The sequence below is a fragment of the Neofelis nebulosa genome, chromosome 2, assembly GCF_028018385.1.
Source record: "Neofelis nebulosa isolate mNeoNeb1 chromosome 2, mNeoNeb1.pri, whole genome shotgun sequence".
Lineage (NCBI taxonomy): Eukaryota > Metazoa > Chordata > Mammalia > Carnivora > Felidae > Neofelis > Neofelis nebulosa.
In genome coordinates this window covers 33,361,403-33,626,599 of record NC_080783.1, presented here as the reverse complement: position 1 = coordinate 33,626,599, position 265,197 = coordinate 33,361,403, and the positions used below count along the sequence as shown (strand labels likewise).

The following is a 265,197-nucleotide window of genomic DNA, read 5'->3' as shown; positions in this document are numbered from 1 at the left end:
TAAATTAAGTGAGCACAACTTTTCTGTATCTCTTCAGAAAGAAAAAATTGTGTTCCTAAACTTTATTTACTTCAGAGTTCTGAATGGATCAACAAAGTAATTATCATAGATGCAATTTTTTTCTAAAGTGACAATTTTAAAAGGATAACACAAAGTAATTTTATAGTAAAGAATGGGGGAATAACAAGAAAACAAGACCAAAAATAAAATGTCCATGGGTATAAACCAAGATACAGAACACCAAAGAACAGTCTTTTTTTTTTTTATTAGAGAAACAGTTTATTTTTAGTTTTTTAATTTTATTTAAATCCAAGTTAGTGTAACATATAGTGTGAGAATGGTTTCAGGAGTAGAAGTTAGTGGTTCATCACTTAAATATATCACCTAGTGCTTATCCCAACAAGTGCCCTCTGGGCAGTCTTTGTTTCTAAAATGCAGTATTTAGTATGTGGACAACAGCCTGATTGACAGCTCTATAATCATGGCAGCCACAAGTTTCATAAGACTGTTAGGTCTTGCATCCCTGTGTTTGTCACGGGCATGATGCTAAAGCCTGGTTCAATAAGCATCCAACAGGTGGAGGAGCCGAAATGATTATAACTTTGCGTTCCACCTCTGCTTTTCATGTAACTGGGAGCAAATCCACAGCCCCTCAACTTTAGTTTCTCACTTGGAAATTGGAGATGATGGTCAGCTTTACCTCTCCACCAACATTGGTTTGTAGAAAATTAGAGAAATTTTCAGAGATGTAAGTACAATTAGATATTTAGAGTATATGCTACATGAAGTACAGGTAGCCATCCCTAGATACAATTGTATAATAAAGCTGATTATTTTGCTTCTAAGAGAATGTTATCATTTTGTATGGTTCATTAGTACCCCAGACACATTCTTGATATGGAACATAACAGATTTTTAACAGCTTTTGATGAAAGTTGCCCTGCAAAGGGCTTTATGGTCAAAAGCTTTTTATCTGAAACAAGATAGACCTTGAGAATGCTAATTAATAAACTTAAAAACCTCGTTGAATCACAGAGCCATCAGCTTGGTTAAGCACTAAAGTCTTAACTGCTTGAAACACTAACCAGAAGGTAGATTCTGGTTCTTCGTGCTAAAATGATGTGCTTATTCTATTGAAGAGCCTTGGGATCTTAGCCTGAAATCTAAATGTGAAATGGGAAGCACAGGTGAATTTTATATACCTAATTTTGATAGAAAACTTGAATTTCTGTGAGTGGGCCACATAAAATGTTTTAAAACTTAATGATTCTCAAGCACCTGGCTGTCTTCAATTGATAGAGCATGGGGCTTTTGAGGTGTCATAAGGTCAAGCCCACATTGGGCATATACTTAAAAAATCACAATTTCCTGATTCTCAAAAAAAAAAAAAGATCTAGTCCACATTTTTCCCTTCAAAAATGTAAATATAGGGCACCTGGGTGACTCAGTTAAGCATCCAACTTTGACTCAGGTCATGATGCAGTTTGTGAGTTCAAGCACCATGTTGGGCTCTCTGCTGTCAGTGCAGGGCCCACTTCAAATCCTCGGTCTCCCTCTCTCTCTGTCCCTCCCCTGCTCATGCACTCTCAAAAATAAAAAAAGTAAATTTATATTTTTTGGCTGAAAGTATTTCTATATGTATCTACTATTTTCTGGGTCTTCAGTGTGCTTATCAAGATTTTGGATAAGCTGTATTCAATCCAGACTCCAAGCTCAGATCACTTTTCTGCAGTTCTTTATTCATTTGTTGCTTTTCTAAGGCCATTTTTTAAAACTTGGCTCAGGCCCATCCTCTATCCCAGCTGTACCACTTAGAATAATGGGCATTAGGGCCAAGTACCTAAAACTTCGAACGTGCATAAAAATCACCTGGGGATCTTGATAAACTAGATCTGAGTCAGTAGATCTGAATTGGAGCCTAAGATTCTTCATTTTTAGTTAGCTCTTAGGTGATTCTTGTTGGAGGCCACACTTAGGATATATAGTAAGGTACTCAGGCAAATTACTTAAACTCTCAGATTTGTCTGAAACTGGGTTGCTCTAAGAATAAGGTGAGAATTTTTAAAGGAGTTTTTAAAGCCATTAATTTGCATACCTTGAATATCTTCACTCCCCAGTTGTAGACCTTCCCTGTGTGTTCTTACCTGTCCAGGTTTCTGCAATATAGTAGGGCCTTAGTGTTTGTGTAGTGATGAGGATATGACCTGTGGATGAATTAAGTTTTTCATAACTGTTATATTCAGAAGAAAGCAAAATTAAGAATGCTGGGGTCCCTGGCTAACTCAATCATTAGAGTTATGTGACTCTTGATCTCAAGGTTGTGAGTTTGAGTCTCACGCTGGGTGTAGAATTTACCTTAAAAAAAAAATTAACAATGCCACTTTTGATGTTTTTTTTTTCTCCCTCCTCATGAGCTTTTTTCTTTAAAAAAAAAAAAAAAGTTTATTTTGAGAAAGAGTATGCGAGCAAGGGAGAGGCAGAGAAAGGGAGAGAGAATCCCAAACAGACTCTGCCGTCACCGGAGAGCCCAGCGCAGGGCTCGAACCCACGAACTGAGATCATGACCTGAACGGAAATCAAGTTGGATGCTTAACCGACTGAGTCATCCAGGCACCTCTATCATTTCTTTATATATTTTGGATGGTAACCCTTAATCAGATACATCATTTGCAAATATCTATTCAGTAGGTTACCTTTTAGTTGTTTGTTGTGCAGAAACCTTATTTTGATGTAATTCCAATAGTTAATTTTTGCATTTGTTTCTCTTAAGTTGCTTTGGCCATTGTCAAAGAAGTTACTGCCTGTGTTCTCTTCTAGAATTTTTATGGTTTCAGATCTCACATTTAGGTCATTTAATCCATTTTGAATTTATTTTTGTGTATGGTGTAAGAAAGTAGTCTAGTGGGGCGCCTGGGTGGCGCAGTCGGTTGGGCGTCCGACTTCAGCCAGGTCACGATCTCACGGTCCGTGAGTTCGAGCCCCGCGTCAGGCTCTGGGCTGATGGCTCGGAGCCTGGAGCCTGTTTCTGATTCTGTGTCTCCCTCTCTCTCTGCCCCTCCCCCATTCATGCTCTGTCTCTCTCTGTCCCAAAAATAAATAAAAAACGTTGAAAAAAAAAATTTAAAAAAAAAAAAAAAGAAAAAAAGAAAAAAGAAAAAAAGAAAGTAGTCTAGTTTTCCCAACACCATTTGTTGAAGAGACTTTTTCTCATTGGATATTGTTTCTTGCTTTGTCAAAGATTAATTGGCCCTATAGTTGTGGGTTTTTTCTGGGTTTTCTGTTCTGTTCCATTGATCTGTATGTCTGCTTTTGTGCTAGTACCACAATGTTTCAATTACTACAGCTTTGTAATATAACTTAAAACCCAGAATTGTGATGCCTGCAGCCTTGCTTTTCTTTTTCAAAATTGGTTTGGCTATTCAGGGTCTTTTGTGGTTAATACAAATTTTAGAATTATTCTAGTTCTGTGAAAAATGCTGTTGGTATTTTGATAGGAATTGTATTAAATTTTGATAGGAACTGCATTAAATGAGTAGATTGCTTTGGGTAGTACAGACATTTTAACAATATTTGTTCTTCCATTCCATGAGCATGGAATGTGGAATGTCTTTCCATTTCTTTTTGTCATCTTCAGTTTCTTTCATCAGTGTTTTATAGTTTTCAAAGTACAGGTCTTTCACCTCTTTGATTAGATTTATTCCTGGGTATCTTACTGTTTTTGATGCAATTATGAATGGGATTGTTTACTTAATTTCTCTTTCTGTTGCTTCGCTGTTGGTGTATAGAAATGTAACCGATGTTTTCACATTGATTTTTCTATCCTGCAACTTTACTGAGTTTATCAGTTCTAGCGGGTTTTTTGTTGGAGTCTCTCGGACTTTTTAAAAAAAATTTTTTTATTTAAAAAAATTTGTTTAATGTTTATTTCTGAGAGACAGAGAGCATCAGTGGGGGAGGGGCAGAGAGAGAGGGAGACACAGAATCAGAAGCAGGCTCCAGGCTCTGAGCTGTCAGCACAGAGCTCGACATGGGGCTCGAACCCACAGACCTGAGCAGAAGTTGGACGCTCAACCGACTGAGCCACCCAGGTGCCTCATCGGATTTTCTATATATAGTATCGTGTCATCTGCAAATAGTGAAAGGTATACTTCCTCTTTACCAATTTGGATGTCTTTTATTTCTTTTTGTTGTCCGATTACTGTGGCTAGGACTTCCCAGCACTGTGTTAAATAAAAGTGGTTAGAGTGAACATCCTTTTCTTCTTCTTGACCTTAGGGGAAAAGCTCTCAGTTTTTTCCCATTAAGGATGATGTTAGCTGTGAGTTTTTAGTTGGACTTCATTATGTTGATGTATGTTCCCTCTAAACCTACTTTGTTGAGGGCTTTTGTCATGAATGGATGTTGTACTTTGTCAAATGCTTTTTCTTTTTTTTCTTTCTTTTTTTTTTTTTTTTTTTTGCATCTGTTAAAATCATATGGTTCTTATCCTTTCTCTTTTGATGTGATGAATCACGTTGATTTGCAAATATTGAACCACCCCTGCAACCCAGGAATGAATCCCACTTGATGGTGGCAAATGATTTTTTTTTAATGTATTGTTGGATTTGGTTTGCTAGTATTTTTGTTGAGGATTTTTGCATTTATTTTCATGAGAGGTATTGGCCTGTAGTCTCTTTTTGTGGTGTCTTTATCTGATTTTGGTATCAGAGTAATGATGGCTTCATGTATGAATTTGAAAGTTTTCCTTCCTTTTCTATTTTCTGTAATAGTTTGTGAATAGGTATTAACTCTTTTTATTCTTTCAATGTTTCTTTATTTTTGAGAGAAAGAGCACAAGCGGGGGAGGGGCATAGAGAGAGGGAGACACTGAATGCTAAGCAGGCTCCAGCTCCAGGCTGTCAGCACAGAGCCCGATGCAGGGCACAAGGAACTTGAGATCATGACCTGAACTGAAGTTGGACGCTTAACCAACTGAGCCACGCAGACACCCCGGTATTAACTCTTTAAATGTTTGGTAGAATTCACCTGCGAAGCCATCTGGTCCTGGACTTAATTTGTTGGGAGATTTTTTTTATTACTGATTCAATTTCTTTGCTGCTTATGGGTCTGTTCAAATTTTCTATTTCTTCCTGTTTCAGTTTTGGTAGTTTATATGTTTCTAGGAATTTATCCATTCTAGATTGTGCAGTTTGTTGGCATATAGTTTTTCATAGTCTCTTATAATTGTTTGTATTTCTGTGGTGTTGATTGTTATTTCTCCTTTCTTATTTATGATTTTATTTATTTGAGTCCTTTCTTTTTCTTGGAAAGTCTGGCTAAAGGTTTATCACTTTTATTGATTTTTTTCTTCAAAGAAATAGCTCCTAGTTTTATTGATCTGTTCTATTGTTTTTTTAGTTTTTCTATCATTTATTTCTGCTCTAATCATTATTTCCTTCCTTCTGCTGGTTTTAGTTTTGTTTATTCTTTTTCAAGTTGTTTTAGGTGTAAGGTTAAGTTATTTAAGGTTTTTCTTGCTTCTTGATGTATGGCTGAATTGCCATAAACTTTACTTTTAAAACTGCTCTTGCTGTGTCCCAAAGGTTTTAGACCATTGTGTTTTCATCTTTGTTTCCATGTACTTCTTTATTTCTTTCCTTATTTCCTGGTTGAACATTCATTATTTAGTAGCATGTTATTTAACCTCCATGCATTTGTGGTCTTTCTAGATTTTTCTTGTGGTTAGGTTATATATAGTTTCATAGCGTGTGGTCAGAAAGATGCATAGTATGGACTTCCATCTTCTTTAATTTGTTGGGGCTTGTTTTGTGATTTTTTTCTTTCTTTATGAAAATACTTTAAGAAGACCACTAAATCTAAGAGCCTAAGTGATAAACTCATGTCTTTTGGGCCTTGAGCTCAGTTTTCTATTATGTCCTATGGCCATTAACTGTAAACTTTATTGCTTTCAAAAGTCAACATTTGTTGACTTTTTCAAATACAACTTTATAGATTATTTTTTAATAATTTTTCCATTAAAAACATTTCTTGTAGCAAATGTCAAATGGTGATTCTTCTCAAGTATTTATAGTCGTGCTGGGTTTGGTTTTAAGGAGAAATTAGAAGTAATGAGAAGTGGTTTTCAAAACTTGTGGGAATTACAGATACCTGGAGGACTTTTTAATTTTTTTAAATTTATTTTGAGAGAATATTTTTTTCTCTTTATTTATTTATTTTGAGAGAGAGCACACAGGGAGAGGAGGGGCAGGGAGAGAGAATTCCAAGCAAGCTCTGCACTGATGGTGCAGAGCCGGATGCATGGCTCAATCCCAGGAACCATGAGATCATGACCTGAGTCAAAATCAATAGTCAGAAGCTTAACCGACTGAGCTACCCAGGTGCCCCGAGAACTTTTAAAAAGGTACATTGCTGATTTGGTAGATCTAGGATATAGGGCTCAAGAATATGCACTTTGGGGACACCTGGGTGGCTCAGGTGGCTGAACATCTTACTTTGGCTCCTGTCATGATCTCACAGGTTGTGAGTTCAAGCCTTGCATTGGACTCACTGCTGTCACTGTCAGCTCTGAGCCAACTTCGGATCCTTTGTCCCTCCCCTCCTTCTCAAAATAAAAATTTTAAAACATTTTTTAAAAAAAGAGAAGGGGTGCCTGGGTGGCCTAGTCAGTTAAATGTCTTGACTTTGGCTCAAGCCCAGCATCAGGCTCTGTGCTGACAGCTCAGAGGCTGGGGCCTGCTTCAGATCTTGTGTTACCCTCTCTCTCTGCCCCACTTGTGCTCTGTCTCTCAAAAATAAATAAAGACATTTTTTTTTTAAATATGCACTTTGGAGGCTCCTGGGTGGCTCAGTTGGTTAAGCATCTGACTCGATTTCAGCTCAGGTCATGATGTCATAATTCGTGAGATCAAGGCCCCCAGTCAGGGTCTGTGCTGACATTGTGGAGCCTGCTTGGGATTCTCTCTCTCTGCCCCTCCCCTGCTTGCTCGCTCACTTTCTTGCTTTCTTGCTCTCTCTCTCTCTCTCAAAATAAATAAACTTTAAAAAAAATAAGGAATAAGCACTTTGACAAGCTGATGATGTTTATATGTTGACCACTATACTAGGAGGATTCCCTTATATTGCAAACTAATACCTACTTTGATGGCCAAGAACTCAAGCCTGTGCCTCTTATTAAAATGAGCACCACTGCAATCCTGTCACTGGGCAGCAGTTGTGCTATTTCACTAGTTAATTTTGAGGAAGCTCCTGGGGCTGGGGACTTAATGTGTACAGTGCTTTTCCCACATAAAGGAGGCAAACTTTGGTTGGGTACAAGAAATAAAATTATCAGCCTTCTTTCCTGTCTTAAGTGTTTGATTTTGAAGGAATCTAATTGTTGATTTTATAAGTGTTCTGTACATATTTACTATAAAAGTGAAAAAACAGCCTATGTTTTAAGTTTGTGAGAATAAAACAGATTTAAAGCAGTACAGGGACGCCTGGGTGGCTCAGTCAGTTAAGCCTCCAACTTTGGCTTGGGTCATGATCTCACGGTTTGTGGGTTCGAGCCCCAAGTGGAGCCTGCTTGGGATTCTCCCTCTCTCTCTGCCTCTCCCCCACTTGCACTCATGTGCTCTCTCTCTCTCTCTCTCTCTCTCTCTCTCAAATAAGTAAACTTAAAGCAACACACACAGAGGAAAAAGCACACAAAAGCATCTCTGAAAGAAACATCAATGAGATAAATTTATGGACTAACCCCATATATGCAAGTGGCTGAGATTTCTCGGTCTTCCTTTCATTGATTATAACCTTGAAAAGAATGCAAAATCAACGTTCATACTAGCATCATTATTTTATCATCTCCAAGTGTCTACTATTTAGTATTTTTCTTTGGAGTAGTTCTAGATTTTGGTTTTGTTTTTTCTGGCTGTTTCATTACAAAGCTGCAATGAATGTCTTTATACATGTGTCTTTATGTACTTGTGTTTCCTTAGGATAAATTTCTAGATGTAGAATTACTATTTCAAAGATATACAAGTGTAAAATGGTATCCAGTTTGTGGGGCTGGCTGGCTCCATAGAGCATGTAGCTGATGATCTCAGGGTTGTGAGTTACAAGCCCCATATTGGGTGTGGAGCCTACTTAAAACAAAAATGACTTAAAACATTGTGCCAGTTTGCCTCCAAAATATTCCAGTAAATTTATACTCCAACCAATAGTGTTAAGAGAAAGCCTTTTCAGGAACTGTCTCATAATTGTCTATTAGCATCTACCCTAACCCCTTACTCGCTAACATAGTTTTTTACATAGTTAACTTTTTAAAAATACTAACATGAGGGGCTCCTGAGTGGCTCAGTCGTTTAAGTATCCAACTTTGGCTTGGTCATGATCTCACAGTTTGTGGATTCAAGCCCCGCATCAGGCCCTGCTTTTACGGTGTGCAGAGCCTGCTTCGGATCCTCTGTCTCTCTGACCCTTCCCCACTGGCACTCTCTCAAAAATAAACGTTTAAAAAATATATTAACTTGAATTAAGTGGTTTAAAATCAGGTAATTTTCCCTTTCTACCTCTTAAAATTCTGTAGTCAAGATGTACAAGAGGATTTATCAGGACAGAACTGAAATCACATTCAAGATTTATACACTCCCACCCAATCTGGTGCTATTAACCCAAAATGGGAATTTGTGTGGATAGAAAATTAACCCCTTCTTCAGAACACTGTACCACTAGGTGCCAGAAAATTGGCCTATGATTCAATGACTAGAACATGAATGCCCACCACCGACCCCAGATTTATGTAAAGAATAACTTGCACAGTTGTAAGCACAGCCCTGCACTGCTTCTGTGGTTCTTAATTACAGACTTTTTTTTTTTTTTTTAAGATTTTATTAAGTAATCTCTATACCCAACATGGTAAACCTGCATCCCTGAGATCAAGAGTTGGGGTGTTTGGGTGGTTCAGTCGGTTAAGCATCTATCTCTTGATTTCTGCTCAGGTCATTATCTGATAGGTTTGTGAGTTCAAGCCCCACATCAGGTTCCTCGAGCTGTGGAGCCTGCTTGGGACTCTGCCTCTCCCCCACTCGCATGTGCATGTGCTCTCTCTCTCTCAAAATAAATAAATAAACATTAAAAAAAAAAAAAAAAGTCACACTCTACCCACTGAGCCAGGCTGGTGGCCCTTAATTCTGGTCTTTTATCATTTGTTGGAAAGTATAAAGTAGTAGGCTTAAAATAATTAACATTCACTGAGCACTTACCATGTGTCAGGTGCTATTGACTTCTAGTCTAACAACCCTTTCTAACAAATACTATTATTATGCCCACTTCACATATGAGGAAGCTGATGCATGGAGAGCTTAAGGAAAGGAACTTAGTCAATTCCACTTGAGTCGTTAGGAATGCCTCTTAATTTCTAATGCCTCTAAAGCTCTGTGACTCTGAAAAGCACAAGCTACTCTATGTTGGAACACTTTCTAAATAGCCTGATGATAATTCAAATCTTGTTGAAATATCTGGCAGGTATATAGATTTTCATCATTTTCTCTTTTTTTCTGTATGCTTGAAAATGATCATAATTAAAAACCTTATTCTTTTTTTTTTAACGTTTATTTATTTTTGAGACAGAGACAGAGATGAACGGGGGGAGGGTCAGAGAGAGAGGGAGACACAGAATCAGAAGTAGGCTCCAGGTTCTGAGCTGTCAGCACAAAGCCCGACACAGGGCTTGAACTCATGGACCGCGAGATCACGACCTGAGCCGAAGTCGGACGCTTAACCAACTGAGCCACCCAGGCGCCCAAAAAATCTTATTCTTTAAAGCAGTAGCATTCTATTTATTTTTGCTTTAATTCTAAGTAACTCTGAAACTTTATTTTTATTTTTTTAAGTTTATTGAGAGAGCAAATTGGGGAGGGGTGAGAGAGAGGGAGACAGAATCCCAAGCAGGCTCTGTGCTGTCAGCACAGAGTCCAATACAGGGCTCAAACTCATAACCCGAGCCGAAATCAAGAGTCCGACGCTTAACCAACTGAACCACTCAGGTGCCCCTAAGACAACAAAAACTTGTAAATTAGAACTTTACAACATTCTTGGTCAACACACATTTGCAGACACCCACTGTGGGCCAGGTGCTTGTTCGATAGAACTCAAGGAAGCAGAAGATGCAGCTGCTCTGCCCTCACAGTTCACAAAGTGAACCTCAAACGTTAGACCCTCCTGCTGAAGTCAGGTTATCATTTAAGTCCTTTCTTGCTTAAGTAAGGGGGAGCTCAGGGAAGCAACAAATAGAGTGAGAACGTGAGAAATGATGAAGACAAAAGCTGCAAAGTGGAATTTGAGTTTATGGAAGAGAAATCCCTCTCCCTCCACTAGCTACACACTGAAGAAAGTAGAAAACAGAAATAACAGCAGCCAAGACCTATCCCTTGGCAGGTAATAGAGTTTTAAGTACAGCTGCATCCCTTTGTACCCCATATCTCCACCCTAAAATCACTTCCCAAGATCTTTTGAGCTCTGGCAGGTTGGTACCTGGAGAGCTGTGCTATGCTATAGAAGTGCACAGAAGCCATATGTGAGTCCCTGGGACCTCAAAACTGCTTTCCTAACCTTAGCCAAGAAGCAGAGAAGGCCTTGGTTTCTCGCAGAGGTGGATGTACCTGACTCCAGGAAAAGAATTGGTCAGACAACAAATGCATCTATTTATAACCTATAATCTGCTGGGCCAGCAACATGCTAATAACCAGCTGGATATGATGGAGAGGCCACAAGCCAACTGTCAGAATAGGAAGATCCTTGCACTAGTGGTCAGAGAAAAGGATATACATGAAAGGGCTGCATGAGCCAAAAAGCACTATAAAAAAAGTCCTTGCTGTTATGAGCTGGTTTCACTACTCACTACTTCATGTCCTTGGGCATGCCCTCTCTGAGCCTCCATGTCTTCACCTATAAACTGAGCCTGAGTGGCTCAGTTAAGCGTCTGACTCTTGGTTCATGGGTTTGTGAGTTCCAGTGCCTCATCAGCATCCTCATGCACTGTCCTCACACTGACAGTGCAAATCCAGTCACACTTGGAATTCTCTTTCTCTCTCTGCCCCTCCTGTGCACGCTCTCTCTCAAAATAAATAAATCAGTGTAAAGAAAATGAAATGGAAATAATTCTCTATCTTACAGAGTACTTGGAAGCTGAGGTAATTTATGCAAAAATTCCTTATAAACTGAACAAATATATTATTACTCAGAATCTGTTCTACTTAAAAACAAGAAGATCCAACAGCTAAGTATTCCAGAGAAGTCAGGAGGAGGGATTAGGGAAACTTCGCTGAAAGCCACTTAGCCAACCATTTACTGGACCCATTTTCTATTAGTTCTGGGCACACAGCTAGACTATATTCCTCAGCTTTACCTGCAGTTAGATGTGGCCATGTAACTGAGTTCTAGCCAGTGGAATGGTAGTGATGTGCTGACGTACATCTCTTGAAGGCCTGCTCTGTAAAAATCCCCACTGCACCCAATGCCCTATCCCTGCTGCTACTGGCTCCATGCAGACAAATGGTAACTTTGGAGGCCTGGTGCTGAGATACAGAAGCTACAAGGTAAAAGAAGCTTGGGGCCCTGAGTCACCACCAGTGGCTTGGAGGCCAGCTACCCACTGAACTTTATAGAGGAAGAAATAAACTTACTACATTTGGGCCATTAAATTAGCTTGAACCATATGAACTTGCCAATATTTGACTTTATGAAGTAAAAAAAATAGGGATGTCTGACTGGCTCAGTTGGTAGAGCATATGACTCCTGATCTTGGGTTTTAAGTTCAAGCCCCACGTTGGATGTAGAGTTTATTTTATTTTATTTATTTATTTATTTATTTATTTATTTATTTATTTATTTAATATTTATTTATTTTTGAGAGACAGAGTGTGAGCAGGGGAGGGGCAGAGAGACAGAGAAAGACACAGAATCTGAAGAGGCTCTAGGCTCTGAGCTGTCAGCACAGAGCCCGACACGGGGCTCGAACTCACAGGCCGTGAGATCATGACCTGAGCCGAAGTCAGACACTTAACCGACTGAGCCACCCAAGTGCCCCAGAGTTTATTTTAAATAAGCCCTACATTGGGTGTAGAGTTTCCTTTAAACACATACATACATACATACATATATATAATTTTTTTAAACTAATTTCATATGATTTTCCCTAATAGATCATTTGATTTGCTTTAGCAGCTAGTGTAACAATACACCATTTTAAAGGAAGTCTTTTTGACAGCCACATTTTCAAAGGTGAGAAGGAAAATTATTATTATTGAGCTCATGGAACAAAGATTATAAACTGCTTGCCTTTGATCCAGCTTTGGATGCAAAAATACATGATTTGCTCCACAAAATGTTGGCCCACATGGTTTTCAAAGGTTGAATTCAGAGCCAAATCATGCAGAAGTCAAAAATGTATTTTCTATGTCATTTTGTTTTTTGACCTTCAGAATCAATGTAGCAAAAAACAAAACAAAACAAAACAAAAAAACCTAAAACCAAAAATTAAGGAAGACAAAAGGACAAAATCTCTTTAATAAACAAAGAATTGAACTATTTAGATCTTAAAAGAAAGACAGAAAAATTTGTAATTAAGAGGTGAGGAAGGGAGCCTGGCTGGTTCATTGGTGGAACATGTGACTCATCATCTCGGGGTCATGTGTTCAAGCTCCACACTGGGCATAGAGCTTACTTTAAAAAAAAAAAAAAAAAAAAGGGAAGGAGGGGTGCCTGAATGGCTCAGTTGATAAGCGTCCAACTCCTGGTTTCAGCTCAGGTCATGATCTCACAGCTAGACTTTGAGCCCCGCATCAGGCTCTGTGCTGGCAGTGCAGAACCTGCTTGGGATTCTCTCTCTCTCCCTCTCTCTGCTCCTCCCTTCCTCTTGCTCTCTCTGTCTCTCTCAAAAATAAACATTTTTTTAAAAAGAGGTAAGGAATTTTTTCTAAAGTATATGAAATTCAGGGGTGCCTAGCTGGCTCAGTCAGTAGAGCATGCAGGTCTTGATCTCAGGGTCCTGAGTTCAGGCCCTACATTGGGCATAGAAATTACTTAATAAAAAAATTATATGGAATTCAGAAAACATGAAATGATTGACAAAAATGACCACGTAGAAACTTGTATGGCAAAAATAGTGTAAAATAGTCAAAATGTGACAAAGAGATGGTTTCTTTAATATATAAAGAGGTTGAATTAATAAGAAAAAGATAGAAGAAAAGACTGGGGCGCCTGGGTAGTTCAGTTGGTTGAGCGACCCACTCTTGACTTCAGCTCAGGTCATGATCTCACAGTCATGAGATGAGCCTTGAGTCAGGCTGTGCACTGATCATGGAGCCTGCTTGGGATTCTCTCTCTCTCTCCCTCAGCCCCTCCCCTCTGTTCACGCTCTGTCTCTTTCTAAAAAGGAAAAAAGAAAATACAAATGATACGTAATCTTACAAAAAGAGTGTACAAGGGGGGCACCTGAGTGGCTCAGTTAAGCATCCGACTTCAGCTCAGGTCTTGATCTCACAATTTGTGTCCTGACAGCTCAGAGCCCAGAGCCTGCTTCAGATTCTGTGTCTCCCTCTCTCTCTCTGTGCCTCTCCCCTGCTTGTGCATTCTCTCTCTCTCTCTCTCTCTCTCTCTCAAAAATAAATAAATATTAAAAATAAATTAAAACTAAAACAAATAAAGAGTGTACAAGGAACACCTGGCTGGCTCAGTCAGTGGAGCATGTGACTCTTGATCTCAGGGTTGTTAGTTTGAGCCCCACATTAGGTGTAGAGATTACTTAAAAAAATAAACAAACTTAAAAAAATTGAAATAAAAATGTAAAATAATTGAACGTGTAGTCAAAAAGTATCACAATGTGGGGCACCTGGGTGGCTCAGTCAGTTAAGCATCCAACTCATGGTTGGACAGTGCAGAGCCTACTTGGAATTCTCTCTCTCCCTCTCTCTCTGCCCCTTCCCTGTTCACTCTGTCAAAATAAATAAATAAACTTTAAAAAAATTTTAATTAAAAATAAAACTATCATGATGTATGTTTTATCTGAAGCTATGACACTGGCTATTTGGTTTTTTGTTTATTGATTTGGTTTTTTTCTCTGATCTCTGCAGAGAAATACATATTTTTTTGATAGTATTGTGGTTTCATCAGTGTAATCAGCAAGACTGTTCCAGTAAAGAACAAAGTGGAAAGTGGGAGGATAAATGAACAAATTATTTGAGATTCATCATTTCCCCACACTTGCCCTTACTTAATCCCCAATTACCAGTCTTTATACTTGAGGCTGAGAAATCACTCCATGATTTTGAAGGTTTTGAAGGTCTCATCCCCATTTTGTAGAACTAGAATCATAGAAGAGTTAAAGTAGGAGAATTATAACTCCAGCTTCTACCTGTTTAATGTATTTGAGAAACATGTTTGTGAAATGCTAGATTGAGGACCAAAGGGTTGTAAATATAAGTTAATACAAATGATCTGATTTCATCTTAAATGATCTATAATAATTTGGAAGAGCACAAATAGATATTAAGATTTTGCTTCATTTTCTCCTTGTTCTAGATGTGCTTTTCTCTTTCCCATAGTCTTCCGTGGAGGCTTCCTCCATCTCTCATCAATTCTTCTCAAATCACAAATGTTTTCCCAGCCTGTGAAATCTAGTGACTGGCCGGCCAGAGCATTACGGCAATTGTGTTCTTCTGAAGGAAATCCTTTTTTTAACTGCCAGGAATTTCAGGCTCCAAACTTGGGGGGGCGGGGGTGGGGGGGGAGATTTTTTGGCATAATGCCGGGTAATTGCCTTCTTTCCCTTTAGCCAACTGAAGGCGACTGGCTGGAGCCCAAGGGTAAAACCACAGTCTCCCATGGCTGCAAGGGACAGACTTTCAGGGATCCTGGGAGATTGAGACCGGTCATTTCTCCTTCTATACAGACAAGACCTCTTTCAAACCACAGCCTGGCAGAACTTTAATGCTTTCCAAGGAGAAATCATACGACTCTATTCATCACAACAGCATTAAAAACAGTACAATAAAGCATTGTTTTTCATCTAAAACAGAGATTGGCAAACTTTTTCTGCTAAGGACCAGTAAATATTTTAGGCTTCACAGACTATATGCTTTCTATTGCAACTACAGCAAAAATAGCTGTAGACAATACCTAAGCAAATGAGCATGCTTTCCAACAAAACTTTGCAGGCACTTACCTGAAACTAATGTAACCACATTAGTGTATCAACTACAATAAAACAAAAACAAACAAACAAACAAACAAAAAACGGGTGTCTGAGTGGCTCAGCAGTTAAGCGTCTGACTTTGGCTCAGGTCATGATCTTACAGTTTGTGGGTTCAAGCCCCGCCTCAGACTCTACGCTGACAGCTGAGTCTGGAGCCTGCTTCCAATCTGTTTCCCTCTCTCTCTGCCCCTCCCCCACTCCCATTATGTCTCTGTCTTTCAAAAATGAATAAAGGTTAAAAATAAATAAATAAACAAACAAAACTTTGTGGACACTGAAATTTGAATTTCATTTAATTTTCACATCACATAAAATAATTCTTTTTTCCCCCAGCCATTTACAAATGAAAATTTTTTAGCTCATGGTCTATATAAAAACAAGCCTATAGTTTATTGACCCTTGATCTAAATTACTGGTTTTAAACTGCTTTGGCAAGTCCTCTGAGGGGAAAAAGAGTTGGTTGGACTTGGCAATTCGCATTCAGGCTTTCATTATTGTAGCCATCCCCCTTTTTCCTGTTTTATAATTGGGGCTCCCAGGTTTGGGGGATTTTTTGTTTGTTTGTTTGTTTGTTTGTTTGTTTGTTTTGGGAGTTCTTAACTTTTTTTTAATTGAAGTATAGTTGACATACAATATTATATTTGTTTCAGGTATAAAACATAGTGATATGACATTTACATACATTATGAATGATCACCACAGGAAGTCTAGTTACCATCTGTCACCACAGAAAGTTATTACAATATTGCTGACTATTCCCTACATTGTACTTACATCCCTGTGACTTATTTATTTTATAGCTGTAAGTTTGTACCTTCCCAGGTTTTGTTTTATATATGGAGAGGTTTCCATAAAAAAACCAGAATCTCCTTTTTGCAATTTCAGTCCATTTTCTTTTGATCTTCCCTCTGTGAAGATAGAAAATAGTAGCTAGCTTACTTTAAGGGCCTTTCAAAAAATGATCAACAGGGGTGCCTGGGTGGCTCAGTTGATTAAGCATCCAGCTTCAGCTCAGGTCATGATCTTGCAGTCTGTGAGTTCAAGCCCGCGTCAGGCTCTGTGCTGATAGCTCAGAGCCTGGAGCCTGCTTTGGATTCTGTGTCTCCCTCTCTCTCTGCCCCTCCTCCACTCACACTCTGTTTCTCTCTCTCAAAAGTAAACATTAAAAAATTAAAAAAAAAAAGAGATCAACAATTCAATCTTAAATAAGTCTTGTTCTTTCATCTGCCTTGTAAGTCAGTCACATTTTGCCAATGCTTTAGTTTGTATTTGAGATCTTTCTTTTTAAAAAAAATTTTTTTTTAACATTTATTTATTTTTGAGGGAGAGAGAGACAGAGCATGAGTGGGGGAGGGGCAGGGAGAGAGAGGGAGACACAGAATCTGAAGCAGTCTCCAGGCTCCGAGCTGTCAGCCCCCAATGGGGGCTCAAACTCACAAACTGTGAGATCATGGCCCGAGCCAAAGTCGGTCATCCAACCAACTGAGCCATCCAAGAACCCCTGTGTTTGTGATCTTTCTCTCCAAGTTCTCAAAATCCCTCAGAATTCCACAGACTGAAATAATATCTCACAGGGAAGAGCACCTTGCTGTGCATCCCTGCATCTTTTCTCTATTAGTCAGGGTGTCCAACAGCACCCTGGCTGGAGGGAGAGCCCCCATTGTGCTTAGAAGAAAGAAACAAGGGGCGCCAGGGTGGCGCAGTCGGTTAAGCGTCCGACTTCAGCCAGGTCACGATCTTGCGGTCCGTGAGTTCGAGCCCCGCGTCAGGCTCTGGGCTGATGGCTCGGAGCCTGGAGCCTGTTTCCGATTCTGTGTCTCCCTCTCTCTCTGCCCCTCCCCCGTTCATGCTATGTCTCTCTCTGTCCCAAAAATAAATAAAAAACGTTGAAAAAAAAATTTTTTTTTAAAAAAAAGAAGAAAGAAACAAGTGGCAAGGCTAAGAAGACTGCTTGGGCTTGGAGTCTGGTCTGAGATCTAAGAGAGGGGGTTTTTTTGTTGTTTTTTTATTTTTTATTTTTTTAAAGTTTATTTATCCTGAGTGAGACAGAGATGTGAGTAGGGGAGGGGCAGAGAGAGGAGACAGAATCCCAAGCAGCTCTGCACTGCCAACACAGAGCCTGATGCAGGACTCCAACTCATGGAACTGTGAAATCATGTCCTGAGCCAAAACCAAGAGTCGAATGTTTAACTGACTGAGCCACCTAGGTGCCCCTAAGAGAGTACTTATGTGGGAAAAAAAGGTCAGAATCCAGGAAAATTTTGAATAGACAAGAAACAAAGTGGGCAGTAAATGAGAACAAGCAATTTAAGATAGGTGCCATGAGTAACACAGGGGTGCTTCAATATCATCTCCTATGCTGCATGTTTGTATGTATGTATGTATGTATGTATGTATGTATGTATGGAATAAATTCTACCCCTAATGTGGGGCTCAAACTCATGACCCAGAGATCAAGAAGCACATACCCTACTGACTGAGGCAGCCAGGAGCCCCTCCTATGCCTCTTTTATACAAAAATAATGCATGTTCATCACAGAAAAAAAAAATTATATACTGGGGCACCTGGCTGGCTCAGTCAGTGGAGCATGCAACTCTTGATCACGAGGTTGTAAGTTCAGGCCCCACATTGGGTGTAGAGATTACTTAAAGATAAAATTTATAAATGAATGAATGAATGAATGATTACTTAAAGATAAAATATATAAATGAATGAATGAATAAAATCTTTTGAAAAATTATATACCAGGGGCACCTGGGTGGCTCAGTCGGTTGGGCACCTGACTCTTGATTTCGGCTCAGGTCATGACCTTGAGGTTCATGGGTTTGAGCCCTGCATCAGGCTCTGCACTGACGGTGGGGAGCCTGCTTTGGGGTTCTCTCTCTCTCCGTCTTTCTCTTTCTCTCCGTCTTTCTCTCTGTCTTTCCCCAACTTGTGCACTCTCTGTCTCTCTCAAAATAAATAAATAAACAAAAAATTATATACTAGGGGCTCCTGGGTGGCTCAGTCCGTTGACTGTCTGACTTTAGCTTAGGTCATGATCTTGCAGTCAGTGAGTTCAAGTCCAGCATCAGGCTCTGTGCTGACAGCTCAGAGCCTGGAGCCTGCTTCAGATTCTGTGTCTACTTCTCTTTTTGCCCCTCCCCTGCCCATGCTGTCTCTCTCAAAATAAATAAACATTAAAAAAATGAAAAAAAATTATATACTAAAGAATTAAAATCACCCATAATTCTGTCACTCAGAGATAATAACTGTGAACAATTTGGTGTGTGTCTTCCCAGAATTTTTTCTATGACCATACATATTTATAAATTTTAAATTCTCAGTTGTGTCATTTGAATATCTCATGAGCAATTCAGATTCACTGTGTGCCATAAAAGTTTCTTCATCTCTAAACCTGTTTTACTGATACCCACTGCCCATTTCAAAACTTTGAAGTTCCTGGTCCTGGTTCTCCCTCACCACCATCCCATGGATCATTAACTCTCCCGGTTAGCTCTTCTTTTCCAAAAGTCAGAATAGTCACACTTTTACCTGTTCTTTCTAAAACATAAATCTGATTTTTTATTCTTAATATAAAACATTTTTATTTCAAAAGAGAGTCTTTATATTTGCATAACTAAAAAACAGACTCCCTGGTGTAGAGTGGGCAGTACCTCTGCCAACTAATATCCTGTTATCTGATGGACATTTGAAAATTATCCATTGTCAGGGATACCAGTAAAAGCTGGTGCAAAGTAAATTCATTAATTAATTAAAATAAAAGCTGATGCAAAGCCATCGTTGGTCCCTACAAAGTCAGGCATCAGTACCTGAAAGGTGAGTTCTAGAGACAGAAGAGGTACCTTTGGATCCTAGCTCTAAAATGAGTTGGTGGAGCACCTGGGTGCCTCAGTGGGTTAAGCGTCTGACTCTTGATCTCAGCTCAGGTCTTGATGTCAAGATTGTAAGTTCAAGCCCCATGTTGGGCTCCATGCTAGACATGGAGCCTACTTATAAGTAAGTAAATAAGTATATAAATAAATAAAGTTGGTTTTATTATATTTATTACATTATGGGGGCTCCTGGTGGGCCCAGTTGGTAGAGTATGCAACTCTTGATCTCAAGGTTGTAAGTTTGAGCCCCACGTTGGGTATAGAGATACTTAAAAATAAAATATTTAAAGTGAGTTGATTATGGAAGTGGAGGTGTCTGATGCTGAGTAAACCTGGTAATTCAGAATCTAAGGACTATTTGGAAGTGGGTAATTAATCTCAATTAACAGGAGTGCCTTCTCCTTAGGGTCTGAGAAACTCTGGAGAGAGGAGGTATCCCCAGATGGCAGGTATGCTCTCATAGTCTGCCATATTAATAACAGATAACATTTACTGAGCACTTACTGTGTACCAGGCACTGCGCTAAGAGCTTTGTTTTCATGTTCTCTTATTCCTCACCCCAGCACTCTGAATGAGACATGTTTATCAGAAGAGGAAAGAGAGGCTTAGATGCTATGTTAAATAATTGGTCCAAGGCTAGAAAGTGCAAGAGCTGAGATTGGAGCACTGGCTAAGTGACTTCAGAGTCCTGACTTTTATGTCATTTGGCTGCTGCTGTCCATACTCAGGACTCCACAGTGAGGACTAGTGTCAGACAGAAGAGGAGGTTACCCAGGAGGACAACCCCTATGGTCTAGTAGAAGCTAGGGCCAGGGTATAAACCCGGACTCTGAAGGGAGTGAAATTCCTCAGGCCAAACTGTTACCCCAAAGCTTCTGTGTTTGAGCAAAGGCCTGAAACAGAGAGACATCCACAGTAAAACAAGCCTGTTTAGGCTGTTGAAGAGACTCTGGGTGGGGAATTAGCTACCCTGGAGAATGAGGCCAGAAATCTGCCATTATCCAGTCTGCTGTGTCCACTGCTGTCAGTGCAAATTCTTTACCTGCTGCTCATCCAATTTAACAATCCATAGACAGAGTTAACAGAAACCTTTGGGATTCCAAAAAACACTTGTCACATTGTAGCTCTCACTTCAACAATATATGGCCCTTGCAAGTACTAGACACCTGAAGATCAGCTGTACATTCACTAGCAAGTATTGCTTGAGTACTAGCTTTGTTTTAGGCACTGTGTCAGATGCTAGGGATACGGCAGTGAACAAGAAAAATGGTCTCAGGGCACCTGGCTGGCTCTGTCAGTAGAGCATATGACTCTTGATGTTGGGTTTGTGAGTTCAAGCCCCATGTTGGGTGCAGATCCAATAAGTAAATAAGTAAGTAAATAAATAAATAAATAAATAAATAGAAAGAAAATCTAAAAAGAAAAAGAAAAAAGATAAACTGTCTCTGTATTCATGGAGCATAGGGCAGAAAGCAGGTGACAGGTGGGTAATTTGTAACAAGGTGTGAGGAATGATGTGATGGGACAGTACAGTACTCTAGGAAAATATAGAGCAAAGAGATTTTCCAGCTTTGAGGTTAAGGAATGTCTCCTTGAGGAAATAACTTTTAAGGTGAGACCTGAAGAAATAGGTGTTAGCCAAGTGAAACGTGAGCCATCTAGGCAAAGGTAAGGTAGCCTAGTGGAAGGAGATGGAGAAGCTGCCAGAGAAGAGTGAGGTCAGCAGTTGGAAAGGGAAGTGGAGTTCAGGGAGGGGCTTTGGTTGTTGTTGATATGTTTATTTTGCAAGTTAGGAGAGGTTTTACAAGATGGAAGAGAAAAAAAATGAGGGTAAAAATATAAACAATTGGTGGATTTGTGTAAAGGGTAAAGGGTAAATGGGAAAAGTTACCCCCTCCAAAGACAAGTGAGCAAATCATGTTAATTCCCTGCTTGTAACTAAGTCTCTAATGACTCCCCATGAACTGGAAATCAAAATTCATTAGGACTTCCATGGTTTCTGAGATGTGGGCCCTGCTTATCTGTCTGGCCTTATCTCCTTTCATTCTGTTCATCACAGCCTTCCAGCCACATGGATCCTGGAGCACTTTAAGCTCATTCCTGCCTCAGGGCCTTAGGACTTCCACTTACCTTTGTCTGAAATACTCTTCCTCCAACTCAGAACAGCACAGATTTCTCATTCAGGTTGTAGTACATAGATTTCTTCCTCTAAGAAGCTTTCCCCAACCACATTTCTAACATTTTCTCATCCGTCTACCCCAGACTTTTCAGTATCTCAGTTATGTCTGCCTCCTCCAGTAGACTGAAAATCCCCAGAGAGCAGGATCTACTTTGTCTTGAGCATCACCCCACCTCCTGCACCCAATTCAGTAGAAAAGGATCTACTCAATAAATAGTTTTTGAATGAATAAATTAACAAATGAGGAAGGAGATTGTTGCCAGAGAGCACATTAGTGAAGGAAGTGGAATAGTGTTGATGATGAGGTTCGGGTGTAAAAGTGGGTGTGAATCCTTCAGTGCATTGGAGGCAGCTCACTGAATAAATGATGAATGAAGAAAGTAGATATCTATGGAGCACAGAACAATAATGTTGCATAGGAGGAAAAGACAGTTCCTATTGTTTCCCTATTTCCTTCCCGTCTTTGGAAGCTGGAAAAGGAGCTGCCATGGATTAAGGCATTTGCTTCTACTTGTCATTTGAATCTTTACTGCACTCCTGTGGTATAGAAGCTGGAAAGTAGCCCAAGGGAGTCAAAATCTTGACTTTGATTTATAAACATGTTTTAAAAAAAGAAAGAAAGAAAGAAAAAGAAATTGTGGTTATGACCTACCCATAGTCAAGAAATCTCTTTGACTTCCATGGGTTTGGTATTAATGGAAGCCTTTTATCTCCAGAACTTTGTACTTGTGCTGCCAAGCGGAGGAGGGGAAAATGCAGAAAGCTCTGTCTGCATAATCACCCCCCTGCTGGCCCTCCCCAAATTCAGAGCTTGCTTGAAGGCTCACCCCCCCCCCCCGCCCCCCCTGGTTCTCAGAGGCCCCAGGCTAGCATGAGAAATCAGTGGGAAAATGTTCCTTTAGATGTCAAAGCCACAGCTTCTACCAGAAAACTGGGGACAGATGAATAAAGCCCCAGGCAAGGACAGGCAGGTCCTTATGTTGCTTATGTGAACATTCTAAAAATTTCCTCATAAATGCTGAGCCTGGAGTTCTTAGACAAAATGCTAATACGTTCTGCCCTAAAACACATTTATAAAATTAAAGGCACTTCACCCTCTCCCTCATGGCCTCTGTCTTTTGACAGGGCCACTTTCAAGGGGGAAATAGCTTATTTTAAAGTGTATTTTGCAATCCATGGCTCCCTCCAAAGAATTATCTTTTCTCCCATTTTCTATAAGAATTTTAATTTATTTTAATTTATCTTATTTTTTTTAAATGTTTACTTTATTTTTGAGAGAGAGAGATAAAGAGAGAGAGAATGAGCGGGGGTAGGGCAGAGAGAGAGGGAGACAAAGGATCCAAAGCAGGCTCTGTGCTGTCAGTGCAGAGCTCAATGTGGGCTCCAACTCAAGAATCCTGAGATCACAACCTGAGCCGAAGTCGATGCTTAACCGACTGAGCCACTCAGATACCCTAAGAATTTTTAAATAAAAGTTTTAATTTTGGAATAATTTTAGACTTAGAGAAAAGTTGCACGGTTAGTACAGAGTGCCCATAAAATCCTCTTCAGTTTCCTCTATTGTTAACATCTTTTCTTAATTACTACAGTACATTTGTCACAACTAAGGAATCAATATTGGCCCATTACTGTTAATTGAACTCCACACTTTATTTGGATTTCATTAGTTTTTTTCCCTGATGTCCTTTTTCCATTCCAGATTCCATCCACAATATCATAGTATGCATCTTTTGGCTCCTCTGGGCTGTGACAGTTTCTCAGATTGTCCTATGTATGTATGTATGTATGTATGTATGTATGTATTTAGTAAGCACTGTACCTGACTCGGGGCTGAAACTCACGAACCATGAGATTTTGACCTGAGCCAAAATCAAGAGTTGACGCTTAATCTTAACTGACTGAACCACCTAGGCACCCAGAGCATGCAACTTTTGATCTCTAGGTCAGGAATCTGAGCCCCACATTGTGGGTAGAGGCCATCCTCCCCAGAAAAGCCAGTGGAGGAGGAATGGGGTAGGACAAGGCGTGGAGATCAAGCTCACCTCCTGGAAGAGGGAGCATTTACATATATTAAATGGAATTCTTTTGTCAGGAAGATTTGTTTCTTCTTCCCCATTTATTTATTCATTAATTCATTTTTATCTAAAAGACTCATACGAATTTTTACTTTGAGTTGTAAACCAACATGTATTAACTTTATTACTCAAATTGTTCTCATTTTGGCCATCTGGAGTTCTTTCAGGTTGGTCTTTGTGTCCCTTTGACATGTTCCTGTCTTATAAAAATTTTTAAATTTATTTATTTATTTTGAGAGAGAGAGAACAAGCAGGGGAGAGGGGTAGAGGGAAGGAGAGACAGAATCCCAAGCAGGCTCCATGCTATCAGCTCAGAGCCCGATACCAGGCTAGAATGACCTGAGCCAAGATCAAGAGTCGGCCACCTAACTAACTAAGCCACCCAGGTGCCCCTGTCCTTATAAAACTTTTAAAATATACAAATGAAAGCTGATCACTTATATTTTGAGGCAGTTTTTTCTTAACATTACATACAAGGTCTTGGCAATCCCCTAGTGACTCTAGAAGAGATTTCACTTTATTTTTTTTTTTAATTTTTTTTTTAATGTTTATTTATTTTTGAGACAGAGAGAGACAGAGCATGAACGGGGGAGGGGCAGAGAGAGAGGGAGACACAGAACCGGAAGCAGGCTCCAGGCTCTGAGCCATCAGCCCAGAGCCCGACGCGGGGCTCGAACTCACGGACCTCGAGATCGTGACCTGAGCTGAAGTCGGATGCTTCACTGACTGAGCCACCCAGGCGCCCCGCGATTTCACTTTAAAAGGTAATGTTTTCCTAATCTGATTGTGCTGATATTATGAGTCATGGTTTAACTACTTTGATTTGTTTTTTTTTTCCCCTTGTTAAAAAATTTTACACTAGTAATCTGAGTTCATTGTAGAAAAATTGGAAAATTCAGATAAGAAACAGAAGAAATTAGCCATTATCTCATTGTATCTTGCTGTACTTTCTTCCTTCCTAGGATGTGTATGTATTCATGTGCATATACCTCCAACCAGTATATTAACATCTTTCTTACATCATTAGATACATTTAATGGATATTTAACTTGTTTTCTACTTCTTTGCTACTATAAAATCCTTGTATATATTTTATTTTTATTTTTTACTTTTATTTTTTTTTTAAATCAGAAAACATTTGCTTTTACTTGGAATACAAAGAAAAATTCATTTTTCACTTCTTGCTTTACTAAGGTAGCAAGTGGGAAATGGTCACTTGATGGGGCACCTGGCTGACTGGGTTCTTCTCTACCTAGCCCAAGCCAGAATTCATTTGCCAGTCTCCAATACAGTTGGGTGGCCATGTGACTGTGTTCTGGCCAACAAAATGTGAGCAGGACTGAAAGGCACCACTTCTAGGTCCATAAAAACCTCACAAGCACACTCCTCACTCTTTGGCTATCCATTTTCCTGCTGAATGGAGAGGACTTTGAAGACAAAGAAAAGGGCGGAGCCACAAGATGGAAAAAGCCAGTGTTCTTGAATCATTATATGGGGCAGAGCCCCTTCCCCTCCTTGTCCTACCTCCTCCTTCCCCTCTTTTTCCTTCCCCTCTCTTTTCCTTCTGATTCTTCCTTTCTTTTTTCCTTCTTCTCTCCAGCTCCTCCACCAACCCATATTGGACTGTAAACAAGAGAAACAAACTTTTATTATGTCAAACCACTAGACTCTCAGGGTTCATTTATTATGACAGCTGAATTGTTTCTCTATGCAATACACAATGAACACCTGTTGGGATGAGCACTGGGTGTTGTATGGAAACCAATTTGACAATAAATTTCATATTTAAAAAAAAGAAATACACCTTTTGGGATATTTCCTTAACTGAGATGTCCTACTCTGAGAACATTTTCTCCTTCTGCACAAGTGGGAGTGAGCCTGCATAGTTAAGAAATAACCAAACAGAACTCTGGCCTTTGCACTGAGCTATCGGGAGCTAATTGCTAGGCTATCTTTACAATAAACTACCCTCTGGGAAGGTTTCTCCTGCTTGCAGTAGAAAGAACATTGGCTAAGATGCTATGTATATTTTTAAATATTTTGCATAAAATGAGGCAATGAAGTCTAGAGGGGAAAAGTGCCACACTGTCAGATCTGTGTTCTAGACCTCTTCAGCCACATCTGTGTCCTTAAACTTTCTTTCTTTTTTTTAAGTGTTTATTTATTTTTGAGAGAGAGAGAGCAGGGGAGGGGAGAGAGAGAGGGAGACAGGATCCAAAGCAGACTCCATGACCACAGACAACCCGATACAGGCCTTGAACTCATAAACCATGAGATCATGACCTGAGCCGAAGTCAGCCTCTTAACTGACTGAGCCCCCATGTCCTTAAGCTTTCAACATGTCGTAAGTTCTCTAGACCTCAGTTTTGTTATCTGTAAAATGTATGGTGGGACTAGACAGCTTTAATATTCTTTGGTTCTATTTCTTTCTTTTCTTTTTTTTTTTTTTTAAATGTTTATTTACTTTTGAGAGACAGAGAGAGAGCAGGGAGGTGCAGAGGGGCGGGGGGATAAAGGATCTGAAGCAGGCTCAGTGCTGACAGCAAAGAGCCAATGCAGGGCTCAAACTCATGAACTGTGAGATTATGATCTGAGCTAAAATCAGATGCTCAACCGAGTGAGCCACTCAGGTGCCCCAGCATGCACTTTAATTATAAGATACTTCTTTTGAAATAGAAATACACCACTAGAGATAACACATTAGAGATAACACTATCATCCTACTCTAAGTCTATTGACTTATTTTCCCAATTATTTGAAGGTTCCAGGGTAACATAAGAATTCTGGGTTCCTGGAAAAATGGGAAAAAAGATTAGAACTAGAAGTGTTCAAATCATTTTTGCAATCATTAATTTATTTAACTCTGACTGAGGTAGTGAGGAATAAGGACACTAAGGCTCAGAGTGTTTTGATCACTAGCTGAAGGATCACTTTCCTAACTAGCAGAGCTGGACTAGAATCCAGGCATCTTCACTATGTCTAGCATGCTTTTCATTGCACTTCTGGAACAAATATGGCCCTCAGGGCGACATGATGAGAGACCTTCAAAAGAATCCACAGGAAGGGATATATTCAATAATAGCAAGTTCAAGGCAAACATTGTGAAAAATTATAGTGTTCTGAAAAACAAAGGCTGAAACCATGTAATGTTGGATGATTGTTTTTGAATTCCCTTGATTCCCCATCAAGTTGGGTCCTGCACAGACATCAAATTCACTCTTTGTTTATTACTTGGCTTGAGTTACTAAAGTCAGTTGATCACATGCTATGGGATGCAGCCCAAACACCTGAGGGCTGATTTCTTCCCACCTCTGCTTTGTGATGAAAATTTCTCAAGTAAGTAGGTGTTATTTGCCAAGAGAGAACTTTACTTTAAAATGCTTAACAGGAAGCAAAGAGTCCTGGTTTCTTTTTCTTAAGAAACTTTTGAGTAAATAAGTGGGAAAATTTACTTGAAACGTTTTTTTTTTGTTTTGTTTTTTTTTTATAACTCATTTGGGATTAACTTACTATTTAAGCATGTGATACTTCCTTTTACCATAGCTTTTTTTTTTTTTTTTTTTTTTGAGAGAGAGAGAGAGAGTGCATGAGTGGGGAAGAGGGTCAGAGGGAGAGAGAGAATCTGCGTGGAGCCTGATGTGGGACTAGATCTCATGACCCTGGGATCATGACCTGAGACAAAACCAAGAGTCAGACACTCAACCAACTGAGCCTCCCAGGTGCCCCCATAGCTTTTTCTAAGCTAAATTATTTGAAGGTGAGCTAGGGTACTTCCCTCAGTAATATAGTTCTACAAAGTGTACACATACAGAATATTTAAAGGGTCCTTGAAAGAATGAAGAATGTATGAGAATACTTCCTGGTGTAGTACATATGAAGAACAGCTTAGCTGGGTATAGGATTCTTGGATCAGAATCATTTTCCCTCCTCACATTTGTGGCTAATTTTTCCTGTCTTCTAGTACTTGGTGTTAAAGAGAAGTATGATAAAATTTGATTCATTTTTTTTTGAGGTAGATTTTTTAATAAAATGTCTCAATTTTTGTCAGATTTGTTTTTTCTATCCTTAAAATTGTATTAAATTCTGATTACAAAACCAAGACTGGAGATTTCAGAAAATTTGGAAAGTAAAGAAAATTTAAAGAAGAAAATAAAAAAATAAATGAAACAACTACCTCAAGAGAACTATTGCTAATATTTTTTGATATGTTCCCTTCTCATCTGTATTTTCCCTTCTAAGGGGTACCTAGGTGGCACATTCTGTTGAGCATCTGACTCTTGATTTCAGCTCAGGTCATGATCTCATTGTCTGTGAGATATAGCCCCACGCTGGGCTGCACCCTGACAGTTTGGAGCCAGCTTGGGATCCTCTCTCCCCCACTATCTCCCAAAATAAATAAACATTTGAAAATAAATAAATAAATTACACTAAAAGTAAGGTAAGATAATAATATATGGTTGACCTTTGAGCAACACAGGTTTGAACTGTGCAGATGCCCTTGTACATGGATTTTTTTTATAAATACAGTACAGTACTGTAAATGTATTTTCTCTTCCTTATGATTTTTTAAACATTTTCCTTTCTCTTACTTTATTGTAAGAATACAGTATAGAATACATATACCATGCAAAATATGTGTTAATCCACTATTTGTGTTATCAGTAAGGCTTCCAGTGAACAGTAAGCTATCAGTAAAGTTTTGGGGGAGTTAAGAGTTACATGCAAATTTTTGAGTAAGGTTGGTACCCCTAATCCTTGTGTTGTTCAAGAGTCAGCTGAACTTATAATTTTACATACAGTAGAGAAACTTTTAAAATTATGTGAATTTGTAAACAATTCTAGGATATTTAATTGAAAGACAATGGTTCTTAAGACTTACACCCATGGAAACTCATTGAGAATGTGATAAAATATGAACCCTCCAGACAATGCAGTATACATATACTTCCAATATTCTGTACAGAATTTCAAAGAGTTCATGAAGTTCCTCTATATATTACAAATTAAGACACCTTGATAATAATGTCTAATAGGCCAACATTTATTAAGTAATCTTTATATGCTAGGCACTCTTCCAAATGTTTTATACATATTAACTAATTTAGAGTTTGTTATAACCCCATGAGGAAGGCAATATTATTATTCCTACTTTTCATATAAGGAACTCAAGGCATAGACAGATTAGTTAACTGACTCAAGGTTACACAATTAGAAAGTGGCAGAGCTGAGATTTTAATCCAGGTAATTTTGGGGTGCCTGGGTGGCTTAGTCGGTTAGGTGTCCGACTTTGGCTCAGGTCATGATCTCACAGCTCCTGAGTTCGAGCCCCAGGTTGGGCTCTGTGCTGACAGCTTGGAGACTGGAGCCTGCTTGGGATTCTGTCTCCCTCTCTCTCTGCCCATCCCCCGCTTGTGCTCAGTCTCTCTGTCTCTCAAAAATGAATAAATGTAAAAAAAAATTTTTTTTTTTTAAATCCAGGTAATTTAACTTTAGAGCCCACACTCTTAACAATGAATCTGTTATTAATCTATGTTGTCTCAACAGATTTGTGAAAGTACATTTGAAACAACTTTTAAATTCAGTTGAGAAAGCTCAACACCATGCCGTTACACATTGAAGCTGACCAGGACATCTAGGAATCTGGATTTAATAGTGGCCACAAGTTTAAGGACCATTGTTCTGTACTATGTAGCAACCTTCTGCCTGACTCTGCCAGGTTACTGTTGAATCTGTTTCTGAAGTTTGAAGATGTTCGTTCATGTTGATTTTCTGGCTAGTTAAAAAGTTTATGTTTCTCTTTACACCATCTTGGAACCTATGGAGGCCTGCTGGGAACAGGACTCCTAAAAAAACAAATATGTTTGGAAAGCTGTGGTCCAAGGCCATTTTTGCTGGCTATAAATGGGGTCTCTGGAACCAGAGGGAGCACATAGCTCCTCTTGAAACTGAATATGTTTATGCTCAAGATGAAACTGAATTCTATCTAGACAAGAGATACGCTTATGTGTACAAAGCAAAGGATAGATAATACAGTGACTCCTGGTGGCAAACCAAACAAAACCACAGTGATCTGGGAAAAAGTAATTTGTGCTCGCGGAAACAGTGGCATGGTTCTTGTATTCCAAAGCAACCTTCCTGCTAAAGCCATTGGCTACAGAATCTGTGTGATGCTGTACCCCTCAAGGATTTAAATGTACTAAAAAGTAAATAAATAAGGTGTAGACTTTAAAAAAAATTTTTTTTAATGTTTATTTATTTTTCGAGAGAGAGAGACAGAGTGTGAGCAGGGAGGGGCAGAGAGAGAGAGGGAGACACAGAAGTCGAAGCAGGCTCCAGGCTCTGAGCTGTCAGCACAGAGCCTGACACGGGGCTCGAACCCACAGGCCGTGAGATCATGACCTGAGCCGAAGTCAGACGCTTAACTGACTGAGCCACCCAGGCACCCCTGTAGATTTTTTTTTTTAAGTTTATGGCTTTGAAGACAAAGTACAATGAAGTAGAAGATTGAATTAACTTTTAGTTTTTGATACTATTGGGTAGAAAGCTACATTATTAATGGTAATATGGGAAGACTTACACTAATTGAGCAAATAAACATACATGGTAGAGCAGTTTGCAAAGAAAGCGAAATACTTGTCACAAAAAGGTATTGTCAGCTAACTCCAGCTAACCCTAGCAGATGAATATCCAAATGCTAATTTTGACTATGACACTAAGATACTACTCATATAATGTATTATAGTGTTTAATGCAAGTATCCTAGAATGAGTTCTACATGCATGGTCTACATTTTGTATTAGAACATATAATAGAGAGTAATTCTCAGAATTATAATTTTGGCCAAGGCAGTTAAAGTTAAATCAAATTGATGATTAATTCATTTTTGTAAAACATTAAGAGATGTTTTACAAAATAAGATATAGAATTTGCTTGCTAGTCAAAGTGTCTCACTTTTGGACTTCATGCCATACTACCAGGCATAAATAAGCAGGAATTAATAGGGTACTAATAGGCATGAATGAAAGTTGCAGTCATTTGGCACATAGACACAAAATGGGAGGAAAGTTTTCAAGGTAGTGACGGTAAACCAAGTGCTACAACATCTGATTCACAATCTGGTTTCTGGATGTGGGCATAACACTAAGTTACACTTATACTTGAAACTAATAATTCCCTATAGGTAGCAATCAAATATTATGGTGTTTGGCATCTTTTATGCCTAATTAGACAGAGAAGGCAAGTATTCAGAGAGTCTGAAAATTCTATATCTTTTTGCATCCTGTTTCTAGACCACAAGACTGAAGTCAGTAAATAAAGTGCCTTTGAGAGGGATTTGTTGATAATACTGCCGTAGCAAAAGTCCTTAAAAAAAAATCATGGGAGGGTTGCCTGGGTGGCTCAGTCAGTTCAGCATCTGACTCTTGATTTTGGCTCAGGCCATGATCCCAAGGTCATAGGATCGAGCTCCATGTCTCCTCCATGCTGAGCATGGAACCTGCTTGGGATTCCCTCTCTCTCTCTCTCTCTCTCTCTCTCTCTCTTTCTGCCCCTCTCCCCTGTTAGCACTCTCTCACTCTCTCTGAAAAGAAAGAAAGAAGAAAGAAAGAAAGAAAGAAAGAAAGAAAGAAAGAAAGAAAGAAAGCCAGTAAAGCCAAAATAACCGTGAAAAAGAACAAAGGGGTAGGAATCACACTTCTTGATTTCAAAACATACTACAAAGTGACAGTGAATTGGGGTGCCTGTGTGGCTCATTTGGGTGAGTGTCCAACTCTTGATTTCAGCTCAGTTCATGATCCCAGGGTGATGGGATCAAGCCCCATGTCAGGCTCCACACTGAGTGTGGATCCTACTTGGAACTCAGGGCACCTGGCTTGTTCAGTTAGTAAGCATGTGACTCTTGCCATCATGAATTTGAGCCCCACTTTTGGCATAGAGATTACTTTTAAAAAAAAAAACTCAAAGAAAAATTAAAACAAAACAAACAAAAATGATGACTGGGCAACATCAAAAGACAAAATGACAGAAAATAAATCAGGGAAAAAATATTTTCAAAATGTATTTAGAAAAAAAAGACTAGAAAGACTAAAGACTAAAAAGACTACTTTACAAAGATATTATAAATTTCAAGAAAAAAACAATGTTGAGAAGAAATTGCCAAAGAGCAAGAAAGAACATGCAATTCTCAAAAGGAATAATACCAGTAGTTAATTAAGAGGAAGAAATGCCTATATCATTTAAAGAAATCCAAGTTAGGGGTACCTGTCTGGCTCAGTCGGTGGAGCATGGGATTCTCGATCTCAGCATTGTAAGTTCAAGCACCACACTGGATGTAGAGATTACTTAAAAATAAAATCTTTAAAAATGAAAAAGAAATGCAAGATAAAAAAATAAAGAGATGCTGGTTAAAACCAAAACAACCTATTATTTTTACCTTTTTACCTATTATTATTACAATTATTTTTTTTTACCTGTTTTTACCTATTATTTTATCCACTTCCAAAGCTCTTAAAAATTCATAATACCGAGGGTTGGTCAGAGTGTTAGGGACCAAGCATTTATTTAAAAAGATTTTGTTTATTTATTTATTTGAGAGAGAGAGAGAGAAAGCGGGGAAAGGGCAGAGAGACAGAGAGAAGCCCAAGTAGGCTCCACACTCTAGTGTGAAGCCTGAACCCATGAACCTCGAGATCGTGACCTGAGCTGAAGTCAGATGCTTAACCGACTGAGTCACCCAGGCACCCCAGGGAATAGGCATTTTTTTTAAATGTTTATTTGTTTTTGAGAGAGAGAGACAGAGTGTGAGCAAGGGAGGAGCAGAGAGAGAGGGAGACACGGAATCCGAAGCAGGCTCCAGGCTCTGAGCTGTCAGCATAGAGCCTGACATGGGGCTCGAACTCATGAACCGTGAGATCATGACCTGAGCCGAAGTCAGACACTCAACCGACTGAACCACCCAGGCACCCCGGAATAGGCATTTTTTTATGGGAGTAGAAATTAGAACAAATATTCTTCAGGGCAAAATGCCTTTAGTTATATAAAAAAAAAAGTGCATCCTACAATTTCACCCAGTTATTCTCTTTTAGAAATTTAACACAGAAATTCTAACACAAATAGGCACAGATGTATATAACACAGATGCTCACTAGAAAATTAGAAACTAATGTCCTTCAAAGGATGATTGGAGTTATGATCTATTCATTAAAGGAGATTATGCAGCCACTGAAAAAAGATAGTTCTATATGGGAGGATAAATTAATTGGGAGAACTAAAAAGCAAGTTGCAGGAGGAACTGGGACTAGGTGAGACAAGGCCTAGGCCTCAAGCAGAACACCTAAGGAGATACTCTTAGAGTAGTAGGAGTGCAAGGCTGGACCCTGAGAGTGAGTGCCTCCTTCAATTTTATATCCTAGTCTTTCTCTTCTCTTGCCTTATTCTAGTCTCAGCCCTGCACTACAGACTGCATAATATAGTCCTGTATCTGTTAATAACAATAATTGTGTATATAAATGAATATTTATAATTGTGTGTATTTGGTACAAACTTTTTAGAGGGCATATGTATGTGTGTGTTTTATTTTATTTATTATTATTATTTAAAATTTTTTTTCTTTAATGTTTATTTTTGAGACAGAGAGAGAAAGGGAGACAGACTGTGAGCAGGGGAGGGGCAGAGAGAGAGGGAGACACAGAATCTGAAGCAGGCTCCAGGCTCTGAGCTGTCAGTACAGAGCCTGAAGTGGGGGTCCAACCCACGAACTGTGAGATCATGACCTGAGCTGAAGTCAGATGTTTGACTGAGCCACTCAGGCGCCCTCATTTATTTCTTAAAGTAATCTCTAGCCCAACATGGGGCTGGAACTCAGGACCCGGAGATCAAGATTTGCATCCTTTCCTGACCAAGCCAGCCCGGGGCCCCTATATATAAGTGTGTATATACACAGTATATATATTAGTGTGTGTGTGCATGTGTGTGATAGTTAAAGGGAAAAAACATTGAAGAATATATATCAAACTATTACCAGTGTTTTTTCTGAGGCATGGGATTTTGGGAGATTTTCACTTTCTCAGTCACATACTTCTGAAATCTTGTGTTAAAAAACAATTAACAGCTTTTGGCTTTTTTGGCTCAGAGGAGGCGAAGGTGCAACTGTCTTTGGTCATCCTGAATCCAGGTTCATCCATCACCAGCTGTCTCTACCATGCTGCCTGGGTTTGACCCCAACGAAATCAAAGTTGTATATCTGAGGTGCACAGATGGTGAAGTAGGTGCCACATCTGCCCTGGCCCTGAAGGTCGGCCTGCTGGATCCGTCTCCAAAAAAAGGTTGGTGATGACATCGCCAAGGCAACTGGTGATTGGATGGGTCTGAGGATTACAGTGAAAGTGACCATTCAGAACTGACAGGCCCAGACTGAAGTGCTACCTTCTGCCTCTGCCCTGATTATCAAAGCCTTCAACATTGCCCCACAGATGCAGCACCGATATTTAGTCAGACAACTCTCTGGAAACATTAAAGAAATCCTGGGGACTGTCCAGTCTGTGGGCTGCAGTGTTGATGGCCACCACCTTCATGACATCATAGATGACATCAATAATGGTACAGAGGAATGTCCAGCTAGTTAGGAACTACAGAGGAAAACTTTTTTTTTAAATTTTTTAAGTGTTTATTTTTGAGAGAGCGTCAAAATGCAAGAAAGGGAGGGGCAGAGAGAGAGGGAGACACAGAATCTGAAGCAGGCTCCAGGCTCTGAGCTGTCAGCACAGAGCCCTACGCGGGGCTCAAACCCACGAACTGTGAGATCATGACCTCAGCCGAAGTTAGACATGTTTAACCAACTGAGCCACCCAGGTGCCCCAAGGAAAATATTTCAATATAAGATCATTTGACAACTAACCAACCAACCAACAAACAAACAACAGCAATCAATTAACAATTGCATATTTTTGGTTACAGAAAAAGCAAGGAGGATTTTCAAAAATAATAGGGTAATCACATAGAGTTCCATGTGCTATATGTGTTTGAATACTGAATTGAGCATTTTGTGTATCTGTGGTTGGTATCAACATCGCTACTACGTGAAAAATGAAATAATGAAAAAATGAATGAGTATCATATGTTTTTGAAACATGTATTTAGAAAGTTGTATGGGGCACCTGGGTGGCTCAGTCAGTTAAGCGTCCAACTTCAGCTCAGGTCATGATCTCACAGTCTGTGAGTTTGAGCCCCGTGACGGGCTCTGTGCTGACAGCTCAGAGCCTGGAGCCTGCTTCAGATTCTGTGTCTCCCTCTCTCTCTGCCCCTCCCCTGCTCATGCTCTGTCTCTGTCTCAAAAATAAATAAAAACTTAAAAAAAAAAAAAAAAGAAAGAAAGAAAGAAAGTTGTATGACAGGGACCCCTGGCTGGCTCAGTTGGGAGAGCATGTGATTCTTAATGTCGGGTCGTGAGTTTGAGACCCATGTTGGGTGTAAAGATTACTTAAAAAAAAGTGTCAGCATTCCCTCTGCTAAATTACATTCTTGGCAAGTAGAAATTCAAGTTACACAAGCAAGAGCCAATTTTAGCTTCTATGTGAATAGTGTCTTCCCATGCATGCCGTACCCTTCTCTCTAGATAAAGATCAGATTAGGTGTCTTTCATATGGGAATTTCAAAGCAGTTTAAAGATATTAATTAGCTCTCACAACTCTGAGGTGGGTGTATATTATCATGTCTGTTTTCCATATGATAAGACTGATAGACTGTATGATTTCCCAGTATTCCATACCTCATATTGTTAGTGAAACTGAGAAAGCCATTACTTAATTGGCCATTTTTTATTTCTTGAGAAGAAATAAAGCAATTTGGGGGTGGATAAGTCAAACCAAAATAGCTATTTATGCACCAAACATTTTTAAGACACATAGGTATTTTTATTTTTATATTTTTTAAACAATCTGGAGCATTTAAATTTATATTCTAATAGTTGGTTGGAATAATATTTTCGAAATTAACATTTCTACTTTAAAATATATAGACAGCCAGAGGTAAAGCTTTGTTGATCAGAGATCTGCTTTGGGTATTTTGTCAATTATAAGAAATGTACTTACAGATGAAGTAATGTGGTTTAGTGACTTGGAGATCTACTTTTAAAGATCCTGGCCTGGCACACTGAAAGGGTACAATGAATTTTTGGAAAAGGGAGGATTAAAATACACTTCACTTGTGCCACTCCTATGCTAACAACTTTATTCACACTATCTCATTTAATCCACAACATTGTACTTCTCATTTTACAGGTAGGGAGAGAGCCTGATTGTGAGACTTACCTAACATGAGTCATGTTAAAGAAGATAAGAAGGCAGGCAGGATTCCAAAAGTCAAGTCAATAACGCCAATTTGAAAAAAAAAAAAAAAATGCCTATTTGATCCTGCCATCTTCTCCTTTTTGTTTTTTATTCCCCCACTTGAATGAGGTGCACGATTTTAACCTGCCATTTTGAACTCTGTATTTATGAATATACCCATTTAAACAATAGTTATCTATTTAATTCTTGGTCAAATTTTTATGCAGTAATAGTGAAACTATTTCCAATTTTTTTTCTATTCTCATTTTTTATTTTACTGAAATGATTATGTCCAGGAGCAACTTTTTCCATGCACATTTTACATTGAGATTCATTTCAGTCATCAGCTTTTTATTCTCATCAAAATCTGTCCATTTAAACTACTGCTATAGTGACCTTTCTTTTGTAGCTATTATTTCCATGAAACTTTGTTTTTCCCTCTCATCCAAAGTATTTATTAGGTTAAAGAGGTAGGGTCGAACCATCCCTTTTTGCCTGGGATACAGGAATTCAATATAGGTCATTTCTTATGATAGTAATGATGAGACAAGTATTACCTGCTCCAGCCACCTCATCAGAGGGAGGCTCAAATGCAAAAATAGATGTAAAAGTGCTTTGTAATGTGTTAAAGTTAAGTAAATGTCACTTTAATTATTGTTAAAACAAGTCATATAATTCATCTCCTGGAACTGTTCTAGAAGGCACACACCTTCCTATTCCTTGCTGTAATGTTATTTGCAAAATTGCTTTCAGACTTCAGCTGATTTTCTAAGTATATCCCAGTGAGCTAGTGACTTCACTCACTGTTCTCTTGTCGTTTGTTTTCCATTCTGACCTCATTAATTTTTCTTTCTCTAGCCCTTGTACTGAAATCCTCTGTGATGTAGAAACCAGCTTTGGTATTGTAATGGATTTGTACCATTGGTTATCAGTTTCATCATCCTGGTTGCTGTAATTGTTGCATGGAATTGAATGATAGTGTTACTGGCTAGCAGTTGTTTGAGAAAAATTAAAAAAAACCTGTGACCAAATAGATGATATCTCAGCAGAGGTTGCAGGTACACTGTTATTATAAGAAATTCTCCTCTTATGACACCTCTGTCTCTTGCCTAATATACTAGTTGCTTGTACAAGAGTTTTGAAGGAAGTAGAAAGGCTGCTGTTAATCTAAGCAAAGCTTAAAAATTTATTTACTTTAAGGTGTAAAGTTTATAGGTTCAGGTTTTTTCCCCTTTCTATATCATAAAACAGCTTAACATTTCACCATTGTTTTCAACAAACCACATTATTTATAAATATACTGATAATATTAGGTAAAAATCCATGAGAAGTGATCCAATTTCAACATATTGATTTTATCCTGCTCCTAGTGTTAGTATAAGGACTAAGAGATTTTTTCCTTTAAGAATCTGCTGCATTTCTTGTGTATAGTTTTATTCTTAAAAGGTATCCTGCAAAAGAAGTAAAGTTTGAGCGTTAGCAATGTAATTGTTACTGGCAAAATGCCTTTCAGTTCCTTTTTTTTTTTTAAACCAGTTTTATTGAGATATAATTCACAATACAATTCATCCATTCAAAGTGGACGATTCAATTTTTTTTAGTGTATTCATAGAGTTGGGCAACTATCACAATCCATTTTGAGACATTTTCATCACCCTAGCAGGAAACTCCTTACCTAGTACTTGTCTGTTCACATTTATTCCCAACTCCCCTTTCCCTCCAACCCCAGGCAACCACTAATCCACCTTCTGTCTTTAGATTTGCCTGTTCTGGACATTTCATATAAATGGAATCATACAATATGTGGTCTTCTGTGACTGGCTTCTTTCACTCAACATATTGATTTCAAGGTTCATTCATGTTGTAGCATGTATTAGTACTTAATTACTTTTTATGGGTAGATAATATTACGTTGCATGGATATGTCATATTTATTTACCCATTTATCAGTTAATGGACATTTGAGTTGTTTCCTCTTTATGGTTATTATGAACAATGCTGCTGTGAATGTTTGTGTAGAGGTTTTCTCATTTCTCTTGGGTATATACCTAGGATTGGAATTATTGGATCATATGGTAAGTCAATGCTTAACTTTTGAAGAACTGCCAAACCTGTTTTCGAAAGTAAATGCACCATTTTATATTCTCATCAGCAATATCTCAGGGTTCCAATTTTTTCACATCCTTTCTGACACTTTTATCTTTTTTATCTTAGCCACCTTAGTGAGTGTGAAGTGGTACCTCACTTAGGTTTTGATTTGCATTTCCCTAATGGTTAATGATAATGAACATCTTTTCATATTGTTATTGGTAATTTGTATATCTTCTTTGGAGAAATGTGTATTTAGAGCCCTTGCCATTCCTAAGTTGGGTTTTCACTTTTAGTTTAGGAAATTCCTTTCATATCTTAAATTTCTTTGAAAATTTCTCCTGATGTTTTCTCTGCTACTTAAAAAATATGTTTGGGGGGCGCCTGGGTGGCTCAGTCGGTTAAGCGGCCAACTTCAGCTCGGGTCATGATCTCCCCGGTCGGTGAGTTCAAGCCCCGCGTCAGGCACTGTGCTGACAGCTCAGAGCCTGGAGCCTGTTTCAGATTCTGTGTCTCCCTCTCTCTGACCCTCCCCCGTTCATGCTCTGTCTCTCTCTGTCTCAAAAATAAATAAGCGTTAAAAAAAATTAAAAAAATAAATAAATAAAAAATATGTTTGGGACTACTAGGTGGCTCAGTTGGTTAAGTGTCCAGCTCTTGATTTCCCCTCAGGTCATGATCTCATGGCTGTGAGATGGAGCCCTGTGCTGGGCTCCATGCAGGGCATTAAGCCTGTTTAAGATTCTCTCTTCCTTTCCCTCTGCCCCTCCCCATTTGCTCGGTCTCTCTTTGTCTCTCTCTCAAAAAGAGTGTGCTTTATGTCCATTCATTTATTTATTCAAATAAGTTCTGCATTTATTGAGGACCTAATATGTGTCAGATTTATACTAAATCCTGAGTCTAAAGTCCCAGGCCTTGGGTGGGTGTCTCAGTTGGTTAAGTGTCCAACTTCGGCTCAGGTCATGATCTTGCAGTTTGTGGGTTCAAGCCCTGCATTGGGCTCTGTACTGATAGCTCACAGCCCGAAGCCTGCTTCAGATTCTGTGTCTCCATCTTTCTCTGCCCCCTCCCTACTCATGCACAGTCTCTTTCTGTCTCTCAAAAATGAATAAACATTTTAAAAAATTTAAAAAAAAAATCCCAGGCCTTAAGGAATTCATAATCTCCTGGCTTCCTAAAGAGATAATATGCAATACAATGGTGTAAATGCTATGTAGACCTCAACAGTAAAACCCTTGCAGGGATATAAATAAGAAGGTTTTAGGTAATGCTACCGATGAAATATAATGGAGATCATGCTTTTTGCAATGAAAAAAGTCAAAGCATACAAATTATACATCTTATCAGTCAATATACTACTGAAATGCTGATTATGCCAAGTGTGGAGATAGCTGAGTGAGAGAAGCAGGCATGGAGCAGAACTTGCAAGGCAGAGGAGTGCCTGGGTGGCTCAGTCAGTTAAGCATCTAACTTCAGCTCAGGTAATGATCTCATGGTCCATGAGTTCAAGCTCTATGTTGGGCTCTGTGCTGACAGCTCAGAGTCTGAAGCCTGCTTCAAATTCTATGCCTCCCTCTTTCTCTGCCCCTCACCCACTCATGTACTCATGCTCTCTCTCTCTCTCTCTCTCAAAAATAAACATTAAAAAAAAAAAAAAGTGGATCACTTTCCACCTTTAAAAAAAATTAAAAAAAAAAAGAACTTGCAGGGCAGAGCACAAGCCTCTTTGGCAATACAATTGATAATATTTGAGCATATCATTCAGAAATTACAGGTTATAGAAAATATCACTGCCTTTCTAAGTAATAATAAAGGCACTGATCTCAAAAGCCATCTTGCATGTCAGCCAGATCTGCATGGTTCAAGAACACATAAGACACATAAAATAGGAGCTGGCTCAGTCAGTAGACCATGCTAATCTTGATATCAGGGTTGTGAGTTCAAGTCCCACATTGGGCATGGAGCCTACTTGATTAAAATAATAATAATAATAATAATAATAATAATAATAAGTGAAACAGATAAAAACACATAACACATAAAAGAAAATCAGCATTGGACTACACAAGACAATAAATCAAAACAGAAAACATGACTTAGCCATTTGTAGCTAAGGGTTTTCACAAGTTGTATAAAGAAGAGGAGATAGAAATAAATATCAGAATCTTCTGCATTTCATTTGTGGTTTGTTGCACATAGACATACTTATGTTGACTGTGTATGGGAGCTCTTTTATACCATGCATTTTAGCCACTTGGTAAGTTGTTTCGCTGTCTTCATGATCCCTTGCTCAGAGAAAGCACTCCCATCCCAGCTAAATATGTGGATCTGGTGGAACCCAGCAGGGACAATTAAAATTCTAGTGCCAGAATGGTTTATTTACATTATTTCTATTTATATCCCATCAAGGGCTTGAGGAAGCTTACATAGATGATGTAACATAATAAAATAGAAAAAAATTAAAATAAGAAAGATTGTCATAATCTAACCAGTAATAAACCAGAGTACTAAATATAATATTAGCATATCCAGAATATTTAAATAAATATTAGGATATGATGCTGATGATAAAGTGTCATATATAAAATAATTTGTTTTATGATAATGTTCAGAGAGTTTGCTTAATTTTTTTTCATTTCCTTACCATGAGTATAATATTTACTCTGGATACCAAAGACTACTTGTTTTGTTTTGTTTTTTTACTTTTCTTTGTCTAGAACTACTATTTGAAATAATATTTTTTCTAATTAAAAAAATAATACATTGTTGGAGGTCAAAATGTATCAAAAAGTATAAGGAAGAAAATAAAATAAAAAATCACCCATAATCTCCTCCCTTCCCAAATCAAAACCAGCAACAATAAAAACAGAAGAGGAATGTTATACTACTCCAGAGTGTGAACAAAGCTTTTTGTGAACTCAGAGGACAAGGCAGGTAAATGATGATCTGGGGATTGGAGAATGCTTAACCCTCCAATTATGCTATGTGTGTGAGCTTTTTTTTTTTTAAGCTTATTTATTTATTTTGAGTGAGCCGGGAAGAGGGGCCGAGAGAGAGGAGAGAGAGAATCCCAGGCAGGCTCTGCACTGTCAGCGTATAGCCTGACCTGGGGCTCAGATTCACAAAGCATGAGATCAGGACCTGAGCCAAAACCAAGTCAGATGCTTACCTGACTGAGTCACCCAGGTGGCCATGAAGAAAGAATAGAAGGTGCCTGGAACAGGGACAAGGAAAGACATTGAAGGTAGAGGGAAAAATCTGTAGGAAATGACAGAGCCAGGGGCACCTGACTGTCCCAGTCAGTAGGGCATCTGACTCTTGATTTCAAGGTTGAGTTCAAGCCCCATGTTGGGCGTGGAGCCTACTTTAAAAAAAAAAAACAAAATAAATAAAAGTAAAATCTTAAAAAATGAAAAAGACAAGAAAATGAGAGAGACGCTTCTCCCTTTTCCTTTTCATTAGAAAGAAGGTAAGTTTGGGAAAAGGCCCGGTATATTCAGTGAACTGTAAGAGGTTTAAGAGGGGCAAAAAAAGAGAGATAAAGCTTGTGAAGGAAAGATGGTGAAGGCCTTTGTTCATAAAGCTAAGAAGTTAGGGGGCACCTGGATGGCTCAGTCAGTTAAGTGTCCGACTTCATTCAGCTCGGGTCATGATCTCGCGGTTCACAGGTTTGATCCCCGCATTAGGCTCTCTGCTGACAGCTCAGAGCCTGGAGCCTGCTTCAGAATCTGCCCCTCCCTGTCCTTCTGCCCCTCCCCTACTGTCTCTCTCTCTCAAAAATAAATAAGCATTTAAAAAAAAAGAAAGAAAGAAAGCTAAGAAGTTAGGCTTTGTACCATAAGGATTGTCCTTAGCTATACTGAAATAGGGGAGGTAATGGATAACTGGAAATGTGATGTTGGTCATTAAACTTTTTTAAAAAATATTTTATTATATTATATTTTATTTATTTATTTATAGATTTTATTTTTTAAATGTTTAAAAAAATTTTTAATGTTTATTTATTCTTGAGAGAGAGAGAGAGTGCAAGTGAGGAAGGGGCAGAGAGAGGGAGACAGAATCTGAAGCAGGCTCCAGGCTCTGAGCTGTCAGCACAGAGTGCGACACAGGGCTCGAACTCATGAACTGTGAAATCAGGACCTGAGCCAAAGTCTGACACTTAACCACTGAGCCATCCAAGTTCCCCCTAGATTTCATTTTTCAGTAATCTCTACAGCCAGCATGGAGCTCCAACTCACAACCCTGAGACCAAGAGTTGCATGCTCCACCAAATGAGCCAGGCTCCCCTGGTCATGAAACTTTTAACTAGAAAATTGTTACTTGGCCTAATCACCCCATCATATTGTCCTCTATTTCCCTATTTTTCTATTACTAAAGTCTTGTGGCCACGATAAAACAATCCTTATAGGGAGATGTAGGAAGGCAAGACAATGGCAAACATTTCTTACAGATGTTCTACATAAAAACTTGGCAAACAGAATGCATATGAGTAATCCTTAACTGTGAAACCATTCTGGTAATAGTCTGTGTTTGGTATATTTTCTTAAAGGCACTTATTTTTGGAAATTTGGAAAGACTATTCAGTAATATTTGAAAGAGGAAAACCCCCCACAAGTCTGATAGTTCTCCTTTTTTATTCTGTGCTTTAAGAAGAATAAATGTGTACAGCCTATTTTTGGATAATAGCAGATACACACTGAGAAAATTGATTAATATGAGAATCATATAATGGAAAACAATCCCCCCTCAACCTCCAAGAGCAATGAGTTAGCCAGTAGTAGGCAATGATGGTTCTGAAGTAAAAGAAAAAACAGATATGCTCTGGGATGAACAGCTATAACCAGTCCTCTTTTGAATTGTTATTTGTATAACTGAAGCTTGGATTTCTCTCCATAAAAAAAGAGTAGGTGGTCATCTTGCTTTTTGAACATTTAGACAAAGATTTTATCCTAAATTTTATTGTATGATTTGATTTCCTAGCACAAAAGAGATTTTGAAATTGGTCTTTTTGTTGAAGGGAAAGGGAACCCTTTTAAGTGGAGGAAGTTCAAAGTTTAAAGCATGATTAGTTTTGTGTTTGGAAAATAAAATCATTACATTTTAGGTCTAAATATCTAATCAGTTCTAACCAGAGAAAATTCTAGATTAAGGAAGAAAAAGTAAGTTTTGATGTAGATATTTCTGTGTTCTAGAGTCCTCTAAAAAGGATGAATAAATATTTATCTTGGGGGAAGGTTGTGAGGATGAGTATTACAGTAGCTTCAGCTACTCTTGAAGTTATTTGTGTAATTTCTACAAGAAGATAGTCTAGTGCAGTTATGTGGAGGTCATTATGAAAGGGCAGATAAATATTTATTAAAAGCCAGAAAAATGAAAACGCAAGGCCATAAGACAGTCTTACTTCAGTACATTTCAAATCAGCATCCAAGTGAGAAAAATGTTGACATGCTTAATAACTGGAAAAAGTATTGAAAAAGTTTTAGTGGTGCCTGGGTGGCTCAGTTGGTTAAGCATCTGACTCTTGATTTTGGCTCAGGTCATGATCTCACGGTTGTGAGTTTTAGCTCTACATTGGGCTCTCTGCTGTCAGCACGGATCCTCTATTCTCTTCTCTCTGCCCTTCCCCTGCTCAGTCTCTCTCCCTCTGTCTCTCTCAGAAATAAATAAACTTTAAAAAAGCAAATGTATCAAACATTTGTAGAAAGTACAGTAAAAAAATATATTCTATTATGCCTTTTTTTTCTAATCCTTGAGATACAAATAAGCCTATGTAGGATCAAATTTTTTTCCTTGTTTTGTGTCCTCAGTTGGCTGACTTTTCATTTCAGTGACTACTAAACATTTTCTAGGTATGCAGCAGCATATGATTTAGTCACTGTTCTCCGATATTATAAATCTTTCTGGAGAAATAAGATTTTTACACATTACAGGGCACCTGCCTGGCTCTACCAGTTGGTAGAGCATGCAATCCTTGATCTTAGGGCTATGAATTCAGGGCCCACATTGGGCACAGAGTTTACTGAAGGGAAAAAAAAAGATTTTCACAATTAAGTAATTGTATGTGAAATAATTAAAGAGAAATAACTTTGCTTTTCCTCTTCTTAATTTATTTATTTATTTTTAAGTAGGCTCCACGCCTAGCATAAAGCCCAATTCGGGGTTTGAGCTCACCACCCTGAGATCAAGACCTGAGCTGAGATCAAGAATCTGATGCTTAACCGACTAAACCATCCAGGCACTCCATAATCTGTGCTTTTATCACTTCTTTGACAACATTGCATAACTATGTTATGTTCATATTCTGAAATAGAGAACTTTTAAAACTTAATACTGGGGGCACCTGGGTGGCTCAGTCGGTTAAGCATTCAATTTCGGCTCAGGTCATGATCTTACAATTCATGGGTTTGTGCCCCACGTCGGGCTCTGTGCTGACAGTTCAGAGCCTGGAGCCTGCTTAGGATTCTGTGTCTCCCTCTTTCTCTGCCCCTCCCCTGCTCCCACTCTGTCTCTCTCTTTCTCTCTCTCTCAAAAACAAACATTAAAAAATTTTTAAAAAGTTAATACTGATATAGCATTTGTACAACTCCAAAAAGGATTCAGTAAATGCTTGTTGATTAGTAGCTTTCACAAGTCATAGTACTTCTGAATAAATTGTAAGGGGTGATTCAGACCTTTCTGAGGATTATAAAGGGTACATTATATAGTTTGATCACATATTAGGAAATAAGTAGAAAAATCACTTGCTTCTACATTCTGACTATGAATAGTGGGAATCACATACATTAAGAAGAAAAGTGAATGGAGTGCCAGACTGGCTCAGTCGATGGAGCATGAGACTCTTGATCTTGGGGTTGTGAGTTCAAGTCCCACATTTGGTGTGGAGATTACTTAACAGATAAAATCTTTTTTTCAAGTGTTTTATTTAATTTTGAGGGAGTACAAGTAGGGAAGGGGCAGAGAGAGGAGGACAGAGAGTCTGAAGTGGGCTCTGCACTGACAGTGTGGAGCCTGGAGCCTGTTCCCCTTTCCACCCCTTCCTTGCTTGTTCTCTCTCTCTTTCTCTCAAAAATAAATAAGTGTTTAAAAAAAGCAAAATAAAATCTTTAAAAAAAGAAAGAGAAAAATTAAAAAAATAAAAATGTAAAAAACTGATTTTTTGCTATGAAATTGTATGAACTGAGAACTCAAAATTATACAAATAGCTTCAGCCGAGGAGGGGGCAGAGGGAAAGAGAGAGAGAGAGAGAGAGAGAGAGAGAGAGAGAGAGAGAGAGAATGTTAAGTAGCCTCCATGCTCAGTGTGGAACCTGACTTGGGGCTCAATCCTAGACCCTGGGATCACAACCTGAGCTGAAATCAAGAGTCAATCACTTGACTGACTGAACCACCCAGGTGCCCCGAGATTATCCCCCTTTTTAATCTAGTAGAGGAGAAAACAAAAGCAAGGAATCAAAATGCAGCCTGATAAGCACAATATTAGAAGCTTATAAAAAGCATATAGAAATAATGCTAAGAAGGGGTGCCTGGCTGACTCAGTTGGTAGAGCCTGTGACTCTTGATCTCGGGGTTGTGAGCTCAAGCCCCATGTTGGGCCTAGAGCTCACTTAAAAAAAAAAGTAATGCAAAGAGGGAATAATTAATTCTGTTTGGGGTTTGGGGTCAGGGGAATCTTGTTAGAGGTGGTACTGTTTGAACTGAGTGTTATATGGTGAACAAAAATTAAGGAGACAGCCATAAGGGAAAGGATATTCCTGGCAGATAAAATAGCAAGCACAAAGGCATGTATATTTGAGGAACTGTAAATTCTTTGGTATCACAGGGCTTTGCAAGAGCAGAGACTGTTTTGCTTATTGTATCCACAGTAGCCTAATACAGAGCCTGGACCACAATGAACAATAAATATTTGCTGAACAGAAGAATAAAAGAGAGGGGGCCTTGTGTCATTCTGAGGAGTTTAATTTAATCTTATAGCTCCCATAGGCTGAAGCTGACTGGAAGCCAGTGGGCAAGGGAGTCTTGGAAATTTAGTTTGTAGGAGTCAGTCCCTGAACAAAGAAGAAAAGGGAAGGAAATGGAACTGAGAGCAAATAGTCAAATGAGCCACACCCTTCTTATGACCTAACAGCTTTGTATCAAGTGGAACATGCCTGCCTCTCCCATGCTCCAATAAACTGGCCTCCTTTTCTTGTTTTCTTTTTTTTCTTTCCTGTTTCAATTGGAAAACAATATACTTTTTAATTATTTTTTTATTTGGATATAGTTGATGCACAATGTTACATTTGTTTCACATGTAAAAACTGACCTTCTTTTTATTTCTCAAATATACCAAGATTGTTCTAACCAGTTTAAGGCCTTTGCTTATTTCCTAAGGCAAAAATAGTCTCCTACCAGATCTCTGCCTAGCAGAGATCAATACCTCAGGGGTCAAGTGATACCTCCCTAAACAGGACTTCCTGAAAAATCCTTTTAAGATAGAACAGCTGTTCCTCTCATATTGTCTCCCCTTTCTAAAAGGTAATGTGGTGAAATAACCTAAGGTCATCTCCAATTATCTACACCCTTGTAAAATCCTTTCCCCTTGAGTGTGAGTAGAACGTGTGGCTTACTTCTAAATGACTGAATATGGAAAAGGTGATGGGATGCCACTCCTATGATTATGTTATATAAGATTCTGTCTTAACACACTGGAATAAGAGAAACTCTCTGTTGACTTTGACTAAATAAGTTATGTTGTGAGAACACCTATGGAGAAGGCTACACGGCAAGGAACTTTAGGGGCCTCTAGGGAGATGAGAGTAGCCCCTGGCACCTGAATAAGATTAAAAGAAGATTCTTCCTTAGTCAGCCCTCCAGATGAGAATAGCAACTGGCTGATGTCAACCTTGATTACAACTTTGGGAGGCCCTGAGCAGAGGACTCTGCTAAATCAAGGCTGGACTCTAGATGCATAGAGATTGTGAGATAATAAATATGTGTGGTTTTGAGCTGCTAAGTTTGTGGTAATTTGTTAAACAGCATTAGAAAATGAATACAGGTTGGAGCACCTGGGTGGCTCAGTCAGTTGAGTGTCTGACTTGATTTCGGCTCAGGTCATGATCCCAGGGTTGTGGGATTGAACGCTGCATCAGGCTCCATGCTGAGCGTGGAGGCTGCTTAAGATTCTCTCTCTCTCTCTCTCTCTCTCTCTCTCTCTCTCTCTCTCTCTCTCTCTCTCTCTCTCTCTCTCTCTCCTCTGCTCCTCTCCCCTGCTTGTGCTCTCACTAAAAAAGAAAAAGAAACAAAAAAGAAAAGAAAAAATTTGAATACAGATAAATACCATGAGAGGATGAGAGGAAGGAACTTGGCTCTCTTGTTCTTGCTATATCACTATACCTAGAATAGTGATTGGCACATAGTTTAATAAACATTTGTTGGTTATATAAATGAATAAAAAGAAGGTGGATGAATGTATGAATTTCAGCTGGATGGGAGAGAGGATAGGACTGAATCCTTGGAACATGGCTAGTGACCATCAGCTAAGGAATACTATTTTCAGAGATGGGGTTGGGGGGGATCCATCAAGCAGGTATATATATGGTTCAAAGACTTCAGGGGGCAGTGATAGGTGATATACTGTTTTAAGATTTCCTTTACTATATTATAGAGTTGACCCTTGAACAATATGGATTTGAACTATGCAAATCCACTTACACATGAATTACTTTTGATAACTATAGTATAGTACTATAAATGTATTTTCTCTTCTTTATAATTTTCTTTTTTTAAAAAATATTTTATTTTTTAAGTAATCTCTACACCCAACGTGGAGCTCAAATTCACAACTCCAAGATCAAGAGTCATATGCTCTACTGACTGTACTGACTGAGCCAGCCAGGTGCCCAGTTTTGTTTTTGTGGTTTTCTTTCTTTTTTTTTTTTTTCATGTTTTTAAATTTTATTTTTGAGTGAGAGAGAGAGCTCATGCATGTGCACACAAGTGGGGGAGGGGCAGAGAGAGAGGGAGACACAGAATCTGAAGCAGGCTCCAAGCTCTGAGCTGTCATCACAGAGTCCCACCTGGGGCTTGAACTCCTGAACTGCAGATCATGACCTGAGCTGAAGTTGAACACTTAACCAACTGAGCCACCCAGACACCCCTGTTTTTGTGTTTTTTAAAGTAAGTTCTATGCCCAATGTGGGACTGGAACTCATGACCTAGAGATCAAGAGTCATGGGGGCAGTCTACTAACTGAGCAGTCAGGTGCCCCATCTTCCTTATTATTTTCTTCTTCTTTCTTTGTTTTGAATTTTATTTGTTTATTTTGAGAGAGAGAGAGAGCATGAATGGGGGAGAACAGAGAGAGAGAGAGAGAGAGAGAGAGATTCGAAGCAGGCTCTGAGCTGTCAGGGCAGAGCCCCACATGGGGCTTGATCCCATAAACTGTGAGATCATGACCCGAGCTGAAATCAAGAGTCGGACACTTAACTGACTGAGCCACCCAGGCACCCCCCCCCCATGATTTCTTTAACAACATTTTCTTTTCTCTAGCTTACTTTATTGTGATAGTGTATATAATACATATATCATACCAAATATGTGCTAATCAACTGTTTATGGTGTTTATAAGGCTTCCAGTCAACAGTAGGCTATTAGTAATTAAGTTTTGGGGGAGTTGAAAGTTACATGTGACAAAAAAGTTATATGCACATTTTCAACGGCCTGGAGGTTGGCACCCCTAAACCCTGCATTGTTCAAGGCTTACTATAATTTTCCTCCTCCATCTCCTCCTCCATCTTCTTCCAGTGTGTAAACCTTAGTAGAAAATTTAACCATATTTTGGGGTAGCTTTGAGAATAAATAAAGGATCTTTTTGTTTGGTGGAAAGCAGAGCTCAGTGTCTAGCACCACCAAGGAAAAGCTCTGATGAGGCATTAAGGAATCTACTCCCAAAATCATTGTTGCACTATATGCCAACTAACTTGGATGTAAATTTAAAAAATAAATTAAAAAAAAAAAAGATGTCAGTAGAAAAGTCCAGAGTAAATGAGGTAAACTTGTGGAAAATATAGTCTTCCTCTGGGTTTATTTATTTATTTATTTATTTATTTATTTATTTATTTATTTTTAAAGGAAGGATTTCTTCTTATTCTTCTTTTTAATGTTTAGTCATTTATTGAGAGAGAGAAAGAGCATGCGTGTGGGGCAGAGAGAGAGAGAGAGAGAGAGAGAGAAACAGAGGCTCCAAAGTGGGCTCTGGGCTGACAGCAGAGAGCCTGATGCAGAGCTCAGACTCACAAACCATGAAATCATGACCTGAGTCAAAGTTCGATGTTTAACCAACTGAGCCACCAAGGTGCCCCCCACCCCCCTCACTCCAGGATCTTTTAATGCTTGGGGAGAAACTGGGTTTTCTTGCTGTCAGTCACTCAGAATGGGAAGTTCAGATGATTTTATTTCGTTCTAAATGGAAGGAAAGGGAAGGGTGATTCCAGATACTAGGCTAACTAAAATTTCAAAAGTTAGACAAAAGGAGAAGGAAAGAAATGGGACAATAGATCTAGGTTCCAAAAGCAAAGCTGCTTTATTATTATTATTATTATTATTATTATTATTATTATTTTATTTTTAAATTTTTTTATTATTTAAGCTTTTCTTGTTTTAGAAAGAGAGAAATTTAAGGTTACTTTTAGGTCCAGAGAATGTCAAGTTGGAGGTGTGGGTTTGTCAGTCTCCAACCTCATTTTCCTTGTACGCCACAACTGGGTTTTCCCCTCTCCCCACAACTACACCTTAATGTTCCAAAAGGAACATGCCATGTCCCACTCCTCATATTAGTCCTAAAGATTAAGTCCTAAATTTTCTAAACTGTTTTAAGTTGCTTTTCATTATTTTGACCCTGAAGTGTGTCCCAGAGCTAACTTCTGGGTATCTGTATTATTTTTTTTTCTAGAGTTGAGAGTTTTTATTGTATTTTTCTTTGACAACATCCTTTATAATGATAAAGCTTTTTCTTTTTTTTTAAATTTTTTTTTTAATGTTTATTTATTTTTGAGACAGAGACAGACAGAGCATGAATGGGGGAGGGTCACAGAGAGAGGGAGACACAGAATCTGAAACAGGCTCCAGGCTCTGAGCGGTCAGCACAGAGCCCGACGCGGGGCTCGAACCCATGGACTGTGAGATCATGACCTGAGCCGAAGTCGGACGCTTAACCGACCGAGCCACCCAGGTGCCCCAATGATAAAGCTTTTTCTTAGAAGTATTCAGTATCTGGGCACTTGGGTGGTTTGGTCTCTTGAATGTCCAACTTCAGCTCTGGTCGTGATCTGAGTTCAAGCCCCATATAGGGCTCACTGCCATCAGTGTAGAGCCCACTTCAGATCCTCTGTCCCCCTCTTTTTGCCCCTCTCCTGCTTGCACTCTCTCTCACAAAAATAAGTAAACATTGAAAATAAAAGAAGTACTCAGTATCTCTGAGCTCGGGTAACTCCTATTTGTCCTTATTCATATAACAGGTATTCTGCCTTGGTCCTTATTCAAATGCTTGTTCTAATAATCTGCTTAGTCCTCTACATCTCTCTCTTTTTTTTTTTTAATTTATTTTTATTTTTTTTTATTAAAAAAAATTTTTTTTAACGTTTATTTATTTTTGAGACAGAGAGAGACAGAGCATGAATGGGGGAGGGTCAGAGAGAGGGAGACACAGAATCCGAAACAGGCTCCAGGCTCTGAGCCGTCAACACAGAGCCCGACGTGGGGCTCGAACTCACGGACTGCAAGATCATGACCTGAGCCAAAGTCAGACCCTCAACCGACTGAGCCACCCAGGCGCCCCCTTCTACATCTCTCTTAAGACCAGGGCTTTGCTTTTACAAATCTTCCACCTCAGAGGAAAGCTATAATCCATGATGGGCCATAATACATAGTGAAGATCCATCAGTCTTATAGACACTATTGTTCCCTTGGATTTCTCTGTTGGCTCCCTTCATTTCTGATTTCTTACCCCAGAATTTTTCTCATATGTTAGAAGACTCTCCTCTATCCTGCTTGGGCTTTGGTGACTAGAGTACTGTTGATTATTTTCCCCTCGCACACACCATTGTAGTATTAAGGTTGTTCACAAAGTTTTATGTACCTCTTTTAGTAACATTGTATAGTATTACATTTCCCTGCAGTACTAGCAATTAAATTTTATGATGCCTACTGTAGCAATCTTTTTTTTTTTTTTTCTAAGTAGGCTCTATGCTCAATGTGGGGCTTAAATTCAAGGCCCCAATATCCAGAGTCACATGCTCTACTCACTGAGCCAGCCAGGTGCTCCCCTAATGTAGGAATCTAGAATATATCTCAGTGAAGCCTCCTATAGTCTGGTGACCTCAGTGACTAAAATCAGCAGAATCCATGTAGTGGATGTTGTACTGAGCTCCCCAGATCCACCCTTTAGGACTGAAGGCACAACCTCTCCCAACTGCTGCACATGCTGGTGGCTGACAACTTTCAGCTGGGGACCTCTCTGAGGGTTGCTCTTGACTTAAGAGAGCTCCTCTCATCCCTTCCCTGGGTGCAGCCCATATCCAATGACAGGTTGATAGGAGGGTATAAGACCTAGCCTCCTGTCTCAATTTAGGACAATGTTAAAGGGCCATCCCAACTCCAGGGCTCCCTGCAGAACTGGCTGAAGCCTCAGTTGCAGTTGTGTTGCAGTTCAAGCTTTCCCCTTCCAGAGACTTTGTGACCCTTGGTCTCCAGAGATTGTTCTTGAGAGAACTACCCAATAACCTCCTGCATTCAAATCTCATGGTTTCCCAGTGAATCCTACTTGTAACAGGCTTCCTGATGACTTGTATCAAATATGTAACATGTATGAGAAATAAACCCTTGTTTCTATAAGCTGCTGAGATGTTTGCTACAAACTAGCCTATCCTGGTTTACAGATACCAAACCTTGGCTGCCCTGCCAATCCTTTGTTTTCACTAGAGCTTGACTTGTATTGTCGGTCTTGTCTTTGTGGACAGATTGATGGCCACGTTCTAGTTCTTCTCTGATGGTTTTTCTCATAGTGAGTGAACAGCCATGTCCCAACTGAGATATTACAAGGAGCAACACAAAAGGGAAGAGGGTTGCCTATCTAGTTGTCTACTAATTATTCCTACCAGGTCAGTGGCATATATTTTTTTCACATGAACTTCCTAGAACCCTTTCTTCTTTTTTATATATTTTACCACACATTTATAATATGTATAAGGGTACTTAATTTTTTTAAATGTTTATTCATTTTTGAGACAGAGGTGGGGGGAGGTGCAGAGAAAGAGGAGGATGTAAGATCTGAACCCAGCTCCATGGTGACAGCAGAGAGCCCAATGCGGGGTTGGAACTCACAAACTGTGAGATCATGACCTGAGTCAAAATCCCATGCTCAACCGACTGAGCCACTCAGACACCTTGGTACTTAATGTTTCCTAGGAAAAATTTTATGCAAATAAAAATAGAATAACCAAGTAGTTGATCCCACTTTGAGAAAGAATAGTATACTACTAATTAATAAACTTTCTGCACTTCTAACTTACTAAAATCCAATTTCTTTGAGTGCTAGTTCTTATTTCTTGAAAGTCAAACAGTAAAACAATACCAGTTTCTTATTTTAGGCCTTTGGGGCAAAACAAAATATAGTAATAAAGCTAATGAATTAAAGCATATGCTCCTCCTAATTTATTTTTTTTTCTTTTTTAAGGGATCTTACTATAAGAAAAATTTCTTTCTGCCTGAAGGGTAAACAGTATAAAAATATTTCCACTAAAAAGTCTGAGAATCCTGGGTTGCTATTATCAAAACCCATAATTATACTAGATATTTAGTATGATAACAGCAACTAGTTTAAGGAATGTGGAGGTTTATTCACATCAAGTTCAGATAAAGAGATAAAAGGGGACTTGAGCAAGCAAAGAGTATAACTTCAGGAGTCTATCTATGAATGTCTTTGGAACTGCCCTTATCCACAATGAAAGACCAGCAAAGCCAGCTTTCAGAATAGCCCTTCTGCTTGGTAGAAGGAAAGCTAGACTTCACTTCTAAGATCGCCCACCCACGCAAATTTTTCCACCTCGCAGCTAAGAGTTAAACACAGACTTCGGATCATGGCGCCACGCACGTCACTTTCTCCCTTTTCCCCCAGCAAAATCCCACCCAAGTCGACCTGATCCCGCAGGAGGTGTGTAAAGGCTGCAGGGAGTGGGGGAGGAATTCCTTCCCCTATCCTGGTTGCTTAGGTTTCTGCAATTCAAAAAACCGACTAAACAGATCCTTTCCAGGAAGCCTGAGTACCAACAGGACCTCTTCATTTCCTTGGGTTCGAAGTCATTCTTTACCCTTAGGCAACAACTCCACCGAAATTTTCCTTTCACAGGCCCTAAAAAGCCCCTTAGGCCCTCAGCCTTTGTGAATAAAGGCCCACCCTGGAAGTGGAAACCGAGCGGCATAGACAGATAGGCACATACAGTTGAACAATGCATAGAATTTTAAAAGAAAGTGTTTCCTTTCTGGCTTCGCATCCTTTCAAATGTTAAATATTTCTGTCAGCTAAGAAGGGCTACGGTAATGGGCGCTTGAGAGAAGCAGGACACCGATAAGACCAAAAATATCAATTTAGAGGTGGTCTTTCCAATTTCTGCTTTTGTTTGAGTCAGGGAGGGGAGGCCGAGGAGGCCAAGGTCTCCAGTTCTGGGAAAGGAGAGTTCTTCTGGATTCTTTGGGCTACGGAGAGGCAGGCTCTGGCCCCAGGAAACAACGAAGGCAGTTCTGCCCCTCAAGGCTTTACTCCAGGAGTCCCGGAGGAGACCGCGACGCCCCAGTCCAAGTCTAAATCAGCCAGCTCAGAACAGTTTGCCAAGGCTGGACAAAAGATGTGGCCGCTCTCTCTTAAACAGACACACACACACACACACACACACACACACACACACACACACACACACACACACCCCGAGTGTGCCCGTATGGAAGGTATGTGTGTGTTAAGGAGAATGGCCATTGCTGCCCACTGCGGGCTGCCGGCCCCACCCAGCACTCGGCGGCTCCAGGGAGACACACCGCGCGAGGGCCGCGGAGTCCTTCTCAGCAAGCCCCGGAGTGAGGGGCGGGGCCGGGCGGGGCCGCGAGCGCGCAGGCGCGGTGTAGGCTTCCTCGCGCCGCCGCCGCTGTTGCCGCCGCCGCCCGCGCTGCACCACAGGCCCGAGACAGACAGGGCCGGGAAGAGCCGGAGACTGAGGAGGAGGCGGAGGCGGCGGCGGCGGCGGCGGAGGCGGGGCGACTCCGGTGACCGGGAGCGCCGCAGACTGGCAGCTGCGGCGACTCCCCCCTTTGTGTCTGGTCTGCTCGGAACCACTGGAAGTGCTTCCCGGAGGGGTGCGGGGTGTCTCGCCGCCTCGCTGCCCACCCTTTTCCCCAACCAGCCACCTACCTCCGCCCTCCCGCCGCCCCCCGCCCTCGGCCCGCGACGCCCGAGCTCCGCCCGGAGCCCAGAGCTGCGGGAGAACGAGGCGGCGGCGGCGGCGGCGGCGGCGGCGGCGGCTTCTTCAGAGGGGTTGTGATTCGCTCACAGGAGCCATTGACGGGAGAAGAGGCTTTTATTCGTGGAATTTACCTCAGGCAAGATCGAACGGCTGCAATAAAAGAGAGAGAGGAGCGAATCCAGGAGGGCTGGAAAGGGCAGCTCCCCGCACCTCCCCTCCGCCCGCGGGCTCGGGGAGCTCCGGGCCCTGCCTGCTGAACCCTTCCCCCCCCCACCCCCCCACTCCCCCACTCCCCCCGCTTCCTACTGCCCCTCAGCCCTCCGGCGGGGCCCTGGCAGAACCTCGAAGGATTGTTCGGCGAAGGCTTGAATTGAAGGCTGTGGTTTGTCCATGGAGGCAGGCACCTTTTTCGATCCAGTCGATGAACAGGGTTTGTTCTCGAAATCCGAGTGAAGGAAGCACCGAAGCGAAACTTAAAAAGGAATCCTGCCCTCCTGGAGCCACGGGCGATGCGACTTGTGCCGCCGGGTGCCGCCGCCGCCCGCCCGGCTTCGCCCTTCCAGGCAGTCGGGAACTTGTTCTGATCTTCAGCCCCGCCATCGAATCTCCGCTCTCCATCCCCCTACACCCTGGATATGTTTTCTCCCAGACCTGGATATTTTTTTGACATCGTGAAACTACGAGGGAAATAACTGCGGGGCTTCTTTCTGCCTCCCTGCTTCTCCACACGGACATGCCTTCAGTTTGGGTGGCCGAGACACCCGGTTCTAGGCGAATGAACCTCTCCAGCCGCGAGGGAGAGAAATGAAGGGAATTTCTGCAGCGGAATGAAAGCTCTGCAGCTAGGTCCTCTCATCTGCCATTTGTCCTTTCAGACTGCATTGTAATACCGGGCCGGACAAGTCGGACGAGAGCGAGGACCAGCCTCCCGGCCATATCTCTCGGCCCGTGTTTACTTTCCATATTTCTTTTCTCTGCTCTCCTGCTTCTCGGCTGGCCCAGGGATGACTTCCTCGCTGCCGCGGCCCCGGCGGATGCCGTCGCTCCTGTGGACCGTCCTGCTGGTCAGCACTGCGGCCGGTGAGTAGCCCCCGGCGGCGCGTCGGGCCACTGCCCCTGCCTGCGGGTGGCGGGCGGGGAGCCCGCAGAGGCCAAGGCCTGAGCTCGCCCTTCGCGACGCGTCCAGCGATCGCTGTGGAGGGAACCGCGTCCCGTACCTGCGCGCCTTTCCCGTTCCTTCTAGGGAAATAACCTTGCATGTTTTTGTAGTTTCGAATCCCTACTTCCATATCCCCTCTCACCCCCCACGGGGGGAGGGGAAAGACATACTGGGTGTGGTATCTTGACATTTTTAGCTGTGAGGTAATGCAAGGATTAAAAATAATATTTTAATCGCCAATGAACAGTGTCTATTATGAGATCTTTGCAAACACAGCTGTAGATTTTTATTTTAATGTAAAGAAGCGGATTTGGCTTACATTAAAAAGAACATCAACTATAGAACGCACACTCGAACCTTATTTTTAGATTTAGATCACTCTTTGGGAGTCCATGTTACTTTCATTATTCAGAAATGTTACGGAATGAATTGAATAAATGTTGAGTCAACCAGAACTTTGAGATTCTTAATACATTGTATAATACTGTTAATTATTATCATTGGTATTGTTTTGTCCCAAAGTATTTTAGTAATTATATTTCCATTTTTCAACCTAGATACACTCGTATTTTATATGCCTTTGGAATTACTCTTGGCCTTAAAAGCATTTTCGATAACTTTACATTTTAGTCATCTGGCATCAATTGGCTTTCCTGTCATTGAGACAACTTTGACCTCACATTAGAGGTGTAGGAGATTTGAGTACTAAAAGTTCTTTGACATTTTACTAAGCTTAAAGGGAAACAGTAGTCATCCTTTCCTTAGGATTTTTTTTTTTTTTTTTAAGTTCTCAGATACCTGAGAGAAAGCGTCATGTTTCATCTGCAATTATTTTTCAAGCGGTCTTTTGGTGATACGCTCTTAGAAGTTTTTGGGAGTGAACTGTACATATAATTCTTAAGTTTGGTGTAGGATGGCCAGATAGATTATGCATTTAGAAATGAGTGAAGGACAATATAGCAGCTTTCCAGTTACTTTTTTATTTTTATAAGTGTATTTTTAACATTCATATTTCTCATTGCTATGTTAAACACAGAGGTTGCTTGCTTATTTCCATTTTAAGAGTCTGCATTGGGAAAATTCTGAAAGAAAATTTGAAGTTTCCTTTAGTGCCTTTGATATTGTTGATTAATGTCTTATGTCTATGATAAATCTGTGTAGTTGTATTAAAAGAATTTGAACTTTTGAATTGAATATATTTTGAAACTGGTATTTTAAATTCTTAATCATCACAATTCCTTTGGGGATTAAAACAAACAGTTTTTCTCTAGATTTCTTCAAATTGTATTAGTTATTTAAATTCTCTAGCTGTAAGTCTTGTGATTCCTGTAAAATATGAAGAGAATAAAAGGCCTTAGGCTTAAGCAGTCATTCTATGATCAGAGATCTCCAATCATAGACTTTTTATGTTCTTTGTTATTCTTGACCTTTTTAGAATGTAGATTCTCATTTATAGTTGACAGGCTTATCATTTTGTGATCAGAACTGATAACAGTAAAGGAAAGAACACTGATTTAAAAATAATTTAATTTGTATTTGGTAAATAAAATATTAGAATAGTGTCCTTTAAAAAGGAGGGATTGAAAGAATCACTACTTTAAAGTGGTTTTAGTCTTCATTAGTATTACATAGTAGCAGATGCCAAAATTTGTAAGCTATAACAATAATAGTAATAATAATAATGTAATAATAATAGTGTTTATTGAATGCTTGCTCTGTGCCGGCAACTATTCTAACAGCTTTCCATGTGTTTTCTCATTTGATCCTCATGACAATTCCATACTCCAGCTGTAATTATGTTCCTTTTACAGAGAGGGCATGTGAAGTGTAGAGAATTTAAATAACTCACCACACAGTAAACTGTGGAGCCAGGATTATAGCCTGTACCCTTACCTATCACATTAATGATAACAACAGTTCACTCTAATTGGGAACATAAGATAGAGTAGTGCCTTCATAAATCAGCCTTTGAAAAGAAGTAGGGACACTTGACAGGTTCTTCATTCAGCACTGGTTATTGCAGATGTTATCATTCTAAATGTGAAAACTTTGCCTAATATTGGAGTGGCGAGTTCAGTTTCATTAGGTATAAGGTGACTAGAGAGGGCCTATGTGGACTTGGGTTACATAGATGTAATAATGTAACCAGACAGGTGCAAATAGTACTGCTGAACAGGAAAAAAATACTAGAAGACCTGCTGATATCACATCCCTCTTTGGGGCCATAGATGTATCCTTTATTTCTTTTGAATTCCTCTTTTCCATTTAGTGTATCTAGTTCTTGGATTCCTTAGTTCTAAGAACATTTTGTATGCAAAAAATTAGAATTTATTAAAAAAATGTGTTTGGTTTATAAATGAATTCTTAATTTTAATCAAAGGATAAAATACAATGCAGTACTTACCGCAGACCCAGCTTCTATTAAAAGAATTCGGGGGGGCACCAGGGTGGCTCAGTCTGTTAAGCATTCTGCTTGATTTCAGCTCAGGTCGTGATGTCACAGTTCATGAGTTTGAACCCAGCAAAAGGCTCTATGCTGTCAGCACTGTCAGTTTGGGATTCTCTCTCTCTCTCCCTTTCTCTCTGCCTCTCCCCTGATTGTACTTGTGTGTGTTCTCTTTCCTTCTTCTCTCAAAATAAATAAATATTAACAAAATAAAAAATTTTTGAAAAAAGTCTTCATTCTTCATTTAGGTTGTAATGGTTACATAGCTAACCCTATATCCCACCCTACCCCCCTGTGCTTGAGCAGGCTCAGCTACCTTTTCCTCCAGTCTTCTTGTTCTCTTCTTTCTTGCCATCCTTGGTGGCCTGGGAGGCCAGGGAACCCATGGCATTTCAAATAGCCTTATTGTTGGGATTCACTCCTCGAAGGTTCTCCAGGACAACTAAGAAACTCAGGATTCTGCATCACATCATAATCCTCCTCCTCCTTGGCTGGCTTAGATGTGTCCAATGGCTGTCTGACATCAATGTTAGCTGAATCTTTATGCATTTGAAATAATTCACTTGATTAGATTTCTTTCTTTAAAAAAATTTTTTTGTTGTTGTTTTTTGAGTAAGCTCTATGCCCAACCTGGGACTTGAACTCACAACCTTGAGGTTAAGAGTCATGTGCTCTACTGACTGAGCCAGCCATGGTGCCACACTTAATTAGATTTCAGTTTTATATCTCTGTAGGAATACATTGTCTACAGGAAGATGCACCTATTTAGTGTTCTTGAGCATTGAAGTTAATAAATATTGTTGAGGAATTAGAAATTTAGTAATCTTTACTTTTGTGTTTCTTGCCATGTGAGCACTGCAACAGGGTCACCTGCGGTTTTTGATAAAATACGTATTTCTGGCACTATAGCATAGATGTACTGAATGGATCTCTCTGGGATCTATACATTTTTTAAAACTTAAAACCTGAAAGATTCTCCCTTAGGCAAGTTTATATAATCAGTCGTGATTGTTTGGATTTTTAAAGTATTGTGATTTAGTCAGCTTTTGGTGCATAATAGCTGGTAGCCATAAAAATATAGTGGCATACAACAATAAGCATTTATTCTGCTCCATTTGTCTCATTCTTGGGCCCAGGCTGGAGGGCAGGGTAACATCTCTTCTGCAGGGAAGCTTGTCTTATGGCAATGGCAGAAGTACAAGAGGATAAGTTCAGTCCCTAGCCATTTTTAGACTCTTGTTCTTTTAACATCTTATTTGGCCAAGACTAAAGACAAGGAGTAGTGAAGTACACTTTGGCTATAATGAGGCCATGGTAATATATGGACATGTGGTACTATTGCTGGAGAATGAAGAATTGGGATTGTCAGTCTACCACATATGGTCAGGAAGATAGTCCAAACTCTTACTGTTTGAGCAGGGCCAAACTCTTTTTTTGTTTGTTTGTTTGTTTATTTTTTAAGGAAGTTTTTTTAAAAAATCTTTATTTTGAGAGAGAGAGAGAGAGAGAGCTCAGGAGGGGCAGAGAGAGAGGGAGAGAAAGAGTCCCAAGCAGGGTCTGTGCTGTCTGTACAGAGCCCAGTGTGGGACTTAATCCCACAAACCTTGAAATCATGACCTGAGCTGAAATCAAGAGTTGGATGCTCAATCAACTGAGCCACCCAGGAGCCCTTATTTATTTAAGAGAGAAAGAGAGAGGGGGGAGGGGCAGAGAGAGAGAATCCCAAGCAGGCTGCATGCCCAGTGCACAGCCTGACACAAGGCTCGATCTCAAGACTGTGAGATCATGACCTGAGCCAAAATTAGGAGTCCAGTGCTAAACCAGTTGAGCCACCCAGGTGCCCCAGGGCCAGACTTTTAATTAGGCCTTTGCATAAAAATTATACCAGCTTTGATCTTTCCACAAGCCTACCCTGGCATGTGGGGTGATGTGGTAGTAGTGGTGTTGGTGTTTGTGTAATATGAAAAGTGGGAATAGAGAGATTAATTTCAAATGAGGACAACTCTCATTAAAGGCCAACTTTTCTTTTTAAAAAAAATATTTTGGGTGCACCTAGGTAGCTCAGTCGGTTGAACATCAGACTCTTGATATTGGCTCAGGTTGTGATCCCACAGTTGTGGGAATGAGCCCAAGTAGGGCTCTACACACAGTGTGGGGGTTTCTCTCTCTCACCCTCTGTCTCTGCCCTTCCCACTCTTGTGTGTGCATTCTCTCTCTCTCTCTTTCAAAATAAATGAATATTTTTAAAAACAGGATTTTATTTTTAAGTAATCTCTACACCCAACATGGGGCTCAAACTCATAACCCTGAGATCAAGAATTGTATGCCCCGGGGCGCCTGGGCGGCTCAGTCGGTTAAGCGTCCGACTTCGGCTCAGGTCACGATCTCACGGTCCGTGAGTTCGAGCCCCGCGTCGGGCTCTGGGCTAATGGCCCAGAGCCTGGAGCCTGGTTCCGATTCTGTGTCTCCCTCTCTCTTTGCTCCTCCCCCGTTCATGCTCTGTCTCTCTCTGTCTCAAAAATAAATAAACGTTAAAAAAAAATTTTTTTTTTAAAAAAGAATTGCATGCCCCACTGACTGAGCCAGCCAGGAGCCCTTAAAGGCTAACTTTAACATAGAAAGAGAAGAAATTGAATATTGATTTCTGATGGGTAAATTCTAACTAGAAAAGGTACAGAATGAAGTCAGAGTAAATCAGTCAATTTTATAAATGACCATACCACTTATTTTGGTACTTATTCACATATTTGTTGAATGTCAGTTTTATGTATTTGCTTTGTCTTCCAAATTGCTTTTTGAGGACAGGGTTCCTACCTTAAACTGTTTTGCAATCTATCATATTGTTGTGCAGATAAAAGATGTGTAAGAAATACTAAATGAGGGGTGCCTGGGTGGCTCATTTGGTTGAGCGTCTGACTTTGGCTTAGGTGATGATCTTAGCAGTTCATGGGTTCAGGCCCCGTGTCCAGCTCTGTGCTGACAGCTCAGAGCCTGGAGCCTGCTTCAGATTCTGTGTCTCTCTCACAGCCCCTCTCACACTTGTGCTCACTCTCTCTGAAAAATAAATAAACATTAAAAGAAAATTAAAAAAGAAATACTACATGAATGAATAATAAAAAGAAATTGGAGCCAGGAAGTGTTCTAAGATTGCTCACTTATTCAAATGATGTATTAATTTATTCTTTCTTTGTTTTAATTCCTTCAACTATAAAGTAGTTTAAGTGGTGTTGTAAGAAGACCCCTGTCTTGAGTTAATGAGACCTGAATTCCGTGTGATTCTGGACAGATTACACAATTTAGTTTTCTCAATTGTAATATTATGGGATTGGACCAGATTATGTTTGAAATGCAGATTCCAGGCAGCTACCCCAGACCTACTTAATCTGAATATCTGGACAGTGAGTTTGGGAATCTGCATTTTATTTATTTATTTTTAAATTTTTGTTTATTTTTGTAATGTTTATTTTTGAAAGAGAGAGAGGGAGGGAGAACGAGTGGGGGAGGGGCAGAGAGAGAGGGAGACACAGAATCCAAAGCAGGCTCCGGGGTCTGAGCTGTCAGCACAGAGCCTGATGCAGGGCTCTAATTCATGAAGTGTGAGATCATGGCCTGAGCTGAAGTCTCTTAACAGACTGAGCCACCCAGGTGCCCTGGGAATCTGCATTTTAAACAAACATTTCCCCAGGCAAATTTTATGTACCCTGACGTTTGAGAAGTATAGGATCTAAGATTTCTTTTAACTCTCAGATTTTACTTTATTTATTTAATTTTGTGTGCCTTTCTGGATCTTTTATTCAGTCACATTAGTACAAACATTTCTTATTTTAAGCTTTAAGTAATTATCTAAAACCTTTTTCTTTTTTAAAATTTAAAAAATGCTATTTGTTTGTTTAATCTTGGTCTTAAAGGTGGTTTGCTCTTTAATAAAAAGTGCTTTGCTCACCTAATATTGTATATGTTCATTTAGCTTGTATTTTGACCATTTTATTTTCCTTTTCCTTCTTCCAAAAAGAAAAATTACTTGTTAGTAGAAATAAATGGTTTTACTTTTAGTAAATTTACATGAGAACGGTTGATGAAATATTTACAATAGAAATAGTGTTAAAATAAATTAGACTAGATAACATTGATTTGGTTTTAGTTACAAATTAGTATTCCATGGAGTAAGTACTCCAAGTGGATAAATTGCATTTTTTAAATTTCTGTCCACCAAAGAATTATATTCTGATTTAATTGATGTCTGCTAGAAAAAAATTAAATATGAATGCTGTGATATCTCAAAATTCACTATTTTTTACCATCTTGCATAGTACTTACACATGTTGAAGAGACTCCCATATTACCAGACTATTTCCCCCTTGTAGTTAAATGGTCTAGTCTGTGAATCCTTTCTAGAAGCAATAAAGATGGCTTTAGTAGAATTTTGAGGGCAATAGACTTGATTTGTTTTTGTTTTTTTTAAGCTTTTTTTATTTTTAAAATTTTTAAAAGATTTTTTTTTACGTTCATTTATTTAGAGAGAGTGCCTGCATGAGATCAGGTGGGGGAGGGCAGTGAGAGAGAGGGAGAGAGAGAGAATCCCAAGCACTGTCAGTGCAGACCCCAATTCAGGGCTTGAACCCGTGAACAGTGAGATCGTGACCTGAGCTGAAGTCTGTTGCTTAACCAACTGAGCCACCCAGCTGCCCCTTAAACTTTTTTAGATCTGTGTGATGGACATGACAGCTAAGGCTGCTGGATTACAAGAATACATTTATAATTTATGTATGGTCTGTGTGACATTAGAAATAAGCCTGTGGGTAAATGACATGAACATTTTATTTAAAAAAAATTTTATTTTTAAGATTTTATTTTTAAGTAATCTTTACACTCAATGTGGGGCCTGAGCTCACAGCCCCGAGATCAGTAGTCACATGCTCTACTTACTGAGCCAGCCAGGTGCCCCTGACATGAACATTTTAGAATACATTGTATTATCAGAACTATTAGAACACAACATTTATTTCTTGCTGTTAATTGTACTTAATACAGTAAGTGTTTGACTAGATGTAGTTTCTATTCCAGTATGTACCTATGGGACCAGGGAGAGGGGTACAGGGGCATGAATAGGATAGATAACATGTGGAAGGAGAACTAAAATGTCCAGTCAACAGACATTTATTAGTGCTTCCTTTGTGCAGGGTTCTTTTCAAAATATTGGTGGATATAAAGAAAAATAAGGGCCTCCTCTCCTCCCCCAAACATTTTATGCCATACCCTATATCACTTTCTGAAAGAGAATTAGATTTCATGCTATTTGGCAAGAGTAGGTATTTTGCAAATCTTACTAGCATTGTATTATTCTCTGCCTTTCAGGATGAGAAATTCCTGAAGGTATTCTGCAACGCAGGAAAAGAGACTGTGTTCCTGTGTGTCTTCTAGCTGATCTCTACCCTCCTTTTATTTCTCTCTTCTCTGCTAGCCTTCTTGAAAGAGTGAACACCTACGGACTTCTATATCCTCAACTCCTTACTTGTCCCATGCTGTATATCAAATCATCAGTGACTTTCTAATTGCCTTATCCAAGTGCCTTTTCAATCTTGTTTTCTTTGACTTTTCTACAGAATTTGACAATTTTGGTCACCCCTTCCTTCTAACTCTCCTCATCTGACTTTATTAACTTCGCATTTCCCTGGTTATATATCATCTCCATCTTCTCTTCTCCATAAATGTTTTCTTCTTCTTTTTTAAATCTCCCTTAGATTGTTTTAAGTATACTTTTTTCTTATTGCAACTCCTCTTCCTTGTTGATTTTCTTTTATTGTTACTCTTCTCCTAAGCTTTAATTATTCTGGAAAGTAGATGACTTCTAAGTCAAACAGGCAACCAGAATTGGAAGCTAGAAAGGTTTGAGTTCCTTCCTAATGGTACCATCAACTATTTACTTTGGGCATATCACTTCTTTTGGTCTCAATATCCTCATTGTAAAGTGAAGGGGTTCACCTGTATGATGTGTATAGTATTTATAGCACTTTTGCTTATGGTATGAGAAAAGAAAATATATTTAGTTAGTAGTAAGTGTATAGCATTTTGAATGTTATATTTTGTTATTATTGAGTGTATATATATGTATATAGTACTTTGAATTTAGCTTAGATTGGGGAAATCTGTGGGATATTCTGAAATGGTAAAAGTACTGCTTTGAAAGAAATTTAATTTTTTGCAAATACATTTTATATGTTGATTGTCTATGTTGAGTTAGGATCACCAAAGTGTTGTAAAGAAAGGCTGTATAAAGAACAATCCATAACTAAGAATAATCTATAAATATAAAGGATGCTTTATTTATTTATTTATTTATTTATTTATTAAAGGGTGCTTTTAAAATAGTTGGAATCCTAGAATTTTAGAGTTGGAAAGGACTTTAGGGTAGACTTTAAATAGTTTTAAGTTTAGTTAAGAAGTTTAGTTAGAAGTTAGTCTAAGAAGGTTAACTTTTATACAATGTCTTTTGTTTTAATTTAATTTTTTATTTTAATTTCAATATAGTTAACTTGAAGTGTTACATTAGCTTCAGGTGTACAATATAGTAATGTGACAGTTCTATTCATTACTCAGTGCTCATCATGATAAGTGTACTCTTAATCCTGTTCATCTAGTTCATCCATCCCCCCCCCATGGTGACCTCCCCTCTGGTAACCATCTGTTTGTTCTCTACAGTTAAGTGTCAGTTTTTTGGTTGATCTCTTTCTCCTTTGTTTTTTTTTGTTTGTTTGTTTCTTAAATTCCCTATATGAGTGAAATCATGATATTTGTCTTTCTCTGACTTTACTTAGCATTATACTCTCTAGATCCATCCATGTTGTAAATGGCAGGATTTCATTGTTTTGTGTGTGTGTGTGTGTGTGTGTGTGTATGTGCATGTATACATATACATATGTATGCCACATATTTTTTAGAACATTTTTTTTTTTATTAAAAAATTTTTTTTAATGTTATATTTATTCTTGAGAGAGAGACAGAGCACAGCAGGGGCGGGGCAGAGCAAGAGAGGGACACAGAATCTGAAGCAGGCTCCAGGCTCTGAGCTGTTAGCACAGAGCCCAACGTGGGGCTCGAACTCACAAGCCGTGAGATGACCCGAGCCGAAGTTGAATGCTTTACCAACTGAGCCACCCCGGTGCCCCTGTTTTTTAAAATTTATTTAGTTAATTTTGCCACATCTTCTTTATCCATTCATCTATGGATGGACACTTGGACTGCTTCCATAATTTGGAAATAATGCTGCAATAAACATAGGGGCGCATATATCTTTCTGAATTATTGTTTTTGTATTCTTTGGGTAAATACCCAATAGCAGAATTACTGGATCACATGGCAATTCTGTTTTTAATTTTTTGAGGAACCCCATACTGTTTTCTACAGTGGCTGCACCAGTTTGCATTTCCAAGCAGTGCACAAGGGTTCCTTTTTCTCCACATTCTCAGCATACCACATTCTTACCAATTACTGAATCTGTTGACTTGCATCTTTCTGATTATGAGTGATGTTGAGTAGTTTTTCACATGTCTGTTGGCCATTTGTATGTCTTTGAAGAAATGTTTGTTCATGTCTTTTGCCTATTTTTAATTGGATTATTTGGTTCTTTTGGTGTTTGAGTTGTGTAACTTTTTTATATGTTTTGGAAACTAACCCTTTATCAGATATGTCATTTATAAATATCTTCTCCCATTCAGTAGGCTGTCTTTTAGTTTTGTTGATTGTTTCCTTTGCTGTTCAGAAGCTTTTTATTTGATGTAGTCCCAATAGTTTATTTTTGCTTTTGTTTCCCTTGACTCAGGAGACCTATCTAGAAAAAATGTTTCTGTGGCTGATGTCAGAGAAGTTACTGCCTATGCTCTATTCAAAGATTTTTAAGGTTTCAGGTCTCACATTTATGTCTTTAATTCATTTTGAATTTATTTTTGTGAATGGTGTAAGAAATTATTTTAATTTTAAGATAAATAATGCCAGGGATGCCTGGGTGGCTCAGTCAGTTAAGTGTCCGACTTCGGCTCAGGTCATGATCTCACAGTTCGTGGGTTCAAGCCCTGTGTCAGGCTCTGTGCTGACAGCTCAGAGCCTGGAGCCTGTTTCAGATTCTGTGTCTCCCTCTCTCTCTGCCTGTTCACGCTCTGTCTCTGTCTCAAGAATAAATAAACAATAAAAAGAAAAAAGATAAATAATGCCAAAGTCAATTTCAGCGTAGCTTTTGACTCAGTTATCACACATTCTAAATCAGTTGAGATCTAATTAATGCCATTTTAACTTCTGGTAAGTAAATTTTGTAAAACAGCTTTATTGAGAGGTAATTCCCATACCATACAATTTACTCCTTTAAAATGTACATGGGACGCCTGGGGGGCTCAGTCGGTTAAGTGTCTGACTGCGGCTCAGGTCATGATCTCACTGCTTGTGAGGTCAAGCCCTGTGTCAGGCTCTTTGCTGATGGCTCAGAACCTGGAGCTGCTTTGGATTCTGTCTCCCTCTCTCTCTGCCCCTCCCCTGCGCACACACAGTCTCTCTCTCTCACTCTCTCTCTCTCTCTCTCTCAAAAATAAATAATAAAACATTAAAAAATAAAATGTGCAATTCATTGTTTTGGTATATTATTAAGTTAAAAATTATGGTAAAACAGGGGCGTCTGGGTGGCTCAGTTGGTTAAGTGTCTGACTTCAGCTCAGGTCATGATCTCACAGTTTGTGAGTTTGTGAGTTTGAGCCCCAAGTCAGGCTCTGTGTGGAGGGCTCAGAGCTAGTAGCCTGCTTTGGATTCTGTCTCCTTTCTCTCTGTTCCTCCCCCACTCCCTCTCCCTCTCTCTCAAAAATAAATAAATGTTAAAAAAAATTATGGTAAAACATATATAGCATAAAATTTGCCATTTTAACCATTTTCAAGTATACGATTTGGTGGCATTAATTGCATTCACAATGTTGTGTAACACACATTGAATGTGTGTCACCAAAATGTTTTCATCACCCCAAACAGAAACTTTAACAATTAAGCAATAACTCCTATTTCCGCTCTCCTCCCAGCCCCTGGTAACCTCTAATCTACTTTCTGTCTCTGAATTTGCCTACTCTAAGATATTTCATATGAGTAGAATCATACAGTATTTGTCCTTTTGGTACTGGCTGATCTTGCTTAGCATAATGTTTTTAAGTTTATCCATGTTATAGCATGTGTCCAAATTTCATCACTTTATAGGGCTGAATAATAGTCCATTGTGTGTATATGTCACATTTTGTTTATCCATTCATCTGTTGATGGACACTTGAGTTTTCCCCTTTTGGCTATTGTGAACAATGTTGCAGTGAACATTATTATACAGTATCTGTTCTAGTCTCTGTTTTAAATTCCTATGGGTGTATACCCACAAGTGTAAATTGCTGGATCATATGGTAATTCTATGTTTAGTTTTTTTTGAGGAACCGCCAAACTATTTTCAATAGTGGCTGTACCATTTCACATTCCTACCAGTAATGAACAAGTATTCCAGTTTCTCTACATTCTTGCCAACACTCATTGCTTTCTGTTTTATTTTTGTGAAAAATTATTTATTAGAGCCATCATAATGGGTGTGAAGTGGTATCTCATTACGGTTTTGATTTTATTTGATTTTCCTAATGATAAATCATGTTGAGCATGATATAAAGATGTTGAGCATCTTTTTATGTGCTTATAGACAATTTGCATATCTTCTTTTGTTTTAAGCTTATTTTGAGAGAGAGAGCATGCAGGGGAGGGGCAGAGAGAGAGGGAGAGAGAGAATTTCAAGCAGGCTCCACATCATCAGCACAGAGCCCCAGCTTCAGGCTTGAACCCATGAACCGGTGAGATCATGACCTGAGCTGAAACCAAGAGCCAGACACTCAACCTGACTGAGCCACCCAGGTACCCCTGTATATTTTCTTTGAGTAAATGTCTACTCAAGTCCTCTGTCTACCTTTTTTTCTTTTGAATTTGTTTTTATTGAGATATAATTGATACATAACATTTATAAGTTTAAGGTGTACCACATATTGATTTGATACATTTCTATATCACATTATGATTACCTACATAATATTAGCTAACACCTCTATTACATCGTGTAATTATCATTTTTGTGTCTGTGGTGGGAATAGTTATGATCTAGTCTCTTAGCAACTTTGAAATTTATAATATATTTGTCTATCATCACTGTGCATTGTATCCAGGATTTATTCATCTACTAGCTGCAAGTTTGTACCCTTAAATAACATTTGTCTATTTTTTAAAAAAAATTTTATGTTTTATTTTATATTTGAGGGAGAAAGACAGAGACAGAGAGTGAGCAAGGGAGGTGCAGAGAAATAGAGACAGAATCTGAAGCAGGCTCCAGGCTCTGAGATGTTAGCACAGAGCCCAATGTGGGGCTCGACCTGAGCTGAAGTTGGATGCTTAACCAACTGAGCCACCCAGGTGCCCGTCTATTTTTTTAATTGGATTGTCTTTTTGTTGTTGAGTGGTAAGAGTTCTTTTATATTATGAATGTTAACTTTCTATCAGGTAGATGGTTTCTGTATGTTATGGGCTGAATGTGTCCCCTCAAATTTCATGTTGAAATCATAACCCCCAAAGTGATATATTACAAGGTGAAGCTTTTGGGAGTTGATTAGGTCATTAGGGTGGAGCCCTCATTAATGGGATTAGTGTTCTTATTAAAGAGACCCCAGAGAGATCTTTTCCTTTTACTGCTATGTGAGGTTATGCAAAAAGATGGCCATCTAGGAAATGGATTCTTACCAGTTACTGAATGTGCTGGCACCATGATTGGATTTCCCATATTCTAGAGCTGTGAGAAATGTTTGTTGTTTAGAAGACATCCAGTCTCCGGTATTCTGTGATAGCAGCCTGAGTGGATTAGGGCACCAGTGTTTTCTCCTATTTTCTAGGTTTCTTTCCTATTTTTTAAAATTGTCTTAATAATATTTTTTGCTGTACAAAATTTTTTAATTTTGATGGAGTCCAATTTATCTAAATTTTGTTGTTGGTGGTATGCATAATTTTGGTGTCATAGTTAAGAATCCATTGCCAAATCCGAGGCTGTGAAGATTTACTCCAATTTTTTCTTCTAAGAGCTTTATGATTTTAGCCCTTATGTCATTGATCCATTTTTAAATGTTTATTTATTTATTTTGTGAGAGAGAAAGAGAGAGAGGCATGGGCAGAGAGAGAGGAAGACAGAATTGCAAATAGGCTCTGCACACATCATGGGGCTTGATCCCACAAACCGTGAGATCATGACCTGAATGGAAATCATGAGTCAGACTTGACTCTTTTTTTTTTTTTAAGCCGTATTAATTTTTTTTTTTTTCTTAACGTTTATTCATCTTTGAGAGACAGAGAGAGAGAGAGACAGAGCATGAGCAGGGAAGGGGTAAAGAGAGGGAGACACAGAATCCAAAGCAGGCTCCAGGCTCTAGGCTCTGAGCTGTCAGCACAGAGCCTGATGCGGGGCTTGAACTCACGAACTGCGAGATCATGACCTGAGCCAAAGTCGGGCGCTCAGCCAACTGAGCCACCCAGGCGCTCCAGGAGTCAGACTTGACTCTTATCTGACTGAGCTACCTGGTGCCCCATGCCATTAATCTATTTTTTGAGTTAAATTTTATATATAGTCTGAGACAGGGATCCAGCTTCATTCGTTGCACGTGGGAATCCAGTTGTGCCAGTGCCATTTGTTAAAGAGACTGCTCTCCCCATTGAATGGTATGCCCACTCTTAAAAAGTCAGTTAGGCACAGATGTATAGATTTATTTCTGGACTTTCAGTTCAGTTCTATGGTCAGTCTTTGGACCTTTGCTTTTCTCTGTCTATGCTTTGGTGATCTCATCCATTCTAATTTTTTTTTTTTTTTAATGTTTATATTTGAGAGAGAGACAGAGTGTGAATGGGGGAAGGGAAGAGGGAGAGGGAGACGCAGAATCCCAAGCAGGCTCCAGGCTGTCAGCACAGAGCCTGATGTGGGGCTCAAACCCATGAACTGTGTGATCATGACTGATCCACTCAGTCTTCCTGCTCTCATCCATTCTCATGGCTTTAAAAATAGCATGTAGAGGGACACCTGGGTAGCTCAGTCAGTTAAGCATCTGACTCTTAGTTTTGGCTCTGGTCATGATCTCATGGTTCATGAATTCGAGCCCCACATTGGGCTCTGTGCTGTCAGTGCAGAGCCTACTTGGGATTCTCTCTCTCCCTCTTTCTGGCCCTCCCCCACTTGTGCTCTCTCTCTCTCTCAAAATAAATAATTAAACTTAAAAAAAGTTACACTTTCCCTATAAAAGAAAATAGCATGTAGAGGTGAAACAAATTTCAAATTTATTTCCATCCCAAACCTCTTTTCTTGAAATCCTGTTGTGTGTAGCCATCTGTGTATTCAGCATCTCTGCTTAGATGTTTGATAGTTATCTCACACTTAATATGTCCTAAAACAAACTCCTTTAGTTTCTTCTATAGGTCTGTTCTTCCTGTATTCTTACCCAACTCAGCAAATGGCAGTTCTGTCATTCTAGTTGTTTAGGCCAAAAATTGAAGATATTTTTTTCTTTTCTTTTCCTCTTTTTTTTTTTTTTTTTAAGTGGACTTCAAGCTCAGTGTGGAGCCCAACATGGGGCTTCAACTCACAAACCTGAGATCAAGGCCTGAGCTGAGATAAGGAGCCAGATGCTTAACTGCCTTAGCCACTCAGGCAGCCCTCAAAAATTGAAGATATTCTTGGGGGCTCCTGGGTAGCTCAGTCGGTTGGGCGGCTGACTTCGGCTCAGGTCATGATTTCGCGGTCCATGAGTTCGAGCCCCATGTCGGGCTCTGTGCTGACAGCTCAGAGCCTGGAGCCTGTTTCAGATTCAGTGTCTCCCTCTCTCTGACCCTCCCCCATTCATGCTCTGTCTCTCTTTGTCTCAAAAATAAATAAATGTTAAAAAAAAAATTAAAAAAAAATTGAAGATATTCTTGTCTCTTTCTTTTTTTACATTCATATCCACTCTGATAGCAAAAACTCTTGGTTCTACCTTCAAAATATATTTAGAATCTGACTACTTCTTAACACTTCTGTTGGTACCACATTAGTTTAAAGGCCACCATCTTTTCTCGCTTGTAATTTTTCAGTGGCCTTTGTTTTCTCCAACACAGTCACTTTTATTATATCCGCTTTTCAATATAGTATCCTGGGTCACCTTTTCAAACAGAAGTCAGATCATGACGTTTCTCTGCTTAAAACTCTCCAAAACCTCTGCCTGTCATTCAGAATAAAAGTCACAATCATTTGATTCTACATAATCTGGCCCCTACTTCTTATGACTGCATCTGCTGATCTCTGCATGCTCAACTTTTATTGTGCTTTTAACTTTACACAGAAGAAAACATTTAGAAAATCAAATGTTTTAGAAGAGGTTAGATTTAAGATACTTTATTCTGTATAATTTGACAGTGGCTACATGTAATGAATAAATCTATACATTGGGAGAATAAAGGAGGAGTCAAATGAACATTTCTTGAGCCTCTAACATAGCCACTAAGTGCCTTACATATTTATTGTGTGATCTCATCCTTTAAACAAGCTAATAAGTACTATTATTCTTCCTTATTTTATAAATGAGTAAACTGAGTAAGTGGGAGACCTGGGATTCAAGCTTAGGCCTCTATAACTCCAAAGCAAAGCATTCATGAAATATATATCGTGTTAGCCTGAAGGTATAAAATACTTGGAACAGTATTTTAGGCATCTGAATATCTTATTGGATTTTAATCATTCAGGAATAATTTCTCAGGCTGAACTATGTCTTGGTTATGGTCTCTTATTTTGCAGTAAATGATAACAGATGTTTTAGGTTTTGGTTTTGTGTGTAGCATTCAAATGTTGATGGATAATAAACATTTTCATTAACGATTCAAAGCTTCACTTTTGGAAAGGAACACTAGTTAGATCAGAAGAATAACGATGACATATTTAGTTGAGGATAAGTTTTTAAGGTTTCCATCTGTTGTTAGTGATTAGAATCCCTAGGGGCCGGTCTAGTGTAAAGAGCAACTTTTAAATTTAGTTACTACACAAAGGGCCATAGTGTGATGACATGAAAGGCAAGATTAAAAACAGCCAAATGATAACAAGAGATGAATTTATTCATGTTACTTATTGAAATAAAGTTTTTTTGTGAGAGATAACTTTTCTGGGATATTTATTTTTCCTTTGGCTAAACCAATGTGTTAGCTTGATGAAATGGTGTTAAGAATGTTAATCTCTAAATGAAGTTTAGTTTTTCGCACTAGTTATTATCCAGCTCTTCTGTAGGAATCATTGTTTTGTCCATTTACTTAGGTTTATGAAAAATTCAGTTTTACTGATGCTTGTTGCTAAGTCCCTCTACTAAGAGCAAGACAGTAAGTAGTCTTAGATTTATACTAACCTCAGATTTGTACACCAAGCAACTAATAGGCTTTATATTAATGAAGTGATATAGATTAATGAAAATAGATTAAATTCATTACCTGAAAATAGATTAAATTCTAGTTATTTGGAATTAAAAGCCAGTGTGTTAATGCGTGGTTTTGGAAGAATATCACTTGGATAGGCTAGGTTATTCTAAAACAGCAGTGGTTATTTCTTGCTCATACTGTACGTCCATTGAAGATTGGTAGGAGTATTCTGCTCATCATTCAGGAATCTGGTTTGATGGAATGCTACCATCTTGAAAGTTGATAGTTGCAGTGCTAGAGGTAAAAGAATGTATAAGAAGGTCTTTCATGGCAGTTTATATGCTCTGCCTAGAAGACTGTCCCATCGCTTTCACTTAAAACTCACTATTTAGTCTCCCCTAACCTCTAGATCTTTCCAAGTATCTAGAAAAGGAATTTGGGAAACAGGACCAATGATGACTGTAAGGAAGTAATAAGACAAACATGTGTTGGCTTTGCTTTGTATTTTAAGACTTGTTTTGGCTTTTAGATTTTGACTTTATATCTTTTAACAATCTTTCTTGTTTTTCAGAATCCTAAAGTTGTAATAGAAGATCACTGTAGGGGTATGTGGATGGCTTAGTTGGTTAGCGTCCCACTCTTGATCTTGGCTCAGGTCATGATCTCACGGTTCATGAGTTCGAGCTCCGTATCAGACTATACACTGTCAGTGTGGAGCCTGTTTTGGGTTCTCTCTCGTCTTATCTCTCTGTCCCTCCCCTGCTTGCTTGCTCTCTCTCTCTCAGAATAAATAAGTAAAATAAAAAAAAATTTTTAAAATATTGTAAAAATGATTTTAAATGATAATGAAATATAGAAAATTAAAAAAAAAATCATTTCCTTTTTACTTTTTATCAAATTCTGTTTCCTAGATGTAACCACTGTTAATAGTTTGGTGGATAATTTTTCATACTTTTTTGTATGCACTATAAATAAACATCTGTGTAATTAGAGTTTTTTAAGTTTATTATTATTTTTATTTGTTTTGATAGAGATGGCATGAGTTGGGGAGGCACAGAGAGAGAATCCCAAGCAGACTTTGTGCTGTCAGCGCAGAGCCCGACGTGGGGCTCGAACCCACAAAACTATGAGACCATGATCTGAGCCAAAACCAAGAGTCAGACACTTAACCGACTAAGCCACCCAGGTGCCCCTAGAGTTTGTTTTTTATTTTATTTATTTTTATTATTTATTTATTTTTTTAAATTTTTTTTTTTTTTTTTTTTAATAGAGAGACAGAACGTGAGTGGGGGAGGGGCAGAGAGAAGAGGGAGACACAGAATTCGAGGCAGGCTCCAGGCTCCGGGCTGTCAGTGCAGAGCCCAAAGTGTGGCTTGAACTCACGAACCATGAGATCATGACCTGAGCCAAAGTCAGACATGTAACTGACTGAGCCACCCAGGCACCCCTTGTTTTTTAAATAAAGGTAGAATTATATTATATATCTTATGTACAAGTTTTTGTTATTAATCATGAAGGAGAGTTGTAGAAGTAAGATCATTTGGTCAAAGTTTGCACATTTAAAATTTAGATATGATGTGAACTTCCAAATCTCCCCCCCAAAAGATTGTACCAGTTTCCATTTCTACTAGTAGTATATCAGTGTCAGAATTTTCATTTTCTTTTGTTTTTTTTAAGGTTTTTCTTTTTTTAAGGTTTTATTTTATTATTTTTGCAAATGTTTACTTACTTGTGAGAGTGAGAGTGTGCCTTCACACGAGTCAGGGAGGGGCAGAGAGAGGGAAAGAGAGAATCCCAAGCATGCTCCACGCTGTCAGTGCGGAGCCCAATGAGGGGCTTGAACTGATGAACTGTGAGATATGATCTGAGCATAAATCAAGAGTTGGATGCTTAACCGACTGTGCCACTCTGGTGCCCCAAGATTTTATTTCATTTTTTAATTTTTTTTTTTTAACGTTTATTTATTTTTGAGACAGAGAGAGACAGCATGAACAGGGGAGGGTCAGAGAGAGGGAGACACAGAATCTGAAACAGGCTCCAGGGTCTGAGCTGTCAGCACAGAGCCCGACGTGGGGCTCGAACTCACGGACTGTGAAATCATGACCTGAGCCGAAGTCGGCCGCTTAACTGACTGAGCCACCCAGGCGCCCCCCAAGATTTTGTTTTTAAGTAATCTCTACACCCAATATGGAGCTCAAACCCACAACCTGATATCAAGAGTCGCATGCTCTCCCAACTGAAACAGCCAGGCACTCACAGAACTTTCATTTTCTTCTACCTTTTCCAAATGTTATATAATATCTTTTCAATTTTTGCCAAAGCCAAAGCATCGTATAGTAAGACCTTGGTTTGCAAGCATAATTCGTTCAGGAAACATGCTTGTAATCCAAAGCAGTCATATATTAGAGCGAGTTTCAAGGACCATTGGCTCATTTCTGATCATGTGACATTCAGCCTCACATACTACTCATATTGCAAGACATTTCTCATTTATCAAATTAAAATTTACTGGAAATGTTTGCTCATTTTGTGGAATACTCACAGAGCAAGTTACTTGCAATCCAGGGTTTTACTGTATTTTGTTTCCGTTTGCAGTGCTTTAGTTGTTAGTGAAGCTGAACTTCTTTTCATATGGTTATTGTTCAGTTGTATTTCTCCGAATTACCTGTTTATATATCAGATTAATTTTTCTAATGATTTGTTTCTTTTTCTTATTGATTTGAAGGTGATATTTATATGATTTTATGCAATTAGAATTGTTTATTTTTTCTTTTATGACTTCTGGATTTTGTGTTATCTTAGAAAAGCTTTCTCTATATCCACAAGTACCAATTTAGTAGGTAGGTCTATAGTTTTTTTTGTTTTTTGTTTTTTTTTTAATGTTTAGGTGATTTAATGCACCTTGAACTATTCAGTTGTATGTATATTAACTCATAATAGTAGTATGAGACAGTATTATTATCTTCATTTACAGATGAGGATTTTTAGGCATAGAGATATTAAGAAACTTGCCCAAGGCAACATAACTAATAAAGCTGTAATATAGACATAGATAGCCTATGCTCTTAACTGCTGTGCTTTACTACTTCCTATATAGCCAAGTTGTCTTTTAGTTACTGAATTCCATTTGAATTCACTGAATTGTCTTTTAATGACCAAATTGTCTTTTAATCACTGAATTCCACTGAAAGGCACTATTTGGGGAAGTTAATTTGAAATGCATAAAATATACTTCTGTTAACATGTCATAATAGATTTTTTTGTTTGTCATGGTAAATAGATGTCTAATATCAATTGCTTGAAATGCCTGAACATGGGAACCCAGACATTTTTAGTTCTCAATTAGAGCCTTACCTATTACTTAAATTTAAAAATTTCTTAGAACCTTAGATGTTTGGGTTTCTAGCTTATAAAAATTGAGGGAATATCAAATAAATCAATAGATGATTAATATGAGTGGCTTAAAATGCATGAGCACGTACATACATTTAATGTATGTAGAATATTTTTGAGTTAGAACCTATTTTCTGTGGGGTGCCTGGGTGGCTCATTTGGTTAAGTGTCCAACTCTTGATCTCAGCTCAGGTCTTGATCTCAATCAAGCCCTGCCCTGAGTTGTGCTCTGCACTGGATGTGAATCCTACATAAACAACAACAACAACACCTATTCTCTGGAGTTGGTGTATGGAAATACATAGCATTAACTGGAACATTTTTGTAATCCTAGTTGTGCAGTCTAGTGGTTATATTTCATAGGATGTATATAGAGGTAGGAAAGAAGAATAGTAGCAAAAGGTAAAAGGGCAGAGTTGGAGGAAGTCTCAGGGAGAAGGGAGAAAAAGTAATTTACTTAATTTCCTCTTATATTGTGTGTCATTTTCCACCCAAATTGTCCCAGCTTGGTGTGGCTTTGCCTTTTTCTTTCTTTCTTTTTTTTTTAAATGCTTATTTATTTTTGAGAGAGAGAGAGATTGAGTACAAGCAGGGGAGGGGGACAGTGAGAGAGAGAGGCCCAGAATCCGAAGCAGACTCCAGGCTCTGTGCTGACAGCACAGAGCCTGATGCAGGGCTCAAACTGATGAACCGTGAGACCATGACCTGAGCTGAAGTCAGACGTTTAACCAGTGGAGCCCCCAGGCCTCCTGTGGCCTTGCCTTTCTTTGATCTTTGTACTGGTGTAGGCTCCAAAGAAGCATACCATTCTTCATTGGGTAAGCTCTTGCAGAGTTTGTGAATTCAGACATCTTTAAACAATAGCTATGAAACTGTAAAGTTTGGGGACTATTACTTAAAGCGAAGAATTATAGTTCAAGTTCAGCTCAGGCCATGATCTTGTGGTTTGGGCTTGAGTCCTGTATTGGGCTCTGTGCTGACAGCTCAGAGCCTGGAGTCAGCTTTGGATTCTGTATTTCCCTCTCTCTTTCTGCCCCTCTCCAGTTCTCTCTCTCTCTCAAAAGAAAATAAACATTAAAAAAATTAGGGGGTGCCTGGGTGGCTCAGTCGGTTAAGCGCCCAACATCGGCTCAGGTCGTGATCTTGCGGCTCGTGAGTTCAAGCCCCGCAACAGGGCTCTGTGCTGACAGCTTAGAGCCTGGAACCTGCTTTGGATTCTGTGTCTCCCTCTCTCTCTGCCCCTCCCCAGCTCTCACTGTCTCTCTCTCCTTCAAAAATAAATAAACATTAAAAAAACTTTTTTTAATTAAAAAAAATGGACTTTATAAAGCAAGAAATTATATTTGAAAAGAGAACTCTGAATAATTAAATAAGTGACTATCAGAAGGAAGTTAATATGGTTAAGAGTACTAAAATTACTGTGGGTTGCATTTATCATCCGGTTGATGAGCTGATTCCTGAAATCTTTTCAGCCCATTTTACTTACTTAGGTCACTAATTAGAGACTTTTGTTGTTTAAAACATGGCATCTAGTTAAGGTGTTTGGAAAGAGATTCCTGTGAGATTCAACTGAGTCATGACCTCAGTAATTATCTTGAAAATTGTGTTGGAGAAACAGTGAATTTCTGCAGCTAATGAATACTTCATTATTGTTTAAAAGAATCTGTTGTATAAAAGATATATCAAAAAATGTTACATAAGTAATACTTGAATACAGAGAACTATACTAGATAACTACTGAGAGTAACAAAGAGAAAGAGAAATAGCTGTTGTTTAATAACTAACATCCCTCTTTATGAATGTCAAATGCATGTCCAGTGCAATGTTTTTATGTATATTTTTCCCTAATCAAAATAGCTGAAAGGTATTTTTCTTATTTTTGAATTAGGGAAAAGACTAACAGATTAGGTAGTTTGTTTAATTGTATGTACTTCTAATAATTACTGATTGCTTATTAAATTATTTATTGAGTATTTCTTTTTGACAGGTATTATGGTAAGGTTTTTACTTTATTTCATACGATTCTGATATCACTTTTGTGATACAGGTACTATTATTACTATTATCTTAATGTTTATTTATTTATCTAGGGGGAGAGAGAGAGAGCATGAGCAGGGGAGGGGCAGAGAGAGAGGAAGAGAGAGAATCCCAAGCAGGATCCGGGACTGCCAATGCAGAGCCTGACACGGGGCCCAAACCCACAAACCTGAGATCATGACCTGAACCGAAATCAAGAGTTTGGCACTCAACGACTGAGCCATCCAGGCACCCCTAGGTATTATTTTTTAATAGATAAAGAAACTGAGGTGCACAGAGGTTAAATAAATCACCCCAAACCATACACCTAGAAAGTGGAAGAGCTGGAATTCAGGCTAAGGACTTGATTTCTCAAAGTCTCTGCTCTTAACCATATTTCCTTTCAAGATGTTCTCATGCTGTTAAAAAGAATCCATAGCACTGGGTGTTTTATGGAAACCAATTTGAAAATAAATTTCATATTAAAAAGAAAAAGACAAAACTAAAAGGCAACCGACAGAATGGGAGAAGATATTTGCAAATGACATATCAGATAAAGGGTTAGTATCCAAATCTATAAAGAACTTAGGAAACTCAACACCCAAAAAACAAATAATCCAGTGAAGAAATGGGCAAAAGATATGAATAGACACTTCTCCAAGGAAGACATCCAGATGGCCAACCGACACATGAAAAAATGCTCAACATCACTCATCATCAGGGAAATACAAATCAAAACCACAATGAGATACCACCTTACACCTGTCAGAATGGCTAACATTAACAATTCAGACAACAGATGTCGGCAAGGATGTGGAGAAAGAGGATCTCTTTTGCATCGTTGGTGGGAATGCAAGCTGGTGCAGCCACTCTGGAAAACAGTATGGAGGTTCCTCAAAAAACTAAAAATAGAACTACCCTACAAGCCAGCAATTGCACTACTAGCCATTTATCCACGGGATACAGGTGTGGTGTTTCGAAGGGACACATGCACCCCCATGTTTATAGCAGCACTATGGACAATAGCCAAAGTATGGAAAGAGCCCAAATGTCCATCGATGGATGAATGGATAAAGAAGATGTGGTTGGGGCGCCTGGATGGCGCAGTCGGTTAAGCGTCCGACTTCAGCCAGGTCACGATCTCGCGGTCTGTGAGTTCGAGCCCCGCGTCAGGCTCTGGGCTGATGGCTCGGAGCCTGGAGCCTGTTTCCAATTCTGTGTCTCCCTCTCTCTCTGCCCCTCCCCCGTTCATGCTCTGTCTCTCTCTGTCCCAAAAATAAATAAAAAACGTTGAAAAAAAAAAAATTAAAAAAAAAAAAAAAAAGAAGATGTGGTATATATATATACAATGGGGTATTACTTGGCAATCAAAAAGAGTGAAATCTTGCCATTTGCAACTACGTGGATGGAACTGGAGGGTATTATGCTAAGTGAAATTAGAGAAAGACAAAAATCATATGACTTCACTCATATGAGGACTTTAAGAGACAAAACAGATGAACATAAAGGAAAGGAAACAAAAATAATATAAAAACAGGGAGGGGGACAAAACATAAGAAACTCATAAATATGGAGAACAAACTGAGGGTTACTGGAGGGGTTTTGGGAGGGAGGATGGGCTAAATGGGTAAGGGGCATTAAAGGATCTACTCCCGAAATCATTGTTTCACTATATGCTAACTAATTTGGATGTAAATTTTAAAAAATAAAAAATAAAATTAAAAAAAATCCATCACATTGAGATGCTTTTCAACTTTGAAATTCTATGAATTGTTCTCCATAAAGCAGTAAAGTTAGGATAAATTAACATCTTCACATCAGCTGTATAATAAGAATATTTGATTCATTAGCAGAAAGACTACTACTACTGCTTGATCAGTTCTGCTTCTAAGTTAGCATGTATTCATTGAAAAAACAATATATATGTATCTATATATTGTAACTGTTTTAGGGTCTAGAGTAGTATGAATTGTGGTCCTAATATTTAACATACTTATTACTTACCCTATTATAGGACAAGAGTGTAAATACAATTGTGTATGCTCAACTGCTGATTGGATTAAAAAATCTAAATTTGAAATAAGATATACAGAATGTATATAGACAGTTATTTAAAAAATGTATGGTAACAATTTGGGCAGTGGATAAGTCATTGTGACTGGACAAGAGTGTAATTGAGTTAACAGTTCCCTTGAGGTTGGGCTAAGAGAATTGGCTTGATTATGAATTTATTCCGTAGAAGAGCAGCCAGGTGGCCAAGGCATAGTGACCAAATGTGTGTAAACATAGGTGTAAGCCATCCTAAGGAGCAGGGACAGAGCCTGAGAGGTCTAGTCAAGTGGGCTGAAGTGTACAAAAAAAGAGAAGGGGAAAATTCAGCAACCTGAGTTATCCTTTATCATTCCTGTGGCCACTGAGTTTTAGATCTGATTGACAGTCATCCTACTGAGTCCCTGGATGAGCTGGATGGTGATGAAGGCTGAAGTTATTTGTTATGTATTCTGCTTTATTTAAGTTGGCTTAGCAGTTGTACTCTGCTCTGAAGAGCTGAGATCTGGCTAATAGCATCATCCTTTGTGGGGGAAGGCTGTGAGGAGGTATAGATGGGCTAAGAAGGTAACAATAAAAGTAGCAGTCCAGGATAGAGATATGCATGCAAGAGCTCACTGATACTGTTTAGGGTTGCATTTACAGCTGCATTTGTCCCTCTACATTTATTCTTTTTTTTTTTTTTTTTAACTTCTATTTATTGAGAAACAGAGCATGAGCATGGGAGGGGCAGAGAGAGGGGGAGACACAGAATCCAAAGCAGGCTCCAGGCTCTGAGCTGTCAGCACAGAGCCTGATGTGGGGCTCGAACTCACAAACCTCAAGATCATGACCTGAGCCGAAGTCAAACGCTTAACCGACTGAGCCACCCAGGCGCCCCCTCTACATTTATTCTTGACAGTTGGAGTTTTGGGGATATCTAGTCACATCTATTTTATTTGACTACAAAATTTAAATCAGGTGAGAGGAAACACTTGAACTGAGATATAAATAATAAAAGAAGACAGAATGTCAAAGAGAGATGCAAGGGAAAAAACCCTATTTTAATTATTAGGTAATATATATATTAAATGGTTCATCATAGATACTGTCTGCTTGAATTTTGGGGGTTTTACAGATGCAGCAATAATATATTTCCTTGTCGTGAGTGCTTTATCGTTTTCTTCAGCAAGACACTTTTTAATGATATCTTACATCTTTAGCATACTAAGGTTGGGATCAAGGTCACTAAGTTATTTTTCCCCTAAAAAACCACATGTTTCACTAAACCTATGAATTTTTTAAATCTATAATCTCATGTGTTTTAAGTTTATTTATCTTAGAGAATAAGCACGAGAGGGGGAGAGACAGAGAGGGAGAGAGAATCTCAAGCAGGCTTTGGCCTGCCAGCACAGAGTCCCATGCAGGGCTCTCATGAACCGTGAGACCATGATCTGAGCCAAGCAATCTAGAGTTAGATGCTTAACCAACTGAGCCACCCAGGCACCCCTATAATCTCATTTAAATAGATCACAGTAGTAGGAGAAAATGATTCTCTGGTTTCAGTATTTTATGAGTACATTTCTAAGGAGAAAAGTATAGATAACTTAAAAATGCTTCTTCATATTGTCCTCTTCAGAGATTTTCTTTTCCAGTGTTTTTGGGAAAATTTCTCATTCAGCTCTTTTCTAATTACATATGAAAAAACTGGTTGTATAAGAAAAAGGGCTGTATGTGAAGCAAATTATATACTGTAATGCAACTAATGTTGCCAAGTATGCTTAATGAAGGAGGCAAGGCTAAATGGCCATCCCAGGGGAGGCATAGTGCTTTTCTATAGGGAAGCAGTTAAAATAAGTGTGAAGACATCATGAGTTTAAGGAAAAGAAGGCAAGTTTGTAACACTCATGAAATGAGATAAAGCAGTCCCCTGCTCGTTTTAAAAATATTCCTATGTTTTCTAGTATTTGAACACTATTTAATAGTGTTGTAAGGAGATATTGAGCAAAAGAGTAGGAACACTTACATTCTGTAATCTAGCTTTTACATGTTATATTTATGAAGATTAAAAGAATGTCATAGTGTCTTAGAGCTAAGAACAAGGTGTTTGGATCCCTGCCTCAAATGGCACTTACATATTTGTTGAGAAGACAGATCATAGGTGGTAAATACGTAAATGCACAAGATAATTAGAGATTATGATAAATGCCACAGGGCTGTATTAGAGGGTAAATAGGAAGGCCACTTTAATTAAGGTGGTCAATAAAGCCTTCCTTGCAAAGTGATGTTTGAAGAATTTAAATGAACCAGATATGTGAATAATTGCAGAAAGAACATTCCAGGTAGAGGAACAGAAAGTACAAAGGATGGGAGGTGGGAGAGGTTGGTATTTTGTAAGATTAGACAGGAGACTGGTGTGACTGAAGTATAGTGATGTAGGAAGAGAGATGCATGACTAAAGTTTAGATAGGTGGGCCAGAGCCAAATCATGTGACGCCTTTTAGGCGATAGTATAAAGATGAAGAGTTTGAATTTTATTCTAAGATAATAAAAAAATGCTTTTGAAAGATTTTAAGCAGGGTAATTTCATGATCTAATTTTCATTAAAAAAATATTTACTTTGAGAGAGAGTGCAAATGCAAGCAGGGAAGGGGCAGAGAGAGAGAGAGAGAGGTGGGGTGAGGAGGGAGAGAGAGAATCCCAAGCAGGCTCTGCTCTGTTAGCACCGAGCTTGACGAGGGGTTGAACTCACGAGCTGTCAGCACAGAGCCTGACTTGGGGCTCGAACTCACATACCATGAGATCATGACCTGAGCCTAAGTCGGATGCTTACCTGACTGAGCCACCCAGGTGCCCCTCAAGGACTCTACAAATATGTGTTAGTGTTATCTATACTTTTTTATTTATTTATTTATTTATTTATGTCAACATAGAAAGTATTTTGCCTCAGGTAATAATTCAAAGAATAAGGGTAGAATCCATCCCCCTAGATACCCTTTATGATGCAGAGAATACAGACTACAAGAATAATTCCTAGTTACATGGCCCTTTGTAAGTGAGGACTTTCCTGTTCATCCTGTTCTTAAAAGGCTTATTATTGCATTATTTGAAGACTTGGGTCATGTCTCATTTGTATTCTCATTTAAAGTACAGATAATGTTCAGTGTATCACTTTGAGATTTTTGTTGTTTTTTGTTGATGGTCTTCTACCCCACCCTCTCTGCCCCCATATCATCAGGAAGTCCTCATTCATATATCCTTAGTAGTTTTTTTTCTGTGAAACTTTTTCTCATCCTTAGGTACTTTCAAATAATATTGGAGGCTGCTAGTTTTCATACTTGGACTCTGGAATAAAGTTGGCATGACTGTGGTCTCTAATGTCTCATCAAAAAACAAAACAAAACAAAACAAAACAAAACACCTTTTTTTCCCCCCCAAAGTAAGCACTACACTCAATTAGGGCCTCGAACTCATGACCCCAAGATCAAGAGTTGCATGGTCTACTGACTGAGCTAGCCAAGTGCCCCCCACTAAAAATCTTCTAAGTAGACCTGAGCAATAACAGATTTTGACCAATGAAGATGTCTTATATTCCTATAAGTGATAGGAGTGATATGGAGTGATATGAAGTGATAGCTCCATAAGGAAATGGAATAATTGGGGGTAAAATTAGGGTGGAATTTAAGTGAAATAAAGATTTTATGTCAATGAGTAAATGAAATATTGTCATCTCTGTTTTAAAAAGTACTGTAAACACACATAAGAATACACAGTGGTCAATAAGATCCCATACAAATATGTTACATTTAACAAATACAAAAAAAAAAAATTATAATAATGGCTAACTGCAAGAAGACCTAACCTAGCTAGCAAAGTCTGTTTTCCGAATCTGATACCTCAACAGCAGAATTTTACACAGTTTACTATTTTAATTTGTAGATACTTAAACATTCACAAGATATGTAGAATTAGTGGCTGTGTTTTCTTCTGTTATTTAAAAACTAGCAGATATACAGAGTATATATTTAAAAAAAGGTTTTCTGTCAGTTTTCCTTTTTAGTCTCAGAAGAAGCTCAATATCCCAATATATTAAAATTCTTTTCGAAATAGTTTTCTCTATGGCAAGTTTTCCTATACTTTAAAAAATTGTCTTGAATTGGGGTACCTGGCTGACTCAGTTGGTAGAGCATATGAGTCTTGATTTCAGGTTGTGGGCTCAAGCCCCACGTTGGGTGTAGAGATTACTTAAAAATAAAATCTTTTAAAAAATATCTTGAATTAAGAGGATTATTTATAAGTTAGCACTTTTTTTGTGTGCAGCAGCAGCATTATTCATTTCTAAAGCCTTTAATTTAGAAAAATATAAGATTATAGACTCATAAAGAAAAACAAGTCTAAATAAATTTGGAGATTAGCTATTAAAAGCCAAATTCTATCCATATTTGACTTTTTAAGGTATATGGTAAGTGCATAAACTTTAAGTACTTAGCATAATGAATTTTCATAGAGTAATTTTTACAAAGTAAAAATGTGCATATAACCAGCATCCCATACATTAACTCTGGGAGCCCTATTGCACTTTTTTGTGTGTGTCACCATTCTGACTAAGCTGTAGCTTAGTATTGAATATAGGCTGAATTTTTTAAAAATATAATTTATTGGGGCTCCTGGGTGGCTCAGTCGCTTAAGTGACCGACTTCGGCTCAGGTCACAATCTCCTGGTTGGTGAGTTCAAGCCCTGCATTGGGCTCTGTGCTCACAGCTCAGAGCCCGGAGCCTGCTTCGGATTCTGTGTCTCCCTCTCTCTCTCTGCCCCTCCCCCGGTCACACTCTGTCTCTCTTTCTCTCTCAAGAATAAACAAACATTAAAAAAAAAAAAGATGCTCACCACTTCTGCTAATGTGTGTGTGTGTGTGTGTGTGTGTGTGTGTGTGTGTGTGTGTGTGTGTATAAATTTATTGTTGAATTGGCTAACCTATAGTGTGTACAGCGTGCTCTTGGTTTTGGGGGTAGATTCCTGTGGTTCATCACTTACATATAGCACCCAGTGCTCCTCCCAACAAGTGCCCTCTTCAATGCCCATCACCCATTTGCCTCTCTCCCCCACACCCCCATCAACCCTCAGTTCTCAATATTTAAGAGTCTCTCATGGTTTGCCTCCTTCCCTCTCTGTTTGTAACTATTTTTTCCCCTTCCCTTCCCCCATGGTTTTCTGTTAAGTTTCTCAAGTTCCACATATGAGTGAAAACATGATATTTGTTTTTCTTTGACTTATTTCACTCAGCATACCTTCCAGTTCCATCCACGTTGCTGCAAATGGCCAGATTTCATTCTTTTTCGTTGTCAAGTAGTATTCCATTGTATATATAAACCACATCTTCTTTAGCCATTCATCAGTTGATGGACATTTAGGCTCTTTCCATAATTTGGGTCTTGTTGAAAGTGCTGCTATAAACACTGGGGTACATATGCTCCTATTGAATCAGCACTGTATCCTGAATCAGCACTGAATCCTGTATCCTTTGGATAAATTTCTAGTAGTGCTATTGCTAGGTCATAAGGTAGTTCTATTTTTGATTTTTTGAGGAACCTCCACACTCTTTTCCAGAGTGGCTGCACAGTTTGCATTCCCACCAACAATGCAAGAGGCTTCCTGTTTCTCCACATCCTTGCCAGCATCTGTTTCTTGAGTTGTTAGTTTTAGCCACTCTGGCAGGTGTGAAGTGGTATCTCAGTGTGGTTTTGATTTGTATTTCCCTGATGATGAGTGACGTTGAGCATCTTTTCATGTGTCTGTTGGCCATGTGGATGCCTTCTTTGGAAAAGTGGCTATTCGTGTTTTCTGTTATAGACTGAATGTTAATTCTTTGTTGTTGTTGTTGTGTGAGTAGTCTCTACCCCCAACATGAGGCTTGAACTCATGACTCCAAGATTAAGAGTCTCATGTTCTACTGACTGAACCAGCCAGGCATCCCTGAATGTTAATTCTTAAGTTTGATGTTCATCATGCTGGATTGCATTTACTGTAGTATTACTGTGTATCTTTCCTACTAATTTAGTCTAATTAAAAAAAATTTTTTTTAGGGTTTTTTTTTTTTTTTTTTTTTGACAGAGAGAGATAGAGCAGGCTGGGGAGAGGCAGAGAGAGAGAGGGAGAGAGAATCCCAAGCAGGCTCCATGCTGTTAGTGCAGAGCCTAATGTGGGGCTTGATCCCAGGAACCATGAGACTGTGACCTGGGCTAAAATCAAGAGTCTGATGCTTAACTGACTGAGTCACCCAGGTGTCCCTAATAATTAAAATTTGATGTGAATTTGTCTTAATAGGGAAAAGCAACTACTTTTTTCTCTTAATTTTCAGAGAATATTGACTATCCAACTTTTTTTTTTTCCTGATAGCTTCCTTTTCTTTATTTTTCTGTTAGTCCTGCAGTTACTGTGGTTATTACTGTGCCTAGTTAAAGGTTGAACTTATCACTTAGCCTTCTTCCTGGTAATGAGGGACACAATACTTTAGTGAGGTGACTTTTCCTTAATCCTGTTTTAAAAAGATCTCAGGGGGCGCCTGGGTGGCTCAGTCGGTTGGCTGTCCGACTTCGGCTCAGGTCATGATCTCACAGTCCGTGAGTTCGAGCCCCGCGTCAGGCTCTGTGCTGTCAGTTCGGAGCCTGGAGCCTGCTTTGGATTCTGTGTCTCCCTCTCTCTCTGCCCCTCCCCCACTCATGCTCTGTCTCTCTCTATCAAAAAATGAATAAACATTAAAAAAATTTTTAAAAAGATCTCAGACTCCAAGGTACAATAATTATTTCCAGTCTCAAAATAATATTTCATCATGATTATGTAGCTCATTAATTCACTCCATACTTATAGTGCTCACCAAAGAACCTTTGGGTTTCAGTCAAACAAGGTTTAGTGAAGTATAATTGCTAAAAAAGCCATACAGTGTTATTGATGTTCTCTGAAGAAATATATTTGGTATATATACCAAAATACCAATATATTGATACACCCAACATAGGGCTCAAACTCACAACCCTGAGGTAAAGAGCCAGCCAGGTGCCCCCATATTTGGTGTATTTTGTATGCAATTTGGTTTATAATAAGTTATCAAAAGTTTGAAATATTTTATAAAGGACTGAAATGCTTGTGAAGTTGAGAGGATTTCCTGTAAGTTACTGTTTTTTTTTTCCATCAGCAAGAGATGTTGAATTATTACTATACTTGTATCAGAACAAGACATCTGCATAATATACATAAAAGTTTTGAAGAATAATTGGTGCATCAAACTCATTTTTTCATAAACATTCTCACTATAGTATATACTCTTTTTGACTGCTTATTCTTCTGCTGGTCATCTGGAGTCACTGTATTCTTCTATCTCCTTTCCCCTGTTATCAACAGAATCATAACCAGGTCTCCCCATCCTTAAAAACATAAAAAAGCAAGGAAACAAAATAAACCAACACCAGACATATACACATATTAACTGTGTGGCCCCTTGTTTTATTGTCATTTTTACTGCTAGATTTCTTAACCCTTTGCAATTACTTTTATAATTTTATTAAGACTATTTCTAGAAGTTACAAAATTTAATAGCCTTTATATTTTAAATTTATTTTTTACCAGAGTAATATTAGAGAAAATAGCCATCCCTTAAAACAAATACTTAAATTTAAAAGATTTTGATGACTATATCATGTTTAAAATAAAACAGACCTATGTCTATTTGAATTTCAAGCTTTTTTGTAATGGATGTAGATTTTAAATTTAATAACCAACTTTAGACCACCTTAGCTAGATTAGCCTAAGAAGTTTGAAATATTCGGCCATGCCATTGATTTAATTTTCACTTTCTCCTTTTCTTTTGTAGGCTTTTCTAGTTATTTTATTTCAGTTTTGTAAATGTTTATTTTGAGAGAGAGATAAAGCTTGAGAGGGGTAGAGGCAGAGAGAGAGGGAGACAGAGAATCCCAAGCAGGCTCTGTGCTGGTAGATGAGGGGCTCGAACCCACTAACTGGGAGATCACAACCTGAGCCAAAATCAAGAAGCTTAACTGACAGAGCCATCCAGGCACCCCTCTAGTTATTGTCATTAAAATTGTCCAAATTGGGAAATTGTCCAAAAGGGGAAAGAGCTCTTTTTCTCTGTACATGTTATAAATTAGTGTTATATGTTAGATTTGAAAAACTAACAACATATTAGCTGTCATTTTTTGAGTACTTAATACGTGTGAGATATTGTGCCAATTTCGTTATTTCAAAAGATCTTTTCAACCTCTATGACGTATAGAATCTTATTTAAGAAACCACAGCCTTAGGGGCTCCTTGGTGGCTCAGTCAGTTAAGTGACTTCAGCTCAGGTCATGATCTCACGCTGGGCTGGTGAGTTCGAGCCTCGTGTCAGGCTCTGTGCTGACAGCTCAGAGCCTGGAGCCTGTTTAAGATTCTGTGTCTCTCTCTCTCTCTGCTCCTCCCGCACTCATGCTCTGTCTCTGTCTCTGTCTCTCTCAAAAATAAATAAACATTAAAAAAAATTAAAAAAAAAAGAAACCACAGCCTTAGAAAAATTAAGTAATTCTCCATGGTACTTTAGCTAGTGATAGTGCAAGGGTTTGAATTCAGGTAGTCTGGTTCTTGAGCTCACCCTGTCACTGACAGTATATCAATGAGACTTTTCTTCTTCGTTCTTATAAAGGGTCTATGGGTCTAAGTTAAAAGAAACCAATACTTGGCTTTGATGGCTCAGTAGTACTGTTTTATGCTCAAGACCTGCTAATAATAATTTCCTCTTTCTTCTGGTAAGGTATCTTTGAAGAATAGGAAATAAATGAGTTGGGTCTGTTTTCCAGAGAAGAGCAGGGTCATATAAAAAATCTTTATCTGTGTGTCTATCTCCATCCAATAACCTGGATCTGGGGTAGGAACAGAGGAAGGTACCCACATGACCGGTGCTGCCCTTTACCGAGGTGGATAGAAGCAGGCAGAGCAGGACAAGTTGCAACCTGACCTCCACACGTCTTTTAAAATACATTTCTGATGCCCAGGACAATTTAAAAATGAAAAGATAGTATCCAAAACGTCAAGAATGTACCATTCATAAACTATGTGAAATAATTCCATGAAACACATCTCTGCTATAATTTTCATGAAAAGATGTAATTAAAAATTTTAATGAAAATTTTGCTTCACAAATGAGACTTAGTAGTGGTTTTAATTAATTAATTAATTAATTAATTTTAAGTAAGTTCTACACCCTGGACGCCTGGGTGGCTCAGTTGGTTAAGTGTCTGACTTCGGCTCAGGTCATGACATTATTCATTCATGATATTCACTGTTTGTGGGTTTGAGCCCCACATTGGGCTCTGTTCTGACAGCTCAGAGCCTGGAGTCTGCTTCCCATTCTGTGTTTCCCTTTCTCTCTCTGTGCCTACCCTGCTCATGCTCTGTCTCTCTCTCCCCAAAATAAATAAACAAAAAAAAAATTAAAAATAAAATAAAAATTAAAGTAAGCCATACACCCAAATAGGGCTTGAACTCATGACCCTGAGATAAAGAGTTGGATGCTCTACTGAGTCTGCCAGGTGCTCCATTAAGTTTCTTTTGTTTTTGTTTTTTTAAAAGAGAATAAAGATTGTGTTTCATTTTCAGATATTAACATTGCCTAAGTGTGGATTTATAAGAAATACTTAAAAATGTTTTCTCTAAAGTGACTCTACTTCTGTATGTTTGCTAAATTATGTAGGTAAAAATTTCATCATCTAAAAATTACGAGGATGATTTATAGGAAATGCTTAGTTTACATCATTTTTTCTCATAATGTTTTTCTCTGTGTTGATGGAGTTTCCCAGTTGTCCTTTGATTAAAAAAGAAATGAGCTATGGACACCTGAGTGTCTCAGTTGGTTAAGTATCCAACTTTGGCTCAGGTCATGATCTTGCAGTTCTTGAGTTTGAGCCTGGCATTGGGCTCTCTGTTGTTGTCTCCTGTCATCGCAGAGGCCCCTTCAGATCCTGTCTCCCTCTCTCTACCCCTGCTTCCCTCTCCGCCCCTCCCCTGCTTATGCTGTGTCTCTCTCTCTCAAAAATAAATAAACATTAAAAAAATTAAAAACAAAAGAAATTAACATCAACATAATACCATTTTTTAAGAGACCTTCAAGTATCATTAATTGTTCCAATAATGTTCTTTATAGCCAAAGAAAAAAAATTTTCGGGTCCAGGAGACCAATTCAGGATCGTGTCTTACATTTAGTTGTTATGTTTATTTATACTTCCTTAATTTGTGACAGTTCCTCAGTCTTTATCTTTTATGACCTTGACATTTTGAAAGAGCACAGATCGGTTATTTTGTAGAATGCCTCTCAATCTGAATTTATCTGATGTTTCCTCATGATTAGAGTCAAGTAATGGATTTTTAGCAGAAATATCAGAGAAGTAACATTGGGTTCTTCTCAGTGCATCATATCAAGGAGCACATGACATCAGTTTGCCTCATTACTGTTGTTGTTAACTTTTGTCACTTGGTTTAAATGGTATCTGCCAGATAAAGTTACTGTTTTTCCCTTTGTAATTAAAAGACAACTTGTGAAGAGATATTTGAGACTCTGTGAATATTCTGTTTCTCATCGGACTAATCTGGGCATTCATAGATGATGCAGATATTGCAAGTGGACATTGTGTGTTGTTATACAATTTTGCATGAGTAAAAGATCCTTTCAAAGGGCAAGATAAATGAGTGAATTTTATAGCAGTATAAAAAGTTTATCAATATATGGTTTTCTGATTCCATTTTATAATTATTAAGAAATTGCTACTTGCTGAGTTTTGGTGTAATATCAAAAGAGAGTATCCAGGGGTTCCTGCCTGGCTCAGGTTTTGAACTACTGAAATGTAAAATTCTGCATTGAGACCAACAGCTTGAAAATACTTGTGGGTTTTTTTTTTTTAAAGTTTATTTATTTATTTTGAGAGAGAGAGAGAGCATGTGTGCATGCATGCATGCATGGAGGCATGGACAAACAGGGAAGGAGCAGAGATAGAGGGAGAGAGATAATCCCAAGCATGACCCGCTCTCACAACCACTGAGATCACGACCTGAGCTGAAATCAAGAGTCAGATGCTTAACTGACTGGTACCCTGAAAGTAACTTTGAATAGTTATGGTTGTTCTAGTGCCCACATGATTATAATTTGAAATGATTAGTTTGAATGACTCAGGAGAGTATTTTACTCAGTCTTGATTGGTTTCCATCTCTTTTTGGCATACCTAGCTTAAAATAAAACAACTCCTGGATGTCTGAAAAGTCTTAAAAATTCATAATATTCTTAAGTTTATGCCAAGACTGGGGAAAGTTATATAGTTAAAGTTACAGTTTGCCAAATTGCATGGGTAAAGTCCTTGAATATGGAAATGAACAAAAATGCCTTTGCTCTCAGGAGGTTTATAGTTTCGTAGAAAAGTCTCACATAGATGGATGAATGATGAGAACTGGGATCCAGATCTTCTAGAAGGTAATGATCCTATCTCATCAGTTAAAGATAATGGGAAGCCTATAATTTTGTAAGCCCTTAATACAGTGATCGTTTGCTTATGCCAATGATGCTTACCTTTTTATTAAAAGTCATGTATTCCTGGGATGCCTGGGTGGCTCAGTCGTTTGAGTGGCTGACTCTTGGTTTCAGCTCAGGTCATGATCCCAGGGTTGTGGGATCAAGCCCCATGTGGAGCTATGGGCTGAGTGTGGAGCCTGCTTAAGATTCTCTCTCAGGGCACCTGGGTGGCTCAGTTGGTTAAGCATCGGCTTCAGCTCGGGTCATAATCTTGAAGTTCAAGAGTTCAAACCCCACATCAGGGTCCTTGCTGCCAGCTTGGAGCCTGCTTTGGATCTCTTTCTCCCTCTCTCTCCACACCCTCCTCTCAAAAATAAACAAACATTAGAAAAAAAAAAAAAGATTCTTTCTTTCTCCCTCTGCCCCTCTCCCCTGCTCGTGCTCTCTCTTAAAAAAAAAAAAAAAGTTTATGCATTAACATAAAATGGATAAAAACAACACAGTTTAAAAAAAGTCCTGTATTCCTCTAAGAATCTGATGAAATCTATGTACCATCTCTTAACACATGACCTATATATGTGTACTTACATACACAGTCATACAAATAGACACTCAGAGTGGTGTCCAATAGGATTGATGTCCTTGTAAAAAGGGAAAATTTGAACACAGACATGCACACAGGGAGAGCACCATGTGAAAATGAAGGTAGAGATCTGTAAGCCAAGGAATGGTAGATTGCCAGGAAATCACCAGAAGCTAAGACTGGACATGGAACAGATTTAACCCTCATAGTCTTTAGAAGGAACCACCCTGCTGACACCTTGATCTCAGATTTTTAGCCTCCTGAGCTGAGAGACAATGAATTTCTGTTGCTTAAGCCACCCAGTTTGTGGTACTTTTGTTTCACCATTCCTACCAAACTAATGCAGACCTCCTGGCCTGGGTTGTAGTTTTCACCCTGCCTTTTAAACACTGGTTGAAGCGGTTTTCATATGATCTTTTTTTTTTTTTTTTAAGTTTTTATTTATGTTGGGAGAGAGAGAGTGTCAGTGAGAGTGTGCTTGCGTGCATAAGTGGGGGAGGGGCAGAGAGAAGGAGAGAATTCCAAGCAGGCTCTGCACTATCATCACAGAGCCCAATGCAGGGCTTGAACTCACTAACCGTGAAATCATGACCTGAGCTGAGATCAAGAGTTGGCTGCTTAACCGACCATGCCACCCAGGTGCCCATGATATCTTTTTTTCCTTAAGTTTATTTTAGAGAGAGAAAGAATGGGGGGAGGGGCAGAAAGAGAGGGAGAGAGAGAATCCAAAGCAGGTTCCAGGCTAGGCTGTCAGCTTGGAGCTCAATATGGGGCTCCATTCTATGACCCTCGGATCACGACCTGAGCCAAAATCAAGAGTTGGACACTCAACTGACTGAGCCACCCAGGTGCCTCTCATATCTTTTTTTTTTTTTTAATTTTTAAAAAATGTTTGTTTATTTTTGAGAGAGAGTGAACAAGGAAGGGAGGGGCAGAGAGAGAGAGGGACAGAAGATCTAAAGCAGAGGATCCAAAGTTGGTTATTTTTTTTAAGTTTATTTATTTATTTTGAGGGGGGGTGGATAGGAGGGGCAGAGAAGGAGGAGAGAGAGAATCCCAGGAGGCTCCACACTGCCAGTGAGGAACCCAGTATAGGGCTTGAACAACGAGATCATAAGCTGAGCTAAAATCAAGGGTCGGACCCTTAACCAACTGAGCCACCCAGGCCCCCCCCCCCCCCCCCCCCCCCCCCCCGGTTAAGTGTCTGACCCTTGATTTCACCTCAGGTCATGATCACACAGTTTGTGGGATCCAACCTCACGTGGGGTTCTGTGCTGATGGCAGGGTGACTTCTTGGGATTCTCTCTCTCCCTCACTCTCTGCCCCTCCCGTGCTTATGCATGTACACTCTCTCTCTCAAATTAAATAAACTTTAAAAAAAAAAAAAAAAAAGGTGGTTGAGGCCAGGTCCTTTCCTGTTTCTCAGAGGCCCACCATCTTCACCCCAGGTAGTCTGTGCTTGTCCTGGGCTGGTGAGGGGAGAGTGGAACTTTGTCAGGGATAAACTTCGTTCTGTGGAAAAAATAAATAAATAAATAAATAAATAAATAAATAAATAAATAAATAAAATAAAATAAAATAAAATAAAATACAAAAATAAAAAATACAAATAAAAATAAAATAAGTAGTTGAACTTGAAGGCCCTTTCTAACTCTAAAAGATACTTACTCCTATCTGACTTGATGAATTCTTTGGATAGTATTTTAACTTAGCCTCAGATGCTTTAATGATTCTATTTTTACATGGTTAGGCATGTATTTCATAGAATTGCTTATGGGAGTATATTTCATAGAACTTGACTTTTGGTCAAAATTTTTATTGTAATAGTACTAATTAAGTATAAAAGACTATTATGATTCAAGCTGTGTCAAGGCTGTCACCTTCCCTGACTGACAACCTTTTATCATGTCAGACTATGTCTGGATACTTAACTCCATTTAGAGCATTGGTTCCCAGATTTTTCCTATTAGACTATAAATTGACAGTAATGAAGTTTTGTTTTCCTGAAGCCTGAAGAGAAAACCAGATACAGTAGTTAGTACTGTTTTCTGTCATTTCCTCTGCTATCATGTTTTTATTCATTCATAAGAAGTCCAGATATGGAAAGGTTGACTGTTGGCAGGGCAGTACATTAATTGTGGGACCTAGGGCAAAATGAAAATGTGGGCCCTTTTGTTCAAAAAGCAAGAAGAAAGTGCTGTTAAAAATACTAAAATGTAGGCAGCTCTTCCTGCCCATGAGTCCTGTCCCCATGCTTTAATCAAACCACCTTTTTGCACCCTTCCCCCCCAAAAGATACTAAAATACACAACTTTTCTCTTTCTTTTGCAGTCTTTCTTTTGACTTATCATAAGGTATTTTTATCATTTAATATCATTCTAAGTAAAGAATAATTAAAAATTTAAATCATTAGCTTGACTTTTACCATTCTTTTTTGTATTGTGCAGTGTCCATTTAAAATGCAAATATGGGGGTGCCTGGTTGGTTCAGTCAGAAGAGCATGAGACTCTTGTTCTTGGGGTTGTGAGTTCAAGCCCCTCTTTGGATACAGAGATTACTTAAATAAAAACTTAATTTTTTTAAACATTTATTTATTTTTGAGAGAGAGAGAGCAGGAGACCCAGAATCCAAAAGTAGGCTCAAGGCTCCGAGCTGTCAGCACAGAGCCTGATGTGGGGCTTGAACCCACAAACTGCAAGATCATGATCTGAGCCAAAGTCGGACACCCAACCAACTGAGCCACCCAGGTGCCCCTAAAATAAATAAAAACTTAAAAAATAAAATAAAACAAGATGCAAATATAAGAATAATTAACTCATTTGTGCAATCACTGAAATTATACAATCATATTTTGTAGCTGTATTTGTATGTATAGTTTGTTTTATATCAGAACAGTAGAAGCACTGTACAAAACTAATTCAGCTGCTTTTATTTTAATTTTTGATAAATGCATATTCTTCCGACATTCTGCCTTTGGCTTACTGATGAATAAGGAAGGACTGAGAGGAAAAGGAATTATGGGTTGCCCTATCTTTACCTTTTCTTCTGTGTGTCAAATTCAGCATAAGTAGTTGTCTAAGATGGGCAAGTAATAGGAGTAAGAAGGGATATGGTAGAAGTTTTTTTGGTTGTTCATGTTTCATGTTGCCTTCTGGATTCCAAGTAAGTTGTATACTCTCAGAGCTGTGAGCACCCTCCTCCCCAGATGAGAAGTAACATAATTTTTTTTGTACTCTGTGGCTGGGTGAGAGACTATTATTTTTCTGAGGATCCTTGCTAGTTCTTTTGTATTGTCAGAAGAATCTCAGGTTATAACCAATGAGTTAAGGAAATTGATTATATACTATTAACCATTTGTACAGAATTAAATTATTTAATAGGAATTTAAGAATCAGGCCAGAAGTCTAACTGTTCTGTTAGGAGTCTGTTCTGTTCAGGAGTCTAACTGTTCTGTTTTCTGGGACATGAACATCGTTTCATGAGTGTGAAATATTTTTAGCAAATTAAAATTGCTCTCTGGGTACACCTAACCAATCCATTATGGTTGGACCCTGCTTTTTAGGGGAAACCATACCAAGTTGAATATCAGTGAATAAATAAACCTCTGTGCCAGAGACTGGCAAACTTTTTGGGTTGTGGTGTCATTCCACGTTAGGCACATGTGAAAGTTGTGAACTTGGCTAATTCACATGTTTCACCCTATCACTACTGTGCCCTGGCTGCTATGCAGGGATGGCAAGAATAGTCTAATAAACTTGAAGCTGTGGTGATGGTGTAATCAATGTTAGTAAGTGACTGAGGTCTCGGTTAGTATACCTGAGCAGTCTGTTCAGGCATCATTCTCCATGCTTATATTTGTTCTGTCCATTTGAGGTACCTTGTTGGTTATTATAAATATTGGTGTGATCTAGTTAAGGTACTGCTTCTTAATAATGTATTCACATTGTATTCTGCATAAATATTATGCTCTGAAGGTGTGCAACTAGTGTTTTTTTGTTTTGTTTTTTAAGTAGGCTCTATGCCCAACATGGGGCTCAAACTCATGACCCCAAGATCAAGAGTGCATGCTCTATTGACTTTGCCAGACAGGTGCCCATAGTGTTTTTTTTGTTTTTTTTTAAGAAGTTCTTTTAACTTGGAATTTAATAAAACAGAGGGGATTGATTGAGAAAAATTAAATTTTTTTTTTAATTTTTTTTTTTCAACGTTTATTTATTTTTGGGACAGAGAGACAGAGCATGAACGGGGGAGGGACAGAGAGAGAGGGAGACACAGAATCGGAAACAGGCTCCAGGCTCTGAGCCATCAGCCCAGAGCCTGACGCGGGGCTCGAACTCACGGACCGTGAGATCGTGACCTGGCTGAAGTCGGACGCTTAACCGACTGCGCCACCCAGGCGCCCCAAGAGAAAAATTAAATTTACTTATTGTATAAAAATAGTGTATAATTCTCAAATATAATTGTATATGAGATGATGTGTAAAAAGCTAAGATATAATATGTGGCTTGGATGTGATGTCCAAAAGTTTTTGGGTTATTTTATATAAAACATCTTCAGTGAAGTGCTTTTTAAAAACTGTGCAGTTTTAAGTGGCAAAATAATTTTTTTAAGTTTATTTATTTATTTGGGGTGGGGTGGGGGGAGTTGGGGTAGAGAAAGGGAGGGAGGGAGGGAGAGAGAGAATTCCAAGCAGGCTCTGCGCTGTCGGCACACAGTCCCTGACAGAGTGCTCGGACCCACAAATCATGAGATCATGACCTGAGCCGCATGCTCACCTAACTAAGCTACCCAGGCACTCGAAGTGGCAAAATAATTTCATATGTTCGTTTCCTCTCAGAAACCATATATTTATGGTTGTTTCTTAGCTCTATCAAATATCTACCCATATGCACTATTGGTTAAACTACTTCTCGCAAAAAAATTGGTCTTGACAAAATTTTTGCTGTTAGCTTTTCATTATCACCAGATGTACTGGCACAATAGTATATAAAATCTAGGGAGAAAACAAATGATTGTGAACCATAACAGAGTTAATGGGTCTTCCTTAAAGCTTTCATTTAAAGATAAAGGTGTATAAAGCACACAGAGGATGCTTCTAACAAGTGTTTTTAAAATAGATAAAAATTTAGATTCTTGTAAGCGTTAGTATTAATTATAGTAAGGATTTTCAGTCACTGTAATCAGTCTTCTGATTTGAAAGAGCAGGAAATAGGGCGTAGGGCCTACAAGGAAACAGGAAGTCTGCCCATATTTTTATTTCACATTCCACTTGAACTATCTTGGAAACACAGGGTAAAGCATCAAACAATGGTTGTATAAGGTTTTTTTTCTTTTTTATCTGTCTCTTTATCTACTTTGTATTATATTTTGATTTTAGTATAGTGGGATGGAGTGTCCTGTGTCTAGACATGTCTGGAATGTCTTGAATGGATTCATTAATATGAGGAACATTGTGAATGTTTCTTTGTCAAGGAGATGTTTTCTTCCCATTCTCATTCATTAGTCCAAGAAACAAAATAAAATATTCTTCTTAAGTGTTCCTTTAAACAGATTCATGATTCCAAAAATAAATAAATCAGATCAAACAGAATGTGGAAAGAACTCAAGAAGATATATAAATAATAACAAATGAACCTAATTATGTTATAAATGAATAATATCATACTGAAGGGGTGGAGAAAAAAAGAACTAGCTTAAGTTACTTTGAAAAACCATAAAAGACAAAAATATTATACACAAATATTGTACTCTAATTAGTACATTTATTTTTCATAGAGGCATGGGTTAATATTTCTTAATTGCTTTTAGCAATTCTACTTTAAGTGTATACTTGTATTGAACTAATAAGTAAAAATATTGTAATGACATCTAGGCTCTTAAGTCTCCACAGAGAGAGCCTAGAAGTAATGATGCTACAGTAGCAATCTATTGCCCAGATCTTAGTTTCTGAATAACACTCTCCAATAAAAGGAACTCAGAGGGAAAGGATTGATTCCAGGGCTGGAGCAAGGAAATCAAGATGAACTTGGAACATTTAATGGTACCAGAGAGTAAGGAGGTGCTCAAAAAATGGTAATGGGTATGTTGGAAAGATACAGCCTGCTTGAAGCTACTTCTGCTAGCTAAAGCTGAGACCAAAAAAAAAAAAAAAAAAAAAAAAAAAAAAAAAAAAAAATAATAATAATAATAATATTGGATCAGAATCCATAGAATAAAATAAATATCTACGAGTCTATACTAACATAAGCAAGGGAGAAGGGACAGCTTTTAAAATTAAATTTATTTTTTAATTAATAAACTTTATATTTTAGAGCAGTTTGTTTCATAACAACATTGAGGGACATCTCTTTTTTATGGTAGAATTCCAGTTAATAAATGGAGAATGAATGGGGAAATAAGAAATTAGGTAAATACCACACAGGTTCTTGTTGCAGTCAAGAATCAGTCATTGGATGTTAAAATTAGTGGGTGAGAGTATGGTGAGAAACAGGATACTTGCATAGTCTCAAAGTATCTTCCCCACAAGATATTTTTTAATTACAAAGAGAAACCCTAATTATAGTAGAGAAACCTGGAGACACCACCCTCACAGACACATTATCATCTCATATTCTTCCTGATAACATATACTGAGAAGGATACAGCATCACCTCTTTGATATTCTTTTTTAAAAATGTTTTTTGAAGTTTATTTATTTTTGAGAGAGAGACAGAGCATGAGCTGGGGAGGGGCAGAGAGAGAGGGGAACGCAATCTGAAGCGGGCTCCAGGCTCTGAGCTGTCAACACAGAGCTGGATGTGGGGCTCGAACCCATAAGCTGTGAGGTCATGACCTGAGCCAAAGTCAGACGCTTAACCGACTGAGCCACCCACATGCCCCATCACCTCTTTGGTATTCTTGCTAGAAAAGCTTTCTCAATTTAATCATGAGAAAACAGTGACAAACCCAAATTGAGGAACGTTCTATAAAATAACTTACTATTTCTTTTAAAAAGTCTCAGGGTCATGGAAAAAAACATCAATCCAAGGAACTACATTTATTGGAGGAGACTAGGAAACATGACAGTTTTTCAGATTTCGATTGAATCCTTGGACCAGAAAAAGGACACATTGGTGGGAAAATTAATGAAATTTGAATAAGGTCTGTAGATTAGTTAATTGTATCAGTATTAATTTTCTGGTCTCCATAATTTTACTCTGGTTGTGTAAGATATTGTATTAGGAGAAGCTGAGTTATGGTTATGCAAAAAGTGTACTATTTTGGCACATTTTCTGTGAGTTTAAAATATTTTCTTTTATTTTTTTAAGTTTATTTATTTTGAGAGAGAGAGAGAGAGAGAGAGAGAGAGAGAGAGAGAGAGAGAGTGAGGGAGGGACAGAGAAACAGGGGAGATAGAATCCCAAGCAAGCTTCTCACTGCCAGCACAGGGCCTGACATGGGCCCCACGTGACCTGGGGGAAAATCACTAGTTGGATGCTTACCCGACTGAGCCACCCAGGTGCCCCTAAAGTATATTCAAAATATAATGTTGAAAAGACAGATAGTGTCCCTTATAATTCTAAAAATATTTAAGGTGGTAGAAGGAGTTCTTGTAATAAAATGATGAAGTCACCAAAACTTAAGACTAAATTTCTATTAATTCTTTAGGCAGATTCATTCATATTTGATAAATTTTATTTTAAAATTGTTATGAAAAGTATCCTTTCTTTTGGCTAAGTATTTTGTCCATGTAGTTATTATCTTAAATTTTTTTGCACCATTAGAATTAAGAATTAGAAATAAAAAAATTTTTTAATATAATTTATTGTCAAATTGGCTAACATACAGTGTGTACAGCATGCTCTTGGTTTCGGGGATAGATTCCCGTGATTCATCACTTACAGCATACATACCCCGTGCTCCTCCCAACAAGTGCCCTCCTCAATGTCCATCACCCATTTGCCCCTCTCCCCCACCCCGCCATCAACCCTCAGTTTGTTCTCTGTATTTAAGAGTCTCTTATGGTTTGCCTCCCTCCCTCTCTGTTTGTAAATATTTTTTTTTCCTTTCCCTTCCCCCATAGTCTTCTGTTAAGTTGCTCAAGTTCCACATAAATGAAAACATATGATATCTGTCTTTCTCTGACTTATTTCACTTAGCGTAATACCCTCCAGTTCTATCCACATTTCAAAAAGTTAAAAATAGAGCTACCTTATGACCCAGCAATAGAACTACAAAAAAATTTTTTTTAATGTTTGTTCATTTTTGAGGGACAGAGAAAGAGCATGAACAGGGAGGGGCAGAGAGAGAGAGAGAGAGAGAACCATAGAATCTGAAGCAGGCTCTGGGCTCTGAGCTGTCAGCACAGATCCCAACGCGGGACTTGAACCCATGAACTGTGAGATCATGTCCTGTGCTGAAGTCAGATGCCTAACCGACTGAGTCACCCAGGGACCCCAGGAATTAAAAATTTTGAATCTAAAATAAGTAACTCCTGGGGTACCTGGCTGGCTAAGTTGGTAGAGCATGCAACTCTTGATCTTGGTGTTGTAGATTTGTGCCCCATGTTGGGTGGAGAGATTACTTAAAAATAGAATCATAAATACATACATATAAAAATAAAATCATACATACATATAAACAAACAAAATGAAAAACAAGGAACTCCCTCACCTGAGAAAAAATCATAGACATATGAAAGGTAATTTCAGTGGTGGGTGTCTGGTTGGCTCAGTCAGTAGAGCATGCTACTCTTGATCTTGAGGTTGTGGGTTCGAGCCCCACATCGGATGAAGAGATTACTTAAAAATCAAATCTTAGGAAAAAAAAGATAATTCCAGTTTTGGATTGACTCTTTACATTTGAGTCAAAAATTAAAACAAACCCTCTGTCCAAAATCATTGTGAATTGAGGTTATTTTCATCCCAGGGAGGAGGGGTGCTGTATTTGAGTAGAGAAAGGAAATAGTTGAGAAGAAAAATGTCTGAATGGTTGAATTCCATACATGAAAGAGATTAATGACTAGGATCTAGTATAGATAGAATGATTTCAGGTTATGAGGGAAAAAGTAGGAACCTTTAACTTGTAGAGATTGCAGGATGGTAAGACGGGGAGTCAGTTAAGCTGTTGGGAAAGTTTTAAAATAAGACATGGAGAGGAGAGAGCAAGCTATAGGGGACTTCTGTGGTATGTGTTCATCAAGATGGAAAGAGTTAGCTTAGAGAAGTGGAATATATGTTTCTGTATTCTCTGTATATAATAGAAGCTAGTCAGGAAATTTCTAGGGGAATTGTCAGAAGTTTTTGCAATGGAAGTTTTGACTTTTGAGCCTGAATAGACTTGGTTCTTTTTTTCTGTCTTTTTTTTTAATGTTTATTTTTGAGAGAGAGACAGAGTGTGAGTAGGGGAGGGGCAGAGAGTGAGAGAAACACAGAATCTGAAGCAGGCTCTAGGCTCTGAGCTGTCAGCACAGAGCCCGATGGTGGGGCTCGAAGTCACAAACCGTGAGATCATGACATGAGCTGAAGTCAGACGCTTACCCATCTGAGCCCCAATAGACTTGGTTCTATGTGAATCCTCAAATAGTTTTTCAGCCCTCAGGTTTAATCTAAAACATAAAGCATTATATCAGGAAATTAGATGTAACATAACTCTACCTAGGTGAACATGTCATACTTTATATATGGCTTCCCTTGTACTTGAACATACAGGTGTTTTTGTGCTGCCACTATGTCATTTTAGAATGGTTAAAATGGAAGCTTTCAAAAAATGTACTTTGGTATGGTATCTCTGCATAGAAGGAGAGGAAGCTTCCCGGTATAGTTAGGATTTTAAGAGCTTCCTTTTTGGTGCTCAGTCTCATAAATCTTGGTATCCCAAATGTTATTGATTTAATAGTTTCTAAAACTATTTGGTACGAGATTCATTATAAATACTGAATTTTCAGTTTATTTTTCATTCCTCCCCCACCTTTTTTTTTTTTAAACATGGGTTTATTTTCAGTTCCATTTGAAATTTTACATTGAGATTCAGACTGTCACAAACATAGAATGATATTGTAGGGAAGAAAACTTCCTTCTACCCTTCTAGGTTCTCAGCTGGGGCTCTCTGACAAAAAATAGATTAATAAGAGAAAAGCATACAAATCTATTTAATATAAGTTTTAAATGACATGAGAGCCTTCATAAGGAAATGAAGGCCCAAAGTGGATAAGCCTGAGCATTTTTATACTAGGTTTGTCGAAGAGTAGAAAGTCATGGAAAAATGTAATAAAACAAAAGGATATGAGCTAAAGGTAATAAACTGGGAGAAATGAAGCAAGGCCTGTTTGTTTGGATTCATGTTTGTGGTAAGTTAGAACAACTCTTCACCTTGGAGTATGGGTCCAAAGATAGGTCATTTGAGTATAGCTGTTCTTCCATAATTTATGTATTACGAATTTAATATTATATGAAATAAAATTGCCCTATGTTGGTACCTTTCTTTTGAATACCTTTGGCTGCAGTTTTAAAGAGTTGAATTTTGGGGTGCCTGGGTGGCTCAGTCAGGTGTCTGACTTTGGCTCAGGTCATGATCTCGCAGTTTGTGGATTCCAGCTCTACAACAGGGCTCTGTGCTGACAGCTCAGAGCCTGGAGCCTGCTTCGGATTCTGTCTCCCACTCTCTCTGCCCCTCCCCTGCTCACATTTTGTCTCTCTCTCCTTCAAAAATAAACACTTTTTAAAAAATTTAGAAAAGTTGAATTTTGTTAGAGCTTGCATAGAAATGCAAATGATAGTTTCTGAATATTCTTCATGGTGGGCCAACGTATTCTGTTAAAATGTTATTTAAGTGTTTGTGAAAGTGGACAACAGTATATTTCAGGCTCCCCCATTACCTACTAACCTTGTTTTGAAATGGCTAATTTGTAACAGTGCTATTGTCCTATGGCTTTGTGCCAAATGGAATGAATTTTTTTCCCTTTAGCCTAGAATGTGTTCTGAGTTTTTACTATTTTTTTTTTGAAGTCATATAAAGAAAATATATATTATATCCAGGAGAACTTTACCAAGACCAAAGATTATCACTTTGAATTTTAGTTGTATTGTATTCAGAATGTTCTCACATGCATTTTCTCATTTGCTAGAGGTTATATCATTATTTTTCCTATGATGGGAATAGTAGCCCAATCTGTCATCACTTATGAGTTATGCTCTGTTATACTTTTAAGATATAACTTATATTTTGGTACTAGAATTCTCAATAAAAATACAGGCAAGAATTGTTAGTTTTGTGAATTTTATAATCAGGTGATAATAAACCTTAAAAACTAGAGTTTATATAATCATTAACCACACTATTAAAAATTTTTTGGTGTGCACACTTATTTTCCTATGTTTATACCTATGGTTGGCCCAATGTCTTCAGTAATTATTTCATTGGTAGCTCTGAAGTTATATCATTTAAGCAGAAAGAGGAAAAATATTCTTTGCATGTGTACTATATGTTGTGTTTGCGTATGTGTGTATATGTACATACACACAGTTGATCATTTTTTTTTTTATTTTTTTTTCAACGTTTTTAATTTATTTTTGGGACAGAGAGAGACAGAGCATGAATGGGGGAGGGGCAGAGAGAGAGGGAGACACAGAATCGGAAACAGGCTCCAGGCTCCGAGCCATCAGCCCAGAGCCTGACGCGGGGCTCGAACTCACAGACCGCGAGATCATGACCTGGCTGAAGTCAGACGCTTAACCGACTGTGCCACCCAGGCGCCCCTGATCATCATTATTTATGGATTCCATATTTGCAAATTTGCCTACTCACTAAAATTTATTTGTAACCCCAGAACTGATACTCATGGCAGTTTTGTGCTCATTTATGGACATGTGCCATGCTGCAAAGAATCTGAGTCATCTGATACCCATGTTCCCAGTTGAGGTTGAACAAGGTGATACTCTGCCTTCATATTTCAATTTTCATATTATGAACAAGTGTCCTTTTCATGGTCTGTTTAGTGCCACCTTTTTATCATTTTTATGCTTTTTGTTGGTTGTTTCACTGTTTAAAATGGCCCACAGACAAAGTGCTGAAGTGTTATCTTGTGTGTCTCAAGGCAGGAAGGTTTTTTTTCTTATGGAGAAAATACCTATGTTAGACAAGCTTCATTCTTATGAGTTATAATGCTGTTGGCCATGAGTTCAGTGTTAATGAATTAACAACATATATTAAATAAGGCATCTTTAAACTGAGACACACATAAAACAATGTTATATATTGATTAGTTGATTAAATCAACTGTAGGAACCTAACTGTATTATCTCCTAAATGTTCAGTATTTGCTAATTTATTGTTTGCAACGACTTTGTAGAAAATATAAGAATCAACTGAAAAAAAATCAACTGTGTGTATGATAACCTATTTGTATATTATATATTAAACATTATATATTATTGATGATATTACATATGTTGTATATTATTAATTATATATGTTTAATATATATCCCTTCCTTATCTAAATCTGCAAAAACATCCATACCCTTATAGATGAAGAAAAGGAAGATAGATACAATTAGGTGAGTGATTTGTCCAATATAATAAACAGATTTCAGGATCTGGCTCCAAAGTCTATATTCATTTTAGAGTATACTATCTGCTTTGCCTAAGAAATATAAAAGCACGTGACTGGAGGCACCTGGATGGTTCAGTCAGTTGAACTGCTGACTCTTGATTTTAGCTCAGGTGGTTAATGGGTTTGAGCCTGTGTTGGTTTCCATGCTGACAGTGTAGAGCCTGCTTGGGATTCTCTCTCACTTTCTCTCTCTCTTTCTCAAAAATAAACATTAAAAAATATATAAAAGCACATATAAATATATTTTGACATTCACTGAGATTTCAGGAAGAGTAAGTTTTCCCCTCATCTATTTGAAAATTAAATTGTTTTCATTTTAAAATTCAACATTATACTTTTTTAACAATTAAAAAATTTTTTTCTTTAGTGATTGATTTAAAAACCTTTTCCAGGTAGTTTTGTTGATTCTCATTTGGATTTATGTTTAAGTACAGTCTTGCCTGGGAAATGTGAAATAGAGTTTTAGTTTAGTTTTTTTTTTAATTTATTTAAAAAAAAATTTTTTTTTAACGTTTATTCATTTTTTGAGACAGAGACAGAGCACAAACGGGGGAGGGTCAGAGAGAGGGAGACACAGAATCTGAAACAGGCTCCAGGCTCTGAGCTGTCAGCATGAGCCCGACGTGGGGCTCGAACTCACGGACCGCGAGATCATGACCTGAGCCGAAGTCGGCCGCTTAACCGACTGAGCCACCCAGGCGCCCCTTTAATTTATTTTAGAGAGAGAGAGAGAGTGCATGAGTGTGCAGGGGAGGGACAGAGGGAGGGAGAGAGGGAGAGAGAGAGAGAGAGAGAGAGAGAGAGAGAGAGAGAGAGAGAGAGAAAGAGAAAGAGAGAAGGAGAGAGAGAGGGAGAAAGAGAATCTTAGGCAAGCTGTGTGCTGAGCTCAGACCCATGCAGGACTCATCTGACGACTGTGAGATCATGAACTGAGCCGAAATCAAGAGTGGGTCACTTAACCAACTGAGCCACCCAGGTGCCACTAGAGTTTTAGTTTCCTTGAGTATGATCTTATATGCTTAGAATGTCTACTGTTTCCAGAAGAAACAGTACCCTGTTAATTCTTGAGCTTTTCACTACTTTTTTTTCCCTCTGAAAAGCACGTTGAGAAATTAGAAAAAAACTTTATTTAAAAAATAAAAGTACAGGGATGCCTGGTTGGCTCAGTCGGGAGAGCATGCAATTGTTTATCTTGGGGTTGTGAGTTTGGGCCCCATATTGGGGGTAGAGATTACTTAAAAATAAAATCTTTAAAAAAATACATATATCCAAAGAAATATTGAGCAATTGCAAAATTAAGTTTGAAGGGAATATCTTTACTAAATAGGACAGTAGAGTTAATTAGACTAATTTATATACAGAAACTCAGTGAATTTTATTGCTTTGCTTTACATAACCAGACCCCTTTCAAATATTGCTTCCAATTAAAGCTTCTTGATTTAAGTTGGAGGATGAGACCTGCTGGTATTCCTGAATATGCATTTGTTACCTACACACACATCCTGCCTGCGGTCTGAAAACACCTGTAGAAGGGTGAAGAGTTTTTAAGGCAATGCTTAGCAGTTGTGTTTTATATATGAGATCCAATTTAGGAGAAAAATGTTACAAGCTTCATTAAAAAAAAGTTGCATTTGTTTTTTAAACTAGGAAATGATGTATTTGCAGACCTACAGTTACCTATCACTGAAGGTTTTTCCTTCCTAGAATCTTAAGTCTGTGTAACTAGTACTCTTGCCATTTTCTATAGCATTTGGTAGCAAATCTGTCCCTATTTAACATGTTTTTAAACACGTTTTTCATGATTTAGGATGGAGAGGTGCTTAGAGGAGAGGAATTTTAGGAATTTGGAGATAGTTGAATAGCATCAGAGTTCAGCCATAGGTAAGAAATTTCCCCCCTTCCCCCAACAACAACAACAAAAGTTCCACTAAAATTCATAGATGTTAGAAAAGCAGAAGTGGGGTAACTGTTGATTTTTTTTTTTTTTGTACATGAAGGAGAATGCAGGAATTTGAAAAGTGAGTGTACACTAAATTACATGTACTGTCATTTTAAAGTTTATTAAATGTTTTTCTTGAGTTCACTTCAAAAAGCAGAAAATATTTCAAGAGAAACTTGTGAATGACAGCTGCTATTTATCTTATTCTTTAGCTAATTTGAAGTGCTCACTACAGAGTTCTTCAGGTTGCCATTTTCAGTATCTGATTGTCAGTGAAGTTTGCATATTGTGTTAAAAAACAAAATTCAGGGGGCGCCTGGGTGGCGCAGTCGGTTAAGCGTCCGACTTCAGCCAGGTCACGATCTCGCGGTCCGTGGGTTCGAGCCCCGCGTCAGGCTCTGGGCTGATGGCTCGGAGCCTGGAGCCTGTTTCCGATTCTGTGTCTCCCTCTCTCTCTGCCCCTCTCCCGTTCATGCTCTGTCTCTCTCTCTGTCCCCAAAATAAATAAAAAACGTTGAAAAAAAAAATTTAAAAAAAAACAAAATTCAGCTGAGTGAATTTGAAGATCTAATTGGTGTCATTCAGTGATTTATTCATCAGGACCATCCCATCTAGCAACAGGAAGGAGCTCTGAAGAACAAATGGGAGACTTTAATAGGCCAAAGGAGGCAGAAACAAAGAGATTACTTCATGTTTCTTTGAGGGACAGAGTCTATCAGGCAGATTACCTCACTAGTGCTGATCAGGAAATTCCAGATTTACTGGTTTAACATTGCATTCTTGGGAAAAGTTGAAACTGCAGTCAGGTTGTGTATTAGGTCTTGGTTTTGCTAATGTGGGGCTTGGCATAAGTGACTTCAGTTTGGGCGTGTGTGTGTGTGTGTGTGTGTGTGTGTGTGTGTGTCTTTCTTTTTTTTTTATGAGTTTATTTATTTTTTAGTAATCTCCACACCCAACATGGGGCTTGAACTAACGACCCCAAGATTAAGAGTTGCATGCTGCACCACTGAGCCAGCCGGGTGCTATTGTCTCTTTCTCTTTCTCTTTCTCTTTCTCTTTCTCTTTCTCTTTCTCTTTCTCTTTCTCTTTCTCTTTTAATGTTTGTTTATTTTTGAGAGAGAGCACATGAGCAGGGGAGAGGCAGAGAGAGAGAGGGAGAGAATCCCAAGCAGAGTCCTCATTGTCAGTGCAGACCTCAGTGTGAGGCTCAATCCCACAAACTGTGAGATATGATCTGAGCCGAAATCAAGAGTTGGATGCTTAACTGACTGAGGCACCCAGGTGCACCTTGTCTCTCTCTTTTTAACAATTATTATAAAATCATAAAGATATTTGCACAAAAGTATCAACAAAGATATGAGTGTTATAGCAAATACTCAGCACCCAGGAGGGGACAAGCAATACTCACTCGGGGAATCAGAAAAGACTATTTTTTACTGGTTTCGGCCCAGCAGAGTTACCTCTAAAGGCTGAGCATCTGGCTCAGTTTTACTGGTCTTTTATACATATGTGCTTCCTGGTTGGGTGGGACTAGTACAGTCAAGCTTCTGGTTCCTGACTGCTGGCTGATACAAGAGGCAAGCAAGATTGCAGAAGGCAAAAGCGTGCAAGGGGAGTATCTGGCCTTGGACATCTGGCTGGCCCTTAAATCTGCTTTTTATCAGCTTTCCTTCTCATTCCTGCCTCTTGATTCTTAAGCTGCTGTAGCAGACTTAGAGAAGATCAGTTTGTGGGGGACAGGGAACCCTTTGCTGCCACAGGAAGAGGGGCAAAGACCCTCTGGCTTCTTCCTGCTAGACAAGGATGTCGAAGGGAGGAATGTGACAGCTAGGGTTCTTTGCCATCAAAAGGAGAGTAGCGACAGCTGGAATGGTCCAGCTGGAGCATCATCTGGAGTTTTATAGCTTCTAGGTGAGAGGAAACAAATCTGGTTAGCATATTAAGAAAACAAGGACCAAACAGGAGGGCTATGAAAAGCGTTAGGAGAGGACCAGCTAAAGGGAGGAATCAGGTTGCGCCAAGAGTTCCATGAGTCTGCTAATTCATGCCTCCATTTGATTATCTGTTCCTTTATCTCTAACTATCCCTAATTGGTTAACATAGAAGCAGCATTCCTCATTTAGGAAGAGACATATCTCCCCCCACCCCCTTCTCAGCAGTTAATAGGTTTAGCCCTCTTCTATTTTGTAATACTACTGCTGCTGAAGAGTCTACCTGGTCTTGTAGGGTTACCAGGGAGTTTGCAACTTGTTCTATGTCATCTGTCAGATCTTGGGATAGTTTTGGTAAAAGGAAATAGATGAGGCTACTCCCCTGACTCCAGTACTTACTCTGGCAGTGATTCCCAGCCCAATTAGTAGAGGTATAGCTTGGATAGCTCATTTAGACCAGGTATGTGCAGCCAAGGGAGCTATAAGGGATTGGTTGTTGGGGAGAATATTTGTTTGGGGGTTAGGAATGCAAAAGGTGCAAATTCCCATCCAGTTAGCAGGCATGCACAAATAAGCATTAGTTACACAAACAAAGAATATTCTCGCAGGGAGAAGTCACCAGCATGACTCTTAGTTTTTACCTGTTTGATTGTATATCTCAGTTTGGTTGCATTGGTTGTTAGTTAAGTTACCTACAGGGGTTGTTCCCCATTGGCCCTTAAAACATAAGGAGGCCCACCCTATTAGTTTTATATTAGTAACCATGGGCCCTATTGTGACAGTTATGTTATCTGTTGACATGTTGTGGGGGATAGCCATATTGGTTACATTATCTGGGACTGCAGTAGCCTCATAATATAAGGGGGTTAGAGAGAGACAAAGCCAACAGTCCTTGGGTAACTTAGGGTTAGAGGAGTTGAGGAGGTGATGTGTTGAATTTAGAATCTGGTATAAGTGAGAGTTAAAGTCATAAGGCCCACTGCGTCTGATTTTTGGAAGCTTGGGTCTACTGGGCAGACTTCCAGAAGTCTGCTTTATGGAATTTTATGCCTCCTATTGGGTTGTCTCCTTACGGGCCTGTCTTGGACTCCCCCTTCATCAGACAATCCAAAGTGGGTTTGTTGTGTCCAGCAGGCATATTTGTCTGGGGTTCCATGACATGATGTTCCCTGCCAATTCTTCCTTGCCAATAAGTTTTTCCGTCATGGGAACAGAGCAAGGCAGATTGATAACATTTTGCATGTTGATATGTGTATGTGATGAAAGCCTTGTTAGTTCCCTGTCCTAGGAGTTGTTTTAGGCAATTCAGGGCTGGGAAAAGGGAGGAGCTCATGTGATAGGTCTTGAAACAGTCATCATTACATTGAGGAGGGCCATCGTTTCTTACGAGAGTATTTAGCATTAACAGGAGAAATTTCTTTTTTTTTTTTTTTTTTTTTTTTTTTTAAGGGTAGATTTCCAACAATTTCTTATTCCAAGTCGGGACAGCAATCATAATTCAGATCATCTACATCTAAGGAGAATAAGGCATCATGACACTAGTAGAGGAAGGCTAACAAGAGTTCATTACTGAGGTGTCAGTCTGTGGAAGTAATTTGGGTAAGCCCTACAGCAAACAGTATAGCAACAAGTATGGAAAGAGAAATAGGTAGGGGATGACAATGAAATTTGAGAGAGAATGATTTGTTATAGTTAAGTTGCTTGGTGATTTCCTCAAGCTTTTGGTTTACAGAGAGTTTTCAGTTGTTGGCTACAGGCTGCTTATCGTCTGCTATCTTCTTCTTCTTCTTCTTCTTTTTTTTTTTTTTAGTGTTTTTACTTATTTTTGAGACAGAGAGAAACAGAGCATGAGCAGGGGAGGAGCAGAGAGAAAGGGAGACACAGAATCCGGAGTAGGCTCCAGGCTCTGAGCTGTCAGCACAGAGCTCAACGTAGGGCTCGAACTCATGGACTGTGAGATCATGACCTGAGCCGAAGTTGGATGCCCAACTGAATGAGCCACCCAGGCACCCCACAATGAATCTAGTTTCTTTTTAATGTTTATTTATTTTTGAGAGAGAGAGAGAGAGAGAGCAGGGGAGGGGCAGAGAGAGAGAGATACAGAATCTGAAGCAGGCTCCAGGCTCTGAGCTGTCAGCACAGAGCTGGACGTGGGGCTTGAACCCACAAACTGTGAGATCATGACTTGAGCCAAAGTTGGACGCTTAACCGATTGAACCACTCAAGTGCCTCTCATCTGCTATCTTCTTAAGGGTGATCTGTAAAGGATTATTCTGGTTAGCAGTTACTTTCTATTCCAAGTGGTTGTCAGGTGACAGGTGGGCTGCCTTTAATCGATAATGGATCCAGGCGGTTAGTCCTGCAACCTTGAGGACTGTGGGTGTGGTTAGCACAAGTAAATAGGATCCCTTTCAGGTAGGTTTGAGTGGTTCCCTTTTCCAATCTTTTATCTAGACCTGATCCCCAGGTTTGTGAGGGTGTACAGTTATTCCTAGGGAAATAGATATCCCATCTGTTACCCATCTGTATATCTCAAATACAGTTTTTCCTAATCCTTTTTGTATTACTAAATTTTGTATTTCTAAATTCCCTAGCTCTGTCAGGTCCCCCTTGAATTTGACTAGTGGAGGGGGCCTTCCGTATAGGATCTTGAATGGGGAGAATCCTGTTTTTGCCCGGGGTGTACAGCATATTCAGAAGAGAGCTAGGGGTAGCCTATCTGGCCAGGGCAAGTTAGTTTCCTGACATAGTTTTGCCATGGCTGATTTAAGGGTCCGGTTCATATGTTACACTTTTCTTGAACTCTCAGGCCGGGAGGCTGCATGTAAGTTCCATTGGATACCTAGGGATTTGGCTACTTGTTGCACCACCTTGGCCACAAAAGCCGGGCCATTTTCTGAGCCTATGGTTAATGGCATTCCGTGTCTGGGAATGATGTCCCTTAGCAAGGCCTTGGTTACTTTTCCTGCCTTGTTGGTGTGTGTGGGGTAGACCTCAACCTTGTCCCAAAAACATGCAGATGAATACCAAAAGATATTTGCATCCTCTGCTGGGTCTTATTCCAGTAAAGTATACCTCCAGATCTTCGAATGGTGCCTGTCCATAGCGTTGGAGTCCCATGGGCCCAGTGGGGCCTTGTTTGGCATTATTTTGAGCGCAGAGGAGGCAGCATTGAGAGACCGAGGCACAGAGGGACAGGAGTCGAACAGTTACATAGTAACGGCTCAATAAGGTGTCAAGGGCAGTTTTTCCTAGGTGGGTGAGCTCATGCTGTTGGAGAACCACCTGGTCGGCTAGCTGCTCTGGTATGTAGACTCTTTGGTTTGGAAGTACTCACCACCCTTCTTTTGTCTGCCCTCCTTTTTCCTTTTTTACCCATTTTGTTTCTTGGATTATGTACCTTGTGGAAGTTGGCAGTTCCAGGGCCAGCATGATTTTTGAGGGTGTTGTTTGTTTTCCCGTTGCTTGTTTAGCTGCAGTGTCTACCTGTTGGTTACCTTCTGACACTGAGCTTTTTCCTCTTTGGTGTCCCTTGCAATGGATGACTGCTACTTCCAATTCCTTGACTGCCCTTAATAGTTTTAGGATTTCTTCCCCTCCTGTGGTCAAAAGTCCTCTCTCCTTATATAGAGCCCCATGTACATGTAGAGTGGCAAAGGCATAGCATGAGTCAGTGTATATGTTGGCCTGTTTGTCTTTACTTAATTCTAGTCCTCTCATTAGGGTCCACAGTTATGCTTTTTGGGCTAACCATCCTTGTGGAAGGGCCTTTGCTTCTATGACCTCACAGTCAGAGACTACTGCATAACAGGGATATCTTTTGCCTATGTTCATGAAGCTGCTGCTGTTGGTGTACAGGATGAGGTCAGGATTTTGTAAGGGTCTGTCTGATAGATTGGGTTGGCTAGAATAGACTTCATCGAGTACCTCTAGACAATCATGCTTTGGGGCCCCTGCCACTGCAGGCAAGAAACTGGCAGGGTTTAGAGTTTTTATGGCTTTCCTTCTTATTTGTGGGTTCTTACATAGCAGTCCCTGATATTGTGTCATCCAAGCATGAGTTAGCCAGGGTTGCCTTCTGGCATCCATCAAGGTAATAACAGAATGGGGAACCTTAACGTTTAGGTTTTGCCCCAATGTGAGTTTGTCTGCTTCCTTGATAAAAATGTGCTGGCTGCCAGGGCCCTAACATGGGGGCCATCCTGCTGCATCTGAGTCAATCAATGTGCTTTGAAAGGTATGCCACCGGTCTTTGCCAAGGTCCGAATTCCTGGGTGAGAATCCCCAGGGCCACCCCATTCCTTTTGTGTGTGAACATGTTGAAATCTTGTGATGTATCTGTGAGTTCCAAGTCCGGTGCTTCTGTGAGTTTTGTTTTTATGGTTTTGAATGCCTTTTCTTGATTAGAGCCCCAGAAAAGGGGTGCCCTTTCTTCCCCCTTTAGTGCCTGGTATAGCAGTCTGGCCAACTCTGAAAACCCTGGGATCTGTATCCGACAGAGTCCTGCTGCTCCCAGGAACTCTCGGACCTGCTGGAGGGTAGTGAGAACTGGAATGGCATAGACTGCCTGTTTCCTTTCAGCTCCCAGCTTCCATTTGCCTTGGGTAATTTTGAAGTCCAAATATTTAACTTCCCATTGGCAAATCTGTGCCATTTTCTTTGACACCCGGTATCCTGCCTCTGCTAGTAACCTGAATAGGGCCCTGGTTCCCTCCGGCACTGGGTCCACATGGGACTGACTAGCAGGAGATCATCCACATATTGGAGGAGGACACATCCTAGGTCCCATCCCAGAAACCTGGCTAAGTCAGATAACAGCGCCCCACCAAACAAGGTTGGTGAATTTTTGAATCCTTGCAGCAGTCTAGTCCAAGTGAATTGTTGCTTTGCCCCTGTGGTAGGGTTTTCCCCATTCAAAGTCAAATTGGGGTTGACTATTAGCCAGTAGCTGGAGGCAGAAGAAGGCATCCTTTAAATCTAGACATGTGAACCATCCTGCTTCAGAGGGTGTGAGTCTAGTAGAGTGTATGGGTTAGGCAACGCTGAAAGCAGTGTGACGACTGCTTCTTTAATGTCTCTTAGGTCCTGTATAGAGCAGTAATTATTTGTCCCAGGCTTTTTCACAGGCAGCAGGGAAGTATTCCATGTGGATTGGCATTGTTTTAGAAGTCCCCATTGAGTAGCCTGTCCAAGTGTGTGTGGATCCCCAGGAGTGCCTCCAGTGGGTCCATATGTTGGTGTATTTTGACAGGTTGGGCCCCAGGCTTTAAGTCAATTAATATTGGGGGGGGGGTGCCAGACCAGGGGGATTTCCTTCTGCCCAAACTGAAGGTTCAGCTTCTAGCTCGGGGGCCATGATTGGCTCACCATGAGGGGAAGTATATAATCTCCATTCCTCTTACTGTGGAATTGTTAGGTACAAAATCATGAGTTGGGCCTTTTTGTTTAGGTGCAGTTGAGTCTGTCCATCAGAAGTGACAGCTGTTTCTGGGCCCAAGTTGGCTAGGAGTTCTCTACATAACAGTGAGACCAGGCTGTCAGGTAGATACAGGAATTCATGAACTATTTTGTGACACCCCCCCCCCCCCTCCTCCCACAGCCAGCATTGTTGGGGACCACAAAATAGCCTTTGGGTTTATGTCCCAGGGGCTCCTACGATGGTGGCTTCTCTACTGGAAAGATCTGGCCCCCTACCTTAATTTTGACCATGGGCTCATGGGGGCATAGTTGGATAGAGCCTAGTCTTTCCTAATCAGAGTCCACTCCTCCCAGTCTGATCAGGTCAGCCTCAGGTGGTTCTGGTTGGTAGTAGCTGGTTGGAGCAGAGGTTTTTGGTTTTCCTTTTTGGTTGTTGGGGTATTCATTTTTCCAGTGTCCAAATTCTTTGCAATAGGCGCATTGATCCCATCCCAGTGGTGCCCTTCTTTTTTGTTTTGAATCCCTCATGGTTTCCATGGAGGCCTTTCTGGAGGGTGTGGTCGCCCAAAACCGCAGCCAAGAGAGCTGCCTTTTGTTTCATTCTTTGGTTTGCCTCCTTTCTGGCAGCTCGATCCTGATTTACAAAAATCTTGTTGGCGATTTCCAGTAGTTCAGTGGCATTCTTTCCAGGGAATCCTTCCAATTTTTGGAGCTTCTGCCTAATGTCACCTTGGGCCTGTCCCATGAAGGCAGCATTGACCATGCACTGGTTTTCGGGGGCCTCTGGGTAGAATGGAGTATGAACTCTGAAGGCTTTACATAATTTTTCATAGAAGTCAGCGGGACTCTCTTCTGGATTTTGTAGGACCTTAGATACCTTTGCCATGTTGGGCTTTTAGGCCCCTGCTTTTACCCCGTGGAGGAAGGCAAGTCAGTGTCTTTATAATCTGACCCTTCCTGCTTCTGTGTTAGGGTCCCAGTGGGGCTCCTCTTCAGGAGGAGCCATGCCCAAGCCTCAACGTCTGGTTGTCCATTTGGCACCTGAGTCTGGAGCCATTTTCTGTCTTTGGTGACAATTCGTCAACACTCTTCTGTGTTGAAAAGGGTAAGCAAGAGCTGCTTACAGTCGACCCAGGCAGGGCGGTGAGTCTGGATTCTGAATTCTAGGAGATCTGTCATCGCCTGCAGCTTCTCAAGAGTAGAGCGGCATGTGGTGCTTCTAGCCTAGGAGGTCAGTATTGGAGAGCAGTTGCTAGTAGAAAACTGATCCCACCTCCTGTAGGGTCCCATCAGGGCCTATTCTCTGGCGACCCCTAATCATCTCCCACAGTGGCATCTTCATCGCTGTTGGGGGTCTTGAGCCATGGACCTACCAGTTCAGGTGTCCCTGGTTGGGGCCGACTAGCTGCTGGCTGAAGCAAGACCGTCAGAGTGGACTATCAGGAAGGCAAAGTTCCCCTCCCTTGATTGATGGGGTACTGGGGGCATATGGTGGAGGAAATGGAAGGATTTCTGAATTTTCTTGGAGGATGGGGGGTGGTTTTATCTGCTCAAGGTCTTCTTCTTGGCCCATGCCACTAAAACCCTACATTGTCCCTTACTGTTAAGGCAGAACTGGACCCAAGGAGGCTTGACTTGGACTATTTCCAGCCACTGATCCATGTATGGGAATTGATCCGGGTGGCTGGGGTCTCCACTATTTTATAAACAGCTCGGACTGTGGGGACATCTAGGGTGCCCTCAGCAGCCAGCCTACACCGAACATAAGCCATTCTAATTCACAGAGGGTATGTAATTTCCTTGGGGTCAATTTGACCCCATAATCACCTGCAAATTCCTTTTTAAAATTCTTACTCATATCCTCCAAAACAGTTGGTTTGAGGAATTTAACCTCCAACCCCCCCCCCCCCCCCCCCCCCCGCCCATCCTGGTATCCTAGATGGATCCCTTCCAATGTATGGTGTCACAGGACAAACGCGAGGGAAGAGGCCACTTCATCTGTCTAGCTGCTCCCCTTGCGGGGACTTAGATGCCTCTTAGCACTGGCAGGTCAGTATAAACCTATGACTTGGATCAAGCCTCTGTGGACCTGATTCTGCTTGAGCCATAGGAGATCGTTACAGAATCTCAGGGTAGGATGCACTCAGGCTCCATAGCCTAACCGTGAAGTACAGGCACTCAAACACACATGCAGACAGATTGCAGACTTCCACCCAGGACTTCCCTGTCCTATTCAGCAAATATGTCACCTGGGAGGTGATCAAGCTCCTCTTCTGCCTCTAGGGAGGACCTGAACTTGGTCCTGGGACCCCGGATACACTCACCAGATCTGAAGTCCTATTCTGGCAGAATTTTCTGATTCCCCCTAGGGTCCATTAGAATGAGGCAGCAGCTGTTTATTACCGGCCAGTGAGAGTCAGGGTTCAGTGAAACCACTGGTGGCAGGCCTTCCTTCCTGTCGTGGTGCCTGAAATGCCGGTGCTCCACAGCTTCCCGACCAGTGCACCAAAATGTTACAGCAAATACTTGGCACTCAGGAAGGGACAAGCAACATGCACTCGGGGAATCAGAAAAGACTATTTTTCACCAGTTCTGGCCCAGCAAAGTTACCTCCAAAGGCTGAGCATCTGGCTCAGTTTTACTGGTCTTTTATACATATGTGCTTCCCGGTTGGGTGGGACTAGTACAGTCAAGCTTCTGGTTCCTGGCTGCAGGCTGATACAAGAGGCAAGCAACATTGCAGAAGGTAAAAGCATACAAGGGAAGTATCCGGCCTTGGACATCTGGCTGGCCCTTTTTATCTGCTTTTTACCAGCTTTCCTTCTCATGAGGACCAGATGATGACTCAGGGACTGTTAGTGAAAGTGTTTCTTTGTGATTTGATATGTGATGCCTATTCCAAAAACAGCATTAACAGGAGTAATATTAAGAGATAACATCTAAGATCAAAAACAAGTTTAACGTCTTCTTGGCATAGTAAAGCAAAGTATTGTGCATAACCAAATTATGGGGCTAGAAGTTAGGAATGATGAGCACAAACTAGGTTCCTGTAGGGTTACTGGGTCCAAAAATGACCATGTAGGAAGATCAGAACCAAGGTCCCAGCTTGAAACTTTCTCCTTGAAAGGAAGCGAAAACAGTCCCCCCTCCCCCCTGACACCCCCCCAAAAAAACCCCAGCTTATTGCTTATTGGGCTTAAGAATTTTTTAATAAATTGTGGACCTAAGGAATATGAGAATGAAGACACTCATCCGTATACCAGGAACTTTTAGCCAGGGTCACTGAATCCGTGACAGTATCTGCAATACCCCATGAATCTTTGCAGAGTTTGAATGTCAAAATGCCATTATAGGAACTAGTTCTGTACTAAGGGAAACACTTGAAAATATGCTGGAGAGGAGTTAGTGAGTGGGAATTGGAGAGAGCAAACAGAAACTCTGAGCCTGCAAACTCAGATTCCAAAACATATGAAAAAACAAAAAAAAACCATCTGATACTGAGGAAGGTCATTAGAAATGATCCAAAAGTGACATCTGTATTTATATGAGGGGGAAGAAAATCTGTGTAAAACTTAAAGAAAACATATGTTATAACCTTGGCTTAGGAAAAGATTTCTTTTAAAAGTTACAAAAAAATCAAAGAATAAAGGAAAATTTAATTGCATTAAATTTTAAAATTCTGTGCAACAGGAGATACTGCAGTGAAAAAGGAGCTACAGATTGAGAAAGTAATTTGTAACAAATATAACCAATTAAGTATTATCTAAAATATGAAAAACACCTTTAAAAAAAGTAACAAGTTAAAGGGAAAGTGGGAAGTTATTTGAATAGGCAATTCACAAAATAGGCAACCTGGATGGTTAATAAACATCTGAACAGATGCATCATTAATCAAGGAAATGCCAGAAGGAGGATAAAAAAAAATTCTGGAAGGTCTGACATTAACAATTAAATACCGTGGCTGGAATTAACACATCTCTTAAGTTCTGAGTCATCAGGATGAGCAGAGCTTGCCTGTTGACCAGTAGGATATCGAACAAGATAAGAAATAAACCTTTGTTTTTTTGTTTTTTAAACTTTTGTTGTTTAAAATCATTGAGATTTTGTGATTATTACAGTATATAATCTAGTTTATTTTGATTGATAACAGAGAGGAAGTAAATGGCTTTAGGACTAGGATGAAGGGGGGAGACTTTTAAATATATTCCTGGTGTACCTTTAAATTATTTTGTGTGTATATTACTTTTAAAAAGTAAAATTATTCTGGTTACTGCATAGAGACTGGATTATGAGAGGATGTAGAGAAATCAGTAAAGAGGCTATCAATGTTTGTTCAAGCAAGAAATGATAACAGCCCAAACTAGGATAGTGCATTGAGTAGAGATTAGTATCTGTTATGTAGATGAAGTCTAGAGATACTTTGGAGGTAAAATTCATTGTATTTGGTGATTAACTGGATGTTATATATTTCTGCAATAGAATTTTGTGGTGAGCATGCAATACTTTTGCAGGCCAAAATAAAGTTACTAAGTTAAAAAAAAAAAAAAGAGGCCTATAACAAGAGCCTTAAAACTTTTTCATTCCTCAGGCACCTGGGTAGTTCAGTCGGTTGAGCATCTGATTCTTGATTTTGCTCAGGTCATGATCCCAGGGTCATGAGATGGAGCCCCACATCAGGCTCTGCACTGAGCTTGGAGCCTGCTTTGGATTCTCCTTCTCCCTCTCTCTCCCTCTTTCTCTTCCTCCTTCTCCCTCTCTCCCTCTCTCTCTCCCTCCCTCTCTCTCTCCCTCTCCCTCTCCCTCTCCCCCCCCTTCTGCCTCTCCCCTGTGTGTACATGTGCTCTTTCTCTCTCTCTCTTCCCCCCCCCCCCCCAAAACACAACAAAACAAAACCTTTTCATTCCTATATTATTTCTCTGAGGTACTTTGATTTCTTCACTTCACTTGCATCTTTATTTCCATTCTTACAGCATTTTTCTAATTAAAATTTTTATTATGCCTCCATTGTGTTTTACGAGAAACGCTTTTTATTGGGGTGGTTGAGTGGCTGATTTCTTTAAGTGTCAGACTCTTGATTTTGGCTTAGGTCTGATTGCATGGTTTGTGAGTTCGAGCCCCACATCAGGCTCTGTGCTGACAGCATAGAGCCTTCTTGGGATTCTCTCTCTCTTTATCTCTCTCTCTCTCTCTCTCTCTCTCTCTCTCTCTCTCTCTCCCCCCCCCCCAACCTCTCTGCCCTTCCCCACATGCTCTCTCCTCCTCTTTCTCTCTTAAAATAAATAAATTTAATAAAAAAAAAGGAAACGCTTTTTATTGTTTCACCCACTCCCTATCTATTCATACTACACTTCTTCCACATTTTGAGCAATTGAATCTTCCCCAGGTGCAGTTGCCGTGTCATTTTTTACAGGCTCCAAGAACTGTAGCAGCTTCCTATCTACAGACCAAAGTTTATAGGACACACTGTAACATTCTACATTATTAAGTTTGCATTTTCCTGTTACTCCTTCCCTAATACACACACACACACACACACACACACATTCAGTCTCCGTAGTCATCAGAACTTAATAATTCATAGTTCCTATTCGTTTGGTTCTGTTCATATTGTTCTTGAATGCCTTTGTATCTCTCAACATCTTACTTGGCGTTTTTGGGTGCATTATAAATTCTCCATCTTTCCTCATGCCTCTAGCTAGAAGTTTTTGCATGTGCCCATAGCATCTTATTTACTTCTGTCATGGCACTTTCCTCTCAAAATTTTTCTTCCTTTATTTTCTGGCTAACTTATTGACACCAGTATTTACCCTCTTGCCCAGGCCACAAATACAGGGTGATCTTTGGTTCTTGATTATTCTTCTAACTTCCATGCCTATTTCCACCAGAGCATCCAACTAGATACCAAGGTAATCCTATCATTTCTAAGGAAATTAACATTATCTAGAAACAACTATAGCATACAGAAATTATTTTCTTAACGCTTACAATAAGCCTTGAGTGATTTTTCTTATTCCCATTATATAGGTAAGGGAACAAAATTCAAAGAGGCTAAGTAACTTGTGCAAAGTTAACTGTTAATTATTCGTGTGTTACTTCAGAGTCTGTGCTAGTAGTTCCATTTGGCCTCACAAATATTTCTTTAATCTCCTCCCTTCTTATTTCTCTCTGTTCCTGCCTTTATAATTTTTCTCTCTGGCTTACTGCATTAGCTTTCTCACTGGTATAATGCCTCTTCCTCTCTCCTCTCCCCCCCCCCCCCCCAATCTCTTTTTCATACTCTGCCAGAGTACTTCTCTAAAATACAAATCTTCATTTTGTTCTCCTGCTTAAAATTCTTCAGTGGTTCCCTGTGGCTCACAAAATGAAGTTCAGACGCCTTATCATGGCACATCCATCATCTAGTTCCTGCTTACATTTTCAGCATCATTTCCTACTACTCTCCCAGTCTGCATTCCAGCAACACAGAACTGTTGATGGTTACTGGAACTTAACATGTTCTTTCTAAGCTTTTTGCTTTTGGAATTTTCCCGTTGCTTGGAATTTCCTTCTCTCCTGGCCTCCCTTGTAAATCCTTACTTATCTATCACAATTCAGCTCAAGCTACAGGTCTATGATGAGAATATTTAAAAATATTCCTTGACATTCTCTAGAGAGATGAATCAGTGTTAGGCTTTTCTTTCTTTCTTTTTCTTTTTTTTTTAATGTTTATTTATTTTTGAGTGAGAGAGAGAGCGTGAGTGGGTGAGGGGCAGACACACACACACACACACACACACACACACACACACACACACACAGAATCTGAAGCAGACTCCAGGCTCTGAGCTGTCAGCACAGAGCCCAATGTGGGGCTTGAACCCACGAGCCATTGAGATCATGACCTGAGCCAAAGTTGGACACTTAACCAACTGAGCTACCCAGGCACCCCTGTATTTGGCTTTTCTAAGTCCTCTTATTTTGCTTCTAGTAGAGCATTTACCACATTGTATTTTGTTTTTCTCACCTGTTAAACAGTGGAGTCCTTGAAAGGTAGAATTCTCTCTCTCTCTCTTTTTTATTTAGTAAACTCTACCTTCAGTGTGGGGCTCGAACTCATGATCCCAAGCTCAAGAGTTGCATGCTCTACTGACTGAGCTAGTCAGGTGTCCCATGGGTAGAATTTTTTTTCTTGATTTTATAATGAATATCTTTTTTCTTTTTCTTTTTCTTTTTCTTTTTCTTTTTCTTTTTCTTTTTCTTTTTCTTTTTCTTTTTCTTCTCTTCTCTTCTCTTCTCTTCTCTTCTCTTCTCTTCTCTTCTCTTCTCTTCTCTTCTCTTTTTGAGTGACAGTGTGTGAGCAGGGGAAAGTGGCAGAGAGAGAGACAGAGAGAATCTTAAGCAGGAACACAGAGCGTGGAGCCTGATGTGGAGCTTAATCCCACAACCTGAGATCGTGACATGAGCCAAAATCAAGAGTCAGATGCTCAGCCAACTGAGCCATCCAGGTGCCCCTAGAATGAGTATCTTTTTTATTCTAGTCTTAGTATAGTGTCTGGCTTAGTACATATTTGTGTTAATCTGCCTGGGATTCCATAACAAAGTGCCATAGACCTGGTGGTTTTAACAACAGAAATTTATTTTCTCTTAGTTCTGGAAGATAGAAGTCCAAAACCGTGTACCAGGATGGTTGAGTTCTAGTATGGGCTGTCTTCCTGACTTTTAGACAGCTACCTTACCTTCTCATTGTGTGCCCCCATGGGTTTTCCTTGATATGTACATGTGGAGAGAAAGAGAAATCTCTCTCTTCCTCTTCTTATGAGACCACCTTTGCTATTGGATTAGGACCCTATGACCCACCTCATTTATTATTTTTTTCTGTGACCTCATTTAAATTAATTACCTCCTAGGAGGATCTGGGTGGCTCTGAGCCCTGCTGTGCACGGACAGCATGAAGCCTGCCTAAGATTCTCTCTCTCTCTCTCTCTCTCTCTCTCTCTCTCTCTCTCTCTCTGCCCCTCCCCCACTCACTCTTTCTCTCTCAAAATACATAAATAAACATTAAAAAAAAAATTACCTCCTACAAGTCATATCTCCAAATACAGTCACATTGGGAGGTTACACTTAATTTGGAGGGATACAGTGAATTTGGGGGTATGCATCAATCCATAGCAGTATTTAGTATTTGGTAAAATAACTGTTAAATTTTTTTTATGATTCACTGTTTACATGATTGTTTTGCCATTAGATTATATATTTCTTTTCTTTTTAAAATAAACTTTAAAGCGTATTTACTTATTTTGAGAGAGATAGAGCATGAGCAGGGGAGGGGCAGAGAGAGAGGGAGACAGAGAATTCTAAGCAGGTTCCATGTGGTACCCCACACAGAGCCCAATGTGGGGCTCGAACCCAAGAACCATGAGATCATGACCTGAGCCAAAATCAGGAGATGGACAGTTAACTGACTGAGCCACCCAGGTGCCCTTCTTTCTTTCTTTTGAAGTAGCCTCCACACCCAACGTGGGGCTTGAACACATAACCCTGAGATCAAGAGTCACATGTTCTACCAGCTGAGCCAGCCAGGCACCCTACATTATACATTTCTTTTGTTGTTGTTGTTTTAAGATATTATTTTTAAACAATCTCTACACCCAATTTGGGGCTCAAACTCACAACCGTGAGATAAAGAATCACACACTCTACTGACTGAACTTAGCCGGATGCCCCTAGATTATACATTTCTTGAGAGTAGGGACTATTTCTATTTTTGTATTTCTTGGATTTTGAATATATGGATTTTGAAGAGTTGAATGAGCTAAGGTAATTGAATTATAGAATGAGATTGATGATGTGTTATTTAAGTCCGATAGATGCCTAAGCAGGGTTTCCAGACTATTGTGATTGACTTTTTGTCTACTGCATGTCTCATATTCTTTGTCTTCATATTTCAAGGCAACCATTATTACCAGTTTCTTATATATTTTTTCTTACACATTCTATTTACATGTGAATGTTATATATATTTATCACTGTAGAGTTTTTGTCATTACAGATAATAAATTCTATAAAATAACTAGCTTGATGCAACACAATATAGATTTTAAGTCACAAATCTTAGTTTCTTTCCTCTTCTTTTCAGGAAGAGATGGCTTCTTAAGAGGTCATGCAGTCAGAAAATCCTTTTAGGTTTTGTTTTCATTTTATAGTTTAAAATACTTTTAATTTTCAGGTCACAGTGGTTTTCCCATATTCACATATAAGTAGAAAAATAATTCATTATCTAACTATAGGTAATGAATTATTTCTTACTAGTTATTTGAGATTAGTCTCTATCATCATGTTTCCTTCCTTAGCACAGTGGTACTTAACCAGGGGCAATTTTTTTACCCAGGACATTTGGCAATGTCTGGAGACATTTTTGGTTGTTAACAACTAGAGGGTGTTACTAGGATTTACTTGATAGAAGTCAGGGATGCTGCCAAATATCCTACAATGCACAGGACAGCCCCCACAATGATTATCTGGCCCCAAATGCCAGTAGTGCTGATGCTGGAAAATAGTAGTTAGATAAATAATAATGAATTGAGTATAAATCATGGCCTCTTTCATTCTTTCTGAAATTACAGTCTATGTTCACTCTTTACTTCATGATTTTCTAATTTTAAATCTCAAGTCATCCCTGATTAAGATGTTATCTAATGTGCAACAGATGTGTACATCTGTTTTTTCTTAGATTCTAATCTTAAAATATTTAAAATGATTTCATCAAATACTGTTGGCATTTGCTTTGTAAGTTTTAACCTTAATTAAAAACATGCCAAAGACAGAGGAAGATAAAATTTTCTTAAACTAAAATGATAAAGTGATTCATTGTATGTTGCCGCTTTGAAGTTTGACCTGACCCTATTCCGTGATCCACTGAGGCTGAAGTTATAAAGTCATCTGCCAGCTGGTAAGGTAGCAAACAACTGTCTAGGTTGTTCAAAAGTGTTGTTTGCCAGATTGGAGGCAAGCAAGGTCTATGTCTAAACTTCATCTTTACTGGATACCCAGGCTCTTTAGGGATATTAATAATGTAATTTTTCTTTGGATATTGGCAATTTGACAGTGAAGGTGGTTCCTGATGGAAGTCAAATCATGAGGAGTAGGTGACATGAACATCTCTGGATTGAGTGATAATTTCAAGAAGATGTGTATTTCATAGGGAAGATAAGAGAATGTTTTAAGTCGCTCATAACCTTCCCACTGTACTCTTAGTTACCATTTTCCCTCTATGCCCCCTATAACCTTCTTCACTTTTCCCATGCAAGAGGAGGAACAGATTAGAAACTGGAGAGAGAAGAGAAATGATTAATTGATTTTGGGAAATTCTTCATGTGAGATGGTTTTGAATTACTAAGTTAAAATGTCTGGAACATTATTTGATACACTAATTGGGAGCTCAAGAAAAATATTTCAGTTTGAGATTTGTAAGTCATTAGTGAACAGCTGGTAATGAGGCTGTTGAAGCTAATGAATTGTTCAGAGAAGTTTAGAGTGAATAGAAAACAGTTCAGAATAGAACACTGGAGATTACCAATATTTAGGAAGTCTATAGAGGTCAAGGGGCTTGCAAAATAGCTAAGAACTGACCAGAGAGATAGGAAAACCAGAAGTAAAAATTAAGGTTAGGGGCACTTGGATGGCTCAGTCAGTTAAGCGTCCAACTCTTGATTTCAGCTCAGGTCATGATCTTACAGTTCATGAGATAGAGCCTGCTTGGGGTTCTCTGTCCCTTGCTCTCTCTGCCCCTTCCCTGCTCATTTTTTCTCTGTCTCAAAATAAATAAACTTAAAAAAAAATTCAAAGTCTTTAGATTTAGAACCCCTAGGACAGATATTAAGACTAAGGCTCAGTTCATAAGAAGCAGTGTCTAATTATAGTGGTTGTGGTAGAGCAGAGGACAGTAATCAACTTTTGGAGGAAAGAGCAAAGATGCTTTTGGGTGTAACATTCTCCGGATTGAGACCATGGCCTTGATCCTAAGTGTTTCTATGCTAGGGCCCAGGCAAAATTAATGTCTTGGTCTTTTGAATTGTCACTGCTAATTTTTTTTTCTGATTAGGATAGATTATTGAATTTTTAGCAAAGGCTTAAGTTTGTTATTTTCTGAAGAAAAGTAACATAGTGAAAGAGATAACATGTTGCAACTATGGAGAAAGAGTATAATTTAAGGGAAATTATTTACAAGTGATTGTTTCCCGTACTGATAACTGGTTGCATTCATTCCCAAGAACATTTTCAGAAGTGGTTACACAAAGTTTATAGCTATGATCATAGACAACAGATACGTACAAATTAATTGAATGAAGTATCAATTCTAGGAAATAAATATCCATCCATCTATCCTCTGTGTATGGGTATAGGTGCCCGTATTGTATGTGTGTCGGGAATGGAAGATCACCTTCCACACCCTCACCTGTCCCAACAATTTCTTTGGTATAAAAATGAATGCAGAGTGGTGCCTGAGTGGCTCAGTCAGTTGAGCATCTGGCTTTTGATTTCGGCTCAGGTCATGATCTCATGGTCAGGCTCGGTGTTGACAGGGCAGAGCCTGCTTGGGATTCTCTGTCTCCCTCTCTCGCTTGCTTGCTCTCTCTCAAAATAAATAAACATTTAAAAAAAATTGAATGCAGGGTTAGGAGTTAATTTTAATTTGATACAAAACACAGCCACCTGGCAAAAGAGGGGAAGTGCAAAATCAGTTGCAAACAACCCAGCCAATAAATTGGGAGGAATAAGAATCCATGTTTACTACTGTGTTTTCATTCAAAAACATAATTTATACTAAGCTGTACTTCCATTGTGATTCAGGAGAGTTTTATCTTCTGTACTTCTGATTTGATTTGTGGGCTGTGACTAGCATTAAAAAAAAAGAATAGAAAATAAGAGTATATTGCACACAGTAAAAAAATTTTATCATGAAATTTTTGTTTCACATATATGTGTGTGTGTATGTGTGTATTAGATGATGACTCAAAAGCATTTCTTATGCTGTTTTAAGTTACCTATATAATGACACATCATTGGTAATAGTGATAATAAATTGGCCATTTTCATGAAAAAACTATTTTGATAAAGAGATCTTATTTGCTTCTTGACCTTGTGATTTGAATTACAGTTTACCCTTGTACAACAGGGGTTTGAACTATGTGGGTCTACTTATGTGTGGATTTTTAAAAATAAATACAGTATAGTATGGTAAATGTACTTTCTCTTCCTTATTATGATTTCCTTAATAAATTTTTTTTTTTTTTTTTTTTTTTTTTTGTCAGGGCACCTGTGTGGCTCAGCCAAACATCTGGCTCTTGATCTCAGCTCAGGTCATGATCTCATGGTTCATGAGTTTAAGCCTGGCTTTAGGCTCTACACTGACAGTGTGGAGCCTGCTTAGGATTCCGTCTCTTCCTCTTTTTGACCCTCTCCTGCTCATTCGTATGTGCTTTCTCATGCACGCATGTGTGCGATGTCTCTCTCTCAAACTTAAAAAACATTTTTTTTGGTCTAGCTTACTTTATTGCGAGATACAATATATAATACACATAATACAAAATATGTGTTAATCAAATGTTTACGTTATTGGTAATGAGCAGGAGGCTGCTACTTAAGTTTTCAGGGTCAAAAGTTACATGTGGAATTTTGACTGCACCTCTAACCTCCATCTTGTTCAAGGGTCAACTGTAGTAAGCTCCTGAAAAATTTAAGTAGATCATCTATTAGAGATGTTACATATAGGATGAATCTTATCTATCTATCTGTCTGTCTGTCTATCTATCTATCTATCTATTTAGAGTACAAGTGGGGAAAAAGGGCAGAGAGAGAGAGAGAATCCCAAGTAGGCTCTATGTTCAGCACAGAGCCCAACACAGGGCTCAATCCCACCACCCTGGGATCATGACCTGAGCTGAAATCAAGTGTCAGATGCTCAACCAACTGAGCCCCAAATTCCAGCTTTTTTATTTTTATTTTTATTTTTTCAACATTTTTTATTTATTTTTGGGACAGAGAGAGACAGAGCATGAACGGGGGAGGGGCAGAGAGAGAGGGAGACACAGAATCAGAAACAGGCTCCAGGCTCCGAGCCATCAGCCCAGAGCCCGATGCGGGGCTCGAACTCACGGACCGCGAGATCGTGACCTGGCTGAAGTCGGACGCTTAACCGACTGCGCCACCCAGGCGCCCCCCAAATTCCAGCTTTTTAACAGAAAATTTGACTTCTCTGGTTCTTTTCAAGTAATAGTTCATATTTCTAACTTATTTATGGTCCTATTCCTAGAAAATGATGTATTCTTTTTGTACAGCCTGGATCTGTGGGTGTTTTGCTTTTTATAGTTTTCTGTGTTTGCAGTTTTTCTAAGTTCAGTGTAGGGGAAAAAACAACATGGAAAAATGTAAAGCAAAGCTCTTTGAACCTTAAGGATGAATTAGAGTTTAAGAAAACTTGCTGTGGCCAAGGAACATTAAAAGATTTGTCTCATCTCCCGCCACCCCCTACAATAATACACTTCTCTCCTCCCCCCCCCCCCCCCCAACACACACAAATTGTTTCTCCAGCAGTACTGAAAATAACCTCAGCCTGAGTTGGCTTTGTCAGACTTGGCAGTTTTGCAAGACACAGAGCTATAGAATTTTTTACTAAATCTTTGCAAAAATATATTGTTTGCAGTAGGAATTGTGCTTCAGACTTTGCTTTTTCTTATTTCCATGCTTTCCCATGTTATTGAAAATTCTTTTTTTAAAAAAAAAGGTTTTTTAAAAATGTTTATTTATGTTTGACAGAGAGAGAGACAGAGCATGAGCAGGGGAGGGGCAGAGAGAGAGGGAGACACAAAATCCAAAGCAGACTCCAGGCTCTGAGCTGTCAATGCAGAGCCCGACGTGGGGCTCGAACTCACAGACCGCGAGATCATGACCTGAGCCAAAGTCGGACACTCAACTGACTGAGCCACCCAGGCACCCCTGAAAATTCTTCTTTGTAGTAAATTTAAATCTCTTTTTGGCTTCCCTCAAAAGGCTTAAATTTACCACTTTCAGGAATTTTAAATGATTTTTTTATATCTTTTCCTTGTCTATTTTCAGTTGTTGCAAATAAATTTTAACACATTTGCAGGTAATATTCTCTTCTGTAACAACTTTATGAGAAATAATTTACGTGCCATATAAGTTACCCAAATAAGAATTCAGCAATTCTTAGCACAGAGTTGTTCAACTGTCACCACAGTCAATTTTAGAGTGTTTTTATCACCCCCAAAAGAAGCCCTGTACCCATTAGCAGGAATCCTTCATTCATTCCTTCCTCCAGCTCCTGGCAACTGCTAATCTACTTTCTGTCTTTAAGAACTTCCCTGTTCCGGGGGCACCTGGCTCAGTCAGTCAGTTAAGCGTCCAACTCTTTGTGTTGGCTCAGATCATGATCTCATGGTTTGTGAGTTTGAATCCCACACAGGGCTCTGTGCTGACGGTGTGGAGCTTGCTTGGGATTCTCTCTCCCCCCCCACCCTACATATGCTCTTGCTCTCTCACTCTCTCTCTCAAAATAAATAAATAAACTTAAAAAAAAAAAAAAAGAATTTGCCTATTCCAGACATTTCATATAAATGGAATCATAAAGTATGTGACCTTTTTTGTCTGGCTTCTTTTGTTTAGCATAATGTTTTCAAGGTTCATCCATGTTGCAGCAAATATCATTGATTCACTTGTTTTTATTGCCTAATATTCTGTTATGGATATACCATATTTTATTTATCCACTCATCAATTGATAGACATGTAGGTTATTCATACTTTTTATGAGTAATGTGGTCATGAATATTTGTGTACAGGTTTTTGTGTGAGTATATGTTTTTATATCTCTTGGGTATATACTTGGGAGTAGAAGTGTGGGGTCATAATTGACTGAAGTGTAAGAGATCTTTTTATATATATATGTTTTTAATTTTTTAAACATTTTTAGAGAGAGAGAGCGAGTGGGGGAGGGGCAGAGAGAGAGGGAGACACAGAATCCGAAGCAGGCTCCAGGCTGTGAACTGATAGCACAGAGCCCAACGCGGGGCTTGAACTCACGGACCGGGAGATCATGACCTGAGCTGAAGTTAAGATGCCTGACCGACTGAGCCACCCAGGTGCCCCAAGATCTTTTTATATTTTGAATACTAGCCTTTGATGAGATCTATAATGTGCAGTTTTCCCCCTCATTCTCTGAATTGTCTTTTCACTTTCTACATGGTGCACTTTGAAGCATTAAAGTTTTTAATTTTAATTAAGTCCAAATTACCTATTTTTGCTTTTATTATAATTTTTGGTGTCATATTTAAGAAACTTGCCTAATTCAAGGCCACAAAGATGTATGCTTATGTTTTTTTTCTTTTTCTGAGAATTTTATAGCTTTTCTTAATATTTAGAGTCTGTGATCCATTTTGAATTAATTCTTGTATATGGTGTGAGGTGAGGGATCCAGCTTTATTTTTTTTGAGTGTCCAGTTGCCTGGATATCCAGTTCAATCATTGTTGGAAAGGCTGTTTTCTCTGTTGAGTTTTTGACACGGTTGTCAACAATCATTTGGCCATTAATATGAGGGTTTATTTCTGATCTCTCAGTTCTCTATAATTGATATATATCTGTTTTTATGTCATTAACACACTGTCTTGATTATTTTTGCTTTGTAGTAAATTTTGAAATCAGGAAATGCAAGTCCTCCAACTTTGTTTTTTTCCAAGATTGTTTTGCCTATTCGGAGTTCTTTTCATTTCCATATGTATTTCAGAAGCAGCTTGTCAATTCTGCAAGAAAGGCAGCTAGTGTTATATAAGGATTGCACTGAACATGCTGGTCAATTTGGAGAGTGTTGCCATTTTAACAATATTAAGCCTCCCAATCCATGAGCGTGGGATGTCTTTCTGTTTAGTGCTTCTTCAATATCTTTCAGCATTATGTTGTACTTTTCAGTGTACAAATCATGCATTTTTTGTTATATTTATTCCTAATAATTTTATTCTTTTTGATGCTTTTGTAAATGGAATTGTCTTAATTGCACTTTTGGATCATTCATTGCTAGTGTATACAAATATAATTGATTTTTGTATATTGATCTTGTATTCTGCAACCTTGCTGAACTCACATATTTGCTCTAATATTTCATCCATGTTAAGTAGCATGTATCAAGAGCTTTTTGCTTTCTTTTTTCCTTCCTTCATCTTCCTTCCTTCATCTTCCTTCCTTCCTTCCTTCCTTCCTTCCTTCCTTCCTTCCTTCCTTCCTTCTCTCTCCCTCTCTCTCTCTCCCTTTCTTTCTTACTTTCTTCCTTTTCTTGGCAAAAACATAACATGAAATTCACCCTCCCAACATTTTGCAAATGTGCAAGCAGATGCAAATTGTGTTCAGCCCTCTTTCCACTTTCCATTTCTATGAGTTTGCTTTACATACCTCATGTAAGTGGTTGCCAGGGGCTAGGTGGAGGGGTGCAGAGGTGTTATTTCCTGGGTTTAGAGTTTCAGTCACGAAGGATGGGGGGGGTCTGGGGATCTATTGCGTACTTGCAATAAGCATGCCAACCAATTGGATTTGAGCCCCACCCTAACAGTCTTTTTGTGACTGCTTTATTTCTGTTAGCTTAATGTCCTCAAGGCTGATCCACATGATAGTATATGACAATATTTCCTTCTTTTTTAAAGGCTGAGTAATATTTCATTGTATGTATTTACCATGTTTTCTTTACCCATTCATGTATTGATGAACATTTAGATTGCTTCTACCTCTTAGCAACTATGAATAATGCTGCAGTGAATAATGGGTGGTATGGACTGAATTATGTTTTCCCCAAATTCACATGTTGAAGCCCAATGCTTCAACTGTATTTTAAAATATTTAAAAAATATTTTTTTAAATATTGTATTTTAAAAAAATTAAAACAAATTTTTAAATTAGTTTTCTTTATTTTTGAGAGGCAGAGAGAGACAGAGTGCGTGTGGGAGAGGGGCAGAGAGAGAGGGAGACACAGAATCTGAAGCAGGCTCCAGGCTCTGAGCTGTCAGCACAGAGCCTGATGCGGGGCCCGAACTCACGAACTGTGAGATCATAACCTGAGCCAAAGTCGGATGCTCAACCGACTGAGCCACCCAGGTGCCCCTTTTTTAAAAAATTTTTTAATGTTTATTCATTTTTGATGGGGGGGGAGGGGCAAAGAGGGAGACACAGAATCTGAAGCAGGCACCAGGCTCTGAGCTGTCAGTACAGAGCCCACTGTGGGGCTCAAACCCATGGATGTGATATCATGACCTGAGCTGCAGTCGGATGCTTAACTGGCTGAGCCACCCAGGTGCCCCCCATTGTGACTGTATTTGAAGACAGGGCCAGTAAGGAGGTGATAAAGGTTAGGGTGGGGCCCTTAATCCAATAGGTTAGTGTCCTTATAAGAAGAGGAAGAGCTACCAGAGCGTGCTCTCAAGTGCATGCGCTTCATCATGTGTTTCTCTCTCTTTCTGTCTCTGTCTCTGTCTCTCTCTCCACCCTCCTCTCTGCCACTCTGCCATGTGTGTACATGATGAGAAGGTGACTGTCTCAAGCCAAGAAAGAGAGAACTAAATTGCCTAGCACCTTGAGTTTGGACGTCCAGCATCCAGAACTGTGAGAAATAAGTTTCTATTGTTTAAGTCACACAGTCTGTGTATTCTGTTATAACAGCCTTAGCTGACTAATATAATGGTGTGTACATATCTCTTTGAGATTCTGTTTTCAGTTCTCCTGGATATATATTCAGAAGTGAGATTGGTGGATCATATGGTAGTTCTATTTTAAATTTTTTGAGGAACCTCCATATTGTTTTCATAGCATCTGCTCCATTTTACATTCCCATCAAGAGTGCCCAAGAGTTCCAATTTTCCAGATCCTTAGTAACACTTTTTAACTTTCTTTTTCTTTTCTTTTCTTTTCTTTTCTTTTCTTTTCTTTTCTTTTCTTTTCTTTTCTTTAGTTTCTTTCTTTCTTTCTTTCTTTCTTTCTTTCTTTCTTTCTTTCTTTCTTTCTTTCTTTCTTTCTTTGTTATAGTAGCCATTTTAATGGGCATGAGGTGATACCTTGTGGTTTTGATTTGCGTTTCCCTCCTAATTAGTGATGTTGAGCATCTTTTCATGTGCTTATTGCCCATTCCTGTATCTTCTTTTGAGGAATGTCTATTCGGATCCATTTCCCATTTTTAAATTGGTTAGTTGTGTTTTTTGGCTTTATGCATGTGTGTGTATGTGTGTGTGCTTGAGTTGTAGGAGTTTTTTACATACTGCAGATATTGATCCCTTATCAGATATGTGATTTGCAAATATTTTCTCCTATTCCATAGGTTGCCTTTTTAGTCTCAATAGTTTCCTTTGCTGGGCAGAAGTTTTGAAGTTTAACATAGCCCCATTTGTCTGTATTTGCTTTTGTTGTCTATTCGTTTTGTGTCATACTCACGAAATTATTGACAAATCACATGTCATAAAGTTTTCCCCCTATGTTTGATTCTAGGATTTGTATAGTTTCAGGACTTATATTTAGGTCTTTACTTCATTTTGAGTTAGTTTTTTTATATGGTGTAAGGTAAGGAAGGGTCCAACTTTTTTCTTATGCATTTGGATATCCAGTTTTCCTAGCACCATTTATTTGAAGAGACTGTTTTTTCCCCATTGTGTTGTCTTGGCATGCTTGTTGCAGATCATTTGACCATATATGTGAGGGTTTGTTTCTGGGTGCTGTATTCCTATTCTTTTGGTCTATAAGTATGTCTTCATGCCAGCACCATACTGTTTTCATTACTGTAGCTTTGTAATGTTTCATAATCAGGAAGTGTGAGAATTCCAGATTTGTTCTTTCTCAGGATTGTTTTGGCTCTTAAGGGCCTTTTGAGATTCCACATGAATGCTTTTTTTTTTTTAAACAAAAAATCGATTGTATGGCCATATCACATTTTATTGATGCATTCATTAGTTGATAAAAATTTGAGTGGTTTGCAAGTTTTTATTTTCCTCTTATGACTATTGCTGCTGTGAACATTTGTGTATAAGTTTTTATGTGGATATATGTTTTCAGTCTTTTAGGTACATATCTAGAAGAGTAATTGCTGGGTCATGTGGTAATTCTATGTTTATCCTTTTGAGGATCTGCCAGACTGTTTCTCAGTGTGGTTGTGCCATTTTATATTCCCACCAGCAATATATGAGGATTCCAGTTTCTCTGTATCCTTGCCAACATTTTTATTGCTTATAGCTATCCTAGTGGGTGCTGGAAGTATCACATAAAAAGATTTTTCAGGATTGGTACAAGAAAGAACATGCCTTTTTGTCTGCTTTCCACATGGGATATTTCTATTGATATATCTCTGCCCACTATCTGAGAAGATATATTACATGTAATACTCTTGGAGCAAGGTTTTTCTACCTTGGCACTATTGACATCTTGTGCTGGATAATTTTTGTGTGTTTGCATGGGGGGGTGGGGGAACATATGTGCATTGTAAAATTTTTAGCAGCATTCCAGGCCTCTACCCACAGATGTCAGTGTCACCACCACCTGCAGTTGTGACAACTAAAATGGTCTCCAAACATTGTCAAATGTCCTCTGGAGAGTAAAATTGCCCCTAGTTGAGGACTTTACTGGCTTAGAGAAAGAAATACAATCATATCCTTTTTTGTCAGTCTAGATTTTGCTATTTTTTGTCATTCACAGGAATGTTTAACTTTGCTCCGTAAAATTTTACAAAACTTTAATTTTTCTAGTAGGATAACTCAGTTCCTGCCTTAAAATTTTGCTAAATAATTCTCAGGGAAGTTTTTCCTTAGTGAGTTTAAAGTTAGATTCATAGAATAGAGAGAAAATTTTTTCATTTATTTTAATTTTTTTAGAAAGTTTACTTTTGAAATAAAGTGATTTGGGCACATTTGCTTGTAAGGAAATTTTTAGAATTATATAAGCCAAGATGTTGAGTTAGATGGGGCCTTAAAGAAAGTTTAACATATTTTTTTGATTTTTAGATCGAACCCTAAAAAAATAATGTAATTTGTTTCAAGTAACCTTCTGATTGGTGACAGAGATAGAACCAAAACACAGAGGGGAGGTGGATTGAGGGTTAAATAGATGGTGGTGATTAAGGAGTGCACTTGTGCACTTGTGATAAGCACTGGGTATTGTGTGGAAGTGTTGAATCACTATATTGCACAGCTGAAATTAATATTACACTGTGTTAACTGGAATTTAAGTAAAAACTTTAAAAAAAAAAGACCTATGGTGGGGTTTTTTGGGACAGGAGAGGTTTGCTTGTTTTTTTGTTTTTGTCCTTTAAGTGGTAAAGATAAGTTCATTTGATATGTAGGAATGGAAAGATTAGTTTGCTTTGGGGTAAAAGTCAATTTATAGTCTCATTTCAAATTATACATACAAGTAAGTGACAGATGGATTATAGTGATAAACAGTAAAAAAAAAAAAGTTTAAAAAAAGGCAATGAGAAAATAGAGTAAGATAGAAGTCAACATTTTAGAGCAGTGAAAATATTCTGTATGATACTGTAATGATAGAGACATGTCATTATATATTTGTCTAAACCCATAGAATATACAACACCAAAAGTGAACTGTAGACTTTGGGTGATTATGATGTGTCAATGTAGGTTCATCATATGTAAGAAATGCACCTCTCTGCTAAAGCATATTGATAATAAGGGAGTCTATGCATGTGTGAGAGCTGATGTCTGCAGGAAATATCTGTACTTCCTCAATTTTGCTGTCAGCTTAAAACTGCCCTTAAAAAAAAAAAAAGAAAAAAAAAAGAAAAAAGCCTTAAAAAAAAGGAAGAACCAAGCAAATTAAAAAAAAAAAAAAAAAGAAGCTAACACATATCAAATCTCTGGAAAGAAAAGGCCTTTCTGTATTTAATGTGATGGGAAAATAAAAGATCCTGATAGATTGATAACATAGAAAGTTGGGCCTTTTGCTTTTTAACAAAATAAAACTTTTGTATTCCATTAAATCCTTGGAAAGACCTGTTCTTTTGATTCCCAGGTTAGCACTTTCTCCATTACACTGTTTTACTGAGAGCATGTTTTCCCCACCCAATTTAATTTGCTCTATTCTTTCTGGGATAGATTATACTATAAAAGACATAGTTGTTTATATAAATAAGTAGTTTGATATTAATTTACATATGAACGAATATCTGGGCAAAGTGAAAGCCTAGAACTTGGTTTTAAGAATTTATATTCTGGCATGCCTGGGTGGCTCAGTCGTTAAGTGTCAGGTTAAGTGTCCCACTCTTGATTTCAGCTCAGGTCATGATCTCCCTATTCATGAGATGGAACCCCATGTCACTCTCTGCGCTGAGAGCTCAGAGCCTGCTTGGGATTCATTCTCTCTCTCTCTCTCTCTCTCTCTCTCTCTCTCTCTCTCTCTCTCTCTCTTTCTGTCCCCTTCCCCCCACCAGTGTGCACATGCTGTTTCTCTGTCACTGTCTCTCAAAACAAATAAATAAACTTTAAAAAAGGGAGGGGCTCCTGGGTGGTTCAGTTGGTTAAGCATCTGACTTTGGCTCACGACATGATCTCATGTCTCCTGGGTCAAGCCCCAAGTTGGGCTCTCTGCTGACAGCTCAGAGCCTGGAGCCTGCTTTGGATTCTGTGTCTCTGTCTCTCTCCGCCCCTCCCCTGCTCACACTCTGTCTCTCTGTGTCTCTCAAAAATAAATAAACATAAAAAAATGGGGAGTGGCAGGGTGCCTGGGTGGTTCAGTTGGTTGAGCATCCAACTTTGGCTCAGGTCATGATCTCATGGTTCATGAGTTTGAGCCCTTCAATGGAGCCTACTTCGGATCTTCTCTCCTTCTCTCTTTGTACCTCCCCTGCTCATGCTCTCTCTCAAAAATAAATAAACATTAAAAAAAAGAATTTATATTCTTAGATATTTGGGAGCAGATACATATACTTGTATGTCCATGTGAATATACGTATTATTGTAATGACATTTGACCAAATAGCCTGCATATTTTACCTAAGACTTTGGAGATGTTTTTAGTGAGGTTTGTTTTGGTGGGTATTGGATGGTAGGTTATGGCTGGGTTGTTGGCTTGGTGTTTTGTTTTTGTTTTTTCTGTACAGTGTTGATGAAATTTAAGTAAAATAACATTCACCCTTTTAAGTATTCAGCTTAAGTTTTGGCAAATGAATATGATTGTGTAACCACTGCCATAATCATTAAAAACATTTTCATCCTCAGAATTTTTCCTCTTGCCTGTTTACCATTGCTTCCTGCTTTCACCCCTTGCTCCAAACTATCATCAGTGTCTGTCTCTATAATTTTGTCTCAATAATTTTATTTTTAGTATTTCACATATGTGAAATTGATTTATTAATTAGTATAATAAATTAACTTATGGAACTAACTGTTCATTTAGAAGTATGCCTTATTGGGGCACCTGGGTGGCTCAATCAGTTAAGCATCTGCCTTCAGCTCAGGTCATGATCTCACGGTTCATGAGCTCTAGCCCCGCATCAGGTGAGGTCAAGCCTCACTTCAGGCGAGTCCGAGCCCTGCTTTGAATGAGCCTGCTTCTCTCCTCCCTCCCCCCCTCTCCCTGCTTCTCATGGGATTTTCTCTCTCTCTCTCTACCTCTCTCTCTGCCCCTTGCTCACTTGCACCCTCTCTCTCTCTCAAAAAAAAAAGGTATGCCTCATCCTTTTCGTTTAAAAAAATTTTTTTAATGTTTATTTATTTTTGAGAGAGACAGAGACAGAATGCGAGTGGGTTAGGGGCAGAGAGAGAGGGAGACACAGAATCCGAAGCAGGCTCCACGCTCTGAGCTGTCAGCACAGAGCCTGACGCGGGGCTTGAACTCATGAGCTGTGAGATCATGACCTGAGCTGAAATCGGACACTGAACCAACTGAGCCACCCAGGCGTGCCCCTATCCGTTTCATTAAAAAAAAAAAAAAAAAAAAAAGACTTTCAATTTCATATTAAATTAGACATTTTTGTATTTGTGATATTCCATATATATGTATATGTACATTTAAAAAAATTTTTTATTACATTTATTTATTTTTGATAGAGACAGAGCACAAGTTGGGGAGGGACAGAGAGAGAAGGAGACACAGAATCTGAAGCAGGCTCCAGGCTCTGAGCTGTCAGCACAGAGCCTGACGTGGGGCTCACACTCACAAACTGCGAGATCATGACCTGAGCCAAAGTTGGACGCTCAACCAACTGAGCCACCCAGGCGCCCCTGTATGTGTACATTTATATATGAAGTTATACTATGCATAGTCTTTTGTGTCTGACTTATTCTGTATGTGAGACTTTTTTGGGTAGAAATATTTTTTGTGGAGGTTGCCAGGTTTTTTGTTGTTGTTTTTGTTTTTTTGTTTTTTGTTTTTTGTTTTCTTAGAGCACTAGACATGTGATCAACTTTGAATCAAACAATGCACTCTTTTATTTACCTTTTTTTACCTATAGAATGAACTCTCCATTTAGAAGTATATCTTATGCTTCTTAATCTTTAAAAAACTGAACCAAATAACTTCCTTGGGAATTAGACTTTTTCTTTTTTTAAAGAATAGTAAATATGTGAGATTCTTGCTACATTCCATCACCATAAACTTCAGGGTAGTGTGTCAGTCCTTTTATTGCAGATAACTTCCAAAATATACAAACATAATTGTATATAAACAACTTAAAACTTGAAAATTAATATGCTAGTGAGAATTCTATATAATTAATTATGCACAATAACTTGTAGTTTCTAAACTTTTACATTTGCTTCTGTTTTTACTACTTGATCTGTCTGTAAACCATGGTGATGGGCCCATTAGTTGTGTATAATAAAGACTGTACCAGCAATGACAACTCAATCTTACCACTTTTTGGAATATATCCTCCCAGACCTTTTACAAACACACACACACACACACACACACACACACACACACACACTCTTTCTTCTCCCTTCCTCTCTCTCTCATACATAATGAACAAAAATGAAATTATGTTATGTCAGTGTTTAATATGGTCTTTTCTATTAAAAAATATATTATAGTTATCAAATCTAAACAACTTTCCATGGCTTCATAGTGTTTTATTTTGGAATATACTACGATTTTGATAGCCTAAATATTTATCTGAGAAAACTGATTATTTCCAATTTTTACTGTTATAAATGATGTTCCAATAAGTACACTCATACATATTTACGTATCCTTTATTTTTCGTATACAAATTTAAAAGAGAATTTGGGGCCTAAGGTCATTTACATTTAAAGTTTTTATGTAATGGGGTGCCTGGCTTGCTTAGTCTGTGGAGCATGTGAATCTTGATCTCATGATTGTAAACTCGAGCCCCACGTTGGGTATAGAGATTACTTAAAAATAAAATTCTTAAAAAAATTATGTAAAACACTAAGTTGCTCTCCAGGAAAGCTGTGGCAAATTATGTAGATAAAGGATATTTTTAGGATATTCTAAAATTTATTCTTTTTTTTTTTTTTTTTTTTTTTTTTTTTTTTTTTTTTAAGAATAGCTACTGAGAATGACCACTGATTACAACATGGGAAGAAAAACTGAGTCATCCAAAGCCTTCTTATGAAATTCTTATGTATTTGTTTACAGTTTTTTGACTTGTTTATTTGTATGGGTACTATTATGTTATATATGTATACTGTATCTTATTCTCACCATATCTCCAGACTTAGAACATTGCCTAGCATAGAACAGGCACTTAATGAATAGTTGACTGAATCATTAATGAGTGATTGTTTTGTAGGCCCCAGGATATATAAACCTCTTGGTGGTTTGAGCCTGGCTTATCTATTGTTGTTGTTGTTGTTGTTTTTTGTGGTTTACTGTTGTTGTGAATTAGGGGAGAACAATGTATCTCATTGCTGTTTGAGAGTGCTTGGATTGCCTAACAGATTTTGTCAGCTCACAGTTGTTGAGTGTGTATGTATTTGTGTGTTTTAATCAGCTTTTGATTGCCTTTCTCTTTAGACATCTATGCAGGAAAGAGTTCATAACTGATAAGAGTGATTTATTATACTTAAACTGTTTATACAAATAGTATGGTTTATGTTGAGTACCTCCATTTCTCCTGGGAGTCTGGCATTTTGGTTTGTGCTAAGTAGAGGGTGCCTGCATGACGAGTCCCCCAATAAAAACTTCAGACACTGGGGCGCCTGGGTGGCGCAGTCGGTTAAGCGTCCGACTTCAGCCAGGTCACGATCTCGCGGTCCGTGAGTTCGAGCCCCGCGTCAGGCTCTGGGCCGATGGCTCGGAGCCTGGAGCCTGTTTCCGATTCTGTGTCTCCCTCTCTCTCTGCCCCTCCCCCGTTCATGCTCTGTCTCTCTCTGTCCCAAAAATAAATAAAAAATGTTGAAAAAAAAATTAAAAAAAAAATAAAAATAAAAAAAAATAAAAACTTCAGACACTGAATCTCTAGTAAGCTTCCTTGTTTAGACAGTATTTTATACATATTGTCATAATTCACTGCTGGAGGAATTAAGTGCCTCTTGTATGACTCCATGGGGAAAAGACTCTTGAAGCTTGTACCTTGTTTTCTCAGATTTTGCTTCACAGGGCTTTTCCCTTCTCTGATTTTGGTTTGTATTATTTTACTGGAAAAAATTACAGCTGTTGAGTATGAGTTCTGTGAGTCCTGTCAGTGAATCACTGAACCCATCTTAAAGATGCATCTTATGAAGATTATAATCTTCTTCCCACTCTGCTCTCTCTTTGACATTATGGGAATGTCAGAATGACAGTTTAATCTGTTATAATCTGGATGCAGAAATATAAATTAAGGGATAATTGTTTAATTTTTGAAAGGATTGGAATAATAAAAGACTTCTGTACTTGATTATAATCAAATTTTAGAAATTTTTATACCAGATTTTATAGGGACATTTCTGTTACGTTAAGCCACTATTTCCCTTGGGTGTTTCTTAAGAGAATTGTAATGATACTCTGAAATCCCAGTTTTGTTTGTCCTAAGAAATTTGTGTTCTAGGAAAGGGATATTGTTGCTTCAACTATTCCATTATTTGCCCCATTACTGCAAGGTTCTTGTGTTGTTTATTTTAGATAGTTCATTTTGACACTTAGATAAACAGAAGCCCAAAACACAAACATACCCAGAATTAGTCCCTGAACTTTGTTCCAGGGTAAAGATAAGACATTTAGACTTCTCCAGTACAGATAAATATTGTTACAGCTACTGAAAAATGGGTGTTATGTGACTCTTGGGTTGTTTGGACAGACAGTGAAGGTCTTAAAAAAAATCCTGCCAACAAAAACTAAAATGAGAATTTACGTTTATCCGCAGAACCCGTTTTTAAAAGGACTATAGATTTGACTCAATAAAACATCTCTATATATTAGTTGTTTGCAACATGCAAAAAAAAAAATTTCTCTGAACTATGTTATCCTGTTCTTGTTCAGCTTTTTACTGTATTTCTGCCTTTTAAAAAATGGACTGGAGTGCCTGGGTTTCTATTAAGCATTGGACTCTTAATTTCAACTCAGGTCATGAGATTGTGCTCTGTGTCTGGGCATCGAGCCTGCTTAAGATTCTCTCTCTCTCTCTCTCTCTCTCTCTCTCTCTCTGTCTCTCTCTCTGTCTCTCTCTCTGTCTCTCTCTGTCTCTGTCTCTGTCTGTCTCTGTCTGTCTCTCTGTCTCTCTCTGTCTCTCCCTCTCCCTCTTCCTCTCCCTCTTCCTCTCCCTCCCTTCCCTCTTCCTCTCTCTCCCTCTCCCTCTTTCTCTTGCTCTCTCTCTCCCTCTTCCTCTCTCTCTGCCCCTCCCTCACTCACTCACTCGAATGCTGTCTCACTCTCTCTGTCAAAAAAAAGTGAATAAAAAATGGACTTAGTTGAGGTATAAACTGCATGTGTTTAAACTGTACAATTCAATGAATTTTTGTAGTTGTATACTCATGAAAGCCTCCCACCACAATTGGCATACAAAATATTTTCATCATCTCCCCAAAGATTCTGCATGTCCCTCTATATTCTGTTTTTACCTTTGCCCCTAGCACCAGCCAACCACTGATCTGCTTTAGATTACTCTGTATTTTCTAGGATTTCATATAAATGGAATTTTCATATTAATGAAATTCTAGGATATGTTCTCATACATAGTGTTATTCACAGTGATATCATTTTCACAAAGATATTGAGATTCATCCTTATTTGTTGCATGTATCAATAGTTTATTCCTTTTACTGTTTAGTAGTATTATATGAACATGTTACACTTTATTGACCCATTCACCAATTTATGGACTTGGGTTGCTTCCAGTTTGGGGGCTATTTTAAATAAAGCTGCTATTATACTAGTTTTTGCGTAGATATATGGTTTCATTTTGCTTGTATGCTCTTCCTTTTGTTCATTTGGAAAAGAAAAAATGGTTCTCATAATACTTTTTGTCCTTGGCAAAAAAATAGGGGAAGGAAACACATCAATCATTTACTCATTAAATAAACATATATTGAATGCCAGGCATAGTGTCATGTGCTAAAGACACAGTGGTGTACAAGAACTCAGACTCTGCTGTCATAGAGTTTATAATTTGGTGAATTAAGCCAGGCACATTACAATAATAAGTGTGGAGATTTTGTGAAGAATCCAATCCTATAGAGCATATAATATGAGTTCCCCCTTCACTTGTCTAGGGTGATTAGGGAAAGATTGTTTGAAGAAGAAAAGTTAAAGTGAATAGGACTTAAGTAAGTGATGCATTCTAGGTAGAGGGAGTAGAATTCATGAAGGCTTTCACGTGAGAAAGAATGGTACTCTGTGGCTTCTGTTGGGATGAAGGTAGAGGGAAGGATTTGCAGCTGCTAGATCATGCAGGCCCTTATACACCATCTTAAGGATTTGGGAAATGAAAATCAAGCAAAGCAATAACATGGTCCAGTTGTGGATCTCAGCTAAATTTATACTGTGGTCAGGTTTTTTGAATAAGTACTTTATAGTCAATTTATTTCCCCAAATTCTATCTTTCATCTTTAGTTCTGCTGATTACCTTTAATCATAAATTTTAGTAAGGAATGCTGTTAATTTTAAGTTTTGGTAAAGAATGTCAAGAAGATGAGCAGAACATTGGAGTAAGACTGAGACCATTCCTCATGTTATTTTCTTATTTATTTCTGATTAAGCAGAATTTATTTATTTATTTATTTATTTATTTATTTATTTATTTATTTTTGATTAAGTAGAATTTAAATATCCTGGGTTTCCACCAAAAAACTGCTAGAACTGATCCATGAATTCAGCTAAGTGGCAGGATATAAAATCAATGCACAGAAATCGGTTGCATTCCTATATGCCAACAATGAAGCAACAGAAAGAGAAATCAAAGAATCGATCCCATTTACAATTGCACCAAAACCCATAAAATACCTGGGAATAAATCTAACCAAAGAAGTGAAAAATCTATACACTGAAAACTATAGAAAGCTTATGAAAGAAATTGAAGAAGATACTAAAAAATGGAAAAGTATTTCATGCTCCTGGATAGGAAGAACAAATATTGTGGAAATGTCAATACTACCCAAGCAATCTGCATATTCAATGCAATCCCTATCAAAATAACACCAGGATTCTTCACACAGAACAAACCATCCTAAAATTTGTATGGAACCAGAAAAGACCCCGAATAGCCAAAGCAGTCTTGGAAAAAGTAAACCAAAGCAGGAGGCATCATAATCCTGGACTTCAAGCTATACTACAAAGCTGTAATCATCAAGACAGTATGGTACTGGCACAAGAACAGACATTCAGATCGATGGAGCTGAATAGAGAACCCAGGAATGGACCCACAGACGTATGGCCAACTAATCTTTGACAAAGCAGGAAAGAATATCCAGTGGAATAAAGACAGTCTCTTCAGCAAGTGGTGCTGGGAAAACTGGACAGTGACATACAGAAAAATGAACCTGGACCACTTTCTTACACCATACACAAAAATAAACTCAAAATGGATGAAAGACCTAAATGTAAGACAGGAAGCCATCAAAATCCTCGAGGAGAAAGCTGGCAAAAACCTCTTTGACCTTGGCCTCAGCAACTTCTTACTCAGTACATCTCCAGAGGCACGGGAAAAAAAGCAAAAATGAACTCTTGAGACCTCATCAAAATTAAAATCTTCTGCACAGCAAAGGAAACAATCAGCAAAACTAAAAGGCAACCAACAGAATGGGAGAAGATATTTGCAAACGATTATCAGATAAAAGGTTAGTATCTAAAATCTATAAAGAATATATCAAACTCAACACTCAAAAAACAAATAATCCAGTGAAGAAATGGGGAAAAGGCATGAATAGACACTTCTCCAAAGAAGACATCCAGATGGCCAACTGACACATGAAAAAATGCTCAACATCACTCATCATCAGGGAAATACAAATCAAAACCACCAGGAGATACCACCTCACACCTGTCAGAATGGCTAACATTAACAACTCAGGCAACAACAGATGTTGGCGAGGATGCTGAGAAAGAGGATCTCTTTTGCACTGTTGGTGGGAATGCAAACTGGTGCAGCCGCTCTGGAAAACAGTATGGAGGTTCCTCAAAAAACTAAAAATAGAACTACCCTACAAGCCAGCAATTGCACTACTGGGTATTTATCCGAGGGATATAGGTATGCTGCTTTGAAGGGGCACGTGCACCCAATGTTTATAGCAGCACTATGGACAATAGCCAAAGTATGGAAAGAGCCCAAATGTCCATCGATGGATGAATGGAGAAAGAAGATGTGGTATGTGTGTGTGTATATATGTATACACACACACACACACACATGCATACATACAATGGGGTATTACTTGGCAATCAAAAAGAATGAAATCTTGCCACTTGCAACTATGTGGATGGAACTGGAGGGTATTATGCTAAGCAAAATTAGTCAGAGAAAGACAAATATCATATGATTTCACTCATATGAGGACTTTAAGATACAAAACAGATGAACATAAGGGAAGGGAAACAAAAATAATATAAAAACAGGGAGGGGGACAAAAACATAAGAGACTCTTAAATATGGAGAACAGAGGGTTACTGGAGGGGTTGTGGGAGGGGCGATGGGCTAAATGGGTAAGGAGCATTAAGGAATCTACTCCTGAAATCAATGTTGCAGTATATGCTAGCTAACTTGGATGTAAATAAATAAATTAATTAAAATAAATAAATAAATATCCTGGCTAAGCCTGGCTGGTTCAGTCAGTGGAGCATGTGACTTTTAATCCTCGGGGGGCCATGAGTTCAAGCCCTGTGTTGAGCATGGAGCTTACTTAATTAAAAAAAATTTGTTTTTGAGAATTTAAATATCAGGGGCGCCTGAGTGGCTCAGTCGGTTGAGCGTCCGACTTCAGCTCAGGTCATGATCTCACAGTTTGTGAGTTCAAGCCCTGCGTCGGGCTTTGTACTGACAGCTTGGGGCCTGGAGCCTGCTTCAGATTCTGTGTGTGTGGGTCTCTCTCTCTGCTCCTCCCCTGCTCACACTCTGTCTCTCTCTCAAAAATAAATAAAGATTAAAACATTTTTTTAAATAAAAAATAACAAAATAAAGAATTTAAATATCAAAATACTACTGGAATACTGGTGTTTTAAACTTCCATTTAGCTAAGAAAAGGCTATTTGCAGGAAACAAATTTGGCAAGAGGCCTGATATATAATGCTTGGTAATAGTCTGATGACCTTTTGTAACTTAGTAACACGTTATGATATTAAGAACTCTTATAGTATTTGATCTGAGGATCTGAGGTAAAGGAAATTTTTTTGGAGGATCAGGGTTGTTAAAATTGTGACAATTGTAACAGTTTACAATTGTACTTTAAAGAGTGGTGCCTGGGTAGCTTAATCTGTTGGGCATCCAACTTTGGCTTAGGTCCATGATCCCACAATTTGTGGGTTCAGGCCCCACATCCTCTGTGCTCACAGCTCTGAGCCTGGAGTCTGCTTCAGATTCTGCATCTCGCTCTTTCTCTGAGCGACCTTCCCCTGCTTGTGCTCTGTATCTCTCAAAAATAAATAAATAAACATTAAGAAAAAAAATTGTACTTTAAAGAATAAAAACAAAAAGTGAGTATAATCTCCTGCTATTTTTGTTTATATGTGGTGCCTTGTGTATATATTATATAAACTACTAGAGCTGCACTATGTAATATGTACTAATATAGCCACTAAGCTGTATTAGTGAACTTGAGCTGTCAAAACAAAATACCTTGATTGAATGGCTTAAACAACAGGAATTTCTTTCTCATGGTTCTGGAGGCTTGGAAGTCCAAGTTCAAGATACTGGCTCATTCTGTTCTCTGGTAAGCACTGTCTTCCTCATTTGCAGATGCCATCTTCTGGCTGTGTTCTCATACGGTAGAGAGGGATGAGTGAGAGACAGGAAGCCAGCTGTCTCGTTTCTCTTCTTATTAGGGCGCGAATCCCATCGTGAGGTTCCCACCCTCAGGTTACAACTCAACCTGATTACCTCCCAAAGGCTCCATCTCTAAACACTTGAAGTTAGGGCTTCAACATGAATTTTGAGTGAGACATAAGTCCATAGCAGTATCTGTTTAAATTTACATTTAGGTGCACCTGGGTGGCTTAGTCAGTTAGGCGTCCCAACTTCAGCCCTAGGTCATGATCTCACTGTTCCTGAGTTCTAGCCTTCCACCAGTCTCTGTGCTGACAGCTCAGAGCCTGGAACCTGTTTCCAATTCTGTGTCTCTTCTTTCTCTGTGCACCTTCCTCATTCATACTCTGTCTGTCTCTCTCAAAAAATAAACGTTAAAATTTTTTTTTAAATTTACATTTAAATTAACTGAAGCTTAAAAAAATTAATAATAATAAATTAATAAATTAATAAACAATAAAAAAATTCAGTGGCTTAGTTGTATTAACCATATTTCAGGTGTTGAATAGCCATATATATCTATTGACTGTTTTATTGTACAGAACAGATTATAGAATATTTCTGTACTTGCAGAAAATTATATTGGATAGTACTGATTTAGAGAATATTTGGAGGCCTTTCAAGATCATTACAGATCATAAGAAAGATGTTAGTCCCATTTTGGGTAAGAGGCAAAGCTCTGATTGCTTCTGACTTGGAGTCTGCTGTCCTTCCTGAAAAACTATTATAATGAACTCTTTTAAAAAGTAGAGTTTTTTGTTTCGGTGCAATGATTAGTTTCATTTTAACGTTTTGGTTTTTTTAAACCTGCTTGCTGTATTATCATCATACTGTATTCTTTTGTATAATTTTTATTTTAAAGGAGTATTGCTAATTACTTGTTTCAGATCTTATCAGAAAGATTGTTTCTATATGTATAGCACTTTTCAAAGCCCTTTCATATATCGCTACAAGTCATGGTGAACCTGAGTTTGGAGATGGCATACAGTGTATGTAACTTCACTTGTGGGTATCTCCTAGATGGTGCAGTGTAGTATGAACTGTTCTTTCTGATAACAACAGGTGTATCAGGTCATTGGTATTCTTTCTTCCCTCCCTTCCTTCATTTATTTTTTTAAAGTGCCAAATACCAATTTGTTCATTTTAGAGGGAGGGGATATACCATTCTAGTAACCCATATACCGGTGGTCTGCCACATTGCCCCTATTTTCAAAATAGACGTATCATCTAACTGTCTGTCTGTCTACACTAGTATTATTATTGATCCAAAATAATAAGTGAGATTTTCTTTTAAGTTGTATTTATTCATTTATTTAGGTAGTCTCTGTACCCAACATGAGGCTCGAACTCAGGACCCTGAAATCAAGAGTTGCATACTCTTTAGACCAAACCAGCCAGGTGCTCCAAAATAATGAATGAGATTACACTTCATATTGTAAGATTTTGAGCTAGACCAATAGCCTTATATATGTTGGGGTTTTGTATTTGTCGTGGTCACATCTAGTTCAGTTAATTATTGCTTTGTACTATGAAGGATTTTGTTCGTTGCTTCATTCCCAGTCACTGTGAAGGTGCTCTATAATTATTCATTGAACAAACTTAGAACCAGTGACAACTGTCTTATAAATACTTTACAGTCTCATATAGCATCTAACACAATACTGTGTATGTATTGGCCACTGAGTCAGTTCTTGTTTATTAATGTGTGCTCCTTATATGTACTATACTAAGACATCCATTTCAAGATTTTTCATAAGTGGAGATCTGGTTAAAATAGAGAATACTTAAAAAACTTTAGCCATTTCTTATAAACTGTCAAATAATAAAATTCTATAATAAAGTCCCATGTAATAGATCTTGATATTGGCTCTATTATAGGAATCTGTATTAGCATAAATTATTTATAGGGATATGAGTGAATAGTTTCTCATAACAAATTTTCTGGTGATTTCTTCAGCAATATACATCTATAATGATTTTTTTAGAATAAAAGAGTAAATAGAAAAATAATAAAGTGAGATATCAATTTATTTTTAGAAAGCAGCTTCATATTAAAAAAAATTACTACAGATAAGCCATTGAGATCTTTGGAAACATATGCTAATTCTCTTCTGTCAATCTTTCATTACTGCCCTCCCCCCCCCCCCCCCCCCCCCAGTATCAAACAGTAGAATGAGACATTACTACTCAACAACAAAAACATAGGTTACAAAGGGGGGCCTGGCTGGCTCAGTCAGTAGAGCATGCAACTCTTAATCTCAGGGTTCAAGCCCCCTGCTGGGCATGGAGCCTACTTAAAATAAAATTTAAAAAATGAAAACATGGATTACAAAGTTTCTTTGTTTTTTTTTTTTTGTTTTTTTTTCCAATAAATGACTGGACATCTTCAGCTTAAATGGCATATTAACACATTGCCAATTTTATATACTGATACTTTTTTGCTGAAAACATTCATTTACCACATCTATAAAATTGATTTTTTTAAAAATTTGAATGCTTCATTCTCTTGTTTTCTTTGTCAGTGTCTTGTGTTAGAATTTGGCCTCTATTATTTCAATCTCTCCTTTTTACCCCTTCTGTATCTCTGATTTTAACAGATATTCAAAGTAGATGCCAGCCAAGACATAATCATTTCTTTCCTCTTCTCATTTTTCTTTATTTTAAAAAGTTGCCTTCATTTTGACATATGAATTTTTTATATTCTTTGAACCAATTTTCTTATTTATTTTGTTCTTCAGTATGTATCTGCCTATAAGTAAACTGATATTTATAACTACAATTTTCATGTCTGCCAAATCTCTCTAAAGTATAAATTGGTATGTATGTATGTATGTATTTATTTATTTATTTATTTAGAGGGAGGAAGAGAGAGCAGGAGTGGGGCAGGGGCAGAGGGAGAGAGTGTCCCAAGTAGGCTCCATCCATGCTCAGCACGGATCACTACTCCAGGCTCTATCTCCAGACCTTTAAGATCATGACCTGAGCCAAGATCAAGAGTTTGATACTTAACTGACTGAGCCACCCAGGCACCCCAGTTATCACTAAGTTTTAAAAAGCTTTTGTAGAGTTAGTTTGAAAAATCTGTTCTCTATAATTGTGTACAATTTCTAGAGTTTTACATTTATAGACCTAGCTTGTGTGCTATATCTTGAAGATAGAAAAAGTGTAGGCTGTTCTCAAAATGTTGGACTGAGAAAGTAAGATGTCCTGTTGCCAAAAATAAGGTTGTTTTCATACTGTCTTTGCTAGAATCCTTGCTTTTTTTCTTTAAGCATTTCCATTTGACTAAGTGAACTCTCTTCCTTTGCTTTCTAAAGTTCTAGTTTTTTGGAATCTTATCACTGTTTTTGTCAGCTACTACCTGGATACTCAGATCTAGAATGTTCACACCCCTTCTTTTAACCCATTTTTAGTTATTTGGCAAACATGATTTATTCAATAGAATTTTACTTAATTCTGTTAAATAAAAGTAATGAAAATTGCATATCATGGAGAAATAGAACATTATTTAGAATTCTTAGAAGTCGATTCTACATTTGAAAAATATATGAAGTTAAAGAGGCCCCCCCCCCAAAAAAAAAGCCACAGTGTTTAAATTGGCATTAGAATACTCATGCTATTAAGAATCCTAAGAGTACTTTTTTCTTTCTTTCAAGTAGGTTTCACATCCAACATGGGGCTCAAATTTATGACCCTGAGATCAAGAGTCACATGCTGTACTAACTGAATCAAACAGGAGCCCAAGAGTACTGTTAAACAGAGAGGAAGAACATCCTTGTACTTACTTACATCTTGAAGGATGTAATTAAAAATTCAATAAACTTTGATGAATCTTACAAACAATAATATTTAAATTTAAAAAGTTCCAGGATTCTGTGAACTACTTTTCATGCAGATTTCTTTTTAAAGTAAACTCTACACCCAATGTGGGGCTTGAGCTCATGACCCCAAGATCAAGAGTTGCATGCTCTACCAACTAAGCCAGCCAGGAACCCCAATTTTATGCATATTTTAGAAACACCCTCAAACAATGCCAAATGCTGTTTATGGATACATATATATATGTAGTAAAAATATGAAACCATAGATTTAAAGGTTAAATACAAATTTCATGAGTGCAGTTTCTTCTCAGGAAACAGGATCAGGGAAGGGTCCAGAGAAATTTCCAGGTGTAAATGTAACATTTAGAGTGGATTCAAGCTATTTAAGCCCAAGTATTAACATTTGTTTTATTTGGATGGTGGGTAATGTGGTTTATGTCATACTTTTCTGTGGTTTGAAAATTTGTTTTATTAAAAGGAGAAAAAAATCAATAGGAAAAATAAAATTAGTATTAAAAGAAGTAAAAAAAAACCCAAAAAACAGACATGGTACATACTATAAAGACTGAATAATGGCCTGGAAGAATACTTCAACAAGCTCTCACAGGAGCAGAGGAAAAAATGAAGACAGTGAAATAGAATGTACTGATTTTGGAGACTGTGGATTCATAATATTACTGTCATTTCTGAAGCAGAGATAAGAAAAAGGAATGAAAACTGTTATCAAAGTATAAATCAGTATTGTTTTCCTATTCTGAAAGAAGACCAAACTCTTTGCATTGAAAGGATTCAGGATATCAACAAACATATGATAAAAAGAGAACAGTACTTAGCTGATGCTAATAAATTGGTTGGATTAAAAAAAGAAGGAAAATCTATAAACATTTGTAATTAGTCCACCATTCCCAGGTTGGTGAAGAGGAACTAAAATCTAGCTTCACCTCTGAAAGTCTAATGCTCATTATGAGTTGTGCTAACAGTTCTGACACAAAAATGATTCCAGGATAGAAAGGAAGCAAGAAAATCTGAGGTTTTTTTTTTTTTTTTTTTTTTTTTAATGTTTATTTTTGAGACAGAGACAGAGCATTAACGAAGGGGGGGGGGGGGGGCAGAGAGAGAGGGAGACACAGAATCCGAAGCAGGCTCCAGGTTCTGAGCCATCAGCCCAGAGTCCGACACGGAGCTCGAACTCACAGACCGCGAGATCGTGACCTGAGTTGAAGTCGGACGCTTAACCGACTGAGCCACCCAGGCGCCCTGAAAATCTGAGTTTTAAATCAGAAGCAGCAGTTCATTTGACAGAGAATAAGAATTGATTGGATTCAGTTGACTACCTAATCTAAGGAAAATTAAAAATCACATTTTTTTTACATTCTCTTATTTGACAAACATATTCACATAATTTAATTATGTATATTAGATTTTCCTGTCATAAAAGTTTTAAAAATCAAGAATCATATCATAAATTTCCTTTGTACCTCCCTACTGTGGGGGTGAGATAGCATTTTGGAGAGGATGTTTCTTTTACCAGCAAAGCTTTTTTGCATAATTCAGAATATTTAATACCACTGGCCATGGGCTTAAAGCTTAATGAAGACCCCCCAGTCATGTGACAACCAAAACAAAACAACAAACAAAATAAATGCGTACCTCAGAAATACTGTGGATTGGTTCCAGACCACTACAGTAAAGTGAATATCACAGTTAAGTGAGTCAAATGGGGGGGCACCTGGGTGGCTCAGTTAAGTATCTGACTCTTGGTTTCGGCTCAGGTCATGATCTCATTGTTTTGTGAGTTTGAACCCCACATCGGGCTCTGTGCTGGCAGCACAGAGCTTGCATGGGATTCTCTCTCTCTCTCTCTCTCTCTCTCTCTCTCTCTCTCTCTCTCCCCCTCCCTTTCTCTCTGCCCCTCCCCCACTTGCCCTGCCTCTGTCTCTCTCAAAATAAACTTTAAAAAAATGAGTTAAATGAATTTCTTGGTTTCCCAGTGCATATAAAAGTTATGTTTACACTATATTGTAGTCTACTAAGTGTGCAATAGCATCATATCTAAAAACAGTGTACCTACCTTAATTTAAAAATACTTTATTGCTGGGGCACCTGGGTAGCTCAGTCAGTTAAGCATCTAACTCTTGATTTTGGCTCAGCTCATGATCTCACGGTTGGTGAGATCCAGCCCAGTATTGGGCTCTGTGCTGACCATATGGAGCCTGCTTAGGATTCTCTCTCTCCTCTTTCTGTCCCTCTTCCCCCTGCCCCCACCAAATAAATAAGCTTCAAAAAATAAAAATATTTTATTGCTAAAAAATACTGACCCTCTTCTGAGCTTTCAGTGAGTCATCATCTTTTTGCTAATGGGGGGGGTCAGAGTGTCTTGTCTTGATGTTGGTTGCTTTTGACTGATCAGGGTGGTGGTTGTTGAAGTTTGGGGTACCTGTGGCAATTTCTTAAAATAAGACAACAGTTTGTCTCATCAATTGACTCTGCCTTTCAAGGACAAATTCTCTGTAGCACGTAATACTTCTGATAGCATTTTAATCCACAGTAGAACACTTTCAAAAATGGAATCAATCCTCTCAAAATCTGCCACTCCTTTATCAGCTAAGTTTATGTAATGTTCTAAATCTTTTGTTGTCATTTCAGCAGTCCTTACAGTGTCTTCATCAGGAGTAGGTCTGTCTTTAAATTTTTTTTTTCCAACGTTTTTTATTTATTTTTGGGACAGAGAGAGACAGACAGAGCGTGAACGGGGGAGGTGCAGAGAGAGGGAGACACAGAATCGGAAACAGGCTCCAGGCTCCGAGCCATCAGCCCAGAGCCCGACGGGGGGCTCGAACTCACGGACTGCGAGATCGTGACCTGGCTGAAGTCGGACGCTTAAACGACTGCGCCACCCAGGCGCCCCAGGAGTAGGTCTGTCTTAAGAAACCACTTTCTTTGTTCATCTGTAAGAAGCAGCTCCTCATCTGTGCAAGTTTTATCATGAGATTGCAACAATTTAGTCATATCTTCAGACTCTCCTAATTCTAGTTCTGTTGTATTTTTCACCATATTTGCAATTACTTACTCCGTTGAAGTCTTGAACTCCTCAGTTATCCATGAGAGTCGGAATCAGCATCTTCCAAACTCCTGTTCATTTTGATACTTTGACCTCTTTCCATGAATCATTAATGTTTTTAATGGCAACCTGAATGGCAAATCCTTTCCAGAAGGTTTTCAATTTACTTTGCCCAGATCCATCAGAGGAATCACTGTTTATGGCAGCTATACACATGTATTTCTTTTTTTGTTTGTTTATTTATTTATTTTGAGAGAGAGAGAGAGAGAGAGAGAGAGAGAGAATGAGCTTGGGAGGGGCAGGAAGGGAGAGAGAGAATCCCAAGCAGGCATTGCACTGTCAGCGCAGACCCCTCCTTGGGGCTCAAACCCACGAATCGTGAGATCATGACCTAAGCCCAAAACACTGGTCAGACAATTAACCAACTGAGCCACCCAGGCGCTCCACAATGTATTTCTTAAATAATAAGACTAGAGGGGTGCCTGGGTGGTATAGTCAGTTGAGTGTCTGACTCTTGATTTCAACTCAGGTCCTGATCTCACAGTTTGTGAGATCGAGCCCTGCAGTACAGAGCCTGCTTGGGATTCTCTCTTCCTCTCTCTGCCCTTTCCCTGCTTGTGCGTGCTGTCTCTCTAAAAATAAATAAATAAAGTTAAAAGAAATAATAAGACTTGAAAGTCAAAATGACTCCTGGATCTATGGGGTGTAGAATAGATGTTATGTTAGCAGGCATGAAAGCAACATTAGTCTCTTTGTCCATCTTGATCAGAACTCTTGAGTGACCAGGTGCATTTTCAGTGAGCAGTAATATTTGGAAAGGTTTTTTTGTTTTGTTTTTTTCTGAGCAGTAGGTCTCAACAGTGCACTTAAAATATTCAGTAAACCATGTTGTAAACAGATGTGCTGTCATCTAGTTTTCTTGTTCTTTTATGAAATATAAGAAGATAGATTTAGCATAATTCTTAGGGACCATAGGATTTGGGGATTAGTCAATGAACATTGGTTTCATTTTGGTTACCAGCTGCATTAATTTCTAACAAACAAGAGAGCCAGCCTGTGCTTTGAAGCTTTGAAGCCAGTCATTGACTTCTCTCTAGCTATGAAAGTCTTAGGTGGCATCTTTTTCCTGTATAAGGCTGTGTCATCCACATGGAAAATCTTTCTCTTTTTTTAAAAAGTTTACTTATTTATTTATTTATTTATTTAGAGCAGACATTAGCAGGGGAGGGGCAAAGGGGGGGTGGGAAATAGAGAGAGAGAGAGAGAGAGAGAGAGAGAGAGAGAGAGAGAGAGAGAATGAATGAATGAATGAATGAATGAATACCAAGCAGGCTCGGCACTGTCACTGCAGGGCTCAAATCCATGTACCATGAGATCATAACCTGAACTGAAATCAAGAGTCAGATGCCTGACTGGCTGAGCCACACAGGTGCCCTTGAAAATCTGTTGTTTGGTATAACCACTTACATTAATTATCTTAGCTGGATCTTTTGGATAAGTTGCAGCAGCTTCTACATCAGTACTTGCTGCTTCATCTTGCCCTTCTTTGTTATAGTGATGGCTTCTTTTCTTAAACTTCATGAACCAACCTCTGCTAACTTCCAGCTTTTCTGTAGCTTCCTCACCTCTCTCAGCCTTCATAGAATTAAAGAAAGCTAGAGCTTTGCTCTGGATTAGGCTTTGACTTAAGGGAATGCTGTGACTGGTTTGATCTTCTATCCAGACCACTAAAACTTTCTCCATATCAGCAATAGGGCCATTTGGCTTTCTTATCATTCATATGTTCAGTGGAATAGCACTTTTAATTTCCTTCAAGAAATTTTCCTTTGTATTCACAACTTGGCTAACTGGCATAAGAGGCCTGACTTTTAGCCTATTTAGGCTCTGCGTACGGAGGGTAAATAAATGCTTAAGCATTTCTAGCTTTTGATTGAAAGTGAGAGATGTGTGACTCTTCTTTTCACTTGATCATGTAGAGGCCATTGTAAGGTTATTAACTGCCCTAATTTCAATATTGTTGTGTCACAGAAAATAGGAAGGTCCAAGGAGAGGAAGAGAGAGATGGGGGAACTGTTGGTCAGTGGAGCAATCAGAACACACACAACATTTATCAATTAAATTATCCGTCTTATATGGTTGCAGTTTATGGCAACTCAAAACAATTACAATAGTAAAAGCAAAGATCACTACTCAAAGTTCACCGTAATGATTATATAATAAGAAAGTTTGAAATATTGTGAGAATTATCAAAATAAGACACACAGACATAAAGTGAGCCAGTGCTGTTGGAAAAATGGTGCTGAGAGCCTTCCGTGATGCAAGTTTGCCACAAACCTTCAGTTTGTCAAAAATCCAATGTCTGCAAACCTCAATGAAACAAGGTTATGTCTTTATTGCTTCCACATATTTCCAATTGATTCTTCTGGACAAGTGGTCCTGCCTAAGTTAGAAACTGCTGTTCATGTGTCGATTTGTACTCAGGGTGTCGACCAGCATGTACCAATCAAAATATAAAGTGTAACTGTCTAAATCTTTTTAAAAATGTAATTATTGCAGTAATTCCATCTTTTACCTAGTTTTTCATCATACCTCTTCATCTCCCCCCATATATATATTTAAAGAGTGTCTGTATTATTAATAGTTTTATGTTACCTGTAAAATTGAATGGAAAGTACAGAGAATTCTAATATACCCCCTGCCCAGACATGCCATCTTCACTATCAAAATCAAGTTGAGGATGTTTCCCTCTATTCCTAGTTTGCTGAGAGTTTTCATCATGAATGGGTATTGGTTTTTTTCAAGTGCTTTTTCTGCATCTGTTGATTTTATCATGATTTTCTTCTTAGCCCAAGATTTAACAAGTGGTACATTTTGTCATATTTGCACTTGATTTGTTTAAAAAATGTTTGTGTGTACGTATTAGGTTAGTGAAAGCTCCACTCCCTAATTTCATTTCCTGTAGTCCTTACCAAAACTGATCACTCTCCTGAAGTTGGTATGAATCCTTTTTTTTTTTCATTATACCTATAATTTCAGCACATATATGCATCCATAAACAACCTACATTATTATTTTGGGTTATTTTATTTTTCATAAATGATATCATACTGTATAATGTTTTTAAAAACCATTTTTTAAAAAATTACATGGAGAGTAAGATTAATATTACTCCCATATTTTGCACGAATTGATTTACACAAATATCCTACCAACCATCCATCAAATTAGGATATTTTTTATTTTTATTATTTTTCTTTAAAATTTTTAAAGCTTATTTATTTATTTATTTTGAGAGAGAACGAGAGCTCACCAGTGGGGCAGAGAAAGAGAGGGAGAGAGAGAATCCCAAGTAGGCTCCATACCATCAGTGTAGAGCCTGACACAGAGCCCATACTCATGAACTACAAGATCATGACCTGAGAGAAACGAAGAGTTTATGCTTAACTGATTGAGCCACTCAGGTGCCCCTATTTCTATTTTTATTTATTTTTTGGTACAAATTAAGAAACTGAAGCAAGTAGGGAAATTGGGATTTGAATTCTGATTCACCCAACTCTGAAGCCCATGATTTATCATATACCAGGCTGCTTACATTCCATTCTTTGATGATGCCAGGATTGAATGGCTACTGAAGCTTCTCAGTTATATATTTGCCTTAATTTGGGGCATTGTCAAAGTAATAAAGAATAGTTTTTCTTTTTAACATCAGCCTTTTAGAATCTGTTGATTTAGAAAATATGTAATGATAAAGAAACTTTGAAAGTATGCTTAAGTAACTTAGTTAAGAATAGTTGTTTCCTTGGCACAAAAACAGACACATAGACCAATGGAATAGAATAGAAACCCCAGGACTAGACCCACAAACGTATGGCCAACTCATCTTTCACAAAGCAGGAAAGAACATCCAATGGAAAAAAGACAGTCTCTTTAACAAATGGTCCTGGGAGAACTGGACAGCAACATGCAGAAGGTTGAAACTAGACCACTTTCTCACACCATTCACAAAAATAAACTCAAAATGGATAAAGGACCTGAATGTGAGACAGGAAACCATCAAAACCTTAGAGGAGAAAGCAGGAAAAGACCTCTCTGACCTCAGCCGTAGCAATCTCTTACTCGACACATTCCCAAAGGCAAGGGAATTAAAAGCAAAAGTGAATTACTGGGACCTTATGAAGATAAAAAGCTTCTGCACAGCAAAGGAAACAACCAACAAAACTAAAAGGCAACCAACGGAATGGGAAAAGATATTTGCAAATGACATATCGGACAAAGGGCTAGTATCCAAAATCTATAAAGAGCTCACCAAACTCCACACCCGAAAAACAAATAACCCAGTGAAGAAATGGGCAGAAAACATGAATAGACACTTCTCTAAAGAAGACATCCGGATGGCCAAGAGGCACATGAAAAGATGTTCAACGTCGCTCCTTATCAGGGAAATACAAATCAAAACCACACTCAGATATCACCTCACGCCAGTCAGAGTGGCCAAAATGAACAAATCAGGAGACTATAGATGCTGGCGAGGATGTGGAGAAACGGGAACCCTCTTGCACTGTTGGTGGGAATGCAAATTGGTGCAGCCGCTCTGGAAAGCAGTGTGGAGGTTCCTCAGAAAATTAAAAATAGACCTACCCTATGACCCAGCAATAGCACTGCTAGGAATTTATCCAAGGGATACAGGAGTACTGATGCATAGGGGCACTTGTACCCCAATGTTTATAGCAGCACTCTCAACAATAGCCAAATTATGGAAAGAGCCTAAATGTCCATCAACTGATGAATGGATAAAGAAATTGTGGTTTATATACACAATGGAATACTACATGGCAATGAGAAAAAATGAAATATGGCCTTTTGTAGCAACGTGGATGGAACTGGAGAGTGTTAGGCTAAGTGAAATAAGCCATACAGAGAAAGACAGATACCATATGGTTTCACTCTTATGTGGATCCTGAGAAACTTAACAGAAACCCATGGGGGAGGGGAAGGAGAAAAAAAAAAAGAGGTTAGAGTGGGAGAGAGCCAAAGCATAAGAGACTGTTAAAAACTGAGAACAAACTGAGGGTTGATGGGGGGTGGGAGGGAGGGGAGGGTGGGTGATGGGTATTGAGGAGGGCACCTTTTGGGATGAGCACTGGGTGTTGTATGGAAACCAATTTGACAATAAATTTCATGAAAAAAAAAAAAAAAAAGACACAGAGAGAGAGAGAGAGAGATGAGAGTAGAAAATATCAGTGTGCATTATACATAATAATTGTACATGTAATGATGAATGTTCCATGAAATTTTTGTTTCATTCACATATTAAAAAAAAAAAAAAAAAAAAAAAAAAGAATAGTTGTTTCCTGAGGTGGAATGAAGGGAACATTTGAATAGGCAACTGGGAACAAAGGTATGAGTGAAACTTTTCACTATGTATCTTTATATTTCTGTATTTTAAACCATGCAGCGCATTGCCTATTTAAAAAATATTTTAGAGGGGTGCCTGGGTGGCTCAGTCGGTTAAGCATCTGACTTCGGCTCAGGCCATGATCTCACAGGCCTGTTTATTTTATCTCAAAAATAAACATTAAAAAAAATTTTTTAAAGATTTTAGAGAGAAAAAAGAAATATGTAATCACTGAATTTACCCATACTTTAAAATGGCATTTATTACTGGGCACGTGGGTGGCTCAGTCGGTTGGGCATCCGACTTCAGCTCGGGTTGTGATCTCGCGGCTTGTGGGTTCAAACCCCATTTTGGCTCTGTGCTGACGCCTCAGAGCCTGGAGCCTGCTTCAGATTCTGTGTCTCCCTTTCTCTCTGCCCCTCCCCCGCTCACACTCTGTCTCTCTCTCTCTCAACAATAAATAAACAATTAAAAAAAATTTTTTTAAATGGCATTTATGACTCATAATGGCATCTAGTGTATTTGCAAATCAGTAATGCCTTTATTGTGGACAACATACTCATTCAGTTCACAGATGATGCTTGAGGAGCAGTTGCACCTGCTATAGACCCATTGGAACAATTCTGGAGTACCCCCATGGTTGTAATCTATTTAGCAGGCTGGTAACTTTGGTTCTAGGCCCACCTAGAGTCAAACTTATTTAATGATTCTTATCATTTATTAAATTTGACCTTTGGGGCGCCTGGGTGGCTCAGTCGTTTGAGCATCCGACTTCAGCTCAGGTCATGATCTCACGGTTTGTGGGTTCAAGCCCCGCATCGGGCTCTGTGCTGACAGCTCAGAGCCTGGAGCCTGCTTCGGATTCTGTGTCTCCTTCTCTCTCTGCCCCTCCCCTGCTGGTGCTCTGTCTCTCAAAAATAAATAAATGTATAAAAAAAATTTTTTCTTAAATTTGACCTTCCATGATATATGATGAAAAGCAACTTACTGAGAAATGAGTTGTTTGTGTTTATCAAAATAACAAAATAATTGAAGGATAATTTTTCTAGTTATGGTTTTATGGTGCAACAAGGCTGTTTGGAAGGCAGTTCTTTGGGCATTTTATCTTTTGTGTTTCTTTGGGCATTTTATCTTTTTTAGTCTTATATTGCTAGAAATATAAATTGATACTTGAAAATACTTTTTAACCAAATATCCATCAAAACATTAAGTAGAGTATAATCATTAAAATTTAAGAAGAAAAAGAGCCCTTTTAAAATTTTAGACCCTTTTAATTTTTTTGTTAAATTAGTTTTAAAATTCATTATAGAAATAATGCATGGTCTTCATTATAGAAAAAGAATTCAAAAGGGCACAGAAATCAAAAGAACATTCAGTTCTCTCCATCCAGAGATTACTGCTTATACCTTTGGTTTTTGCTATGTAAACAGTTTAAAATACAACAAATTGAATGAAAATAATTAGAAATTCAAAAGAAAAAATAATGAAAATGAAAATCTAAGTTTCACCTTAAACTAATATTACACTGAATTTTAACTAACTGGAATTCAAATAAAAACTTGAAACTGCATCAGAGAAAGATAAATATATGATTTCATTCATGTGGAATTTAAGAAACAAAACGGATGAAATTAGGGGAAGGGAAGCAAAAGTAAGATAAAAAGAGAGGGAGGCAAACCATAAGAGACTCTTAAATACAGAGAACAAACTGAGGGTTGCTGGAAGGGAGGTAGGTAGGGAGATGGGCTAAATGTGTGATGAGCATTAAGGAGGGCACTTGCTGGGATGACCACTGGGTGTTATATGTAAGTGATGAATCACTAAATTCTCCTGAAATTTAAAAAAAAAAAAAAAACTTGAAACTACAAAAAAAATGAAATACATCAAATAAAATTATGAAACAATTAAAACCCTAAATTTTCTGATAAGTTAGCCTAATATCTATTTGGCAGACATTCTGGAATCAGACAAACATGAGTTTGAAACTTTACCCTGATACTTAACAGCTGGGTGATTTGGGATAACTTCTTTATTCCTCTGTATGTTTTAGTATCCTTCTTTGTAAAATTGAAATGATAATGCCCATCTCATAGGATTATTGGGAATATCGCAAAGATTCCAATTATAATTTCCATTTAATAGTTAAATGTATGTTTTTCTGTCTCAAGGTAACAAATATTTGCTATTAATTGAAGGAAGTTAGTTTGTTTTTGCAAAGGATGAAATGTTTGACCAAAGCTACGGGAAGATTTCTACTTAGCATGTTTTATATTTTGAAATGTAATATCTCTCTATTAGGTGAGAATTGATTTTGACATTGTAGGATTATCATTGACTAGATTTTTTTTTTTTTTACCACCTTGCCAATTTTCAGGAAGGAATTGATTGAAGGTAGTAGACAAATCTTCATTATTGTATTATAACTGTTCCTATTGATCCTAGCTAGAGAGGCAGATGAGGGAAAGTGGCAGTTCTTCCACTAGAAATAAAGTGGTTGTACATTTTAATGGCTGATGAGGGCAGAATTGGTTGAACATAAGCTGGAGACTGGTATTTATGGTGGTATTCTTCTCAACTTCTGATATAGCCATTGAGGTTTTTAGGTTAGGGATAAATACTTCATGACATTGACTTCCTCAGAAAATATATTCAATATATTTCCTCAGAAATATATTCAGTATCACTATCTTGGAAATACTGAATATGAGCCAGCTAATTTTCAGAACTAAATTTGATTTGTTAAAGGGAACACACACAAATAAATCCTCTTTAACTTGACATAAATAAATGGATAGATGTAAACACAATACAGGGTCACATGTTCCATTCATTAGATTTACTTTGTAGACATGACTGTTGAAGACTAAGCCTGGTTTATGTTAAGAAGAAGAATGTTTTATAGGAGATTTCTCTATCTGTGCTTCAGGTTTTACTTTTGTGATACTAAGTAGGGCTTGTATAGTAGAATTAAAAATTTATATGATTGCATCTCTCTGAGGAAATTGGCATGTTGAATATTTGTGGTTATGAGAAAAAGGTTGATGTGAGGAAGAGGTAAAACAAATAAATGGAGTGTGAGAAGGATAATGTATATAGTCTGATGTTTTGGCTTGTTGTCTATCACTGAATGTTACAAAATTAAAAATGTTTTAAAATGCATGTAATTCTGCAGCTAGTGAATGGAACAAGCACTTAGTGTTGATTGCATTTGTTCTTTTCCCTTATAAATTATAGGTAAACCAATGAAAATTATCCTAAGTATAAAATCTGAATTTTCCTTATATGAACTATTGATAATTCTTTTATGTGCTAAAAAATAATAAATATTCCACCATCAATAGGTTACACCATTCAGTCACCTTTTTTTTTTTTTTAATTTATTTATTTATTTTTTAATATATGAAATTTACTGTCAAATTGGTTTCCATACAACACCCAGTGCTCATCCCAAAAGGTGCCCTCCTCAATACCCATCACCCACCCTGCCCTCCCTCCCACCCCCCATCAACCCTCAGTTTGTTCTCAGTTTTTAACAGTCTCTTATGCTTTGGCTCTCTCCCACTCTAACCTCTTTTTTTTTTTTTTTTTTTTTTCCCTTCCCCTCCCCCATGGGTTTCTGTTACGTTTCTCAGGATCCACATAAGAGTGAAAACATATGGTATCTGTCTTTCTCTGTATGGCTTATTTCACTTAGCATCACACTCTCCAGTTCCATCCACGTTGCTACAAAAGGCCATATTTCATTTTTTCTCATTGCCATGTAGTATTCCATTGTGTATATAAACCACAATTTCTTTATCCATTCATCAGTTGATGGACATTTAGGCTCTTTCCATAATTTGGCTATTGTTGAGAGTGCTGCTATAAACATTGGGGTACAAGTGCCCCTATGCATCAGTACTCCTGTATCCCTTGGATAAATTCCTAGCAGTGCTATTGCTGGGTCATAGGGTAGGTCTATTTTTAATTTTCTGAGGAACCTCCACACTGCTTTCCAGAGCGGCTGCACCAATTTGCATTCCCACCAACAGTGCAAGAGGGTTCCCGTCTCTCCACATCCTCTCCAGCATCTATAGTCTCCTGATTTCTTCATTTTGTCAGTCACCTTTTAGATATAATTTGAGATGTGTGGCCACAAGAACCCTCACCCTCCTCTCACATCCTTGAAAATCATCCATACCAAGTTACTTTATATCTGAATTTTATGCATCAGAAATTTCTTTTTGAGATAAAGCATTGCATTTCTCAAAAGTACCATTTTTTTAAAAATAAACTTAAAAAAATTTTTTTAATGTTTATTTAATTTTGAGAGACAGAGAGAGAGAGAGAGGGAGACAGAATCCAAAGCAGACTCCAGGCTCCGAGCTATTAGCACAGAGCCTGATGAGGGGCTTGCACTCATGACCTGAGCTGAAGTCTGACACTCAACCAACTAAGCCAACCGGGTGCCCTAAATAAACTTTATTTTTTAGAGCAGCGTTAGGTTCACAGCAAAAGGAAGTGGAAAAGTACAGGCACAGCTGCCTCCACTATTGATATCCTGAAACCTCTGTGATACATTTGTTAGAATTAATGAACCTACAGATAACACATAATTACTTAGAGTCCACAGTTTAATCTTGGGTTCATTCTTGGTATCGTACATTCAGTGGACAAATGTATAATGACATGCATCCATCATTACAGTATCATACAGAAGAATTGCACTGACCTAAAAATACTCTGTGTTCTGCCCATTCATCCCTCCCTTCCCCCAATCCCTGGCAACCACTGATCTTTTTACTGTCACCATAGTTTTGCCTTTTCCAGAATGTCATATAGTTGGAATAATACAGTATGTAGCCTTTCAGATTGGTTTCTTTCACTTAATAATATGCTTTCAAGTTCTCCATGTCTTTGTTTATCCATTCTTAAGTTGAGAGACATTTGGGTTATAAATAGTTTTGGGTGGCTACAAATAAAGTCATTATAAGCATTTACATGTAAGTTTTTGTGTGAACATAGATTTTCATTACATTTAGGTCAACACCTAGGAGTGGGGTTAATGAGTTAAATGTTAAATGTTTAACTTATAAGAAAATATCAAACTATTTTCCACAGTGGCTGTACTGTTTTACATTTTTGTTAGAATTGTTTCCCCATCTGTGTCAACATCCTTGGCACTATTTGATATTGTCAAGAGGTTTCTGTTTTGTTTTATTTTTAACTTTTAGTCATTCTAATAGATGGTAGTACTGTTGTTTCATTGTAGTTTTGAGTATTTTAATGTGAAATTCACATTTATTATGTGAAAACTTATTTGCCAAATGCCTATTTACTTTTAATGTAGGGTAAATAAAATAGAGATAAAGATTGATGGATCAATCTTGTCCTTGGCATGCTTCTAGGAAAAGCTGGCCAGCAGAGGTTTCCACATTAAACGGCCTTTGGTGTCCAGGCATCAGAAGGGAAAGAGGGCATACTTGGCCTGTTTGACCTTATTACAAAGGACCAGTCTTTGTTTAAACCACAACAAAAACACCCCGTAACTGGAGTCTCTCATTTCAGATATTTAATGCCATAATTAGCTGTTATTTATTTTGCCACATTTTACTTTGTTTATATGTAAGGACTACTACTTGCATGACTCTTTAAACCAAGATTTTGTAATACAAGCCAATTACTGACAGTACTACAAGTACTTGGTCAGAGAAAGGGAATTCGAATGCTATGTAAGTTTTTAGTGCACAAATGTATATGATGGGGCATAATGTATTCTGTTGGTAGAGCAAATGGTCTAATGTCAAGTTCCTTTTTGTAGACACCATACTTTATAGAATATTATTCTCGTTTTACTTTAAATAAAATTTCTGTTAAAATTGAACATGTACACAAATGTTCGTAGCAGTTTTATTTCTGGTAGCCAAAACCTGGATACTACCCAAATGACCTTTTGAAGGGTGAAAAGTTAGACAGATTGTGGTACATCCATACAATGGAATATGACTCCATAAAAAGTAATAAACTGTTGATACAGGCAGCAACTTGGATGAGCCTTAAGGAAATTTTGCTTAGTGAAAAAAACCAATCTCAAATGGATATGTATTGCATGATTCTCTTTATATAACAATCAAGAAATAACAATATCAAGCTGGATAACAGATTAGTAGTTGCTATTTTTTAGGAATGGAAACAGATGGTGATTATAAATGGTTAACATAAAGGAATCTTGGGATAGTACAGTTGAGTATTGTGATTTTGATAGAATGTAACAGAATCGCATAGATTTACACTCACACATAGATTATTGCATGTATAACTGGTGAAATCTGAATAAACTATGAATTATCTTAATGTCAATTTCTTGATTTTGGTATTGTGTAGTGATTATGTGGAATGTTTGCACTGAAGAGGGAGGCATTAGACTTCAAAAAATACCCCCTCAAAACCTTCAAAATAAAATGGAGGGGCCTCTTGGCTGGCTGAGTCAGAAGAGCATATGATGTTTGATCACATGGTTGTCAGTTTGAGCCCCATGTTGGGTGTAGAGATTACTAAAAAAATAATAAATTTTTAAACGAGATGGGATAGGAAAAAGCAATTATGCCATATAGATATGCTTTTTTATATGTGCATTACAGAGTTTTTGTTTATAGTTCAAAACTTTTAAGTATGAATCTTTTGCTGTATCTACTTTATATCTAGAAATATGTTTGATTTTAACCTTTGCAATCATTTGTAAAGTTTGCACATTAGGATAGTTTAAAGAAATACTGGTATTAAATGTGCTGGATAACCTAGTAACTATAATTAAACTTGTCATTAAATGACTTTGAATATGTGGCTACATGTTGCAGAAATATGGTAGAATCATAATTACACTGATGTCCTAGAATTGGTTTTTATAAATAGGCTGTACTTTATTTTCTGGCTCTTTAGTTGATATTAGTAATATTTCATAGAAGACTGCCTAAATGGTTTTAAATGTGGAAATCAAGTTACATTTATTTTTAGTAAGTATTCTTTGTGATTATTGAAATCAGTAATTACTGTGTATCTCCAAACAGATCATGTAAGATGCTTGAAGGGTAGAACTCTATATTACCTACTTGTGAATATCTTATTTGCCTTGCCCAATACTTTGATGGTGCTTCTCTTATGATAAATATGGCAGGTCTATGTGTCTAAATGGATTTGGGTATATAGTTCTTGGCTCTTTTATTTTTTCGTCAGAGTTTGGTGCTTAGTTTTGTAGGTTCAGAAAACATTATTTTCACAGATTATTTCCAGTGCTAAGGTGCTAGTGAATTAAGCCATAGTATATAAAATAAGATACACCCTTATCTTCATGTGTATCTTACCTCACTTATTTCTTCTTCTGAATAAGTCAGAAGCCCATGAGTAATAAATATATTGGTCATGTGCATTAGACTGTTATTCTGACTAGTCAAACATATTAGGAAAGTCAACTTTAAGAAACCAAATAAAGATTAGCTGTTGCTTTTGATAACCTTTTTTACTTCTTTGGTATTCTCAGCAATGTTGATAAATATTTGTTAACTGATAAGTTATGTGGCAAATATTCTATTGGAATTAGTTAAATCAGATTATGTATATGGAAAAAGATTAACTAGCATTGAAATAGATTGGTTGTTCCTTCAGCATAAGGTGTGATTGAACATTTCTGTTTCTGGCTTTATATTGATTAAAAAAAATTTTTTTAAGTATTTTACATTTAGGTTATTTCCAAAGTTTCCTTTTTTTTTTTTAGTGTTTATTTTTGAGAGAGAGACAGAGACAGAGCATGAGTGGGGGAGGGGCAGAGAGAAAGGGAGATACAGATTCCAAAGCAGGTTCCAGGCTCTGAGCTGTCAGCACAGAGCCTGACGCAGGGCTCGAACTCATGAACTGTGAGATGATGATCTGAGCCGAAGTCAGATGCTCAACTGACTGAACCATCCAGGCATCCCTAAAAAAAATTTTTTTTAATTTAAATCCAGGTTAGTTATCATATAGTATAATAATGATTTCAGGAATAGAATTTAGTGATTCATCACTTAAATATAACATCAAGTGCCCATCCCAACAAGTGCCCTCCTTAATGTCCATCACCCATTTAGCCCATCCCCCCACCCACACCCTGCCAACAACCCTCAGTTTGTTCTCTGTATTAAGAGTCTTTCATGGTTTGCCTCACTTTCGGTTTTTATCTTATTTTTGCTTCCCTTCCCCTTTGTTCATCTGTTTTGTTTCTTAAATTCCACATATGAATGAAATCATGATATTTGTCTTTGTCTTATTTTGCTTAGTGTAATACACTCTAGTTCCATCCACATTGTTGAAAATGGCAATATTTCATTTTTTTTGATTGCTGAATAATATTCCATTGTATATATAAACCACATCTTCTTTATCTATTCATCAGTTGATGGGCATTTATACTCTTTCCATAATTTGGCTCTTGTTGAAAGCGCTGCTATAACATTGGGGTACATGTGCTCCTATGAATCAGCATTCCTATATCCTTTGGATAAATTCCTAGTAATGCTATTGCTGGGTTGTAGGGTAGTTCCATTGTTAATTTTTTGAGGAACCTCCACACTCTTTTCCAGAGCAGCTGCACCAGTTTGCATTCCCACCAACAGTGCAGTAGAGTTCCTGTTTGTCCACATCCTCACCAGCATCTGTTGTTTCCTGAGTTGTTAATTTAGCCACTCTGACTATTGTGAAGTGGTATCTCAGTGTGGTTTTGATTTGTATTTCCCTGATTAATCCATTTACATTTAGAATGTGTACTGAAATATATGAATTTAGTGCCATTGTGTTCCTTGTAGAGTTGGTGTTTCTGGTGACGTTCACTGGTCCTTTGTAGTCTTTGTTGCTTTAGGTCTTTTTGTTTTGTTTTGCCTTTTTGCCAAAGAGTCCCCCCTTAAAATTTCTTGCAGGGCTGGTTTAGTGGTCATGAATTCCTTTAGTTTTTGTTTATCTGGGAAACTCTTTATCTATTCTTCTATTTTGAATGATAGTCTTGCTGGATAAAGAATTCTTGACTGCATATTTTCCTGATTCAGCACACTGGAGTATATCCTGCCACTCCTTTCTAGGCTGCCCCATTTCTGTGGATAGATATGCTGTGAATCTGATTTGTCTTCCTTATAGGTTCAGGACTTTTTTTCCCTTGCTGCTTTCATAATTCTTGTCTTGTCTGTTTTGTGAATTTGACTATGATATGCCTTAGTGATGGTCGGTTCTTGTTGAATCTAATGGGAGTTCTCTGTGCTTCTTGGATTTTGATGTCTGTGTACTTCATCAGATTAGGAAAGTTTTCCACTATAATTTGCTCATGTAAACCTTCTGCCCCCTTTTCTCTCTCTTCATCTTCTGGGACTCCTATGATTTGGATGTTTTTCCTTTTTAATAAGTCACTGAGTTCTCTAAGTCTTGAATCGTGATCTTTTGCCTTGGTTGCCCTCTTTTTTTTTCTGTTTCATTATTCCCCATAATTTTATCTTCTTTTTTTTTGATGTTTATTTATTTTTGAGAGAGAGAGAGAGAGAGAGAGAGCGAGCGCGCACAATCGGGAGGGCAGAGAGAGAGGGAGACACAGAATCCAAAGCAGTCTCCAGGTTCCAAGCATGAGTACAGAACCTGACGTGGGGCTCAAACTCACGGACCACAAGATCATGACCTGAGCCGAAGTTGGGAGCTCAACCAACTGAGCCACTCAGGTACCCCCATAATTTTATCTTCTACATCACTGATTCACTGCTCTACTTTGCCCATCCTTGATGTCATGATATCCATTCAAGATTGCATCTCAGTTATAGCATTTTAATTTCAGCCTTATTAGATTTTGTTTCTTGTGTCGCCACAGAAAGGGATTCTATGGTGTCTTTTATGCTTTTTTCAACCTCAGCTAGTATTCTTATTATCCTGGTTCCAAATTCTAGTTCAGACATCTTACTTATATCTGTTTGATTAAGTCTCTGGCTGTCATTTCTTGCTGTTCTTTCTTTTTGGGTAAATTCCTTTGGTTTGTCATTTTGGAGGAAGAAAAAAATGTATTAATAAAAAATTAAAATTAAAAAATTAAAAACAGTACAAAAATCAAATAAAGGAAGCTAGATCCTGGATATGTTTCAGTCTGCTTATTGAAAGAAGCTTGATAGAGTAGAGAAAGAAGGGAAAGGATAGGAAAAAAAGGCAAGATAAAACTTAAAAATCAAAAAAATATATATAATAGAATAAAATAAAAGAAAATGAAATAGAAGAAAACAACTTAAGCAAAAACAGAAGCAAAGAAAATGAACAAATAAGTGAACCATCAAATAGAATGAAAACTGAATGAACTTATATCCAGTTTCCCCTGAAACTGAAACTATGAATCACTCTATAGTCCATACACTAAGCAGGTGGAGTGACTTCTGTTGGTCTTCTGGGGATGTGCTTGGAGGGTGTAGTTGGGCAGGTGTTGATGTAATGGCTCCATTCTCCATTGAAGTGGTGCTGCTTAGCTTACTGGGATGGATCCGTGTGGTGTGCTTATGGATGTGTGCATGCACATCATGGGAGAGGTGGTAATGGCTCACCCAGCTTCCTAGTCTCTGGTGCAGGAACTTTGCACTCTCACTGACCCTTGATCAGGCGCCTCTCCTTTGTCTCAGGCCTCCATCCACTTCCTGCCTCTATCCTGTCTGTGTCCAAGCTGTCCATTTGCCAGGTGGCACCTTCCTCCAGAGTTTTATGCCAGAAGGGGTTGTGTCTAAAAATCCCACACTTCAGAGGCCCACCAGCTTGGACCTGTGCAGACTTTCTAGGGGACAGTCTCTCACTGGACGATGGCCGGGTTCCAGCTTGTCTCAGAAAATGTTCAGCATTTTCAGTGACTGTGCAGCAGCAAAGGTTCAGAGATTATGGCAAATCACAACACACAGCTAGCACCAGGTGTTGCCACAATCTGGCGTCTTTGTCCCAATATCAGTAAATATGGCAGTTTTCTGGGGTCCACTGGGACTTTTGCCTGTGGGGAGACCATAACACCTCTACCAGATGCACTCTAAGCAAGGAAACTGCTTCTCCCCTCTGTGGCACATGGACCCCACAGACCGGCACTGCCTGCTCTTGATGATTCACCCTACTTCCTCACCAGAGCACCACCAGGCACTGAGATCCTAAACTTCACACTTTGTGCTCCACTGTTTATAGAATCCTGGTGGTATTGAAAACCTCTCTTTTCTTCCTGTCAATGATTGTTGGGAACAGATTTCCTAGTCAGTCTCCTGCAAGTGTTTTCACTCTTTCTCTTTCTTTCTCTCCAGCTACTTTTTGGGGGGATGCTTTTTTTGCACAGATCCCGATGCCCTGCACTCTTCCCCTTTCTCTTCTTTCCCTGTTCAGTCTCTGCGAAAGCAGCTCCCTTTTCACTTCAGCTTTTCTATCCCCCAGTTCACTTCTCTGCACTGCGTACCTGCCACCCAGGTGCCCCAGTAAATTTGTTTTAAAAACTAAGGATATTAGGGGCGCCTGGGTGGCTTAAGTCGGTTAAGTGTCTGATTTCAGCTCAGGTCATGATCCCACAGCTCATGAGTTTGAGCCCTGTGTCACTGTGTGCTGACAGCTTGGGGCCTGGAGCCTGCTTCAGATTCTGTCTCTGTCTCTCTCTGCCCCTCCTTCACTCTCTCTGTCTCTCTCTCTCTCTCTCTCCCCCTCCCCCTCTCCCTCTCCCTCTCTCTCTCTCTCTCTCTCTCCCCCCACTCTCTCCCTCTCTCAAAAATAAATAAACGTTAAAAAAATTTTTTAAACAAATTTACTAAGGTATAATTTGTATACTATTTTAAGTGATGGATTATTTTTTTGTAAATTTACAGAATTGTGAAACCATTATCACAATCTAATTTTAGAACGTTTCCATCTGCCTAAAAAGAAACCATGTACTCCACTGGTAGTCACTCTCCTTATCCATAGTTTACTGTGCCCAATGATGTATGTTTAGCTTTCTACAAATGACTTTAAACTATGATAAATGTGAGTCCTGCAGAATTTTACAAGATTATTTAGCCCTCTAGTTTGTTAAATTGTTTGTTTTTATGTTTTGAAGTTTTGATAATTTAAACCATGAACTTTTAAAATGATATTTCTTTACTCACATACCTAAATTGTTTAATAGGAGAGTGGTGAGAATAATTTGTGTAAGAAGGGATTGATTTTGAGAAATCAGTTTTCAGGTTTGATTCTTCTTTGGTGCTAGTTAATGAACAGGAAGAAGTTATTGAATAAATATAAAATTACAAATTTATTCAAGCCTTGATAGGGATTTAGTGGAAAATTTATTATGCCTTTCAAAATGACTAAGATTTCATAAAATAATGCTTTGCTAAGATTGTCATAAAAATAAATTTGTCATTCTTTTATTTATTTTAGCTTCTCAGAACCAAGAACGTCTATGTGCATTTAAAGATCCCTATCAACAAGACCTTGGCATAGGCGAGAGTCGAATCTCTCATGAAAATGGAACAATATTATGTTCAAAAGGTAGCACTTGCTATGGCCTTTGGGAGAAATCAAAAGGGGATATAAACCTCGTAAAACAAGGCAAGTAATACTTTTCTTACCTGAAATAACTTTGTGTTTCATATCATTGAAATTTATCTAACAAGGACATGGACATAGATTAAAACCCTCTCTAGGAAAACAGTTTTAAAATATATATCCATGTATATATTTATCCATAAACTCCATATTTGTGAAAGGTAGTTAGATTTTAGTTTTTTTTTTATATTTTTCCTATTATAATGTTAACAATGTATTTTCTTTCTATGAAGTTTAGAAAATATAGAAAACTAGAAGAAAAACAAATGTCTACAATTCCATCCTCTTACAAGCTCTTTTACCTTATTAGTTTATTCCCTGCAGGTATATTTTTTATGTACCTCTATGTTTATTATATGTGCGTATACTTATTTTTCAAAATTAGAATGATGTGGTATGTATAAACAATTTCATACCCAGTTTTCCCTATCTTAAATTATAGTATGAACATTTTCCCATATCTTTAAATATTCTTTGAGAACATTTTTAACCTCTGTACAGTATTTCATTGTATACACACATATTGTGTATACGCAATTTACTTACACATTACTCTGTTGTTGGACATTTTACTGTTTTTCAGTTTTACTATAATAATGCTTCAGTAGATATCTTTGAACTTAAATCTTTGATTATATCTGATTATTTGCTTGGAATAGATTGCTAGAAGTAGAATTATTAAGTTATAAAGCATGAATATTTTAAAGGCTCTTTATAAAAATTGCCATATGGCTTTCTAGAAATGCTATATACATTTACATTCCCTCCAGGAGTATATGGGAGTGTTACTGAAACCTTGTTACAATTGTATATTATTTTTTTAAGCCTAGAACAATTTAATAGATAAAAATGAAATATTAATGTTACTTTAATAGTAATTCTTAGATTAATGATGAGGTTAAACCATTATTAGTGGCTTTTCTCCCCATGAAATGCTTATTAATACTTTGCCATTTTTTTGTTATTTAAACAATGTGTGTTTCCTATTGATTTGCAGGAGTGTTTTGTAACATGTATGTATATGCACTTATTCTGTCACATTGATTGTAATTATTAATTTGTTATTTTTCTTTAAATTTTATATATTAATCCCTAACTTGTTTACGTTAATACCAATTTGTAGGATGTTGGTCTCACATTGGAGATCCCCAGGAATGTCACTATGAAGAATGTGTAGTAACTACTACCCCTCCCTCAATTCAGAATGGAACATACCGTTTCTGCTGCTGTAGCACAGACTTGTGTAATGTCAACTTTACTGAGAATTTTCCACCTCCAGACACAACACCACTCAGTAAGTACTTTAAGTATCTTACTTTTCCTTGTTAATTCCTTTCTGCAAAGATTTGCAAAATTTAAAAATATATAAAATCATCAGTTTGGGCAGGAGTGAGAGGGAGAGTTCAAAACTTCATGAGACTACTCTACCACCTGAAATCCAAAAGAGGTGCACCAGGATTTCTAAGGTATCAGTAGATTACCAAATAATTTTGAATCAAAATATGGTACTTTTCCAACACCTGTGGAGGAGAATTTGGCAATATTAAGAAAACTACATGTGTGCTTTCTTACTCTTTCATCCAGCACCCCCATCTGTAGGATTTTATCTTGAAGATATATTTCTAACAGTACAAAAATACATATGCATAGAGGTACCTGGCTGGTTCACTTGGTAGAGTATGCAACTCTTGATCTCAGGGTCGTGTTCAAGCTCCACATTGGGCATAGAGCTTACTTAAAATATATATGCATAGAGTTATCCATTACAGTATTATTTGTAACTGCAAAATATTGGAAAATATCTAAAGGTTCAGGAATAGGCGAAAAATATACTCTGGTATATACATATAATAGAGAACTAACTATACATCTATAACAAAAAATGAGTAAGATCCCTGTGAATTGATATGGAGTGATTTCTAGAGATAATGTTAGGTGAATAAAAAGCATATATACTATGCTGTCTTTGGTGTAAAACAGAGCTTACCATAATTTACAAAAACAAAAAACAAAAACAAAAGATAAACCAGAAAATAATGAAGTTGGCTACTAACAATGGAAGGAGAGAATAGAGTGGAAAGTATACAAAAAAGAATGAAAGAACTTATGTAAGGATTTTGCAAACACAGTGTTTGATTATATATACTCTTTTGGACAAGATGGGATATAAGAGATGGAGGAGAATTGCAAACAAGTACTGAACTCTTTTAGGTTTGCTTTTTGGTAGTGTGGAACAAAGCAATTCTGAAACAACTGTAGATGTAGAATAGGATTAAGAAAAAATGAGTAAATGGTGTTGTTCTTGGGAGCTGGTGCTGTTACTGAGGGAATATGCACATACAATTATAGATGGGAAGACAAGAGAATATTATGTGAGTAGATTATAATTCAAGGTATAAGTATGGATTTATTACTTTAAAAACATACATATGTATGTGTTACATGCATGGATAGGTGGCCATATAAATATGTGTATATATTTGTATGTGTATATATTTATATTCGTGTGTGTAGTATACCCATACACATACCTGTGTAGATTTCTTAGCTCTATTTGTTGAAAAGGACAAGAAGCAATAGCACCCCAGTAGCAGTAAGCAAATGTAATGCCCAGATTTAGACTTTATTTATTTGTTTCTATTTATTTATTTTTTAATTTGTTTTTAAGTTTGTTTATTTTTTGAGAGAGGGAGATACAGAGCATGAGCAGGGGAGGGCAGAAAGAGAGGGAGACACAGAATCCAAAGCAGGCTCTAGGCTCCGAGCTGTCAGCACAGAGCCCAATGCGGGGCTTGAACCCACAAACCGTGAGATCATGACCTGAGCTGAAGCTTGACGCTTAATCCAATGAGCCACCCAGGCGCCCCTAGTTATGTATGTATGTATGTATGTATGTATGTATGTATGTTTATTTTTGAGAGAGAGAGAACGAGAGCATGAGCAGGGGAGGGGCAGAGAGAGGGAGACACAGAATCCAAAGCAGGCTACAGCCTCTGAGGTGTCAGCACATAGCCTGATGTGGGGCTCGAACTCAGGAACATATGAGATCATGACCTGAGCCGAAGTTGGATGTTTGACTGAGCCAACCAGGTGCTCCATATTAAAAAAAAAACATTTTTTTAAATGTTTATTTATTTATTTTTTTTTTTTTGAGAGAGAAAGAGCGTAAGCAGGGAAGGGGCAGAGAGAGAGAGAGACACAGAACCCGAAGCAAGCTCCAGGCTCTGAGTTGTCAGCACAGAGCCTGATGCAGGTCTCGAACTCACGAGCTGTAAGATCATGACCTGAGCTGAAGTCTGACGCTCAGCCGACTGAGCCACCCAGGTGCCCCAAGGTGCCCCATATTTTTAAAGTGTATTTATTTATTTTGAGAGACAGAGAGCGCACACATGCATGTGAGAAGGGGAGGGGTTAGAGACAGAGAGAGAATCCCAAGTAGTCTCTGCACTGTCAGTCCAGAGCCCAATGTGGGGCTTGATCTCGGGAACTATGAGATCATGACCTGAGTCATGTCAAGAATCAGATGTTTAACCAACTGATCCACCCAGGCGCACCCAGATTTAGACTTTTATACCACTTCCCACTGAAAGGAAGTTGGGCTCCTTGGAAAAATGACTTGTTCTAGGACGGGAGCAGGATAGGTACAAGATAAGCCCAAAGTGTCTTATAACACTAGCAAGTAAGAAAAGAAATGCCCCCAAACAGGTGGAGACTTGTGACAAAGGAGCTAGCTTGAAGTAACTCCTACTGGCTAAATTTGGGACAATTTGAGTGCTAAAAAAGTACAGTAGCAAATTGTAAACCATTGGAGGGAAAATGAACTCATGCATCTATGCTGAAAGCAGAGAAGGTAGAAGAGAGGGTACTTGTTTATAATAGAATGCCAGGTTTCCAACTGGTAAATGAAGGAGTTGGAAATTATCCTGCAGCTATCATGGTAAAGATTGGATCAGACAAGAATAATAAAAATATCCTAAATCTAAGGGCATTTTCAATATGTAGCCAGGATATTTACATTGTTTTAAAGTCTCTCCCACATATTGCAAGGGAGAAATTAGTAATTATAAAGTGAGGGAATTGGATAACACCTTGACCAGGTCATTAAAATTAATATTATTAGTGAAGATGGTAGATGGACATCCATGATACCCTGAGAAGGACACAGTTTCACTAATAGAATACTATATTTCAGGTAAGATTCGCATAACTGGAATCTAAATCATGAGGCATCATCAGAAAAACCATGAACTAGGAATGCTCTATTACAAAAAGGAGATTTGTCAAAAATGTCAGTGTCATAAAAGGCAAAGAGACTGTGGGAAAGATCTAGATTAAAGGAGGCTAAGGAAACTTGACAACTAAGCCATACCTAACTCTCCTATACTGGATATAAAAAACTGTGATAAAGAACATTGTTAGACCAGTTGACAAAAGAGACGATTAAAGAATTATTTCCTTTTTTTTTAATGTTAATTTTTATTTTTGAGAGAGTTTGAGCCCAGGAGGGGCAGAGAGAGAGGGAGACAGAGGATCTGAATGAAGTAGGGGCTCTTGACCTGAACCAAAGTCAGACGCTTAACCAACCCAGCCACCCAGGTGCCCTAATTAAAGAATTATTTCAATGTTAAATGTACTGAAGCTGATATCAGTACTCTGGTTATGTAAGAGAATATCCATATTCTTAGGAAACATTCTAAGAAATGTTTAGAAACATGGAGCTAGAATGTATATATATTAACTTTTCTGAAATACTTTTAAAAAAAAGCGTGTGTGTGTGTGTATGTGTGTATTCTAGAAAGAGAGAATGGTAAAACAAGTAAATGGGGTAAAATGGTAACAATAATTAAATATGGGTAAAGGTAAATATGTGGGTATACTTTGTACTATTCTTATTCTTATAACTGTTCTGGAAGTCTTAAATTTTTTCTGAATAAAAAATTAATTTTAAGAAATATTTTTGAGATGTAGCACATTTCAAGAATTCTCAGTCAATAGCTTTTATCAGTCCATACCCTGAGATCTTCATTTTGGGATTATTTCCTTTAATGTTTTGATGAAACACTAACTAAACTGAGAGCAATAGGAAGTTTTTTCATGTAGTTCCTATCTACTCAAAGTCTACTTAGCTTTTATTAGGAAATTATACTCAAGTGACTACATTTATTTTCCACAAAGAAATAAACAAAACAGGGTCTCTAATTTTCACTTTTACATCTAGGTAGTTGCAAGAAAAGTGAATTTATGCATAAGTTCTCAAGATTTTTATGGCCCATTTTAGATTTTTACCTAGATTTTGGTCTGCTGTAACCTTTTGAGCCAAAAGCAGAAGTGTTGCCAACAAAGAATCAATAATGTTAGCCCAATAAAAAGGGAAAGTGTTTTAATTAAATGCTCTAATTTGGGAGCATTAACCCATTTATATATTTTGTGGTAAACAAAGCAAGTAAATTTGAAGTTAGTGAATAAAATGGATATTATTTTTTTCATTAATCTCAATAAAAATAATCATTATTATATAGAATATCTAACATTTAGTCTATAAATAATAGGTGCTTGATCAAAATAAAAAATCTGTAAGTGTTGAAGTTTAAAGAAATTAAAATATAAAATTAAGCAGAACTTTTTGTTCATGGTTATATAATAATACATCAGTAGAAAATTTGGTGATGGTGATTTTTTTCTCCTTTAAAATTTTCCGTTATAAAAATATCATTTATTGAATATTTAACATAAATATTTGTTAAAAACATTTATATATGTTTAATTACTAGAAACATAGTACAAACTTATCAGAGATGGAAAAGGGGGATAGTGTCGGGTGACTGTTGATAGGGAAGGTTACATATTATTCTCATACTCTTGTAGTCTTTTAATCTTTAACCTGTTCATATATTTGTGTACTACTTGTATAAGACAATATTAGGGATACCTGGGTGGCTCATTCAGTTGAACAACCAACCCTTGATTTGGCTCAGGTCATGATCCCAGGGTTGTGGGATTGAGCCCTGTATCAGTCTCCTTGCTGAGTGTAGAGCCTGCTTGAGATTCTTTCTCTCTCCTTCTGCCCCTGTCTCCCACTTGCTCTCTCTCTTTCACTAAAATTTGAAAAAATAAATAAGGAAAATATTAAAGGAATACCTGCTTGTTAAATTAGAAAAATGAGATAATTGATAAGGAGAGAAATTACCTATATCCAAATATAACCATTGTTAATATTTTGAATGTTTGTTTTCTAGTGTTTCTCTTTAATCTTTGTATAGTTGTATTAGTGATAAAAAACACATTTTAGGGGTGCCTGGTTGACTCAGTTGGTGGAGGATGTGACTCTTTGTCTTGGGGTCAGGAGTTAGAGCCCCATGTTGGGGGTAGTCTACTTAAAAAAGAAAAAGAAAAAAGAATAAGAAAAAATGCATTTTAGATCCTGTTTTTTGTTTAGTAGACTAGTATTTCCTAGGTTATTGTGTATGTTTCATAGTCATCAGTTTTAATAGCTGTATAATATTTCATCAAATAGATATTTTCCTTATGGATTCCCCTGGTTTTGGACATTTAGACGGTTTCTGGTTTTTTATTACAATAGGCATCCTTGTATATGTAATATTATATTAAATTACAGTTACCAGAATTATAATTTTTTTATTAAATTTTTTTTTAATGTTTATTTAATTTTGAGAGAGAGAGAGTATGAGCAGAGAAGGGGCAGAGAGAGAGGGAGACACAATCCAAAGCAGGCTCCAGGCTCTGAGCTGTCAGCAGAGTGCGATGTGGGGCTGTAACTCAGGGACTGTGAGATCATGACCTGAGCCAAAGTCAGACGCTCAACTGACTGAGCCACCCAGGCACCCCCCCAGAGTTTATAATTTCTATATCCAGTGGCATCAGTATTAAAATTCTTCGTTTATTGTCAGAATGCTTTTCCATTGGTGGAAACAGTTCACATTCTTCCATCAGTGATATACTAGAATGCATATTTCATCATATCTTTATCAGCACTAGTATTGTTAAATAAAACTTTGCTGAGATCATTTTGAAAAATGATTTGGATTGTTTTTATCAATGAGGTTCACATGCATTTTTTTTTTTTTATGTTTTAATTTTTTTTTTGAGGGAGAGAGAGAGGGAGAGACAGAGTGGGGGAGGGGCAGAGAGAGCCAGAGACAGAACCTGAAGCAGGCTCCACGCTCTGAGCTGTCAGCGCAGAGCCTGACATGGGGCTTGAACTCACAGACTGTGAGATCATGACCTGAGCTGAAGTCAGATGCCCAACTGACTGAGCCACCCAGGCACCCCTGTTTTTACTGTTTTAATTTCCTATATTTGTTGTTCATTTGTAATATTCTTTCTCAATAATGAAACTAATTAGTTTTGAGAAAAATGATTTAGAATCATTGGAAATCTAGTCATTTCATCCCTTCTCAGTTTGTCTTGATACCATAGGGATGACAGGAGCTACATTTTAAGTAGTAATTTAACATGCATTTGTAACATTAAAAAAATTTTTCTTTTGAACCTTGGCCCTTTCTAAGGAAACACCCTTAATAGCTTTCATTAAAAGTTCAATGCTCATTTTATAGCGCCAAATTGTACATTAATCAAGGTGTTAAAATAAAACTTACACTGAAACAGTATCTCCATACCTCACATGACATTTTTGTGATGGCTATTAAAGCTTTGCATTTGCATAATATTTTTAAATTTCATAGTGCTGTCACACCTATAAATTCTTTGAAGATGTCTCCTTAATATTTGGGTAGTTCAGTCAAAAATAAACCCTTTTGGGGAAGCCTGGGTGGCTCAGTCAGTTGAGTGTCCAACTTTGGCTCACGTCATGATCTCATGGTTTGTGAGTTGGAGACTCCCGTCGGTTCTCTGCTATCAGTGCAGAGCCCACTTCAGATCTTCTCTCCCCCTCTCTCTCTGCCCCTCCCCTGCTCATGCTTTCTCCCTCAAAAGTAAATATTAAACATTAGATAATAATAATTAAAAAAAACCCCTTTGTCCTATTGAGTAACGATGCCTGCTACTCAGGTTGAATGGTCATTCATTGAAATGGTTGTCTTTAGCAGATTTGATTTACAGCTTATCTTTTTTTTTTTTTTTTTAACTTTTTGCCTATTATTGTATTGACAGTAAATTTCAGATGTTACTATTTGGGGCCCAAACAAAAAAAATGTTTTAAACTTTTATATTTGAAGTTATTTCAAACTTATAAAAACTTCCATATACCTTTTATCCACAGATTCAACAGTTATTAAACATACTGGTATATTTGCCTTATTATTTTCCCTTTCTCTATATACATATGGATATCACTATTTTTTTTCTGAACCTTTTACGCAGAAGTTACAGGCATCATACCTAAATTTTCACATATTTTGTAATTGTCCCTTTGTCTCTTTTACTAGATTCATTTTTTTAAACATTTTATTATAGTTGACACATAATGTTATGTTTGTTTTAGGTGTACGACATAGCAATTCAATATCTCTATTTAATGTTCACCGCAAGTGTAACTACCATCTGTTGCCATACAACGTTATTACAATATCATTGACTCTATTCCCTATGCTGTACCTTTTATTCCCATGACTTAGTCATTCCATAATTGGAAACCTGTATCTCTTTCTCTCCTTCACCCATTTTGCCCATTTCCTTACTCCCTTTGTTCTGGTACCCATCACTTTGTTCTCTGTATTTGTAGGACTGAATCTTTTTTTGCTTGTTTATTCATTTGGTTTTTTTAGATTCCACACATAAGTGAAATCATAAAGACGATAGTTTGGTGCCACAAAGTACATGGCAATGCCTTAAACCATATGTGTATTGTCAGGCCTGAGGGCCTCTTACATCTTTGTTAAGGGGAGTGCTAACTTACCCTTTCATACAACACTCTTCTATGAGATTCTAAAGTCTTTGGTGATAAGGACTTTTTATTAATGCCCCTTTGTCTCCATAGTGACTCATGCAGTGTTAGGTATGTAGTAGTAGAAGTGCAGTAAGTGTTTGTTAAATAATAATTTAATAAACAAAGGGAGATATGCTAATGTATAAGTTCAGAAATATTTTCAAATGCTTGAAAGGAATAGGATTTGTTATTATTTGTAATCTGGCAATAGTGAATTCAGTGGATTCACTCACCAATGGACAGTTATTTATGAAAGCTGGTTGCTACTTTCAAAAAGGACAAATAGTTCATGAGATACCAAGTGCAGACAAAAAACAATTATTAACTCCCTTATTTTAGATTCATCATGGTAAAGTACAAAAAAGCCCTACTTTTTCCTGTTCTTCTTTGCCATCCCAAAAATGAAACACCAGATTTTAATTTTTAAAATAATTCAGGAATATAAAAAATTTGTCCTAAATAGATGCTGTTACATGATCTTATATTCAGAGACCCTTACTCAAAACGTGCAATTGTGGCATATTTTAATACTGGTAAAGAAAATGATGCACAAGTAAGTTACGGCTTTTTAAAAGGTTATGTTCTAGGGAACAACAGAAGGTACTTAATGTTCTCTGTTTAGCTTATTCATTTCTCTCTCGATTGTTTTCAGCTGAACAGTTTACTTCCTGACATCAAACTATTCATTGCTGTTACTGGAATTATATCTTTCTCATCAAGTATGCATTTACACAATATCCAGAACCATGTTTACTTGCCCTCTTACTGCTATACCTCATACACTGAGTAGGGTTAGACCTGGTGGCAGTGAAGAAATAAATATATGGGTGACTGAGAATAACAAAATATAGCTCTAGCTCTCTTTCCTTAGAAAAAGCTTGCTTTTGTACCAACCTCAGTTGAAGCTGAAGACCATAAGGTACTTAGTGATAGAAACTAAAGCATATGAGAGCAGGAAATCTTTAAGGTGGGGCAGGAGTTGTCAGGGTTGACAGACTAACCCATGGCCATAAGTGAATATCTGTAATTTTGCTGAGCCACAGAGTCTTATAATCATTTCAAGATTACTTTGATGTGGAGTTAGGGGAGTGGAGAAAAGTTATTCCACTTAACCTTTAGTTCTTAATTTTTTTTTTTTTTTTTTTTACAGATGAAAGATTTTATGTAGCCTTATAAAACTGCCCTATATATTTTTTTGGAGACAATGAGATAGGGCACAAATTAATTATTTAATGAGTTTTGCATCATAAGATACTTGCAGTAAACTTAAGATTCTTATAAAATGTTGTTCCAGATGGGATACATGTGGTAGTGAAATTTTAATTGACTTTATCAGGATTATAGACTTACTAGACTGAGCAGTCTCTTTATAATAAAAATATAAAAGAAATTCAGGCATTTAGCATATAGTGAAATCAAAACTAGCTAAATAATACTTTGAAATATTTATTATGTGTCAGATGTTGTTCTAAGTGTTGTCTATGCATTAAACTTTTACAATTAACCTTTACAGAAACATATGAAATGGTTACTGTTACATTCTTACTTTAAGTTGAGAACACAGATACGTAATTTACCAAGTCACACAGCTAGTAAGTGGAAGAGCCAAGATTCAAACCTAGGTGTTTTGACTCCAGAATATTTGTTATTGACCATTACTTTCTAGTGTTTTTAACTGTTACTCTTCATAATCAGTTGTTATTAATCATTACTCTTACACTCAAACGGGGGGGCCAGTTTATATTTGTTTGCTCATTCATTTGGAAGGAAGAGAGATAAGATCATTTTGAAAATACTTGGTTACATTTCTTAAAATTTAAGGACTCTTCATGATTTTTTCACCATATCTCTGTACCACTGAGTATCATAACATGTTTTCTATATTCACATGACATATTACTTTATTATTTACTATTTTTCTTCAAATGATCTCATTAAAAATTGTATGTCCTCTAAAGGGAAACTTTCCGTTACTACTATAAATGGAAAGCCAATGTCATAAGTAAAGGTAACTTTAATTATTTATCTAAAAATAAAATAAGAAAACTAAACCATATTGTATATACTAGGTAGCTGGATGTTGTTGTTTGCCAAATGGTCTGAAACTTGAAGCTTACTTTCTCTGTGTTAAAAGAGAATAGCAAATGTTTGAGAGGTAATAGAGATACATTGTCACCAAGTTGAGGTTTTCTTCTTTTATAATTAGACAGAAGAAAGGAAGCTAACTTTCATTATTACATGTCCATGTACCACCTAAATCCAGAAGTCTGACACTTCAGGAAAGTGAACTGTATTATTCTGAGTCTCTTCAAACCATAAGAGACTTTGTAGTATTCATTTTGTTTAAAAAGAAAATCAGTCTTTAAGTAAATTAATGTATATTTATAGTATTTTACTTTCTTATCCCCTTAATTCATGCTTATGTGTTTGTAAATTCCCAGAGTTTGAAAGAAGTGTATAATTACTGTAAGGTTTGAACACTTATTTTAGAACAGCTTCTTGATAAGTTTTCTGGAATTAGTGTAATTAACCTCCCTAACTACAAAGTAAACAAAGTAATTAAGTTAGTAGAAAAGCAGACAAAAACTTGTCATTTTCTAAAAAATTAAGTAGACTTAAGTTGTTGTATTTGATGTTCAAAGTTCTCCGATGAAAGTCAGTATAAAGATATAGAATACTTTTATTTTCTTTTATTTAAATCATTCATTAAGTTGATGGTTATATCAAATTGATGAGAAACAAAGATTGAATAAAGGTTTAAGAAGTCACATTCTAATTTATGCTGTGTGGTTCAGATTAAGTATTTTAACTTCAGTGTCTGGCAGCAAATGTCTTTATCTCACACCAAGCTAAAAAATAGAAAAGAAAGCCTACATTTGAAGAAGCTGACATATGGCATAGAGCCACAGATAGGTTTTTAGCTGTTGTGAATTTATAATGATTTTTCAGTTTTTACTGCTTCTATGACAGCATTAAAGTGATTAAATAGACGAAAGGGAAATAAGGATGGCTAGAAGTCTTTGCTTAGTACTTCATGAAGCATTTTAGCAAGAGACAAAACAAAATATGTTGTTCTTTTTTATACTTACTAAAATATTAGTGGGGTGCTTGGGTGGCTCAATTGGTTAAGCGATCTATTCTTGATTTTGGCTCAGGTCATGATCTCATGGTTCATGAGTTCGAGCCCCACATCTGGCTCTGTGCTGACAGTGCAGAGCCTGCTTGGGATTCTCTCTCCTTCTCTCTCTGCCCCTCCTGTGCTTGCTCTCTCTCTCTTTCTGTCTCTCAAAATAAATAAAATAAACCTTAAAATTTTTTAAATAAAATAAATAAATAATAAAAATATTAGTTGAGGGGCGCCTGGGTGTCTCAGTTTATAAAGCATCCAATTCTTGATTTTGGCGTAGGTCATGATCTCATGGTTTGTGAGTTTGAGCTCTGCATCGGGCTCTGTGCTGACAGTGTGGGGCCTGCTTGGGATTCTCTCTCTCTCTCTGCCCCTTCTCCACTAGCATGCACACACACTCTCTCTCTCTCTCTCTCAAAAATAAATAAACTTAAAAAAAATGAGTGGAGAAAGGGTGGTGCAAGAGAAGTAAAGTATGTATCTTTCAGAAAATATTAGTTTTTTAATGCAATAGTAACAAGATTTTCTTTCTTTCTTTCTTTCTTTCTTTCTTTCTTTCTTTCTTTCTTTCTTTCTTTCTTCCTTCCTTCCTTCCTTCCTTCCTTCCTTCCTTCCTTCCTTCCTTCCTTCCTTTTTTAATGTTTATTTTTTGAGAGAGAGACAGAAGCAAGAGGGTGAGCAGGGGAGGGGCGGAAGAGAAGGGAGACACAGGATCTGAGGCAGGTCCCAGGATCTGAGCTGTCAGCACAGAGCCCATTGAGGGGCTCGAACTCACTGCCTATGAGATCGTGATCTGGCCCAAAGTAGGATGCTTAACCCACTGAGCCACCCAGGTGCTCCACAAGATTTTTTCACATATTATGTGGTGTTGGTCAGTTTTCATTCTAAAGTTTTGCTAGCTCTGCTCTATTGAATCTCACTCCTAATCCATACCCATATTTCGTCCCTATTCTTTCTCTCTCGCAAAACAAAACAAAACAAAAAGTAATCCTCCGTGTTGGTGTTTTCAAAATTTTTATTACTTGATTGTCCTGATGAGCAAGGCAAAACTTGTGACTAATCTGGCTTTACTGACAAACTCAGTGGAAACATTTGGTCTGTAAAATCTAAGCCCCAAGCCTGTATGATGGAATTAACTGGTATTTAAAAATAAATGTCTTCTGAAATACTAGACAAATTTGGATGTAGAAGCAAGATATAATTTCCGTATGTTTATTTTAACATATGTAATTTTTCTTGCCTTTTATTTCCAATTCATGTGTGTTCCTCTCTACCTGCCTTAACTGTTTCTCATTTCCTTGTAGTATCTCTCTGATCACTGACAATTTTCTGTATATGTTCATGTAGAAAAACTGATTATCCATTTAATAAATATTTAGTGGTTTCCTCTTCCAACATAAGAAGTAGAGTCACAAAAACATGAAAATACTTCAAAAACATTCAAAACCAAGATGAAACTAGGCTTGATTTGAATAGCAACTGGCTTTATAGTAGCATGTTTTTTTTTTTTTAAGTTAAAATACAATTGGCATGTAACATTCTATCGGTTTCAGGTGTTCAATATAATGAGTTACTATTTGTATGTATTGCAAAATGATTACAGTAAGTCTAGTTAACATCTCTCATTGTGTGTAATTATAAAATTTTTTGTTCTCATAATGAGAACTTTTAATATGTACTCTCTTCAGTGCAGCATTATTAACTACAGTTTCCATGCTGTACATTTTATCCCCATGCCTTTTTTATTTTATAACTGGAAGTTTGTTCCTTTTGACCCTCTTCACCGCTTTCACCCACTCCTTTCCTCTGACAACCACCAATCTGTTCTCTGTATCTATGAGCTTGGGTTTTGTTTTGTTTTGCATTACACGTGTAAGCGAGATTATATGGTAGTCTCTGTCTGACTTATTTCATATAGCATAATGCCCTCAGGATCTGTCCATGTTGTAAATAGCAAGATTTCTTTCTATTTTATAGCTGAATAATATTCCTATGCACGCACACATGTGCACATACACACACACTCACACACACACTCACCCATTGATGGGACACGTAGGTTTTTTCCAAATCTTGGCTATTGTAAATAATGCTGCAGTGAACATAGGGGTGCATACATCTTTTTGAGTTACTGTTTTTGTTTTCTTCAAATACCCAAATTGAAATTGCTGGATCATGTTGTAGTTCTATTTTAAAACTGTTGAGGAACCTCCATAGTTTTTTCCATAGTTGGTCACACCAATTTACATTCCCACCAGCAGTGCACAAGGGTTTCCGTTCCCACATCCTCACCAACACTCGTTATTTCTTGTCTTTTTGATAAATAATATTTAATAGTAGTTGAACAGATACAGTTTTGGTTGGAAATGCATTGACAACTCAAATAGTGTTATAAGCTCTTCTCAAATTGTCTCTGTAAAAAAAGTACATTATGTTCTAGCTATAGTATAAAATAAGTTAGCCTAATCAGCTGCTAAAAAAAACAAGATCATCTAAGCGTTGGGGGGGGGGGGTGGGAAGTGCATTGTTTCAGAAATATTCACTTGATTCTTTGGGAGGTATATAGCATAATGATTAAGAGCTTTGGCTCTCAGTCTCAGTGCATGGGTTAAAAACCTTGCTGTTCTACTTGCTAAACATATCTTTAAACAGGTTACTTAGCCTCTTTCTATATCAGGTACCTCATATACAAAGTTATACTACCTATTTTATATGATTGTTGTATAGAACAAATGAGGTAGTGCATATAAAGTGCCTACCATATACTAAACATTTAATAAGTAATAGTTATGATTAGGAGAGAACTGTCCTTAAGTCTTTCTAAAAACCAGCAGTTACAAACATCATTCCTCGTTTAATTTTCCTTTTACCATTAAGGACATTTTTTTGCTCATTTTTATTTATTATATGAGAGCCTATATTCTGTGACCTTTTTTTATTTGAAGAAAGGATTGTTTTTTGAGTTTCTTGTGAAATGTATTCAGGTTCCTATGTCTTTCTCAGTTGAGAAACAGAACAAAGATAATATTTTCTCATCTTTCATTAACTCCAGCCTCCACTAAAAAAAGAGCTATAAGGAGTTATCTCTGAAACAATGAATTATTCTGCTTTATTTTTCTGAGGTATATACTTTTCAAGGTTTTTAGCAATGAATAAAATAGTCTTCATTATTCTTGGATTCCATGTTTATGACTTCTCTTACTTGCTAAAAATTTATTTGTAACTCCAAAATCCATACTCATGGCGCTTTCTTGGTCATTCACAGACATGCACATAATAACAAAAACTTGCCTGACATGCCTGTTCCCAGCTGAGGTTGATCATGGACATGTTCTTGCCTTCTTGCTTCAGCTTTCATACTGGAAACAAGTGTCCTTTTCAGCCTATTTAATGGACTTTTTTGCATTTTTGTTGGTGATTTTTCAGTCTAAAATGGCCCCCAAGTGTAGGGCTGAAGTGCTGCCCTAGTGTTTCTAAGCACAAGAAGGTTGTGATGTACCTTACAGAGAAAATAAATGTGTTAGGTAAGCTTCTTTTGGGCATGAGCTATAGTGCTGTTGGCTGTGAGTTCAATGTTAATGAATCAACAATATACAATATATTAAAGAAAGCATCTTTATTTTTTATTTTTTTTGTTTTTTTTTATTTTTGGGACAGAGAGAGACAGAGCATGAACGGGGGAGGGGCAGAGAGAGAGGGAGACACAGAATCGGAAACAGGCTCCAGGCTCCGAGCCATCAGCCCAGAGCCTGACGCGGGGCTCGAACTCACGGACCACGAGATCGTGACCTGGCTGAAGTCGGACGCTTAACCGACTGCGCCACCCAGGCGCCCCTAAAGAAAGCATCTTTAAATAGAAGCACATATTAGAGAAGGTTATGTATTGATGGGATTGGTGAATATGTTTTGACCAGAGGCTGACAGGACCCTAACCCTGTATTTCCTATAAGCGCATTGGTTCAGTATATGCTAATTCAGTGTGTGCAATGACTTTATATAACATAACTACCATAAATAATGAGAAACAAATATATATATACTGTTTTTCCCACTTTGTGAAAGTAGTATGTTCCTATGAAACTTTGCTAAGTTGAAATTTTTTGAGCATTCCAAGACCCCAAAAAATAACATCTCTTAGGCTTTCCTAGTATCTTAGGACACATCTTGCTAATGGATACACAGAATAAATCAAGATAAAGAACAAATGCTCACAAACACAGTTCACAGCTATGGCAGCTTGATGCTGAGATGCTGAGCGTATTTCCGGGGGAAAGAGCTTTTGGTGGAACCACTCTCACTGCTCAGGTTGTGTACTGTTCCTGTAACAGCAAATGCTGAATGCTATTTTCACTCTTTGACGTTTTTTATTTAAAAAAAATCCTCTCCAGATTTAATTTGGCTAGTGAAAACAGGTACTGTGTCTTTTATGAAGCAAAGTGATGTAATTCAAACTTTCAAAAAGTGGAGGATACCAGTATATTGTGGTAGGCAGCTTCTGACGTGGCTCCCAGCGATCCTTGCCTCCTGGTATTCCCACCTCTGTATAATCCTGTCTCCCTGAATGTAGGCAGGACTGAGTAACTTGATTCTAACAAAAAGAATATGACAACGGTGATAGGATATCACTTTTATAATTAGATTTTAAAAGACTGTGAGTTCTATCTTGCTGGTATCTTGCTCTGATGAAGAGGGCTGCTTGTCAAAGAATTGAGGTCTACTTTCTGCCAACAGCCAGAGAGGAACTGAAGCCCAAAGTCCAGCAACCTGCAAGGAACTGAATCCTACCAGCAACCACTGAGTGAGCTCAGATACTTGCCCACTTAAACATTGAAATAACTTTAGTACTGACCTAAACCTTGACTGCAGCCTTGTGAAAGATCCTGAAGCAGAGTACAGTTAAGCAGTGTGTGGATTCCTGAGACACACAGAAACTGAGATAATAGATGTATATTAAGTCAGTATGTGTTGGGGCAGTTTGTTATGTAACAATAGATAATTAATACATACGTAGTTAAATATTCATAGTTATGTATTAAGACCTCTGAACATAATGTATGTTTATTGCATGTGATGGAGCATGCAATAAAAGGTAATACTTTTTAAATAAAAAGTGTTTTGACTTTTGTCACCTTCTATTCTTGCCCCTCAATGTTAAATTATTATTTTCTTTTCACTTCCAAGTTTTTGACAGCAGTGACCACACTTCCTTTTTTTATTACTGCTTTTTCCTCTGAAATTTTTCATATGAATTTTCATATGAAAATTTCTGTATATAGAGAAAAAAAATTAAGGCTATTACAATTGTTATCTGATGTTTCCCTGTAGATTCAATAATAATTAACATTTTCAAGTTTGCATGGCCAAGGATATTTTTTAGTAGGGCTGCTATTTTGCATTTTGGATAATAGCTTAGTTGTGCAAGACTGTTCCAAATCTTGAAGGATTTTATTGATTTATCTATCTATCTATCTATTTATTTATTTTTAAATATTTCTAGAGAGAGAGAGGTTGGGGGTGGACAGAGAGAAGAGAGAGAGAATCGCAAGCAGGCTCCGTGCTATCAGCACAGAGCCTGACAACCTGGGGGTTCGATCTTCTGAACTGTTAATCTCATGAACTGTGAGATCATGACCTGAGCTGCAATCAAGAGTCAGATGCCTAACCAACTGAGCCACCCAGGCGCCCCTAAATCTTGAAGGATTTTAAAGTCCCTGGTCTAAGACTCACTAAAGGCTATAGTCCTCCCATCCTAGTCATGTGGCTGCAGTGTCACTTGATGTCTTCTCTGTCTGGCCTCAGTATCAAGGAGTAACATCTACTCAGAATAAGTTATTCTCATAGTGGATTACTTGATCACAAGGAGTACAAACACAATGAAAAAAGAGTTACTTTCAAAATTTAAAAGGCAAATTTCTTTTAGCACCTATTTATTTGTAGCAGGATTCTCACACAGAGAGTCGTGACACCAAGGCTTTTCTTTCCAGGAAACAACTTTATTTGTGCCGGCACTGCTCAGTTGGGTTCATACCCAGAGAACTGAGCCCCGAACACCACATGGAGTAGATTTATTTTTTTTTCTTTTTACTTTTTTGTCTCCCATATATGGTAACACACACAAACATGCAGTCTGATTAAGTGGTCTCATGTTATAAAGTCCTGAGGGATGTTGTCACGTACGCACATAGCCAGGTTACCTTGAGGGTTTTTTTTTTTTTTTTCCTTAGTGAGGGGACCCTACCACATATTTAGTATTAACTCTGTTTTGTATGTTAAAAAGTGCTCACTCCTTTTAAAATAAAAATTGTTGTATATTAGAATGGACATCCAAAATGTACTGCAAATGATATAAATAAAAATTATTTTTCACTCTGCTAGCTTTTAATGCAAATGTCTTAGTTATGTAATTTTCTACATTGTTTAATATAGCCTGTCGGTTATTGAGGATCAATACATTTTCTTTTTTGTTAAGTCAGTGTTTTTAGTTGATAACTTTTGAAGTGTTGGATCTATCAAAGGATTAGAGCTACAGAACAATCATTTAAAAAGCTTACTGTGGTGTGTTTTGCAATTTGATGAAATACTAAGAGAGTTCATTTTAAACTTAAATTGCTTTTATTTCATCTTTATCATATAGACATCATAAGATCAGTAAGGCTTTTTTGTTTGAAGTTATATAAATTTGGATTAAAAATAGAACTTCCTACATTGTACAGGATGTCACCAGTGCTGCTTTTTTTTTTCATTAAAAAAATTTTTTTTAATGTTTATTTATTTTTGAGAGAGAGAGAGAGAGAGAGAGCAAGCAGGGGAGGGACGGAGAGAGAGGGAGACACAGAATCCGAAGCAGGCTCCAGGCTCTGAGCTGTCAGCACAGAGCCCAACATGGGGCTCGAACTCACTAACTGGGAGATCATGACCAGAGCCGAAGTCAGATGTTTAACTGATCGAGCCACCCAGGCTCCCCATCCATTGCGTGCCTCTAAGGTAGGTTTGCAGACAGGAATATGTAAAGGGACAAAGAAAGGGACATAAAAGAGAAGGAAGGGTAAAAACAGAAGTGTCTGTGTTGGAGAAAGATACAGTACCAGCAAGAATTACCCTAACTCCCCTTTGGCCTTACCAGTGTCTCGGTATTTGTCATTTTACCTCCCTGTTCTCACCATCTAAGGAATGGGGTTTAATAGGAACTGGACAAATATTCAGGGACAGTTTGGGTGAGAATATCAATAATGGTCTGATGAAGACCCTATTCCTTTTACTATCCTTTTAAGAAAGACCAGATGTGCATGTTTAGAAGGTCCCTTTAAAGAATTGTCAAATAAGATACTGTAGATATTTTGAGGGTAAGGGATGAGGGAACAATCTGAGAAATATGGAAAGGATGAATTAAGGGTTTCAGTGGTTTTAAATGTGGATTAAGAATGGTCTTCTGTGGGCACCTGGTGGCTCTGTTGGTTAAGCGTCCAGTTCTTGATTTCGGCTCAGGTCATCATCTCATGGTTTTGTGGGTTTGAGCCCCGCATTGGGCTTGCACTGACTGCGCGCAGCCTGCTTGGGATTCTCCCTCTCTCCCTCCCTAACCCCTCCCTCACGTATGCTCTCTCTGTCTCTCTCAAAATAAATAAATAAACTTTAAAAAACAAAAGAATGATCTTCTGAACAGTGCTGATTTCATAAAGCCTTGTCTAAAAAGACACATTTTCCTCTGTCCTATCTCCCTATCTGTAAGCTTTTTTTTCTGCTCTGTTCCTACACTAGTGCATCTTTTAATAACTCTGGCCTTCTTGGCTGCTAGCTATTGCCTCTGCTGCCAAAACATTAGAAACAGCAAGAGGATACGCAGCTTTTCATTTGTCTACTTTGTTTAATATTTTTCTCTTGCCAACAGAATTGGGTACTTTAAAAGTATTAAATATAACTGAAATCCCAATGTATACATTTGTGGAATGTTTCTATGAGCGTAATAGGGATTAGCTACAATAATCTCCTAATTATCATTTTAAGTCACAGACTCATTACAAGGAAAAATAACTGCATTTGTTATATAGAAAAGCAACCCTGAATTAATTTCATGTGCATACAACAACATGGTTAAATCTTTAAAACATATTGAAAACAAGAAGTAAGACATAAAAATTCCATTTATATAAAATTCAAAAATAGGCATAATAAAACCCAAAACCTAAGCATACAGAGAATGTAATACTATTAAGAAGGGCAAGTAAATGATTACCACAAAAGTCAGAGTAGTGCCTGTTACTGGAAGCAGAAAGGCTGTTATGAACAAGAAGGAGCAAGTAGGAGGTTTTTATGATCCTAAATATTCTATTTCTTGTCATAGCTACATGCATGTTTACTTCATACTAATTCACTGAACTGTACATTTGTATTATAAACACTATTGTGTATATGGGATTTGTTTCATAATAAAAATGGTTTAAAAAATAGGAAAACATGGGAAAAACTAGAAAACAAATTTAATAGGCAAAAAGCTATTTTTCTGTACACGTCTTTCTTGCTTTCCTTATAAGATTGAGCACATTACTATCATAATTAAAAGAACATCAAATGGGGGAAGTTGTATGTACAATGCAACTCATATTTTGTTTTCTAGTAATAAGCAAATGACTGGAAGATAAATTTCCACTTTTATACTTGGATTATTTCATGGTCATTTTCTGAGAACAAGAGTCTTTAGCATGAATTCTGGATTTAGAAGTATCATTTGTAGACCAGTTAGGAATTGAGTAGGGATCTCTGAGTGATTCACCTCTTTGGTTTCATTCTGTATTGTGAGATTTTAATTTTTTATTTGTTTTTGTTTTATTTTAAATACCAGATATTGTAATAGTTACATTTCCATGTTAATTTAGGCTTGAATTGACAATTCTTACTTATTTAGGTTACTGATGTTTTCTAAGAAGTATTAAATAATTATTTTCCAAAGTTGTTGCATGGAGTAACAACCTTTTTGTTTTATCATATCTATGTATAAAGTTAAAAAATAAAATATCAATAGAAAAAGGCAATTTGGCCTGGTAGAATTATATCAAAGATATTTTGAGAGCATTTTAAATGTTGTTTTCTTTATACTCTAACGAATCTTTTTTATGGTAGCATAGTGTAGAGATTAATCTTTATCTTCTGTTTTCTTGTATTTACTAAAAATTCTTAATCTGTTTACCTAAATGCTATTTTATCCTTCTGTTATTTAATGACTATTCTAAGAAATATAATTAATTTTGTTAGTTTTAATTCATTCTTTAATGAAGGAAATAAAATACTAAAATTCAGTCTCTTCTAACCACAAAACAGCTATTTTAAAGAAATTAGAATCATAAATACTTACAAAGTTAAAAAAAAAGTTAAGAAGGATAGGCATTGAATGTCTTTTCTGTGTTTTCTTGTCAAATCTCTCTCCCCCCTTTTTTGGTTTAACTCGGATTGTTTCTCTTTTTCTTTCCTTTAGTTTTCCATTATTCCTTTTATAATTCAGCCGTAAAATGCCTGGACTCAGCAGAACATGAACTGTTTTTGTTATTGTTGTTATTTATTGTATTTGTTTCTTACAAGCTAGGTCTATTCACAGTGATTAAAGAGACAAGTTAAATTTAAAGTAGTCTTAAATATTCAGTATTACATACCAACTTGGAAAAGAAATAAACAAGAAATCTGCTTCCTCTTAGTTTGTTTTTTTAGACGTTAAACATAAACACTAATCTGATTATGATTACTATATAATTACCATTCCAAACATATTAGAATAAATCAACATTGTTTATTCCTTGTAAAAATATTTGTTCAAAACATTGAGCTGCAGAGTATATCATCATTACAGAAATGATATTGAGGAATCTGAATTATTTTGTTAAGGAGTTCATTTAACTGATCACATTGATTGTTTTGATTTTAAATGTTTTTCTGTTTTTATGAATAAGTACCTTGCTTTAAAAAAATGTTTTTTAAACCTAATCCCTAATTTGCCTTTCCACACAGAGTTGTAAAAGATTAAGGAGCCAACAAAACCACCAGTGTGTTATAGTTAGGATTTCCTTTGTTGCTTGCTGCACATGCAACAATGTTGTTCTTTCTTTGACACAGACCCAGACAAAGGCTGAGTGTAGCAAGGAAGCAGACAGCACGCCTCCAGTAGTAGCCCCTGCCTGGCTCCAGGATTTGTAAACAGAAACATCCCAGGCTCCAATAAGGCAGACAGCGGTTCCCTGTCTGTTCTGCATTCAGGAAGCGCTTGCTTGCATAAGCCCAGCCATTGCACACAGGCATACATAGCAGTATTTACATTTGGCTGAGTATTTAATTGAGAAAGCTAATAGGGAGGAAAAAGAGGGTTTATTAGAGCTAGGGGAACAAAACAATTTAGGGTATAGCATATATGTTTAAAAGAAAAAGATTTTTAAAGAAACAAAAAACAAAAGTTATGAGTTTTCTAGTCAAAGGCCTCTTTTATTGCACGCATATATGAATGCACATATTGAAATATTTTTCCTGGCAGTTTTTCAGGGATCTCATATTTTTAGACCATATGACATATCCTGGAAAGTTTTTTATTTGAAATATTAACCATTGGCATGGTTTTTTTTAACATATTTAAAACAATTTTTAACACTTTTTTCATCTTCATTATTCTATAAATTAGTAATTCCTATTTCAGATTTTGGATGAATGAATATTTTTATGTAAAAGCTATATTGCATTTTCTTTTGTAAATTTGAGAATAAAAGCAAAGAGAATGCTAAACCTTCAGAAAAAGATTAGAAGATTCATACAGAATTTTGGAATTTGAAAGACCTTAAAAGTTACCTGTGTAACCACTTTTTAAAAACTAGTTTAATTCATTTTAATAGCAAACTTACAGGAAAAGTGCAGAAGACAGACAACATTAAAAACATGTACTTACTTGTATGTAGGACAACTCAGAAAAGTGTAATGAATGGATGGAATCTACTGTATGATAAAAATGCTGCAAACACTACTTAGTTTCTATCGGTAAGAAATTTACTTGTTTTTAAAAAATCCAAATGCTAGGGTTGTCCAGAAACATTTGCAGGTTTATGTATAATTGTTATAAAGTTAAACTGCTGAAACTTGTTCACTGAAACATTTAGACTGTGCCAATGCTTTCTGTCCCCTCACTTACATAAATTAACATACAGGGATGCCTGGGTGGCTCAGTTGGTTAGTGTCTCACATCATGATCCCAGGGTTGTGGGATTGAGTCCTGTGTTGGGCTTTCACTGAGCATGGAGCCTACTTGGGATTCTCCCCCTCCCCCTCCCCCTCCCCCTCTCCTTCTCCCTCTCCCTCCCCTTTTCCCCACTCACACATACTCTCTCTCTTTTTAAAAAAAAAAATCACATACAAATGAAAATGGAAAAACTACCAGTACCTGATTTTTGTCCCCTATTTTTCCCCTTTCAATTATATACTTAGGTAGGTACTGTTTTGTTTTGTTTTGTTTGTTTTTAAGGTAGGTACCTTTTGACCTTATGGGGGAAAATGTCTAACATTCAGAACTACCAATAACAGGAAGAAAGAAAAAAGTGGGTTTTTGTTGTTGTCTAAAAATGAAATGTTTCCGGGGCGCCTGGGTGGCTCTGTGGGTTAGGCATCGGACTTTGGCTCAGGTCATGATCTCACAGTTTGTGAGTTCAAGCCCCGCGTAGGGCTCTGTGCTGACAGCTAGGAGCCTGGAGCCTGCTTCAGATTCTGTGACTCCCTCTCTCTCTGCCCCTCCCCCACTTGCACTCTGTCTCTGTCTCTCTCAAAAATAAATAAAATGTTAAAAAAAATTTTTAGATGAAATGTTTCCTGTCATAGTGGATTCTTAAGCACATTCTCCACATGTGTGGTGTGCTACTTTGGCATAATTGTTACGTATTTGGCATGGATAATACCCAGGCTGGTGTCTTCAAAAAAAGGACAACCAAACAGGCCTCACTTACCTCCTGCAAAGCACCAATGGCTACACACTCTGAAAGTGCAGATCTGTTTTGACATGGTGAGCAATTTCTCACACCAAATGCTGGAAAGGAATACTGGGAATCAGAATTTCATTGGATTCTGATAACATCTTAATTTCATGGACTATAACTGTATCAAGACTGTAATGATGAGGTCTCTTTAAGCAGCAAAGATGCTACAAAATTTTTGTATTAAAACTCACATAATTTTTAGAAAAATCTTTTTAGTCTATTTTCTTATACTTTACATTCCTTTATAACAAGTTAGTCCAGATTATAAAAAACATTAAGTCAAGTACATTGACAACATCAAAAAGAGCAGAAAAAGGATGAGATGGAAAAATTGGAAATCAGATGTAATAATTTAGAAAAACTCAGTGGTCCAAGAGTCCCTAATAGATTCTAAGAGTATCACTGTAGACCAAGTGCTATTCAGCATTATAAACCCAGTCATATAAAAAGAAATTTGCTTTAATATGTCTACTTTAAGAAGGCAGGAAAAATGTACATTGTATTTTTAAGAGTATTTTATACAAAGTGGTTCAAGTTTAAAAACATATTTAATTGCAGATACTCATTGGCTTCTTTTTCCAGCAATTTTGTATCTTGTACTAATCATTTTTCAGTGACATTAATAGTCAAGGGAAATTGCCCCTTTTGGGGGATGGGTTGAAATAATGAGCTTGGTTTTGAGTACGTTGTATATATATCTCTCTAAAATATTCAATGGGAAACAAAGTATATTTGTTAAAGAAGCTCTGTACGTACATGAATTGATTCACACAGTATTTAATCCATATATTTCAGAAATCAGTCCAGCTGGTGTATTTCCAAATCAAAGAGCTTTTCCTGGTACACACGTTTCTTCTTCCTTAGCTGAACAGTTGAGTCAGGTGGAAGGCAGAGACTCGTTTTCTTTGTTCCCTGTTAAAAATTATTCAAAGCTTTTGGGGCGCCTGGGTGGCTCAGTCGGTTGGGTGTCCGACTTCCGCTCAGTTCATGATCTCATGGTTTGTGGGTTCGAGCCTCATGTCGGGCTCTGTGCTGACAGCTCAGAGCCTGGAGTCTGCTTCGGATTCTGTGTCTCCCTCTCTCTCTGCCCCTCCCATGTTCTCACTCTGTCTCTGTCTCTGTCTCTCAGTAATAAATAAACATTAAAATTTTTTAAAAAATAAAATAAAATAAAAATTATTCAAAGCTTTTTAAGTTCCAGCTCCTCACTGTTGGTTTAGGTAATCAATATTTGACTCTCCTCTAGTTCCCTACTTAAGAATATTTTTTGTTAGACAAAATGTAAAATGTAGTACCTCACATTTCTATTCTAGTAGTTTTTCTTAAGGATTATCTGTATATGACCTGCAGAGGAGAAGATACCACTCAAGGCTATCTTGCCTTTTATTATAAGTAAAACCAGCACTTACGTTCTTACGAAGCGTGTTTAAATCACACCTTCTATGAGGTGCTGGGTGGCTCAGTCAGTTGAGTTCTGACTTTTGATTTGGCTCAGGTCACGATCTCACAATTCATGGGATCAAGCCCCAGGTTGGGCTTAGTGCTGACAGTGTGGAGCCTCTTTGGGATTCTGTCTCTCCCCCTGCCCCTCTGCCGCTCTACTGCGCGCGCTCTCTCTCTCTCTCTCTCTCTCTCTCTCAAAATAAATAAATACACTTTAAAAATACACTTAAATTAATCACACCCTCTACAACCTTTGTTTATGGAGAATAAGATGTCTTTTTTTTTAGTGTTCATTTATTTTTTTTTTTGAGAGAGAGAGAGCATGCTAACACACAGGGGAGGGGCAGAGAGAGATGAAGACACAGAATCCCAAGCAGGCTTTTTGCGCTGTCAGCATTGAGCCTGATGCAGGGGTTGAACCCACGAACTATGAGATCATGACCCAAGCCAAGATCAAGAGACTGAGCCACCCAGGCACCCCAGGATGGCTTTTTAATTTAGATTGCTGGCCCCTGTTTTTTTTTTTTTATGGGTGTTATCCATAAAGAGTTTGATACCATAATTTATTTTAAAGATAGTACCATGCTTGTTAATTTTGCTGAATAAAATATGGATCGTTTGCAGAAGAAAAGGGACCTAACTGTATATTTTGGATGTCTGTCATTGCTTTGTAATCTGGGGATGTTGTTAACAAAGCCCTTTACATATAGATAAACACTGAAAAGGGTGCTATTTGAATAGGCACACACATGAGGAACATTCCTTGATTTACAAAAGCATTTATTCCTTTTGGAATCTGTTTGCAGTATTCTTGTTGGCCTCATGATCAGCCCCAAGCTTCTGCTCATAAACAGCATTCCAGACCTTTTTGTTTCATATCAGGCTGATCTATCTGCCTCATGGTTTTTCAATAGCCCATAATTACACACAACAGTTTAAATGTACTTAAGAACATCTTTTAAGTGGTTTTGTCTCCCTCATTTACTTTTGTGGTTCATTCTAAAGAAATCATTTGATTATCTTACGTTGATGATTCTTCTAAGATTTAGATAGCCCAGTGCATTTGATTTATTATATGCCTGTTTCAGTAATCTTACCTTTTTAAAAAAACTTTTAATGTTTATTTTTGAGAGACAGAGAGACAGAACATGAGTGGGGGAGGGTAGAGAGAGGGAGACACAGAACCTGAAACAGGCTCCAGGCTCTGAGCTGTCAACACGGAGCCTGATGTGGTGCTTGAACTCACAAACCGCAAGATCATGACCTGAGCTGAAGTTAGACACTTAACTGACTGAGCCACCCAGGGACCCCAGTAATCTTATCTTTGAATATTTTGGAATAAGGAGCGAGCAGAGGATAATAGCTTCTCTTTGGGTAAACTTCCTCGCCATTTAATATGAACTAGGATTCAAAGGTAGCAGTATGAAATTGCTGTGAAGTTGATAAGATGCCCGTAGTAAGCTTACATTTTGTAGACAAAGGAAAATAGGTTGAAAACTATCATTTTATTATGCAGTTTGTTTGGCATAGGGGGTAAGGAGGATTTGTATTTCTTCAGTAAATCTTATGTTATCATATACTAGAATTTCTAAACTTAGACTTTAAGAGAAGCTGGGACACTAAAAGTAAGATGTTGGAGGATAATTCTTTTTTTTATTTTAATTTTTTTTATTTGAGTGTAGTTCATGTACAATGTTATATTAGTTTCAGGTGTACAACATAGTAATTCAGATAATTCTTCATTGATCACAAAACAGGCACACTCTGTATCCCACTAATGAAAAGGACAACTCATGCACAAAAACTGGTACGACACTGTGAACCCCTAGAAAGCAAGAAGTGAGCTCTTTTAAAATGATGGCTGTTGGGTTTTGGGTTTTTGGGTTTGTTTTTTTTTTTTTTTTTCTGCTTAGAATAAAAATAGGGCAGGGGCATCTGAGTGGCTCAGTCAGTTAAGCGTCCAACTAAGGTCAGGTCATGATCTCACCATCTGTGAGCATCTATGAGTTCAAGCCCCACATCGGGCTGTATGCTGACAGCTCAGAGCCTGGAGTCTGCTTCGGATTCTGTGTCCCTCCCTTTCTCTGCTCCTCCTCCACTCACCCTCTCTCAATCTCTCAAAAATATATGAACATTTAAAAATTTTTAAAAAGAATAAAAATAGTGCATATTATTGTAGAAAATTTAGAAAGTACATTTATAAAAATTGCTCAAAATCTTTGTTAACAGGGGCGCCTGGGTGGCTCAGTCGGTTGAGCGTCTGACTTCAGCTCAGGTCATGATCTCACAGCTCGTGGGTTCAAGCCCAGTGACAGGCTCTGTTCTGACAGCTCGGAGCCTGGGGCCTGCTTTGGATTCTGTGTCTCCCTCTCTCTCTGCTCCTCCCCTGCTCATGCTCTGTCTCTGTCTCTCTCAAAAATAAATAAACATAAAAAAAAAAAATCTTTGTTAACATTTAGGTGCATTTTATTTTAGTCTTTTTTCTGTGTGTGTTTTATAGTAAAACATATCATGTAAAACATAGTTTAACATGAAGTATCATCAAACCTGTGTCAAGGAGAATATCCCAGATGACCCCTGTATTTTATCTCTTCTTAATCACAACTCATAATTCCTTCCTAAGGATAGCTATTATTCTGACTCTTATGATAATCATTTCCTTGCTTTTCATAGCTTTTCTATTTTCTGATATATGCCCAAGTTTAATGTAGTTTAATTGTTTCAGCTTTTGAATTTTATATAAATTAAATCATAGCATCTTCTTTGGTTTCTTGCTTCACACAATACGATGTTTTAAAATTTTGTACTATTGAGGGGTGCCTGGGTGGCTTACTTATTTAAGTGACTCTTTTTACATTTTTTTAAGTTACTTATTTTGGGAGAGACCGAGTACCAGCAGGGAGAGAGAGAGAATCTCAAGCAGGCTGTCAGGGCTTGAATCCACAAACTGTGAGATCATGACGTGAGCTGAAGTCAAGGGTCGGAAGCGTAATCAGCTGAGCCACCCAGGTATCCTGATACTGACTCTTGATTTTGGCTTACAGCATAATCTCACGGTTCATGAGATCGGGTCCTGGTTCGTGAGATCGAGCCCCGTTTCATGAAATTGAGTCCTGCATCGGGCTGTTAACACAGAGCCTAGTTGGTATTCCCTCCCTCCTTTCTCTTTCTTTCTCTGCCCATACCCCACTTGTGCACACTCTCCCTCAAAATAAATAAGCTTTAAAAAAATTGTGCTATTGAGAAAACTATAGTTCTTCTGGTATTTTTTGTTTGTGTTTTGTCTTTTTAAAAATATAATGAATACAAGTCAGTTCTGCTGTATAATAGTCTATTGTATGGCTATACCACAATTTACTTTTCTATTCTCTTGTTGATAGATTTTTTTTTTTCTAATTTTTGTATACTATGAATGATTCAGTTATCAACATTCTTGAACATATGTCCTGGTTCACATGTGCACAAAATTCTCCAAGGTATATAACTAGGAGTAGAATTGCTTAGTCATTGTGTGTATGTATCTTCAGCTCTAGTAAATAAAGCTAAACTGTTTCCAAAACAGTTGTACCAATTTGGACTACAAGCAGAAGTATATTAAAGTTCTGTATGCCAATACTTTTGCTCTTAATAATTTTTTATGAGGTTTAAAAAAGGTATTAAAATATAAAACATCACTAGCAAATAATTGAGAGGATTGGAAAAGTATTCTAAAGTCTTTCTATTGCCCAGAAAACAGATGGGCAAAGGCAAATTGTCTAAAATAAGATAATAGAAATAAACACAAAGATGTCACTAATTATCTTAAATGTAAATGAATTTAACACTCCAGTTGAAAGACAAAGAGTGTTTGGATTGATTTTAAAGCACTAGCATCCACTTGCAAAAGAATGGAGTTGATCCCTTACCTCACACCATGTACAAAAATGAACTCAAAATGGATCAGTAACCTAAATATAAAAGCGAAAACCATAGAACTTTTAGAACTTCATGAGCTTGGATTTAGCAGTGAATTCTTACCTATGACACCAAAAACACAAGCAACAAAAGTAAAAATAGACAAATATGGACATCATCACATTTAAAAACTTTTGTGCCTCAAAGCATGTATCAAAAAATGAAAAGATAGCCCACATACTACAACATGGATGAACCTTGAAAACATTGTGCTATGCTAAATGAAATATACCAGACATAAAATAACAAATATTACATGATTCCACTTATATGAAATATTAGGAGTAGGCAGATTCATAGAAACAGAAAGTAGATTTGAGGTTACCAGGGGCTGGGAGAAGGGGAGCATAGGGATTTATTCTTTAATGGTTACAAAGTTTTTCACTGGAGTGATAAAAATGTTGTGAAAACAGGTAGTATTAATGATAGCACAACATTGTCACTGTAATTAATGCCACTCCCTTTTACAATCATGAATGGTTAAAAAGGCAAACTTTATATATTCATCACAAGTTTTAAAAATTAGTAATGTAATATACCAAAAACCATTAAATTGTACACTTTAAATGAATGAATTGTATGCTATGTGAATTATATGTCAACAAAGCTTTTTAAAAAAAAACAAAAATTAAAAACACACTAATAATCCTGTTTAGTTTATTTACAAGAGATACATATAAATCATAAGGATACAGAAATATAAACAATAAATTGGTGGGGAAAATATATGAATATTAGATATATTAATATCAGATCAAGTGGACCTTAAGGCATCAAACATTACCAGAGACAAAGAAGGGGTTACTTTATAATGACAAATATTCATTTAACGGAAGATAGAACAATTTTAAAATTTGTATGTAGTTAGTAATATAGTTTGAAATACATGCACCAAAAATGGATACAACTAAAAGAGTAGACAAATTCTATTCTTAATTATAATGGAAGATTTTAACACAACTTTCTAGTATTGATAAGCAGTCAAATATTCAATAAACAGAAGATTTGAACAACTCAATGAACATACAGAAAGATGTTCACAAGCTTTTTTTTTGGTAAGCAGTGTAGTATAAACAACATAAATTGGAGGGTTCTTTATGATCTAGGACAATGTTAATTGAAAAGAAGCAGACCACAGGGCGCCTGGGTGGCTCAGTTGGTTAAGAGTCCGACTTTGGCTCAGGTCGTGATCTCACGGTCCATGAGTTCAAGCCCCGTGTCGGGCTCTGTGCTGACAGCTCAGAGCCTGGAGCCTGCTTCAGAATCTGACTCCCTCCCTATCTGCCCCTCCCTGCTCATGCTCTGTCTCTGTCTCTGTCTCTCAAAAAAATAAATGTTGGAAGTTGGACGCTTAACTGACTGAGCCACCCAGGCACCCCTCAAAAGAATTCTTTACATCCACTAACATTTCCATTTGGCTTTTTTATATCTCATCTGATGTTTCCCATCTGTTCATTCATGTGTCCACTTTTTCCACTGTATTTTTAAACACATTTATCATAGTTATTTTTTAAGTCTGATATTTTCGTCATCAGTGATTGTTTCTGTTGATGACTTACTTTTTTTAATGTTTATTTTTTTAATTTATTTTGTTTCTTTTTTGAGAGAGAGAGAGAGAGAGAGAGAGGAGAGAGTGGGGGAGGGGCAGAGAGAGAGAGAGAGACACACACACACAGAATCCAAAGCAGGCTCCAGGCTCCAAGCTATCAGCACAGAGCTCAGTGCAGGGCTCAGACTCACGAACTGCGAGACCATGACCTGAGCCAAACACAGACACTTAACCAACTGAGCCACCCAGGTGCCCCTTAATGTTTGTTTATTTACTTAGAGAGAGAGAGAGAGAGTGTGTGTGTGTGTGTACGTGAACAGAGGAGGGACAGAGAAGGGGGGAGAGAGAATCCCAAGGAGGCTCCACGCTGTCAGTGCAGAGCCCCATCTCAGGAACCTTGAGATCTTGACCTGAGCCAAGGTCAAGAGTCAAGACACTTAACAGACTGAACCACCCAGGTGCCCCAGATGACTTACTTTTTGAGATTGAACCAGATTTTCTTCTTCACATCTTTTGATTTTTGGTTTAGTAATGAACATTGTGGATAAAAGAAGAGTCTAAAATATTTATGTTCAGAAAAAAATACACTGTTTTGTCAAGCTACTACGATGAAGGGCTAAATGAATGTAGTCTGTTAGCTGTATCTGGGCTTTGCTGTTGGCTTAGTTTGATTCATTTCATTATAGGTTTCAAATGATTTGAGGGCAGGATGAACATTCGCCTAAGTTTGGTTTAAGGCCTCAGTGCTTATAGGATTTCTTGTAGTTCTCTTTCTATGCCTTTAGTCTTTGGTAAACCCTATACTCTGGCACTTTAGGAAAGAACTCTCACAACTTTTTTTTTTTTAATGTTTCATTTATTTTTTGAGAGAGAGAGTGCAAGCAAAGGAGGGACTGAGAGAGAGGGTGACAGAGTAGCCAAAGCTGGCTCCACGCTGATGGGCTGACAGCAGTGAGCCCAATGTAGGGCTTGAACCCACGAATCAAGAGATCATGACCTGAGCTGAAGTTGGACACTTAACCAACTGAGCCACCCAGGCACCCGAAAACTCTCTAAACTTTAATACCCCTTGGCCAACCACAGTTGGACACTGTCTTGTAATCAGTTGAAAGCCAGCATTGCCCAAAAGGTTTGTCTCAGCTCTCTTGCCCTTCTCAGGCTTCAGCAGGCCTTGTGTACCCACACTTAAGAGGATTCTCTCAGTTCTCTTGTCCTGCCTCTATTCATACTTGTGAGTACTTGGTAAAGGCCTATAGAAAAGAGTTGGCAGGTGATTGTAAGCTCTTTTTGTGTTCACAGCCCTAGATACTCTTAGCTGTCATGCTATCCAGTACTCTTATGCTTTAAGAATTTGTTAAATGTTCAGCTGTTTCTTCCTACTCACATCTGTGGGGGGTGTCCTCTTCAGCTCACTGCATCATCAAGGATAAAGGCAGTTTTAGAAATCTTCTCTCTTAGAAAAGGGTTGTCACTTACTAGTTTTTTTAATATACTGGTTTCTTTGTGTCATTAGCTCTTAATGAGCTTTAAAGAAAAGATTTTGTAGGTTTAGTAAGTGACTTGTTAGGTGTCTTGGCTTGTTATTAGGGTAGAAGCAAAATTTGCTTGCATCTTTTTACATCCTGAGCAGCATTGGAAATAACTTTTTCACATTTAAGCATATCTGATGTGATATTTCATCCTATCTAAACAACCAATAATTGAAAGACTTATCCTTAGGATGTAAGGGGGAGGGGTGTTTTTTCCTACCACTAAGAAAAACACTATCAACTAATTGTAAAATGCTGTCAGTTGTTTGATGCATCCCACCTTAAGAGATTTTTAGATGAGATCATTGTCAAAATTGATTAAATATGGTGCTTGCCATCTGCACACATGTGAACTTATTATCCTGATAGATTATCCACTCAACATCAACTCCTCAATGTTTCTGTCAACAGGCCATTTGAGGAAATCATAGGAGTTCTGTTGTTTGAAAACTCTACATTGGATGGCAAAAATGTTGATATTGCTAAGGTATAGTGTTGGGTAATTGAAGATTCTATGTACTTTCTACTTTCGTGTATAGTAGGAAGTTTTTATAATTAAAAGATTAAAAATAAAGCAAGCAATCTCCCGTTGGCATTTTCTGGTATGAACAAGAAAGCAACTGCATTGGGGTGACTGGCTGGTTTGTTTGGTAGAACATGGAGCTCTTGATCTTGGGGTTGTGAATTCAAACCCCATGCTGGGTGTAGAGCTTACTTTAAAAAAGCAAGCAAGCAAGCAAGCACCTGCATTAACATTTTTAGACTGGATATCAGTGGTTGGGAACAAAATTCCAGAGATGATAGTGGAAAGCTCTCTTTTAAGAAATGCTGTATTTTTCTTCTTAATTATGTTTTGGGATGCCTGGGTGGCTCACTTGGTTGAGCATCCAACTTCGGCTCAGGTCATGATCTCATGGTTTGTGGGTTCGAGCTCTGCATTGGGCTTTGTGCTAACAGCTCAGAGCCTGGAGACTGCTTCGGGTTCTGTGTCTCCCTCTCTCTCTGCCCCTCTCCTGCTCGTGCTCTGTCTCTGTTTGTCTCTTAAAAATAAATAAACATTAAAAAGAATTTAAAAAATTTTTTTTAATGTTTATTTTTGAGAGAGAGTCACACACATACAGAGTGAGTACCGGGGAGAGGCAGAGAGAGAAAAACACAGAATCTGAAGCAGGCTCCAGGCTCCAAACTGTCAGCACAGAGCCTGATGTGGGGCTCGAACTCATGAGCTGTGAGATCATGACCTGAGCTGAAATCAGATACTTAACCAACTGAGCCACCCAGGCAACACCCCCCCAATTATGTTTTTAATGGCACATAAGAAAGAATGTGTGTTGGGGCGCCTGGGTGGCGCAGTCGGTTAAGCGTCCGACTTCAGCCAGGTCACGATCTTGCGGTCCGTGAGTTCGAGCCCCGCGTCAGGCTCTGGGCTGATGGCTCGGAGCCTGGAGCCTGTTTCCGATTCTGTGTCTCCCTCTCTCTCTGCCCCTCCCCCGTTCATGCTCTGTCTCTCTCTGTCCCAAAAATAAATAAAAAACGTTGAAAAAAATTTAAAAAAAAAAAAAAAAAAAAAAAAGAAAGAATGTGTGTTGAGTCATTATATCGCCTACCGAAAACTAATGTAATGTTAGAAGTAAATTATATCTAAATTAAAAAAAAAAAGTGTATGGAAAACAGAATATAGATGTTAGATTCAAAAAGAGACTCAGAAAAATCAGACTCTGTGAAAAGGTATTAGGGATACCTAAGCCAGTTTGTTTTTATTGTCTTTTTAAAGTTCACATAAACTGATTATTTTTATAAACTGATTTTGAAAAATCTATGACTCACCTGCCCTTCCTCTCCAGAAAAAGAAAAAAAAAAAGAAAAGAAAAAGAAAAATCTATGACTAGATAATCTTAAGGAGTCATTTCAATAAATAAAAAATATATATTCGACAGTAAATTTCATATATTAAAAAATAAATTAAAAAAAATAAATAAAAAGTAAGCTGATAAAAAAATATATATATATTCAAGGTTATAAGTCATAGTTTGAGTTATAGTTTAAGCAGCATAATTTTTAGTAGAGTATTCTTTTCTCTAAATAAAATAGTATGTAAGTACCATATGGTTAACATTTGTAGTGTGTTCAAGATATTGCTCTTCTTCATAGGTTGTGAAACGCTTCTGTTGCTTAAATCAGTGACAAAAACAGTTTTTTTAATGGGAATATTTCTGGAAACCTTACTATTGATATTATTATTACATAATTGTATCCTTTTTCCAGAAATTTTTGTAATGCTAAAATTACTATCTAGTAACAAGAAAAATAGACTAGGAAAATTATTCCTATTTTGTAATAAAAGTTTGATAGAATTAAAATATACATCACTTTAGCAGTATACAGTGTTTTCATAATGTAGTTAAAAATAAGAATATCTAAGGGTACCTGCCTGGATGGCTCAGTTGGTTAAGCATCCAAATTCAGCCTAGGTCATGATTTCACAGTTCATGAGTTCGAGCCATGTGTCCAGCTCTGTGCTGACAGTGTGGAGCCTGGAGTCTGCTTGGGATTCTGTGTCTCCCTCTCTCTGCCCCTCCCGCCGCTCTCACTCTGTCTCTCTCTCTCTCTCACACTCTAAAAAAAAAATAAACATTTTTTAAAAAGTATAAAAACAAGAATATCTAACCTAGAAGGCCAAATCTTAATGTTCTATCTTTAATAATTTTCACTTGTGTTAAACAGTCTATACTTTTTTAATATACAATGCTATTTTAGAATAGAGAATGTATGCTTTTGTTACATTTTAAATTTCAGTTTATAATGTCACATAAACTAAAGAACATTAAGTTTTAAATTCTTAAAATTTTAAAGTGTCAACATATTTCAGAAATTAAAAATAGACTTTTTAGGGGTGTTTGGGTGATTCACCTAGTTAAGTGAGTGACTTGATTTTCGCTCAGGTCATGATCTCACATTGTGTGATTGAGCCCTGCCTGGGGTTCTGGGCTCTGAACTGAGCATGGAGACTGCTTAGGATATTCTCTCACCCATTCTTTCTCTCTCTCCCTCCCGCTCTGCCCTTCCCCTGCTCTCATGCGGCTTCTCAAAATAAATAAACTGAAAATTTTTTAAAAGACTTTTAAAATAAAACTAGATTTCTCATGACTTCTTATTCCTGATTGAATTTAAAATACACTTTTCATATAAGTAGTGTACTTCAATTCTTTGGGGAATTACAACATTGGCTGTTCATTTGCAGAGATGGTGTTTCCATAATGTCACATTACTATTATAATTTTCAATATTTTATTATTATTTTCTTATATATATATTATTTCTTATATAGACTTAGAGAATCTTTTTTATTAACTCATGTATTTGAATTACACAAGAAAATTAAACCCATTTTAAAATGCAGCCTTTCTAATTTGAAAATATCAAAACTTTGTTTCATAATAGACTTGTGAATTTTTTTGATCCAGGTAAAGAGCAGCCTCACTATATGAAAAATATAAGTGTATTTTGTCTGTCACATTGGTGGTAAAATTTGGGGCAGTTTTTTTTTTTTTTTTATTGTTAACTGAATGAAATTGGATTTAATTGTGTATAACCGTTTTTTGTTTGTTTGTTTGTTTTTAGATAATAAATCCTAGTGATTTCCTAAGCTTCCAACTTAGGAAGCTAGAAAAAGAGCAAATTAAATCCCAAATAAGCAGAATAAAAGATCAGAAACAATTAAATTGAGAACAAAAAGTTCATAGAGAAAAAAATCAACCATACCAAAAACTGGTTTTTTTGAAAAGAACAAAAAGATTGATAAATATCTAACCAAGCTACTAAGAAAAAAAAGAGAAATAAGTTGCTAATAATCAAGAATGAAAGAAAGGTCATCACTGCAAATCACATGAGTATTTGAAGGATAATAAAAGAATATTATGAACAACTCTTTGCCCACAAGGTTGGTAACTAATGCCTTGAACATACACATCTACCAAAATTCGGAGAGAAATATAGGCATTATCTATTAAAGAAACTCAACCAATAATCAGTAACCTTCTAAAACAGAAAGCACTCAGCTCAGGTGGTTTCACTGTTGAATTCTAGCAAACATTTAAAGAAGAAATGATACCTAAGTGCCTGGTGGCTCAGTCAGTTCAGCGTTCGGACTCTTGATTTCTGCTCAGGTCCTGATCTCACAGTTTGTGAGTTCGAGCCCCACATCGGGCTCTGTGCTAACAGTGTAGAGCCTGCTTGGGATTCTCTCTCTCTTCCCCTCTCTCTGCCCCTCCCCTGCTCATGCTTGTGCTCTCTCCCTCTCAAAAATAAATAAATAAAAATTTAAAAAAATAATAAAGAAGAAATGATACCAATTCTCTAAATCGCTTTCAGAAAATAGAAGGAGAGGGAACACTTCCTAACTCATTCTGTGAAGCCAGCATTACCCTCATACCAAGACAATGAAAAGACCAGCCATACTAGGATAGAATATTGGCAAAACACATATCAAAGATTTGTGTCCTAAAATATGCAAAGAACTGTTAACAATAGGAAAACAGAGTGCCTGCGTGGCTCAGTCCTTAAGCATTTGACTTCATCTCAGGTCATCATCTCAAGGTTTGTGAGTTCGAGTTCCACATCTGATGAGCTCATGCCCTGTTTTGGGTGAGCTTGAGCCCTGCTCTGGGTGAGCACAAGCTCCATTCCGGGTGAATGTGAACCTCACTTTTCTCTCTCTCTCTCTTTCTCTCTCTGTCTCCCCCTCTCTCCCTCTCTTTCTCTTTCCCTTTCCCTCTCTCTCCTTCTTCTCTCCCTCCTTCTCCCTCTCCTTCTCTCTCTCTCCATCTCCATCTCTCTCTCTCCCTCCATTTCCCTCTCTCTGCCCTTGGTGGGATTCTCTGTCTCTCCTTCTCTCTCTTTGCCCCTTGCTCACTAGCGCTCTCCTTCTCTCTCTGTCTCTGTCTCTGTCTCTCTCTCAAAAATAGTGTCACATCCCTTCCACCTTCATTGTAAAAGACAGTATTACAGGAGAAAAACAAATAGAAGTTTAACATATATACTTCCTGCATACATGAGCGATTCCCAGGAAAATTGAGTAAATCTCTGAAGTAGCCCAAGTAACCAGGGTAAATACTGTCTCCACCTAAGCCAAAAGAAAATGGGGAAGGGGGAGTGGGTTAAGGAAAGACCAGTAACGGATTGTTACTAGGAAAAGCACAGTAAACAAGTGTATGGTTGTTATGTAGATTTAAGTCCTTGTCTTCTCTATTGATAAAAGTTTCAAGAGTTTTAGGAGCGTCTGGGTGGCTCAGTCGGTTAAGCGACCAACTTCGGCTCAGGTCATGATCTCGCGGTCTGTGAGTTCGAGCCCCGTGTCGGGCTCTGTGCTGACAGCTCAGAGCCTGGAGCCTGTTTCAGATTCTGTGTCTCCCTCTCTCTGACCCTCCCCCGTTCATGTTCTGTCTCTCTCTGTCTCAAAAATAAATAAACGTTAAAAAAAGATTTAAAAAAAAAGTTTCAAGAGTTTTAGTCATTTTTGTCTTCCTAGTACAGAGAGGGAGACACCTTACAAATGGAGATTTTCCTTACAAAAATGTAAATGCCTTTTATAAAAGGGTAACTTCTACTTGGTTTTCAGAGCTGCTCCTGTGTCTGGTGTTCCTTTTTTCTCTTAATTTTATTTTCAGTGTTTATTTATTTTTAAGAGAGAGACAGAGCACAAGCAGGGAAGGGGCAGAGAGAGAGGGAGACAGAGAATTGGAAGCAGGCTCCAGGCCCTGAGCTGTCAGCACAGAGCCCTACACGGGGCTCAATCTCACGAACCGGGAGATCATGACCTGAGCTGAAGTCAGATGCTTAACCGGCTGAGCCACCCAGTTGCCTCTGTGTCTGGTGTTTCTTAAAAATAACCAGCTCAAGATAGTCCTTATGCCAAAGAGGCATATTATGAGATATTATATTCTGCCACCCTCACAGCCACAATAAAACAGAATAGACTGTGTGGCTTAAACAACAATCTATTTTCTCACAGTCCTAGTGGCCAGAAGTCCAAGATTAGGGTGCCAGCCTGGTTGGATTGTGTTAAGAACTCTCTGGCTTGTGGATAGCTACCTTCTCACCGTTTCCTCACATGGCAGAGAGAGAAAGTCCTCTGACATCTCTTCTTATAAGGGCACTAGTCCTATCATGAAGGCCCCACTCCCGTGGCTCATCTAAACCTAATCCCAAAGGTCCCATCTCCAAAACCCATCACTTGTGTGTTAAGTCTTCACCATATGAATTTTAAGAGAACACAGTTCAGTCTGTAATACATTTTGTTTATTCATTCATCGGTTTATTAACATTCATATTGTTTCCACTTTGGGCTATTATGATTAGTGTGCCATGAGCATTCCTGTAGAAGTTTTCGTTTGAACACTTGTTTTCAGTTCTTTTGGGTATATGCCCTATGAGGGGAATTGCTAGGTCTTATGGTAATAAGACCTTATGGTAATGTTTAGGTACAAGCCTGGAGTTTGACTTGCTAAATGAGTAAGTATTATAGTGCACCAGAAGATTCTTCTATAGAGATATTGTTTTGACATTGTAATATTCAGTTGTGTTTAATTTGACACAAATACATTCCTTTAGAACAGGAATGCACATTGGAGGAACTCTTTGTTATAGAAGCTTCTGACTTTGCCAGAGGCTTCTAGTTTGATACAACACATAATTATAATGTCCAAAGTGAGAAAGATTTAAAATAACATATGCTTGAATTTGAATGTAAAGAATTATTATTATTTTTTAATGTTTATTTATTTTTGAGAGACAGAGAGAAACAGAGCATGAGCAGGGCAGGGGCAGAGAGAGGCGGGGGGAGACACAGAATCTGTAGCAGGTTTCAGTCTCTGAGCTGTCAGCACAGAGCCCGACGCAGGGCTGGAACTCATGAGCCATGAGATCATGACCCAAGCCAAAGTCAGATGCCCAACCGACTGAGCCACCCAGGCGCCCCTTGAATGTAAAGAATTATTGGGGCGCCTGGGTGGCGCAGTCGGTTAAGCGTCCGACTTCAGCCAGGTCACGATCTCGCGGTCCGTGAGTTCGAGCCCCGCGTCAGGCTCTGGGCTGATGGCTCGGAGCCTGGAGCCTGTTTCCGATTCTGTGTCTCCCTCTCTCTCTGCCCCTCCCCCGTTCATGCTCTGTCTCTCTCTGTCCCCCAAAAAATAAATAAAAAACGTTGAAAAAAAAATTTTAAAAAATAAAAAATAAAAAAAAAATAAAGAATTATTAAATAATGGTGTTATCAGTCATCAAGCCTACCCTCTGGTCATTATTACCAAACAGTGAATACCTTCAATTAAAAAAAATATATGAACAGCTATTTCATAGGGTAACTCATTCCATTTTAGACAGCTCTATTTATCAGCCATAAATTCTTGTGCATACTGAGTTAAAAACTGCTGTCCTTGAACACACACTGATTAGATCTTATGTTCTCGCTAGCTGTTAAGTCCTTTTTTCCACATAAAGACAACTATCATATCTTCTCTAGTGTTTTTCTTGCTCCACACCAGACACTTCAGTTCTTTCTACCCATCACAATTTAGAGTTCTTCACTATTCTCTTCTGAATGTGCTCCAGTTTGTGGAAATCCATCCTAAAGTGTGTTTCATCTGGTCCACAGAATGGAACTAACACATAGTATAGTTTACATGCTTGTAATGGCCCTATAGTTTAGATATGTGTGTTCCCTATCTGCAGGTGAATAACCTTTGGCTCAGACAGGTGAAGAAATTTTCCCAAGGTCATGCAGTAAGTGGAAGAACTGAGTTTTAAGTCCACTTCAGATTTCATTGCCTGTAAAGCCATGTTCTTTTCATTAATAATCATAATATCAATATTGATAAACTACCATTTATTGCATAAATAATATATACTCAACATGGTACTAAGTACTTAGACTCCCATCTAAGCCTCACAGAAGACTTTTGAGGTAGAGAGTACTGACTTTATAAATGAGAAAATTAAAGATCAGAAAAGGCAAATAATTTGCCAAATTCCACTAAGAGTGGCATAGTCAGGATTTAGAACCAATGTGATTCCAAAGACTGTTCTCTTAATATTGTATTATTCTGCCTATGCTGTTCCATGATGTAGTTGATATTCATTAATTAGCACAGCCAACAGGTATTTCAGTGTTGTAAATCTATAAGATCATTTGTATGATTAAAAACACATAATTTGTGACCGTCACAAATTTATTATTTTTCTTTAATTTCCTTTGATGCAAAAACATTGCTGATTGACTATATATTGATATAGCCTTTCTGTCAGTTCTTAACAAAATGGTAAAATAAGAAATAACTGTGTTTTAAAATTTGTCTTCTTTTAGGTCCACCTCATTCATTTAACCGAGATGAGACAATAATCATTGCTTTGGCATCAGTCTCTGTATTAGCTGTTTTGATAGTTGCCTTATGCTTTGGATACAGGATGCTGACAGGTAAAAGTATCTCCTTTTGTTTTTTTGTATCAAATATACCATTTAGTCAGAATCAGTTTTTTCCTTTTTAAAGTTTCTATGCTAAAAAAAAACTCTGTGCTACAGTAGGTCCCATCCTCTCTTCGCAAACTTTTTTTCTTAGTTTTTATGAAAAGTTACAAGCATATACAAAATATCTATCACCCAACTTCAATGATTATTACATCTATATATCATCCATAGCCCCACTCACCACACCCTTCATGGTACTGGGTATTTTGAAGTAAATTGCATATGTCATTTATCTGTAAAAACTTTAGTATTATCTCTGAAATATAAGGACTTAAAATATATGTAACCACAATACTATTTTCACACCAATAAATAAATAAATAAATAAATCTTCAGTATCATCAACTGTCCAGTCAGTTCTTTTTTTTTTTAATATTTATTTTAATGTTTATTTATTTTTGAGAAAGAGAGAGAGACAGGGCACAAGGAGGGGAGGGGCAGAGAGAGAAGGAGACACAGAATCTGAAGCAGACTCCAGGCTCTGAGCTGTCAACACAGAGCCTGACGTGGGGCTTGAACTCACAAGCTGTGAGATCATGACCTGAGCTGAATGAAGCTGGACGCCCAACTGACTGAGCCACTCAAGCACCCCAACTGTCCAGTCAGTGCTAATAAATTTTAGGTTTGATGAGCTTTTTAGAAAATCAGTACCCATTCATTCATTTGAATCACTTTTTTTAAGCTATTAAAACCTTCTTTAATGTTTCTGCAATATTTCTTTGAATTTTAAATTAGGTCTGTTACTGGAACTATCTCCCAAAATTCAGCTTTAATGTTATTATTCATCATTCATCTTCATTTATAGATAATTCTTAGTTTAGTAAATAGTTTTACTCTTGGTGACATTGGGCATAAATCTTGCTGCCTACCTTCTGTAGTTCTTCTTTTTTAGCAATTATAAGAAAAAGTGTAATAAAGATTTTAAGAGAACCGTACATTAGCAACTTCTTTTTCCTATTGTTATAGGAGACCGTAAACAAGGTCTTCACAGTATGAACATGATGGAGGCAGCAGCATCAGAACCCTCTCTTGACCTAGATAATCTGAAACTGTTGGAGGTAAGATTGCTTTTAGAACATATGGACTGTTCTTTCTGCTCTCATAGTATATCTGAGACAGTAACTTCATTCACTCACTACATCATTTATCCATTTATTCCTTGAGCATTTATTAACTATCAGTTTGGTACCAAGGTCTATTTCAGGCACTGAGAATATAGGTAAAAACTACAGAGAGCCGCCTTGAGACTTGTATTCTAGTGGGAAAGAGTCTACAAAGAGGTGAAACAAATAAATGTATATTACTTCTAGTAGTAGTAAGTGCTATAGAGAAAAATAAAACAGATAAAAAGAAAAAGGTGGAAAGCGGTTTAGTAAAGAAAGTATATTTAGAAAGGAGACAGAAAGTGTATTTAGAAAGGAGATGATCTTTGAGTATAGACTGCAATAGTGTATAGGAATAAAGACATGTGAAATTCTGAGAAGAATGTGCCATTCAAGCAACCCATGGTATATGCCAAATAAATATTCCTTGTCTGTGCATATATTGCATATTTTTATAGGTACATACAACTGTTATATGGTAATATCTCAGAACCTATGTTATAGTCTTACCATGATGAATGTTTTTATGATTATTATTAGAATAAATAAACTATGATCCCCATACTAGAGACTGTTAAATAATAGATATGGTAGATTTAATTATATAAAACATTTTAGGAACCTTCTGTTTGGGAGAAAAATACAATAAACAACGTTAAAATATTCAAAAAAGCATTTCAACACCTAAAGTAGAATTGTTAAAGAGCTAGTATAAATCAGTATAGAAGCAACAATCCATAAAAAATGGACCAAAAAGATGAAGTGTCAATTCATAAAAGAATTAAAGGTAGCTTTTGAATGCATAATAAGATGTCCAATTTACTAAATTGAAAAAAAAATACTAGTTAAAACCACAGGATTTTATCCTGGACTGAGTAAAATACTCCCAAACATTGCTGATTTAACTATATATTGATACAGCCTTTCTAAAAGGCAGTCTGTTTATTAAGTAATTAACCTAGAAATAGTTAAATATGACAAAAATATTAAATAAATGATGGTAAATCCTTAACCTGTTTCAGTAAAGTAAAATCCCCAGAAGCCAAAAATGAAGAGAATGGGTTGCATTTTGCTGATTTTATTTTTTTATTGTGTCCTGTATATTGTGAATATTATATTGAGGAGACCTTGTGTTCTGGTAGGTTTTTCTAAAGTGTGTTTATTTCCATTATTTGTTTTAATAGGCAGTTAACGTGGTTGGACGTACTGTGAACTCCTTGTCTCTTAGATGGAAGCTCAAATCTCACTGCAATTGTTTTATCTTTAGCTGGAATTGGTCTCAAGTATTCATTTCATTTCCCCCTCTCTCACTCTTCTTTGTGGGATTCTCCTCTCCCTTTCCAGCATTTTTCGTTGTCCTAAATTCTGTCCTCTGGCTCCTAGGGCCAGGAAGACTATAGATTTTCTATCACAGTTCTCACTGCACTGTGCAGTGTTCGTGTCAGCCTGCTTTCAGGCTAAAAGCTATAAAAATGAGTAGTTCACCCTATGGCATTCCTTTCTTTTAAGTGTTGACTCCCCTCAGAATCTACTTCCTTTTGTTCATTCTCTAGCACTTTTAGATTTCTTTTTAAAATTTTGTTCAGAGTTCATAGTTGTTATCTTTGGGAGGGCTGGGTCTGATAGGAGTTTCCTGAGCCATATGAGATGTAGAATTTATTAGTTTCTTGACAGTGGAGTAATTTAAACTATAAGCAATAGAGAACTGTGGTATACATTTGGATTTACACTTTTCTAGAAAATTGATTGTTCAATTGTGATATGAATTAATACCTTGCTTTCTTCAAAACAAATTTACAGCTGATTGGCCGGGGTCGATATGGAGCAGTATATAAAGGTTCCTTAGATGAACGTCCAGTTGCTGTAAAAGTGTTTTCCTTTGCAAACCGTCAGAATTTTATCAATGAGAAGAACATTTACAGAGTGCCTTTAATGGAACATGACAACATTGCTCGCTTTATAGTTGGAGATGAGAGAGTTACTGCAGATGGACGCATGGAATATTTGCTTGTGATGGAGTATTATCCCAATGTAAGTTCTTTATAAAAATTAAACTGACATTTATATTAGTTGTCAATCAGAATTTTAGGAGGACTACTGTTATGTAGAACATTGGTGGTTTGCAAATTGGTTAATAAATGGTTTGCTGTGAGATAAGGATCTCACATCAGAATGTGAATCAACCAAGTCACTAGTTAACTTTTTAGTTCATCTGTCTGTCTGTCTGTCTGTCTGTCTCTCCCTCTCAGCAAGACTTTCTTGATGAAGGAAACAGTGTTTTGACTGACGTTCATTCTTGTGCAAGCTCCTTATCCCTGACTGGTAAATACTTTGTGGATGAGCACCTTGAATAGCACTGACACATACATATTTATGAAAGCTTTCTGTTTCATACTTGTAAAACATAACAATTTAATTTGTATTTGTACTGCTAAGAGATACAGTATAAAGAAAGAATATAAAAGACTATGTTTTCTATCTTAATTTCAGAAACAAAAGAAACATTTAATATGAAATACTCATTTATACTTTTTAACATTGGAGAAAAAAATTAATAATTTTATTTTATTTATTTATTTAAAAAAAATTTTTTTTTAACGTTTATTCATTTTTGAGACAGAGAGAGACAGAGCATGAACGGGGGAGGGTCAGAGAGAGAGGGAGACACAGAATCTGAAACAGGCTCCAGGCTCTGAGCCATCAGCACAGAGCCCGACGCGGGGCTGGAACTCACGGACCATGAGATCATGACCTGAGCCGAAGTCGGACGCTCAACCGACTGAGCCACCCAGGCGCCCCAGAAATTAATAATTTTAAATTATCCTTTCCATCATCTTCTCCCCTCTCAACTCACAGAAATGTCTTACTGTTTTGAGATTTTGAAATGTCATAGTTCATTAAATCTCCATGGAATCCTAACCTACTTAAATACTTTGTCAGGCTACTGCTAATTTACCTCCTCATGTACAAGTAAATTAATTCCACTTTTTTTTTTTTGTATTTGTGTATTTCTTCTTTTATATAGGGATCTCTTTGCAAGTATTTGAGTCTCCATACAAGTGATTGGGTCAGTTCTTGCCGTCTGGCTCATTCTGTGACTAGAGGTCTGGCTTATCTTCATACAGAATTGCCACGAGGAGGTAAGACAATGAGTAGAAGATGAATGACACTCATGTGGGGCAAAATTCACAAAGGGAAATTGTATTCATATCTTCAAACTAAGAGTATATTTTATATAATAGCAGATTTATTATTAGCCAGTTGTTTGAAGTATCTGGCTTGAGGAAATATATTTGAAATATAACAGGAAGAATAAGAAAAAGAACTTCGAGACCCTAGAGAGGTCATGGATCCTATTGAGATTTTGATTAAAGCTCTGAACACCTCTGTAAAGATACATGTATGGCAAACTTTTAAAAATGTTCTTTTGATTCTAGGGGTTCTCAGACCCGTTAAAGTCCATCAATGAACTTAGGTTGAGAAGCTCTTAGCTAGGCTGTAGTACATTTCCTTGCATTTATTTGCTTATTTAAATGAAATACAGTGCATTACCAATTCTTTAGTTTTAACATCATATGGATTTTTATTCTATATTTGACTGGTCTTTAGTATAAAACCTACACATATCTTTTTATAACTTAGTGTTTCTCTTAGCTAGGATTAGGTTTGGTCAAATCTGTCAGGGGGAGAAAAAATCACAGGCTTCAATAAGAATGATTTTTTTTTTTCTTTCTTATGTAAGAATTTAGAGAGAGTCTAAAATTGGTTTGGTGTAGCCTAAGCCTCCAGTAATATTTCTCCTCCATTATTCTTTTTTTTTCCATTATTCTTTACATATGGCTTACATTTTCAAGGTCACCTCATTGTCCATCATGCTATATTCTAATCAGTAAGGGAAAGGAAGGAAAGGTAGAAGGAATTGCCCCCTTCTGCCTCCAGAGGCTCTACTCTCATACGTATATTTTATTTTACAGAACTTAGTTCACACTTAACTACCACACTTAAATACAGTTGTTGGTGTTATTGTTGTTGTTTTTAAGCTGGCTGTGTTGGCTGTGTTGCTATATCAAATAATATTGGATTCTGTTACTGAGTAGAAGGAGGATAATGCATGCTGGGGAGTTGATCTTCGCCAGTGTTTCAGAACTGTGGTTTGTGTTCTTTGTCATAACTACAGTTTTCTTCAGCATCTATGCACATTTTTGGTAGTTGTTCAAAACATCTTTTTAATACATTTACTTTCTCACTTTGTTTCAAAACATACATCACAGGCACATCTAAATTAGCTTTGTTGCAAAAATCAGTCTTAGTGCTTTCTCAAGCTCTCATCCCTTATGGATTTTCTTGTCATACTACAGCCCAGAATATTGTTTTTTCAGTTTCTTTGACCCCTGTAGATAAGAGAATCTTTAATATATCAGTTTCTTAGATCTTTGTTCTATTGTATAGTAGTGTGGGTCATCTTTTCTAGCTGCTGCTTCATATATAAAAAATTTCTCCTGAATAATTTATCACTTCATTTATCTTGACATCTTGCTTTTCCTGAATACAGAATTGACCAATGTTATTGCCTATGTCAGCAGTTTGATGCACTTATTCTGGTGCTTTAGGACACTAACCATTTGGACTATGCTTCCTTACTCTTAAGTATTATTATAATTCACTTAAAAAGCTGGCTTAGCACAGAACTTAAAATACCATCCTCATCCCCCTTTTCAAGACTTGCATGACTTAGCAAGGTTTCAAAAAAATGAAAAGAATGATTGCCATCAAATAAGAGTTTTATTTAGATGTAGATGTTACTCTCAAATATTAGCTAATATCACTTAAACTAGTTAACTCCCCCTTTTTTTTTAGTTAACCTTCTTTTTTTAAACTGAGTGTATACATAGTATTGCAAAAAATAAATAAATACAATAGCTATTTTGGGGGTTTTGTAGGGTTTTTTTTTTTTTAGTATTTAGCATATTTGAATTTATGCTTTTACCTAATATTTTAAAGGTATTGGAAATATACAGTATTATTTCAAAATATTTAAAGTGTTATTTCACTTTTTGTCAGAGAACACTATTTTTCATAGTATCTTCATTTTTTTTAAATTTCTTTTTCAATGTTTATTTATTTTTGAGAGACAGAGAGAGAGAGAGAGAGAGAGAGAGAGAGAGAGAGAGGACACGAGCAGAGGAAGGGCAGAGAGAGAGAAGGAGACACAGAATCCAAAGCAGGCTCCAGTCTCTGAGCTTTCAGCACAGAACCCGACACAGGGCTCGAACTCACAAACTGTGAGATCATGACCTGGGCTGAATTCGGACACTTAACCGACTGAGCCACCCAGGCACACTCCCTACCCCACCCCCTACCCCCAGTATCTTCAAATGTAACTTTGCTGTTTGGCATAGAAATTTTGTGGTAAGAAGTAATACTATTATTATTTTATTTAGCTGTTTTTAGCTTCAGAATAAGGAGGAATTGAGCCTGCTTATTTATTTGTAACTGTCCTCCTTATGAATTTTTCCTGATAATGTCAGTGAAACTTACTACCATACTCCCCCCTCCCCCCGAATCTAACAAAGAAAGAACATATTATAGATCACTCAAATCTAACAGAAAATTACTATTAACTATGTACATCCTTCTAAGTCCTTTGCTGTGTGTATGTGTCCACAGAGACTATTTTTTGTTCAGGTTTTATTTTTTAACACAATTAAAATAATAGTATGCCCTGCTTTTCTTTGAAATATTTGCCTAGTACAGTGCTACTGTCCAGGGCAAAATTATTGTATGTTCTCCTTTCTCTGCACTCCCTGCCCCCAAATGAAAAGGATTAAAAGGAATACCGAGGAGAACTTTAAGGGGAAAAGTCTCTCAAAAGGGCAGTCTATAGTTCTACCCTTTACATTGGCAATGAAACCTATCTTGTTTCCTTTCTTTTCTTCCTTTCCCTTGTTTTCTTCTTTACCCCCTTCCTTCTTTGCTCCCCACCCGTCTTCTTTCATTATTTCATGTCTTTTTTTTTTTTTTTTTTTTTCTTATATAGTAGCAGAAGGTACTACCCTATTTTCTTCTCTGGCTGTATCATTGACTCATTGCCCATTCTCCCCATTATTTTTGCCTAATTTCCTTAAGTGTGAGATCTTTAAGTATTGATTTTATATTAATATACAAAAATTTTCCAAATATAGAAACATTTTTATATCTCTATAAGTTTCTTATATAAATATCACCTTGAGATTATACTATACGTACTAGTATTGTGGTTTTATCCAGAATAAGAAATGCAACTCTTTTAGGGGCTGAGTGAGCCATGTTAGTACAAGCTTTGGAAGGCTAGACCAGGAAGTGAGAGGGGAGAAAATGAACAAGAAATCAACTCTTTTTTAACTACTATTTTTGTCTTCCAATTGTGACAGGTATCATTATCTTCTGTTTTTAGTTTCATTGTTGGTGAAATTATAGTCTGATATTCATTAATGAGAGTAATGAATGTAAATACTGAGCCTATTTGGGCCTAAATATAAATACTCAATAAAGTTATCATTGACTTTGTTCTGATTGCTCTGTTTCTTTGTATACCTAGAGACTTATTTTAAATTTCAGAAATTGTATAACAATTTTTTCAACTCAGGAGCTATAGTTTTGCTTAATATAATATTTATATAAGGTTTCCTTAAAGAGAGGAAAGAAATATGTTTTTGGTGGGGCAGCTTAGGTTAGATACATTCTTTCAGTCAGCAAACATTTATTGTGTGCCAAGCCTTTTGAATTCAGGTAAAACATGTTCTCTTTCTACCTTCATGGAGCATATAGTCTAGTGATAAGTAATGTGAGTATAATAGTGCTCTGCTTCTCTGTAAAATCAGAAAACAGGTTTTCATATCTTGTGAGATACCAGCTCCTCTACTTATTCTCCAGGTCCATTGTAAAACTTTTTCTAGTTTGATTTGAATAACTGAGGTGGGCTTAGAAACAGGGCTAACCCTGAGGGCAGAACTGGGATATTCTGTCATAGGTTTGATCAGTGAAGCCATAGGAGAATAGTATAACATACAATATACAGATTCTGGAAGCATCTTGGCAAGTTGACTTTTTTTAGTTATTTATACTAAATATTTCTTTCTCTGTTGCCTCCTTTTGCTACCCTTAGAAAAAGGGAAAAAAAGACAAGTATGTTTTAAAATTAGAAGCAATAGCATGTTGGCTATTAGTTGCAGCTAAATATTTAAAGCTTAATTACACATGCAACAGTAGTTTATGTTGTAAAATATAGTGAAAATAGTGATGATTATGAGTTGAAACTGCTTTCTTGTGTCCCTTTCTGTTATTAGAAAATTAAATGGCAGAAAAATAATACAATCATCTATATTTTTGTAGTCCCTATTACCTGCATGTTTATGTCCAACAGTGCTATTTAAGCATTAATAAATATTTGAAATTATCTAAACAGATCATTATAAACCTGCGATTTCCCATCGAGATTTAAACAGCAGAAATGTCCTGGTGAAAAATGATGGAACCTGTGTTATTAGTGACTTTGGATTGTCCATGAGGCTAACTGGAAATAGACTGGTACGCCCAGGGGAAGAAGATAATGCAGCCATAAGTGAGGTGAGTGTATACAAAAGGTATCACTCTGATGTACTTCGAGAAGATAATTAAGCATTAAAAAAAATCTATCCAGGACAGTTACCCTTATATGCTACCAATTACAGCATATTAGGAATTACAAAATTAAGACCTACAGAAGACCTTGCATGAAGTTTATCAGTTCTTTATGGAAATCACTGCTTGTTCCAACTCATTTTTTTAAATGTTTATCTATCTATCTATCTATCTATCTATCTACTTATGTATTTATTTTGATAGAGAAAGAGAGAACGCAGGGGAGGGAGAGAGAGAATCCCAAGCAGGCTTCGTGCCATCTGCGCAGAGCCCTATGCATGGCTTAGTCTCATGAACTGTGAGGTCATGACCTGAGCCAAAATCAAGAGTTGGATGCGTAACAGACTGAGCCACCCAGGTGCCCCCCACAACTCATTTTTGAGAGGCATTGGGAGGAGGATTGTAGGAACTGTATTTGCTTTTTTAAGAACTGATTTTTGAAGCAGGAGTAAAATTTCGAAGTTTAAGACAGGACAGTCACCTTCTGATAATCACTGTTGAAATGTGGACCACATCCTTCCTGACCTTTTTCTCTGCATCACCATACACGTCTCTCTCTCCATGTGTATGTATTTTTTTAATTAAAAAAAATTTTTTTTAAATATTAAATTATGGGGGTGCCTGGGTGGCTTAGTGGTTGAGCATCCAACTTCAGCTCAGGTCATGATCCCATGGTTTGTGGGTTTGACCCTCGCATCGGGCTCTGTGCTGACAGCTCACGGCCTGGAGCCTGCTTTGGATTCTGTGTCTCCTTCTCTCTTTGCCCTCCCTTGCTCATACTTTGTCTGTGTCTCTCAAAAATAAATAAACATTAAAATATATATATATATATTAAATGACGTACATACTATTGTACTTTTTATATTGTACTATTGTATTGCACTTTTCTCATTGTGTCTTGCAAATGTTTCTTCATTGACATACATAGGATAGTTTAGCCTATTCTTTCTGATTGATGAATAGTATTCAATAGAAAAGATTTACCACAGTTTATTCAAAAAGGGTGTTTTGTAGGTAAAAAATTAGGTATAGAAAGTTTCAGTGATATACATAAAGTCAAATAATGTGCCATTAACATATAGTTGACATTAAATTTATGTATAACTTCTGGTCTGATGTATGCATGTCAGAATATGTTACATTATGTTTCTGAAAAATGTCACTCTAATTTATCAGGTTGGCACAATCAGATATATGGCACCAGAAGTTCTAGAAGGAGCTGTGAACTTGAGGGACTGTGAATCAGCTTTGAAACAAGTAGACATGTATGCACTTGGACTCATTTATTGGGAGATATTTATGAGATGTATAGACCTCTTCCCAGGTAAGAGAATTGCTGTCAAAAATTGATACATGTTTTGAGTGAAGCAGTTATATCCTCTTTTTCGACTTTTAAATTGAGTCAACTTTTAAGTTTTTACTTTCACTTAAACCTTTAGTTTATTGCCATCTAGTGTTCAGAAACATTATTAGCAGAAGGATGTCAATTAGAAATAACTTTGTAAACAGATCCCAACTTTGCATCTGAGTGCAGGTGTTTGTTTGTTTGTTTGTTTTTTTTAATATTGATTTTTGAGAGAGATGGAGAGACAGAGTATGAGCTGGGGAGAGGAAGAGAGAAAGAGGGAGACACAGAATCCAAAACAGGCTCCAGGCTCTGAGCTGTCAGCACAGAGCCTGATGCGGGGCTTGAACTCACAAACTTGGGAGATCATGTCCTGAGCCAAAGTCAGATGTTTAACCAACTGAGCCACCCAAGCACCCCTGAATGCAATTTAGTTGATTATTCATAATAGCTTATCTGTGTTTAGTTAGATTGCTTTAGCAGTCATTGTTGTCCTTATGCACCCTCTGAACATTTGATAAGCTATACTTAAAATATTCCCTGAATTGACCCAAGAAGTTAGAAACAATGAATTTACCATTGGAACACTTTTTTCTTTCTTTCTTCCTTTATTTTTTTCATTCTTCCTTCTTGACTTCCTGATTCCTGCTTTCCTTCCTTCCTTTCAATGAAGGAATACCCATTTAATATGAATGCTTATTTAAGGCTTATTTGAATTAACCAAATGAGTTTATAGTTTTTCTCTTTTTGTTAGGATTACATTACTCTCATTATTGTCCTGTAAAAACTTTAACTACCAATATGTGTGCATTGCATTCTGCTAGATGGTGTACAAAATGACTTGATATATATGGCTTCTATCTTATAGGAATAATACCATTAAAAGTATAGAAAAAGGAAAAATGGTCAATTGAACCAGCACTGGACAAACTATATAATGGAACTATTTAATAATAACAAAGATTAGTAGTGGGGTTGAGGTGTTTTTTGGTTTTTGTTTTGTTTTGTTTTGTTTTGTTTTTTGCTTTATAAACAGTAAACATTTAGCAGTAGTTTATAATTCTATAAATAAAATAAATTAATAATTACTTAGATTAACTACAGGTTAGGCAGTTATTCTTTAGAAGTATATTTTCTAGTTAATTGGAAGTACAGAGTACTCAGTTGAGGTGTTTTTCTAGGCATAGCAGAATTTCAGTAGTATCACAGCATTATTAGAACTTTGAAACTTTTTATTTATATTACTGGAACTTAGACCACAGATATTTTTAATATATCCTAATTCAGAATTTTTGTTTTTTTAGAAACATGACTGAGTAAAATTCTTAAACCAGCATTAGTACATTACCATCAGCAATATTTTTTCAACAATTACTGCATTCAAAGAATAACTATTGCTTTTGCCCTGATAAATAATAACAATATCAGGTGTATGAAAATGGAAAGGCAATTAAATCTTATTTGCAGAAGATTAGCAGATATGTAGTTTGAATTGAAATAGAACTAGAGGCGGTTTAAAAAGGAAAAAGACAGGTGCCTGGTTGACTCAATCAGTAGACTATGCAGCTCTTGATCTCTGGGTCAGGGTCACAACTTCAGCCCCACACTGGGAGTGGAAATTACTTAAAACAACAACAATAGTTTAAAAGAAAGAATATAGGTAAGGCGTGCCTAGGTGGCTCAGTTGGTTAAGTGTCTGACTGTTAATTTCGGCCTAGGTCATCGTCTCATGGTTCATGGGATCGAGCTCTGTGTCAGGCTCTATGCTGACAGCTCAGAGCCTGCTTGGGATTCTCTCTCTGCCTCTCTTTCTGCCCCTCCCCCATTCGTGTGCATGCACATGCTCTCTCTCTCTCAAAATCAATAAATAAGCATCTTTTAAAAACATGTAAAAGAATAAGGTGTTACTATTTTAATGGATGCGTGGTTTCAGTTTGGGAAGATGGAAAAGTTCTAGAGATGGGTAGTAGTGATCGTTGCACATTATTAACATACTGCCATAGAACTTACTATACACTTAAAAATTGTTAAAATGGTAAATTTTGTGTTATGTATATTTAACCACAATGAAAATAAAAATAAAGGAAAAAAATGAGAGTTGCAGTAAGAGATCTTATAATCTTAGATATGGAAATGGAGAGAAGAAATGTGTGGTTCTGCTTAGCTATTGGAAGAAAATCTAAGGAACTGAGAAATATTAGGAGATCTAAGAAATAATGAGGGTGGCAGCCAGGAACTTAGGAAAAAATATTGGTTTATATTGGAAATATGAGTTTCTCCAATTATGAAGACTTTCAGATGGGGTATTGATGGACAGCTGAAGAAAGTTTTTAAAAATAATTTTTAAGGGGCACCGGGGTATCTCAGTCGGTTAAGCATCCGACTTCAACTCAGGTCATGATCTGAAAGTTCATGAGTTCAAGCCCTGCCTTGGGCTCTGTGCTGACAGCTCAGAGCCTGGAGCCTGCTTTGGATTCTGTGTCTGCCTCTCACCTGCTAGTTTCTCTCTCTCTCTCTCTCTCTTTTTCTCAAAAATAAATAAAACATTCTAAAAAGTTTAAAAAATAAAGAATTTTTTAAATAAAAAGGATGTTGAGAGAACTAAAAGTGAAATGATTTAGAAATTGTTTATGTAAAGATGGTAAATGGGAACTTATGAGTAGATGCACTCTGCTAAGAGAACAAATGAAGAGTGCAAAAAATTATTGCGTAAAGACTGAATATTGGGGTACCTCCCTGTACCAGTAGGTTAGTTTAGAAGACTGTTGGTCAGAAAAATAGTGAGAAAACTAAGAAATTGTTGTAGGGAGTATGGCCGGAGTCGCAAAAGATGAGTCTGCAAACAAAGTGAAGTTAAGTGAAGGTCCTCATACTGGAGTCCCAACTCCAGGATGAAGCTTCTTTTTATTAGGATAATTCCTAAAGACTATGTGCATAAAGTCAGCTAAGCAAGAGTGTTAATCAAATGGTTTAGCTTTTCAAGGTTACATTTTGAGTTAATTGGTTTCTGTAACACTAGGAAGGGTCAGGTGTGAAGAAGGATCGGCCCTGGACAATGTTAATGGCTCTAGGGGTTCCTTACTGACACAGCCATGTTCAGCTGTGTAAACATGTCCTAAGGCCTTGCACCTTCTCCAGCCATTCCCTTTTGGAGTCTTTTCCTTTGATGCTTCTCTCCTGCATCTCCCACAAGAAATCATAGTATCTTGGAAGTCAGTGTTAGAAAATGTTAAGAACCAAGATTGATAGCAGTAGATGTAATATAAGGTCAAAAGGAAATAGAACTGAAGAATGATCTTTGAATTTAAATAACAAGAGGTCATTAGTATTCTTAGAGGAGTTTCTGTGGAATAGAGAAGACGGAAATATCAGAGTATGGGAAGGAAAAGTATTAGGAAAGCACAGGAAGAAGATACAAGATACTCTTAAAAATGTTAACAATGAAATGGGATGGAAGTTGAATAAAAAGGATCCCTTAAACATATTAATAAGCATAGAGAATAGCATGTTATAATTATAACATTTTTGGAGAACATTTTTTTCAGATTTATATGATACACCTCCAAATGCAGTACATTCTTTATTATTAAATGTAAACACTATGTAATGTAGACTGATTCTCGCTGTAAAATATATGCAGAATAAATGAATTAGATGTTTGTATTACAAAGAAAGAGTGAAATGCTGCAATGTTTATATAAAGGAGGAATATGAAAGGAAGATTAAAAAGGAAGGCAAGAGAAAGAAAAAGGAAGAAAGAATAAGCATAATTTAAGAAGGGAACTAAAATGTTCCTAACTGCTTAGAGACATAATTAACAAATAGCAAATGAGGTGAGAAGCAGGGAATGGTATCTGATATTCTAGATATTTGATCTATTTTGGACAATTTAAAAGAAAATGGGATTATAAAACCTCCCTTGAGCAATCCAATGTTTATAAAGTTTTAAGGAAATCCAGTAAGACTAATATAATTCATGATGATGATGTCATTAACATTCATCTTTGTGTCCCTAGTGCCTAATACTAAGTTAGCTCTAAACAAGTATCTATTGAACAATTAGATTAAGAACTATGAAGATTTCTTAGAAATTTGCAATTCTTCTGGGGCACCTGGGTCGCTCAGTTGGTTAGGCATCGGACTTCAGCTCGGATCATGATTTCGCAGTTTGTGAGTTCGAGCCCTGCATCGGGCTCTGTGCTGACCACTCAGAGCCTGGAGCCTGCTTTGGATTCTGTGTGTGTGTCTCTCTATCTGCCCCTCCCCTGCTCATGCTCTGTCTCTCTCTCTCAAAAATGAATAAACTTAAAAAAAAATTTAAAAAAAAGAAATTTGCAATTCTTAATGTCATTTCATTCACAAAACAAGATTGTGTATCAATTTTATTTAGTAGGTTTTCTAATTATATTTTAGACCCGCTTAAAACAAATAAGTAAAATTATGAATTTTTAGTTATTCTACTTAACCAGCATTTGAAAAAAAAGTGACTAATAAATAATACTTGGAAGACATCTATATGTGTTGTGTATATGTCTCAGAGAAACAGATATGATGTACTAGTAAATATCTTCTGGTTCACAAATATTATAGATTAAGGTTTTATTAGATGAGGTTTCATGAACAAAAGTGATATACTAACTAGCAGGATTAAAACTTCTGGTTTTGTCTTTCAAGTTCAATATTGATGGTGATTGTCAACAGTAAGTATTTGCTTAGGGGTGCCTGAGTGGCTCAGTCAATTAACCATCCGACTCTTGATTTCAGCTCAGGTCATGATCTCATGGTTCATGAGTTAGAGTCCCACACTGGGCTCTGTGCTGACAGTATGGAGCCTGCTTGTGACTCACTCTCTCTCTCTCTCTCTCTCTCTCTCTCTCTCTCCCTCTCCCTCTCCCTCTCCCTCTCCCTCCCCCTCTCCCTCTCCCTCTCCCTCCTTCCCTCCCTCTCCCTCCCTCCCCCCTCCCCCCACCCCGCTTCTGACCCTCTCCCACTTGCACTTTCTCTCTCTCTCAAAATAAATAAATAAACTTAAAAAACAATAAGTATTTGCTTAAATCTTTAGTTACAAAATATCATTTGTATAGATACTGCAACATTCCAAAAATTTTGGGTTATGTTGCATAAATTATAAAATTAATCTTTGTAATGTAATCTTTTTTAATATTGGTGGAGGGAAAATGTTTATAGGTTTTTGAATATCCAAATTGAAAATTGAAACATAAAACGGAAATAAATGTTTTATAAAGTATTTTCTATCTGGTCATCATAACTTTTGTATTATTTCCATGTGAGTGAAATAAGGAAGACAGACATTGCCATTTTGCTGACAGGAAAACTAAAACAGAATAGTTAAATGACTTTTCCAGGGTAGAGATGAAGACACGATTGGAGCTTAAGTGCCTTATCCTGCATTCTGGTGTTCTTCCTTCTAATTTATCCTGTCACTCTAATGGGTTGGGGGCTGGGGCCAGCAGACAGGAAGAGTCTCTCTCCTGTGTTCTTTGTCAAGATTTTAACTAGACCACTGGTATTCTGACCCTTGTCCCACCGGTCTTCTGTATGGCACAGTATGTTTATTAAGTTTAATTTGATCACATTTTGTAAAAATCAAAGCTTCTTATCACGAGCAGCTGATTGTGCTTAGGGGTGATAAATAGGGTTATTAAATAGTGGTAGAATAGTTAATGATACTTAAAAATCCTTGATATAGATATTACTTCTTAGGGATTTTTAAAAAATCAGTATATTGAGTTTTCTGTCGTGGCCATTATCATAAAAATTTTTGTGACATTTGATACAATCTGGCTGGACTATAATAGAGCCAGTGACATATTAAGACATGATGACTATACATCCTAGACACTTACATTTGGTTCTACAGACATGTGTTATACTATATCCTGGGCTTTCTCCTTATATTCACCACCCTCAATCCCTGTATGGGGTAAGAATTCAGGCATTTTCAAGTATTAAATGCACCTTATGTATGTAATAATCCCCCCCAATTTAGTAATTCTAGAAGCCATTTAAAAATAGCTATGTCCATTATTGAAACTACCACTTGATTTATCAACAGACATTTAATTTATCAAAGACTATTTTAGTTAAAACCTTTATTAATTAATATTGTATTAAACCCACAAAAGGATCTCTTTTGCATTTCCAAATAGGCCCAAAGGATTAAAAAAAAAATAAAAAAGATTGTGACATAATTTCTTTGCTTACTTAGTATCAGAAATTCTGCTCCTGTTCCATCATTTTATAATAATTGAAAATTTTACTTTATCCATTTTTTAAAAAAATACACAGGTGAATCTGTACCAGAATACCAGATGGCTTTTCAGACAGAAGTTGGAAACCATCCCACTTTTGAAGATATGCAAGTTCTGGTGTCTAGGGAAAAACAGAGACCCAAATTCCCAGAAGCTTGGAAAGAAAACAGCCTGGTAAGAAAAAAACTTAATTATTAAAAGGAGGACTTATGACTGAATATGTTTTAATGTTGTTTGAAGCAAAAATAGACTGTTAATAGTTTTTAGAGTTGTCTAATGCCAAAAATCCTTGCTTGACTTTTATGATGTTATACAGTTTCAAAATTTTCAATATAAAAAAGTCCTCTTTTTGGTTCAGATGTAGTTTTTTCCAAGTAAAAATACTAGAGAGACTAAATTGTGTCTGAGCTTGCCAAATTGAATAACAGCTGGAATAATTAACAGATTAATATTTTTAAACATTATTGAAATTCCATCTTACTCTCTTGAGAGTGGTACCAAAAATGTTAATTAGTGCAGACTTACATATTCAATAGAAATTTAAACTACCTAAAAAAGAAACCAAGGTATGTTTTAAATTCTGCTTATTAAAAAATGCATTCTAGGGCCTTCCTGGCTTGCTCAGTTGGTAGATCATGTGACTCTTGATCTCAGGGTTGTGAGTCCAAGCCCCATGATGGGTGTAAAGATTATTTAAAAATAAAATCTCAGGAGCCTAGGTGGCTCAGTATGTTGGGCGTCCGACTTCAACTCAGGTCATGATCTCGTAGTCCATGAGTTCGAGCCCCACATTTGGCTCTGTGCTGACAGCTCAGAACCTGGAGCCTGCTTCCGATTCTGTGGCTCCCTCTCTCTGACCCTCCCCCACTCACACTCTGTCTCACTCTCTCTCCAAAATAAATAAACATTTAAAAAAAATTTTTTTTAAATATAAAATCTTTAGGGGTGCCTGGGTGGCTCAGTTGGTTGAGCGTCCAACTAGGCTCAGGTCATGATCTCACAGTTCATGAGTTTGAGCCCCACGTCAGGCTCTGTGCTGACAGCTCAGAGTCTGGAGCTTGCATCGGATTCTATCTCCCTCTCTCTCTGCCCCTCCCCCACTCACTCTCTGTCTTTCTGTCTCTCTCAAAAATAAATAAACATTAAAAAAATAAAATATTTAAAAAACAAATGTGGTCTAAAATGCTAAAATATCTACAAAGGCTTCTGCCATTTTAGTAAATTGTTGCTACAGCACTATAAATATCTTACAAAATTTACACGCACATGCACACGCATTCTCTCTCTCTCTTTTTGTCATATAATTTTTAACATAAGTAGGATCATTTCATTATCCAGTATCATTTTTTGCTTATGTACAGTTTTTCATGTCAATACCTGTCATGTATCTCTTTATCCATTTAGTCAGTATTCTATTGTATGATATATCCTAATTATTGAATTACCCTTTATTGATGGTAGTACCTATATTTCTTATTTTAAACATTTTTTAAAGAATTATAAAGTTATACCTATACATGGTAAATCAAATTAAATAGAAGGGCATAAAAAAGGAAGTGGAAAAGGAAAAGACTACATATCCCTAGCACCACTCTTCAAAAGTAACTCCTGTTAACAGCGTTCTGAGGTTTTGGTTTTTGTTTCTAACTTTTTCTTCTGGAGGTTACTATTATAACTGTGACTACCATATCTATTATTATTTCTTATTATCTCTCATTTGCTCTTTCCTAGTTTTGTAATGCTGTAACTATTATTAAATAATTTGTGTTTTGTCTACAGATTGCTCTAAAATTCAAAATAAAAACATCAGAAAGTGTAGAATTATGATTATGTAAACATCCACTGTACAATATAGTATTGTGCTTGGACTCACAGAGAAGGAAGTAAAAATCCTATGTTAGTTAATATAAGCCTCTGCTGCTTGAGAAAGAATGTTTCAAAAGTCACCATCCACTGGATTCTCTTTGATATATATGGCGCTTTTTAATTTCTTTCTTCTCTATAGATTCTACCAAGAAGCAACATTAAAAAAAAAAATCTCATTCTTTTTCTTGTAAATCATTATTTCTTTGATGAAACCTCTTTAAGTGATATGTGTTAGTATGAGCATGGGTAGTATGAATACCTGCACCCTCAAAAATGTCTTTATCTTGTCCTCACGTTTGTATAATAATTTGGCCAGGTAATGATTTCAAGATCAAAATCACATTTTCCTCATAGTGGTTCCTGTGAAATCACTACTCTATTGTCCTCAAGCATTCAGACATATTAAGAATTCCAGAGTCATCTAATCTCATTTCATTATTTTTTGTCTTTTTGTTTTATGCCCTTGTTTTCTTGTCTCTATAAGCTTTTACACTTTTACTTTATTGTTGAAATTATCAAATTTAACCTGGACATATGTAGGTGTGGATCTTTTCACACATTTTGCTTTGCAGTAGACAGGTTTTCAGTTTGAAAACTCAGAAGTTTCTTCAATTCAGAGGGATTTTCTTGTATTATTAAAAATTGGGGCACCTGGGTGGCTTAGTCAGTTAGGCATCCAACTCTTGATTTAGGTTCAGGTCATGATTACATGGTTCATGGGTTTGAGCTCTGTGCTTACAGTGTAGAACCTGCTTGGGATTTTCTCTCTGCCCCGCCCCCCCACCCCCAACATGCTCTGTTTCTCTCTGTCATTCGCTCTCAAAATCAATACGTAAACTTTAAAAATAAAAAAAAATAAAAAATTATTTCTCCTCTTCCATTTCTTCCTTCTCAAAATATTGGTTCACTTGACACTCCAGGTCTCAATTTGTTTTTTGTATTTTCCATTTTTTTTTTGTTCTGTTTTACATTGTTCAAGATTTACTCAGCTTTAGCTTTTAAATCACTCTTTCATTTTTCACCTTCACCACACTATTGGTTATCTGTTCATTAAAATTTTACTTTCCACTCTTATATTTATAAATTCTAGAAATTCTTAGTGTTTGCTTCTTCCATAGCAATCTGTTCTTGTTTTAAGACTATGACAGGAATTTGTGGGGCACGTTGGTGGCTCAGTTGGTTGAGCATCCAGCTTCGGTTCAGGTCATGGTCTCACGGTTCATGAGTTCGAGCCCCGCATCAGGCTCACAGCTATCAGTGCAGAGTCCGCTTAGGATCCTTTGTCTCCCTCTCTCTCTGCCCCTTCCCCACTCACATGTGTGTGCATTCTCTCTCTCTCTCCCTCTCTGTCTCAAAAACAAACATTAAAAAAAAGAATGTGATAGGTATTCGATTATTTCTCAAGGTGTAAATCAGAATTTTTGATACTTTGTACAAATAATTTTCTTGACTATAGTTAAAGAACAAAAATGAAACATTCATTAAGCAATTTAAATCATATTACTATGTATTTTTGCATTTTAATTTTAGGTTGTCTTCATAGGATTAGCGTATTTTCATTCTTGATCCCCACTTATATGGGATGGCGGCATGTCAGAGAGAGGCTAGAGATGTCATATTTTTCCATACAGAGTTAGACTGAATATTTTCTCCATTGGTCATCTCCACTTGTCATCTTGTCCATTGGTCAAGGAAGGCTTCCGCTTCAGATGAGATTGACATCTTCTTCAAGGCAATTGAAGACCTATTGCCAAAAACATATGCCCAAGATTGCCTCTAAACGGCAGTCCCTGTTTGGGAACTGGGACAGATCTTTAAAAAGGCCTTGGCAGAGGTGAGGCTGAATCCCGTACCAGGATTCACTAGATATGCTAGCTTCACAGTAGAGCATCTCTTAAGGAAAAATTTCTGTATGAAATTTTATCTAGTAAAATACTTCATCTTAATATTTTATTTCACCAAAGAAATTTGACTCATTATTTTCAAGTATCTCTTAATAACCTTGCCATTACAGGATATGCATCGTATTCATATTTACCTGAAAACTTTTTGCTTCCAATTTAGAGTAGGGAAGTAGGGAATAAGTAATACTTGGTTTACTTCCAGTGAATCCATTTAAGTCTAATGTGCTATAGTCAATATAACTGCTTCTCTGTAAACACAATCCAATACTAGAGAGGAATATAACAAATGCATAGTTTATAAAAAGAGAAAGATACCTCTATATCTAAAAAAAGATATTTTTGCTTCATAATTGCATTGAAATTTAAAAATATTTTATAATAACAAAACTCAAAATCTTCCAAATATAAATGAGTGTAAAAACTAGTTTTTAAAAACTGCCAGGGACCTAAAATAGATCAGGCAATAAAAGGGGGAAGGGGACACCTGGGTGGCTCAGTTGGTTAAGTATCATACTTTGGCTCAGATCATGATTTCACAGTTCATGGATTTGGGCCCCGTGTTAGGCTCTGCACTGACAGCTCAGAGCCTGGAGCTTGCTTCATATTCTGTGTCGTCTTCTCTCTGCCTCTCCCCTGCTTGTGTTCACACTCTCTCTCAAAAATAAATAGGCATTTAAAAAAGGGGGAGGGGAATAATTTTCTTATAAAAAATGGAAGTATAGAAAATAGTCTGAGGGAAATACATGAAAATGTTAACCATAGTTATCTCTGAATATTGGATTCATGAATGACTTATTTTTTTCCCCTGAACTTTCAGAGTTTATAGTAAAAATGAACTGTTGTAACAATCACACATACACACAGTTTCAATTGGAATAATAAGAAATTACAGGCAAAATTTATTTTTTAAATAGCTTTTTTCTCATACATAAAACGTCCAGATTATAATTTGTTTAACCACACCACCATTCTTCATATTTTTCATTCTTTTCCAAATTCTGAGCCTCTGTTTCTTAATCTCTTTTGAATACTGGCTTATTCTCTTTCCCCTTTTGAAATCATTTGTCTGGCTTATCTTTATTCCTTAGTCTTATTTCTGTATAACCTCTTTTTCTCAACAGTTTTATCTCAATGTATTGTCATGTAAAAGTTTGAAAGTTCCTCAGTTGTTTTTTTTCCTCTAATCTTTTCTTTCTCCACCCATTAAATCCAGTCTTCTAACATATGCTATGTGTCCCAGAAACTATCCCTTCTTCTTTTCATACTTATTTCAGCTTTTACTATTCTCTTCTTGACAAATCAGCAAACTTTTGCTATGATCTGGAATTTAGCATTTCCCATACTTTTTTCCCTCTCACACAATCTACATTAAGAAATACACATGCACCTCATGATCTAGTGCCTTTAGGATTATACTTAACCTTACTACATACTCTATATTTTGGTATTTTCTATTCTAGCCTAGAGTATTCAGTTTGGGGAGAGTGGTCTAGTTGTTTGTTTTAAATGTTGTTTCCCAACCCACTAAGCTAATTTCATGTCATGACCCGTCCATGAGCCCTCACTTCCGTTTTCCCTGTCATTAGGTGGGAAAGATTTTAAAGTTTCTTTTCTTTTTTTCCCTACTTTTTCTGCTTGTTTTTCTTCATCATTGTTAATAATGATAACCCCTTTATCTCATTTACCCAAATGCTGGGTATCATTATTTATATATTTGTAGTTAGAGTCCCTTGTTGAAGCACTCATCTGATTTTGCCTGAATATCTATATTTTTCTCTAATCTTATTTTATCTCCTTAACAAATTTTAACATTTAAACAGAGATCATTTATATAGATTAAACTGCACATATTAAGATACATAATTTGTTGGAGCACCTGGGTGGTTCAGTTGGTTGAGCATCCGACTTTGACTCAGGTCATGATCTCGTAGTTCTTGAATTTGAGCCCCCACATTGGGCTCGCTGCTGTCAGCCTGTCAGCATAGAGCCCACCTCGGATCCTCTGTTCCCTTCTCTCTGCCCCTCTCCCACTTGTGCTCTTCCCAAAATAAGTAAATATTTTTTAAAAAAAGATATATAATTCATTAAGTTTTGACATATGTGTATACCCAAGACCATCACCACAGTCCTTATTATGAACATGTCAGTTAGCCCCCAAATTTTTCTTGTGCCCTTTCGAAGTCTCCTTCCTGCCTCTCTCTATTTTCCATGAATCACCAGGCAACTACTGATCTGCTTTCTGTCACTAGTGATTTATATACATTTTCTAGAATTTTATATAAGTGGAATCTTACAATATGTTCGTACTGTTGTTTTCTGGCTTCTTTCACATAGCATAATTATTTTCAGATTCATCCATGTTGATATGTGTGTCATTAGTTTATTCCTTTTTATTACTAAGTAGCATTCCTTTGAATGGTTATGCTACAATTTGTTTACCCATTCACTTGGTGGTGGATATTTGGATTATTTCCAGTTTTTGGCTAGCACAGGTAAACCTCCTATGAACATTCATATACAAGTCTTTGTATGGACATATGCTTTCAGTCTCTTGGGTAAATACCTAAGAATAGAATGTAGTACATGTCTGCGTAACCTTTTGAGAAAGTGCCAAACAGTTTTCCACAGTGGCTGTACCATTTTATATTCACACCAGCAGTACATGAGAGTTCTATCTAGTCCTCCACATCCTTACCAACACTTGGTATGGCCATTCTTCTTAATTTTAGATATTGTAATAGTTATGTAGTAGTATCTCATTATGGTTTTAATTTACATTTCCCTGGTGACTAATAATATTTAGCATCTTTTCACTTGCTTTTGCCATCCTTCTTTGAGGACATGTCTGTTCAAGTCTTTTGCCTACTTTTAATTGGATTGTTTTCTTACTGTTAAGTTTTGAAGTTCTTTATATGTTCTGAATACAAGTCCCTTATCAGATACATGATTTAAAAATATTTCTTCCCAGACCATAGTTTGTGTTATTCTCCTAACAGTTTATAGGAACAGATGGTTTTAATTATGCTGGAGTCCAATTTATCAATTTTTTCTTTCATGGATATATTTTTGTTTTCATATTTTAGAAATCCTTGTGTAACCCAATTCTTGGTTAACACTCATTTTCTTTCAGCACTTTAAATATATCATTCCTCTGCCTTTTGGCTTTCATGATTTCTGATGAGAAATTGGCTATTAACTTTGATTGAGGATCCCTTGTGTATTTCAAGTCACTTCTTTGTTGCTGCTATCAAGATTCTCTTTATCTTTGGCTTTTTATAGTTTGATTCTAGTGTGTCTCAGGATAAATCTTTTCAAGTATTTCCTATTTACAGTTCATTGAGTTTCTTGGATGTGTAGATTCATTTCTATTATTAAATTTATTATTATTATTAAATTGTTATTAAATTTAAAATGTTTTTGACCATTATTCCTTCAAATATTCTTTCTGCCCCTTTTTCTTTCATCTCTTTCTGGGGCTTCCATTATGTGTATTTGGGTAAAATTGATGGTGTCTCACAAATCTTTTAGGCTGTGTTTATTTTTCTTCATTTCTTTTTTGTTTCTGTTCCTCAGCATATTTCAACTCTTTGTCTAGTAACCCCAGTATCTTTGTATCCTCAGGGACAGTTTCTTTAATTTCTTTTTTCCTGTGAATAGGCCATACTTTCTTGGTTTTTTGTTTTTGTTTTTGTTTTTGTTTTGGCCTGCTTTGTAATTTTTTATTTAAGACTGGACATTTTTAACATCCTGATGGGCAAAAAGAAAAGAAAAGAAAAAAAGAAAAGACTCTTTGGGTCTTTGCAGATTGACCTTGTGTTGAGGCCCTCCTTTAACATTTATCCAGACCTTTTATGATTCTGCTTTAGCCTTCACTTTCTGCTAGTGCTGAGCCTAAAGACAGCCAGTTATGAAAGCTTATGGTCTTCTCTGAGCATGCATCCCATCCTGGATATATGCATGACTTTTCTAGGTTTCCCAGTATATGCAGGAGCTTTTCAAAACCCTCATTCCCCCAAAGTCTCAAACACCCCAGCTTTTCCTCCCTCACTTTCAGCATTTCTGTTTTGTGGCTCAATTGTTGTATTTTATCCCACTTGTTGTATTTTAACACTTGTTCATTTGACTTTCAGTGATTTCAAGGAATGTTCTCCATTTAGTCATATCTACTTCTCTTTCCTGAGAGAGTTCTGATTTAGGCAGAATAAAGACAGGCCCCTCTCATGGGTTCTTCAAGGAATTCATAGACCTGTCAAAACAGACAACATAATATCTTGGAAACAATATTACTTTCCTCCCTCTGGGACCAGATACCCACATGGGGAACACAGGCTACCATCTTCATATTTTACTTGGTTGCTATAAACATTTGAGCAACTTTCAGAGCTTCAATAAGGTTGATTCTGACAGTTTTTTTTCTTAAGTTCTGGGGGGTTTTAATGTTTATTTATTTTGAGAGAGAGAGTGAGAGAGCACATGCACATGCTGGGGAGGGGAAGGGAGGGAGGGAGGGAGGGGGAGAGAGAGAGAGAGAGAGAGAGAGAGAGAGAGAGAGAACCCAAGCAGGCTCGGCACTGCCAGCACAGAGCGCAATGTGGGGCTCAAACTCACAAATTGCGAGATCATGACCTGAGCCAAAACCAAGAGTCAGATGCTTAACTGACTGAGCCACCAAGGCACCCCAATTCTGACAGTTTTTACCAGGATTTTTGGTACTTCCAGGGAAGAATTTTCCCTGGTCTCCTTCCTCTGCTATTTTCACTGATGCCCTTATAAGTTGGGAAATATTCTTCCCTCTTTGATTTTCTGGAAGACCTGGGTAGAATTGCCATTAACTCCTTCCTGAATGTTCGCTAGACTTAATGAAACCATCTGGGCCTGGAGTTTTCTTTTTTTTTTTTTTTTTTTTTTTTAATTTTTTTTTTCAACGTCTTTTATTTATTTTTGGGACAGAGAGAGACAGAGCATGAACGGGGGAGGGGCAGAGAGAGAGAGGGAGACACAGAATCGGAAACAGGCTCCAGGCTCCGAGCCATCAGCCCAGAGCCTGACGCGGGGCTCGAACTCACGGACCGCGAGATCGTGACCTGGCTGAAGTCGGACGCTTAACCGACTGTGCCACCCAGGCGCCCGCCTGGAGTTTTCTTTATGGGAAATTTTTATTATTTTATTTTATTTTATTTATTTTATTTTATTTTATTTTATTTTATTTTATTTTATTTTATTTTATTTTATTTTAAATATGAAATTTATTGTCAAATTGGTTTCCATACAACACCCAGTGCTCATTCCAACAGGTGCCCACCTCAATACCCATCACACACCCTCCCCTCCCTCCCACCCCTCATCAACCCTCAGTTCTCAGTTTTTAAGAATCTCTTATGTTTTGGCTCCCTCCCTCTCTAACCTCTTTTTTTTTTTCCTTTCCCTCCCCCATGGTCTTCTCTTAAGTTTCTCAGGATCCACATAAGAGTGAAAACATATGGTATCTGTCTTTCTCTTTATGACTCATTTCACTTAGCATAACACTCTCCAGTTCCATCCACGTTGCTACAGAGGGCCATATTTCATTCTTTCTCATTGCCACGTAGTATTCCATTGTGTATATAAACCACAATTCTTTCCATTCATCAGTTGATGGACATTTAGGCTCTTTCCATAATTTGGCTATTGTTGAGAGTGCTGCTATAAACATTGGGGTACAAGTGCCCCTATGTATCAGCACTCCTGTATCCCTTGGATAAATTCCTAGCAGTGCTATTGCTGGGTCATAGGGTAGATCTATTTTTAATTTTTCCAGGAACCTCCACACTGTTTTCCAGAGCGGCTGTACCAGTTTGCATTCCCACCAACAGTGCAAGAGGGTTCCTGTTTCTCCACATCCTCTCCAGCATCTATAGTCTCCTGATTTGTTCATTTTAGCCACTCTGACTGGCGTGAGGTGATATCTGAGTGTGGTTTTGATTTGTATTTCCCTGATGAGGAGCAACATTGAGCATCTTTTCATGTGCCTGTTGGCCATCTGGATGTCTTCTTTAGAGAAGTGTCTATTCATGTTTTCTGCCCATTTCTTCCCTGGATTATTTGTTTTTTGGGTGTGGAGTTTGGTGAGCTCTTAATAGATTTTGGATACTAGCCCTTTATCCTATGACATTTGCAAATATATTTTCCCATTCCGTTGGTTGCCTTTTAGTTTTGTTGATTGTTTCCTTGGCAGTGCAGAAGCTTTTTATCTTCATGAGGTCCCAATAGTTCATTTTTGCTTTTACTTCAATGGGAAATTTTTTAACTACGTATTTATAGATACAGAAACCATTCAAGTCATCTGTTGTTTATGTCTTGTCTTTGAAGGAATTTGTCCATTTCATCTAAATTGTCAAATCCTTTTTCAATATTTGTTTAAAGACCTTAAACTAACTCCCCAGTGGTGACTTAATTTTTCTGTTTCTATACAGTTTATTTCCTTAATCTTCTCTTCTCTATTTTTTTACTTACTCTGGGACATTCAGTATTGCTTTACTTACTTTTAGAACAACCATCTATGACCAAATCGTTATTCAGGACCTCAGAATCCTGTTTGTAGTCAATCTCTTTAAATTCTCAGCTATTTTTCTTATTTTTCCCTTCCCCTATTTCATTATATTAATTTACTTCTAAATCTTTACTTGTGTAAATGACTTACTAACCATTATTTATACTTTGTTTAGAACTTACAAAGATTTTTCTCAAAAAAAAATCAACTTACAACTTTTATAATAGAACCCATTTATTCACTAGGAACTGGCTGTGTTCTATCAGCATAGTTTAGAGGCATTCAACATACGATAATGTATGAACTGTGGAGCTATGCAGCCTGAGCTTTGACCTTAGCTTTGCCACTTACTAGATGTGTACCCTAATTTCTCCTCTCGGTCTCTTTTCCTGCATATGAAAAGTGGGGATGATAATTCCCACTTACTTCAAATAAGAATTAAATGAATTAGGGGCTCCTGGCTGACTCAGTCTAGTGGAGCATACAACTCTTGATTACTGGGTCATGAGTTCAAGCCCCACATTAAGCATAGAGCCTCCTTAAAATTTAAAAGAATTAAATGAGTTAGAACACAGTCTAGTACATAGTAAGATCTCAACAGTTGTTAACCACTATGTATTATTATGCATCAGTGATGATTCTGTCATAAAAATGGAAACTTCATAGAGGTAGAGACCAAGGTTTCTGTTTATCAAATTTTCATTACATCCAGGACAATGCCTTGATGAGTTGTTTTGGTGGAGGGTGGGGTCTCTTTTTGAAAAAGTTTTTTGAAAATTATTTCCCAACTGTATAATGAAAAGTAATAAACAGAGCCTCATCCCATGTCTCTCTTAACTTCAGATACAGAGAACAGTCAATATACAATTGTTAGCTGCTTGGATTTTGGTATTTCTGAGTCTTCTGGGCCAGCAATTGGTGAATGGGACTCTGTGCAATAGACAGTGCTCTGTTTGGGGAAGAACAGTCTCTTTCAGTTTTATATGGAAAGCTGTCCAAATCTTTGCTTTAGAAAGATTTCACTGTGTACACTTCACTGTGTTACACTTTATGTTTAGTAATGAATGGAGCTATAAATTTGTGTGTATGACAGGTATTTGTTTGAAGAAAAATGCCATTAAGTTTCTCTGAAAGAATACCCAAGAAACTAGTAACATTGGTTGCCTATAAATTAGGAGAACAGATGGTTGATGGATAGGAACCTTTGTTAATCTTTGTTAATGTTATAGGTGAAAATGGATCTTGTTTTAATTTGCAGCTAGTAAGTAGTAGAGCCAAGATTTGAAGCCAGGTTCTTAACTGAGCTGGCACTCTTGCTATAAAACCGGAACTAATATTCTTAAATGCTACACTGTACTGCCTCAACATAGTGAATAAGATTAAACATCTTTGCATATTTTATAAGGCATTTGTACTTCTCGTTTATGTGCCCTTTGTCCATATTTCTATTTTGTGTTTACTATCATTTTTTAAATGTCTTGTAACTAGCAATCATCACAGAAATTCAGCCAACAATCATTGAGATGCCAAAAATGGTGGGTGAAAAGTGTATAGAGAACATTATATTTACAGACACTTTATGTATTCCTCCCACCCCAAAAACACTGATGAAAGTTTTTAAAAAACCCACTGATTGAATATAAAAGGGAAAAATGGAACTTTATAATAGAGAAAGAACCCTGGCAGACACCAACTCAGACATGTGATCAAGGTAACTTCACTAGTAATGAGACAAATCAAAACTGTGAACCACATGATAAGATGCAGTGAGAAAAACACAGCATCCCTTCTGTGATTTTTCTGTCAAAGTTTCAAACTTTGAATCTAACCATGAGATTCTAAAAAGTAACTGGCCTATAATCCTCAAAAATGTCAAGGCTGTGAAAGACAAGAAAGTAAATTTGAAATTATTTCAAAATAAAAAGAAAAAATTCTCATTTCATAACTGGAGACAAACTCATTTTATCAAACCAATATCAAAATCCACTAAGATAAATGTATAACTAGTTTTTAGAGGTGTGTTTATTTAAAAAGTTAATTAAGTTGATTTCTGAACTTCCTTTGTGGTCTTCAAATCCAAGTCAGTTTTAAATCCATTACATACAGTCTTTTCTCATGTTTACAGATTTCATATTTGGAATTTGACTACCTGCCAAAATTGATTTGTAATCCCCAAATCAGTACTCTGAACGCTTTTATGGTCATTCATGGATGTACACAGAGCAGCAAAAAACTTTAGTCATCAGATGTATATTTTCCCAAATGAAATCAACAAGGCACTCTGTCTTTTTGTTTCATCTCTTATACTATAAACAAGTGTCCTTTTTGGCATTTGTTTAGCATATTTTTCACATTTGGGGCATCTTGTTAGTGATTTCTGGGTTAAAATAGCCCCACATGTAGTGCTGAAGTGCTGAGTACAGTGCTCCGAAGCACTAAAAGGCTGTGATGTGCCTTTTGAAGAAGAAAAATGTATGCTAGATTTACTTTGTTAGGCGATTATGTAGAGTGCTATTGGCCATGAGCATAGTTAATAATTAATAACTATTTTTAAAGATGTCTTTAAACAGGGGGGCACCTGGGTGGCTCAGTTGGTTGAGCATCCAACTTCAGCTCAGGTCATGATCTCTTAGTTCATGGGTTCTAGCCTCACTGTGCATGCAGACATGCTTGGGATTCTCTCTCTCCTCTCTCTCTGCCTCTCCTCCCCCACACTTTCTCTCTCTCAAAATAAATAAACTTTAAGAAAAAAGATGTCTTTAAACAGAAACACAAATAAAACAAGATTATGTGTTGATCAGTTGGCAAAAATCTTGTGGCCAGAGGCTCACAGGAGTCTAACCCCGTATTTCCCCCAGGAACAATGGTTCAGTGTTCACTAATTCAGCATTTATAGCAACTTTGTAGAACATAACTACCATAAATAACAGATTCAACTTTACTTCTAACATAAACACCAAACTTCTACCTCAGGGAGGTTACACAGTTGCCCTTAAACTCTGTATGATCAGTATCTATTCTTCAGGTTCTTCTAAAATTTGAGAAATAGGTAGATTATTATTTAATGAGAAGATTATTAATTGATATCTATATTGTTTGAATTTTACTCAGTAGTCAGAGCCTGGAACATATATTAAAATAGATTTCAAAATTCAATATAAATTTCAGGACACTTGGGTGGCTCAGTTGGTTGAGCGTCCAACTCTTGATTTTGGCTCAGGCTGTGATTTCATGGTTTATGGGTTTGAGCCTCACATAGGGCTCTGCACTGACATTGCAGAGGCTGCTTGAGATATTCTCTCTCTCTCTCTCTCTCTCTCTCTCTCTCACTCTCTCAATAAATAAATAAACGTAAAAAAATTTCAATATAAATTTCAGCCTTAAAAGATATAGTCTTGGATTTGTGCTGTGGCACTGAGGCAGGCAGCTTAGAAGACCCAAGGGAACAGGAAAGATGGTGTCAGGGGTGGGCCATGGTGCAGGTATTCATTTAGCCTATCCCCAGAATAAACATTATCAAATTTCCTACAGGTTTGGATCTGTTTGTCAAGAACAGAGATTATTAGGAAAACACAAAAAATGTTCCCAAGATTGCTAACAAGGATTTTAGCTTAAAATAGGCTTATGAGATAAAATGCTCAGATTAAGCATTGCATGGAATATATACTAAAAATTATTTGTCAGTTATCTGAAATTAAAATTAAGTAGTATATTGTTATTTGTTAAATCTGACAACCATTACCTTAATTTTCTTGAATGTGTTTTAAAGGCACAATAACTATGAATATCAGCAGGTGAAAAACTTTCAAGCTTAATAACAACAAGTCCAAAAACAAGTCTGAAAGGATTCTGGATGGACAGTTTGTCAAATACACAAAATCTGTTTTTTACTTTAAAAAAAATTATTTTAATGTTTATTTTTGAGAGAGAGAGAGAGAGAGACAGCATGGACAGAGAGAGAGAGAGAGGGAGACACAGAATCTGAAGCAGGCTCCAGGCTCTGAGCTGTCAGCATAGAGCCCGACATGGGGCCTGAATTCACAGACCACGAGGTCATGACCTGAGTTGAAGTCGAGCCCTTAATTAACCAACTGAGCCACCCAGGCATCCCAGAATCTGTTTTTTAAAAGGAAGTTCAAACCAACTTTCCCCAAAAGGGAGACTATTGTTCACTACTGATTTGGGTGAATACTACAGAATAAGACTGCTTTAGATACTACTATTGAAACTAGTTTAAAGAATAAGAAAATGCCAACCCTTTAAATTTCATAGTTAGAATGTACTTTACTAATAGTAAAAAAGCTCACCTAGAGATTGAAGATAGCCTCGTGCCAAAATTCCATCAAATTCAAAGCTCATTTTTGAAGTGAGATTAATGGTTATTGATCGAAATAACAGTCCTGTGAATGAATAATGACATAAACCTGTGACCTTGGCGAACCATGTAACTTTTTACAACTGTTTACGTTTATGGGTAATTCTTTAGGAGTTTAAGTTAAACCCTGCTTGCTTAGCTGTTCCTCATCTTTTGAGAAATGTGACCCTTTACAAATCTCTGAAGTCTAAAATATTTTATGATAGCTGTGTAAAATATTGGTTAAAGAACATTCTTTTATCTCATGTCACTCAAAATCTCAATACTTAATTTTCTTTAAAGATCTACTGTTTGACATTTACTTTATTACAGGCAGTGAGGTCACTCAAGGAGACAATCGAAGACTGTTGGGACCAGGATGCAGAAGCTAGGCTTACTGCACAGTGTGCTGAGGAGAGGATGGCTGAACTTATGATGATTTGGGAAAGAAACAAATCTGTGAGCCCAACAGTCAATCCCATGTCTACTGCTATGCAAAATGAACGGTAAGACGTAGAGGGCTTTGGCATTCATCAGTCAATATTGAAAATTGAGACTAAACAGAGAATAGGAAAAAAAATGCTATTAAACCAGTCTAATAAGGCAATGATTAACTCATATACTTTAACATTATAATTTTTCTTTCAATGCCTGTTTTTTCACAGAGATTTTTGCTTGGTAGAAGTACAAGATGGAATATATGTTTTTCTGTATCTCAAAATATAGTAAAAGAGACTAGTCCTTACTAACACTCCTACTTCCCTAAAATATAAAGGCAAAACACTTTCATAGTTCCAAAAGTTTATAAGCACTTCTACATAAATTATCTAATTTATCGTTGGTTGTTATTATCCCTCTCTCTCTTGCTTTTTAAAATTTTTTTAATTTTTAATTTTTTTTTTTTTAAGAGAGAATAAAACTATGAACTCACCTGTGTATCTAACCACTGTTTCACTGGAGACTAAGATTTCCAGCCTTCCTATCCAATGCTCTTTTGTATAGAATATACTTTTATTACTTTTACATGAAAGCAATTCATAAGGTCTTTCTATCCCATCATGAGTATTACTTTATGAGACATTTCTCTGTTAGAACTATGATTTTTGGTTCTAAATAAATGGGCTTTTAAAAAAATTTCTTTAAAAAATTGGAACTTTTTTTGTTCCATGTTTGGGGGGGGATTTTCCCACAAAGTTATCATTTTATTTAATACATGTTAAAAATTTTTCAGAAAAGCACCCAGGAAAGTGTTACCAGAGAAAACTGAGATAAAAATATACTTGATTATTGAATAATTTTTTTTTGCTATTTTCTATTCTAATTTCTAAGAGCAATTTGTATTATGAATTATAGACCCAAAATTGGGTTTATACTGCTTATGTTTAGATTGAATTAGCTTCAGCATGTGAACCCTTATTCCTTATGTATCAGCAAGTCAAGGAAGGTAAAAACTATCAATTCTAAATACAAATTTGCTCACTCTATGCATACCTGGGGATAGTCTTCTACTTCTGTCTTCCCTGATCTCTGTATTTTCTTTATACTCTAGCATGTTACTTGTACCTCTCTCAAGAGTCAGTTGCTTTTATTTTTAAGTGCTTTTGAACTTTTCCTGAATGGTAAGAAGAAATCCTTGATGCTACTCCCCCCTCCTTGTATTGCCCATTTTTTGCCCCCCACAGTCCTTTGGTTCTATGCTTTACATGCTGTTTCTCATGTCCAGTCACTTCTAAATAGTTTCCCCTAAATCATGGTTCATCCCATAGTCATTCTACTCTAGGTTTCATTATTTTGAACCTTACCCAGACGTCCTTTCCTTGTGCAGTACAGCTGCTTTTTTATTCTTCACCTTCCTGTCATTCCCCTCATAACTTTATTAGTCTTTCTTTATAGCACCTCTTTTCCTTTAGCTGCTGCTTTTCTCCTATAACATTTTGTATCTATTAATGTTGCCATTGTTTAATTAAAGCTAGTCCTGGCTTTTATTTTAAATAACCTAAATAAGTTACAGTGTAATGCTCAAAAACCATCCCTCTCAGTGGGTGTTGATGGCTGTGAAGAACTGGAGAGCAGTTCTGAATTGTTGTTCCTTTATCTGTCTCACTCTGCATTATACTCTTAGGCTATAGGACTTTCATTGATACGGCTCAGTTTACCCCCAGGAAGATACATTCTATTGCTACACTGCCTCTTAATGGAAGCACTTTAGAACAACCTAAACGCTTATATTCTTTATACCATTTGGCCATTGGAACTTAACTGGTAATGTATTTGTTGAATAGCCACAATGATGTATCTAGGATTGTAGGAGTACAAAAGAAATATACACCATGGCTCCTCCTCTCATGAAACTTTGTCCGGTTGTGCAAGAATACAATTCATAAAAATATATTTGGTAGTGTTACAAAACTATAGGGGACATTTTTAAATTAAGTCCTATAAATCAAAATAAGGAACATCTATGAAAATCATATCTAGATTGACATAAGTTTTTCAGTAGTCTTAAATAATATAAAACTATCATTTAGCAAGTTATTAATTGATACTTGATTATGCGATCAGAATTTTAAAATAACTTCTAGAATAATATGGGTTAGGAATAAAATGAAGAGCATTTTATACTTTAAAATCAGAGGTCTTAAACTTGGAGGGTCAGTTTGTCATAAATTTACATTCTCAATGTGGCACTTTTTTTCTTTCTTTAAGCAACCTGTCACACAATAGGCGCGTGCCAAAGATTGGCCCTTATCCTGATTATTCTTCTTCCTCATACATTGAAGACTCTATCCATCATACTGACAGCATTGTGAAGAATATTTCCTCTGAGCATTCAATGTCTAGCACACCTTTGACTATAGGGGAAAAGAACCGAAATTCAATTAACTATGAACGACAGCAAGCACAAGCTCGAATCCCCAGCCCTGAAACAAGCGTCACCAGCCTGTCCACCAATACAACAACCACAAACACCACTGGCCTCACTCCAAGCACTGGCATGACCACTATATCTGAGATGCCATACTCAGATGAAACAAATCTGCATGCCACAAATGTTTCACAACCAATTGGGCCAACCCCTGTCTGCTTACAACTGACAGAAGAAGACTTGGAGACCAACAAGCTGGACCCAAAAGAAGTTGATAAGAACCTCAAGGAAAGTTCTGATGAGAATCTCATGGAGCATTCTCTTAAACAGTTCAGTGGACCAGACCCACTGAGCAGTACCAGTTCTAGCTTGCTTTACCCACTCATAAAACTTGCAGTAGAAGTGACTGGACAGCAGGACTTCACTCAAGCTGCAAATGGCCAAGCATGTTTAATTCCTGATGTTCCACCCACTCAGATCTATCCTCTGCCCAAGCAACAGAATCTTCCTAAGAGACCTACTAGTTTGCCTTTAAACACCAAAAATTCAACCAAGGAGCCCCGGCTGAAATTTGGCAGCAAGCACAAATCAAACTTGAAACAAGTAGAAACTGGAGTTGCCAAGATGAATACAATCAATGCTGCAGAACCTCATGTGGTGACGGTCACAATGAATGGTGTGGCAGGTCGAAACCACAGTGTTAACTCCCACACTGCCGCTACCCAGTATGTTAATGGGACAGTACCAAATGGCCAGACAACCAACACAGTGGCACATAGGGGCCAAGAAATGCTGCAGAATCAATTCATTGGTGAGGATACCCGGCTGAATATTAATTCCAGTCCTGATGAGCATGAACCTTTACTGAGACGAGAACAACAGGCTGGCCATGATGAAGGTGTTCTGGATCGTCTTGTGGACAGGAGGGAACGGCCACTGGAAGGTGGCCGAACTAATTCCAATAACAACAACAGTAATCCATGTTCAGAGCAAGATGATCTTACACAGGGTGTTTCAAGCACAGTAGCAGATCCTGGACCATCAAAGCCCAGAAAAGCACAGAGGCCTAATTCTCTGGATCTTTCAGCCACAAACGTTCTTGATGGCAGCAGTTTGCAGTGTAAGTGCAGGGATCATTTAATCTCTCCTGCTTGTCTTTTGGGACCATTTAAATAATTAATTAGATAAAATCAAAATGTGTTTCAACTAGCAATTACTTATTTTTACCACTTTTGGAAATAAAATAAACTACTTGGTTGAACCTCAAAAGTGATCAGACTATTGTAAAGAAAAAAAGTAGTTTTTTGTTGCTGATAATGAGTCAATGTCACAATAGTCAGAATAATTAATTACCAACTTAATACATACCTTATATAGCTCCTGGTTTATAATGCAGTTTACATACTTGTTGTGAATGGTTGAGATTAAGTAAATACAAGTTTAGAAGCTTCAGGTAACAGGCACCTGGGTGGCTCAGTCAGTTAAATGTCTGACTTCAGCTCAGGTCATAATCTCACAGTTTGTGAGTTTGAGCCCTGCATCAGGCTGTCTGCTGTCAGCACAGAGCCCGCTTCAGATCCTTTGTCTCCCTCTCTCTCTTCCCCTCCCCTGCTTATGCTCTGTTTCTCTCTCTCTCTCTCTCTCTCTCTCTCTCAAAAATAAATAAACATTAAAAAAAAAAAAAAAAAGCTCCAGGTAGAATGATGCCAGTAGAACTTTTGAAAGTTTGTTGAGTATATTAACATCTGTTTTAGACACATGTAGATTTTATCAGACTAACCTTAATAAATCTGAGAAGTCCAGAGAAAATTCAGAAAAAGTCACTATAAAAAAAAACAAACTTGTTCTTGTTTTTTGTTTTTTTAGTGTCATCTTTTTCAAGAGTTACATGTTGAGCCTCCTACATGCCTATAGCATTGTGTCGTTGGGTCCCCTAGAAATCTAAACAAATAACTTGATACTTGGTTTCTGGCTATAAAGAGGTTATAACACAAGACAGGAGAGCTCACCAAAATCTTTAATAGTCATCATTATACAAAACAATTTATGTTTTAGACTGACAGCACTTTATGAAAAAACTCAAAGTCATATTATATGGTTGTTGCCAAGGACTACAAAATGGGCTGAAGGGATTTAGGTCTCAAAAATTAATCAGTAGTGGGGCACCTGGGTGGCTCCGTCGGTTAAGCGTCCGACTTCGCTCAGGTTATGATTTCACAGTTTGTGAGTTCGAGCTCTGCATCGGGCTCTGTGCTGATAGCTTGGAGCCTGGAGCCAGCTTCACATTCTGTGACTCCCTCTCTCTCTGCCCCTCCCCCGCTCACACTCTGTCTCTGTCTCTCTCAAAAATAAATAAAACGTGGGGCGCCTGGGTGGCGCAGTCAGTTAAGCGTCCGACTTCAGCCAGGTCACGATCTCGCGGTCTGTGAGTTCGAGCCCCACGTCAGGCTCTGGGCTGATGGCTCGGAGCCTGGAGCCTGTTTCCGATTCTGTGTCTCCCTCTCTCTCTGCCCCTCCCCCGTTCATGCTCTGTCTCTCTCTGTCCCAAAAATAAATAAAAAACGTTGAAAAAAAAAATTAAAAAAAAATAAATAAAACGTTAAAAAAATTTAAAAAAATTAATCAGTAGAGGGGCACCTGGCTGACTCAGTCAGTGGAACATGCAACTTGATTTTAGGGTCATGAGTTCAAGCCTCATGCTGAGCATAGAGCTTACTTTAAAAATTAATCACTAAAGGGGTGCCTGGGTAGCTCAGTCTGTTGAGCATCCCACTTCAGCTAAGGTCATGTCTCGTGGTTCACGAGTTCAAGCCCTGCGTTGGGCTCTGTGCTGACAGCTCAGAGCCTGGAGCCTGCTTCAGATTCTGTGTCTCCCTCTGTCTCTGCCCCTCTCCCACTCATGCTCTCTCTTTCTCAAGAATAAATAATAAACATTAAAACAAAATTTTAAAAAAGATCAGTAGAATCTAGCCCTTTGCTTGAGTGGCTTGTATCATAGATCATTTGACACACCCTGTGGCAGGGCTTCATATCAATAAAATGTCTTGTCAGTGTAGGAAGGGGGAATTACTAGAAAATTTGTATTATAGTATTTGTGTCATTCTTCTGAAAATATTATATGCCAGGTGCCTTTAAATTTTGATCTTTTTTGGGGTGGCTCAGTCTGTTAAGCGTTTGACTCTTGATTTTGGCTCAGGTCATAATCTCACAGTTCGTGGGTTGGAGCCCCACGTGGGGCTCTGCCCTTAGAACCTCCTTAGGATTCTGTCTCTTTCTCTCTCTGCCCATTCCCCGCTCACTCACACATATTCTCTCTCTCTCTCAAAAAATTAAAAATTAAAAATAAAGTTTGATCTGCTTTGAACATTAAGTAGAGTGATTAAATGCATTTGCCAAGTTAGGATCACTACCAGTAACCAAAGGATTTGAGAATACAGCTGAGAAGTTTTCATTTTCTCCTCTGTTTTTGCTTGTCCTTATATAATAATTCAACCAGTTATAAAAACATTGGACTTGAAGAGTCTCAAAATAAGTTGGTTAAGTTTTGCCTAGAGAATAATTACCTGGCATCCTGAATTTCAAGTAATATCTATTAAAATCTCCTGTAGATATTAGTCTATTCTGTTCTTAAGTTACAACCCTAAGTTTTTATTATTTAATAGTTTCTTTATATATAGTTTATTTTTCTGTACCTTTATTTCCAGTAGGTGAATCAACACAAGATGGCAAATCAGGATCTGGTGAAAAGATCAAGAAACGTGTGAAAACTCCCTATTCTCTTAAGCGGTGGCGCCCCTCCACCTGGGTCATCTCCACTGAACCTCTGGACTGTGAGGTCAACAACAATGGCAGTGACAGGGCAGTTCATTCCAAATCCAGTACCGCAGTTTACCTTGCGGAAGGAGGCACTGCTACTACCATGGTGTCTAAAGATATAGGAATGAACTGTCTGTGAAATATTTTCAAGCCTATGGAGTGAAATTATTTTTTGCATCATTTAAATGTGCAGAAGACATTAAAACTGCTTTATCTTCCTGTCAGTATCCCCTCCCACCCCTGCAACAGGACTTGCTTTAAATAGATTTCAGCTATGCAGAAAAATTTAGCTTATGCTTCCATATTTTTTAATTTTGTTTTTTTAAGTTTTGCACTTTTGTGTAGTCTCCTTAAAGTTATATTTGTCTGTTATGACCACAGAATTATATGTGTGTGTATCAAAAGTGGTCTCAAAATATTTTTTTAAGAAAAAAAGCAAAAACAATGTATTGCTGATAATCAGTTTGGACCAGTTTCTAAAGGTCATTAAAACAGAAGCAAATTAAGACAGGTTTGACTGCAGTGGTGTCTGGTATCCATGTTTTATTTCTGGGCCCAAGCTAGTTTATATGTTGAACTGTTGTGAACATATTATCTGTTGGACTTTCTTTTCTCTTGTGTTTTATTTGAACGTGCAATAGTCTATAGTCCACAAATAAGCTTTCTTATAAGTTCTCTTCCTAACAGAGCACACATTCTTCCATGAGTACATTTTTCTGCCCCACCCCCCATACTTTTGGCAGGTCAGTTCTATGACAGTGAATTTTGCACAAGAGAAAGCAGCTACCTGATTTCTTGCTTTCTCTCTCCTAATGGAGAATGCAGAAACATTGTCTCAAAGGGCTCTAGAGAAGGAACTACCAAAACCTAATTTGAAATGCCATTTATTTCAACCTTCCAAGTCCTAAATGTTTCTTTCCAGGCATTTTAACAAACATATTTGGTTCTGGTTTTTGGAAGTTCATAAGAGAGCATAGAACAAAGTAGACAAAGTCAAATATTAGCCTTTTTTCATTTTATTTTATTTTTTGTATGTATGTTCATGTTCCATATTCATTTATTTAAGAAGCACATTTTTATCAGAAAACTTATAGAGCTATACTTATATGGAATTTTTAAGTAGGTAGATGGTTAAGACTACATAATGCTATAGCCTTCATTCTCTGAATAGGCCATCTTTCACTCAAATAAAATTACATTTCCCATTTAAAATAACTTCAAAAATAATTTGTAGTTTTGAACTGGTAATATCTTTTTATTCCCTTCCAAAGCAAAGCCTGGTGACTTTATCTGAAAATGAGTCCTCTTCCCATGACCTAAAACACTGTGTGGAAAAATCATTCATCTGGCATGCCACATCCCTGTGGAAGGAAGGATTGCTGCCAAACCTATCATTTTTGAGCAGACTGAGGCTTACCTCTTTTTTCATAACTGTTTCTTCACTAATCCTATTTTCATAATTTCTCTTTTTGCCAGTTTTTCATATGATCTTTGATATGTGAGAAGCATTTATTATTTACATTATAATAGAATATACCTTTTAGTGATAACATGTTATATATCCTTCAAATCATATTGTCTTTTTAAAAGCTTCCTTTGCTTCTTTCATTACTGATAACTATCTCTAAACAACACCTCAGCATTTTTTTTTTTAAATAAAGCACTTTATGTCAAATAAGGGACTTTTTTTTAAATAAGCACAGATTATTTTCTATCAATTTGCAAACAGTGATGATCTCACTTAATTTTTCCAAATTCTCTATATAGACATTATTTAAGATCTAAGATTTCTATGGGAGTTTAAAAAGCTAAGAGGAAAACACAAATCCCCATATTCTTGCTTTTAGGTTTTTATCTCTTGAACAATATTTTCTCACTCATATTCTTCTATCTTCATTTAGCTAAAGACAACCTAAATTTCCCAATTTTCTGTCCAAAATATTTATGACTTACTCTATAAGCCACCTTTTTTTTTTTTTTTTTTTTTGCCATCTGCTATGATCCTGTGAGTTAGATGTTACATCACTTAACATTTATTCTATTTTTCTAGTGCCCAGGACTTCCACCTTTTATGTTTTATTGGCCCTTCTGTTGATTCAGATCTTTAACATATTTTTCAGTCTTCTGACACAGTTATTCTTCTATCTGTGAAACAAATTATATCTTTCCCACCAAATTTTCACTTAGTTCTCTTGCCTTTAAATGTCTTTGAACTGCATTTCAGAATATTATTTTCAAACATTTGTAGGATATCTTTGAGTCAAAATAAATTATATTCCTTCTCCAATTGAAAGCATTGAGGATAAATAACCATTGGAGGTCTAACATCAGTTAGACCTGATCATCTTTTCCTGACAGAAGAAGAGTTATCTTACATTCTACTTTGTGTTTAGGCTAGTTGGTTTTAATTTTTCTAGCATTTTTTTTTTGATGTTGACTAATAAAATGCTTTCAAAAATTTATATACCAAATTAGAAGAATCCTTATAAGTTTCCCATTTCATGCAAGCATATTTAAAACAAATAATTTTCTTTCCCTAGTTTTTTTAGTAGACTCTGAAAAAAATAGAAGTAGAAAGTAGATCAGTTTAATAAATTTTAAATTAAATCATATATCAGACTGATTCAGAATCTGTAATCTACAAGCAGGCAAAATTACTTAAAATACTTGGTAACTTTATTCATCTAATAATAAATGTTTCTTGAAGCTAATATTTAACTGCTATCACAAAATTTTGCATGTAGAAAAGCATTTGGGTGCTTTTGAATAAAATATTGAATGAAATAATGAAATAAAATATTTAATGAATAAATATTAAAATTCATTTTGCTGGTTTTACAAAACCTCAAAAGCATCATAATTGATAACCAAAGTCTAATATTAATCCCTTAACTATCCTAATTGTGTATCAGAACTAAGTCATTGAAAGAACTTGATTTGAATTGTGTTTAAACAAAAATGATTTAATTATGAATCCTAACATTGTTCCCCCTTTTTAAATTCATAATTTGGTTGGGAAGACATTATCAGTGCAAAATGTTATGTGAAGGCACAGGAATTAAATAATACAATTTATTATATACTGAATGCTGGGGTATATATACACAATCTCTTGTAATCTTCATAGCAACCATTTGAGGATTATAGTTAATATTCCCACTTTACAGATTGAGAAAACTGAAACTAAGAGAAGCTAAGTAATTTGCCCAAGTTCCACATCCTAGTAATAGAGAGAGCTGGATTTTAACCTGGGGTTTACCTCTCCACATCTCTTTCATCCACACCACACTGCCTACACACTGTATGGAAGGATGTGTAATATACTGACATTTTGTAAGAAATTCAGTTACAACACTCCAATACAGTTGTGGCTTGTATATAAGCCAAACCAGATACCTTAATGCCTTTAGAAGTTAGGCAAACATAAAACATGTAGACATGTCTATACTGACTATTGCTTGAGAAATAATTATTAATTCAAGATAAAATTCAATCCTACATCTGCCATCATGATTCTTAAAATTGTTTCACTTTTCTTCACTCCTAATATTCTTACATTGCAGAAATAAAGGTAAAGCAAATTTTAAGGGAAAAGTGAAGGTGGCTTGTAGGAACAGAGACTTTCCCCTAAATTGATTCCATACTTGATTTGAAGGAATTAATTTAACGTGGACTTTAAGTGTTATCAATCATTTGACTCCATCTTGAAAATTTCTGCTTATAGTGAAAATTTTATTAATCCAGAAAACTAATTGAGGAGGATGTAGGAAGGATACAAGGACAATATCTTTCTTATAAAGGAGTTTCAATAACTTCCTTATATGTACACACTTATTCCAGAAAATATACATTGGTTCTGAATGTGAAAATAACTAAAGAAAGGTAAGAACACACAAGCAGTTATGTGTTTCAGTGGGAATTGTCACAAAATTTGACAAGTATTTTTATTTAAAATATTTTCAAGTTTGGTATCTAAAGCCAAATGGAATACCTGGTAGACTGCAGTTATTTACTGAATTTTACATTCTCTATAAACCTCTCTTCATACTCATTTGCTATGGAAAAATATGTCAATACATTTTTTGTTTCTTTTTTTATATTTATGGAAATGAATATTTTATTGGAGGTAGTTAGCTCCTAGAACTTGAGATTACATTGTATTTCTATACAACCTTTTATAAATTTATGTTGAACTTAACGACCAGTTATGTGCAGGTGATTGTGTAACTATTCACGGATTGCTTTCTCTGTTACTTTAACTTCCAAGCTAACTTGTTAGAATCTGTACACATGTAAGTTGATTATCTAGACCTGTTATTCCAGAAATTGTGTCAAACTCCCACATACACCCCAGAAGTTTTTTTTTCAGACCGAGATGTTTCTAAATATACCTTTTGCTGTCAGTTTGCTCTTCAGCAAATAAAATTGCATTTTAATTTGTAGATTCTGAACGATGCGAACTTTAGCCAAAACTACCTGATCTACTCTTAAATATATTCTTTGATTTAGTAAGTCTGGCAAATCACTGTTTGAGCTAGTTACACAAATGTTATCAAAGTAAGGCTTTTCTATAGCTTCTCAGATTAAACTAACATAGAAGAAAAGAGGAAATCTCAGGCTGCTCTGGTGCACCTACCCATTACTTTCGTTCAATCACCTCTTTCTGACTTACTCTGTCTCTTGGTTATCTGACTTGCAATCTTCTGTATCAGGAAAATTTTCTTCATGTCTATTCTGCTTCCCTCCTGTTTTGTTTTAAAAGCATTTCTCTTCTCCAGCAGTAAAAAAAGAGAGTGAGTTGTCATCTTCTCCACTATTGTTATTCTTCAGTATGCTTCAGGCTTCTCAACATCTAAGCCAGTTCTTCAGACAAAATTACTTTGGCTCCCTTAGTATTTTCTTCTCAGCCCTATTTTCAGAACTATTTGTGCTTAAGAACACCTAAAATTATATTTTATGTTCTATTCAAATTCATTACTTCAGTTAAGTAATAGTTCAGTAGAATAGAATTAAGAATTAGGATGTACCGTTTGACAACGGATCCAACCATCAGATTGTCAGAAAATCAGTACTTAAGTTTATATTATCTAACATTTTCTATTGTGGAGTTTTACAGTTTTATATTCTCATTAGTTACAACTAAAAAGCCATGCATACAGAATTGTATGTAATTTTGCCATTAAGAATTTTAACCTATATTGCAGCAAGCTTAGCATTATGATTGAGCCACAACATTTTACATATTTCTTTGTATCAAATATTAAACACAAAATGCAAGATTAACTTTCAAAAACAAACCTTATAATAATTAGGTATTATCCATGAACATTTCTGCAGACCACTTTTGAAATACTTATTATTTTGCAACATAAACTGGACTATAACAATTTTCGTTTAACTTTTAAGTGGCTGACTAAAATTGAGTGTTTGTGCATATAAAGCAAAATTTAGGATTTTATCTCATGACTGATACATTTGAAAATAATTCAGATTTTATGCTGTATATTAAAATTGTGCCCCAAATCTATCAGATTTTAAAAATTTCAATTCTGTTATTATTAGTATGATGTTCATAATGCTACTACTGATTGTAGTAACATTCATTTTTAAACTTAATTTGCAACCCAGATTATAACATTTGGGCAAGAGAGAAGGAATCTTTAGACATAAATCATATCACTAGGGCGTCCAGTTCATCATTGAATTTTTAACCAAATTACTGGATTTTAAACAACTTCTTAAAAATGTTTCAAAAGGCAACATATAGATTTTTTTTTTCATTTTATTTGTACTTTTAGATTTCAGAAACATCTTCATGTTTTAGACGCACACTGTAGACCTAACATTACTTAAAAACTCAGGGCCCTTTTCATCCCTTTGCACATGAGAAACTTTAATTGGTAGCAAACAAGCAATTAGTCCAGTTGAATATTTAAAGTGTTTGTTGCACACACAGTTCCTTTAATGTTTCATCTTATGATTTGACTTAATTTTAATAGACATAACATCAGATTTCATTAATCATAAAAACTTGCCCCGTTCTATAATTACTGAATAGAGGGAAATGACTCAACTAATTGGCTACATGTTACAGCATATTTAGGCCTTAGAGTTGAAACACCATCTTAAGACCATTTCTCTTCTTTGGGCAAATGGTTATACATGATGGGACAAATCATTTAATTTTGCTTTGTTTTTTAATGGGAGAACTTAGTAAAATAGTTCCTCTGAGATAAAATTTTCTTGAGGTAATTTAACATTATAAAACTGTCTTCTAAAAGTGAAATAATGAGTTTATAGTTTTAGTAATAGTTTGGATGGTTTTAAGAAGGTAACCTATGGTAAGCTATTTATCACTTTGTCAGATCCAAATGTTTAAGCTCCAAATTGATACGCTGTATACTTAAAATCCTAGCAGTGAAGTTATTTGTAACCAGTCTCTTGTCTCAGGCTCTCCACCTTATTACCAATTCTCCTGTGTATGATAGGGAAACATATTTTTAAAGAAGCTTAATAATAAAACTAAGTTACTAAAAGATGCAATTCAAAGATAGGTTCCAGTTAAAATTGAATTGCTTGGCTTCTGTGGCTTTTCTTTTTCTCGTCACATTTATTTATTTAAAGTTTTTGTATGCCTTGTTGTCATGTTTCCATGGAAATTATATTGTATAAGTGTTTGTATAAGCTGGAATCATCCTTAATTTTCTGTTGATAATTTTTCAAATAAAGATAAGTGGATAATTGTAAAGTACACTAACTCTTAGGGTGTTGTAGTAGCTGAAACATGGAGATGTGTAGCTGCCATGCTTTTTCTGAATGGACAGGAGAAACATAAGCTACAGAGTATTCATTTCTGAGGATGCTTTTCTGGAATAAGAAAGGCTAAAAAATATTGGCAATTCCTCAGAACCCTCTTTCTTGTTAACGGGTATCTTTTGTTGGTGTGTTTTGCTCTTACATTACAGATAGAATATCATATGAATTTATGAAAAATTACTTTCAGTTATTTTGCTTTTGTAAAAGCCGTCTGAGACCTTGCTATGCTGTATAAGTTGTGTTTGATGGATCAGTGTGAGTATGAAATAAAGCAAATCACTTTTCTTTTGTATTATCTATGGATGCCACTATGAAAGCTGACATTAAGCCACTAAAGAGTTTTTTATGAATAATTGTAAGTAAATGCTTTGATATATATAAACCTAAATAAAAAGATTGTATTGCTACAGAGACATTGGAGAAGGAGATTTTAAGACAGTTCTTTAGGTTTAAAAAAGGCTTGCTGTAAAATGGTGCATTATTCCATTTATTAAAGATCATATTAATGACAACAATAATTGTATCTTTTGATTTTTATGCGGTCACCAGAAATTATGACTATTAGTGTGATATTTTAGGTGTTTTGTACCAGAGTAGTAAATGTCCTAATATGACTGTCATTACTCAGCATGATAACATAAACAATTATCTAACGTTAGAATAATAGTTGCATACTTTCTATTTGCCAGGCACTGTGGTAGTTTTTCTACATAGGTTGACAATTCTCATAGTAATCCTACAAAATACATATTGTCTCCATTTTTAAAAAGCTGTTGCTAAGAAGTTAAATATATTGCCCAAAGCCACAGAACTGGTTTGAGATTCTAATGTATTTTGCATTTTGCTTTGAAACACAGTTTTCAACCTCTGATTATGCCAAGAGAATTCAAAAATAGAAGTGAAAATGGCCCAGTGGTTAAATAGAATAGCCTGGGACATACATGAAACAATTTGCAGTTACTGAAAACCTAGCAGGTACCAAAACATCTCTATTGGCCTAACATTGTGTTTGTGCTAAACATCATCAAATAATCTTCTCAGATCCTTGAATTTGTATAAGTCCTTGTTAAAATGCAATATGAGTTTTTGAAGGCAACACATTGTTTTTGATTCTAGGTGAATCCAGTGTTATTAGCTAAGTGTCTGGAACAGGGACAAGCATGTTTTAAAAGAGTGCTAGATTTGGGCGTGTGGTTGGCCATGTGAGCCTTGGTCTTGGGAGGTGAGTACAAGCCCCAAATAGAGATTACTTTAAAAAAATTAAAAAATTGGGACACCTGGGTGGCACAGTTGGTAAGTGGCTGACTCTTGATTTCAGCTCAGGTCATGATCTCATGGTTTATGGGATTGAGCCCTGTGTCGGGCTCTGTGCTGACAGCATGGAGCCTGCTTGGGATTCTCTCTCTCCCTCTCTCTGACTCTCCCATGTTCATGCTGTCTCTCAAAATAAATAAATAAATAAATAAATAAATAAATAAATAATAGAATTAATTAATTAATTAAAATATTACCAAAAAAATAGAACAAAAGAGTGTTGGCCCTGTCTTATGTAGATGCCAAGGGAGTTTTTGCTTCGGGAGAAGCATAGCCTACTCTAGGAGGTTCTGTTGTCACCATAAATAATATTTTAAGGATAATAGATTTGCATGCACAACCTTACAATATAATGTTGCAGGCACTGCTGCAATTCTCTACAGAACATTCAGGGTGAAAACTAAATGTCCTTAGAGAAAATATGAATACGTTGGCTTGAGAAAAATGTGTAATAATGGCCTACTGAAACTTTTAATAAGGACTTATCACAAGTAAAATTATTTTCATTTACACCTACACCTATCTGATCCATCTTCCTAGTTTACATCCTCTGCGAGTGACTAACTTAAGCTAGTGATTAATCTTTCTTTTTAATCCTAATGATGAGTCTTCCTCTTTATTCTCTAGGGTTTTTCAAATTCAATTCTATATTTGGACAGCTTTCATTTTATTGTTATAATATTCACTTTTTTGAAATTGAATCACTGTTACTAGATACAAAAAAGTATGATCTTATTCCTTCCCCCCAGGAACTTAAACCATCTTGTGGTGGAGGGAAGGCCTACACAAGAAATAGTTACATCCAAAGAAGATGACATGTAAGTCACCAAATTAGTGGTAAACTGTATGCTCAATATGTGTTTGAAGAGCCAAAGAAGACTTTTGTGAGGAAATGATTGCTAAGCAAGGTCTTAAAAGGATGGGTGGGATTTCAATAGGAAGAATAAAGGCAGAGTATTTGAAGTGACCAGAGATAAGGGAGAATAGGGACTGGAAATTGGGCAGAAGTAGTTCCAAACATCTTTTAAAAGCCAGACCCAGGGGCGCCTGGGTGGCTCAGTCGGTTAAGCGTCCGACTTCAGCTCAGGTCACGATCTCGCGGTCCGTGAGTTCGAGCCCCGTGTCCGGCTCTGGGCTGATGGCTCAGAGCCTGGAGCCTGCTTCTGATTCTGCGTCTCCCTCTCTCTCTGCCCCTCCCCCATTCATGCTCTGTCTCTCTCTGTCTCAAAAATAAATAAAACGTTAAAAAAATAAATAAATTTTAAAAATTTTAAAAATAAAAAAATAAAAGCCAGACCCAGATGTCTAGACTTGCTGTCATAGACAATAAGGAGATCAGATTTTCTTAGTAAGGAAGGACCTTGACAGTAATTTGAAGAAGTTTGGACTGACAGGTATGCAGGATAGATTGGAAAGGAAAGTGATTGGACTGAAGGCATGAGAGAAACTGCAAAAAAAATGCAGTTTCCATTGTGACCAGAAAATTCCTTTTTCAGAAGGGCATCAAAATATGTTTTTGTTTTTTTGTTTTTTATTTTTTTATGTTTATTTATCTTTGAGAGAGACAGCATGAGTGGGGGAGGGGTAGAGAGAAAGGAAGACACAGGCTCCAGTCTCTGAGCTGTCATCACAGAGCCCCATGCAGGGCTCGAACTCACAAACCGTGAGATCATGACCTGAGCTGAAGTGAGATGCTTAACTGACCAAGCCACCCAGGTGCCCCAAAATACGTTTTGAACACCTAATGTGTAATTGTAACAAGTACCATAGTAGAAAATAAAAAACACAGCCCCACCTTCAAGTTGCTCATAGATGATTTGGAGAAAATTATAGTACAGTTTATAAGTGTTATGGCAGAGTGAAAGTCCAGTGTATTACAGAAGTGCATGGCAAAGATACCTAATCCACTTTAATTGAGTCAGAGATAATTTCTCCTTTTGAGAGAACTTTCTTCATTGTCTTAAAATATGAGTAGGTATTAGGCCCTGTAGAGGCCTGAGAGGATGCTTTTCCAAGGGGATGGGAGGATATCAGATTGGAGTAGAGTTTGGTGTACTACAGGAAAGTATGAAGAGAAATGGCCCAGAAGAACCCAGATGATCCAGATGGGATTATATCACAGACAGGTTAGCATGCTATGCTAAGAGTCTGGACTTATCCTAGAAATCATTGGAAGAGTTTAAACAGAGGAGGTTCAAATTAGGTAACTCAGCTGATACTATAAAGAATGAATTGAAAGGAAGGGAATTGATAAACATGGAAACCAGTGTGGCACTGGCAAGAGATCATGAGAGCCTAATCCAAAATTGAGCGATGAAGGGGAAAAGGAAGCAGATTCAGTCAGGATTAAAGATAGGCAGTGGGACCTAGTGAACCACTAGGATGAGCACTGTAGAGATGAAGATTGTAACTTCAAGGTTCTAATATGGCAAAGACTGAGAGAAATTAAAAATCTCAGAGAATGTACAACTAACTGCCTTTATAGGTTTTTTAAACAGAACAGCTTTGACACCGTATATTCAAATTTTTGGTTCCAAAAATATATGCAGACACCTTTCACCTATTACCTGTAGAAATGCTTCAAGAGCAGAGCCTTCCCTAGGTAAGTCACACGGAAGTTCAATTTTATCTTTTTGAGTGAGTGCCTTGTTGGACCAACTTGTTGCACATAGTATTATTGTACTAGGGCACTGGGGGTAGCCCTCCTGATAAAAATGAGTATCAAAAGCAGCTGTAAAAGAAGCAACAGCAGGAGTGCCTGGGTGGTTCAGTTGGTTAAGTGTCCAACTCTTGATTTTGGCTCAGGTCATGAGCTCAAGGTTTGTGGGATCGAGCCCCACATCAGGCTCTGTTGTCTCCCTCTCTCTCTGTCCCTTTCCTGCTCTCACTCATACTCTCTCTCTCTTAAAATAAGTAAATAAATTTAAAATAAATGAATAAATTAAAAAATTTTTAAAGGAGAAACAGCAACTGAAAGATATCCTAAGATGGTAGATGGTGGAAAGATAACATAGAAGTTGTATTGATGGTAGATGTATGTCCTTCTCTTGCCCAGTGTTTCCTTCTCCCATCAAGTCCTCAACCTACTTAACTTCTCAACCCTAGAGCCATGTTTCTCTCTATATATAGTTAAAAAGGAAGATGGAAAAACACAAACTATTTCCTATTCAAGGAAGTAAGTATCCCAAACGTGTGGTTTGTTTTTAATTGGATAAATGGAACAGATAAAAGGGGAGGTTTTCTTTTGCTTAACAACCTTTCCATAGATTGAACCAATCCATAATTTATGTAAGACATCATGGAAAATATACCTCAATTCCTAAGAAAAATATATTCAAGAAAACAAATTATTTTCTTTAAACTTAAAAAAAAAATTTTAGGGGCGCCTGGGTGGCGCAGTCGGTTAAGCGTCCGACTTCAGCCAGGTCACGATCTTGCGGTCCGTGAGTTCGAGCCCCGCGTCAGGCTCTGGGCTGATGGCTCGGAGCCTGGAGCCTGTTTCCGATTCTGTGTCTCCCTCTCTCTCTGCCCCTCCCCCATTCATGCTCTGTCTCTCTCTGTCCCAAAAATAAATAAAAAACGTTGAAAAAAAATTTTTTTTTAAAAAAATTTTTTTTAATGTTTATTTTTGAGGGAGAGTGACAAAGCATGAACAGGGGAGGGACAGAGAGAGAGGGAGACACAGAATCTGAAGCAGGTTCCAGGCTTTAAACTATCAACACATAGCCTAGTGTGGGGCTCGAACTCATGAACTGTGAGGTCGTGACCTGAGCCAGTTGGACACTCAACCAACTAAGCCACCCAGGTGCCCCAACAAATTATTCTCTTTAGATGTCATGTAGAACTTCAGAACTACTTGTTTTTTTTTTTTTGTTTTTTTTTTAATGTTCATTTAATTTTGAGAGAGAGACAGACAGAGCACATGCAGGGGAGGGGTAGAGAGAGACAGAGACACAGAATCCAAAGCAGGCTCCAGGCTCTGAGCTGTCAGCACAGAGCCTGATGCAGGGCTTGAACCCACAAACCGCGAGATCATGACCTGAGGTGAAGTTGGACACTTAACCAACTGAGCTACCCAGATGCCCCTTGGGTTTTTTAAAATAAAAATTTAGTTTTTAAAGTACAAGAAAATAAGTTTGTTAAACTTGTTTATCCATGACACTAGTGATGCCCTTTAGGAGTCATATATTCTCACATATATAAAAGTAAACATTTTCAGTAAAATTTTAAAGTAAAAACTCTTATATGTATCTCCTTAACTCCCATGGCCCTTTTTTAAATGACATTCGGAACCCCACTGTGAGCTGTTGCAATAGGCATTCAGTCTTTGTTTTTTTGTTTCTCCCTACTATAAAGCAATTTTATACTCTTTTGCCAGTCATCTTGTCAATATTCTTACCAAATTACCAATAAACTTGAAATTCCAAGTTGCAGCAATTTACTTTTTTTTATCTTCCACCACTCTACTAAATAGTTTCTAGTTACTTCTTTATCTCACTAGATTGTCAGCCTTTTGCATCATGAAGGAAGTCTTAATTTTTTTCTGTCCCGCAAGTACTGATTTTAATTGATTAATATGCTGATACCAAAATAGCTTTGTTTTGTAATTTTTAAGAAGAATTTCATTTAACTTCTGCTAATCAGGTTTCTTTTTCTTTCTCTTTTTAAATTTATTTTCAAGTTAGTTAAGATACAATGTAGCCCTGGTTTCAGAAGTAGAACCCAGTGATTTGATGGGCATTGAGGAGGGCACTTGTTGGGATGAGTACTGGGTATTGTATGTAAGCAAATAATCATGGGAATCTACCCTGAAACCAAGAGCACACTGTATACACTGTATGTTAGCTAACTTGACAATAAATTATATTTAGAAAACAACAACAACAACAACAACCAGTGATTCATCTCTTACATGTGACACCCAGTGCTCATCCTGAAAAGTGCTCTCCTTAATGCCTGTCACCCAACTTCCCACCCACCTCCCCCCTCCATCAACCCTCAGTTTGTTCTCTGTATTTAAGAGTCTCTTACAGTTTGCCTCCCTCTGTGTTTTTATCTTATTCTTCCTCCCTTTCTCCACATTCATCCGTTGAGTTTCTCAAATTCCACATTTGAGTGAAATCATATGATACCTGTCTTTCTTTGACCTATTTCACTTAGCATAATAAATACCCTCCAGTTCCATCCACATTGTTGCGAGTAGCAAGATTTCATTTTTTCATCACTTAGTAGTATAACATTGCATATATAAACCACATCTTCTTAATCCATTCATCTGTTGATGGACATTTGGGGTCTTTCCATAATTTGGCTACTGTCAATAGCGCTGCTATAAACATTGGGGTGTATGTGCCCCTTCAAATGAGCATTTTTGTATTCTTTGGATAAATTACTAGTAGTGCAATTGCAGGGTCATAGGGTAGTTCTATTTTTAATTTTTTGAGGAACTTCCATACTGTTTCCCAGAGTGGCTGTACCAGTTTGCATTCCCACCAACAGTGCAAACGTGTTCCCCTTTCTCTGCATCCTCACTGATTTGTTGTTTCTTGAGTTGTTAATTTTAGCCATTCTGACTGGTGTGAAGTGGTATTTCATTGTGTTTTTGATTTGTATTTCCCTGATGATGAGTGGTTAATCGGACTTCTTAATCTGAGCTCTCTATGTGCTTGAAAGTTACTTAACTGCAAGTCATTCAGTGAAGTTATTCTGTCAGATTTGTGGCATATCTTTAGGGTTAAAACTGAACAAGATGATAAGCACTGATAGAATGTGTGGATGTGATATATATCTGGAGAGAGAGAGGATTTTAAAATTTAAATTTTAAATAAATAAGTTCCAATATTTTCCATAAACCACTTTCAGTAAGTATGGTTTTAGAAAAAGTGAGTTAGAGTAAGTGGGTTTGGAAAACAGGCCCTTTGGTTAAATGCTTTTATCTTTTTTTTTTTTTTACTACAGTGTTGTTGTTTTTTTTTTTTTTTTTACTCCTTACTTTTTCAGTTATGTTAATAAAACAGTAAAATCACTATTCTTCAGGTACCAAAGCAACAAGACCGTGTACCACTTTGACCACCAGGCGGCTCCCTTGTTTCATGTTCTAAGAACTGGAGCTCTCCATTCTTTTCAATGTCTAGTTGTGTTTTGTTAAATTTGGTAACAATGTTTTCTTACTGAGTTTGAATAATGAACGAACAGGCCCCATAAACACTATTTAAATTAGAAGAGTCCAATGCTTTGCATTGGCAGAGAAGGTTGGGGCTACGAGGCAAAAGTCTGCAGGTTACCCCTTCTCTCAAGAACAACACAAATACCAAAGCCAGAACTTAACAAACAAGACCTTGTTATGACTTCACTTTAGTGCTGCAATGAAACATAATTTACAATTCCTGCGACACTGGCAGAGGTGTCTAATCCAGAGTTGTTGGAACATTTTCATGGAATACTAGCATTTGCCAGGATCCTATCAAAGTTTAGCAGAGTTCTATGAAGGAAGGCATTTTGTAAGCAAAGTTAGGTTTTAGATTTTTTAAAAAAATTTAACATTTATTTATTTTTGAGAGAGCATGAGTAGGGGAGGGGCAGAGAGAGAGAGAAAAACAGAATCTAAAGCAGGCTCCAGGCTCTGAGCTGTCAGCACAGAGCCCGACATGGGCCTTGAACTGTGAGATCATGACCTGAGCCGAGGTCAGACACATAACCGACTGAGCCAACCAGGCACCCCTAGGTTCTAGATTTTTTAAAAACCATTATTGACTTTGGCTTTCTCGATAATTCATTTTTTGAGAAAACAATTTCTGATTATTTTCTCCCCTTATTTTTCTCTTTGCTGAGTATTTTCTACCTTAAAATTGCATTTAAATAATATTCAGAATTGTTGAACGGCCTTCAGAATTACTCTGTGTAAACTCAGGCAACAACAGATGTTGGTGAGGATGTGGAGAAAGAGGATCTCTATTGCACTGTTGGTGGGAATGCAAACTGGTGCAGCCACTCTGGAAAACAGTATGGAGGTTCCTCAAAAAATTAAAAATAGAACTATCCTATGACCCAGCAATTGCACTACTAGGTATTTATCCAAGGGATACAGGTGTGCTGTTTCAAAGGGGCACATGCACCTCAATGTTTATAGCAGCGCTATCGACAATAGCCAAAGTATGGAAAGAGCCCAAATGTCTATTGACAAATGAAAGGATAAAGATGTGGTATATACATACAATGGACTATTACTTGGCAATAAAAAAGAATGAAATTTTGCCATTTGCAACTACGTGGATAGAATTGGAGGGTATTGTGCTAAGCTAAATTAGTCAGAAAAAGATTAATATCATATGACTTTACTCATATGAGGACTTTAAGATACAAAACAGATGAACATAGGGAAGAGAAGCAAAGATAATATAAAAACAGGGACCAGAAGAAAATATTAGAGACTCTTAAATATAGAGAACAAACAGAGGGTTGCTGGAGGGGTTGTGGGAGGGGGATGGGCTAAATGGGTAAGGGGCACTAAGGAATCTACTCCTGAAATCATTGTTGTACTATATGCTAACTTGGATGTAAATTTAAAAATTAATTAATTAATTAATTAATTAAAAAAAAATAATAAAAGAATTACTGTATATTATTATAAAAAGGAAAAAAGTATCCGTTTTTTCTATTGTTATAAAATTTTTGTGTCTTTAAGTTTCCATCAAGAAGCCTTCAGATGTATAAGGGTGCCTAGCCAGAAGAGCATGTGATTATTTTTAAGTTTGTTGTGTTCTTTTTTTAAATATTTATTTATTTTAGAGAGCTCACAAGTGAGGGAGGGTCAGAGAGAGGGGGATAGAGGATCCAAAGCTGGCTCTGTGCTGACAGGCTGACAGCAGTGAGCCCAGTGTGGAGCTTGAACTCACAAACTGCAAGATCATGACCTGAGAGGAAGTCAGACACTCAACCAGCTGAGCCACCCAGGTGCCTAGGAGCATGTGACTCTTGATCTAGGGAGAGTTCAAGCCCCATGTTGGGTGTAGAGCTTACATTACCAAAAAAATAAAGAAAAGAAAAGAGAAGAAAAATAGAAGACTTCTGATTTATAAACTGACAGGAAGTTCCCCAATTATAATGTTTATTTATTTTTCAGAGAAAGAGACAGAGCACGAGTGGGGGAGGGGCAGAGAGAGAGGGAGACACAGAATCCGAAGCAGGCTCCAGGCTCTGAGCTGTCAGCACAGAGCCTGAGATGGGGCCTGAACCCATAATCCATGAGATCATAACCTGAGCTGAAGTTGGACGCCCAACCGACTGAGCCACCCAGGCACCCCGGAAGT

At 37.5% G+C, this 265,197-nt stretch overlaps 1 protein-coding gene and 1 non-coding gene across 2 annotated transcripts; one reads left to right on the top strand and one right to left on the bottom strand.

The window, feature by feature from the left end:
* The first annotated feature begins 54,918 nt into the window (after window positions 1-54,918).
* On the top strand, window positions 54,919-256,092 carry BMPR2 (bone morphogenetic protein receptor type 2). The gene is made up of 13 exons (XM_058708868.1): window positions 54,919-55,336; window positions 169,859-170,029; window positions 171,150-171,320; window positions 210,883-210,993; window positions 212,011-212,102; window positions 213,948-214,178; window positions 215,173-215,287; window positions 219,592-219,752; window positions 220,983-221,130; window positions 227,461-227,597; window positions 242,410-242,582; window positions 244,783-246,062; window positions 248,647-256,092. The coding sequence occupies exons 1-13, from the start codon at window positions 55,261-55,263 to the stop codon at window positions 248,895-248,897; spliced, it is 3,117 nt and encodes a 1,038-aa protein (XP_058564851.1). The 5' UTR covers window positions 54,919-55,260; the 3' UTR covers window positions 248,898-256,092.
* Window positions 178,793-178,916, bottom strand: LOC131505917 (U6atac minor spliceosomal RNA). The gene has a single exon (XR_009258669.1). It is a non-coding gene; the product is annotated as a U6atac minor spliceosomal RNA (small nuclear RNA).
* Window positions 256,093-265,197: the final 9,105 nt, after the last annotated feature.

Coding starts and splice junctions, on each gene's coding strand:
- BMPR2 (XM_058708868.1), top strand. CDS start 55,261: ATGACTTCCTCGCTGCCGCGGCCCCGGCGGATGCCGTCGCTCCTGTGG. Junction 170,030..171,149: donor TATAAACCTCGTAAAACAAG/GCAAGTAATACT, acceptor ACCAATTTGTAG/GATGTTGGTCTCACATTGGA. Junction 242,583..244,782: donor ACTGCTATGCAAAATGAACG/GTAAGACGTAGA, acceptor TCTTTCTTTAAG/CAACCTGTCACACAATAGGC.